The sequence below is a fragment of the Conger conger genome, chromosome 10, assembly GCF_963514075.1.
Source record: "Conger conger chromosome 10, fConCon1.1, whole genome shotgun sequence".
Lineage (NCBI taxonomy): Eukaryota > Metazoa > Chordata > Actinopteri > Anguilliformes > Congridae > Conger > Conger conger.
In genome coordinates this window covers 20,008,159-20,262,920 of record NC_083769.1, presented here as the reverse complement: position 1 = coordinate 20,262,920, position 254,762 = coordinate 20,008,159, and the positions used below count along the sequence as shown (strand labels likewise).

The window sequence follows — 254,762 nt, the reverse complement described above, 5'->3', positions numbered from 1 at the left end:
ACTGCTCATTACGACAGAGTGAGTAACACTGAGCTGCAGTTGGAACGATAGAATAAACAAACAGAAATGGCTTTCAAAATGGCTAAGGGCATTCCAGAATGTTCTTAGCCACAGATTACAGGTGCCCTTAAATCCCAGGCTATACATTGTTTCACACATGCATCCTCAATGCCAGATTGAGCGAATCTCACTGCTCCAAAGCAGGGTTACTTTACACCAGCTTTTCTAATCTCACAAACATGCAATGCTCAGCTGCTTCGGAGTCATAGGGCATTCATACTGCATAATGCACAGCCTCGATGTCATTATACTGCTTATACCAACAAAAAAGAAGGGATAATTATAATCAAAACATTTATTGGGCAAATGAAAGAACAAAAAAAAGAAATCCACACGTTCTGTCCATGGTAGTCGGCGAACCTATTTCAATCCCTTTTCAATCAGGTTCAATTGCCATTGAAGTCCCATTCTTTCTTATATCTGGAGTACCATCTTTGTTAGTGGAGAAATAGCGTCACCTAATGTGTAAAGTAAGTATTTCTTGTAACTACTGTATTAATGTGGTGTTTATATGCAGGTCAGTCAAACTCCAGGAGAAGGCATCTGTCTTCTATGCCATCTTTGTACAAATCATGCTTTTAGGCAAATAATTATTTTGATTTTGATTAAAATCAAAATATTTGCTCACCGCATAGAACAGACAACAGAAAAAATATTTTCTAAATAAAAATAATAATTTGAGACTTTGGCTGAGGGACTACTGCTAAATTAGAATCATATATTAAGAACAGCTTTACACTGGATCACTATGGTAAAGCCTACAGTGACGACGCAATCTAGCTTGCTTAGTCACGGAGGGAAAACAGGTGAAACAATTGGACTGATATTTTGAGCTGTGCACATTGCTCTGCATTGTCTAAAGGTTGATTATGAATAGGGCACCAGTTCTCCAATTATTGATAGATCTTATCTTGAAGTCTTATTAAAGTTGACAACTTATTAACGTAGGCTTCGACAATGTTACTGACATTATTAAGTAGTCTACTCCCTCTTGCAATCAAGATGGATCAACACAGTGGTGAGCAAATTGTAAGTGGGTGACCTTTGCCTGTATTTAGCTGCGCTACTCTAAAGCTATTCCTGCTATTTTGTGAGTGAACAATACTTTTCTTTTTGTAATTTCCATAGTGTACTTGAATTATCTTGTTAGTTTCTTTTCATATTATTTAATGGAAACTATAAAGTGTGCCTTAATCTGCATATTAAAATATGATGCCTATTGGGCGCATATGAATTGTTAGAACTGAACTGAACATTTAATTGTGTGCGACTAATCGGATCCAGTGGAGATAAAATGTCCTCTTTCATGTGAATAAATGTAACTGATTTAAGAGTACTGATTTACTTAAATTTATATGGCTGCTGTGTTTTAGACAGTGTCCATGCTGATGACTCCTCAGATTCCTTGTAAACAATCAGCACAAGTTAGTCTGTGAGACTTTCAGAGGAACTGACAAGATCAGGGAATCAGCTTTTCCTTTGATCACTGACATTAACATGCCAGAGGCTTGAAGACTGGAGAGACTACTCAGTCAATCACATCTGAACCAAGCCAATTAGGTGATCGTGACGTTACAATTTTTGAGATGGCCTCCTTTAAATGAACCTCTGTGACATCACAATGGCCAGATTACTTTTTGTCGTAATTTCCATAGTGTAATTGAATTATCTTGTATTTTCTATATATTCATGAATAATAATATTATTAATATATATAATAGTATAATATTATGGAAATACTTTTATCCAAAGCAACTTACAATTGATTAGACTAAGCAGGGGACAATCCACCCTGGAGCAATGTAGGGTTAAGGGCCTTGCTCAAGCTTTGTGGATCTTTTTGGAGCAACACCGGGGCTTGAACCACCAACCTTCCAGGTCCCAATCATGTACCTTAGCCACTAGGCTACAGACTGCCCCAGATGAGTCTCTGTGACTCCTTCAGGGCATCTACAGGAAGCATGTCCTTGATGGTTGAATCTGGAGACCTCTTCCTCTGCCCATTTAGATTTAGGTGACAGAGTGACCAGAAGACCCGGCTCCCTTCCCCAGTGGGCAGCCTGGGGCAGAGATTGACTAATGCAGGGTATCGGAGGATGAGGGTGGATCAGGCAGGCGGGTGGAAGGAGAGCCAGGAGCTGATGGAGAATGATGCAGGCCTGAGTGAGGGAGGCTGGGGAGTCTGGCCCAGAAGGAGCGGTGGAAGGAGGAGTGGAGAAAGGGGGCAGTTCCAGAACAATGTGGATTTGAGGTGGAGGGCCGTCACTGAATGTAAGATTGCAGAGATGGAGGACAGAAGGACGGCGATCAGGATAAGGCTTTCTGGAGGTTTGCTGAAAGCATGCAGGGGAGATTGCCTAATCTCTGGTACACTGTGAAGGAAGCTCTTTGTGAGTCACATCCTCTCCAAGGGTATCTGGGTGTGGTTGATTTGCATGCTTTTAGTGCAGTATTCTCAATCATCCTTACTAACAAGTAACATCACTGTCATACTTGATTCTTTATTTAAAAATATTTGTTGGCAGTTGAGAGAATTTTTCATAGCATTCATGGGGTGCAAGTTTGGGATATTTAAATTCAGAAAAGTCAAAAGGCGTGTTCAGATTAAAAAGTAATCTGCTGACAACATGATTTTGAGGGCTGATGTGATCTCCAAGATTCAGCACCAAGTTCAACGTTAAATCTTCACTGCTAACTTAATGACAAGATGGCTCTGCTCAGCCAACTCATGGCTCTTCATGAACAGTCATTGTTTTTTTATTAAAGCTTTCCATTAAGCCAGCTGTTGCAGTTTTAACCAGGAGCAGACGTTAGCTTTGGCTACAGTGCCGTAACACTGTAATGTAACAGTCCTATAAGCTATCCCCGCATTTCTATTTCTGTTCAGGCCCAGATGACAGTTGTCAGGGGGCTCCCCTCTTTTCTTTCCACCCGTGAGTGATTTGGAGCAGAGGGGTACCCATACAGAGACAACCCCAGTGAAGGAGCGGGGGAAGGAGGTTAAGTGGACCAGGGTTTGGGAGGAGAGCTTGGACACAATGGAGGAGGGTCGTCTCCTCCTGGTTTGGGTCCTGGAGAGGATCACGACCAGCCTGGAGACTGCCGATATGAAGGGGTGGAGGAGCGAGCTGGATAGAGTTGGCGAGGCCTACTGCAGATACAGTGTAGAGATGGAGCAGAGAATGGCTGAACTGCGGGAGGTGACGGGGGCAGAGCTGACTTCAAAGCCCCTCTCTGTGAGTATCATTACAGTGCTGAACCAGGCAGGATAACTCACCAAGCAAACCCAAGAGGAACTGGTGGCTGTAGCAAGCAATATTCTCCTATAAACCAGTGATTAGTCTAAAGCAGTTGTCATAGAAATTACAGTGTGCTTTGTCACTTCCGATAGTCAATAGTCCCACCCACTGAGCCGTAGGTAACTCCTCCCAACCCCTCCCATTTTCACAAAGTTGAATGGTAAAAAACCCATGGACATGTTTCACGTATCTCTAATTTTTTGATTGATCAGTTTTGAATGGCTCCTCTTCTGGCTCTGAGAGGGAAAATGCTGTCCTTTTCCATAAAAAAGTGCAAATGATATAAAATATGGAGCACACGCAAATAAGACTAGTTTTTCCAAATTCACATTTATTAATATAAATTCTTTAGCCTAAGAGCTGACACATTTTAGCAGACCATTTCTTAAAGGAAACTAGTTTAAACACCCTACGTGAACAGACACGTGGTCTCATTTAATCAGCAATCATTGGCTCAGCCTCCATTATCGATTCAGGAAAGTGCAGACAAGTCAGCCATGACTTCTAATGCTGTTTTTTCTTACACAGTCCATTTTATTGGTTAACGTTATGTGTTCTTGGAATAAATAGAATGAAGAATAAATGGGACATCTATCATTAAAGACATAATGTGCTAGGGTAAACATCAGAATCGTCTCATTAAAAACATCTAATAAAAAAACCTGCTGAAATTCTGGTTGTAATAATAAAAAAGCCAAGCATATATAGAGGTCCCCCAAGTAACCCAAGTTTACAGAATGCTGTTCAAATGCAACATCCAATCCCACAGGGCCCAGCCAATTTGACGGTCCTGGTTGGCATTTTTTCCAAGTGCGAAGACAACACTTCATTTTCTGACCCTGCCCTGACCCCCTGTTCACCTTTAACCCCTACAAACCTGCCTCTCCACTGTGCTCTCCTCCAGCCCGCCCTCCAGGGCCCCACCCAAATTCAGCCAATCCTTCCCTACCCCTGCTCTTTTCCGGCAAGATCCTCCCAGGCTCACCGTCAAGCGATACTAAAACTCTTTGCATTTGATTAGATCTCTATGGGAATTGGGGGTGAGACTAGATTCAGCTTTAAATTATGCTGGTACAATATGGAACACATGTGTTGGCTAAATGGCTTTAAGTCATCAAGGGTCCAGGGTATCAAATGAGCTTCAAACCACCATGCTGCTCCCAGATATGCAGCATAAAAAAATCTTTGTAAGACATCATGCAATTAACCCAGTTATGCACAACAGAAAAATCTAATTTTGATTACACAAGTACATTTTCTTTTCCCCATTCACTAATTATTTTAACATTGTGTTAAGAAGAATGAGGAAGCAGCTGGTAGTAGGGTGCGATATTATAAATGGCGTTTCCTAAGGTGAACACAATTTTGAATAAGAACAAAGATCATGAGAATTAACAGTAGTTGCATGCTCCACAAGCAAACTAACAACGGTACTACAGAATGTCAGACAAAAGAAACACGCTTATAGGCTATTCCCCAAAGTATTAGATGCATAATCAAACGAACCACTAGATGACGGTATAGTCCTCTAATCGACAAAGAGGCAACGACGTCGACTACAGTAATACACTGGAGGCACACTGTCTACTTCTGCATTTCTCCGACGTTTATACATTCCGCTAATTATTTCAATCCACATTATGAACATTCGATTACAGAGAATGAAATCGCTATATCGCTGTAGGCCATATCATCAGAGTCTGTCTATTTATTGCAAGTATATATTAAATAGGCCTAAGTGCATTCTAATTGTGAAACAGACCTAAAAGAATGGTCTAAAACTCACGAGGTTTAGAGTAGCGTTTGACTAACACCGGCTGTTACTTGATATAGTTATACCACACCACAATTATGATCTGGTTGTTTAAAAGAAGGCTTGGGCTACTTATAGGACTAAATGCTACGTTACGAGAGAAAGGTTTTTTTGTCTCAAGAAATGTGAACGACATTATTATTATTATTATTATTATTATTATTATTATTATTATTATTATTTATTTATTTATTTATTTAATTTAATTTATTTTTTTAAACATGGTGTAGATATAAATTGATATAAATCCCAACTTGGTTTTCCTTTTTGTTAAGAAATTGTTTCGTCGATTTAAAATGCGTTAACACCCCATTAACACCCGAAGTATACTAAAATAAATGCGGCAGCCAGATATGTTAAGGAACACAGCGAGATCAGTTCCTAGGCCCAGGTAGGTTTTGTTGCCAAACTCGAATAACACGTCAAACACATAGCAACCCTGCCCAGAAAACTCCCCCTAGCCGTGAGGTGTTAGCTATATAAACAGTGTCACTGAGCTGTCAAGCCTGAGTTCAAACGCGCACGACGCACTGACAGAACTGAACTGAGCAGCCACTACTCTTGCGTCATCTTCTGCGACTGACGACCACCACGACCTTTGATTTCAATTCCAACAAGTGTTTTCCCCAGTGCGCTGGCCCCGACTCAGATGATTCCGCAATCCGGCGGGTGTTAAGATCCATGGAAGTGGCCGGGTTTTACGAGAAGGATTGCCTTGCTTTCCACAGTAGCAACAACGGTAACACTCACATCTGTAACGTCGCCTCCAAGCAGCCAGGTGACGGCTCGATGACGGAGCTGGGCATCGCAGAGCACGAGAAGGCGATAGACTTCAGCATTTACCTGGACCCCTCTCAGCACTATCAACAGCACCTTGCTCAAAACGGAGCTCTGTACCAGCACCGCGGGGTGGATATCTTGGCCGACTTCCTTGCTGAGGAAAGCAAAAGTAAACGTGGGCTATCTTCACAGAACTACAGAAACTACTTACCATTGATTGAGCGAGACCCCCTTCAAAACAACAACTCGCGAAACGCAAGTATCCTGAGCTACCCCGAACTGCAGGAGACCCGGGTGGACTTTTGTCCACAGGTTCTTGGCAGCTACTTAAAAGCTGGTTTCAGACAAGAACCGAAAGAAGACGCGAAGATGGACAGCGTTTCTTCTGGGTTCGACATGAGGTCTTATCTGCAGTACCAGTCGGCTCCGAGCGGCAGTCTTGGGAACATTTCCACCGCCTCCTCCTCCTGCTCCAGTCCACCTGGAACGCCTTCAGCGCCAGGTAAGGACAGGTCGCCCCTGCAGAGTGGCAAAACATCTTCAAGCAGTAAAGGAAAGAAGCGACTGGAAAAGGACAGCGAGGAATACAGGCAGCGACGGGAGAGGAACAACCTGGCGGTGAGGAAGAGCAGAGACAAAGCAAAAATGCGCAACTTGGAGACACAGCACAAAGTCCTGGAGCTCGCCGCCGAAAACGAACGATTACAGAAACGTGTGGAGCAGCTATCAAGAGAACTGGCCACTCTGCGAAACTTGCTCTCAGCAACTGGACAGTGCTAATCCGGGGGTCTCATGCGCCAAAACACGGAACATAAACCGGGACTGTGAATAGATCTATTCGCTGCAGTGAATTTGCTCTGGGATATATGCACACACCAATGTATACGTTGGTGGGTTGTAGAAAATGACAGTGAAAAAGTTTACATGTAGGCTAATAAGAGAAAAAAGGAACAAAAATTTGCAAACGGTTTACAAATGGAAGAGAGACTTTCGAAGAACGCCGTGGGTGAATGAATTGCGTAACCATCAATGTTTGGTGACATGCCACTTGGATATGTTGTGTGGTGTCTGTACAGTATTTTGAACCAGTTTCACAGTAAATATGTCTAATATTGTGTTATTTAAATATAATTGTTTCCTCGCTTTTTCGAGCAGTGGCTGGTTGTCTAGGGACGAACTGGATAGCATGGGCATGATGCAACTCTATGTAACAGTATTGGCAAGCAATGAAGTCTGTTAAAGATGTAAAAGGTACCAATGTTTTTTTAATGCCACAGAATATTTTATTGAATTAAAAATATTTTTACTTTGCTGAAAAATGCTTGTTTGACTTTTTCCAAAAGCGACAATGGAATTAAGGTAAACAGATGAGGCCTAGCTCATTGCATTTGATCTTGTATTGACACACCCACTCCATAAGATTACACCTCACGCGCCTGATTCAAATAGCGACACAGAAATAAAATAAATTGATACTTCGATGTCAAGACAAGGATCAGAATAAACTATAAAAACATAAAGTTTAGTCCTGCAATTTGGCCTACTAAAATATAATACATCCACAATATGTGATTCACAGCTATCGCTACCAGGGTTTATAAAAGATTCACCCTCTCCGCATTATTTTCCTCAAGTCAAGACTGCAGATCCTTCCAGACAGTTTTCAGAAACAGCCGATAGAGACGCGTTATGTTCAGACTGGGAATCTATAAACTCTTCCTTACATTTCAAAATAAAATTACTAAACCCCATTATGTTATTCTGGACCTGTGACCAGAGGTAGCCACCTGGTTAACCATTTAAACGGGCTGTTTAATTAAAAAGAAATATTTGGCTACGATTTACTATAATAATAATAATAATAATAATAATAATAATAATACCATTCCATACCGTACACGATAAGATTTTTCACAAGTTAGCCCTGTTATGTTAGCGATTAATCACTTATTTATCGACACAACAGAAAATAGGACACTGTAAAGATTCGCCCCGTGTCCCTGTCAGCCGAATTGAAACTGCAAATACGGACGCTATCTTGAACACACAGTCAATAGTGTACGAGGTTCGTTGACCTCCCAGGGCTGGGGGAGAAGTAGGGTGTCAAGGACATTCAAAGATTAGTCAGCCACAATGCATCCTTAAGCTAAAAGGACATTCCTTTCCAAAAGATAAAGATTACACGCAAGAAAATACTTTTTAAACATTGATAATTCTTCATAGAAACTCCTTCAGTAAAGCTAAGAGGACGTTCTGGAATGTTTTAAATCTGAGAGAAAATCCTGCAATCCGTTGTAGATAAAACAAACAATCATTGATTGTGAAATGAGATATGGGACAACCTACATTCAGTACATTGATAAATACCAACGTATATCAATAAAAATAGAAAAATAAAAAAAGGTTGAGTTTATGGGTGCCAAACATGGTTGGAATTGTAAAATATTTTTAAAGAGAAAGAGAGAGAGAGAGAGAGAGAGAGAGAGAGAGCTAAGCACAGTGAACATACAAACATTCTTTGTAGTCTCCATTCCAAAGGTTGACGCAGAGGTAGAAAAAGAGCATGAGTGAGCTCAATTTGGAAAAGAATACTGTTTATTGGAGGGAGAAGGTCAGCTTTGTTTGTGCATTTTCTTGTTGGATTCACTTGAAAATGTTTCCCAAAACATGATGGGCCTCATTTTCAGCAGGGGCTCTATTTGAATGCTATTCCATATTTCAACAGATCAAAGATGCTTACTTTACAAATACACATTCTCCAGGCAAAAAAAGGCACACAAACTATGATATCAACGGCATTCGATAATACAATATATTTTGGAAAGTAACAAATGAAAAAAAAAAAAAAAACCTCTAGAACTCTTACCGCAGGACATTAATGTTTATAATTAGGTCCCTTACACAGGTCTCTGGAGGCAGACATGAATTAGGGGTCATCAAAGTGTCATGGCCTATTTCACACTAAAAGCAATGGGCATGTTTGAATCTCTGTGCCAGCATTGACGCTGCTTTTGTAATAGACGGATGAAAGAGGGAATCATGGAAACTGGTCAAATGGTGGGAAATATTGTAGAACTAGCCAAACTAGAACTGCCGTCACAAATCTATGCATCCAAATCACACCCAGGAACAAATCCAGTCTTTGTGGGGTTCATTGTGTGCAACAATGGAGGGCGGGGGACTGGCCCATCGAGGCCCTGAAAACAAACACTGAAATACAGGTTCAAAAACGCGGGGGGGAAAAACTGTACTTTTTACTTGACCGCCAAAACCCGGAACCAAAAAAGGTCTGTGCCTTTGAATAAACACTATTTAAAAAGCTGCAAAAATGAAAATCACAGACAAATGTTTCACATACTTCTTCAGAACTTTGAGTTTAAATTATCCACTGGTGTCTATGACACAGGAGAAACGCTTACAGTCTGGAGAGACAGGAGTTTTACTTCATCTGTCAAAACAAGGCACACTTAACCCCTGGCTTCAATAATAGGTTTCTGCAAGACAGGTGGTAGCCAACAGTGTGCCCTCAGTCTACCCTCACTGGATGACTTAAACAATAGCAAGGAAAAGTACCCAACAGTGCTCAGCGAACAGAGTTTCTGTTCCGTGAGTTAGCTAGTCCTGCTAAAGGAAGGGTTTGAGGTGACACATTCCGAAGCAGTTCGGCAGGTCACACCTGCCCAAAGGTGCGCTTTTTGGGAGTTTCGTGTATGCCATCCTCATGACCAAGGCAATGCTGTTTTTTTTTTATTATCTCAGAGACAGCTGATCTACTGAGACTTTCACACACAACAGCCTCTAGAGTTTGCAGAGAATGGTGCAAAAAACAAAAAACATCCAGTGAGCAGCAGTTCTCTGGGCAAAATCTTTTTTTTTATGAGCTAAGTTAGAGGAGAAGAGCCAGACTGGCCAAAGCAGACAGGAAGGTGACAGCAACGCAAATAACTACACATTACAACAGTGGTATGCAAAATAATATCTCTGAACACACAATGCATCAAACTTCTAAGTGGATAGGCTACAGCAGCAGAAGACCAATAAGTTTAAAAAAGGTGTAATAAATACCTAAGCAAGTGAAATTTGCTTTGCATTGTTCCCATCTCCATATGTAAATAATAATAATAATAATAAATGTAAAGTGAAAAAAAAAAAAAAGGTTGCTGGGGAGCGGACTCATTTAAAGCACCATGGCTGAATGAGCGCTGTATCTAATCCCGACCGTGGCCAGTAGCTCTGTAGACCCAAGCCCGATCAGTGAATGTGACACCCAGAGTATGAGGGAGAATCCCGTCAGTTTGGGTTCTGCCTTACATGGTCTCTCACGACACCCATGAAGTGAATTGAGGCAGATTGGCAACACCACAAGTTCATCTCAGTATTTCAAAAATTGTGTCCTCCTCTCTTCCACTCCTCCATGTGTCCTTCTCCTATCTGGAAGCCTGAGCGGAGGTGCAGGTGGAGGAAAGAAGGTCGCATTTTTCAAGTATCGGGATGCCCTATGCGTTTTGGAGGAGAAACACGGATATCAACATCAGCCCACATGAACATAGCTGTGGTTGCAAATGGTTACCTGGACATTCCAAATTGAGGTGGGAATTGGATATGCTCAGCCAAATTGTTGCTAATAAATAGATAAATAAATAAATAAGCAGGAGGGAAAAGGCAATTGTGGTTGGGGCTTTCATTGTTACTCAGCACTTAATTGATCAATGAAAGCAGTTGATTACACATTTAACTCACTTCAATTTGTTTCTTGGGTCTGAATCGGTTACTGATTTTAAGGTGAAAAAAAAACCCGTGGCTCTTCAGGACCAGGTTTGCCCACCCCTGATGTAGAATAATCTTCCAGATTTTACCAGGACAATTTTACCGGTACCAATGTTTTATTCAATGTTTTTTTTTGCCTTAATTCTGTATTTAATTTATATAATACTTTTTAATACTTTTATTTTGTAAAGTGATTTGTGCACAATGTAAGAAAATTATTCTAAAAATAAGTAATTATTATGTTGAGTAAAATGATGAATGAATGGGTAAATATAATCAGTAATGGTATGTTTATTTGTTTATTTATGTAAAGGACCATGTTGCTTTGCAATAAATTAAGTGGTAATTGAAAATTATGTTATTGCCTAAGCATCATTTAAATCCTAAACCCAGATTATGCGAAATGTGTATGTGTGTGTGGTTCTGGGGAGAAGTGTTCACGTTTGTCCGTGTGTGTGTGTGTGTGTGTGTGTGTGTGTGGGTGTGTGCGTGTGTGTGTGTGTGTGTGTGTGCGTGTGTATGTGCGTGTGTGATGCCTGGAGGAACTGAAGCAATAAACATTGCAGTGCAATGAACACGGGAGTTTTCCCTTTTTTACTAATGCAGGGAATTACGTTCACTCATAGCAAAACTGTACAGAGCAACTTCAAAGCTTTAGATGCAGAAGTGTGGAATGAATGAGTAATCAATTACTTCACACAACAAACCTTCATCAAGTACCCTGGATACTCCCCTTATAAAATGTATCCGTCCACAGAGATATTTAAACACACAAAAAAGGACAAGAACACCATTTCATGACATTACATTAACGACATTTGGCAATCCTCCCCTGGAGCAATGCAGGCTCAAGGGCCCAGCGGCTGTGCGGATCTTATTGTGGCTACACTGGGGATAGAACCACTGACCTTGCGGGTCCCAGTCATTTACCTTAACCACTACGCTACAGGCCAACCCTTAACATTTCATACAGTAAATGTTAAGGTACCCCATAGTTCATCCTTATACATTCTGACCTCAATTTCTGAACTTCTTATTAATTGTGACCTTGTTGTTTTCAAGTTAATTAAATGTTTTTCTCTGGGCACCAATATGCAAAACAGCAAACAGACTTCTTTGGAAATCTGGACATTGACGCGAGGAGATTGAATGATATCCAAATTATGTACAGACATTCTGTAGAGCTCTACAATATAATGGATCTCAGCACATCAACAAAGGCTGGTTGACCAATCAGCATCCAGGACTGGAACTACCCATTATATAATTAAGCACAGCATCACTCTGAGTGGAAGGGTACCCCCCGGCACAGTGCAGACTAACTGGCAGACTGAAACGTGGAAAAGAAGTGGTTGGGTTCACCTATTAAAAGGAACAATGTAGTATCCCTCATCCTCCCAAACTGGAAATCGCAAATATGGGATGGGTTTACCGTCACAGCTGCAAGAGGGAATTAAAATGCGCTGCAAAAGAAGAATCTTCAAATTCAGTAAATGTTGTGCTTTAAGGTTGCAAGTGAGCAAAGGCTCCGGAAAGTTCAACCGGCACATAGTTTGAAAGGAATCAATGTATATTTATTTTTGCAATATAATATTATTGGCCATATTTCACATGGCTCATAATAGTTACAGTGGATGCAATAGTCCATATGTCTGTTCCTTTCCTATTTTCAAACAGAAATAAATGAATGGAAACAGTGTTTTTATGTCCTTGTAGCTCTGCATGCTTTGAACAGTTTGCATGATTACATTTACAAACACAGAAAAACACACTCACATAGACACACGCCTGCACACACGAACATACACACAGGTGTGCGGATAACACACGCCCGCACACGCACAAACAGATGGACCTGTTCCACATCAACAGGTACTTACAGGTATATAATCCCATTCTTACTGCAATTTGCACTGACCTGCAATAGAGCTCCATCATCATAGGTTGCAAATGACAGATTTCTGCAGATTTCACTACATTTATTGAGACAAAAGTGTTACAGAGGTGTAAATAATCAAATGGTTAGAGAAATAAATATTCTGTTAGTTTCTTCACACAAACCAAGAATGGTAACCCTTCTAAAAAGGAAATGAAAATGCTTGTTGTCCAATCTGAGATTTTAAGATTGAAACCGTTTGAATTTTACTCTACTTATTGCATTGTTGGAAAAACCACACATCTGAAAAAGGACTTTAGTCGTCGTTTTCAAAATAGACAATTTCACAACCTTTCCCATGCCAGTGCCCAGTAGACTTACTACGCATTACTCAACAGGAACCAAGTTCCTCTTTCTCCTATCACTTCAAACCGTTACTCAGAAAATGCCATGACTTGTGACTTGAGAAATGAGATGTGCATAATGAAGGTACACTCAGATCATTTCTCACGGCCAATACTAAGGAAAACGCAGTGAATAATTTCTATCCAGAATGTTCTGCTGTCAGCAGTTCATTATCAGATTCAATTCCTCAAAATACAATCAAACAGCAACAATATAACTTTTGTATTATTATTATTATTATTATTATTATTATTATTATTATTATTTAAATAAGTAGTAGTGGTGGTGGTAGCCCTCAGAACAGTGGCAGGGTTGTAATTTATACAGGGGTCACCCGATATGGATGTAATGAAATTTGTCAAATTAAAGCTGACAATTTGCATTTTAACCTTAATTCTTCCATTTCAAATCCATTGTCCTGGAATACACCAATCCTGTGCCACTGTCCAAATATTTATGGACTGCACTGTGCATACAGTATACAGTATAATTGTGAGCTCCAAAATATTGGGACAAATACATACTTTTTTAAATATTTGTCTCTGTACTCCACAATTTCAGATTTGCATTCAAACAATTCACATATGGTTAAAGTGCAGACTCTAAGCTTCTACCCTAAAAGGGTATTTTTGGATTTTGGATTCTCCATATAGAAATAACAGCACTTTTAATACATAGTCCCCCCAATTTCAGGGCAGCACAATGTTTGGGATAAATTATTTCACTGGTGTTTTTGATCAGTCACTTCAATTTCTTACTTAGCACAGGAATAAGAGAGCTTCCAGGGCCTAATCTTGATTATAGGTTTTCGATTGCCTTCATATACACTCACAGAGCATTTTATTAGGAACATTTTTACTTTAAAATGTTGTGGCAGCAGTGCAATCTAAGTGACTTTGACCATGGAATGATTGTTGGTGGCAGACAGGGTGGTTTGAGTATCTCAGCAACTGCTAGAGTTTGCAAAGAATGGTGCAAAAAACCAAAAGAAATCCAGTGAGCAGAAGTTCAAAACAGAAACATATTGTTAATGAGAGACGTCAGAGGAGAATGGCCAGACTGGTAAAGGCTGACAGGTAACAGTAACACAAATAACCACACATTACAACAGTGCAGAAGAGCATCTCAGAATACACAACGCCTCATAACTCTAAGTGGATAGGCTACAGCAGTAGTACAGCAGAGCAGAAATAAGTCTAATAAAAACCTAATAAAGTACTCAATGAGTGTATATATATACTGTATGTACCAAGGATAATAAAATAACACAGGATCATAATTGTTATTGTAAAGAGGATAACAACATAAAAGTGATTACTATTGATGATCAATGGTGTGGTTCACACTATGAAGTTTGATCATTCTACCTGATCATTAGCATATCAACAACCCACCTTAAACATTCTAGGAGTCTTTGTCTTTTCAAAAAGGCCTTGCTTCATGACAAGGGAGGGGGGTCACACTGCCTAGAGAACACAGATTTTCTTTACAGTAACACCCCACCCTTTTCCCTTTCAAATTTACTGTCAATGAAGAGCTTGTCCGTAACCTTGGGAGTTGCATCATACCTCAGACATATTGCCTTATCCCAATGTATTTACAACAGTGCAATAATCCTCATTAACCCAGAGCCGTGCTCCATGTTCTCTATGGCCTACCATTTAAAAACATCTCACCAATTTATTATAGATAGATTTTATTAAGATATTTATCCCACATCTAGGAATGCTGCCACTTACATTTCTTACCGGATGAGAACTTGAGAAATGTTAAATATTGCCTACCCTTCCTCAATTCACTTTTCATTTGTGGTTAATAAAAGTATCACTTCCTACAAAACTTATTTCCATGAAACAAAATTGAAAACCTGTTTTAGTAATATTAAAAAGCTGTCTTTCGAAAAACAAAGCAAGAGATTCAGGATCTAATGCTACAATGTTCACCCATTAATTATGAAAATCACTTCCAATCATCACCAGACTCACTGCACTTCCAATAATTTGCAGCACTGCTTCACAGTTTACTTAATTCACTGCACTCTCTAACAGTCAATTAAGCAAATTTGGGGCAATGCAGCAGTTGCGGCACAAGACCTGGTTTTCAGTCATCTTCAGTCATCTAAACGACTGCAAGCGATGATTTGATATGATTCACAGTTCATGATGTAGAGGTTTGTGTGTTTCTGTGGGTTCAAAGCAAGGCAACCCTGCTCAGATATGGAAGCGTGTGGAATACGGAAGTGAGCTATGACCGATTGTCACAGAGGTGAAGGGAAGGGGCGGGATTTTCCTAGAAGTCACTCACACATTCAACCCGCAAGCAGCAATCGGCGTGTTTGATTGAGGCAGGCGTGGCTGTAACAGGCACGTTCCCGAGCTGCGAACCACAGAAAGAAGCCGATGTGTCTGTATCACTACCAACACTCTTTAACAACGGCTCCCGTGTGCAGGAGATCAAGCCTGTTGTACATGTCTGGCTTTGGAGCGGATTAGCTAGGGAATGACCACACGCCTTTCCAGAGCCCACAGACATTCCCCTCTCCTTAGACGTCCCCTCTCCTTACATGTCCCCTTAGAAGTCCGCTCCCCTTAGACGTCCCCTTAGACGTCTCCTCACCTTAGACGTCCGCTCCCCTTAGACATCTCCTCACCTTAGACGTCCGCTCCCCTTAGACGTCCCCTCGCCTTAGATGTCCCCTTGCCTTAGAAGTCCGCTCCCCTTAGTCGTCCCCTTAGATGGCTCCTCGCCTTAGACGTCCCCTTGCCTTAGAAGTCCGCTCCCCTTAGACGTCCCCTTAGATGTCTCCTCGCCTTAGACGTCCCCTTGCCTTAGACGTCCCCTTGCCTTAGAAGTCCCCTTGCCTTAGACGTCCCCTTGCCTTAGACGTCCCCTTGCCTTAGACGTCCCCTTGCCTTAGAAGTCCGCTCCCCTTAGACGTCCCCTTAGATGTCTCCTCGCCTTAGACGTCCCCTTGCCTAAGACGTCCCCTTGCCTTAGAAGTCCGCTCCCCTTAGACGTCCCCTTAGACGTCCACTTGCCTTAGACATCTCCTCGCCTTAGACTGTCATCTTGTCTCTCTGCCACCTGGTAAAGGGCACCATGTGGACTGTGACAGAGTGCAAAATAGGCTTTGTACCTTTCATCTGCATACAAAACAACATCCTGTCTTAAAATCTCTCCCCTACCCTGAATAATCCCTAATAATGCCCACTGTATGAATTTGCTCATACTACCTTACTCAGTGGTCTCCATCCCTGGTCCTGCTGGTTTTTGTTTTCACCTTAAAATCAGCACCCTGCTAAAGTGAGGTCAGTTAACTGTGTGATCAACTGCTCCAATTGATTAATTAAATGCAGAGTAAAAACAAAAACCAGCAGACCCTGTAGCTCTTATGCCGGGATCAGACTACACAATATTTTAGTCTTTGACGATGGTCACCATGTCAGATTAGGCAATCACAGTGCCATAAATTCTTGCCATGTCTAGGCCGGGAGAGTGGCAACACTACAAGTATGACCCCAACCAATCAACGCATGTTGCCGTCATCACGTCCTCTGCGGTCATCGCGATCTTGCGCGAGTTCATCGGTCATTGGAGAAATCTGGTCGTCTGGGAAAAAAATTTTCAATCATGACTACAGAAGCGCTATGTGTGATGCTGGCGGTCTAGTGTTCCCCCCCAAGAAAAAAAAAAAAGTAAAAAACTATTGTGGACCCGATCCTGGGTGTCATGAAGAGGACAGTTTGACTATCCTTCAAAGAGAACTTGTAATGAATGTCTCAACATGTTCAGAACATTACATAAATGTAGCTAGCTACCATGCTAGCTCTGTATGTAGACAGGTCTTGCGGATGAAAAAAAGATTGGGTTTTTGGAATTGTATACTGTGGTACGTTAAATGAAGATACAAATATGTTTTAATATCAGGTGGTTTTACATTCACTATAAATAAAATGTGTCATCCTATTGGTCAACATCAAGGAGCACATCCGGGCCAAGGAGCGGTGCGTATGAACTAGGGTGTCAATTTAGAATCTGAACACAAATATTTCTATGACCAAATAAATGTGCATCAAACACAGTGCATATTTTGAATGGGGGTTTCCCAACTTTGTTCCTGGGCCCATTGCACATGATGATTTTTTTTCTAGTTTCTTTCTCTTGTTCAAACAAGGTTATTTAAAAAAACAAAAAAACAAAAAAACAAAAAAACAAAAAAAAACAACAGTTCCTCCATAACCGTTCACTTCCACACAAATATTTTGACATAACGCACATTCAGCTACTTACTTGGTCTTTCATCTCCATATTTCCCCCAATAAGTTTTGTTTCATTTACCATCCCACACTTCCAACAGTTTCTGATTCAGCTGTAGGTCCATCAATTAGCTAACCAATGATATAACCTCTATTAAAAGGCAGCATTTATCAGAGAATACAAAGGCATTTCTTGTTTGAGACTTGCTCTGTTTCAATTCATGGGATTAATTGTTTGTCACACAAATATATATTTAGCATGTCGCAAATCGTCCCTGACTTGACATTAAAGGAAGAAACTAAAACCAGTGAACAGCTTGTTATACTTTCTGCTATTATGGTCAAAACACAAATCATCACACAGGGGGGGCCCAGGACAATGTAGGGAATCCCTGATATACAGCATTGCACACACCATCCTGGAGGTGAAATGTCCTTACATTCAATGCCTTCTCACCAACCAAGGGAGGCGGAGGGCTGTACATCTCATACTGCACACCAATTTGGGTGAACTGACCACTGCCTGCATTATTAACGCCACATACAAGCCAGCGCAGAGCAGCACGGCAGAAGGCAGATGTAGTTTATAGCGTCATAGTGTTCATGTTGGTATGACTGCAGAGGAAGTTTAACGATGAAAAAGCCCCAGGAAACTGATTGGCTGGACCCAGCAAGTCTTCATTTCTAAAAGCAGTAGATCTTTGTACAGTGGTGTGAAAAGGTGTTTGCCCCCTTCCTGATTTCTTATTTTTTTGCATGTTTGTCACACTTAAATGTTTCAGATCATCAAACAAATTTAAATATTAGTCAAAGACAACACAAGTAAACACAAAATGCAGTTTTTAAATGAAGGTTTTTATTGTACCAACCAAAATTACCCCAAGAGCGCAGCGACGACTCATCCAAGAGGTCACAAAAGACCCCACAACAACATCCAAAGAACTGCAGGCCTCACTTGCCTCAGTTAAGGTCAGTGTTCATGACTCCACTCCATGACTTTAGGGAAAATACTCTGTGGTCTGACGAGACAAAAGTTGAACTTTTTGGAAGGTGTGTGTCCCATTACGTCTGGCGTATAAGTAACACCGCATTTCAGAAAAAGAACATCATACCAACAGTAAAATATGGTCGTGGTAGTGTGATGGCCTGGGGCTGTTTTGCTGCTTCAGGACCTGGAAGACTTGCTGTGATAAATGGAACCATGAATTCTTCTGTCTACCAAAACATCCTGAAGGAGAATGTCCAGCCATCTGTTCGTGACCTCAAGCTGAAACGAACTTGGGTTCTGCAGCAGGACAATGATCCAGAACACACCAGCAAGTCCACCTCTGAATGGCTGAAGAAAAACAAAATGAAGACTTTGGAGTGACCTAGTCAAAGTCCTGACCTGAATCCTATTGAGATGCTGTGGCATGACCTTAAAAAGGCGGTTCATGCTCGAAAACCCTCCAATGTGGCTGAATTACAACAATTCTGCAAAGATGAGTGGGCCAAAATTCCTCCACAGCGCTGTAAGAGACTCACTGCAAGTTATCGCAAACGCTTGATTGCAGTTGTTGCTGCTAAGGGTGGCCCAACCAGTTATTAGGTTTAGGGGGTAATCACTTTTTCACACAGGGCCATGTAGGTTTGGATTTTCTCCCTTAATAATAAAAACCTTCATTTAAAAACTGCATTTTGTGTTTACTTGTGTTGTCTTTGGAATAAAGTGGAACAAAATGGAATAAATTAATTTCTACACACAACACCCCATAATGACAACATGAAAGTTTTTTTTTTTTTTTTTTTTTTTTGCAAATTTATTAAAAATAAAAAACTAAGAAATGACATGTACATAAGTATTCAAATCGTTTGCCATGAAGCTCAAAATTGAGCTCAGGTGCATCTTGTTTCCACTGATCAACCTTGAGATGTTTCTACAGCTTAATTGGAGTCCACCTGTGGTAAATTCAGTTGATTGGACATGATTTGGAAAGGCACACACCTGTCTATGTAAGGTCCCACAGTTGACAGTGCATATCAGAGCACAAACCAAGCATGAAGTCAAAGGAATTGTCTGTCGACCTCCAAGACAGGATTGTCTCGAGGCACAAATCTGGGGAAGGGTACAGAAAAATCTGCTGCTTTGAAGGTCCCAATGAGCACAGTGGCCTCCATCATCCGTAAATGGAAGAAGTTGAGAACCACCAGGACTCTTCCTAGAGCTGGCCGCCCGTCTAAACTGAGCAATCGGGGGAGAAGGGCCTTAGTCAGGGAGGTGACCAAGAACCCGATGGTCACTCTGTCAGAGCTCCAGCATTCCTCTGTGGAGAGAGGAGAACCTTCCAGAAGGACAACCATCTCTGCAGCAATCCATCAATCAGGCCTGTATGGTAGAGTGGCCAGACGGAAGCCACTCCTTAGTAAAAGGCACATGGCAGCCCGCCTGGAGTTTGCCAAAAGGCACCTGAAGGACTCTCAGACCATGAGAAACAAAATTCTCTGGTCTGATGAGACAAAGATTGAACTCTTTGGCGTGAATGCCAGGCCAGGCACCGCTCATCACCTGGCCAATACCATCCCTACAGTGAAGCATGGTGGTGGCAGCATCATGCTGTGGGGATGTTTCTCAGCGGCAGGAACTGGGAGACTAGTCAGGATTGAGGGAAAGATGAATGCAGCAATGTAGAGAGACATCCTGGATGAAAACCTGCTCCAGAGCGCTCTTGACCTCAGACTGGGGCGACGGTTCATCTTTCAGCAGGACAACGACCCGAAGCACACAGCCAAGATATCAAAGGAGTGGCTTCAGGACAACTCTGTGAATGTCCTTGAGTGGCCCAGCCAGAGCCCAGACTTGAATCCGATTGAACATCTCTGGAGAGATCTGACAATGGCTGTGCACCGACGCTCCCCATCCAACCTGATGGAGTTTGAGAGGTGCTGCAAAGAGGAATGGGCGAAACTGCCCAAAGATAGGTGTGCCAAGCTTGTGGCATCATATTCAAAAAGACTTGAGGCTGTAATTGCTGCCAAAGGTGCATCAACAAAGTATTGAGCAAAGGCTGTGAATACTTATGTACATGTGATTTCTTAGTTTTTTATTTTTAATAAATTTGCAAAAATTTCAGAAAAACTTCTTTCATGTTGTCATTATGGGTTGTTGTGTTTAGAATTTAGAGGAAAAAAATGAATTTATTCAATTTTGGAATAAGGTTGTAACATAACAAAATGTGGGAAAAGTGAAGCGCTGTGAACACTTTCCGGATGCACTGTATGTATTTATACGTGCATTTCATTTACAGGTTCCCTGCCTCCATTTCTGTATGGTTTATACTTCTGTTCCCACTGCAAATATTTTATAGACATATTTTGTTTGAGGCACTTAGTATTTTACAACAAAAATTTTTTGTGTAATTCGCATTTTTGCATTTTTCTCTGCCGATGAGCAATGATAACGGAGTTGGGCAGACGGACACGCCCAGCGGCACATCCAACGGCCGAGCAGCATCACGTCACATCCACGCGTGACCCCTGTGACCTGTCGGGAACCCGAGGCCCCATGAGCTCCCGTAATCGGCCCGGGGCGGATCTGCCCAGGAGCCGAAGTGGGATTTCGACACATGCCCACTTCCCCTTTTGGCTCTCTTACGGCTGTCCAGAAAGGCAGGCCACTGCGGCCCCTGCTGAAGCGCTTGGTCCGCACGTCACGCTCCCGCGTTGCGAAACCGGAGGCCTTTCCTGCTCTGACTCAAGGGCGTGCAGACGTTGGAGTGTGGCGAGACGCTCCGCAAACGGACACGAGTCCGTGTAACATCTCCTCCTAACTAAACTTTGAGAGAACACTGCATTGGAACTGGGTTTGTTTCGTGAGATAACGGGGTGAAAGGTTCCATGGACTCACCAGTTGGTTGGCTCCAGTGTTGCTTTCTCACTGCTTCTAAACCACAGAATGTTCCGGTTGGTAACAGGAGCTTCCGCTGCCGTAATACAGTGTAGAATGATTGCCCAAGTCGTGCACCTTGACCTGCCAGAAAATGCATTAAACCGAAATGCCTCAGCTTCAATGGTAGGGTGATAGACGTTTAAATGTTAACTTGGCAGATTGGAACATATTGGTTAAATGTGGAGACATTTAATCTGCCCTTCCTATAATGTTTTCACTGTTATTGCACAGTCATGCAACTAAACTTTCGTCACAGAGGAAACATACCTAATGGCTATCATTTGATCATGAAAATACATTTTTGAGGACATATTTCAATATGATTTTCACATCGAATAAAAGTAACATTAACGACCAAACATTCATGAGTCAAATAATTTTTTTACTTTAAAACTGACAAATATTCCAAGACCATTCTTTAAATGTTTCTTGTGATTTAAACAATAAGTTCAAAGGTCATCCAGGAAACTGAACAAATGTACATATAGAACATATAGAACATCTGCCCCAGTTCCTTGACAGGAATATTCCAGGAAACAATTGATAGTTGGGTACACACAAAGATCAGATATGCGTCAATCCTGAATCACATGGAAAACATCCATAATTCCCTCCCCTTTCAAATTGTACTTTCATGGTTTAAACACCTTCTTCTCTCCAGTGGGGGGAGGGTGCTTTGGGGCAGTGCCTAGCGGGTCGACCAGTAGCTGGTCGACCAGTTCAGACCAGCTCCCAGCTTCACATGGTTTGACCAGCTCAAGCTATGTATTGAACAGCTACCAGCACTAGCTGGTTGACCAACTCATAGCCAGCTCAACCAGGTTATGACCAGCTTGGTCATGCTGGCTGACCAGTTTATACTAGCTTACGACCAGCTTGACCAGCTGAATTTTCAAGCAGGTCAAGCTGGCATAGCTGGATTTCACAGCAGGGCCTAAAATCTTTGTGGGTAAGTGGTTGGAGCCTTCACTCACTGAACCCTGAGCAGAACTAATGTCAGGTGTCAGCACCCGCCCACTTCTGTGTGGGCCCACTTCTTCAAAGTTTGGAGATGGCATCTCTCTCTTCCTACGCCAACACACAGGCTGCACGTGCACGTGCCCTTTCACACACCCCAGAGATTCACAATGGCACAGGTGACATTTTCCACAAGACGTGGACATGCTTTGCATTCTTCTTAAAGGCTGTCATCAGCGTGACGGCTCGCGAATGCAGAAACTGTTCCATTCGCTATGGTAACAGAAATGCACACAGCAGGCAAGTATGGAAAGGAAAAGTCCTTTTAGTTGGACCCAAGTCAAAAAGAGATCAATGAGGTGGGGCAGTCTGGCTCTCGTGACTAAATCAGAAGATCGTAATCTAGGAACCAGATTACTGATTGACCTTTTTTAGTGTGAGATTCTACAGTACGTTAAGATACATTTTCACATATGAAATGTGTTTATTTTTATTATTATTATTATTATTATTGTTATTATTATAATAAGAAAGTATTATTTTGGCAGTGGTTCTCCATCCTGGACTACTCCCTTAAATTGCTATTTTTGGTCCACCTTAACCCATATTTGGCGAAAGACTACAAAGTAGGAAAAGGGGAGGAAAAAAAGAAAAAAGAAAAGGAAAACTAGTATGTTAAGAAAAATGACGATGACCACAGAGGTTGAAACATGAAATCTTAGGGCCTGTGTCCACTCAGCTGCCAGAAAAGAAGCCCAGTGGACACAGGCCCTTAAAGCAAAATCTCTTGTTACACATGGAGGTATGTATATCAAGTATCATTTTCAAAAACATTTTTGTTTGTCATGCCTTAAATTGTAGTTAACATTCACTTTTTGCTAAAATTGGCAAAAGTAATTCCTAAAAAAATTCTAAATGATAAAGGTATTAAAATCCATTACATTATTGGCATTTGGCAGACGCTCTTATCCAGAGCGACGTACAGTTGACTAGACTAAGCAGGAGACAATCCTCCCCTGGAGCAATGCAGGTTAAGGGCCTTGCTCAAGAGCCCAACTGCTGTGCGGATCTTATTGTGGCTACACCAGGGATCGAACCACTGACCTTGCGGGTCCCAGTCATTCACCTTAACCACTACGCTACAGGCCGCCATTCATTTGATGTTTGATGTCAACCAAGGTATGACTTAATGTTACATTATGTCAGAAGCAGACAATCATTTTAAGTGGTAAATTCTGTATTAATTTAAGGAATTTACAGTGAGCGAGCCCTGAACAGACACGGCTGAGACATGAGCAAACAGGCTGTTAGGCGTGTTTTCATATTGTGACAAGCAAGAACCCAAGAATGGCACTGCCTGCCCACAGTGTGGAAGTGACAATGGTTTTGAAAAGCGGGCAGTTGTGCAATACCGTACACACTGTGCCTCCTCGAGCATTTCCTCCTCACTGTGCGGCAGTGGGGACCGCAGGTGAAGAGTGGAAAGTTTCTCCCCTGCCCACCCGCCTCCCCAAGAGCAATATTTCAGGTCAAAGTCACACCCTTGCCTACCGCTCTATCTACCAATCTGACGGAACTCTTCTTGCTTTCAGCAGACGCAAGCTTCACGTCTCGCGCCGAGCTTCCTGTTTTGGTACGTGTGCTGCGTGCGCCACCTCAAGATGAATATGCAGTTTATTTTTGTGGACGGTGGTGAATGACGGCGGATGGAAGGTGGAAGAAGGCACGGCAGCGGATGGTAAGATTAGTAAGATCATAGATGTGACCTAGTAAGAGTAAATGTAAAAATGATCGCAATGTTGCACCAAACCGATTCTTCCATTTCTGACACTACATAATGTAAAGGATCTGATAACACACCATAGGGCGTATCATTAAAAGCCCTAGTCCACCATTTAAATTCAGAATAGTCCAAATTGCTTTAGCATTACATTACATTACATTACAAAGCATTTTGCAGACGCTCTTATCCAGAGCAACGTACAACGAAGTGCAGATCGAACACAGGAACAAGTATGAAGAGGACCCCAGAGGACAGTACGGTTCCGAGACCATACAGATACAATTGGAACCGTTGAAGAATACATCAACTTACGAACTAGCATACCACGGTTGGCAGCTAGAACACACCGTGTACAACAACTCAATATCTAATACAATACAAATGTGTGGAATGTGTGGTTGACAAATTTTTCTTAGCTTTACCATTAGTGGAAAAGCAAGGAAGTGCCAATTGCATTGCTCAAGTCAGATTATTAAGATCCATAGAATGCAGTCAGCAGTCTCACCAACCATTACCAACATTTGCGGTTGGTCGCTAGTTCAGATATTTAAATGTTATGCAGTTTAAGCGTAACGTAGCCGGATTCTGCTACGATTCAAAACAGTGACAGACTACTTAACACTTGTGATTTGACGTGGCTCCTGTGCATGACAGTTCTAGGCTACAGGTATGTGTAAATGGCAGAAAGGCTTCAAACTTCCAAACGTTTTATCAACAAACTATGCACTGCATGCACTTTTGTCAATTTTAAACCTAGTCACGTTTGTTCTATTTGTTCTAGTTCAACTTCACACTGGAAAAAGTTGAAATGGTTAGCAGCCATATCCCAAGCCATGGAAATGTCAAACTCCAGGCTGAAGCAAAGACACATCCAGACAAGGCATCTTTTGAAATACGGATCACTCTGCCGAGAGGCTGTGGTTGGCCATGCTTTTCTGAGCTCAGCTCTCCCAACGACCCCTTCCAGACAAGACCATGGTCCAAGAACATGGGTGCTGCTTTCTCTTGGCATGGTCTTCAAAGGAACAGACTCATTGATGACCAATTAATATTGTTAACCACACTCCAGTTACCTAGGGTTCCTTTGGCGTATGTGTACATGCATTTGTCTGGCTCACAGTGAGGTCTTACACACCACAGTCCATTCTGCTAGTACAATATGCTGCACTCTGCCATGCAAACGATACCACTGGAAGACATCTGCTGTTTGCTTGCAGCCAAATCCTCTCAGGATCTTAAATACTACAGCCTCACGAAACAGTCTAAACCGGAAGTATCCATAAGTGAGCGATATCAGCAATTACGTCTGTGATCTAATTCCTAGCGTACAAAGACAGTGGACAGAAATTAATTTAATGGCAGCCATATTAGTTTCTCATACTTGTGTACTTTGCATTAAACAGGTGAATTGTTACAGCTGACAAACTGTGTCAATGACAACACTATCTACAAATCCAAGCACTTTTGTCTCAGAAATAATTTTGGGGATACAGGCCTCAGTGAAATGTAATGTAATGTAATATAAAGTGTGAGAACGTCTTGTGTAAGCCGTCAGCCAGTCAGTCTCATTAAACTGCATCAATGAAGCTCAAAAACACCAGGCTGTCTTCGACTGCAGACTCTTCTTCTAAATTGAAGAAGGAAACATGTTTTTGTTTCTGTCTGACCTTGTTGTCTTATTCGCGGGGCCCCACCTCATGCGCGCACGCGCTGAGTCACAGGCCGAAGACGGAAATACGCTGTTGAGCTGCGAGGCTGTTAACCGCAAATCAACCCTCCTGACGGCCGACCGTCAGGCGAGGACCTGCCGTGCGTTCAGAGGTAAACAAGCGAGGAAAAAGCACTTCATTCCTGCCTGCATCTGCTGAAACCCTGCAGGGCTTTTGGCGGGGGGGGAAAGTCCCGGCGGCGCGTCCACAGTGACGTGGGGACGAGCTCGCTGGAGCGGCCTTTCAAAACCGCGCAGAGCGCCGTGCCCGTCCGCACGAGTATCAGGCTCTGAGATGAGCGCCGATAACAAGCAGCATGCATTCAGGCCTTGCGAAACCACAAGTATGGTGACGCTCCAACTCTGACATTCAGGCTCTAATAGAGCATGCCGTGCAAGCTCGCCAATGGGGTTTACAAACTTTTTCTGCCCCTCAAATCAGTGTGGGTCACGGTTCTTTCAAGCTTTTCTGCCCCCTTTAAACGGTAAACGTGTTCAGAAGCTGGGCCGTGCAGTGAAAACGATTCCATGAGACTCCTTCGTTCTCTGGGTGAAAGCCTGCAGACGTCAAATCCCGGCAGGAGTAGAGTTCAGAGGCAAGGATTTAAAGGAAGAAAACCCCCTTCGCTACCTGTCACCGACAAGCAAAATGTTCCTGACGTATTTATTTTACGCCTGGCAACAGGATGCAATATTTATTTGGTGGCCTACTTTCACAGCTATTGAACTGGCTTTCGGGTTCAGCACGGGTGCGTGCACGACCACGTATATGAGGGAGCGCACGAACGTCAGCGGGGGTTTGTTGACACCAGTAGTGTCGACGTCAGTAGCCTGGCGGAAGGAAGAGGCAACCTTGGTCACAAGTTGTGCAGTAGGGGAATCACCCACGAGCTAGGCGACAGCGGTGTTTATGTGCCATGAGCCCAACATCGATGTTCTCGCCACTGCATGCGTTTTTTGCGTAGCCCTGTAATCGCATGCGTCCATCTCGGACGTAGGGCTGACGAAGGGTCTACTGTGTTCCCGCGAGAGAGAGGAACAAACAAGAAAACAAGAGAAGGCGCCATGGCAACCATAAACCCAGTTAAGGAAGGAAAACCCACAATCAGAAAGGTTACTCTTTTGTAATTAGTTGTGCATCCTAACATCAATGAATCAGATCATAGGTCAAATGCATTATGGAGTTCAATGTACAGCGAGCTCCATAAGGTTTGGGACAGGTTTTTTTTTTTTTTTTCCTTGATTCGGCTGTGTAGTCCGCAATTTTAGATTTCTGAAAGCAAACAATTCACATGTGGTTAAAGTGTACAATCTCAGCTTTTACATGCACTTGGTTTCACCATGTAGAAGTCACAGCACCTCCCCCCTTTAGGGAACCATAAAATTTGGGATATATTAATGATATGAAAATGAAAGTCGTGTTTAGTAATTAGCATGTGACATATGCGGGTGATGGGGCCAGGCCTGTGCTGCTTCCATTTTCAGCTCCTGCTTGTTTTAGGGGCTAGTCGTCTCAAGTTCTCTCTTCAGCAAATGAAAAGCATGCTCAATTGGATTCAGATCAGGAAAATGACATGGCCAGTCAAGACTATTCCAGTTTTCAGATTTGAAAAACTCTCTTTGTTGCTTTAGTAGTAAGTTTTGGATCATTGTCTTGCTGCATGTAGGATGAAGTGCCATCCAATGAGTTTGGAGGCATTAGGTTGGACTTGAATGGATAAGTGCATTACATTACAGTCCAAAGCAACTTACAGTAATTAGACTGAGCGGGGGCCCCCTGGAGCAATGTGGGGTAAAGGGCCCAACAGCGGCACTGATCTTCTTGTGGCTACACTGGGGTTTGAACCACCAACCTCACTAAGCTCACTGTATATTCATCCATTACTGCATTTGTGAAGTGTGAACCTCCTGCATCTGAAACACGGTGTGAAACATGTCATTTGGCATTTCTGTCTAGTTTACTACACGACACGTCAAATTATAGCTGCTATTTGCAACCCAAATTCATTTTAAGTGTTTTTGCACATAATATAATTTTACCCAGATAAACTTGGCTTTTCTTTCTAAACATTTCCAGGTCTCTACTACCGCCAATAAGGTACAATGGCATTGGATTAGCCAGCGGGAACTGGCAATAAGGTAAAATGGCATTGTATTGGCCAGCACGAACTGGTAATAAGGTAAAATGGCATTGGATTGGCCAGCAGGAATTGGTAATAAGGTAAAATGGTATTGGATTGGTCAGCGGGAACTGGCATTGATTTCTAACATTTAGACTCAATATTCTATTTTGTATGTACATCCATGCAGAATCACAGTGAGAAGAGTTAATATGTAGTTATTTTAAGGTAGGATTATTGTTATATTTCTAAACAAGATCAATCCAATGCTTTCATTTGAGTTCAAACTTTGAAATAAGGAAAAATGATAATTTTTCGACATTTGATCAGGTTTTCTGCATACATCGCCACAACATTTGTGAAAAATTATTTTATTGAGTGTAAAAAAAAAAAAAACTGCAGGCTGATCTTGCACCCCCTGGTGGTCATTACATTACATTAATGGCATTTGGCAGACGCTCTCATCCAGAGCGACGTACAACAAAGTGCATACCCATAACCAGGGATAAGTGCACTGAAAGACCCTAGAGGGAAGTACAATTTCAACTGCTACCTGCACTGGTCAGGCAGTGTAACAGAAGGAGCAGAGAATGCTGGGACTGTGAGTAGGAACTACACTGATAATCCCTCCCTAACTTCCCAGAAGCACACCCCCCCCCCCCCCCCGTGTGTGTGTGTGTGTGTGTGTGTGTGAGAGCTGATGACTCAGTGTGTCACACAGGCGTTTAAAGCCTTTTAGATGGCCAGACCCTGGTTTCAGATTCCTGGAGTTTCCAGTATCACTAGCCACCAGGAAATCATCCACAAAAAAAGCGATAAAAGAACAAGCCCCGCCCTTCTGACTACACCTTTGCTCCTTGGGCTGGTGGCTGGGAAGTTCCAAGTTAATGACTAACTGCAGGATACACATTAGCAAGGACTCTGCAGGAGGATCGATTCCTTTCTCTAAACTCATGACTCAAAAGTGGAGTCACCGGTTCAAGTCCCAACAGACAAAACCAAACCGAGCCACTGAGTCCCAGGACCCTAGGAAAGGGGTACCAAATCTGTAGTGTAAATCAGAAAACAGCCTGATAATTTTGGCAATCCTGCCACATCGATTATACAGGCATATAATCTATGCATCAGCGATCGATTGGCTTTGCCTGACGACGTCCCTTGTCCGTACAACTTGTCAGTCAGTAATGAACATGGCCGATTGAGCTTCTGCCCTGTGTTTCACTGTTACATTACATTACATTAATGGCATTTGGCAGACACTCTTATCCAGAGCGACGTACAGTCGACAATAGAGACAATCCTCCCCTGGAACAATGCAGGGTTAAGGGCCTTGCTCAAGGGCCCAATGGCTGTGCAGATCGTGGCTACACAGGGGATCGAACCACTGACCTTGCGGGTCCCAGTCATGTACCTAAACTGCTACGCTACAGGTCACCCCAGTGTCACGAAATGAAAGAGCACAACACAACTGAAATCAAAACAAAGGCACGTGAGAATAAGGGCCCTGCATTCTTCAATAATCCCAAGGAAAACTAAAGCTAAACTTCAGCAAAACTAGCCTGTCAGCGGCACAATGCATTCTCCTTGTGAGCATCTCTCTGCCTTCTTCCCAGTCCCCTCATCTCTGAGTGCACCAGAAGGGACTGACTGGCTGCCATTACAGGGAACATTCAGACTGTTCTACCCTTTGAAGAGTAGGTTTTCTGAATTTTTTCCTCCCCAAAATTCTGAGCCATTGCTTTCAATTAAGGCCAGTTTATAGTCCAGTGACAGGGTGTAGCTCGACTGAAAACATGAAAACATATATATAAGCACTCCAGCCGCCCAGAGCATAAACCAAATGACGCTGCTACCAGTGACATCCACTGCACGTCGCCGGACACAGCAATACGTGATGAGCAAATGAAAGCATCGCTTGATCGGTCCGATTTAAAAAGTCCTGTGAATATGGAGAGTTTGTTCTCTATGGCACACACAGCTAATTCTGAAATAACCAGGCCACAGGAGAGTAAATAATCCCTCAGCACTAGCTAAATGCACCTCCTTTGGATTGTTACAATTCAGGAGTTTCAATTACGCATCACGGGAATGAAAACCATAAACCAAAATTTGGAAGCCCTGGACAAAAAAGCAGGGTGAACGTAAAATTATTTGGATGCAGCCAATAGCATTACATCAGCTGTTTCTTTTATTTCTCCAGTGAGACATAAATTCATGGCAGATAGAGTAGCATACTGCTATTGCAATACGCTGCTAACATGCAGTCTATGCCTGAGGGGCATTTCACTGGCAACAGCCGTGGGTATTCCGGAACACGGCGAGCATGAGCAGTGCTACAGCAAGAACGAGCAGCTTTCCTGAGAGCAGCGGCCGGGAACCGGCACGACCATCACGCCTGTCCACAAGCCTCCCAACAACAGGGCCTGGAACGATATGCGCCGTGTTCGCTTTAATTTGTCACTGAAGGAGTTTGAACGAAACATTTACACCAAACACACACACACACACACATTTACACACGCACGTCTGGAAAGAAACACACACACACACGCACGTCTGCAAAGAAACACACGCACACACACACGGTCTGTAGGCGTTTTTTTTTTTTTTTTTAGATTAGCAGAGGTTATTCTGCAAGTACTTTTTCAGGGAATCAGGATAGACTTTGGCAGAGCATAGTGATTACAGGGGGAGGGAGATGGGGGAGAGAGAGAGAGCGCAAGAGAGAGAGGAAAAATACAGAGGGGAGAGGGAAAGAAAAGAGCGAATGCAAGGAGAGAAATGGAGAGGGAAAGAGGGACATAGAAAAAGGGGAAAAGGAAGTGTTCTCCCTTATATGGCTCTTCCTGTCCCTGGCCCCGCCTGCGGCTGTACTTTTCCCAGAGGCTGTGATGTTCCTGTTGCGTCCTGCGCACTGACGTCAGCAGGCAGCGTGGTCAGCAGAGTCATTACTCACACCTTAGCTCCCACATTCCTGAGCAACAGCCTGTACCTCCAGGCTCCCCACACCGCCGGCCTCCCACGCCTTCCCGAAAGGCAGGCAGGACTCCACCCCCCACCCCCAAACCAACACAAATCCACCGTACAGCCTCCTCTAATGGCCAATATAGGAGAGCAGGCAGACAGGACTCCTACACCACCCCCAACACACTCCAAATAAAAATACTAAAAATCTCCATATAACTTCCTCCAACACATGCTTCTTACACGGCCCCCCCCTGTACAATGCAAGAAGTTGCACCAGCGCAGTGTGGACCTACTGACCGCTCGTCTACTGACCGAGGCCTGGGCGCAGCACAGCCACCACTGTGATGAACGGCACACAAGTACGACACAATTCAGAAGGAAAGAGAAACAACGACCTTTGTTGTTTTTTTATTTTTCTTTTACTCCTTGTCTCCTCTTTGCCTTGTCAGTTTTTCCACGCGTGATTTCACGGGCGGTGAGTCACTGGCCTGGTGTGCGACGCTGGAGGAAGCACCATACCAGAGGGTTGTGGTGTGACCCTCGTGTTTTTTTGGAGCCGGATCAAAATTCTTCTGAATGCATTTTTTTCTGGAACCTTCGGCACTGCGAAGTGGCCACGCTATGGGCCAGCCCTACGTGCAACCAAAAATCCAAAAATTACAGGGACATCATAATCAGTTAAGGTGTTAAAACAAAAGTAAAGCTCCCAATGCTCTTAATTAGCACATTAGCACAATTTAAGTACTTAAGGTGAAGAAACGGTGCGGTTGGTACACTGGAGTTAGGGTTCGGACACAATAATTACAGACGCACACACCTTTGTTGTGTAAAACCCTCCCTGAGTACTGCAGACAACATGAAGATCACAAAGGATCAAAATGTTGTCCATTTTATGCAATAAGGGTGTGCCAGAGCTTTAGAAGCTGAGAGGGTTACAAGCTTTACTTTTCTCTGGTTTTATAATTAACCAAAGCGAGCATAGATATGACACTGGAGATAGCAATGCACTGGTCAGAGCTGACAAAGCCAGGTATAACTGGCCGACTGCATACATAGGACAGAGTCTGTTGAAATTGTCCTCAATGGTCTAAGCTGAAAAAATGAATGAGAATAATACGTTTGGTGGGTTTTCCCTTTTCCTTCTAAACGGACTGCATCCGTTCCCCCTGTCACACCTGTCAGACGACACCGCACATCAGCGAGTTTAGTTGAACGTGGGCTGGGCCTGAGGAGGTGCTTCCTGTCCGGGCCTGCAGTGGCCCACGTCCTCCCCTATCTCCTGTGACGTAAAGGCCTGTTGCAATCCGGACCTCACGTTCTGAAAACGCCTCCAGCATCGCCAACACTCCCTGGTCCCCGGCCAGCCTTCCGGACGTGTGCGAGGGAGTCTTTGCCAGGCTCCTGGACCAATCAGGGCCGACCTCTACACAAACTCCTCCCCGCAAGAGAATATCTCAGGTATTCACAACCTCAAGGTAAATCTGAGTGGAGGAGAGTCTAACGAGGTTAAGAGCTCTGGCCTTAACACACAGCCAGAGTTGCCTGCAGTTAACCCTTTGAAGAGTAGCTTTTTGAAGTGTTTTTCTTCATTCTAAATCAGTCTAATAGAACTCTCGGTTTTCCATTACCAGTAGTGATCGTTACATTAGCACTTGAAACCTCAGTAAAAGGGGCAGTAAATTAAAGTATGTTTCCACATACCCAGAGTACTACCTTTTCATCCAAACGGTTTCACGGAGATCCACAAATCCTCTGGATTTCATAACTTTTTTTAGATGCAGGTTCACAGTGGACCTCTATGGGCCACTTATTTCCCGCTAATCAACACACAATCAATTCACATTCGAAAAACAGCATAGTTTTACACCATGGAACCTAGAAAATTCATGACATCTCCGCAAAACTCTTGGGACAGATAGACAGTACTCATATTTTAGAACTTCATTATTTATATATTTTCATTTCATTTCTGGGTGAATTACCCCTTTAAGAGCATCCTAATCAGATATTTGTGATGAGAACGCTCACACTGAACACTGCTGGGACAGCACAGGTTCAGTAAAGCAGCAGACTGCTGCAGAAATTCACATTTCAGATCCATTCCAGTACCTCGTTCCCCTTTTGAATTTTCCCTCTTAGCAGCTGCAGAACCCAGGCTCTGACACGTCCACTGCTGAATATGACTAACAGGAAATGATAGGGACCGCCCTTAATGGATCTAGCTGTATGCTGAAGTGTGCCCCCGGTTGTTCACCTTATCAGCGATCACCATGTGTTAGAAAGCAAGTGAAAGACAATTGTACAATTATGAAGTGCAAAAAATATAACAAGAAAATGAGGCAGGTCTCTGTTTTCCCATAAACAAGCGCAAGTTTAAGCTTACAAAATACAAAATACATAAATTAAATTAGCATGGGCTCAGCATACCACTGCAATGAGGCTTCCTGTTTCACCGTCCCCAGGAGTTACAACAGAAGATGACCCACCCACAAAACAACATTGGTACTTGGAAGTTCCAGGCAATAAATGCCAGAAAACATTTTTTGGATTCAAGCTCAAATTCACTGAATGGACTGAATTATTAATATCGCTGCATACATTTGTGGTAAATTCAGCTTAGCTTTTCCAACTTTTCTAATACTTCTTCATGGTTCAATAGCATGCACAGAATCAGTTTATTTTCCAATGTACTACACAGAACTTTGAAAAACATTAAATGTTGATTTAACTATTAAGGGAACATTACCTCCTGCACCATTGCTGATAACATGGCCGAAAGCAAAAAGGTTGGTATATGAATATACAGTAATAAATGATGCAGTTTAACCCATACTTGTACGGGAACATCGTCTCATCAAGATCACCGTAAAAAAAGTGTAACGCTACAGCCGCCTAGTGGTAATATGAAGGAACAGCCATAACTATTTTATACATGTTACTACATGTAATTCTGTTGTGCTATGCATTTACAAACATATCACTGGAAGCCACGAGATGCACTGTCTCTTACATTCATTAAAAAAAAAAAAACGGATTTAGAAAAAAATGGATTTAGAATGGTCTTGTAACAATGTTTTAACACTAAAATCTTACCGATTGTAGCTTTAAGAAGAGAAATGTAAAATATCATAAGCTGAATTGGTACAAAAGGCGAGGGTGCCAAGAGGTGGATTTGGGATGGGATCGAAGATGCAGGCTGAAGAGGGGAGTGATCAATCTGCATGCTGACCCCATTCACATACTGAGAGAATACTGTTCATCCCTACCCCATCTTGAAACTTTGTGTAAATGTCCTTTATATATTCAACAGAGAACATGCAAAAAATTAGCCTCATTGGATTTGTCATTCCAGAGATAATGACCAAAACGTGTTGCATACTCAAGCATGTAGTTGGTAAGGTGGAAAGCTTCTAATCAAAATTAAACTGTATGCAGTTCAAAAGGTATATCAGGCCTACATATGTGCAAAAAACTGAGTAGTTACTGGTGAGTCTTGGTCATTTCAAAAGAACCTTAATTCACAATACTTTGATAGCTTTCTACATCAGGGGTATGGTATCCAAACTTGAAATACTTGCCAATACCAACTTGGTTAAAAATACCCGCATGCAAAATTAAGTCAAATCAATAATTTCTTTAAATTATACAATGCCAAAATTGGGTCTGGTGAGATAATTACCAAAAAGTGTTAGATATGTAGATAAGTAGATGGTAAGGTAAATAATGTCCTATTAAAATGTTTTATGTAGATAAAACTGAGTCTTAGCAAGTTTTGGTCAGTTCAAGCAGGACCTAAAATTAAAGGAACATTTGCACACAAGTTACATCAGAAATGTGGCTAAAAGATGGTATAAAACAAAGATCGAAACATAGATCAAAACATATTTAGCATTTGTGTATTTTTCGTTTTCACATTAATATAAAATATAATTGTTTTTATAATATAAACATAAATAGAGCCAATATCTAGAGAATAGCAAATGTTCTCTATTGAATATATAAAAGAACATTTACATAGTTTGAACAAAACCGGTGCGGTCAGCCCTGACACCGCTGGTTGATCACGGAATCACGACATGGGGCTACCGCACAACTGTTAGGCGACCAAGAAACGCACAACAAAACACATTCTGACACATGACTTTATTACCACAGCTTATGTTCAGAGTTTGGTCTGAAAATAAAATCTGGAACAAATATCAGATCAAAAAAAAAAACAAAGAAAAAAAAAAAAAAGGAAAAAAAAAAAAAAAACAACAAAGCAGTAGTTATTAAAAAAAGGAATACAATGATGTTGATGATGAAAATAAAAACAAAATGTTTGTGAATACATGTACAGAAAACTCACAGGCCTGGGCGACATATGGAGGCCCAGGAGTTGTGCGCTGCCGCTGCGGTTTCAGAGGCGCAGCACAGCAGAACCTGATCTTGGATGAGCTGCAGGAGAGTGTAACGTGGGACTCATACATTCTACAGAAACTTACAGTCACTTAACTCAGGAGGTCTGTTTGTATTTTTTATTGAAAAAAAACTAAAAGCTGAATAACTACGGTACTGAACGAGCCCCTCCCGTTTAGTTTTATTGTAAAAAGTTGCTGTGACTGCAGGTCTTCTTTGTCTTTGTAAAAAAATCGCTGCGCTAGCCAAGCCAACAGCGTCCCACTGAGTGGACTGGTACTCCCTCGCTTCTCCCCAACGCTGGTGTTTGGTTTTAGTCGCTTTTTATCTCTTCCTTTATTTCTTATATTTGGTGGGTCACACTCTCTCGGACTTCTGCCCCGACTGGCAGCACAGGCCTGGCTCTGCGAAGGGCCGTGTAAAGGGCAAAGCTGCGTTCCTATTGCTGGCCAAGGCAGGGGCGCGCGGGCCCGCGGGGGGGACAGTCCGAGCTGAGCTGGCGGCATTGTGCGTTCGCGCGGCCTTCCCCGGTTCTCTCCGCGACATCCGTCCAGGACGTTGTCCGTTCTTTCCTTTCCACTTTGCTCCAAAGCAAGTAAAGCGTCTTTTGAGAAACTTATCCTGGGATACAGCATGGATAAGAGGTCTCCGTCTCCGTCTCCGAACACCTTTTTCTGTCCCCTCCCGCTTTCGGACGAGGAAACGTTTGAGAATCGGAGTAAAAAAAACAAACAAAAAAACAACTATCTGGTGCATGAAAACCAAAGATTGCTTGAAGACAAAAGGATGGCAAGCTACTGCATTTAATCAACTGAAAATTTAGAACTAAAATACAATCATTCAAGTTTTTGTTTTTTGTATTTTTTTTTGTTTTTTTTTTGAAAATTTGATGGAACTGCTAAAAAAGACCAAGTGCATGTGCAATATCCCCCAGCTGGAATAAACAGCAGGGGTCTCTATAAACACGCTGGAATACTGTCAAACCCGCCCCCGCCTCCCCCCACCCTTTGCAGGATGCCCCGGACCGCATGCTTTTCGCGTACGCATGAAACGTTTGGGGCGAGCAAACAAGAAAGGGAAAGGTGATCAGAAAGTATGAAGCACTGCACCCAGGGAGATGATGTTCCTCACCCCGGCCCCAAGGGAACAAGCAGAATTCCAATACCGGTTACAGCCCTGACACGCTTTGCTCAGTTTGCTAGTGCGCCCCCAGGTGGGCCTCTGCCAAGACAACCCCCCCCCCCCCCTTCCCTGGCCCCAGCTTATTCCCTGGTAGGATTCCCCCCGCTTCAGGAAAAGCGTGGAGACAAAAAAATATATGAGTTTGGTTTTCTTGCCTTTCTACAGGCTCAGACTGGTCCAGCTGAACATACACCTTCTAACCCCCCCCATGCTGCTGACTAGGAGGAAACATTTCAAAAGAAAAAAAAAACATATGAGCAGAAAATATTTGGAAAGTCTGACATCGAAGTATGGAAGAATGCTTTTCAGTAACAGTAGCAGAGTGATGCACTGTGTGTGTGTGTGTGTGTGTGTGTGTGTGTGTGTGTGTGTGTGTGGAAATTGTGAGAAATGGCAAGATGTATGGACGCATATGCATGCACACACAAACACGTATATATATACTGCATATATAATATATACACACAAACATGTTTGGAGCTATGTATGCATGTATACACAAATACATGTGTATGCATGTACGCATATGTATGTGTATACATACTTATAGACACGCATGCGCGCACACACACGTGCACACTTAGTTACCCTTAGGTGGCAGAAGAAATGATGCCGGTTTTACTGTTGGGTTGGGACACCTGATATCGAGGCCCTGAGCTGAAAACGGGACAGTTTGTGGGGGAGCGGTACTGTATGCCAGAGGGGAGCTCCACTCTCCCCAGTCTGCCTTTTACAAAGAGGAATGAATTTGAGCACCAGACAGCGCCCCCTCTCTCGCTTCCAGCTGCTGCGCGCCCACCCTCCCACCTCGTCAAACGGACGGGGCCCGGCCGACCCCCGGGGTCACGCGCGGGTACGGAACGAGAGAGAGAGAGAGAGAGAGAGAGAGAGAGAGAGACAGAGAGAGAGAGAGAGAGAGAGAGAGAGAGAGAGAGAGACATAGAGAAAGAGAGAGTGAGAGTGAGAGAGAAAGAGAGAGTGAGAGAGAGAGATCTGGTCTGATCCATCTGGTGGATCAGTGGAAACAGGCCCGGTAACAGACGTAGGCACTCAGGGCCAGAGTGGTGCACAGGCACACGTTGGCCAGCAGAGGTGTCCAGGCCCCAGCGTTGGGGTTCTCCACCTGTTCCGCGGCCAGCTCGGCGGCGGCCTCAGCCCTCTGGTCCGCGTGTCCGTCAGAGGGCTCGCTGGGAGCGGCCCCGCCGGGCCCCGCCCTCCTGCGCGGCCCAGGCTCCGGGGGTAAACTGCGATCACACGGGGAAACAGACCAATCAGAACCCTTCAGAACCCCTCAGAGGCAGATGGACACATTTGAACACAGTGGGCGGGGCTTTGCCTCAGCTCCGCAAGTACACAACCTTCCGCAAGTTAGGAAAGACTCCGGACGCTCTAGACTAGCTAAACACTGGCCTGTTCTCTTCACAAGGCGTTCTTATGTTACTTTACTATACAAGACATTATTTAGCACATAAAATGAAGGGAGCTGCTGAACATAGGAAAACTAAAATGAGTAACCCTGACGACCACAGTTATGAGGACACGCCACAAGGCTGCACGGCCCTCCACGTCAAAGCGGCCAATGACTAAGTTGCAAGTTTTTCCTTGGGGAAAAATGAAAACGGAGTTTCCTCAGTTGAGTAAATTCAGAATGTTCAGAAACACGGGGAATGATGAAGTGCATTCCATTGGAGCGCTATCATGCACAATCAGGCCTGTGTCGGCCGGCCCAGGACAAACGGAACACCTGATTGGATAAGGGAATAAATGGCCACCCATTTTTTACGTAAAAAATATAGATGACTCTTCTTATCAACCAATCATATCGTAACCAACACTAGAAAAGCTACGATGCTTTATGAGTTTATTACCATTTACAATTTGAATTAATCTAAAAGGTATTTGTTGCATTTACAGGAGACACATCTCAAATACAACTGATATTGGCACTGGCAGACCAGTCAGGCTTAAAGTGAACTTAGGCAATCGGCAGGTATGGACACTGATCATCATTCCTACTCAAGCACGCCCTCTAGTGTTAAAGTAGGTCTCCTTCACACTGGGAGACTGCAGCGTGTTGGAGCAGCGTATAGCCTAGTAACTCAGGTGGTTGACTGGGACCTGGAAGGTTGGTGGTTCAAGCCCAAGTGTAGCCACGACAAGATCAGAGGAGCTGTTGGGCCCTTGAGCAAGGCCACTCACCCCACATTGCTACTGGGGAGATCAGTTCACTCCAATCAACTGTCAGTACACTGAAGAGCTATAATGTAACATAATGAGCATCATTTCAGAAAGCTGAAAGTACCAATGGCTAAGCATGATGTCGGCTTAATACCACGGCTGATGTGATGATCATACAAATACATTTAAAACTGAAATAAAAAATTCAGCTATTACCAACTATGGAGATCTCCTTAGTTACCTATTTATTTGGAATAGCTGGTTGGCCACCTTGCCAATGTCAGCCAGACTGCTAAAGTAGCGATACATGTTCTGTAATGTAAACAAATCTTAACTTGAGCCTGGGGTGGAATGGACAGGACATGTCCTCAGTGAGACCCTGGACTGTGAGTTTGACTGTGTGCGCTCGTGTACGTGTGCATTACCTGTGAGTATGGATGTCATTGTGCGACCTCTCAATGACCTCCTCGGGGTTGTCTCCTCCTGGAAAGAACGGGGAGGGCTTCTCCGTCCCGTTTTGAGGGTCTTTGACAGGTCTTTGCGGGGGAGGTGGCAAGAAGTCTGGAGGGATGTCCTCCTCATTTGAGAGCTCCTTCCATGACTCCTTCACAGAAACCGAGAACAAAAGTTTTCACGCACACACACACACACACACACAACCAATGGGAGGAGCCATTACATGCTCAACTCATTTTATTTTATTTGTTTGTGATTGCCTGTCCTCTGCATTAACCCATCCTAATTACCTAGCAGCAGCGGACACCCACAGTGTAGCGACCGGGGACCAACTCCCGACCAGCGCCCTGGGCAAGGGCAGGGACAGGAGCAAACAGAGGGGCCGTTTAGACTCGCCAATTAACCCAACCGAACACATTACATTCTCAAAGTTTTAAGCACTAGGAAAGACTTGGTCTTCAAGCAAATCATCTTCCATTGCAAATAACTGTGATCTTTAGTTTTAAGCTTGGGTGTTCGAGCCAAGAAGAAAACCAAGACAATAGCCACAGAACATGCTTGCGCCTTTGTAAGTGTTATGTGAGAGCAGGCCATTCAGTCCAACTTGGTCTGTCACTCTGCTGACTCTGACCCAACTAGTTTCCATCACCGTGTCAAGCCTGGCCTCGAATACCCTTTAAATGACTTACTGTTCGGCTTTGTATTTCTCTGTTGACACAAATTGAATGCGTACTGCTAAGGGAATGCATTGCGTTTGGCTAAAAAAAGCAGGGTTGGGCTCCAAGCTTATACGAGACAATAGTCAAATGAATATTTCATATTTTTGACAGGAGCCTTTAAAAAGAACATCCCACTTGCACAATGTCTGAAAGCAGTATCAGGAACAACCACTGTGCAGAAGGTTATGCAGACATACTGGAATGAAAGCACCACAGCCTATTGCTGTCTGAGGGCACACACTCACACATTTTTAAAATAAAAGTTTCTACTGACTGCATCGAGACTGACCTGGACGGATACAGCCTCCAATCCCTAATGCAATCCATTTGGATCAACTCAAAGATAATAGACGTGAGAGGAACCACCAGCCTTAAAACCGGATGCTGCATTGGATTGAGCCATTGGGAATGAACGGTGGTCCTCAGACCAGAGCGGGCTCCACTGAGCGAAACTAACCTGCACGGACGCGTCTCCCATAATGCACTTGGCCCCTTCGATGACGGCGAGGTAGGAAAAGCGGAGCTGGTCGGCGGTCTGGATCAGGCCCATGCGGTACCGCCGCATTTCCAGCAGGAGGTCCCGGATCTGCACGGACGATGGCTCCTTCCGGAGGGACATCTGAGGAAGGACCACAATTCAGAGCGCTCAGACAGGGGCCATCTCACTGGCACAGACAGGAGCCAGGGGCCATCTCACTGGCACAGACAGGAGCCAGGGGCCATCTCACTGGCACAGACAGGAGCCAGGGGCCATCTCACTGGCACAGACAGGAGCCAGGGGCCATCTCACTGGCACAGACAGGAGCCAGGGGCCATCTCACTGGCACAGACAGGAGACAGGGGCCATCTCACTGGAACAGACAGGAGCCAAGGGCCATCTCACTGGCACAGACAGGAGCCAGGGGCCATCTCACTGGCACAGACAGGAGCCAGGGGCCATCTCACTGGCTCAGTCTCTTAAGGCAGGTTCCACATTCCCACGCTGAGCCTGGCCACCGAGAACAGCATTTCCTCATTCCAGTGAGTAGGTTGGTTTAGTTCTCTTGGTCAGTTAATGTTATTTAAAGCATGTTATCTTGGTCAGTTAATGTTATTGAGAACACAAATTATTAAAGTCCTTCCATATTGCTATGCGGGTTTGGTTGGCCCTTTACTGGATTTACTAATTTTCCATAGAAAAAAACATTTAGCTTCAGTAGCCAATTGTCCCCTGTGAGACACACCTTTAGCAGATTTCTGCTGTAATCAATTAGTGGCATTAATCCTATCCAAAGGGACTCATTTTTCACAGCACAAAAGAAAATGAAAGCATCAGTCGCCTGAGAACAGTATGATTAAAAGTATTTTAATGAACAAGGAATATTCATCCCGTGTAACATGAACATCTGCTTTCTGACATAATGGGGCATTCATAAGATACAAGTCATTTGTTAGACAGTGAAAGTGTGCCTAATTAAAAACAATTAATAGCTTGCTATATTGCAGACCTTGTAATGAGGCTGTAATGAAAACCATCACACGCAAGTTGGAGACTAGCACAGGATATTCTCAAGTTCTCATATTTCCCAGATGTAAAGATCAAGACCAAACTGCCCTTGTCACAAGAGCACAGTGTGTTCCACTTCATTAGTACAGTCATAATAATTTGTATAATTATTATTGACAATAATTATTGTTGTGAATTATTGTTGTTGTTTTTGTTATTATTATTGTTAATAGCACGTATCCAGGGTTGTCGCAGCTTTTAGACGTCTGGTTGGCCACATTGCGCTTTGTCCGGAGTTTCTGGTATTACAAAAAGCATGAATGATCGCGTAATGATTTTAATTAAAATGCAAATCAGATCATTTGATGTGACAAAAAGCATGACAATTTAAAAGCTTGCATTTTCATTTTCAAGTTAAAATTATAAATTGAAATGGAATGTCCATTTGACTATTCTTTTTCCATACACACCTACATTTCACACCCGTCAATTAAAATCTGGAAACCAAGGCCGACAAATAAAAATCAATGATAGTTCATTGCATACAATTGCATTCTATCGCATTAAATATGACCGGATTAGTATTACATATTGATTGACGTTGGTGCACAGACTGTAAAACGGACTATGGATAGCGAGTATATTTTCTAAGAATTAGTTTCGAAGGTTCATTAATAAGAAACCTCACTAGCTTAAATTGAATAATAAAATACATCAGGCTGTCTTATAAAATACTGTCACTGGCAACTTTAGAGCTGATTTCTTTTGAGAATCTCACTCTAAAACACAAAAACATGTTGGAAAAAGGATCTAACAAAGTTATTGGACCAATCCTTGATCCCCCTTCCATACAAGTGGCTTTGGAAACACCATCTGCTACGAGACCTGCCGCAATACCACACACTCACCAGCAGGAGGCAGGAGTCTACGAGGCAGAAGGTTCCGGATCGGCCGATGCCCGCGCTGCAATGCACCACCACTGGGCCCTGGTCCGAGTTCAGGCACCCGGACTCCCGCACCTTGAACAGGAAGTTGAGGAAGGAGGCGGGAGACTCTGGCACTCCAAAGTCGGGCCAGGTGGTGTAGTGGAAATGAAGGATCTCTCGTGTTTCCTGAGTCTATAAAACAGAGGGAACGGGGAGAAGGGAACAGGAGACAGTGGAGTTAAACCAGCTCTAAACTAGCCTGCACACCCTCTGACATCACGTGTCTCCATTGAGCACACGCGCGCTTGCCCACACTAAGAGCGAAATGGAGAAATAAATACTAAAGAAGCATAACACCAATACAGTCAGCCTCAAGGGCTGGATTTGAGAATGCCTGATACAGCACTGACAAAGACAAACAACCAGGCAAACAAAAAACTAGCAAAACCTCAGGGAAAAACAAAGAACAAAACAAATAAATTACACAAAAAGCAAACAAAAACATAAACGAACATAAAAAGGGTATGCTGTGCGCCGTGAGGACTGTTTAGCACTTTTGGCGACCCCGGAGACGTCTGCGTGGGAACATTGCTCGACAGCGCCCAGCCAAGCGAGCGCTCTCTACAAGACTTGGACAACGCTTGCACTTTGCCCATTTGGTTTAGAAACATACGCTCTTTTCCATCCCACCTCAGCCCAGTGCTATAAATACTCCTGGCGAGGGCTGTTTGATACATTCGACTGGCATCTGGGGAGAGACAAAACCAGCCGAGTTCAACGCTCAACAGGACCCAAGCAGGGCTTCAAGAGCATTCTCAGGAGAGCTCAGACTGAAAAGCTCACGTTAGCGAGCAAGTCGCAGAAGTTGTGGATACTATCTTTTCGTCTCGTTTCTTTGTTGCATTGACCTATTCCTGGAAATAGCATCTGTACAAATACTGCAAGGGCTTAGCCCTATTGTTGCCTCCTTTGTTCCTCCTAACAAATTCACATGCCAGTGACAACAAAAAGAAAAAGGCTGCATGTAAACAGAGGAGCGGTTGTGTTAGGCTGTTGTGAATTAAATTGTTATTCAAATATTATTACATTTACTCATATAAAGAAACCTGGCTCTTGAGATTTCTCCAGTGCAGTGGATTGTGACAAGGGCCCAGTGGTATCCAGATTTTCACCCTTCCATACCAAAATGAAAAAATACTCCATAAATATAACGATAAATATAAAGATAAACCGGCATACTGTAAATTACGTTTACTACTAAATCTGCGTGCCCTGGAAAGGCTGGGGGGGAACACTAGCTGTACCTTGTCTCACCACAGGGTGGCACTGCACTTATGACCCCCATAACATCAGGGCTAGTGGAATACATCAACTAAGCTCCAATGTATTCACCACTAGTCATTCAATCCAAGCTGACAGGAAGGGGACAGTAATGCAAACAACCACACATCACAACAGTGGTATGCAGAAGGGCTCACAGTGTATAGACCGATCACAACATTAAAACCTCTAGCTTAAAGTGTTTTCATGATTAAAAATGCTTTAAACGGTATAAACACTTATATAAGTACACGTCATATAATTAAATGTATAAGCAAATAATCATAATTGAATTGCATTAAAAAAATGATAATTAAAACCTTGTAAGCTCATTGGGGGGTGCATTGTTTTGTTATTTCAATATCATGGGGTACATACTAGTGTTCATGATCACGTCTATCTTAACAGGTGCTCCAGGACCTGTTGAATCTTCCGAATTAAAAAAAATAAAAAAAAATAAAAAGACCACCCACCATATTTAAAAATGCACGTGGTACTGCATGCAGTGAAACGTATGTAGGAATGCCCAAGCATTTTGAAATCATGTTTAAGGAGGTGGTTTTCATGTTGTGGTGTATATTTTTGGCCACTACAATTTGCAATCATGACACGCCCTGTCTATCTTATGTAGATAGCGCAATTCAAACATGCACGGCCCGGACGGCCATTTCCGTGTGCTGCAGTTGCGTGCACTTTCCACCCACTGCAGGTGGTTAGTCAATGGCATTTCAAGATTTGTTTTTCCGACTGTTTCAGTTCTTCTGTGGAGTACCCCGAGTTTGACATCACGAGTAGTCAACAAACCCTCCTACAATGCGATTCCACAGCCAAGTGCCGCAACCTATGAACCAGTCATTTCCATCCAGGCTCAGTCACTCTCACTTTGTTAATGAAGGCCACTGTGGTATAAAAACCAAGCAACCAGTGTTTGCAAATGGGAAAGCACCCCCAGAGAAGCACTACCGCAACTTGTGACTCATACCTTAAAATGGCCTTGTAGTCTAATAAACTGTTGACATACTTTCATTTACTTTATTTTATGTCAGAGATATTGTCTTTTATCAAACAGCAATACCAGACAGGCCAAGTAAATGTTATAGTCCTGCAGGTTATATTCCTGCTAAACATTAAATTAGGGCCAAGCCTGCATTACCTAGAGAGCAAAGTTAGTTAGCATATACCAGTACTACCAACTAATTTCCAAAATAGTTTTGTTAAATGTTCCAGATCTGTAACTTTTCAGACCTGTAGAGACAGGTGGAGGCAATAGCACACATTATATGCAAGGTCACAAAGCAACATTCAACATGACCAATTACAGCCAAAATGGACTGTTCCATGGAAGAAACAACCAAATTAAAACAATGTAGAGCTTTACTACAGAACTACATCTCCCAGCAAGCACTGGGAATGCCCACAGTCTGGTACCTAACCATCGGTTTCTTCTACAGGTAATAGACAAACTAGGTTAGCCATTTTTACAGTCTACAGCTTTCTTGTAGAACCTCCCTAGAAGCACTGGGAAGGCCCAGCTCACACCAAATGTCTCTTACCGACAGATTCTCCAGCTCCAGCTGACGCACAGTGTAGTAGGATTTGATGTCTTCCGAGATCAAGGTCAGTTTGAAGTTGGTGTCCTTGAAGACGGCCTCCCGTTCCTCACGAGGGGGCCAGTACTGAGCACACTTCACCTGCGAATGACAGGACACCATCAGAAAACCACTTCCTGTCAGGAGCATCAGAGTACAACCACTTCCTGCAAGTAGCCTGTTATGTTCACGAACTGTGGAGAATTCTCAAATCACATTTTAACATTCAGGAGTGTGGAAATATCAAGTGAGCACAGTCTCTCGGCCAGCTAAATGACCAGGCCTCACAGAGTATCAAATCGCTCTGCCTTGAAATGCATACTGCCAAATCTTCTGACAAACAAGTTGCAGCGAGGCCACATTTCCGTAACTATGATTAACTTCCAGGAACATTCAGGAGAAACTGCCATCTTAAATGACTGTCCAAAAACATACCCTGTTACTCAAGTGAACATTTCCATGTCAATTTCATTGTCAAATAATTCATTGTCAACAATTATTCCTCAAGATTTCACATTTTGAGGTCTACAGCCATGAGAAAAACCTTTTTTTAAAAGCACAAAAATAGCCGTTTAATATTGAAATTCATACCAATTTTAGAAGGTTAAATTCAAACTCAATTTCATGCTGCCCTAGTATACAGTAGAAGACAGGATACAGTACAACCTCAGAGATACAACCTTCATACTCCCTAGCTTATGGGTCAAACAAAGTATGAGACAAAGTAGCAGGTGCAGCTATGCCTCATCAATATCAAGCTCTTAATTGAATGACTATACGCTTTCCATTGAAAGCAGGGTAGTAAACCGGTGGAGACCAAAACAAAGCGGCCAAAGAGAGCGGGTCACTGAAAAGAAGACTATTGTTCCAGTTCTCTGCAGACCTATTTAGCCTCGCTGAGACAAAAGGTCAAGGAAAAGAAAATAAAAAACACTTGTAATAAATGCTCATATCTGGACAAGAAAATTCAACAGTGACACATGATGGTTAAGAAACAAAACCACAAATATCAGAGAAGACACCAGACAGATCTAGAACCAGCATATTCACATTTAGCCAACATAGAACCTGCAGGAGAGCTACTTATCCAAGATCTGCCATGGAGAGGTCAGCATCGGATGAAGTTACTTACAGAACCCTTCTCGATGACACGGTTCAGCATGACCACCCCGCGGGTCCTCTGCTCCCACACCATCTCCCAGAAGTGACCGCAAGTGTTTGGCAGTGGGCCCTGCAAGGGGTCGGGTGGGTTGACCCAATGGGAGCCCAGTTAGATGAGCCCCAGGACACATGCACTATTGAATGCGTGTACATGCGTATGCCAGGGGTCTGTAACCCAAGTCCCGGAGAGCTGCAGGTTCTGCTGGTTTTTCCAGTGACTCAGTAATTAAGAGATTTATTAAAGCTTTTGATTACACAGCTAAGTCACTACACCTTGCTTCTTGGGTCTCAGAAGGTCACAGATTTTAAGATATAAAATTTAAAAAACGTGCAAGGTTGGGGAAGCCCTGGCATACAGACACGTTGAGTCGAACCACTGAGACTCCAGCAGAGCATGAATGTCAGAACTGACTGGCAGTTATACAGGAACAGACCAATTAACTCGTTTTAGAGAAGAGACTGGACTATTTTGAGGAACACTTTTAGATATTATTCAGCAGGTTAAATTCACTACAATTCTGTGATGGGGCAGTGCTGTGGATACTAGCTAAAATGCTACTAAACTTACCACGTTGACTGAAATGCTTCCATAAAAATATAATAACTGTTTGCAGAGGGCTTCAAAAACTACAACAGCTAAATATAAACTGCAGCAGCCTTTCAAGAAAACACTTATTACGAAGGCTGTTTTTATACGAACCAATGTGTACGCAATACACCCAGCCCAAGTTGACTCAAGGTATTTGGGTTCTTACGACACCATCACCAGCAGCGATGTCTAAACATCTTCCAAATAGCAGGTCCAGACGGGCTCTGAGTGAGCGCTGGGACGGAGAGATCGGTGAGCAGCTGCCAAGGTGTGCGGGGGAAAGACTAAGAGTGCTGACGTTCAGATTCCTCAGCACCGGTGCATGCTGGGAGACGCCCGAAAATCAACTTGGCTGCAGCCTTGCGCAAAACCAAACAAGCAAGCAGCAGCACGGAGGCAGGCGGTTTGAGGCCGCTGACAAAGCTGTCAGCATTCACACATACCGCTAAGGCTGTGCTCGTATGCCAATTTCTTTCATCAATGGTGAAGAATTACGACTAACAGTCGGGCAGGATTCCGAATATTAAAGGAGGCTACATACATTTGTCTGAGCAAATCTGTACTTTCACCACAGAAAAAAAAAGCCATAATGAAGGATAAAATATAGTAAATACCCTTGACAGAAAACCATTGAAAGCAGTGCAGTTATTATGGCAATGAGCCTAGCTAAATGTAAAAATGTCTAGGCCTACTATTTTACACATTTAAAGTTCAATTTGTGAACTTTGCTACTTTCAATAAGGGGTATCATAGAAATATTCACAGACAAACCATTAACCTTGACGAAATTCGCACCTTGACATGTGTGATAATTGCTTCAGCGTAAGCGAAACCAGTCTCTCTTATCAAATTAATCTCCCACTCACTGTAAGACAGAGTGATTCACTTCAGTGTGGAGGAACAGATGAATCTTGCTCGAGAAACGTGTAAACGGATACCTGGGCAGTGCCACGTCAAGAGCAAGCCTACCTCCCCCGGCCAAAAACATGCAAGTGCCCCACCACGCCAGGCTCTGGCTGCCCTTGAGCAGTGTGAAGGCTAAGGCTAATGCTAATGTTAAAGAGACGCACCTGAGTGAGGATGTAACTTCTCTGTGCCTCTTCCACTGAGATCAGGCTGGCGTTGATGTAGTCGTTTGTTCCTAGCTGCAGCCGAATTCTGCTGTGGTCGACTGCAGGGGAGAAATCTGTGTGAAAACCTCCACCTCCACCTCCACCCGGGGAGACTGAAGGCGGTAGGGCCACACTGCCCCCCGCGTGGGTCCCCCGGCGCGCCTCAGCCCAGACCCGCGGCAGTTTTGTCAAAAAGCTGAACCGAGACGGCCACCACGAAGATCAACCGCCCGCAACATGCGAACGGCTGGCACTGAAAGAGTCAACCTCTTTATTTTTACTGAGAGGAAACCACAACCATTCTGCTCTTTCAAGTTACCATGACGAGAGAGAATGAGAGAAAGAGAAAGAAAGAGAGAGAGAGAGAGAGAGAGAGAGAGAGAGAGAGAGAGAGAGACTAACATCCATGTCTACGTTATAATCACACTTTTTAAATGGTGTCCCTTGGCCCTATTATAAAAAATATGATTTCAGCTTAAAAGGTTCACCTAAATAGAAGCTAGATTCAAGCCCATAAGTGAGCATTTGTTAATCATCACTCTTTATTATCACATCTGTAACTCAGAGCAGAACACAACCAGGCCAAATGGAAGGAGACTATGGTGCAGGGTACGCCTATTCTTGTTGTTGTTCAACCACTGTCTGGTCAATCGGTTTCTCAGTTAAAACCTGGTTTTTCATAGTTTAAAATGACTTGTTAATATAATGTGAAAATACAAGGCAACAGCTCCTGCAGGTGTCCAGAGAGCTTTATCTGCTCTGTGAGCTGACAGAGCGTACTCACATGGGCTCACGTCTCTGTAGCGGTTCCTCGTTTTGTTTTCGGGTAGTTTGGCATATTTGCACGGCAGCTCACTGGACTGCTGACGGACGTCCTGGACAGGGGACATGAAATGAAATGACACGGGTTAAAAACACAGAATTTGACTTTCTTGCACTCATTGAAAGACTTGTCGACTCAACCGATGACTTAATAGAATGTTAAGCTTATGACTTCATAAAACACTCATGTTCTCCTGGCCTAATGCAGATTAATATTTAGAAAAGTGGTTCCTTCCAAGCTACAATACCCCCGGTCCAAGCTGCATCGGAATCTGCAACCTTGGCAGGCAGTTACCCAACTGTGCCCCACTGCTGCCTTGACATCTCCAGCAATCATGAAGGTAAACAAGCAGGATACAGAATCAAGAGAACCTGAAACCTCAAGAGAAGACTTTTCTGATAACATCCTCCCAAACCATCACCAATGATCTCAAACTTCAGCCCTGGAGATCCACAGTGTCTCTTGGTTTTTGAGGTTTCCTTTTCTTCAGCGGGAAAACCTGGCCTACTGAGTCCACAGAAAAAAAAGGTACGTGGACTCAGTGTCCAATCAATTATTTAAATTAAGTGAAGTGAAAAACACCACAACCATTAGGCACTACATCCCTCTAGGACAGGAGTTAAACCTGTTGGCTCTGCAGGCCATCAGGAACGCAGTTGAGATCCTTGTCCTGTACTGCCCATTATTTCACCCTAATAGAGGAAGCAACAGATTTGAATAAATAGCAGAACTAAACTAAAACTTTTATACCAGGTACATCATATATCTTCTGGAAGGTTTCTTTAATGGTAAGGTTTAGCAGCTGCTTTGGTTTTTTATGCTGCTGTATGGTTCTGCTACACTCATATGTAGGGACCAGTGGGGGTTTTCTAACATTTTCCCCCATGGCTGCCAAGCGTTGTAGAAGCCATTAATTTCAGTGATGACTTTACCCCTTTAATGATGTTTGCATTATTTCAGGAGGAAAGCTGCCCTGTCGGTTGAGTTCTGCATTTATGCACATGACATGTCATGACAAGGCAAGGGTTCTCCAATACACTAAAATATGATGGGGGGGGGGAAATTACCCTTTCCAGTAAAAACAGGAACTGCCCAAAACATACTAGGGACAATGACCACGTCCAATCGCTCTGACTAAATGGTACTCTGGCCGGCAGAGCTGTGAGACTTGCATTGGTTACACTGGGGCCTTCCGCTCGGGTGTTGCTGGAGTGTATGGGGGGGGGGGGGGGGGGGGGGGTCATTTTAAATGCGCCCTGGGGTGGGATGGGTCAAGCCTAGCAGCCTGTATTTTTTACTGCTATTTTTAACAGGACGAAGACCCACTGTCACCTTACTCAATCAGTTGACAAAAAAAAAACCTCCATGACCATGGAACTGTTACCTCTAAACAACACAGAAAATGTACAATGCATGAATAACCATCTTACCACAAACATTACGTTGACTGAACCAAACTGCGATATTGATTTAGCTTATGAAATCTGAACTGCAAAATATTCAACTCTTTTTGTGATGAAGTTGTCACACACAGATTCCTTAAACAAATGTCCCCTGTTAAAAGAAACACCAGCCTAAGGCAGAGAGTCAATGACAGAATAAGTACAGGGCCTTAGTTCCAAGATGCTACTTCAGAGTGGCTGGTCCAGAGAGTGAGAAAGAGCGACTGAGTGAGTGAGTGAACAAACACGGGCAGGAGCACAAAGTGTTTGGGTTTCTTGTAAAGTGTGATTATATCTGACACCTGAAGCAACCAGTCTGCCCATTACCCAGAACAAAATCCACTTGGATCTCTGGTTGGGTTTCGGTTACCTGGGTTTTGGTGGACTTGCAAACACCTCTATATTATACTGAAGCTGTATATTTCCATGCATGCCAGTGGCATTGTCTGGTTGTCCAGAAAACTCACTCTGCATCGCTCTCTCCCCCTCCTCACCTCTTACAGCCCTTTTGCTTACAAATGAATGACTCAGTGACCTTCCCTCAGTGTTTTCCAATGTAAAAAGAAAAACAGGCACAAATGTTATTCAATTAAATTCTGCCATTTCACGTTAAACTTAAATATAGCAAATTGATAGCTAACTAGCTGAACTCTTAACAGGTGTATAGTCCCTAGGTTAGTTGAACCGTTTCGAAGTAGCTAACGTTTGCTAACTAGAAGACAAATATAGTCACTATAGTTAGTACAGCTATTATAACTACAGCCAGGTAATATTTTACTCCTCGCTTTAGTAAACACTGTAAATTACTAATGGCCTGTTTGTGAAATTTCTTTCGAATCTGTCAGACTAAAGTAGAATTGTGTGCGTGATTACTTTGAATCAATCTCAATTTATTATTTCTGCTTTCACATTGTTGTCTCAGCTCTACAGAATGAAATATGGGAAACGTTTACTTCTTAGCTAAAGTTAACGTTTACGCTACGAGTAAGCTAACGTTACTAAGTTTGAAAATGCATCCGATTTAGACGGGAAGAGATGATAACGTTCCAATACACACGTTCTGTCAACCAGCATTAACACTTTTTTCATACAACAAGGTAACTAACCAAGTTAATTATTCGTCATTATTCGCAAATGAACCGAAAAAGCGAAAGCCGGGTTTTCAAACACTTAGCCAACACGACTAAAGTTAACTAACTTTCAACACAACAAACACTGGTTCAGGTCGACCGTCTAGCAAGATACAGCGATCTATGATGTACTGATAGCTTGGCTGGTTATGGTGCTGGTGCTAATCTAAACGTTGGCTAGCTAACGTTAATCAACCCCGTGATATACTTTTACAATCCCAAGTAGCTACGTAGCTAGTAGATTGCTGTCTTGATAGCTTGACAGCATATTACTGTGATTTCCTGTCGACAATCATATGCTGTTCCTCCGCTGTGATGGAACAAATGAAAACCGACATCCACCTGATCCTATCCTAAGCGTGACTGTCAAAGGGTGGACAGCTAGCTGGCTAATTCCTCCTAAGGTAACGTTAGCTAGGTACTAACTTATCGATTCTTCCTAGACTAGCTATATTTAATTGGATACACTTTATAACATATCATCACGTTCAAGCCAGCTAGTTAAGTAATTTGCCTGTCATTGTCACTCCGTGTGTTTGTAAGCTAACGTCAGCAATCTTAGTTTTAGTAGCCAACTAACATTTTATTCCGTTTAACATAACGTTAGCTAACTTAGTCTAGCTAGCTAATTCGCATTGAATGAAGATTCATTCAACCATATAGCTAGTAGCTAAGCATAGCATAGCTAGGAAGTCATCTTGCCACAATTAAGAAAAAAAAGAAAGAACATGCAACCAATCTTCGGAACACTGGGGCGAACAACCGACAGAAATGCCATTATCGTACTCATCTGCCCGTACTCGGATCACTACCTTATTTTTGCCCAACACCTACCTGGTAAATGGCGTTCCAACTCCCGAGTTCATCGATTTCCCGAAACTCGGTTTCCATTGCCGTGGTTATGCTGCCCCGTCTTCCAACTCCCTATTGGAAGCTAAATTAAGCGTGATTAATTTTAAACTGTGTGCCCGAATAAATATTTTACAACAGCCCTCTATGTCAGCATATAAATTTAATGTTACTGTTGTTCCCTGGCCTGTTCTTACCGGAAACACGCCGCTTGCTCCTCCCGCACCACCACTATGGCTCCGTGACTGAACACCCGCCCGGTTTTGTACATTCCTGCCAATGACAGTCGTGAAAGTGTAAAAGCAGCCTATCAGCGCGTCAAATACAGGATAGATACGGATCCAAGCCAAACAGAAAGCGAAGCGTTAGCTTTTTGGGCCCGCAGGGTCTTGTAGTTTTATGTAAAGGACGGTAGTAAGTATTTTACAGCACCTAGTGTGTGAAACAAGTCAAAAGCTTTGACTTAACATTTTTAGAATCTGTCTTGTTAAATAGATTCCTTTTTCGATGAAAAATCTGGACTTAAAACTCACCTCTTTGCCCTAGCTTTTTCAAATGTTCATGTTGTGTCCTGTGTGTTCATGTTTGTAGCCTATATATCTATATTACATATGCATACATTTTGTATGGCACTTAAACTGTTTTTGTTCTGTGCTTCATGAATAAAATGTACTTTTACTTATTTAAAACTTGCATTGGGCAAGGATGGATGACAATAATTAATATATGTACCAATAAAGACATATAATGTGAAGGTTTTATTTAACCATATTGTCATTTTCATTCAACCGGACCAGAAAAAAAAAAAAACATTATTAAGAATGTCAAGGGATATTATTTACACTCTTGCCATTTTGAAATATACTTTTTTTTCTCAACAGAGTCAGCGTCCAACCAGATAGGAATAAGGCCTAACCTGCAATTATTCCAACTTACATTACATAGCATTGTCTTACAGTAAACATCTTTACCTCTAACGTGAGAAGATCTGTCTTGACTATTGGACATTTTAAAGTTATATTCCCTTTTGTAAACATTGTAAAAAAAAAAGGGAGCTGACCTAGTACATGGGGCATGTTGCCACCATACCAGTGGCTTTGTTCTTGAGCACATCTTATATATTGCAACAAAACCCTCATAGAAAAGGATGCCCATATTGTGGCCTGGGGGCCAAACTTTGCCAACCAAGGCCTTTGGCATAAACACAGTGCATAGGGAAAAGGTTAACTCAAATTTTCAATAAGGCAGATTCAAAACTTGACTGAGAAGTCAATTTATTTACTCAATCACCTGTTAACTGGTAATACAGTAATGCATGAAGTTGTGTTACCACACTGTAGATGTAATGGGCTTTGAAAAACTGATGGTAAATTAGCAGCTTATTTTACTTCAAATGTATTGTGTCTCATTTATATTTCACTTAATTTAATGGAATTCATGACATTGTCGCAAAATTAATTAGAATTGTGTGATATTCTGGTTTGACCCACTTACTGTAGCTCAAATGCCTGTCATGGAGTAAGAAATGAATGAACACGGTAGCTGGCTGCTACAAAGAATCTAAGATGGGACACCTTACCCAACCACCCTCTGCACAACACCAACTTTGGATACATGGCTTTTTTCAGGTGTGCCTCCAAGTCAAATGTTTATTCAAACCATTTTTCTGGAGTACGGACACTGCAATCAATAGATATATGCAATATGCCATCTTATTTCTGTAAATGAGGATTATATTTTAGTCTTTTGGAGTCAGGTGGGGTTTAGCCATCTAGTATGCAAAACCTGCGAAACATTCACGATTCGTGTCACGGTATCACAGACAATCTGTCTCACAGCTATCACCATGAGACAGCATTACAGGCTACTCCCATGGGTCAAAAGTTGAATACTTGAATGCTGGGTAAAAAAAAAAGAAAAAGAAAAGGTGCATAACCAACAAGGGCTCATCAGCCCAAGAGTATGAGGAGTTTAAAAAGAGGAAGTGACACACTGTGTCTCTGAGGGTGACCACATGCTTTCAGAGGAGGAGCCTCTCTCTAAAATGACCTCACTCATCTGCAGAGAAAAACACAGCGGGGTCCCACTGCACAGACAAACAGCCCTGCGTACTGCCTACTACTACTACACCATTAATTACCAACTCAGTTCAAGGCTCATATTTTCTCTTAATATCATTTACCCAATAAAAAGGGAGAGGAAAGCTTTAGAAACATAATTTATTGCACATTTAAAGATTACAACATGAAGTGGCAGATGAATCCTGTAAAGTACCATTTGAAATTTCTCACCCATTCAACTTCTGAAGATTAAACAAGAGAATTTAACATTGCATTAATACAAAAGCAAACATCATTCTTCAGAGATTTGTCTTAAATTTCAATAAAACTGTATAAAAAGGTGGTTACACAGGAATGGTACAGACCAGAAGCTGCATAGCTTAACAGAAAACACATACACAGGCCAAGATGTTGTCAAGTTAACCGAAGTCAGGGACCAAAATGTATCCTTGTCATTATTGTGGACAGAAATGTGAACACACATTGGGGAGGGGGAAACAAATGTACAGTCTGGTGCAAATACAACCTGATTTGTGCAAAGTTCTGGCATTGGTTACCTTTTAGAAAAATCATTCAACAAAATCCTATACTCCAAAGTGGAGACATATCCCAGGATTGAAAGTACCATTGTGTGAAAAAAAAGATGAAAAAAAAGAAGAGTACCACTTATCATCATTAAATAAAAAAGACAGTCAATGCTAAACCTGCTCAACAATGTTGTTATAATTTGTAATAATGGCATACTTCTTCACAGAAGCCTGCTGTCGTGCTGTAAATGCATGAACCAATCAAACGGCAATGTTTCAGTGAGACAAACTAACATATACAGCCGTACCTATCCACACGTAAAGCAACAGAGGGTGTGTGGTGGCCAGTTTCCTGTCTCTCACTGGCCCAGAAGTGGAAGTCAGACACAGCTGTGTAACACTGCTCTCTGTATCTTTACATATCTGTGTCCCTCCTGTTTCCATGGCATCATACAATATTGGTATCTTCAGGTACAGAGGAACACAAAATAAACCAAGGTCATAAAGAAATAATAGACATTTGTATATACTATATAGAAAATCTACATCACATATCTTGACCTCTACATTGTTGTGATTACACAAATGGCTGAAGGTGCAGAAAATTATAGTGACAAACTGGGTTTTTTGTTGTGAACAAAACTATTCAAAATATGAATAAATTATTCAGGATATATACAAGAGTCATTAGTACTGGAGTATTTACAGTGGCTAAACTATTCACGCTCAATACCTACAATTCAAATAAATGTCCATCTCCCTACATCCAAATCATATTAAAAAACAGGCCACAATGTTGTTTGCCAATTTAGGGACAAGGAATGGGGGACATCCGTGATTAGAAATATCTTATGACACATCAATAACTTTAATAGAGAACAGCATTCCAAAAGCCCCCCTCCAATAAAAATGACAAAAAGAAGCAAATAAATTACACTAATGACTGAGAACCTCTGGATAGACCTATACTGTGTTTCATACAAACAGAACGATTAGACTCAGGAACTTTGCTTGCTTTGGATTGTCTTAAGGCCAGCCCTCCCCATAGAATCACAGAAGCATATGGTGCTCTTCATGGCCAAATCTGAAGCACATCATCATTTCCGAATGCAACAGCTGAAGGGCTGGTAGGTCTTGCATGATCAATGATGCATTTTAGTTTGGCTTTCCTGTAAAGAGTTTGCATTCATAAACATTTATAAAAAGACATTTATAGCATTCTTCTGGATGTTGGGGGAGGTGGTAATATTAAAGAGGTTGGTGAAGGTCTGTTTTACTATTCCAGTCAAATGCATGATGACTGCATGATGACTTATAAAGAAAATCTGTGAAAAACAACATCCATCAATGACCATGAATGAATGACAGGTGAAATGAATCAAAGCACAGATTTGCGGGCTCAACCTTCCACAATTATTTTAAGGCACACTTACATTGTTCCCTAGATGTTTTTCTTATTCATTTACTTCAAAATTGGAACAAAAAAAAGGTGAAATGTCATTTAACATTTTTTTTTCCCCCAAATTAAGAAACAAATGCCAGCAACAACCTATTTGGAAGCAAATGGAATTTTGTTCCAAAAGCCAGTCCTGTTCAAAAGTTTGAAAGCAGACTTTTGGATGCAGTCTGCCAAGATGTGATGGAATGAACCCATCTCTGTTATCCCTGGAGAATTGGAATTTGTTTACAGAGTTTTTTCGTAAATTATTTGCCTCCTAAATACAGAGACAGAATGAAACTGAATTGTAAATAATTGGTAACATGAAATTCTATCTGTAAAAATAGCAATAAGAGCCCTTGAAGGGCAAATTACTTTGTGCTTAAGGCAGATGTTTTTCAGCATAGTCCGCCGGCAGATGCATTGCATGTAAATAATGAGGCTGAAATTGCTAAAAATAAATAAACCCAGAAAAAAAAAACCCCCAGAAAAAAAACCTAACCCAAACAAAGATTGGCTACAAGAGGAGATCACACACAGATTCTTAACTGGACATTCCGACAGGGGTAATACCTGCCCCTCCGTAATTGCCATTAAGGATTTAGTGCAGAGAGAGGGTCACCCCTAAGTGGCAGCAAACATTCTCAGTGGCTGTTCATGACATAGGCACTCAGTGTAATGTGGAATTGTAATCTTAGAGCCATGTCTCATATCCGCTAATGGGTTTTACAAAGACTCAACTTCTGTAAATGAAATCCACCTCCACATCCCCCCCCCACGCAATTTATAATGTGAAACTCACAAGAAACTTCTCACCTTTCAAGTAGTGGCGGTCTATGATTGTGTGTGTGTGTGTGTGTGTGGGAGGTCTAACTGCTTAGTACCTTTTCAATTTGAAAGATGAATAAAAGGTTAAAAGACTAAATGAACAGCCGTACTTTCGCATAAAACTGAAACGAAAGTATTGGCCAGTCAATGCGGGGGCTTTGAAACCGGTGTGTTTCAGGAGCAAGAGGCGGAAGCCCAACGTTAACACATTCCTCCCCACAGTCTGAGTCCAACAGGTGCCTGTACAAGGGTTTGAGCACTTTTCAAAATTTGCTTTGTTGAAAATACACACAAGGGAAATACTTACAAGCCCACTGTACTTGATAATATGAAAGTTCAGGTTAATAAAAATACACTTTATGCACAGAAAACGGTACAAAACGGTTCCCGATGGCACACAGTATTTGCAGCAGGATTCTTGCCCCAGCAAAAACAGACTGGGAAATCAGTAGTTTTTTTTGTTTGTTTTTGCTTCGTTATTGTTTAACGTTCTACTGGTGGGTTTAAATAAAAGCGTAGACATTTCCCTCCTGTTTTTAAGCAGCTTGTGGTGTCATCATCAATAACCGTGTCCTGGGTTTTTGGAAGCTCTTTTTCCGCACAGCACCTCCCAGCCTCACCCTGGTCCTTCGCTCCATTTAGTGACATGGTGTTACCCGCGGGTACGAACCCAGTTTTGAACAGATATATTATCTGCCACGTCTGGTCATAGCACGTGTACCATTCCAGTTAAACCAGGGGGAAAAAAAAAAAAAAGAAAAGAAAAGAAAAAGAAGCTGAACCAGAAATTTAAAACTGTACGTTGCACTCTCCCAGATGAAACCCCAGATGATTAGGGGAAATGGTCAGTGATGATTGTCCACTTGCCCCTGGGGCGGAAGGTTACCGATTGACCTCTGACTTCCCTCAGGAAAGAGGCCTCACTAAAGAGGCAAGCCGGCAGCAGCATTGAGGTCAGTTTCTTAAGGAAGTGCATTTCCAACCCTGGAGAGCCATTCACATCCCCCCATTTAGTCTCACCAATCACCTGAAATATAAACGTGTGGAAAGTAGGAAGAAAAAAAAAAAAGAAGAAGTGACCCACGCACATGACGGCTGAGGTCACACTGAACACCAGCATCGCCCTATTGCTTCACGACCTCTGACTCAGAGACATAGGGAGGAAGGGGTGGTCTGGGATATGGAGAATGGAGAATGGAGAATGGAGCGGACAGGGGCCCGGGGAAGGGAGAGGGAGAGCGGGGCTGTTTGGGTGGAATCCCTATGGCAGTGGCTCGCCGGGGACGAAGCACTCAGATGGGAGGACTGGCGGGGCAGGGATAGGGTTTTAGCAGGGAAGAAGAGCTTGGTTGTTAGAGGCTAGCTTACCGCACCTCCACCGCCACCGCCCACCCTTCCCTGTGCCTACTGCCCACTTCCCCAAACCCTGAGGAGTCCTAGAGGTTTTCCCCTGGCTGGTACTGGGGCTCGGTAGATGTAAAGTAGTCCTCCAGGAAGCCCTGCAGGTACTCAAAGGTGGGCCTCTCCTCCGCCTCTTTGCGCCAGCAGGTGAGCATTAGCTCGTGCATTGACTCAGGGCACTCTGCCGGGCAGGGCATGCGGTAGCCCCGCTCCACCTGGTCCAGCACCTCTCGATTCACCATCCCTGAGCAGACAGAACAGCACCACACAGTCCATCAATGCACAATCAATCGTGTTTTCGGGAGGAGTACAATACATCATCTACTACATGTCCTACTCAATTGAATGGTTTAGAACTTATGTAATGTTTTATAATAATATCTATTGTATTGAATCTGTGAAAATATGTATTAATCCATGATAACAGTAAAGGTAACAATAGTAACTGCTGTGTGTTGGGGCAAAGCTAGTGGATGGGGTATACTTCTTGTTCAGGCCAGTGCATGGGGTACATTTCTACTCCAGGCTGGTGTATGCAGGGTACACTTCCTGTAAAAAAAACTAATGTCTAGGGTATACTTGCCGGTCAAGCCATTGTGTGGGGTACACTTCCTGTACAAGCTGGTTTGTGTGGGGTACACTTCCTATCCAGGCTGGTATGAGAGGACACTCTCTGTACAGGTTTGTGTGTATAGGGTACACTGCAGTGCACTAATCAAAAGGGGGAATTATGAGTCCATACCTGGGTACGGCACTCTGCCTTTGGTAGCCAATTCGGTCAGCAGGACCCCGAAGGACCAGACGTCGGACTTGATGGTGAATCGGCCATAAAGAGCAGCCTCGGGGGCAGTCCACTTAATGGGGAACTTGGCTCCTGGGGGCCAATAAGAAAGCTGTGTAAGTCTGGGCCCCACATGTGCAGAAGCTTTACAACCCACTTCCTTCTTTTAACACTTCCAAGAATAGAACGTTTTTTCCTTCAGTGTTCTAGAACTGATTGTTACATCAGCGTTAGCATGTTCACTTAAGTGGATAACACCTTGGAATGGCTTAAATCAAGCAGAAAATCACACCTGTCAGCAAGATACAGGTTGGCATATAGCAACCACAAAGCAGATGGTATTATGACAAGAGCTCACTAAAGCTGTGCTGATAGTTTATGCAGATTGCAAACCCCCCCCATCTCCCTGCTTGGATAAGACTCGTATCAGAAGTAAAAAGCACACAGAACAGAAAAGAAAACCCAACCATCACAGTTTTGTGGTACTTGAACAAGACAGTCAGGTTATGCTCAAACATAGTGTTCTCATTTAAATAAAATAAAAAAATACCTCAAATTAATTGCATTCATTTTTACAGAGACAGCAAAGACCATGGCTTTTCAGTTCAACTTCAACTTTTCAGTTCCCTTTTCCCGGAACAGCCTTAGGTTAGGTACACTTTAGCAGACAGGGAAGGTAGGCGTCCACATGCCAGGACATATTACAAATCCACAGCAGCAATTTAAAACATTCCAGGATCTCGAGTCTAAACACACTTGGGTGTGAGATGTTGCTCTGGGCTACACGAGTGAGGGGGAGAGGGTGAGAGAGACTGAGAGAGAGAGGATGAGAGAGGGTGAGAGAGAGGGAAAGAGAGAGAGACTGGGAGAGAAAGAGAGAGACTGAAAGAGAGACAGAGACAGAGAGAGAGAGGGTGAGAGAGTCTGAGAGAAAGAGACTGAGAGAGACAGATACAGTGACAGAGAGAGAGTGTGTGAGAGTGTGAGAGTATGAGAGAGAGAGTGAGAAAGAGAGAGAGAGAAAGAGACAGAGAGAGACAGATACAGTGACAGAGAGAGAGGGTGAGAGAAAGAGAGACAGAGAGAGAGAGAAAGAGAGACAGAGAGAGAGAGAGAGAGAGAGAGACACATAGAGAGAGAGAGAGAGAGAGAGAGAGAGAGAGAGAGAGAGAGGTTGAACCTGAACCTCCAGCTGTCCTCACCCTGTCGTGCAGTGTACTCGTTGTCCTCGATGAGGCGGGCCAGGCCGAAGTCGGCCACTTTGCACACCAGGCTGTCTCCCACGAGGATGTTGGCAGCCCTGAGGTCCCTGTGGACGTAGTTCATCCGCTCCACGTAGGCCATGCCTGAGGCAATCTGCAGAGGACCGCCCATTAATACACCAATCAACAACCACAAGTTATATGAGCAGATTCATAGCTCATAGGTCTTCAGATGCTTCTATGTTTCAGAGCAATACTGTGTTTTGATTTGCCCATGAACCTGACATATCAAATTGTTTAGGAGGAAACACAAAAGTTTATTGATATATCAGTGAGCAGTGACCCATGGACTACTTTCGCATTCGAATGTGTTCACAATCCAGTTGGAAGAGCACATGTCAATGCAAAGAACTAGGTTTTCATTTTATGATTTGACAACTTAGCTTCCAATGATCACGAATCGTCAGGACATCTGCAACAATGACTAGCGGATGCTCTTATCCAGAGTCCCGTACAGCAAGTGCATAACCCATAACCAGGGATAAGTGTGCTGAAATCTCTTGAGGGAAGTTCAGTTCCGAGTGCAAGATAAAAACCCTGTAGAGTCATTTGAAGAGAGCAAACCCACCGAGAAGCAGCAATAAAACAAGTTCTAGCAAATACAAAGCAAAGAATAATGAAAGAAGAATAACAAAACAAGTATACACAAGCGCGATAATTACAATAGACAGCATAGACGGCTGAAAAGAAGAGAGAGGACCACATTGGCTCAGGCAATAAGAGCAGTTGACTTGCAGTGGGAGGGTTGCCGGTTCAATCCCCCGCCCGGGCCGCGTCGAAGGGTCCCTGAGCAAGACACCCAAGCCCTAAATGCTCCTAACAAGCTGGTTGGTGCCTTGCATGGCAGCCAATCGCCGTTGGTGTGTGTGCGTGTGTGTGAATGGGCAAATGAGAAGCATCAATTTTACAGCGCTTTGGCTGTAGCAATTTAGCATTTACATGCGCCTTGCTTATATCTTCGACAACCCAGGTTTCATGCAGTCATGCAGCGATTTTTCAGTCAGTGCATTGACCAAGTTGCACTCACCTGCGAAGCCATGTCCACCAGCTGAGGCAGTCTGAGCATCTTCCCCCGGTCTCCTTTCAGGAAATCCAGGAGACTGCCTGTTGGAACAGGTTAGACAATGAGCTCCGATCACACGGCAACAAGACTCGGCCTGATCTCTGCCTACTCCTCTGTTTACTTACTGTACGAAGCGCATCTACTGACATTCAATTACTGCAACACAACGCCCACCATTCCACCTGATGTGATCCTGTATGATTAATTTCACAGCATTCTGAGTAACCGCCAATCGATCTGCATTCAGGTTACACGGAGATGTGTCAAATGAACCTGTTTTCTAAGCGAAATCTATCTTTATTGAAAAGATAGATACCCAGTTGCACACCGGCGACCGGGGTTCGATTCTCGGTCCTGCCAAAAAGCCAAGTTTGGCCGGCTCACGTGGAGCAGCAACAGCACCTCGGGCGCCTCGAAATCACGGTTACAACTTGGTAGGCGAGACGGCTTGAAGAAGGCGTGTCGCTCTCCCGTTGGCCGCCGAGGGACGGGGTGTGGGCGGTGTATCTAATACTAGCTCAAATTGAATCAGACGGGGTCCAATTGGCTACCAAATTGGGAGAAAAAGGGGAAAAAAGGATGTTATAAAAAAAATTATAAAAAAAAAGAAAAGATAGATACCAAGAGCTTAGGACCCTTTAAGTCCGTATTATGTCTACCAAAGTTTCAATGTTTATCGTCTGTATTTGCAGAGTGTTCACATTTTTATATAGCAAATAAAAGCCTATGGAAAATACTTGGGTTGGACACAACATTCCATGCATTTAGAAATATGTGTTGTATGAATGAGTGAGCAACTGACTGAACTTGTTCCTGATAGCTCATTTTCAACCCCCCCTCAGGCCCCCCAGGAATTCTACTCATGTTTATTTTTCAGTTGTTTTTTGTTGCTTTTTGAAATTTAAATGAATATATAAACCAAAATGGCAGGTGATTAATGGTGGTTGGGCATCTCCCATGAGGCAGTGCTGCTACTTTTGAAACCTAGATGTTCAGATCTCACCCTGCGATCTGGAAATAGCACTTAATATGGCAGTGATAGCTTTGACACTGGACAGGTTCAGAGGACGGTTGGCGGAAATGTGACATGCATCTCTTCTAGCAATTCAATCACTTCCTTGTTTCTCTGTTTGTTTCATCACCAGCTGCACTTTAGACCTGCCTTCACCGAGTCATTGTGATTGGTAAGAAGATATTTGTGTGGGTTAAGAGCTCCATTACTTCGAATGAGGGTATTCTTCCTTGACATCATTGACAGGAGATCTCCCACGATGCAGCGCTGCTCACCTTGGCTCATGTACTCAGTGACGATGTAGATGGGCTCCTCGGACACCACGGCGTACAGCTGCACCAGCTTCTCATGCCTCAGCTTCTTCATCACCTGGGCCTCCTCCAGGAAGGCCTCGGAAGACATGGTGCCTGTCTTCAGCGTCTTAATGGCCACCCGCGTCGTGCCGTTCCAGGTTCCTGCATGCAGACAAAAACATTTCCCATCACCTCTGGGCAGCCTGTAGCCTAGTGGCTAAGGTACATGACTGGGACCCGGAAGGTGGGTGGTTCAGGCCCCAGTGTAGCTACGATAACATCCACACAGCCCAGGGCCCTTAACCATGCATTGCTCCAGCGGGGATTGTCCCCTGTTCATTCTAATCAACTGCAAGTCGCTTTGGATAAAAGCTAAATTACAATTCATTATTATTATTATTATTATTATTATTATTATATTATATTGAACTCTGCAGCTCATAGGCAGTTCTCTCTACCTCAAAATTTTGCGAGTAGAAATTGCGAAGTTGGATTAATTATTTTTCAGATTCAGATAAATGAGGCACAAGTACTCACAAAGCCTACAATGCAGTTTGTTGCACAACAATTAAATAAGACATCCCAGCATGCACAGGGTACTGTATAAGAATGTGGGACAACAGTAACTACAGTAACCATGGCTGCAAGGGCAGACTGCACTGCCAGAAAAAATACTTCCAGACAAACCTCCCGACACTGCCCTCCAGGCCTATGCATGGGATCTGCTTCTAAATAAAATGTATATTATTTCTGCACCAATATCTGTAGTATTTTATGTAGTGTTTTGCATTCCCTTTGTATTTCATGCCGTCTGAAATATTATTTATAAATAACTGGCTGTATGTCTCCCTCCAATATTCTTATTCTTGACGATTTTAAGAACAAATTTTCAGGACAAAGGTTTCCTAAACCTGATAGTTTAGGCAAAAATGTAATTTACCATTGGTCTACTCCACCTCAAGGTGGATGTGATTTTGTCCCTCTATTACCTCCATCACAATAATATAAACCTGTGTGCTGATAAACCGTCAGGACACTGAAACCTAAACAAGCACATGCATTCCTGAAGCATTCCTGCAGGATTCTCAGCATTCCCGCAGGAGTCCCACAGCCTTCAGCATCCGGGGGGAGTGCCTTACCCATCCAGACCTCGCCGAAGCAGCCCTGTCCCAGCTTGACGTCGAGCCTCAGGGACTCGCGGGGGATCTCCCAGGCGTCCCGGGCCAGGCCCTGGGTCTGGGGCTTCAGCACGGGGCAAACCTCCGTCAAGCAGTGGCACAGCCCGTCAGCATGACCTGTGGGGCAAGCCAGGCAGGGCAGGCAGGGAAGGTTTGCAGAGAGGGATAAAGTAGAGGGTGGAGAGAAGGGGAGGAGATCCATTAGAGTGAATGGCATTAGGTTGACAATACGCGTCTTCTGCCAGTTTCCATCAAGCCTCACAGGCTGCAGAAGGTTTCGGAACCACCCCTCAAATTTCGTTTTTACTGTCGGCCTTATAATTACCCTGCTGAAATGTACATCTAATTGGAAGGTGAGAAAGTTGCTTAACTTGAATTTCTTCAGTGTACACTCAGTGAGCGCTTTATTAGGTAGACCTGTACACCAGCTTGTTAATGCAAATATATAATCAGCCAATTATGTGGCACCAGCTAAATGCAGACAAGCATGCAAACATGGTCACAAGGTTCAGCTGTTTTTCAGATCAAATGCCAGAATGGGGAAGAAATGTGATCCAAGTAACTTTGACTGTGGAATATTTGTTGGTGCCAGACAGGGTGATTTGAGTATCTCGGAAACTGCTGTCCTGGGATTTCAAAATTTTGCAGAGAATGGTGTGAAAAACTAAATACATCCAGTGCACAGCAGTTCTGCAGGTAAAAACGTATTGATAATGAGTGAGGTCAGAGGAGAAGGGCCAGACTGGTCAAAGCTGACAGAAAGGTGACAGTAATGCGAATAACCACACATTACAACAGTGGTATGCAGAAGAACATCTCTGAATGCACAACACGTCAGACCTCTAAGTACCTCTAGGCTACAGCAGCAGAAGTGTATACCCTGCCTTATAAACTGGTACTATGTAGACATCTAATCTGTGTAAATAGTCATGAAAAGAGCATATGCTAAAAACCTAATTGTGTGAAAGGGATGAGTTAAAGGTAATTGACCTATTTTCAACAGCTGCAGTGGGTATGTGCTTCAATTGGATATACGTTCTCATTGCAAAAGACCTGGTCTGAACAGTGCTTATGACCATTATTTATTGAACAGCACATGACGAATGCCATGTTTACATGGAAATCCAACAGCACATCAGCAGACTTTAAGAAACGGTTCGTGAATGCTTGGGAAATCTAAACAAACAGATGTTTTCCTCTCAAAAGATAGCTGTATGGGTTTTTTTTTTTTAATGGGAAGGACTTGAGTGTTTGGTCAACAAGAAAACCATTTCCAAATACCAAGTCTAAATCTACTCAAACAAGAACATCATCCCCTCTGGCCACCACATCTCTGGCCTAGTTCTGGGTCTGCATTCCTTGCAGTCTTACTTCCTACATTTTAAACAAGAGTCATTCATAAAAGCAGGAAGGACAAGAAAACAAAGGACTAATGTAAATAAAAATGATCAGACTTCATAATGCAATTTACATAATCTAAAGGCAAATGCATCTGGTTATTATACAACGATGCATAAAAATCTATCAATTTTAGTAAACCTAAGAAAGATACAGGCAGACAAAAAGCCACATCCTTAAAATGCAGAGAAACCCTTCAACTTTGTGCTATATGTTGAGTATTTTTCTACAATTTTGTATGAAGAAAACACTGAAGAATATAATAGTGAATAATAATGTAATATATTTCCATGCTGTGTTGTCTCTCTGTGCTTTGGTTTGTGGTGACGGGATTGGCTGTGGACCAGCAGAGGATGCCCACTGGAGCGCTGACTCACTGCGATAGTGTCCCACCAGCTGCTGCAGGTTGGTGAACTGCGTGCGGGACGTGATGTAGAAGCCGCCACTGTCCAGCTTACGGATCTTGTAGTGCTTGACGTTGAGTCCTTTGGTGTTGTCATAGTCTAAGACCGAGAGGCAGTAGGCCCCTGGACAGAGAGAAAGGCTGTGGGTTAGACAAATTTGGAAGATTTCTCTGTAAAGCTGCTTTGTGACAAAGACCCTTTGTTAAAAGCGCAAATTGAAATTCCATCCATCCATCCATTATCTGAACCCGCTTATCCTGATCAGGGTCGCAGGGGGGCTGGAGCCTATCCCAGCATACATTGGGTGAAAGGCAGGAATACACCCTGGACAGGTCGCCAGTCCATCACAGGGCACACACACACCATTCACTCACACACTCACACACTCATACCTACTGGCAATTTAGACTCTCCAATCAGCCTAACATGCATGTCTTTGGACTGTGGGAGGAAACCGGAATACCCGGAGGAAACCCGCGCAGACACGGGGAGAACATGCAAACTCCGCACAGAGAGGCCCCGGCCGACGGGGATTCAAACCCAGGACCTCCTTGCTGTGAGGCGGCAGTGCTACCCACTGCACCATCGGTGCTGCCGCAAATTGAAATTGAAAATTGAAAATTGAAAATTGAAAATTACATTACATTACATTACATTAATGGCAGGAGACAATGTCAGGAGACAATCAGGGTTAAGGGCCTTCCTCAAGGGCCTTACAGCTTATTGTGGCTACACTGGGGATCAAACCACCGACCTTGCGGGTCACAGTCATGTACCTTAACCACTACGCTACAAGCCGAAAATTTCAAATTTCAAATTTCAAATGAAGAGGAAGGAGTGGACGTTGACCAAGACCCTATGGGACCCTTCTTGCAGGTGAATCGAATCTATCCGCTGTGGCCAAATTTCTGGGTGACTTGTGCCAGAGTGAACTTCCTCATCCCTTTAAAGAGAAGGTTTTTCAAAGTCAGAGTTTGAAAACTCCATGGCATTTATTGCATCAGCATTAGAATGTTATTTGTGACCTTACATCTTAAATTACTGGCCCTCAAGCCCTGGACACGGCACCTTTGATTGACACAGACAAATCCCAACATGCAGCGACATCTGCTCTTCTCCACAGCTGCTCCACATAAAAAGAAAACTGCCAGTCAGTACTGTTTTACCACCACTAGAGGTCGCCACGCAAGCGGAAAAGCTCAGACCATGCCTCCCTCCCCCCTTACCCAATCTTCCCCTATGCTCTCTTGCCAGAGCAAATATATGGTTATTCAGCCAGGCTACGAAATGACCTACTTCTGTCGTTCTTTGCACTGTTCCCACCCCAACCCCCTTCCCACCTCCTGGGGCAGTTCCTGGGAGAATCTCCCCATCGATCGCCCCCCGCCCCCTCTCCCACCCCATGCCTAGCTTTTTCTTCATCTCCTGAGGGTACGGTAGGGTCGGAGGCAAGGCCCGGCGCCGTGTCTGCTGACCGACAGTCGGGTCCGACACGCTGACCTCAGCCCTGCAGTGTGACACGTGACATTTCCCACGCGCATCTCCCGCCACTTCCTCTCTGTGGTGGTCAACCCTCAGGCCTTCTTGGAACTGGGTAACAGCGGCAGGAAATACAGAACTGCCATTCAGAACCAACACTAAACCCCTACAATGGCTATTTTAGTGAGAGCAATTGGGGATAACCGCTTGTAAAATTGGTGGCAAATGAGAATAACAGTAGTAGCCCAGAGTGGGTAGATAACTGAACGGCGGGGTTGGTTCTACTTAACACTGGAAAAATAAAAACTTTAAAAACAGGAGAGCTGCCATGTTTATAAAGTTTTTATTTTTATTTTTCAATTACAATTATTAATATTTTTCTTTCAGCAAAAGGACAACAGGTTGCACACTGCTGGACTCTAAAATGATGTTGTGAAATGTGTTTACAGCACTGGCAGGTGCTGTGGTTCTGTAGTGCGGACGAGGGCAGGCTGGAACGGCAGCACGCAGGCTGACAGAGAAGCGGAGCGCGAGGAGCGTGAGGAACGCGGGGAGCGCCTCACCCTTGGTGGTCTCGCTCTCTCGCACCAGGAAGGTCCCTCTCCTGTTCTCCGTGCTGAGGAGCAACCTCTCAGAGTCTCGCCGTGTGATCTTCCCGAAATACCACCTGCAGGGAGGGGCGCCACAGAGGCGTTAGTTTAACTCAGTGCGTGCGTGTGTGTGCGTGTGTGTGCATGCGTGTATGTGTGAGAGAGACTATACCACACATACGTCTGTGCAGATGTTACACACGCACGCTCATATACAGTATGTGCATGAAATTGTGTTTGTGTGCGTATGCGTCTGGCTGTGTTCGTTGGAATGCAAGAGTCTGCATGTGTGCAGGAAAAATACAGGCATGTTTGTGTGTTTGAGTTTGTGTGTGTGTGTGTAGCATGCGCACACACAGAGTGCGGATGTGTGCTACATGTGTTTTTGTGCTTCATTTGTGTTTTTTTCCTTTCAGCGCTAACTACTAACTGGGAATCTACCTGATACAGTCACTTCCCTTGGGATCAGCACCAAACCTAAACCACCCTAAACTGTTTCCACCACCAATACCTAGGCTAATTTCTACAATAATACTAATAACTAATAAGACATAGGCGTGAAGTGGAGGAGGTGGGACAAAGAAGAAAAGGGGGTGGAGGTTTGAGAGAGGGTGGGTAAATGTGGAAGACACATTTTCCATTTTTTCCAGTCCTGTCAGGCTCATTTTAACTTTTGGCCTTAATCAACAAAACAGAACAGAAAAAAAGTGAAGGAGAGAGAGGAGGGATTTACTCTTCTGCCTGGATGGAGTCTGAAGGAGCAACGTAATTGCTTGGAATGTAACCACTTTCTCCTGTCGCCAGGGAGCGAGCCAGCCACCAGTCCCCTTCCCTGTGAAGAACACAAAATGACAGGGTCAAGACGTATGCCCGCCGAGAGCGCTCACTGCTCCCGAGAAACCCTGGCCTTAAACGAGCGCAAGCGAACATGAGCTCTACTGACATTTCCCCCCCAATGAGTATCGGTAACGGTCACTTCCGCGTTTTTCTGCCGGATTCTGCAGCGGACATGCGAGTGTTTTTCGCCCGGTTGTGTGCTCCTTGAGAAAATAGCCTATTACTAAAAAACGTAAGCTTAGTTGATCCGAAGAGAAGATCACTAAACGGCTATTTGGAAAACAACCGATTCTGAAATTCGCGCTGCGACGAGCAACATCGGCCAGACAAGCGATTTCGCCATCAGTCCGTTTTATTTGTTCTCAGTTTATTTTATTGTTTTCAATATTTCTTTGCCATGTTTCAACATCAGTGGAACATTGATGCGTCTGTCATCCATTACCAAACTAGCTTGAACAGTTTGAAAAAAGTCAGATGTAACCCTTTCTTAAGGCGTGTTGGACAGCAAATAAAAATAGGCCTCACCATAAATCCAACAATGCATTTTCCACGGGCTATCTATCACAGATATTGCCGAGGGGCATTAGTGTTTTTGCTAATCTAATCTTTCCATTTATTTGAAGCCTAATATAGCACAGATGCACAGGATGTTTAGTGTGTAGCATTTAAACATATTATATATTAATAAAATGGTGAAATGTAGTTACCTACATTTAGCACAATACATCTTCATTCCAAATGCAGACATGTCAGCATACTTGGAGTTGCTCATTTTATGACAACCATGCAACACATCACACTTGATACTAAGTTAACCATGTCCAAAGGTGTTAATGTTTGCCTGCTCAAAGTCACCCACAGATTTCTCAAAATTAAAAAATCCAGCACAAAACTGAATTCTATTATTCATCTGTTCACAAGAGCACGTTTTCTTTCAAGAATAGGCTACTTTATTGGCTTAGCTATGGGGACTCCTCAGCTTTGTGAACAATGCCATGTTTCCAGATCTAATATTATTATAACTGCTGAAACTAATATTGTTGTAAAATAGGGATGCCGATTGATTCTTTTCAACTGCTTAATTGAATGTTTGGAGGCAGAACCTCGGTTGTAACCAGTAGCACAATATCATAGTAGTAGTAGTAGTAGTTGTAGTAAGATATTTGTTTGTAACAGCATGCCTGCTAGCTTCGCTTTCAGCTATGGCAGAAAAGAAAGTGCAGTTAGTAATGTGACTTGGCACTCAGTTTTCCAGCATATTCCCAGAACTCTGAAATAACTGATATTTGAACAGGACAGTAGATGGCTGGAATGAGCTCACATAAAGCTCTACTTTCATGAAAGACTGTGATCACCAATGTTCAACTCTGCAGCAAGAAAAGATAAGATTGGAATTCTAAACAACAAAATGGCAGGAAAAAACATGCATTTTCCCCCAGAGAAGCTAAGAGGACATGTCCTCTGCAATGGCAAGTGACTAATGACGAAACAAAGACAAATGTGTTCCCAACCAAAGGTGATGGGTGTCACCGAGAGATTGTTTGCTGCCTCAGACCAATGGGCTGTTGCCCCAGTTCTAAGACCAGGCCAAACAGTTCTTGGGAAAATCAGCTAAGTAGATATGGCGACAAAAAGACACACACCCTGCATGGTGACAGACAGACACGCACCCTGCATGGTGTCAGACAGACACGCACCCAAACCGTTAATTCTTTATTAGAGACCACAGTTAAATATACAACAAAGGTCTCCATATTATTTCATGTGAGGTATGTCTCAGACATTGCAACCATACATTGTCACTCTCAATAGTCATAGTCTTCACACTGTTAAAATGTTTAATCAGACATCTTGCGCATTACCTCAAAAGTGTTAGTCAGGTAAATTATAATTTGCAGGCCTCACAACTAGACACATAAGCGCACACACACACACACACACACACACACACACACACACACAGACACAAATTCAACAGACAGAAACAAGTGAGGACAGCAATCAAAGAGTGGCTTTACTGACCTGCAGTTCAACTTTCTCCTAAATTAAACCGTGAAGCGTGCAGCGAGGCAAAAAACAGAAAGGAGAGAAGATGGGGGAGGGGGGGCAGGAGAGGGATAGTTTAGGAAAAACATCAAGCAAGCGTTAGAGCACAAGAACAGGCATTTAAAGATAACAGGAAATGGAGAAATGCCCCTCCTCACCCACATATGCAATTCCCACAGCAGTGTTGCCAACTTTTGTGAACAATATTTTGATACAGAAGTTGTGTAGAATACAATTTCCTTCTCAAATGTTTTCTCTTCTCCAATTTATGTGAGGGATTTGTGTGTTTTTCCTGGGCGAGTTCCTAGATGCAAAAAAATACATGGACCAGAGATCAAGTGGCAGTACTATGAAAGCTGGCAACACTGTTATTTAAAGCAAGAAACCCAGTTGTAGCCCATCTATAATAAGCACTGCATCAGAAACACTATTTTCCAGTCACTATATAAATGCACAAGGGGGGTGGAGGGGGGGGGGGGTGAATAATGTGATAAACATCACCTCTAATCAATTATATTACATGTAATCCCGTCAATTAGATTTGCTTCTAGACCAGGGGGTAGGCTACCGTGAACATTAAAAAGAAAAAAGGCTAAGACCCATTGCGAGTCTACTCCACCTCTAAAACCTGATTATGTACCACGTGTTTGTGTTTGCATACGAGCCAATGCTGTATTATTTCTCTTCCATCTCTGTGTTGTGGAAATCAATTTTTTTCTAAAAATAAATGCAGTCAGGCTATTCGGCTACAAGTCATTTCCAAGCTCAAATAGCCTCACCTCCACCCCCACAGTTCTGCCTTTGTATCTGAAAAAGCAAACCAAAAACAATGACAAAGACCCATCAGTCATACACAAACTAACGCTTTTAGGGGTGGGATGGGAGGGGGGTTGTGTTTCCATGGTTACTGCCTTCTAGAGCGCGGCGGAGGCACAGTGAGTGGGCTGAGCTGCCAGTCAACCCGAAGCAGAGGGGCGGAGGGATTCGCATAGGTTGTCCATGTCTGCCGGTGTGGGCGTGGTTCTTTTGTGTGTGTTTTGCACGTGCTTACGTGTTGTTGACGATCTGCAGACGCTCGCCCTTCTTGAAAGACAGATCGGAAGCAGTGCGGGACTCGTAGTCATAGAGCGCCACGAAGGTTGTGACGCCTCCTGTGGGACAGGAAACGGGGCGGTCAGGAGTGCAGGACGGTCAGAATGGTCAGGAGTGCAGGACGGTCAGAATGGTCAGGAGTGCAGGACGGTCATGGTCACAGGGATACACATTCACAAATACACATTCATGAATTTGAGCCATTGCATCGGCAGTTGTATCTGGATAAGGGGTTACTATTTAATGCACATGAAATACATGACTCAGAAGTGCTGCCCTCTGGCAATAGGAAAAATAAACCTTTTGATGCGTTTGATACACAAAGGACCTCTTCTGTTCATGAACACCCTCCTTCAGTCTAATGTCACTAACCCAGTGAAACACATCAGACAATGCAAGTGACATCACATCATTGGACACTGTTTTTTTTGTTCCAGGAGCCAGATGAACCTTTGACTGCAACTCAAGTGCTTAGAACTACAGGGAACACCTTGCAGATAAGTAGTTTTGAGTGTCAAGATTATAAAAAAACTATCTGTTGTATGTCAGATTATGATGTTGGCACTCATACTATGAGACGCTTGATGATTGTATACACCGAGCTTTAAACTCCTCTCATCACGAGAAACGGTGTGGAATCCTCACCTGCCAGGGGTCCCCCTCGGTGCGGAGAGGTGATTCCGCCCATGGGGTCCACCCCTCCGAACAGGGCCAGCTCGGCGTTGTTGGTGGCGGGATGGGCGGCGTGACGGCTGTGCTCCATGGCGGGGCTGTGATTGGGCGTGGTGGTGTGCTGGGCGGGGGCCAGGTGGTGGCTGCTGACCCCACTGATCCCACCGTCCACGCTTCTGGACCGCTGGCCCAGGTCCTTGGGTTTGCTCTTGGTTCCCCCCATCACTGCACCTGTCAGACAAGAGCCGCCACTGTGAGTGAACCCCAAACTGGGCAGAAATACAACTTTCGAGGACCAGAACTGTGCAAAAAAAAAACAAAAAACACTAAAACAGTTGTAGCAAAGAACACAAAATACATTTCAGTGTCAGGGTGTCCAATGTTATTTGAGGAGCCAGTGTGCATACAGGAGTTTGTCCAAGCCCAGAACTAACTGTGGACTGTGGAGTGCTGGACGAGAACAAAAGCCCACATAGACCCTTCTTGGATGAGACCAGACATCCCTGCACTGAAATATATTTAGTTGCAAAATACAGGTACCTCCCAAATTAATGCAGCTGTCTGTGAACTACAATGTAGTCAATCGGTAGCAGGTAATACAGAGGTATAAGTCATTCCAAAAAGAGCCAAGCAACCGGTATTATACTATAAACGCATACATTTGACATACTGCCCATTCCTTTTGAGGAAAACCTACTGTACATAGCTCTGGACAAGAAGCTATCTCAGTTACTCAAACATTTTTGCAGCTCCGGTAAACATGGTTCTGAGAATTCCCAACTTGCAAATCTGTGATCTGCATCAGTTCATAAACTAGAGGACAAAAGGCTACACTCGCATGTAAATGTATTCAGCTTACACTCATCTCCCAAGTGACTTTGAACCTATACAGTCAGCCTTATTCTGCAGGCAGTCCTCTGCGTCATAAAAAACCAGGCTGCAGCATATGTAGCAAACATCAGGGGTATAGCAGCATTGTCCCCATGCTGTATGTGCAGAACGGCTCAGCCAGCACAAACAGTGGGCTACGGAGCAGGTGACGTCCCTGGCGACCTGCGGCAGTTTAGACCTGCTCATTATGCTGGTTACCAGGGTGACAGACAGGTGAGGACGTGGGCAGCAGACATCGTTGGAGAAGTGGCGGCCCCAGCCTCCTGGCTGAACTCTGTGTCCCGCTTCAGCAAAGCACAACCGCCAGGCAGCTGATGCTACGTAGTAATATAGCTGAAAACTGCATTTTTTTTTTACAGGGTTGGCATTCCAGTTGGCTGTTGCCTGATTAGGCATCTCCACAAAGCAGAAGTGGAAAGGGGTTAGCATTGGTAAGCACAGTTTTTCTCCTGTTTAAGCAGAGGTCTTTGTGCACATTGCAAAGCCAGACTTCTTCCTCAAATATGCTTTCATACCAGAAGGAAGAAGGAGACCCATTTAGCAGTCAATCCCAGCAACATGGGTAGGGTTTGTCTACTACTGAAGTACTCAAGTAATTCAAGCCATTTGCTTTGGGATGGGACTTTTGTTGCACAAGTATGAATCCCTACCAAATTGTGAGGAAAATGCTTTACAATGGCTGTCTGTAGACACGGAAGTTAGAATATACGCTCTGCTTGCCAGGCATTGAGAATGAGGTGAAATTATTCTAGATGACGAAATCAATAAAATTTGCTCTAAATAATGCCAATAAGTATCCCCCATGTAGATGATGCCCATTGGTGACTACTCCACACCCCACACCCCCCACCCCCAAGGAAAACCTCCTATGTACCCGACCATTAACTTCCATTGGCAGCAATCCTCTGAAACATCACTCCGATATTGAAAGGTGGCATACAATTTGGGGGGAAATCCACCTTTGCCATCCCTACAGGTGAAATGGCCAATATGCGAAAACAAAAGCACCCTTCTGTACGAGGATGAGTGTTAGTGGAGAGCATGTCAACAGAAAATCATCACCATGAACACAAACAATGAGGGCTTTCTCTCTTCACGCCAACCACTTAATCCAGGAAATCAAGCCATTACTGTAAATGCACGGTGTAATATTATCCATTCGTCTCAAACACTAGCACATCAGCCATGCCTGCCGCCCAGATATGATTTAACCGAAGTAGGCAGAAACCGAAGTGCAATGCATGTTATAAGCATAAGCGACAACTGATCGGCATAGTACTCAATTATAGAATAACGGATAGGAGTAAGTGATGAAAAACTATTCCAAAGAAGTATGAAAAAGGCTATTTAAAGCCATTAATCCCTGAAAATGTGGTTGAAACTAACTCTGATGAATCTAGAGTAGGCTTCTAGTATTTCTGACAATTGCCTTTCCTGTGAATATACATAATTTTCATCAAGGTTAGAGACTTTTCATCTTACAAAAGTGTGCACTGACCAATACATACAAATATCTACCATGTGTTTTACTTTTGCATTACTAGCATTCAGTAGACACTTTTATCCTGAGTGACTTACAGTGCAGACGCAATGTGGAAAAATCGACGATGAAGTACTCCCTAGACGGGTAATGTATAGTCCCAGGAGATACAGTGTTAAAATGCACTTTACACTCATGCCATTATGGTTGTTGGTAGAACCAGTCAAAGCTTCCAGACAGACTTTAACCCAGCACAATGCCAGGAGCATGCTCAGTTAACTCCAGCCTTACTATGGTTACAGTGGTACTCAAGTATCTTGTTTGGCAGGTCCAGGTTTTGCAAAGGGAAAAAAAACAGCACATATGCTTGGAGATGAACTAGCATGTCTCCGACATTTGGGCAGAACCTTTCTCAAAGGGAGTTTTGGGAGCAGCACAAGCATTAAAGGCCCATAACACCTGGTATTTTACTTCTGATCTGCTGCGACTGAAAACACAGCAGACCCACAATTAGTCCTAATACACTCACTTCAAATGGATAATTACTCAACCTACCTCCAAACCTTATTGTTGAGGGTTCTTAACACTGAAATTTCTGGCTGTAAGAGGAAATGTTCCCAGTTTTGCTGCTCATGAATATTCACGAAGGGGTGTCACCAGGAACAATACATTGACAATGGATGCTCTTGTCCTCAAGTACCCCTGCTCATGAATATGCATAAACCGCTTCATATCGGAATCTCCTTTTACCAGCCGGTTCCTTGTGTAGTTAGTAGAGATGCTGTGAGAAACACACGATAGTCTGGATAGTCTACAGAATCACAGCGGGTGTGATTCAGATTCTTCTGACTGGCAGTTCTGCCGCTGCTATAGCTGAAGCTAAAACATTGCAATGTTATGCCTTGTTTTGAATATTCATGACCCAGGGCAGAACAGGTCTTGCTAAGATACTGGCAGCAGATGTCCTTGGGTACAACTCTTCAGGAATATTCATAAACTGTAATATACCACCTGCTAACATAACTCCTATTGCCAAATAGGACATTCTAGTGTAAGGAAGTGAAAAGGACTGAAGGAACACAAACACTGGCCATCTGGTTACTGTTGACCATCATGGTGAGAACGTTGTGGAGCTCGGAAAGGTCACACTGCACGATGGGAAAGCAGGCAAAAAGCACAAAACAAAAACATCCAAAACTGAAAATACTTGCAACGATTCCGGTAGACATGTACTGCAGTTGCAGAGGAGGCTTCAGGAAGGTTTGATTCATTACTGCAACCCTCCCATAAAACTGTCAGCGCGGTTTTCCTCCAGTGACACACGGTCAAGAGGCATCTGTCAAGGCACAGTCATTCAGTCCACAGATGGACATGCAAGTGCCTCCCCCAAGTGAAAAATCCACTCAGAGAGTGAAAAACTACAGTCCTGAGGAATGCTTAGTAGTGCTTAGGGGTGACCTTTTAACTTGCCTGTTGGCTCCCTACTGAAGGATTGTTTCTATCAGTGCTGGAACCAGGACCATTCCTGTCCAGCCAATGAGTCGAATAGGTACCTTTGCCTTCAGCTTTGCTGCCGGTCTCTTGGAAGTTGCGTTGCAACGCGGGGTCGGGAGGGTGAATCCATTGCCAGGGACCAGCTGGCGGATTCCAAATCCACTCCACTCCAGTCATGACTCACGAGCGAGGGCCCCATTTGTCAGTCAAATTTGAGCAACCCTAGACAGCATTGTTCAATAAGAAACCCAAGACATTCCTGCAGGATGACGTGGGCGCCATTAAAGCTAGACCCACCAGATAACCCTTCGCCCCTGATCAGTCACGAGCAAAACCCCCCAGTGTGCTTGATTTTCCCCTGCAGGGGATGGGTCTGCCAGGCAGCAGGGGGGAGGAGCAGATGGGTCAGTGGGGCTGCTGCTCAGTCCTGGGGCCCTGAGGGTATTTGTGTTGCAGCAGCTGGATGCCAGTCACGTGGGCTCTGTGGTTCTATGGCATTAGCACGGGCAGGACGGAGGCAGCAACACACAACTGGCTCCAGACGGGGCTCACCAGACCACTCGCACAGCCTCGGAGACAGCCCGCCTCTTCTCCCATTTCAGCCGCACTTCCATTTGTGCAGCACAGACAAATTGGATCACAAATCTCTGACTCCATTGATTGGAGTCGGTCGGGCCAACTCCATCTGATGGGGCGGGGTGATGTGAACTAATTAAATGACTGTGGGTATAAAGCATAAAGGCTGTTCAGGGGTAATTTGGGGCACCCGTCCCAAACAAGAGCCTTCCTTGTCGGCTCACAACAAGCCCTGTAATTGTACAGTGCGCGGTGCCAGCCAGCTGCCAAGCAGTTACGTGTCATTGGAGATGCTTCTCCCTCAGGAAGCATCAAAGTGGGAAGTGCCCCAAAGGAGACTGAGACAATAAGGCAACAAAGAGACTAAGAGTGCATCCCAATATTACAAAAAAATGTATCCTTCTTTCCTCCACTCATTTCCTTCTCCTATCTGGAAGTGTGGGGGGAGAAGATGAGAAGTGGAAAGGAGTACTGCTCTCCCTCCCCTTTCCCCCGTCTGTGCGGAGGAGAAGGTAGCGCTTTGCTGCAAGCAACTTGGCCTCAACGCACCGGTTGGGCATAACAAGTCTTCAACAAGCACTTGCTTACAGCGAGGCAAGAGGCTCCAGGGCAGATGAAGGGGGAGAGGCGGGTGGGGATTTTTCTTTAATTATGCATGAAGGCAGCCAGATGATTGAAAAGCCTACATCCCTGGGGTCCAGCTGAAAGAGAATCGATTTTTAATTTTGTTGTGTGTGCACGTGTTTCCCTCCCCTCTATCATTTTCTTTTTCTTTTTCAACTCTTGACCGTGTCTCCTTAAAGGATAATTTCAAAATGACACTCAGAAGTACAAAAAAACCCTCACAGACCATTTGACCTTGTAGATTATGACAAATTTCATGAGTGTGGGCTAATTTTGGAGTTAATACGAGCAACGCAACTGCAAAAAATGACATTCCTGCAGGGGGGAAAAAAAACCTTCCCAGTGATATCCCTTCTGTACATATCAGTACTGGTGTGTGGCCATTGTTTTTGCCACTGAACACTCATATGCCCTGGAGCAGTGTGTACAAGCCTACATACAATTTCTTATTGTTTCCTATGACTCAAATAAGTTCTCATCATTGTGTGCGATACAGGCAAGCAGAACACGCAGGAAAGACGGTATTTCAAATCATGCAAATCCATGGTCTGAGACAACACGTGCTAGACCCCACTCAATGTTTGTGTGATGCTGGAGAGGCCCTGGTCTCATCTCCTTCATGCGTCATCCATAAACCAGTCAGGTTGCACCTCTCCCCACCCCTCCTGAACCCAACATTTCCCTGAAGACTCCTGAATCACGGAGCTGTATCAGGCCCGGGCTCGTACAAGGCCACACCCTTTTGCGGTATCAGGTTTAAACTTCCGGTTGCCTCTGGCCAGAGTTACTGTGATGGCATGGTATAGTTGCAGGAGACAGCACCTTCAATTTACTCCATGAGGCAGGCAGCCAGCCCACAGCAGTGTGTGTGTGTGTGTCTGTGTTTTAATAGGTTGCTGCTCTTCTCCACAGCTGTAACTGATGTTTGGGGCGCGAAAACCAGAACAGCAAAAGCCCGGTATGCATGATCGGTATGCAAAGTGTCAGATAAAAAGGTGATAGATGAGGGACAGGAAAAAATGACATCTAATCAAATTATCCAAGAATAAATCAAGCAGAAACTTCCTGCCCCAGCCTGCTGATAGGCTGAAGTGTGGAGCTGAAGTGAAATCCCAGCCGGTGATTATGAGGCCCATGCGGTTAACGGCAGGACACTTCTGGTTTTCCTGATCTGCTGGATCTTGAATAAATAAGCGGACAGCAGGTGTCAGAGTGCAAGGATAGCAATCTTGTTTTGACTCAATTTGCACGTGCAGACATCAAACACCGAACATAGGACGGCATAGAGAGAGCTTCAGAGCGCATTCAGTGAGAGGAAGCAGGGAAAGGCACATGGGAAGGCGCTCCACAGTTTTGGAGTGCCTGAAACCGGAGCAGCTGAACGTGAGGAGATGGGGCGGAGGGGGAGGGAGGACATTCTCAGAGGTTTTTCGGTGATAGGTTTCGCGTCGTTGCGCAACTTGTACGCACTCCCCGCTGCGTTTCCATCACAGCCGACTTCAGAAATACCACCCCGGAGACAAGCTGGCTCAGCTGGAAAGATGAACCAAAGAGCTAGTTAGGCGGTACAGGGAGCTGGCGGCCACCGTTGGTGGCAAATTAAAGGATTATGTAATCTACAGTGAGTGAGGCCCTGACTCTCCTCTGCGTTTACGTTCCAACACACAGTGGCTGTACAACTCAACATCAAGCTTTGCATTTAAGGTGTAAGATTTCAATTATGTGATTAGAATATTCTTAACTGAACATTATAATGCCAATGCAACAATCACGACTGGTAATTGAAAGCAATTTGAAAACAGCTTTTCAAAGGGTTGATATCGGCCGAGTCTGCTGTAATAACATGCACATAGGAAATAACAAGACAACCCCTAACAGAAGCACATGAGAGGAAAGGCCAGAGTGCATTCTTTTGTTTTTCTAAATATTTTTCACATGTAATTACTTTCAGAAAATGCGAGGCTTTGCCGTGCGTTAATCGCCGACCTAATCCGAATGGTTGTTCTCCGGTCGGATTACGAATGTCAGGCACTTGTAATCTCATTCAGATGCACTGGAGATCACATTCCATCCGGAGCCCACGAGTGGCACACAACACTGCCGGTGGGCACTAAAAAGAAGGGATCGGCTGGGTGTGGACCATGGGAAGTGGCTCAAATGTCCCACTCGCTGAACTCCAAAAAAAAAAAAAGTAATTTTGTGCTCAGCTATAGATACACAATGAGTTGCACTTTCCTAATTATTATACATTATGAGTCATTAACATACAGTCATAGCAGTACTGAGACAATTATGAGGAAGAAAAATTGCTTGTGTTATTATAAGGCACTGAAAGAATGAAATCACGATGTAAATACTATCAATTATTATCCTCACGTTTAGTATATGTTGCAGAAAAGTGAATGGATAACTCCTAAATTCTTGACCCTCCTCTGACCTTGCTTTCACCACTGACACACATGCCTCCCATTCCAAAAGGCACAGCTCTGGGTTTCCCTATCCCGGCGGTCTACTAACCCCACTCCTCAACAGGTGCATAGGTCTTACCGAGCATTACAGAGGTCAGCCAAGTTCCAAAATGAGTCTCACTCTCCTCTCTATAACAGGGAGCACAAGCGGAAAGAAATTGCTCAACCAAATGTTAACACAAGCTTTGCCAATGCAGCCAGCATGCTACACCGCAGCACGAATGCTTTCCACTGAACAATTCACATGCAGTGAATCACTTCCCTGTGACTGAGACAAATGGCATTGCCGCTAGCATGAAATGCTAGGCACATTCAGCTGTCAGCATCCTCAACCTTTTAAGGTATGCTGCTGGGCTGACAGGCCACACTCCCAATGAGTGGGAGGAATGTTGGACCCTTTGTGTTCAGTTTGTGATGCAAGCTGACCTAATTCACTCACACAAATGCCACAGAGGGAAGGTTAAGTTACTGCTAGATCCTCAGATGACCAAACAGACCTTGAGCAGGGCTCAACAGTGAGGAGCGCCCACTGGCCCATGACCACAGAGTTTGGTTTTGGCCAGTTGATTGATCTGTCACTTGCCCAATAAGTGAGTCTTCTGGGTCGAAGAGAATTATGTTTACACCATCCTGGAAACTATGTGGAACTACAACTTGATAATTTCTATATCAATGCTTGCTTATCAGTGAAAAATGTTACAGTTTATCATTCAGTAATATTTGTACCGTTCCTTTCTTATAACTTCACGGAAACGTGCTAATATTCCAACTTTACGATCAACTGATTTTTGTATCAACACTTGCTAAGCTATGCCTTGTAGCTTGATCATTCATTGATATTTGCAACAGAATAACATCTCAATCAGTTTTTACATATACAACATAGCAAGTGACTCTGGGCCGGATCTGTGCAAATTCTGGCTCAAAGCCAGTTGGAATTGCTACGGATCCAGTCACTTGCTATATTGTAAAACAGCTATTTACTGCAGTAACATTAAAATGATAATGATAACCATCAAAGCAACTCAACTACCTTTATTTATTGCTAGCAAGCTAATAAAACCAAAAGAACAAGCTACATACAGATTAGCTGACTGGTTTATTACTACAATAATTGTTTTATCCTCAATTAAACTACAATTTACTGACAAAAATCAATACCCCCAGGCAAAAGAGGTCCATTCAACCAGGCAACCTTGATTTCCGATATTTTGCATCTGCTCAGAAAGATTAAGGACTGGCTAGCGTTCATATTTAATAAAAGGACTACATATTTTGTTACCAGGGCCGTACTGTAGATTGCTTTTTTGACACTTTTTAATCAAAATAGTCTACATAATGCCTTTAATAATGGTTACATGTATTTTTGAAGCTGGGCCAGTGGAAATGTATCATGAAAGCGCATCCAAACAAGGCAGAAACTGACACAGGAATAATGAATCCCCCTCAACTTTCCACAATGCTGAAGAGAGATATCTCCAGACCGACAGTGGCCACATCACAGGCCCGCAGTCACAGCCCCAGCCTCACAGCCTATGGTCTACCAGAGAGGCTCGGGAGGTAGGCCGTTACAGTAAATATTTACTGCCGAATGGGCCGAGTGTTGCCATGGCAGTGATCCCTCGAATTCCATTGGGTGTCTGAGCACGCTCCTGTAAGGGGAGGGAGCGGGCCTGCTCAGCATGTGCAGAAGAAGAAAAGAGCGCTCACCAATGAAAAAAAGAGCAAAGTACCCTTTCTCCAGTCAGGCCCATCAATCTGGCTACAGCTTTGTCATTCAGAGGAGGGTGTCTGCTAACAATCTGGAAAAGCCACTCTCAGATGGAGCCATTGTGCAGTTCAAAGGGTCACATGTGGTTGGAGGGGAAAGCAATCCCAATTAGATTCCTTCCACTTACAGCGTAATGATATATCACCCGAATGGCACATAATGGCTGAAGCCCAAAGCAGGCTTTAATCCAGGTTCTCTCTGCCCTTCTGCCCTTCAAAGGGGATGATTCCTCATAGGGGTTGTGGCCACGACCTTATTCCCATTTAATGGCTTCAGAGGCTAAAAGTCGAGTACTCGGGAGTCGCTGCCCCGATAACGTTTGCGGGCATTCCAGTGAGGAAACCGCAATCCGGGGCAGTCTTGCGGGCCGCGACCCGACAGACACAGAGGATTCAGCCGAATTGCATGACACATAAAGAATTACACTGTTACTTTATCTTTCTTACGCTAAACGACACTGCATGCACAAACCTACATATGTTTCCAGCTGGTCTGGTTTACATAATTTCCATCTTGCATTTCAATGGAAATTCCGGTCCTGTGGCTTTGTGTGACAAAGCTGCATTTTCTTCTTGACATAGGAGCAGGTTAAACAACATGCTTGCATGTTGAGGAGGAAAATGGAGATAAACCCCCTCAAGACTTTTTCTGAATTCCAACCAAGAGCGCCCTTCTGGCCTTTCATGCAGGATTATTTATGGTTCTCAGTGGGCTGAATAAGAATAATTTCCTTCTGGGTCTGTGACACTGGCGAGTATAGAATGAACCATTTTGGATCCAGCCTGGGTGTTGGCCCACTCTCCCGTAATGGTGTTGAAATTAAACCGCAGGGATGAAGCCAAATCTCTTTTGCTCTGACAATTCTGAGACCAGTTGGGATGGAGGGTTTCAACATTTGCAGACCTGGGCAGGCAGCAAATCCCTGGGGGATTAATTAATGCGATTCGTCACTCAATCGGAGGGAGGGTTTCTGACAGGAGGGTTTCAGAGAAAGAGATTATTCAAATCCAATGGCCGACTGAAATAGAGCTCCGATATTAATAATGCCTTGTGATCACATGAGTGCAGGCTCACAAATGGAGGAGGGGTGACTTCACAGACCTCCACCACCACGTGCCTTGTCTGAGGGCAAAGCAGCGGCAGACGTACAGTACTGTGCAGAAGTCTTAGGCGCCCTAGACTTCATTATCTCTCTCTCTCTCTCTATATATATATATATATATATATATATATATATATATATATATATATATATATAGATATGCGTTTGTTTTTTTGTGTGTGTTAGTATAAAATAACACATTTAAGATTTCCAAATATTCATTTTCCAAAATATTTAATTTTAGACATTTTTGTATTTAATTTACATTTAAGTTACATATTAACTGTAATTTACTACCTTTTACATAAAAACATGATCAAGGCTGTCTGAGATCAGAAGCAGGGAGCCAACCAAAATCTGCAGAAGAACTGTGGCAAGTTCTCCAACATGCTTGGAACAACCTGACTGCTGTTTGTCTTAGTCAACACTGTCCTGCAGTTCTATATCTCAGAGAAGTAATGCAGTTTTAACACCGAAGGGTGGTCACAAAAAATATAGATTTTATTCAGTTTTTAACTATTCTGCCAAATTACTCAAATGTAATGTAAAATGTATAGTACGTTTACGTAGGACCTTTCACTGAATTATTTTTGAAAGAATCTTATCTGTACATAATGTTATGCACAGTACTGTACATTCACATCTGACTAAGAAAACTTGTGAGTGCGAAGTTCATAACTGCGAAGTTCATAACCCTTGCAACCATGTCTCACAGGAAACGCATGTTCCAGCTCCAGCTAGTAGTTCTCGCACAGACTCAATAAAGCTACGGGATTCAAGTACTGAAAAACAGAACAGAGACGATCTGATGTACACTGATCAAACACTCTCTTATTTGAAAAAGAGAAATGGGCAGACTTCATGAAAAGGCTTTTTGTTCAATCTTTTCCTGGTGACTGATGAATAAATTACCATTATGCTCTCATAAATGGGTCTGTTCTTTGCTCTAGTTCGCAGTTCACTTACAGATAAGGAGAGACAAGACCATTGTGTAGGTTCACTCATTTTAAATATTGTCAGCTCAGGATTAGCTTCGATCCAGAGACACAATCCCCTTTGTTTTAGGTTGAGGTTATAGAACAGAAAGAAGAGGGAGCGATTGGACACCACAGAAAAGAACAAGAAGCAGAGTACCATCGCCTGAAATGAAACTGGAACTGAAAATATTTGCAGGAGGGGCAAAGCAATGAAGTGGCTAAGAGTGAATCAGAGCCGGAGGAATTTGCATTTAATAACACCTTGCAGTTGAACCCATACTCCAGGGCTGTATAACCCATACTCCAGGGCTGCTTAACCCATACTCCAGGGCTGCTTAACCCATACTCCAGGGCTGCTTAACCCATACTCCAGGGCTGTATAACCCATACTCCAGGGCTGCTTAACCCATACTCCAGGGCTGCTTAACCCATACTCCAGGGCTGCTTAACCCACACTCCAGGGCTGTATAACCCATACTCCAGGGCTGTATAACTCATACACCAGGGCTGTTTAACCCATACCATACTGCAGGGCTGTTTAACCGATACTTCAGGGCTGTTTAACCCATACCATACTCCGGGCTGTTTAACCCATACTCCAGGGCGGTTTAACCCACACTCCAGGGCTGTTTAACCCATACTCCAGGGCTGTTTAACCCACACTCCAGGGCTGTTTAACCCACACTCCAGGGCTGTTTAACCCACACTCCAGGGCTGTTTAACCCACACTCCAGGGCTGTTTAACCCACACTCCAGGGATGTATAATAAGTCTTTGTCATGACACAGACCATAAGTCAGTCAAAGAAAAACTGGTTTTGGAGCTATTTGTAGCAAGGGAGCTGCAAAAGGCCTTCCATTCCAACTGAAATGAATCACATCTTGACAGTTTTTAATCAAAATGTGTCCTAAGCTCTACACTACGAAGGAAATACTGTTCAGGCTACTGGTCCTACAATGGCTGCAGAAAAACAGCTGAAGCAATCGAGGGTCAAACTAATTCCCATCTTTTGCTTTCTTGTTTTGTTTTTTTTTCCTTGCCTGTAAACAATCATTCCGTAGCAACCGTTCCTTCCCCATACCCAAATATGGTCATGGTGTGCTTGGGTTCTGAGGTCATGTGACATGCTCTGCTGAGAGAGGGAGAGAAAGAGAAAGAGAGAAGTCTAATCCTCAAGGGTTTAGCCCTTACCCACTCTCCATTTTAGCCATCCACTACAGTAGGTTTTCAGAAAGCGAAAGAGAGAAGAGTAAAAGAAAATCCTGTTGCAGCCAAAGCCAGAACACGGCAAACACAAAGACGAAAGGCAGATCTGGCCCCCAGCCTCAACACTGGCCTACCCCAACTTATGGGAATGTGCGCGTGTCCCTTTGTGTTCAAGGGTTGCCTAAACCTCTGGACACGTCAGAAGGGATAGGCAGCAAAACGCTGGAACCGACAACACTTCTATCAAAATGGAGTGCAGGGCAGCACGATTCAGACTGGCTGCTGATTAACCAAGCAGGCATTTCCCAGCCAGTCACCCCTAAATAATGTTTACACCGAGGCTGCAGCTTGTTTCACCAATCAGTGAACCATCACATCCTATTAATGCCTATTACCTGAGCGCATCGCGTGTGACATGACAGATGGCAATCCATAAACTGCCAGACAGCAGCAGATTGTTCATTTTAAGACAATCTCACCAGGGTATAAATGTTGTACATCAATTGGAGCTCCAAAAAACATTGTAGATTCTTTCTGCGGTTATTTAAAAAAATAAACATACATAAACCTATATTGGATACTTCAGAAATGTCCGTCATTATGTTCACATTTTCATTTCAGCGTTTGTATGGGTTTTATTAGAATCTGTATATTGGTTGGAAACATGCCTGCGTGTCTTGTCCTCTTTCTATGCAGTGACTTAAAGACGTGACAAGCGGAGTCTCTCTGTGGAGACACGGCATGGGCTCCAAGTGAGAAAACCTGCTCACTTCATTTTAACAAATTTCACCTGGATTACACAAGAGCGGAAAACCACCTGTGAATAAAAGGGACCCTGTCAATGTGAAATGTGCAAATTGGTCTCATGGGCTTATGGCCACAGCACTGTTCTCACAGCCAAGCGCAGCCATGGGGACAGAAGTCTTAAGACGTTGGGGGTAACAGAAGTTGGGGGTAACACGATGCAGGGAATGTCACACTTGAAAAACTCAACACTGCGACAGTTTAGCTCCTGATCAGAAGTTTGGAGGGGACTCAGCACAAAGCACCCACGAGATTCCTACTCTCTTTTACCCTCTAGTCCTCCTGCTGTGAATCATTCATAATCAACAGGGGCTAATAAAACTATCGACCTGTTATCAGAATCAGAATCAGAATTCACTTTATTCGCCATGTAGTATTTACATACAAGGAATTTGCTGTGGTATGTGGGTGCATGCAGACAACATAAAGAATAATACAAAAAATAGAAACATAGATATAAAAATGAGGTGGAATGTAATGTAGAATATAAAAATAAAAATAAATATTTACAATACAACATGATGCTGAAGCGGGGTGTGAAGTATTATTAAAGTGCAAAATATAAAATATAAAGTCTATGGGGGCGGGATAAGAGTCTGTGACAATGGGGGGTCCGGGGCCTAGTTGACATTAATCACAGGGAGACAGTGCGTTGATGTAACGTGTCTGTAACGGTTCTGTCCCCCGGGCCTTGTTGATGAGGCCAGCTGCAGATGGGTAGAAACTGTTTCTGTGGCGAGAGGTTTTGGTCCTGATGGACCGGAGCCTCCTGCCAGAGGGAAGTGTTTCTAACCATCTGTGTCTGGGGTCAGAGGAGTTGGTTATAAATGGTAAGATACAGGAATTTAAAAACACCAACATGCGTCCACGCATAAACACACACGCACACACATACACTCATGCAAACACTCACACACAGACAGCCAATCAGTCACGTTCAGGAAACACAGGCACGGGCTAGGCTAAGTTTGGACAACAGGGAGCAATGAAGGGGGCAGGGCCAGAGAAACACGCCCACTCTGCTGGAATGCAGTGTGGATGGTAGAGGCAAGTCCTGACACGTCAGCCACACCCCAGACAAGCAGGTAAGAGGGGCTCCACACCCACGGAGGCACAGAGTAAACGCTCCCGCAGGCCATGAATTCCGACTCCAAACCGCCCCCATATTCCCCATACTCCGCGCGCTGCCTCATACAGAACGCACCGTTCGCTCTCTCACTGCTGGATTCCACAAACCTCAGCTCACATGGTCACGTGTGCATGGACTCTAAAGGTTGGAGAAGCGCATTCTTCGTTTGCTCGGTTAGTTTCATTGCAGTAGTGTTTAAGTGTGGTTACATTTGTTGAAAAATATGTAACGTGCGACCAAGTCAGTACCATGGAAATTTCACTGCCAGTAGGCCTCACTGTGTTCTGTCATGTACCGAAACGCGCTAAGTGTTCGAATGTCAATCAAAAGCAGGTTACCTAGCGATAGTGAGCAGGGATCCCCAGTTCAGGGCGTGACACATGCTGCATTTGATTAAAAACATGATTCTTGAGAAACATTACACTCATGAGGGAAGCCCTCCACAATAAACCTGCACTCCATGGAGGGAAACATAGAAAGAATGAGAACCCCCTACATTTGTGCTTATTACTCCTGTTATGTGCATTCAGAGATTATCACTTTCCTGGAGAGCCATACACATTTAACCGGATAATTACAATAGGAGAAGCCTTCAATGACTAAGACCTGCTGATAGTAGTCATTTAGAAAATTTTTGTAATTACAAACTGTACTATTAAGGCTGGTAAATGGCAGGTTGATTTAATCGTCAAAGCCAAATGAAACGCATAAACCAACCGGTTAAAAGTGTGATTATTTAAAATGTTTCTTTTGACTTGTACGGCATTTTTAACCAACATTTAGAAAGACGTCCACCTCTATGCAATCAGGGAGAACCAAAGTGTTTGCCCTTCTGTAGTTTTTACCTCTCTCTTTACTGGATGAAGAGCTGAGACGAACGCTTCAGTATGCCTTTGAAAGACACTAGCATACACGGAGTATATCACACTTCAATATTCAACTCCAACTTCAACTCCAAGCAACATGGTGAGAATTTCATCCATAACAGCACATAGCTCTGATGAATAGTCCCAAATGGCACTGCATTTATCTGTTCATGCCATTTCTGTTTATTCTCTGGCAACATTTTAATGACTTCGGCCTAAATATTGGGGGAAAGGGGGTGGTGAACCGCCATCTGTAAGTTGGGTGAGGCCACCACAACACCGCAATACTGATCTCCAGCCCTCTGGGCCAGGACAAGAGGAGAATGGCGTTACTCAGCCAGGCCGAGGGTTGAATTTAGAATCAACTGATACTCAGTGGTCAGCGGTCCCTTTGTCATTTTACAGAAGAGTAGCTGTTCCCACCCTTCTTCCCCTTTCTGCTTGGAGCAAACTTCCTCAGAGAGCAGAGAGAGAGAGAGAGAGAGAGAGAGAGAGAGAGAGAGAGAGAGAGAGAGAGAGAGAGAGAGAGAGAGAGAGAGAGAGAGAGAGAGAGAGAGAGAGAGAGAGAGAGAGAGAGAGAGAGAGAGAGAGAGAGAGAGAGAGAGAGAGAGAGAGAGAGAGAGAGAGAGAGAGAGAGAGAGAGAGAGAGAGATATATTGGTTTAAATGTTGGTTCTAAAATCAAGCCAGAAGCTTTCATTGTCACCAAAAACAGTTTTAATTAAAGGATATTTAATATATTTGCATATATATTTGTGGGTAAAAGCAATCCAATCTTCCTCGAAATGTGGAATAAAACTAAAGGGAGGATATGGACTTTAACCTTACATAATACCTCATGGCTTTTTTTTCCCTCAGATTTCCCACAAGATTTCCACAGCCGAGCGCAGAATTTCCATAGGGTCCCATGAGCACTTGAAACAGGAAGTACACGGGTTATGTGTGGTGAGCAATCTTTCCTCTCAAAGACATTTTTTTGTGAGAAGAGACATGGGGATTCACTCAACGGGGTATTAAGCATTCTTAGTTTAGATTCTCTTTTAACAAGCCGATCCAGTAGACAGACGGGTCGACATGTAACCAGGCAATTAAACAAAATGGTTCAGATCCTCTGTAGAGCTGACCTTGTCATGCACAGCAATAAATCATCACAGGCATTCGCCTCAGTCTTACCATAGCAGTGACATCCGCCAGGTTTTTGGCGCCCCAAAGCTCCCTACACTGCTTGAGTAGCCAGGAATTCACATCTCTGCGAGACTCACTCACTCATCGGAATGAGAGGAGACGAGCTCACAAGAGCTCAGAAAGAATGGCTCTCTACTTCCAAACTATGTTCAGTAATGCCTCCAAAATACATGCAGTGATGGTTGAAGGCCCAGATCATGTACAGGGATCAGACAAAATATAATATGCAGGGTGGTTTGAGTATCAATATATAAATATCAGAAGAGGGGGTGAGAGTGGAAGACTACACTGGTGAGACTATAAATCTGCTTCAAACAAAGTAAAAAAACTCAAAACATAAAAGTACTAAGCTGTGCTGCATGTGAGGGAAAAAAAAAATACTCAACTTAATTAGCAGACCAGTGTCAGTGTGACTCCTGCCTTAAGACTCAATAACCTTGGCTGCAAAGGCAGCTAGGGAGGTATTGTTCTTCCTGTACTGTGCGTCAGATAATAACCTTGCCGTCATGTACAGGACAAGAACCCAGCCAACAGCTTGCCTACCATTTCGAGCAAGTCAATTACAAGTTTTCCCAAGATGTGTATGTCAACTCCAGACCTTGTTTTCACTACCGCTACTCAAATGAATCAGCCCTCAGACTATTTCTCAGATCCTGTTGTGTCCACGGAGATACTGAGATTAAAAAGGGAACAGAGCTTCCACTGCTTTGAAGGCCAGTATTCAGTATTCTCTGACCAGAGCATGAAGGGAGGCTCAGGTAGAGCGGCGTTTTCCTTCTTCCGGAAAAGACAACACCCCTGCACACGCGCAAACACACGCTCACCCCTTGCACAACTGTACACAGCCAAGGGGATTAAAATAGATTAAAGTAAATTTCTCACTCACTTGCCACCTGGCAAAACCACTGCACGATACAAATATTCTTCAGATAATTCTTGAATCTCTTCATTTGTACTCACATATGTACTGCAGTGTTTTTTCCTGCAGCAAAATCTTCAGTAAAGGTGGCGGACTGTCTGGGGGGGTAGGAGATGGGGAAGCTGGTCTGCTTGTTCGTTGAATTTGCCTGCTCTGACTAGCTGCTACTCCACTGATGTCGAGAAACAGACGTGCAGAAGTCAAGCGGTTCAAAATGAGAAAACAATTATCTTAAACTAGTGAAATATTACACTGGTAACAATTATTACCTGTGTAATGCGATTTATTACGATTATTAATTCACTCTCACCTCGATGTTGTATTATTTTTTGGTTTAGTTTTATCCAACGTTATTTATGGTGGTCGTTTTTTACGTGGCCCACCTTAACTATAAACCACTGCAGGAAACATTTTGCAACATTTTAATCATTCATTCATGTTCTTTGTAAATGAGAAATAATAGTCACAATGGTGACAAAATTGGGTTTTGCTAACCTGCTAGCTTTTAAATGCAGAAAGAATATATTGATATATTGGCCTATTTCCAGTATTTTACAGCTTTGGTGAATAAGAAGTTTGGATAGGATAGCTTAGATGTCACCACTACTCCATGGAAAGGCTACTTATCCAAAGAACATACATTAATAAAGTAAACGGTGTTAAAGTTCAACTGTTGGTATATTGCTAAGAAACAAGAAAGCACTGGTGAGCTCAGCAAAGGCAAATGGCCTGGTAGACCACAGAAGACCAGAGTTGTGGATGACAGAAGAATCCTTCAAATGGGGAAGAAAAATCCCTTTGCATCTGTTCAACTGATTAAGAACACTCTTGATGATGTAGGCTTAGATGTGTCAAAGATGAAAATCAGGAGAAGACTATGTCAGCATGACCTCAGAGGGTTCATCACAAGATGCAAACGTCTGGCAAGCCTCAAGAATAGTATTGGAGTTAATAAATTACCCTTAGCAGACAAAATGCAACTATTCATGTAGCAGGGCATAGATTTGTGTCCATTCCAGTGCCGAGTGATAGCCTACCTCAAAACTGGCTCATGAGCACAAATTAACCCCACCCCCTCCTGTCTAAAGTCAGTTAAGAAAAGCAATTTTAGGTTTCATTATGTTTCCCTCATGATCGCAGGTATATGGATACGGTTCCTAATACAAATAATATTGATTAAATCATAATCATTTATGCTGAATATCATACTCAGATTTTGGAACATTCCTAACCCAGATGTCTCCATGGAAACATACGGAAGCCCCTTTGAATACCACTACAGTGTGGCGATACCAAGCACAGCAACACTGGAAGCATACCGGGTTCACACAAGGGCAGTCCTACACCTCAGTTAATAAATGGGATCTTTTTAATCGTGTCACACAGCTGTACATGAATAACTATATGGGAGACGCCTCTCAAAACAGCGAGAGCAAACAGGCTCATTGTGTCTCTGGCAAGCCACGGTGCCGATAATGAAAAGGAGGGGGGGAAAAAAGAGGCTTTCAAAAGATAAGCCTCGCCATTAACAAAACGGAGATTGAGAGAACTGAGAAGGGGGCTCTGTTGTATTCTTCCCAGGAAGAGCTGGCAGGGAGATCCAGTGAAACCTCCCTGGGGACTGGAGATGGTGGGGGGCACAGCAAGCCTCCTGTTCTGTTCAGTGGTAGTATTTCTGACCCTCAGGAGGGGAAAAAAACTGAAATTATTATCAGATGCTTCATTGTAATCTCTCCAGACAGGCCTGGAGAAACTCCCCCACCCCATCCATCGAGTGTGGGTCATGTACGGCCGAGCACCAACAGCCTCGTGCAACAGTGGAGAGGAAGTGGTCTGACCGGCACAGTACGAAGCCGAGACATTACAAAGCCAGCACTGAAGTGGGGGGTGGGGGGGTGGATAAACAGGTGGCAATTCCACTTCCCAGCTCCTGACCTTGAAAGTCACAGGGAACTAATTAAGAAAGAAACTGGGCCAGCACGATGCTGAAATCCAGCAGAGGCGTCGATGCGACAGAGGTTTGGCGTCTGCGGCATGAGAAATTAATGAGTTCGGTGGGAGGGTGTTAAATACTTGACTCATCACAGGGCTCCCAACTCAAAGTTTACCTCTGCTGATGGATGTCCTTTTAAATAAAATAAGAATAAAATACAGTGAGCATTCATACTGTGATGCAAAGGGAATTTTGGGAGTAGATTAGTCCACAAGTGATAATGAGGGCCTATATGACAATGTCTGCCAACTACAAACCACAGAGGAGGTTAAGTGAGCAGGGCAAGGTTATAGTCGAGATTAGTGTATGGCAACACATCAGTACAGAAACTGTCAGCAATCCAGAACTAGACAATTGCAGAACGTGCAGGTGGTATAAGCTGAATGAGTCACGGCAAAATGCTAATCCCCTGGGATATCAATATCAGACATGCAGTATGATTACGAGCATTTTGGCATGTAGCTAAAACATGCCAATTTGAAAGTTGCAGAATGTCTTTCTCCCCCCCATTTGACAGCTGAAGGTGCATCCTTCCCTCTCATCCTGCTCTTGCTTTGTTTCTGTTCTTGACATCATATCATTCCTGTGTATTTTGCTAGTTTCTGGATGTGATGCTCTGACTTATGGTAGAACCTATGCACTTGTAAGTCGCTTTGGATTAAAAGCGTCTGCCAAATGACTAAAATATAAATGTAAAATGCATAAGTAATTCATCTAGAATTGCGTTTAACCCAATTAACCATGATCTGACCCAGGGGGATACAAGAGTACACAATGGAAATTATCCCCACTAACTGTTCCGTTATCAGACCGATGCCCAGACCTCCCCCGCAGCCAAGTCATGCCAATTCTCCCATTCACAAAAACACTGTTGGAAAGGAAATTGCAGAGGCCATTTATAAATTTCTTCCTGCAAGGATGCCCCATGCTAATTGGGCAGTCAGTAAAAAAGCCCTGGGAGTCACAACTGCCCTTCACCCCCAAGGATGTTTGGCCTGCCCTCACGGTACATACAAAAGCGAATTTAAAGGGAAGCGTTTTTTTTCCCCCCGAAGCCGGTTCTCAGGCTAATGGATCCGACACAACAGACCCTTTCATTCCGCGATGTATTACACAGAGTACGAGGGGAGAGACACACACGCAGTGTGGGCAGAAACAAAGGCCACAGTGCGCAGGCTTGTTAGCAATTAACCAGACTTTCAGCCACTGAGCCGCTTTTCACTGATCTCATTAGCTGCCCACACACTTTCGCTGGGGCATTTGGGATTCCAAAGGGCATTAAAATACATTAATGAGCGCCCTCCTAATAGCCAAGGGCCATGCGCAGAATGTCAGAAGTACAGGAAATCTGTGGGTGTTTATTTCACATGTAATGCTACACAACTGGCAAAGAAAACACTGCACACAAAGTAAAAAGACAAACGGGGGAACACTTGCCTTCATAAGACTGCTTTCAAGGGCGGAGTCCCTGTAAGATTGCAGTGCTGGAAAAATTCACCAGAATTCTTCACTGCAATGACACTGATTACAAATACTTTTGTTTCCTTCCCCCCCACCAAAAACAAATCTTTAAAAAAAACATGACCTTAGAGTGTACTTATTCATATTCATTCAAGGTTCCTACATTCATGCATGGGAAGCTGTATTAAAAAGACATTCGCTTTCACGTTTGAAATCTTATGTAAAATGAAAATCTTATCTATAAAAATAATGCCAAACTTTTGATGTGTAGTTCTCCTCTGAGACACAAGGTGCCCAACAGCAAAGGTCTGAGCTTAGCTCACAGAGAGGTATTGGAGGATGATTTTTTATTTATTTTTATATCCAGCCTTACAAGTGCCCTTCTCTGTGGGGGGGTTGTTCCAGAGCTATGAAACGCAGATCCACATCAGACTAATCCCGCCCATACTCTTTGCATGTCATCCTATGGAGCTCCCGAGCACAGTCCGGAATCGACCCGAGGCTGTGGGGCTCATCCATGTACTACAATGTGGTGCCTTCACCTCATGAGCCACCCAGCAGCCCTAAAGAAGACCAAATTCAGTTTCACATATGAAAAATTAAAGAAATAATTCTGACACTGCCTGTGCCACCTGTTGGAATTCACAGGGAGACAGACAGCTGGTGATAGGTCAACATCGGGGCCAACAGTCCAAAGAAAAAAGAGGTGGCTGCCTGTGTACTCCTGTTGCAGACTCTCCCAAAATCAAAGGAAGGCATCACAGCAATGAGCAGGGCTCAGAGGACTGGGGTAGTATTCCAAGTTGAGAAATTGGAAGGCAAGTACAAAGTAGGACACACTAGTATGAGTCTATATGTAGAAATTATTTTTGTTCTTTGAAGCTGCAAAAAAGCCAGTACCGTGGTTCTTGAAACAGTGTTAGATACCCAACTTCCAGTAACTCAGACAGCCTTAATTAAATCTGCAAATCTTCCCCGGTGGAGTCTACCCAAGCCCTAATACCATTCATCAAGTCCACTTCCCCAATTCAGGGCTAACTGCTGCTATGTGGCAAATTTCCATGGGGGTGGCGAGACATTATCTCATACCTGCAACACCTAATCTGAAAAAGTGCAAACGCAATGCTGCCTCTGCCTAAACCCGTGGTAAAGTTGTGGTTGACCAAGAGGTGGAGGAGTGCTCTAGAAAATACCAGAAAGCTCTCGCTGGCACTTAGGCGCAAGGCTCGCTATTTGACTCTGAGTCATTTTGAGTGGGAGAATCATAATGTGTGGAAAATGAAGGCGGAACACAGAGTGAGAAAGCAGACGTTAGCAGCACTGTGTTGCAAGTGGATGCACTCACCCGTCCCACAACACGCAAGATCTCTGAGACCACTTCTGTCTGTGGCATCACCAACAGTCTGCCTACACACCTGCACACCTGCCACAACAATCTTTCATACAGCTTGTGCTAGCGCCCTGTTCATGAGCAGTGGCAATGTTAACACACAAACCATTTCTACTCATCCCTGCTGAGAAGCTATGAAACTAACAGCTTCAACTCTTTCTCTATGAAACCAAAATATCAAGAAGCACTGGAACAATTCCTACTCATCCCTGAAAGGAGGAAGCTATGGAACAAATTATTTATCTTCATTCTACTCTTCCCAGAATAGGAATATTTTTATTTAAGATTATTTTTACACATTTCAGAATAGAGGAAGCTGTGAACAAACCGCTTCTACTCATTTCAGATTAAAATAAGATATGAAACACACTATTTGGAGTTATTCCTGAATATAAGCTATGAAATAACTATATATTGTCTGTTATGTGGTACGGTATTAAAGTTTACAAGTGTTCAAGCAGCTTGAAAGAGACAAAGTGAACTGCTGTGCAGATTTAATCACACAATAGCAACTTTTATTTCTCCCCAAATTCTGAATAACTAATTCTGGCAACAGCAAATTCATGGTTGGCTTATATCCTGCAGTGAAAATAGAGAGATCTCTCTCTCTCTCTCTCTCTCTCTCTCTCTCTCTCTCTCTCTCTCTCTCTCTCTCTCTCTCTCTCTCTCTCTCTCTCTCATTATTATTAGCGCACTAATATAATTATAATATAGGATACAGAAAATGTATAAACATTTCGTTTATAAAGTAACGTAACAGTCTTGTGTTTAAATCAAAATTGCCAATTCTGGTTGTGGAAGGATGATTGACTGTCCAATGAAATGTCGCGTTACTTTGCAAAAAAAAAAAAAAAAAAAAGACTTCCGCATATTTTATAAATTAGGTCGTGGACCTGTAACAGACCTTCCACCAAAGGTAAAAATCACAAATTGAAGCTTAAGTAATTGAAGCTTACCTTTAAGGTCGTTAAAAGGAAATTTAAAAGTTAGAGGACAAAGAACTGAGGGCTTGTCAAGACAATTAACGCTGAAATAAGGGCGAGTTGAGTTGGTCAACGAGACTTGTCCAAAAATATCACTTACAATTAATTCCTAACACTTACCCTTTACTTCGTCTTTAACACGCTATAAGCATACGTACATCGATTGTTACAGTTTTTATTTTTTGCACGTACAAGCTACGTAGGCTACTGGTTACTGGGCATGACAGATGCCATACTAGCAGATTTAAGCGTCCTCTTCAAAAAAGCAAAATCGACTTGTACAAAAACAATAGTATTGGGGGAAAAACGTAGCCTAGTGTTTTGCAAAGCACCGTTCTCCTGACACATTAGGCCACTTCGAGAAGACATTTCTACCCGGACAGAGGAAAACACGTTCCTTTCGTTATAGCATAAATGGTGATCCTTGGCTAAAGAAGCAAAACCGCCCCGTTTTAAATGCGGACAATTGATTAGCCTACCCTAATTTTGGCAATTGGGGTTCGCAACCGCTCTTATCTCACAAGTTGGTTATAAATAGCTAACGTGGCCCATAAAAGGAACGAGCACTGCTACAAAACACAGAAATCACTGAAACCTGATTGCGAGCACCAGATTACCTCGAATATCTCAAGTAAAATAATACTGTCAACCAAAAACAGAGGCAAGTATCTTTAAGAATGATTGCGTCATCGAACATATATAGTTACATTTTTATACTGTGAATGATAAGACATAAGCCCGAAAAAACGGGGTTTCACAAATGTCATGTGTGATACAAAGCAACTGACAATCACAACAATGTACTGTATGCCTGCTTTTGTCTCTCGGCAAAGCAGATCTGGCTACAAATGGTATTGATCTTTACGAACCAGTTTCAATGAAAACGGAGACAAAATAACAAGTTTACAAACCTTTTGGAGGGCCAAAATCTTCCTGTTGTTTCTTTGACAAACAAACGTGTTGTCTGGCGTCTCCTGAGAATGAACCAAATGAAATATTCACTCAGACCGTCATCGAAGAAGACTTAAATAATGACCGATTTCACCCACTGTTCACAGTAGACAGGGCAATGCTACGACTGCTGTAAAATCCCATCAGAGTGTAGTGAGGTCATGACGGGGATTGCCTGAGATGATAAAGCAACAGTCACTTGGATTTCAGCAATGAACTTTCCAAATCCAACGAATTCTACGAGTTAATGCCTAATCTCTTTTAGGGTAGGTTGCCGGGTAAACACGAGTTTTTCACGATGTTAAACATCGAGCAGGATCATGCTGTAAGCTTCTACCGTGTGGGATGTGGTGAAAATCAAGACAGGAATCTAGACCATTGCAACTGACGGTAAGGAATACGGGTGTGTATGGACAGAAGCGACACTACGTTTTTACGTAACTAATTTGAGTCGAGAATTGACTCGTATTTTCACGACCTACGCCAGTCTGCGTAAAACCATTGAAGAAAATTGAACATCTATTATCCAAACCCGTGGTGAGTTTCAGAACCAAATGCGTGATTTGGTTTATATCCATAGTTTTTATTGGTTCTTCAGTTTCGTGAGGCGGGACTAGCCTATTTGGCCTGGAAGTCTGCAGCCTGCTCACAAACAGGCACAAATAAGGGACCTTAGCAGGATATCGTTCGTGAATTTTTATATAGATCTAATCGTATTCATTGTGAAATGTCTATTTGAAGGAATATCCACAAAATAGACCAATATTTGGTCCATTTTAGCCTACAAATCCCCCTGTTGGCCGAAGCTATCCTTTTGTGACTTGTGTTAAGGTCCAGAATTTCTCACGGGTAAAACAGCAGTGTATGAGTTTACAAACCCAGTCCAGACTCCCGCCTGCAGTTTCCTCATTAAGTTGTTTCACTGCAGTTTGTTGTTTGAGGCCATCCTTGCAGAGTGAGCCAATTCACAATTATTTTAGCCAATTCACTCTTAAACAACATTTTTACCATTTGCAAATCATTTGCAGGTGTTTTCCTCCTTTCTAAATAAATCAGGTTTCTGTCTCTTAGTGCATGTGATTAATGGCTACTTCCGTGAAAAGTGACTCACTTTCCCAAATTTTCCAAGGATAGATTTATGCTAGAAGAGTCCATTACATCATAGGTCTGGCTTTAAGTTTATTTTGATTTATATGTTGCCAGATTTTATTCGATGAATGCCAAATCTCCGTTTTGAGCTTTTGCGGTTATGTTATAGGCAATACTCCTATCAGCGGACATTTGCTTTCTGAATCAAATCATTCTGGATAGGAGCAGCTTCAAAAAAAAAGGTAAATTTACTGTGATTTGCCCAGAGCGGGAGGAACTCAGTGGATAGAACAGGACCAAATCCAGTGTCTCAGACTGAGGTGCTGATCTAGGATCAGATTTCCCTGTTCCATATCATGACCTCATCCCTTTTGGGGCTAAAGGCTAAGCAGATTAGTTTGGCCAATATTTGTTGATTGTGTACAATAGAAAATACAGTGAAGACAATCCCAATAAGGTGCAAGAAAGATGATTACTTGAATTGAGTAGACAGGTATTTGAATGTTGGCTACTGGGCCAACTCTGCAGAGATCAGGCGACTTCTTAAGACAGTCAAGGACGGTTTAGGCTAATTTATCGTACGTTTTGACAGAGTGAAGAGCCCAAGTGTGATTCACTCTGTATCTTTTTTTATTGCATACATTAACCCCACCATTAAAGGTAACAGAGTTAAAAGTGACGATAATCTTGAAAGTTGAGATGGAAAAAACAAACCAAAAAAACTTTTAAAATGGAAAAATGATCATTCTAACTCATTTAAGAACCATTTATCTATAGTGATGTAGATATGGCAAGTCAAAGTCATTGAGTCGCACCAATTTGATCAATCTTACATAAAAAGAGCAGGAAACCTGGCTGTATTCATTTCAAAAACACATTTCAAACTGAAGGACCTCCATTAAAGTACATGTGGGACATTTCTCTGCGGTGCACCTATGGGAAATGAAGTCCAGAGAAGCATAGTCTGGATTTATGGTGGAAAACTCAAAACACTTTATTATAATTCTAAATCAATTTGTACATTGATTTTAGTGGCAAATGAAAAAAGCAGATGCACGGCCACTTTAACAAAGGTCAGACGGCAAAATATGAATTTTGACAAACAAGTCTTGGTGGAGACTTGCGTAATTGCTTTCAAGTGTAACTGACCATGATACAGTGAAACGGTTCAACATGTCACAAATGTTTCTCAATGGGTGTTCATTGCTTTTCTGTGTTGCAAACTACACACCTTCTCCAAAGGCTGGTTATTGCTTTCTCCTTCTCAGACTCCCTTACTTCTGGATCAAGACTTAGGCCTGAAACATACCCCACGCAAGTAGGCGAACGCAGTCACTTAGACCTAAGCCAAGTCCATTTCACGCATCGTGTTCTGAAATGTGTCACCTGAAACTCTTAACGCGAGGCAAGCACGAGTCGCAAGGGGCACTTTAGCAATCATAGGATGAACCCATCTTGTTCCATTTGTGCTTTCTTCCGCCCAGTCTCACAGCTGTCCTGGATCGCCCCCTTGAGGACTGGTTTATTACTTCCACAGGGACACAAGTACGCAAGTTGAGTATATACAACCCGGACCATGAGTGTGCATTGCGTCGGCCTGGTGTTGTCATTTGCACTCACAAACTTGTGTAGGGTATGTTTCGGGCCTTACTGGCAATCCAAAGCAATGGCCTGTGGACTCAATTTCAGAAGCCTTAATGTATAATAAAAGAACTGAAAAAGAACCAAATAAACCACTACCAGCCAAAAATATTCTTCTTGAAAAGTCTTTTGATTTTCGAGTCAGTATGCACACAACAGCCACATGCAGGCCATGCTCAGCTCCTCAGTTATCTCTTCTTTTTGCTCTCCTTCTTTACTTTCTGCCGAATCTGCGGGACAGGTCCTTTGGGTTTCCTGGCCTGGTCACCGACCCGTGTGTCCTGGGGTTCAACCTCCTAGTTACACAGGCGGTCATTACATTTCAGTAACATTAGTACCCATACAATGGCATTTTAGTAACATTTGAAAGTTAAAGGAGTAACATGGTGGTATTAAATATGCCTGTTCCTTAGTTTTGGAGAAGTAAGCGTTTTAAATTTATCATCCCATTTCCAACCGGTTGAGAATGTTCTCCTCGTAGTAGAGGATAACCACTCCCTTTATCCTTCCCCTATAACTTGTGGCCCTTAGTTTGCGCAGCTGGCCTAACGTTAGGTTCACTTAAATGAGCGCGCCTTTTAAGGACTATTAGACTATTTCTGGCTACATTCAACCATGTTACTCTTTTAATAATGAGAACAGACCACTATACACATTTCTTTGGATAAATAATTGCCTGGAAAACATATTTTCAGCTGACTTTTGAACACAAAGTGTGGTTAAAACTAAGATATAATGCTCATTAAATTGAGATTATTCTTGGCAGCACGTATGACACCTTTGACAACGGTGCTGTCATTTAAGTGCACAACTGAAACTGAAACAGCAAACACCTATGACGCCAAAGTGACTTCGGTGACAGTTTTCCCCCTTACCTGTTCGTGGTGACTCTTGGATGAGGGTATTATCACGGCAAGAATGCAAATTAGCTGGAAAACCGCACCCAAAAATAGACCATATCGCAGGAGGCTCTCCAGGAAGGTTGGTTCGGGTACCTCTGGGGGTGAGAGATCCAAGTCGCCCGGCATATCGGTTTTGCAGGTTTGCAATTTCTCCCGTCTCGTTGTTACTTTAACTGCTGCAGACAAATATCAATAATGGTTAAGTCCATTAATCGCATTCATTAGAAGAGTGAGCTAGCATCAACTAGCTAGCCGCACTGCCACAGAAAAAATACCTCACGTTTGTTTAGTTTATTCTAAATCTCACCAGACTGGAAAAACAGCGAGCATAAACGCAAAAGAATAGGTAGCTAGCATGCTAGCTTTAGGCTCTCTCTGATGCGCTTTTCATTTTGACAACGAGGCTAGGCTAACTTAGCTAGTTTACCAATTCATACTTAAATCATACACATCGAACTGACAATTCCAGATAGCAAGTAAAGCAATAACATATTTCGTTAAAACGTGAGGTCTTAAACTTCACAGTTAGCTAGCTAACTTAACTGTCCTAATCTATAGGTAGAGTTAACGTTGCACGACAAAGAACAACACGGTAAGTTAGTTAAACAGCCCATATTTGACATTCGCGGTATAACGTGCAACGCCCTCTATTTTTCAGTATTTACTTTAAAATGTTCAACATATCACATACCTTTACGTTACGTGGTTATAGATGAATGGCGAATAACGTTAGGTGTTTCAACGACAGCCTTCTAGTTTAGAGCTACTGATGATGCAAACGTTTCTCCCAACACCCGGATATTAAATCACAGAAAACATCCGGTCTTCTTTTTCTTCTTTTGTTTTGATGGGCGTATAAACACCTCCCGGTATATTACCGCCACCTACTGAGTATATTTCTTTATCATCTCCATTTATTTAATAAAAATAGATAAATAAAAAAACCCTCCCATTCCTAAACCCCTTTAAATACCCTTTACGCTGTTGGACTCCCTCCAAACTCTTTTGCCAATATTCCCAGAATTGCATCCCCCTTCACGTCAGTTATGCCGAAAAACTCCATAGATTATTTGGTTTCAATTTCACTTATAATCATAACAATGAACACCAACAACCTTCTTCTATCCATATTTATGATTTATTTGTTACCTCTCCCACTAGTCTCACTCTCTTTGTTGCTTCTGTACAAGACATTTTACTTTGTGCTCATGTCCATTCCACCTCACCTTCCATCTTCCTTCTCTGACATTGCATTGCACCCACTTCACGATAACCCCCACATGCTGCTTAAAAATCTATTGCCTGGTCTTTAGTCAATTTACAGTCCTCCTCTGTACACCCATCTTACCCACACCTTCTACACCTGTGCACACTTTTCCTACATACTGCTGACACATGTCCTGACACCAATAACACCTCAGTGAAACCCTCTCATATGCCCTCACCCTATAACCAACGTAATCTGAGTACAGCCTCTCTGGCAAGTCCCCATCAAATCCGAATAGTACTGAACTGTCTCTCACCCTCCCTATATCACTTAAATCATCCGTTCTCCTGGCAGCTGTTGAGGAAATATTTTTTGTTGCTTTTCCTCCTCGGCCCTTTTACGTGGGTGAAGTTGTATTGGCAGTAATGATGTTGAAGAAATATTCAGTCAATAGTTGCTCATTACAAATCTCTAGTTTAAAATAAAACAGATTAATCTGGGGAATCTGTGTGCTCCGTGCTTCCAGAGACCAGAGAATTCCAAAGTAACAGTAGGAAGCATCCTTGTCTTTATACAATATAGCTAACCAATCATTTGTCATATAGCATCACATTGTCACAGCAAATTGATCTTGACAACATTGCCCTCTATTGACTGTTAGGATATTTAATTCACCCAGTAGTTGGTGTTAGTCTCAGCGAAATATTGATTTACAATACCCCACAGGGCTGGCTGTAGGCATTCACGATAGGGGTGTTTTTCTTTTTGTTTTCTTTTTACCTTTGTACTTGTATTATATATCCTAGATAATTAATGGTACAAAAAGATAAAAAATAAAAATACAGTGCACATAGGTTAGATCTGTCACCTTCACCTTCAAAATATTTTCTGTACAAATGATCAGACAGATTATTTGCTTTGGAGAGAACATTGACCATTTGTTACCTCATAATTCACTCTCCCCAACAAAGTAAGCTCTCATATTCCCAATGCACCAAGTGAAAACATTTCCAAATGTTGCCAAACTACATATATACTGTATATTATATTCTGCTGTAAATCATCCACAGTGCTGCATACACAAAACTGAATTATTACTGAAATAGTGCTCCACAATGATACATTGAAATGTACTTCACCCAAAGGGGAAGTTACCAGACATCCTAGACATGGTAGGAGATGATAAACTTTCTTAATTTCGTATTCATTATTAAATGAATAAATGACTTTGGCACAGACACTTTCACAATCTCTCTCCATTATAAAATGCCTGCTGCTAACACTACAGGGAGCTTGAGGGCTGAACCAAATTTGCACTGCTTATCTCTTTGTATTTAATAAAAAGGCTATATATATGTGGATAAAACAGTTTCATTGCCATTTTGAGAACATTTTCAACACTTAGCTTCAAGACATAGCTTCAAAGGCCATTTTGTAAAATTTGGATATGCATGTCTGTATTTGTACAGCAAAGCTCTTGTTGTGTTTGGGTTTAATTATGGCTTCCCACTTTCTTGCTTGTTTGTACGGTCATATATTACGATATTAAATAAAAAATATTTTCCTATGAAAATGACAAAGATTCTAGAGTGAGCGCTAAATAAATTAAAAATGAGAACCAAATTAGAAACTCACAAGGAAATTACCTTTATTGAGATATTGCAAGACAAAGATTACATAGGTAGACATCAAAATGCACAAATACATTCATAAAATGAGATTTTAATCACACTACTTATAGAATCTTACAGAACATCCATTTGGCCCAATTTGAAAAAACAAAAAACATGATTGTAAACTATATATGGAACAGTATGATGTATGTTTTTGTGTGACTAATGGCAGTGTTGACACGCTATGTATGTTTTGTTATTTGATACAAAATGTGATTCACACATTTATTTCAACAGTGAGGGCATTGAGTTGAAAGTGACTTGTAATTTATGGCAGCATGGGGACAATTTTACGCTTCTAATACAATGTGATTCATCTGGTGCATCAACAGCCTGCCAGTACTGCTGAGCTGGAGCTTTTTCTGGAAGAAGATTATAAGGTTGTGTGATGCTGTCACTTGGAGGGAAAATGGGAGGGGTTTGAGCTGCTCTCACCTTCTCCTTTAGCCCCACCCCTGCCAGTCCTCTCCCTTCCCTAGCTCCAAGGCCACAACATCGTCAACTTCTACCCACTGGCCCTGCCCCCATTTCTGAATGCCACTGCTCCGATTATCCCATTGGTCCTGTCCCCATCTCCCACTGAGCGTCATTGGTCCTGTGCCCATCACCTACTGAGTCCCATTGGTCCTGTCCCCATCACCCACTGACAAGCCATCATCATCCTCCCACCTACTGGCCCCACCCCATTTAGCCATGCCCCGCAGACCTTGCCCCCTCACTCCCCCGATTCGCCCCGCGGCCCCCGTTAGTCCTCGGTGTCCCCGCCCTCGGAGGACGTGAGGCTGTCGAACAGCGCGTCGCTCTCCAGCGACAGCCCGCTGAGCCCCGCCACCCTGTTGCGGAGCAGGAAGTGAGTCCTCCTCTGCAGGAGCCGCTGCTGCTCCTGCTTCAGCTCCAAGTAGGAGCGCGAGAAGGTGTGGAAGATGGAGGTGACGGGGAAGGCCATGAGCAGGATCCCGCTCAGGATGCTGCTGAGCGCCACCACCTGGCCCGGCACGCTGCGCGGCACCATGTCCCCGTAGCCCACCGTGGTCATGGTGATGACGGCCCACCAGTAGGTGGAGGGCACGCTGCTGAAGTCGCGCGAGCCGCCGGCCGCCTCGCTCTCGATGAGGTAGAGCAGCGGGGAGTAGAGGGCGATGGCCACGCACAGGAAGAGGAGGAGCAGGCCGAACTCGCGCGTGCAGCGGCGCGCCGTCAGCCCCAGAGTCTGCAGGCCGAGCGAGTGGCGAGCCAGACGCATCACGTACAGGATGCGCAGCGCCCGCAGGACCCGCAGAACCAGACCCACCTTGTCCAGGTAGCTGCTGCCCGAGCCCAGGCGCTTCTCGCCGGCGCTGGAGGTGCTGTCCACCAGCAGGGTGACGTAGTAGGGCAGGATGGCCAGCACGTCGATCAGGTTGAGTGGCTGCCTCAGGAAGGCCAGCTTGCTGCGGTCCTGGATGAAGCGCAGGGTGAACTCCAGGGAGAACCAGGCCACGCACACCGTCTCCACCATGAAGATGTTGTAGCACATCCTGGAGCATTTACCCTGGCACATGACAGGAAGTGACACGGGTCAGCAAAGAAACAACATAAGCAACAATGAGCTAAAGAGGAGGTAGGATGGTAGCCAACCAAATGGCTTGACAACTATTTCTGCTTCCTGTTTGAGGTTCTTGAATGAATGAATCGATTGATGAATGAATTAACACCTAGCTGTATTATTACCCCATAGGTAAAGTTTTATACATGTAAAATATTTCTTTAAACACTGTGAAATTAACATAGATAACAGAACTAAAATACGAAAGAATACTATGGCTTGGTATCTCACATCTACACTGTCTTTGGATAGAATAAGATCTTTGTTTTTAGCCTCACCCAGAAAAACTTGTGCAGTATAAAAAGAAAACATAAATTCAGGTGTCCATGAAGCAGCAAAAATTACAACACAAATGCAAGTACAGCATGAATACTAAGGGGCATTTCTGTGTGGAACCAATAGCATCATTTGCTGAAAAAATAAGCTCAAATATACATGAATGTAGATTTCATTTTTACATTTGGTTCCTAATGTATGGGCTAGAGGGCCTCAATGTCATCTAATAATAGTAAAGACTTTGCAGTACATCATGTCTAACACTAGAGAGAAGCAGTGTGACAAGCAACATTGACCACTTTATGAACGTGTATTCCACTCTAATAAGATAAATAACCGGAAAGTACCGCAACAAGAATCAGGCTAAGCATGCCCGTTGTGAGATTCATGCCAGTGACCTTTTCTGCTAAGTCAAAGGGTGTTTTGAGACACATATTCATTCAGTACAGCTACTCCAGGCCACTCTTGTGATTGCACTTTTCACGGTTCAGATTGTGCAATTATGCTCACTAGTACAAGTCGAGTGTGGTGCCAGTTTTAATGTGAGACTTGTGGTATTGCTTTGGCCTTTCATGTCCCAAAACAGCATTTTTGCCAAAATAAATTGGAAGAAAAGGACAAGAAGATAAAAACTCGCAACTCAGTCAGTAAACCCAGAGGCATTTTAACTGTGGAATCTGCATGTACGTACACTCAGTGACCACTTTATTAGGTAGACCGGTACACCAGCTTGTTGATGCAAATATTTAATCAGACAATCATGTGGCAGCAACTGAATGATTAAAAGCATGCAGACAGCTGTTTTTCAGACCAAATGTCAGAATAGGGAAGAAATCTAAGTTTCATTGTTTCATTGACCATAGAATGATTGTTTGTGCTATACAGGGTGGTTTGAGTATCTCAGAAATTGCTGCTCTCCTGGGATTTTCATGCGCAACAGTCTCTAGAGTTTGCAGAGAATGGTGCTTAAAACAAAAAGCATTCAGTGAGCAGCAGTTCTGCTGGCAGAAAAGCGTTGTTAATGAGAGAGGTCTGAGGAGAAGTTGAAACTCACCAACAGGAACAGAACGATAGACACTTATCAGGATTGTTGCAAAACACCCTAAAATTATATCCAAATGATCACAGAATTTAATCAATACCTCTTTGACTCAGCCTGTATGTTGTGAGCCTCACAAAACTGGTATTTATAGCAGGGCCACCATTCGGAAAACTAAATCTGAACTCCTGAGAAATAGGGTTTTTTCCTACATCTGGATTAGGTTTATGTTTGGAAAAAGGCAAAGGAAGCCAACTGTTAAACAACAGCCATCAAATGGGAGTCATTAAACTGATGATTGCTCTGCATGGTCATATAATGGCCAGGGAATAGAAAGCCATTTTAAAAGACCAGGTGTACCCTATGGTGCACACTGTTCTCTGGTGACATCATGAGGGATCTAAAGATCTTTGAACCAGATCTAAACATAATTGAACCTTTATAGGAAGTTCACAAATTCGATTAACACCTTCGTCATCCATCAAAGAACTGAAGGCTTTCCTTTTTGAGGAATGTCCCACAACATACAGTTAAGAACTTGCCTGACAGCATTCCAAGAAGCACTGAAGCTTTTCTGAAGATATGTGGCCATTTCTGCATCATATATTATTAGGTCTTTCCATTATTTTGTCCATTCCCTGTATATGCATATACGCATTCTGTACTATATTCTATTTTCTTTCACAGATATATAGCATGTAAAAGAGGGTCCAGAACCTCTTTTTCAGAGCCAATCCTATCCCTCTCTTTGTTTTACTCAGTGATGTATATCTTTAAATGATTAACCCCAAAAAAACATCCTGACACTTGTGAAAGTCAGTGAGAATTTAACCAGTGGGTTTGCTGCTCAATATTTGCAGTGCTACAATGGATTCAATTAAACAGTGTAAATCAGCAGCTGTTTTTTACTGGAGGGCATAGGCAGGAAAAAAAAAGCTGTACTGTACTTGTACTTGACATGCTTCAGCATCTCTTGGTGTCTCAGTGTTTCCTCCTCAATCTGGTTACAGCTAGTTAATTAACATGCTAATGTGTATATGTGCTTATTTACCTCGGTACATATCCCTGCTTAAGCAGTGCCATACTGTCTGAAAAGTAAATAGATAGTCGACTATGCTCCTACACACAATTAAGCTAAATATGTGCAGTTTGTGGCCTCTACTCCTCAGTCTATTTTTGTCATACCTGTGAGGATTATGGTTCAATTATCACCCAAACCGATGTCAAACTTGATAATGAGCAAATTGGTTCAATTAGCCAGAGAGCTGGATGGTTGTGTGAGACAGGGGAACTTTGACAACGCATTGCTGAAATTAGATGACCTTCCCGGAATGTACGTGTTTCAACTTATCATTAATGTCAAATCAAATCCCCCACGCTGGCACATTGTTCAGATATTTCAATTAGAAGAGAACACACATTGTCACCATTACATTTCTATAACAAGTGTTACCCTGGGAAGAAACCGGTCTAAAATGATATGGGAAATTGCTAGGCAATGTATGGAGAAAGGGAAATTAAAGTAAGCTTGATGTAGTAATATACCAGTATATAGGTACAAAGGGGGGAAATAGGTATATGATAGGAGAGGGGTTAACAGAGCAGAATAAATGTGAACCAAAAGCTTCTCTTCTAGCACATCTGAATATTGAGCAATGACTGTGACCAGCTGAGGAGATAGCCAGCCTGGCTAGTGAGTATTGAACTATCAACACAAGTGGTATTCTAATCTAGTTTCCCAGTACCAGTCCCCCCTGAGCTCAACAAATATCTGCTTAAATGGTACAGACAGATTACACAGACACATGGGCGGCTGTAGCGTAGTGGTTAAGGTAAATGACTGGGACACGCAAGGTCAGTGGTTCTAATCCCGGTGTAGCCACAATAAGATCTGCACAGCTGTTGGGCCCTTGAGCAAGGCCCTTAACCCTGCATTGCTCCAGGGATGGATTGTCTCCTGCTTAGTCTAATCAACTGTACGTCCCTCTGGATAAGAGCGTCTGCCAAATGCCAATAATGTAATGTAATGTAACTCACACAAATTACATACAATGTATCGAGATGGGCCTTATAGATGGACTCCATAACTTTAAAAGTTTAACATGTACTGTATATAATGAGTAGAAAATGGATTTAGCATATCCTCAGCTGCGTATTCTGGAGGTCCTACATTTACTAAACAACAGTTTGTAATGTCAGAAGTATGGTGTGTGCCATCCCAAACTGACAGAATTGCTTGTTGAATTGATGGGACGGGCCTACAGTGATTGAATAGTGCACACTAGGGGGAAAATGAATGAAAAGTTGGAAAGAGTGAAGCTGCTCTCCTCATTCACAAGCTGTCTGGAGTGATTGATGCAGAACGGTGATTCAATATGAATCTGTGATTTTGGAGCGGAAATGGGAGTAGGATTCTGCATTTTCCTCGTTTAACAATAAATCAAATGCATGAATTATTACAGTTCCTGTTGTGACATGGTTAAAAGACAGAAGCAGTGCAAGCTATAAACTCAACGAGAATATATTACATTTTGAGGTTTTACAGACACAATTGATTTCAATGCAGTGCAAGTTGTCCCTATCCCCTCTTCTCTTCTCCAAACTATCACACCTGACATTCTCCCATTTGTCACCTCCCTTGTCAACTCCTCCCTGTCTTCCGGCTGTTTTCCGGCATCCTCCAAGAGGGCCCACATCACTCCGCTGCTTAAAAAAGCCTACTCTGGATCCCTCCATCATCCTGAACTACCGCCCGGTATCTCTTCTTCCATTCCTTTCTAAAACTATAGAACGAGCCGCTTCTAGTCAACTTTCTTCTTTCTTTTCTAACAACAACCTGCTAGACCCCCATCAGTCTGGCTTCAGATCGGGCCACTCGACAGAGACTGCGCTCCTCTCCGTCAGTGAGTCACTCCATGCCGCACGAGCAGCCTCCCTCTCCTCTGTCCTCATTCTCCTAGATCTCTCTGCTGCCTTCGACACTGTGGATCACTCCATCCTCCTGTCTGCCCTGTCAGCAACGGGCATCTGTGGCACAGCCCTGGACTGGATTGAGTCCTACCTCTCTGGTCGCTCCTTCCAGGTTGCCTGGGCTGGTTCGGTATCGACACCTCGGCCCCTCGCCACAGGAGTTCCCCAGGGCTCAGTCCTAGGCCCGCTTCTTTTTTCTCTTTACACTCGCTCCCTTGGCCCTGTGATCACTGCACATGGGCTATCCTACCACTGCTACGCGGACGATACCCAACTCTTCGTCTCGTTCCCGCTGTCTGATACGCAGGTTTCGGCCCGTATCTCTGCTTGCCTGAGGGACATCCAGAGCTGGATGGACAACCACCATCTAAAGCTCAACCCAGGCAAGACTGAAATGATATTCATCCCTGCTAAAACCTCTCCCCATCTGGATCTCTCCATTTCCCTCGGGGATACCACACTCACGCTGTCACCCAGTGCAAGGAACCTCGGTGTGGTGATGGACAGCAGACTGTCCCTCTCCGAGAACATTGTGGCGGTGACCCGGTCATGCAGGTTCTTCCTATACAACATACGGAGAATCCGCCCCTTTCTCACCCCCTACTCGACCCAGCTCCTGGTCCAAGCGATGGTTCTGTCCCGCCTGGACTACTGCAATTCCCTCTTGGCTGGCCTCCCAGCGTCTGCCATCAGACCCCTCCAACTCATCCAGAATGCAGCAGCTCGTCTGGTCTTCAACCTTCCCAAATACTCACACGTCACCCCCCTGCTTACTTCCCTCCACTGGCTGCCTGTCATGGCTCGCATCAAATTCAAAACATTGGTGCTAGCCTTCCAAGCAGTTAAAGGGTCTTCCCCAGCTTATCTACAAAAAATCATCAGACCCTACACCCCTGCCAGACCTCTTCGTTCAGCCTCCACAGGCCGCTTGGCACCTCCCCCTCTCCGAACCTCCACATCACGCTCACGACTACTGTCTGTTCTGGCTCCACGGTGGTTGAACGAACTCCCCGTTGAGGTCAGAACTGTAGAATCTCTCCCCACCTTCAAGCGCAAGCTGAAGACACACCTCTTCAAGCAGCACCTCTCCCCATCCCTCCCTACCTCCCTGTGAACCTTAATTGTTGTCTCTGTGACTTGCTTTGTGTATCGGTATTCTTAGTTGGCTAGGTAAGCAGTGTTTGGATAGTTAACTTTGGTCACTTTTGCTCTGTTTCTTTGTTTCTTTGTTCTCAAAAAAAAAAAAAAAAAAAAAAAAGGCCCTCGTCCTTATCTTTGTTGTACAGGTAGCAATTGAAATTGTACTTCCCTCTAGGGTCTTTCAGCGAACTTATCCCTGGTTATGGGTATGCACTTTGTTGTACGTCGCTCTGGATAAGAGCGTCTGCAAAATGCCAATAATGTAATGTAATGTAATGTAAAGTTGTATTACCCAGTGCTTTCATACGTGTTTGTGTGTGTGTGTGTGTGTGTGTGTGCGTGTGTTTGTCTAATACCTCTTTCTTGAAAGGCTGTTGAAAGACACACGGTCGATAATGCATTAATACATTAAGAAATGTAACTAAAGTAATTACTCTTTTTCACCACTTTTTCATACTTCTACAGAAAAACTGAAATGTAACAGAGCAGGGACACGGGAAGCCAGCCACACTGCTGTTAATGAAGGCTTGATCACGCACAATCTGAGAATGATATATGATATGATATGGTTCACCAAGCTCAGGTCTTGCTTTACAATGTTCCAATCTCATAGCATGGTGAAAAAAAATATTTCAGGTGTCATTACAAAAACTAAGTGCATTTCCTTATTAATAACACATTTTTGACAAAAACTGACTGAACCCGATAATTAAACTCTCAAAAAACGAAGGGAAAGGAAGGGTTTGGAGTATTCCACACGAGAACTCATAATTCCAGCGCAGAGCAGGCACAGCGGGCAGCTATCAAAAAAAGTCATAAAGACAGCACTCAGAGAGCTGTGTACCGTATTCACACAACTCTAGGGAAGAATTTCAAAAACAGGAAGTGAAGGCTACACTTTGACCCCGGAAGTAGTTAGGCGAGCGCGGTTACCTCCTCCTCCTCCTCCCGCATGGCCGGCATGGTGCTGATGGACAGGTTGATGGCGGTGACGGTGACGAAGAGCACCGACAGGCAGGCGAAGATCTTCCCGGGGAGGCCCGAGTGCGGCCTCTCCACCATGTCCCTCAGCCGGGCCATGCAGAGGCTGGTGCGGGCGTCGGCCTCGTCGGGGGCCTCCCGGGGCCCGGCGTCCGGGTCGGGCAGCAGCTCGTCCTCCAGCTCTTCGGCCTGGTCCAGCTCCTGGAACTCCTCCACGCGTTGCAGAAGCTTCCGGCGGCAGCACCACTCCAGCCTGTCCTCGGGGACGCCCCAGTAGAGCAGCTCGTCGCGGAAGGAGAGGGCGCAGGTCTCGCGCAGCATGCGCAGCTTGCCCGCCCGCAGGAAGGTGAGGATGGTGCGGAAGGCGCAGGGGTTGCGGTCGAAGAAGAACTCGTTTCGCGCCACGTCGTAGTCGTCGCACACGCGCATGATCTCGTCGAAGCTGGCGCTCGGCCGGAGCTGGCCCAGCCGGGTCAGGGGGAAGCTCTCCAGCGTGGCCCAGGGCAGCTGGTAGCGCAGGCCGCCCACGTTGATGATGGCGTGCAGCCGGCGGGCGGAGGGCGGGGCCGGGGGGTGGTCGCCGCCCCCCTCGCCCGGGGGGAGGAGCCGGGCCCTCTTGTAGAAGACGCCCTTGAGGGCCTCCCGCTCGTGCAGCGGGGGAGGGGGGTTGAGGGAGGTGTCGGAGGCGCAGCTCAGCGCGCTGTAGTCGTAGTCCGAGCCGTCTCCCGCCAGCAGCGTCATGGTAACCGGCTTCTGCTGCTGTCACATCACCATGGCCCCGCCCACCTCCTGCCTCTGTCTCTGTCAGTTAGTCACACCTCCACCTACTGGAAGAGACACAAAAAATTTCTGATTCACACCTCAGTGGGAAAGAAACTCTCACATTTGTTCTGCTTGGGAAGGTTATAACAAAGGCAGAGTGTTAGTAAAAAGGAAAGACAGAAAGAAACAACTTGGCAGCAGATATATGAGTACCAAAGGCCTGGGAAGAAACAAGATACCAATTCTCATAAAACAAAATGTGTCTTGGTTCAACTGATGCTAAACTCCGCATTTATTGTGGGTTTTACTAGCCCTACCTATGCCAAGTCGAACGATATATTCTCAAACCCATTTCCTACTTAAAGCACTATATTCTCAACCTTCTCTGCACCTACAATGGCACTTAGGACCAGATTCACTTCCGAAACTGTCGCAAAAACATTCTAGAACTAGAACTAAAATAGTTGAACTGACAAAATCTGTGTACCCTTTTTCAAGGTTGCCTGGCACTGATGTTACTTGATGGGGTGGGACTGTTTCCACTTTAACCTACTTGAAGGCACTTCTAATGAATACAAAGTGCAAAGATGCGTCTCATCAATAGTCCACTGTGAGTTCTCAGGACTGAATAAGATTAATTTCATCTGCACAGTACAGTGGGGAGTGAGCCCTTGGGCAGAGTAATGGCGAATGCCATTGTGCTGGAAAAGATCAATATTTAACCCATACAAATGCAGCTGGATCTGCAGCATTACTCCAGGCATAGTGCACCCTGGTGATCTTTAACATGAGAATTCCTCTATTACGGAGATTACTGAGGCAATCTAATGTTGGAAAGTGTGCTTCAGAAATATTGGTGGTTTGGGTTGTGAGGGAGCCCAAGATTGTTTTGTGAAATATATTTAGGATGCCCCTCACGAACATGACGCATGAGCGTATAGCTAAATGCACACGTATGGACTCATGCACACATGTACAGACACCCACTCAGACAGGCACACACAGATTCGCACTCAACACACACACACACACACACACACACACACACACACACACACGCACGCACGCGCGCGCGCGCACTCGCGCACACACGCGCACACACACACACACACACACAGACACACACAGACACACACACACAGCTTCATTGTAATTAGGCCTGGCATACTGCCTTTATGGAGCACAATGGGGCAGAGTAGAGAAAGCGTTTTATTGAAACAGCAGACTGGTAAACACATTCGGCATAACCTGTCCATTTCATACTCATCCATGGGACACATCAAATACTGCTTCTAGGTGGTGAAGCAGAACAAGAAACAACAGTTTGAATGAAGAGCTAAGAAATATACAGTACATAAAGCAAAGACAATCTGGCTTTTCACCTTCAAGCAGTCATATTCAATCTAAAAATGCACTTTATTGATTTCAGCATCACACATACTGTATCTGAGTCAGGGGTTAGATTCACAGAACCATGATCCAAGTACTGAAAGAGCAAAGAATAAAGGAAAACATAGAACGGAGATTCATAAATATGACAGTGATGATTTTGCAGTTACCAAAAATTCTGTATTATTATCTTCGATTTCCACTTTTCCTCCACTTAAAACAGAAAGGACATTACTCTGTCTTATGAAGCCATTTCAAAAGTCACTCTGAAAGCATTTGGACGCATTTAAGGTTCAGAGATGAAATGGATACATTTTTTAATGGCTGATACTTTTACAACCACTTCCAAGCACTTCTGACTGCCTTTGCTCTGAAATGCCATGGCAACGAAACACCACAGTTACAAAAAAGAAAAAGAAAAAACAGATAATAAATAAATAAAAAACGATTAAAGAATCACATTTGTGTCTCTGGTGCACCTCTTCCTCTTCAGAGACCTCCAGGCTTGTGTCCAAACTAATTAAAGCAATTACAATGATTAAGGAGCGCCAGGTTACAAATTAGTGTCTGTACCCTTGTATGCTCCGCCACCAATCACAGCTTGAGGAATCGCTCTCCGGATCTAAATCAGGGACATGTCTGCATCAGTGGATGATTATTAAGCACCTCCTGAGTCCAGCCCTGAACATGAAGGATTACACTTGGCCTTTTGTTTCAGGCCTGTCAAATTAGAGCAAACTCCTCTGCACTCCATTCTTAGTCATCCCCTCTTCTCTCCAGTGCATGCTTGCTCCTTTCCCGCCAGCAGTCCACTCGAACCGCGGCCTACCCTTGACAAGCCAAGATGCCCCACTTGGAGGAGGTGTACTCCTGGTCAGTGCGGAGCTGAGGGCAGTGCCAAGGGACCACAAGACTGCCTGTCTGTCTGTGAGCTGCTACAGTGCTACATCCTCACACCATCATGCGCCATCACACTGCCACCACCATGTTTAACTGTTGGTATGATGTTCTTACAGTGGAATGCTGAATTTGCTTCATGCCAGACATACTATAATGGGACCTGAACGTTTCACTCTTCACTGATCTGTCCATAAAACATTATCTGAAAGGCTTGGGGATCATCCAACTGTAAGTCGAATCATTCAAGCCACTTTGGATAAAAGCAACAACTAAATAACAAATTATTATTATTGTTATTATCCAGGTGTTCTTTTGCAAATGTGAGCCAAGCATTGATGTTTCACTTGGCCAGCAGTGGTTTCTGCATTGCTACTCTCCCATGAATCCAAATTTCTCTTTCTTATTATGGGTCATGGCACTGACTTTAGCTGAGGCTAGATAAGCCTGCAGTTCTTTGGATGTTCTTCGAAGATCTTTTGTGACTTCTTGAATGGCCACTCCTGATTCACCACTGTTCCGAGTCATCTCCATTTGGAAATTATGGCTTTTACTGTGGTCCCAAAGCCCTGGTAATTACTTTGGAGTGACCTAGTCAAAGTCTTTACTTGAACCCAATAGAGATGCTGTGGCAGGACCTGAAATGAGCAGTGAAATGCACCCTACCAATTTGTCTAATTAAAGAGGTTCTGCAAAGAAGAGTGGGCTAAAAAGCAATGTGAAAGACTATCATATTATAGGAGGTGTTTGGCTGCAAACCAAAAGGTGGTCCAACCAGTCATTTTGTTTAAGGGAAAGAACATTACTTTTTCACAGTGGTGATTTGGGTGTTTCATACGTTTTTTCCTTCAATAAATGAAATGATAATGAACTCATTTAAATAAATGAAATAGCTACCTCCACCAGCAGTTATGACGGGAAGCACACAGAAGCAGGTGTAAGCTACAGAATAAAGTAGATAACCTATCTAACATTAGTTCTATTAGAACTTGCTCCAGTCTCAATAGTAAATTACTAGTTAACACGTATGGATGTAATGATTGACTGAAAATGGAAAATTGAAGAAAAAAGCTTTCAAGTCACACATCAAAATTACATACTGGGAAAACATTCTCCTCTTTTCTACTGGATCAGCAACAATGAGACAATGATCATTATCAGCCGTGCCAGTCTGCATACACAGATTAGAGAAAGATCATGCCGAACTTTAGCTTACAAAATAGCAAAGCTCATGTCCTCATGACACTTAATAGCCCATGCCAATGTTAAGTAAATTGATGAAAAATCACCCTCCCTAGGTCAGCTTTCCTTTATTGTAATGAATGATGAAAACAACCATTTGTCATGCATTCATCAGCACAATGTGCACACATATATAGATGTGCATGCTTGCCATGAGTTAATATTTTCCCTCTTTCCTCTAGCCTACTTTTTGAGCTAACTTCATGAACAGTTACTGTTGCTTGCTTTTCATACTGTCTTCTCAGTAACATAGTTGTGGAGAATATTAGTTTAATCACTGTTAGCCTATTTGTTACTTAGCTAGTATAACCCAAATAATAGCATATTTGTCCTCTCCCAAACACTAGTCAGTTTAACTTGTTACAGATACCAAAATGCAAAGAGTTTAATTGTTCTTGGTCTTATGAACTGTGATTTATTTATTACCTGCTTTTGTTGTCAGGTTTTTAATTGCTCCCGGCAAGTGCTTTGATACCTTGCATGGCAGTGTGTTCGTGAATGGGTGAATGAGAGGCATCAACAAAAGCGCTATATAACAGCAGTCCATTTACCATCAACATTTTCATGAAATATGATCAGAAATAGGCTTTTCATTGGTCAGTTTTGTTCTTGGTTCATTCCCCTGGGGCCCCCAAGTTGTAACAAGCATTTGGGTGTGGGGCAGCCTGTAGCGTAGTGTTTAAGGTACATGACTGGGCTTGAGCAAGGCCCTTAACCCTGCATTGCTCCAGGGAAGGATTGTCCCCTGCTTAGTCTTACCAACTGTAAGTTGCTTTGGATAAAAGTGTCAACCAAATGACATGTAATGTAATGTAATGTAATGTAATGTGTTTGCATCCCTGCTGGCAGAGTGCTGAAACAGTATAAAATGTGTGGGTTGGTAGAGGGGTTGGAGGGATTGTCCCGCAGCACTGTGCCACGTTCTGGGCTCTGTATACTCTCAGGCCTATTCTCCTTCTGCCAATCACATGGCTGCTACTACAGTGCCTCTGTACAATGCCGAAATCGGTCTGCAGAAATGTGTGTGTGCGGCTCGGCAGATGGCCGCGACACATGTAGAGGGAACACAGTGTTACACAGTAAGTGGTGTGTCTGTCGTGATGTAGACTTTTCAGCGCTTCCTAGCAACGTTTACACACAGTAGTTTTTTTTTTTTTTTTAAGAAGTAATCCACATGGATCTAATTCATTAATCGTATCAGAGAGCCTAAAATTGAAGTAGCCATTCAAATAATGTCCAATATCCCTTTGAATGATATGAAGCTCTATTAACCATTTTTCACAATGGTAACCATTAGAGGCAATCTGACTTTATGTTCTGAAGAACGGGGAAATTTCTATGATCTTCAAGCAGCAGATGAGGCGAGGCAGACTGGCGGGGAAAGTTTCCCAGCAGCCTGGTTCGAGGTCTGTCTCCCCCTCCTCATACCGCTGCCACTGCGGGGCATACTCTCCAGATTGCCTGTGAGTCACGCACTTTCTGAGTCCGTTTCTGATATCTGCCTGCCATAATTTCATACTTCAGAGTTTCCACTCGCAACCGCCCCGAGTTATAAAGTGACGGTGCGTGAAAAGCGCTCCCGAAAAATTATTTCGATAAGTTATTTCGTCAGCATCCCGGCGACTGTTTAGAACGGAATGCTTAGATGAGAACAAACCGGTCGTCACTTGTCACGATAACCTTCTTTTCCCGGGGCTAAATTGAACACCCATCAGAAGACAACTATTACATTTTCCAAGAATAATTTCAGTTTCATCCACAAAATGCTCATTCCTCAGCTGCTCACCAGAGACAAAGAATTTAAAGAACTACTGTCATCTTTCAAAAGCACCGAATCAATAGGTAATTACAGCTTTTAGATTAACACTTATCTATGTTTCTTGTGCTGGGTCAAGTGATAAAATAAGCTAAATAAAATGTTTTCCAAAGCATGCACATAATTATACTATGTTATCATAAATAGTATACATTTTACATGGACTCTGATGACCTTTGTTGCTTTCTAGCTATATGTAAAAAAAAGTGAACGAATGAATAGCCCATAAACATTAAAAAAAAAACTATTCACGCACAACTAAATGCAAATACATAGCCACATACTTTAAATCACCATTTTCCATTGACAAAAAAATTGAGTAACTTCAATGGGATAAGTCTGACAAATATGGTCAGATGAAATTTCAATCTGTGTGAAATAGGAGTTCTTACCACGGGGGCATTCTACCCCATCTTACTCTAACTATGACAAAGAAGGCATGATAGTTTCTAGAGAAAATGACGTGATCACATGTAATCACATGCTATTATATCCCATTGGTAAAGTACACAGTACATGCACCTTTTGAGTGTAGAATGGCTTGGGCTCATTGTTTCATTTACCAAGTAATTTACGTTCATCACTTTTGTTACATTTTTGAGTAGGAGAGAAATTGGATTGCTTCTTTAGAAACTGCATATGAAATATGTGAATAGATTAAAAATACACAGTCCTCTGTGTAATAATTAAAATGTAATTTGAATAGCAATGGCACAAAATGACATGGCTTTGTCTTGTCAATTATTCTTCAAGTCAAGTATTTGTTATCTAAATTCATCTTCAGTGTCGAATTGAATTAAATATAAAATCATTGGTGATTCAGAATAATTAAATATTAAAATATTAAAACTGGTGTGTGTGTCTCTGTGTCTGTCTTCATCAATATTTTAGCCTATAGGATTAAGAATTTACTTGCAGTACAGAGAATGGCTATTCAGTGGCAAGTTTTGTAAATGATTCCTATCTGTCAAAGCAGAGATATCATTGACAGCTAAAACCAGTCACCTCTGTGCTAATAGGTAGGCTGAAGTTAGAGCAATTACACAAGCAACCTGCCTTTTCACTATAATGCTGCTATTTAATTACTTTTAATGCATTAAGGTAGAATATATGCAAGAATAGTACTCTAGTCTACATAGACAGCATCCTAAATAGTCCTGAAGCACAATTCTGAAATGACTGCCTCACACAGCCCAGTTCCCAAGGGCCTCTTAGACTTGCAAAACATATGGATTAATGCAAATTGACTGAATCTCTCCTGGAAAATGGTAAACCGCAGTAAAGTATATAATTATTCCCCAAACTATGAAAAATGTGCTAAAAAATAAACACTGCTTCTACTTTTATGGAATGTTTCACAGTACTGTCTTCCCCACCCCCAATACAACGATCTACTCTGGTATTCCCGTCTCCTCTCTCAGTGGAAGTTAGCCTGTAACCTTTTTTCCTCTCTTTTTTCCACATGAGTTCTGAGCCTTGCTCTCCACCCACATTATGACTCCAGCTCTCCAGCTGATCCGTTAAACCTCTCAAGGGAAGCTGGTTCTCATGACCACCTGGAGTCTGTCTATCTTTACTGGAGCGGGCTCAGAACCTGTTAAAAGGAAATCCACCAGACCCACCAATCGCAATTGAGTGGGAGTGCCCTTGCCACCCAGCTATCCCCACTCCTCTTTCACAAGCCACGCAGTTCACCCCTCCAGGGATCTCCACACCCCAGCTCTGAGCATCTCATGGCTGCATGGTCCATACATGGCTAGTGCTCCTGTATCCCTGACCTGTGTGATAGCCCAACATATCTGCCCACTTGTTCCTCACATGCATGTTTACAGTGCAGTCTGTGAGTATTTGGACAGTCATACAATGTATGTTATTTTGGCTCTGCTGTCCAGCACATCCATCCATCCATTATCTGAACCCGCTTATCCTGAACAGGGTCACAGGGGGGCTGGAGCCTATCCCAGCATACATTGGGTGAAAGGCAGGAATACACCCTGGACAGGTCGCCAGTCCATCGCAGGGCAAACACACCATTCACTCACACACTCATACCTACGGGCAATTTAGACTCTCCAATCAGCCTAACATGCATGTCTTTGGACTGTGGGAGGAAACCGGAGTACCCGGAGGAAACCCACGCAGACACGGGGAGAACATGCAAACTCCACACAGAGAGGCCCCAGCCGACGGGGATTCGAACCCAGGACCTCCTTGCTGTGAGGCGGCAGTGCTACCCACTGCACCATCCGTGCCGCCCCGTCCAGCACATTGGATTAGAAATTAAACAATGAACATGAGGTTAAAGTGCAGACTGTCAGCTTTAATTTGAGGGTGCATCCATATTGTGTAATCCATTTTTATAGATAGTCCCCCCATTTTAGGGGACCAAAAGTAATTGGACTTATCAGCTGTTTCTGATTTGTCAGGTGTATTCAAATCCAATGTGCTGGAGTACAGAGTCAAAAGAACAGAAATTGTATCACTGTCCAAATATTTACGGCCTGCAGTTGTTTCCGTTACATTCCCGCAGTGGTGGGGACCTCTGGCCTTTAGTCCTCTTACCACTTCAGCCTTTTGTACGAAGATTCTATACAAACACATTAAAATGAGCTCTTTACAATGCAACAACAACAAAAATACCAGAACAACACGCCTGGAGCAAAAATAACATTGCAAGACAGGGACTCCAGAAAGCTTTTAAGGAACTCAAGAAAGAGTTGGAGGAAAAAGCATATCTCTCTGATGTAAGTGGGAGGACTTAATGGCTGAATGCATTGAAGCAAGAAACATCTCTGTAATCACCTTTCTGTCACCCGTGTCAAAGTCTAGGGCTTACCTGACAATCACCTTCTTTCTTTTACAGCTACACTGCTGTCTTACTGTCTGTCACTATCTCCAAAAGCCTTTTCTGTAGTACTATATAAACCTGCATCAGTGACTGCATGAAACATGATAAATACAAGTGTTGCACATAGTGCATTTCTATCACTTGTAGCGTCATTGGGGGCATTACTCCAATTCGGCGCTGTATTGTATGTCTGTGCATTAATTCAAGTTGCCAGGCTAAGCAGGTGAGTAACGTAAACTCACCGTGTTCCGAACAGTGCAACTTTCATGACAAATAAATAAAAAAATACCTTTTTAATCAAATTATTTCCGTTTTCATAAAAACTTGGCACGAGTCACATATGCGATCCAGTTCAGCATACAGTGACATGGTAATGGTGATTCATTGTGACATTGTGGTGAGGAAGCTGTTGCGAACCAGAGACTACGAACCGGGCAGGCTTATGTCTTCCGAACACAGGGATGTTGTGCAGTTATTTTTGTTTTCTCTATAAATATTGATCTAATTCACATCAATCAGAGTGTTTTAGTGTCTGGGATAGTCATTAAGCAACCATAATCATAAACCACATTCCTCAGGAGAAAAACTACCATTGAACGGACGTTAACTTCTGGTGGAAGCAGCCTCTTCCCCGTATTTTGTTCGTAACACTGTGAGTTTATGTTAACTAAATCAGTTGACACCAAATTCAAGTCAAGGGCATGAATGTGGACTCTCATAAACATTGGTGTGCTGAGAACTTTACAGAGCAGGATGCCATAGTCTAGCTTTCAGTTCAAAAACCCTCCTCATGCAGTACCTGCAGATACATGTTTGCAAGAACAGTGGTTCACAGAGTATAAGCAGTGAACTACCAGGCAGTAGAGAAGTGTGATATGGTCAGAATCATCCTTCACCAGGTTCTCAACAAACAAATTTAATGTGTGGTCCACGCCGCAATAATCCAACAGGCCCATGGGCTTGGGTGTAGCAGTGAAAGGCTCAGGTGATTCTGTAATGGTGTGGGATGCAGATTCCTGACATGGTTTGGGTTAACTCATCCCTTTGGAAAACAAGGTCAAGGTAATCAAAACTTAATTCTGAGAGGCCATTGTCATCCCATCAGTGTCTTCCAGCAAGACAATGCTCCATCTACAAAACATCTGCAGTCACCTAATGGTTTGATGCGCAAGACAATGAAGTTATCCATAACCCATGGCCTTCTCAGCCACCATCTGAACCCAATCAAGCACTTACGGGAGATACTTGAAACTCTCCCTCCTATTTTTGTGGTGGATTGCCATTATGAAAGCTTTTAAAACAGTATATGCAGTGACCTGATGGGATTCCATTATCCAAATGATCAAGGGCTCACAAGGACATGCTTGAAGGCGAGTTCAGTGAAAGACAGGCATGTTGGTGGATAGGGAGATCCCTTGGGTTCTCTCTATCTTACAGTCACATTATATTGGTTCCTTATATCTTTGTCTCACAGTGAATTGGTTTCCTATATCTTACAGTCACAGTCAATTGGTTTCCTATATCTCACAGTCACAGTCAATTGGTTTCCTATATCTTACAGTCACAGTCAATTGGTTTCCTATATCTTACAGTCACAGTCAATTAGTTTCCTATGTCTTACAGTCACAGTCAATTGGTTTCCTATATCTTACAGTCACAGTCAATTGGTTTCCTATGTCTTACACTTACAGTCACAGTCAATTGGTTTCCTATATCTTATAGCCTCAGTCAATTGGTTCCCTATATCTTATAGCCTCAGTCAATTCGTTTCCTATATCTTAGTCACAGTCAATTGGTTTCCTATATCTTATAGCCTCAGTCAATTGGTTTCCTATATCTTACAGTCACAGTCAATTGGTTTCCTATATCTTACAGTCACAGTCAATTGGTTTCCTATATCTTATAGCCACAGTCAATTGGTTTCCTATATCTTACAGTCACAGTCAATTGGTTTCCTATGTCTTACAGTCACAGTCAATTGGTTTCCTATATCTTACATTCACAGTCAATTGGTTTCCTATGTCTTACAGTCACAGTCAATTGGTTTCCTATATCTTATAGCCTCAGTCAATTGGTTTCCTATGTCTTACAGTCACAGTCAATTGGTTTCCTATATCTTATAGCCTCAGTCAATTGGTTTCCTATATCTTACAGTCACAGTCAATTGGTTTCCTATATCTTACAGTCACAGTCAATTGGTTTCCTATGTCTTACAGTCACAGTCAATTGGTTTCCTATATCTTATAGCCTCAGTCAATTGGTTTCCTATATCTTACAGTCACAGTCAATTGGTTTCCTATATCTTATAGCCTCAGTCAATTGGTTTCCTATATCTTACAGTCACAGTCAAATGGTTTCCTATATCTTATAGCCTCAGTCCATTGGTTTCCTATATCTTACAGTCACAGTCAATTGGTTTCCTATGTCTTACAGTCACAGTCAATTGGTTTCCTATATCTTACACTCACAGTCAATTGGTTTCCTATGTCTTACAGTCACAGTCAATTGGTTTCCTATATCTTATAGCCTCAGTCAATTGGTTTCCTATATCTTACAGTCACAGTCAATTGGTTTCCTATGTCTTACAGTCACAGTCAAATGGTTTCCTATATCTTATAGCCTCAGTCAATTGGTTTCCTATATCTTACACTCACAGTCAATTGGTTTCCTATGTCTTACAGTCACAGTCAATTGGTTTCCTATATCTTATAGCCTCAGTCAATTGGTTTCCTATATCTTACAGTCACAGTCAATTGGTTTCCTATATCTTATAGCCTCAGTCAATTGGTTTCCTATATCTTACAGTCACACTCAATCGGTTTCCTATATCTTACAGTCACAGTCAATTGGTTTCCTATGTCTTACAGTCACAGTCAATTGGTTTCCTATGTCTTACACTTACAGTCACAGTCAATTGGTTTCCTATATCTTATAGCCTCAGTCAATTGGTTCCCTATATCTTATAGCCTCAGTCAATTGGTTTCCTATATCTTACAGTCACAGTCAATTGGTTTCCTATATCTTATAGCCTCAGTCAATTGGTTTCCTATATCTTACAGTCACAGTCAATTGGTTTCCTATGTCTTACAGTCACAGTCAATTGGTTTCCTATATCTTATAGCCTCAGTCAATTGGTTTCCTGTATCTTACAGTCACAGTCAATTGGTTTCCTATATCTTATAGCCTCAGTCAATTGGTTTCCTATATCTTACAGTCACAGTCAATTGGTTTCCTATATCTTACAGTCACAGTCAATTGGTTTCCTATATCTTATAGCCTCAGTCAATTGGTTTCCTATATCTTACAGTCACAGTCAATTGGTTTCCTATATCTTATAGCCTCAGTCAATTGGTTTCCTATATCTTACAGTCACAGTCAATTGGTTTCCTATGTCTTAGTCACAGTCAATTGGTTTCCTATATCTTATAGCCTCAGTCAATTGGTTTCCTATATCTTACAGTCACAGTCAATTGGTTTCCTATGTCTTACAGTCACAGTCAATTGGTTTCCTATATCTTATAGCCTCAGTCAATTGGTTTCCTATATCTTACAGTCACAGTCAATTGGTTTCCTATATCTTATAGCCTCAGTCAATTGGTTTCCGATATCTTACAGTCACAGTCAATTGGTTTCCTATATCTTACAGTCACAGTCAATTGGTTTCCTATGTCTTACAGTCACAGTCAATTGGTTTCCTATATCTTACAGTCACAGTCAATTGGTTTCCTATGTCTTATAGCCTCAGTCCCAGCTGCACTCAACCTTGGCTCACTGTTTCCTCACTTTGCTCTGTTAGAACACAGTACATTTGAGTCCGAGCCAGAATTACCCAGCGGTTCTTGTGGCTGACAGACAAGGAAGAAAACAAGGATAAACACTGAGGAGCAAAATCACAGAGAGGACACGTCTCTGCATAGCATGCACGTCATGAAATTCAATTTCCAGAGGTCCAGATTGAGAGAAAACACATTTTCTCTATCTATACAGATAGGGGACATATCTGTAATAATGTGGTATTACAAAACAACAGATAGCAATCCAGAGAAAGAAGTCGGTCTGCACAGCGGGACTGGACAGAATCAAACACATTAATCAAGGTCTGTGTGTGCTGCAGAGGATTTACTGTTATATTGCATTCACCAGAGGATGTACTCTTATCTTAATCATATACATTTCAGCCCCCTACCAAGTCAGTAGCAGTCTTGCTTGGGATTTTTGCACAATTTCAGATGGACCAATGCTTCACATCACACATAAACTAAAAAACCTTGAGGACATGTATCACATTTCACATCTTGTGTGAAAATGTAGAGAAAGCACTGAGGCACTGAGTCACATAGAAATGTTTCTTTAAAGAGTGATGACTGGTTTCCCAGGCAAGAACAGCACTTGGCAGTAGGCAGGCCGTCTTAAAAGAGCAAAGAACAGATCACCAGAAAAATGTGTCACCTGGTTACAAGCCAGGAAAATGACTAGTATTTTTATGCAAATGATTCCAGTGGATGCCACTGTAAAGGGCGAATTCCAATGTGAGGGACACACAATGCGTGACATTTCATGAGTTCACCATGAGCTGATGTACATTCTCTCTCCTCCTTGCCTTCCGTCTTCTTTCTTTGTAGTTCCTTTCTTTTTCTTTCTTTCTTTCCACCTTTCCCTTTCTTTCTTTCCATCTGCCAGAAGTTTTATGGTGCACATATTGGGACTTTTTTACGTGATATTCCAACATTTTAATGCTTTCCTGAATTAAGAAACAGCCAACAATAAAGTTGACAAAAAAACAGCCACCATTTTGTCTGAAAAGTCACGTGCATATTTGGTGATTGCAGTCAGTAAACTTATCTAGACGTAGTACAAGAGCTGATAACTTTTTTCCCGGAGCAGTCAAGGGATGATCGATGTCTTTGTGATGAGCTGTCTCTTTTACAGACAGAGTGAAAGTAGATTTGGGCCTTTTCCTCCAACAAGGGCCTAACAGTGGATGTGCTCTGGAGTTGAAAGAGCTCAGCAGATCAAATGGTATTGGGAAGGAAGGCGCTGGACTTAAGCTATATGCCAACACCATTATTAGATTGTATCGGCAGCCTGAGTAAATGAAATAGCAAACAAACTACTTTATCTGATGGAAACAGATTAAACAGCAAAAGCTGTTTAACTCCACTGCAAGTGCCGCAAAGAAAATACAGAAGGCACAGCCATTTGGTCCATAGTGGAGCCTGCCAGGCTTGGACCTGGGTTCAATCAACATTTGTCCTCAACTCCAAATCACAAACCGACCTGCTAAGCGTGAACCAAGTGGCCAAAAGCTCATTCTTTGGTCATGCTGAGAGAAGGTCCTCACTCCAGTACAGGTCATTCAGACTCATTTTCAATGTAAGTCAATAATTTTTTCCCATAAGAAAATTTAGTCGCAATGTATGTTCTATTGCCTCCGCCTCTAGTGCCGATTTTCTTTAAGTTATTGTGTTAATAGGACAATACAATACAGGGACAGGTTACCTCACTCTCTCTCACACGTCTGTGGCTCCAAATTGTGGTGGCACCGATAAACATGGTGGCGCCAGTAAACTTCCCCGGCATTTATTATTATGGCCTGTTTCACAAACTGATGTCTACCTCCTTCTGAATAAATAATATCATAGAACCCATAATGTCTGCCATTTGTAATTCATTTCGTGGGAAATATTTATATGTGCGGGACAACAATTCATGTTTAAACAGAATGGCTGACTACACCCAAATGATGCATATTGGCCCCACATTTAATTTCATTGTAATGATACTTCATGTCATGTATGACAGAAAACCATATTGTAGATGAGCATGCACAGGCACCCTGCTTCCTTGCAGCAGGCCAGAGATAGACATCTCCCTCAGTCCAAGGTTCTTAAAGAAATGGAAATGAATATGCATACATTGTAGAACATATATTTGCCCACATCTCATTTTAATCCAGCCTCTATTAAAATTTTTTAAATGTACCCTAGGTGACAGCACAGCACCCCTAAAATCTTCACGTAATTATTACAGATGTACCCTTACATCCAATACACACTAAAGTTCATATGGATTTCATCCATATTGGGGAGTCCCAGTACCCCCCAGTGCACTGCTGCTTGCCCTTGGTGCTTGTCCCTAGACATTTAGACAAATTAAGGCAAAGGAGCTGAAAGTCACCCAGCCATTACTCACTTCTTTTGTTTTGCCCCTGTACACTAATTCATCTTTATTCTTTATTACAAAAACATGTTGTGATTTGGAAAGACTTGCATGTTACTACAAGCTCGGGATGAACTAAAATAGAATTTATTAGAAACATTGTTTAACACCTTTAACTTGTGAAGAATCCCCATTCCTGTAACACTATAAAGCCTGACTTGTCTTTGCTGTTCTGTTGGCTTAGAAGAGGCATTTACAGCCTAAAACATACTTGTAACCAATTCCACTAAATAAACAAATACATAAAGAAATCATGTATAATAATTTTCACCAAGTTTTGGCTGTGCAAAATGTCATATAATAGTATCAGCTGGCAGTGATTTCCTTAGATTTCCCAAAAGGTTTTTGTGAAGCAAAACCAGGAAATTAAATTAAAAACAAACATGAAAATGTAGGTGTAGCTATATGGCAAACACACAAATGTGTTTGATCTTGGTAGTCACTGACATCTGAAATGTCTCACCAGCAATCCCCAGGTAGAAGCAGTCCTTAGAGCACTTTAAATTCCCCCCCATCTCCTTCTCTCCCATCCCCCATCCAGTCACTGCCATCTGCTTACACAGGAAGTCAGAGTGAATGGCCTAATCAAACTCAATCGGACAGAATGCTTTGACTGAATAGATTGGGGGGAGGGGTTTCGGACAGGGTGCTTCACAGGTGTGGATGACACCATCAGCGCTGCCTTCAAATTTCTTGATAAAACACGCAGCTTACATGGTGGCCAAAGATCGTATATACAGACTGCTATTGTTTGTTTTGCATGACTCATTCCATCCATTAGATTGAGGGTGTGTGGTATTTTTGTGTTAGTGTGTATTTCTGGAAAACCACTTCCCAATGAAAATGCGAAGAGACTACTCGAAATGATCATTTTCTCCAAAAGCACATGCTGCTGTTCCGTTTCACAATGTAAAGCTTCAGGTCGAGAGCCGAAGCAAACTTGACGAAGATCACACAGCAATATTTAACATAATATTTAATGCAATATTTAACCAAGTAATATTCCATCTGAAAGGTTTGTCAGCATGAGAACTGATAAATTAGCATGAGTACAGTACAACTGAAAACTTGTGATTTGTGTTATTTTTATCATTGGTTTCGCAAGAATGTTTGAGAACGTCTTTCAAACCATCAAAATTGAGTTTATAAAATATGAATGACCAAGAATCACTGACGCTTAAGTCTCACCAAGAAACTTAAGGTGTTCGCTGAACACGGCTGACAAGTGGAGGTAACTCGAAAATGAAATGTCAGTAACAGACAAAAATTGCCAGCTTTATTGCCTGGCAAAAACCTAATACACTGTGACAGACTGTGAAATGAAAGATAAAAGGAATGACTGTCCATTGGGTGTCAGACAGATAGAAACTCATATCTGATAAATTGTTTAAGTCAGGGCTCTGTCTTCTTAATAACTCAATCCAGGGACTTTGAATGCTGGCTGAGATATGTCCTTCAAAGGCCAAAAACATTTTGAACAGACAGATTTAATGGTCCATACAGCCTAAAAAAAATCATGTTCTAGCATGCCTTGCCTTCAAATGGTGACTCAATAGTGCTTCCTCATTTTTTGCGTTTCAATAAATAATGAAATAGATAAATAAACCTTGCTGACCATTCTTTGAAAATGTCACTAAGCAAGACGTGTGGAAATTTGAGATAGGTCAACAAAATCCATCATCAAGCCTGGCTTTTAATGGGATTACACAACTGGGCAGCATTCATTTCTGGAGCATTATGGAGCATTGTAATGAGTGTCAGCAATAGCCTGGTGACTGCATAAGACACATTCATAGTAATTTGCTCAACAGAAAGGCAGATGATCCATCCTGTTCATACATATCTCAGAACAGAACATCTAGTCTCCCATTTTGTGGATAACAACATACAATTGTCTGATTACCAGAACAGGCCATTCAGACTATCTTGACTTCTAATGTTACCTACTGCATAAACTAAGTATCCTTTCTTTGAAGTAGGGGTAGACCATATTAAAAACAGAAACTTCCCAAAAAAAAATCTATATATTATTATTTTTTGCTTCAGATTTTTCCCCATTTTCTCCAAATTTGGTTGCCCTGTTTATTTCAATCACCCATGTTAGTCCAGGAAACAATGCTATGACCCAGTCCCCTGGCAGCCAGAAAGAGATTGACCTGCCTTCTTCAAGCCGTGTTGTCTCTAGACCGGACCATGATTCTGAGGGGATCAGGGGCGCTTTTGTATTCGCCAATCCTTCCTGCAGAGTCCACCCCCCCACCCTCAGAGCAGCGGCCCAATTATGCTGCTCCCTCGTGTGCCGGCCAAACTCGGCTTTGGCAGGACTGGGGGTTCTCGCCGTGATCCTGCCAAAGACAAGTACGGCCGGCGCATGGGGGGGCAGCATAATTAGCCCACCGCTGTGGAACTGCAACAAACTGATGCCTGCAACAAGGCCCGATGCCTTAGCTGTGCACCCAACAAATCATCTTCTATCAAAATGCCAAAATAATCACTTTAAAGTAAAATGGATAGAGGTATTGCATAGGCTACACCACATATAAACTTGGTAACAGTTGTTATGCATTGGAATTATAATACAACTGATTTTATCTGGCTATAACAGGTTGTTTCGTAAGACAGTCTACATTGGTTGATAAGCTGCAAATACACCAGGATGTGTTTACAACTCTACATTGCAAGGCATAATTACATTTTACTAATCTACACACAAGATCAGAGAAGTGACTCACTAAAACAGAATCTGGAGGAGCTCTTAGAAATGACATTAGCTGATCTAATTCAGATCCTGCTGTACTGCGAGAACAGGTCTCACATCAAGCCTGTGTATGCTGAAAGCACTTTCAGAGGTAAGCAACCTGGATTCTGCAATATAAATTATATTATGGCTTGGCATAACCTGTGATTAATGACTCATTTATAGCATACAGTCAAAGTACATTAATTTCCCTTATTACTTCACTTAATCCAATATGGATAAATACCAATTGTATCATTTGTTATTGCCTAAACAACAAATGATCCTTGTATTCTATAAAATATTAGGACCACTATTTAGAGATTACTAAATCAAATATGAAACAAAACTTCTTAGTAAAATGTTGACACTTGATTATGTAAGCGATATATGATGAAACAGGAAGTCATTCATTAATTAAGTTTCCTGGGAAATTTAGATGTACAGTATTTCTGAAAAGTCATCATCAACCAGAAAGATTTTTCCTCAAACATAACATTCAACAATTTAGTGGCCTCTAATATACAGTATCTCCTGAACTGTATAATACAAAAATCAAGGATGTTACTGAAACATAGTAAAACAAGCCAATCATGCATTTATCATAAAAATATATACATTTGCATTGATTAAAGTCAACTGCACATTATTAGCCTTAACATTTCCCAGTCATTTTAGATATATTATAAGTAATAAGTAACAAGCAAATGATATGTACAGATTAGGAGAGGCTTTGAGAGGTAAAGGAGTATGTTCAGTGTAGACATAATCACTTAGTGTAGTCTTCTCTGATGAGATACTACAAGTCTGTCATACTAACCACAGTCCCACAACTAAATTATTCATAAGAATAATGGCTGTTTTGATGGACAGCATATAGTAAGAAGAAAACATACATATTATAGTTCATGGCTTGTTCATTCAATCCAAAATATAATGGGATTACCCATTAGAGGGACAAACTTTCACTGTCTCTGACTGGCGCATCAACATCATTTAATTAGTTAGGACTGAAGTTAGTCACTCCCCATGTGAAGCAACTCAAAGACTCAAAGCAACACCATGATTCAAAATAGATGGAGAAAAACTGAATGGTACAACCCTGCCAACATTCTTTTCATATTAAAATTAAACTCCGTAATTCAGTTGGCGCTACATTTTAACTAAAAACTACTACAGAAAAAAAAGTTAACCAAACACATATTTTAAACTCTCCAACATCACATTAGCACAACCCTCCCTTGGTAAATAATGTTCATATGGCTTATGGAGTTATTGCAGACAATATTTTTACTGTTCTGTTGTTTATGACTTCATGACTTCCTTTTGTTCTCAGGAGGCTGTGGTTTACAAGGGCTACCCTACAGTGTTTTATAGTCATAGGAGAAATACAGCGGTATACATTCATACATTTATTTAGCAGGCACTCTTACACTTAAAATGAAGTGACTTAAAATGGGAGCAGCCTTTCCAGACAGGGGAGAATGTGTGCACCATGATGAAAGCACTAAATGTAAGTTAAAGGTGCCATATTGTACCCCTTTCTAGTGTGTTATACTATATAAAGCGTGCAGACATGAGGAGTGGTTTAGTTATTGCTCTACCAAATATTAGAATGGGCAAGACCATTGTGTGATTATTGGTGGAGAATTTGTGGTTCTCGCATCTCCAAAACAGTTGCCCTCCTGAGATTTTCACACACTAGGTGCAAGGAAAATTCTGTGAGCAGCAATTCTGTGGGTGAAAACACCTTGTCAATGAGAGAGGTCAGAGGAAATTGGGTAGACTTGCTCAAGCTAGCAGAAAGGCCACAATTGCTAAGATCACGGCTGCTTACAACAGCAGTGTGCAGAAGGACATCTCTGAACAAATATGTTAAACCTTGAAGCGGGTGGGCTACAGCATGCCGGGTTCCACTTCTGTCAGATAAAGTGACTTACAGTTGATTAGAATAAGCAGGAGACAATCCCCCCTATTGGGTTAGGGCCCTTCCTCAAGGGCCCAACAGCTGTGCGACCCTGAAATCGAGGCACCGACCGTGTGCATCCCAGAACACCATGACACACAGCACCCATCATCTCAAGATAGTTCCACAAACATGACAGTGACTTCAGTCTACTCCAGCGCAGTCCCCAGATCTCTATCCAACAGAGCACCTTTGAGATGAGGTGCAATGGGAGGTTTGCAGCATGAATGTGTGGCCAAAAAATGTGCAGGGACTATGATGCTATGGATCTATGTGATCCATTAATCCATTACCATGAAGATATCAGACCCTTCTGGAGGCAAAAGGGGTTTCTGCCTGGGACTAGACAAGTGTACCTAATAAAGTGGAAGAGTATAAATAATGCTAATACAAAATATCATACAATTCAAATACATACATAATATATATAAAATTAATCATAGGCTTGTGTGGCTAAAGAGGTCATTTGCCAGCTGCTCTCATTAAAAGACCCGATGCACTCATTTAAACAGATCGGAATCCCTAAATGAATGAAGTAACTAGGGGCAACCAGTAAGCTCCTTATTCTAGAGGGGAGTTCCTGAACTACATTCCACAGTGAAGGAGTATCATGTCTTAAGCTTCACATGTAACACAATGCAGGAGCATCTTGCTCTTTGACAAAGAGTCTCTCTCTCTTTCTCTCTCCATGGACAACAGACAGGAACTGCAGGGTGACTAACATGCATGCCTTTTGCTTTTATTTGATGGAACAAGACCTTTTGCACAAGCGTAAATCCTCATAATTATCAGTTATCTTTTCAGTATCTTTTTATAAAAATACTTTTTCCAAGTGCTGTGTAAAATGTTTAATGTTGAACTTTTGTTCAACTTAAGTTTTTTTTTTGTCAATTTGTTAAAATGCAAATATGAAAATAAATCAAAATGTCTGAAAGAAAATACCTGTCATCATTATCCCTTTCATACAGTATCATCGCGTGGCTCAGTACTGGTGTGGCGACAGTTTATGATTATTCTGTTTAACGAAGCCTCATTTTTACATCAGTGCGACAGAAGATAAAATACATGGGTATCGCACAGCATGAAAGGGTAATGTGTCCACCGGAATGCAAACTTATTGTGCTGGGGGTCTCATTAGATCCAGTGTTCTGCCGTCAGTCAGACAGTACCAATGTTCTATCCTTGACTGAAATGCAAACGCAAGTGTTGATATCAAACATAAGCTTCAATTTCACTCCAACAGGGCATGTGAGTAATGCAGACTAAACAGAAGAAATTGTAAACAAAATAAGATTCTCTTTTAAACAGAATATTGTCTAATGACAATAAAATCAGGTACGGTAATTCATCTGTTATTGTCTAAGCATTTCTACTGCGGTTGAGCTGAAGCCAGTTCATGTCTCTTCTGTTCTGTAGGTTTGGCAGGCAAAAGGCATGCTTAAGTGTCTATATTTGAGATAATATTGACACATCCATGACAAAATAATAATAAAATTGGAACTCATTTCAGAGCGATTTCCACTGCATTTTCTCTAGAACCCCCCCGCCCCAACAACACCCCCCCCCCCCCCCACCCCCCCCACCAGCATACAGCAATATAACCAGTTGATCTCGGGAGCACACTCCTGATAAGACCAGAGAAATACACAGTGGCAAGAATCCAAACACACTTTCATCTCAGTGTGGGTGCTAATTCAGACCCACGTGAAAGCCACTATCTCTCTCTTCAATCTGAAAAAGCTCAGTCCAACACTGCCCAAAGGTGGTCACAGAACCCCGTCTCCATCAACAAAAAACAAACAGAAGAAAACCGTCCTGGAAAGACATGGGACATCTCCTGCTCAGTCAGACATTTAAAAAGCCTCCGTCTCGCCTTTTAACCAAACACATTTCCACTCTGCATTTTGTCTTCTCATACACTTTTATGAAACAAATATTAAAAGCATCATGGTACTAAATAAAATAAAAGACTGTTTACATGTATTTAAGGAGTCCATCCATGTCCAAGGAGAAGTACATCAGAAAAAGAATAAAAAAGGGCAGTTACCTTTTTTCTTTCACAATGTCCAAAGCGTTCAGTGCCTCAAAGTCCAAATGAAGACCAGAGCTCAACTCAGGCAGCAAGCAGAAGACAATACTCACCGCACCACGAATGAGAACCTGCGGATCTGAGCAGTCAGTTTCTTCTTCTTCTTCTTCAATTTTTTTCTTTTTTCTTTTGTTTTTTTGTCAGGAGAAAAGCCGAGGGCTTGCCCACGGAAAGCGGAGAGAGAGCGCAAGCGCGCCTGCCGCTCCCCTCTCTCCCGCCGGAGCAAGCGGGATGCCGCGGAGCCGGAGCCACAGCGGGTTCGTCCGCGATCGCGAGCAACAGGCTACGGCTGCTCCGAGTGGCTGACATCAGCGGTGGGAAGCGCGATTATTCTGAGAGCTTCTCAGAGAAATCCATAGCAACCGGTGGCCGCTAAGGAGAGGATTCCCTCTTGAAAGCAGGAATAATCGCCTCTCCGCTGACCGCTGATTCACTCGGTTTATATTTGTCTCAAAGTTTCTTTGCTGCACAGAGCCTCTCTCACCCTCCCCTACACACACACACACACACACGCACACCGACAGAGAGCTGTTATCCAGCAAATGCCATCAAGGCAAAGGTGTGATGTCCCATTAAGTGACAATCAGTGTAACAGAAGCCTGAGCCTTAGCTTATCTATATTTTACCTTATCTATATCGAACTGTGTATTACACCAACTGGCAGCAAAAGACAAAGAGCTTCTTTCCACCATGGAAAATTCCTCTGAGGTCTGCCTAGCCCACGGACCGGACGGATCGGAGGCCAGACAAAACCGTCTTCTGATAGACGTGCCTTCGGCTCCTGGGTTTGTCTCGGAGGTCTGACCGCACAGCGAGTGGAACAAAAGAAAGAGAAGAGCCTGTTCACTCTGCTCAATGTACTGGGTTTCTGATTGAACTCGTTCACAAGGCAGGTTAATTTCAGTGCCTGAATAGCACTTTTGTAACAGAGGGCTATGTGGTGTGTGTCATGTGTAAGTGTGTGTGTGCCTGTGTGTGTGTGTGTGTTCTGCGATACTCCTCTCCATGCGGTTCACGACCTTCCCTTCTTGTCCACACACACAACCCAGCGAATTGGCTGTGGTCTCACATCTACAAGGGGGCGGGGGGATAATCTGACACTTGTGCTGCAAGTGTAAATGTTGAGACAAAATCACGGAACAGTGGTCACGCGCTGGAACTGAAAATGCCTGCCTGAAAATGACTCATCACATGTCATGCCTATCAATCTGTATGCCGCCATGCCTCACCTTTCCTGTAGGGGTCACCGCTGTGCACCTCTACACTGTGCTTTACAATATAATCTCAGCTGCTGTGACAAATCTTGAGGGAAATACTCAGCAACACTCACAGTGACCAACTCTAATGTGCTCTCTTACAGTTACAACTATTCTACTGGAATTGGTTTTTCATAGATTATTTTCCTGTGTTGACCTACACTATGTTGCCCTCTATAACTATACACCGATGAGCCAAAACATTAAAGTCCTCCATGTGCCACCCAAACAGCTCTGACCTGCAGAGGCATGGACTCTATAAGAACACTGAAGGTGCCCTGTGGAATCTGGCACCAAGACATTAGCAGCAGATCCTTTAAGGTTGTGAGGTGGAGCTGCTGTGGATCGGACTTGTTGTTCCAGAACATCCCACTCCGCTCAATAAGATTGAGATCTGGGTAATTTGGAGGTCAGGGCAACACTTTGAACTCTGTCATGTTCCTCAAACCATTCCCGAACAATTTGTCCAGTGTGGAGGGGCGAATTAACCTGCTGAAAAAGGCCACTGCCATCAGGGATACTATTGCTGTTAAGGGGTGTACGAGGTCCTCAACAATGTTCAATTGTCTTCCACATGAATGCATGGACCCAGGGTTTCCCAGCAGAACATTGCCCAGAGCATCACACCACTCCCTCCACTGGCTTATCTTCTTCACACAGTGCATCCTGATGCTATCTGTTCCCCCGGGAAACGGCGAACACGTTCCTGGCTGTCAACATGATCTAAAAGAAAACCGGTCTCTTCGGACCAGGCAACCTTCTTCCATTGCTCCAAGGTCCAGTTCCGACACATGCGTGCCCATTGTAGGCCCTTTCGATGGTGGACAGGGGTTAGCATGGGCACTCTGACCGGTCTGCGGCTATGCAGCCCCATACGCAGCAGGGTGCGCTGCACTATGTGTTGTGACACATTCCTCCTGTAACCATCATCATAAAGACTCGTGCCACAGTAGCCCTTGGGTTGGTTCGGCCCAGATATGGTAGCCTTCGTTGCCCTCACATATCGATGAGCCTTGGGCACCTAACACCCTGTCTCCGGTTTGTGGTTTATCCCTCCTCGGACCACTGTTGGTAGGTCATCACCACTGGACTGTTGTTATGTGATAATCAACATTATTCGCTTAATCTGTGAGTGGTCGTAATGTTTTGGCTCATTGCTGTATTGTACAGCACTGAGCTTGTAGGACTTGGTAATATTACATTGCCCTTTCACCAAGTACCATGTTTCTTAAAAGTTGTGGATTAACTAACACCAGCTGTGATTGATTTGAAATGGCTAGCAAAGAAATTGAAGCATTTTTCATACTGCAAACCTAACTAGAAAACCAAAGCCAAGGACTTGTTATTACCTGCTTTTAACCTCTAGCCAAATTAAAAAGATATATCCTTTGAACGATTTAGCAGAATACACATTTATCCACCAGCTTATTTTTAATTATTTACCATCCGTGGTCCTGGCTCAAGGCAAGGATGGTACACTTTAATGAAAAATGAGTGAGTATTTCTTGAGACAATGGGCCTCATGCAAGAACCACTCATACAAACAGTGTGAAAAAGCATCAACATGATTCAAATGATCTGATTCATGCTGTGACTGAGTGAGACTAAACAGCTGATAAATGTATATATCTAAAAGATAAAATCAAAATTTAGTCAAAATTTAGCAAAATATTAGACGATTCAGGTTGTGTCCAACTCTATAGTACTCCACTCAAATTCATACAGTCCAGTTGCTGGTACTGTCCCTCTTGGCTTGCCATAGATTCATTGTGGCTTGCCTCCCAGCCAACAGCATCCAACTGCTCGAACTCCTCCACAAACCCAACCCCACCCAGCTGGTGTTCTCCGCCCCCATCGACGAGCAAGCGACTCCTCTGGCATCTCGCCACTCTGGCCACCAGTCACAGTCTGTGTCCCCCTTCCAAAGCCCAGAACCAAACACGCGAACCGCAGCAACCCACCTGCTTGTGCCCTCTGGCCTTCCACCACAGCTGGGCTCACACACCACACGTCGATCAGCCCCTGGTCTCCCCTCGCGGCCTCCTTCTCTCCCTCCACTGACCCTCCACAGTCCCTCTCTACACCTATACCTTCTGGTTCTGCTGAAACCCGGCTGCTCTTTACAACATTGTATTGACAGTGATAACTAGGGAAGAATTTGATTCTGATTCGTGTTCCAGTCGTCTAAGGTGGGCCTGTGCTTTCTTGTCGGTGTCTGTCCTGAACATAGGAACACAAGAAAAAAGACCAAGACAGGCCATTCAGTGGATCTACCTACAAACTAGAGCGTATCCAGAACTGCACCGAGCCTGGATTTACAGCTGAGGGCATCTGCCTCTACTACTGTACATGATTGTTGCAAAATTGTTTCACACATTGACAACTCTCTGTTCCTGTATGCTGTGGATTAAACTGCCTGCACTCTATGTGTATTTGGCATTAACCATTTCTGAATGCCCTGGAAGTCAACCACCAATAGCAATTCCTTCCTAATGCCTTTTTTTAAAGACAGGAATCCCCTCACCACTTATCCAGCTGCTAGTGCCCTTTAATAGGAGACATTTCCATTTTCCATCATAAAGCTCCCTGCTCCAGACACTCGCCCAGCAATCAGTGCCCTTTATTTCTCCTAGTTACACTTCAAACGGTCTCTGAGCTGGAATCATCAAGTGTTACCTGCTAGTGCTGGGTTGACGTGAGGAGGTCTGGGATCTGAGGGGTTTGTGAAATGTGAGGTGTAAAGTGTTGCATTGTGCAGAGACAGCCGGCCACACTTTTCCCCTCCGCAGAAATGGACCTGATCTGGACATTAGCACAGCAATGCTAGCGCTGGCTGAGCACAGCTCAGCGGAAGATGTGAAGGTCACATTCTGCAAAGCACTAATGTTAAACAGTATGACATGATAATATGAGTTATCGCTACTTTAAAAAAGTCTGTATACATAACTCAATAAAAAAAAGAATTGATGACCAGAACAGATTTCTCACGTCATATGGTTCAAGGAATTCAGTTTACTCAAAGTGTCAAAATTTGTTATGGTTTATAGTGTGAAAGACAATTTTTGAGAACTCCATTCCTAGTTTCTGGACGGGCTTATTGTTTCCAGAAAAACACCATAAAGCACAGGTATTTGTCCAAGGATTTTTAATTATGATAATTCGCTACAGCATGGCATTAATTTTTTTGGCAAAAATGTTGTCCAGCATTTGTTATTTGTAACTGTGTGTTAAGGAAAGGCTGGCAAAAAAACAAACAACACTATCATCTTTTTGCTATTCTGAGCACGTACGGATATTGGTTAGTGAGCATTATCTCACCAAAACAACATGGCCCATGTTCGTGGCTGTTACGCCTTATCGATTCACCTGCCTTTCAGAGAATTTCCGCCACCACCGTCTCTTAATTCATGTTTAGAGGAAGTCAATTTTAGTCAATTAACTTCGCTCCATTGCCTGACTAATCTTTTAATGAGGATGCACAGAGCCAACTGTATCCACCCCACCGCTTTCACAAGAGGGCAGACCAAAGTTCAGTCGCATTTCATTTGAATATTTCCCTTTTAAATAAGCACTGCGTTGCATATAAAGTGCAGCGAGAACTGCTGCATTTAGACCAGGTCCTTTGAGTGACCACACGCGATTCTGCGCACGTTCAACTGCAGCTGTCCCATTTTCACACCTTCAATAGAAACAGGTGTTTTAACATGCTTTTATGATGGAATTTGCTTTTCTTTTTTATCCTTACTTTACATCATTAAAAATATTGGGTGAGACTTTATACCATGGCAGCATTATATATACTCAATAAAGCCTTAATAAATGCATTATACTTCATTAAATAATATGCCATTTATTTTTAGTTCAGCATTAACTAATTGAGTATAATGCTGCAAGTGCTTAGTTGGCAATGCGAGAAATTCTGTCAGTCAGAATACATTATGTTGCTAAGTTATATACGTACCCGTATTATCTCAATAATGCATAATGTAACCTTTTATGTCTTCACACTCAGGGTTCCCCTGGCCACCTATTAAGTTAACACATTTTAGTAACATATTTAGTAACATTTATTAAAGTCAATAAAATGTCATGCATCATAACTGCAGTGTGTATATCGAAAGACAATTTCATCTCAAGACAACACCACTGCACATGAAATTAAACAACACTGCCTTTTGCAATCTCAAAGAAGAAAATGAAAAAACATGTTAAAACTCATTTTCTATTCTCTTCGAGTGTCTACCTGTTGCCAGTTTTACCTTCCTCCGTGTGTCTGGTCTCTGTTCACCTGCCCTTTCCACAGCTCTTCAGCTCTTGCCCCCTCTTCTTCCTCCTTTACGCCTCCAGGTCATTTACCCAAAGTGATGGCATTACACATGTTGACGGGCCCCGTCCGCATGTTTTATTCATGATGTTGCTTACTGCACTTAAAGGTGGTATCATAGTATCATAGTACCTCACATAGCACAGGCTGTGCTACTCTAATACTGTAATAATGCAAGCGCAAAAGAGGAAAACAGCTAGACATCATTTCGAGCAGTTAAGCATGAGGATTCTGTAATTCTGCAGCATAACATGCTATACTGTACTGTGTGTCAGGGCACACAGAACGAACAATATGAAGTAGCGGGTCAGGGTGACGATGTAGGGAAATGGGTATTGCTAAACTAAATTATATGCCATTAAGCCTACACAATGCTTCCACATAATAACGTATTATAGCCTATGACAAATGCTCTAGCAATATAAAGTATGTACCATTCACTTATAATCAGTTACTTTGGATTTGCTTTACCAAACACAGAATATACAATTATAGTGTTATGACACTTCTCATAAGATGGCATGGCACAATGTGATTTACATTTAATGGCATTTAGTTCAAGTGAAGTGTTCAGGTTTTTTAATTATTTCATTTTGTGAATGCTGTTCTACCCTCAGGCAAAATAAATAAGTACCTTTGTGGCCAGCTGCATCAATACAATATATAATAAAAATAAATAACAAAAAATGTAAATGACACTGGGTAAGACCATCTGTGCAGCAAATATATAATGGCAGTGCTTCACTCGAGTTTCATCTACCGTCGCAAGCAATTTAATGATGAATGTTAATTTGAGGACTGTCTGATACCATTATTTAAAGTAAGAGGGGTGTAGGTTCCTAGTATTCAATCTATCACTCAAAACACTTCCCACGGAGGCTTTGTGGAAAAAATCTTAATTTAGTCAAAGGCAGCAAGGGTTTCCTGAAATCCGAACCAACCCCCACCTGCCTCCAGCAGGAGAGGCAGTCTGTCCCCAGCAATGACGGAACCCCTCAAGACACTGCTCACAACTTCCCTGATAATCTCTTATCGGCTCCCAGGAGCTAACAGATGCAGCTCCGCTCTGAAGCTCTGCTTAATGACCAGCCGCAGGCGTGTCGAAAAAGTACCCAGACTCACCCCTCCCCATCCTCCTGGACTACTCCCAAACCACGTTTCTGACAAGAGCGGTGCGGAGGCACACAGCCAGATGTACATCATACCCATTATGTTAACTTCACCAGAGACACCTTTACACCTCATAGAGCTACCTACTTAGGTAGATTCTGACTGGAGGTTAAGCCCTTGGGTTCAATGGTTAAGTGTTTTTTGCACTTGAGGGTACAGCAGTCACACCTGCCTGTGAAATGAGAAGCCGGTCTTTTGGTTTCCGCTGAAGCGCCCTCAGCCTTGGCTGATGCCTCTGTTGCTGTTCACTCATGCCTACAAGCTGGCCCCAAGGCTTCATGGACACCTACATCCCTATGGAAAGTCGCCAAACTGTTGGATAGCACCAGATTTGTTAAGCACATTACACTGCATTAATTTTGCTCTGTTCTCCTCTGGCATCTTCCACTCTCAGAAATAAAGTTACAGTAGAGGTATCAAATTATCCAAATCTACCATAAAAGAAAGTGTATAATGTAGGAGAAAGGGAAGTGTATTCATCTGATTAATGAGAGCAATAAAGGTAGACCTGGCTAACAATATGACTATACGTAGATGAAACATCACAAACTTAAGTGTGCAAACCGAGATCAAAACTGCAAATTCTGAAGACATACAGATGTCCATAGCAAACTCAAAGAGCAGGAACATAAAACCATAAAATCATAACCTGAAACCATAAAAATACCACAGTGTGAATAAGTGCCTGGGTATGCAGCTGGAGCCAAGATGGAGTCCGTATAGGATATGATCATAGCATATACAGTATATAGTACGATTCTGCTGTCCTGACTACCTTGGGAAGTTTGTTCCACCACTGGGGTTCCACCCTGATTGCTTCCACAACAGTTAATGCCGTTGCAACTACACATGCATTCATAAGACAAAATCTGAGATGAGAAATATGATTTTTTCCATGACTGCAGTCCATGTTAATAACCATTTAGGTATAAATTATCAGCATGGGCCCAGACCCCCTCCCCAAGCAAGGACAGTCATTGCTATGATTTATCCAAAGTGCTGAGCCAAGTAACAGAGCAGCACAACAGAGGCTCCCCCTGAAAGTGAGACGGTCGTGCGATTCTGATTCTCCTTTTCCTGCCAGCCTTTTGTGATAAACATGCAAGACACAGTGCTGGTGATAAAAATCTTTCCCCTCATAGCCCCCTCCCTTTCCCTTTCGCAGTGTCCTACAAGGCTCTATGCACGTTAGCTCAAACGCCTGCATGTTTGTGCCACAAAGATAAGTCCTCTCCACTCATTAAACATCTTTCACATTTCATGAATGTTAATATAGCTGTGATTAGCTGAATTAGCCTGCTGCAGAGCATGCAATGAATTCCAGGATTAAAGTGGTTAGGCCTGTGTGATTTCACACATGCATTTGTCTCTCATCACACCATGCATAAGCATGTATGACTTATAATGGCAATATACAGTAGCATTACAGCCATGAAACTTGCAAACTTTGCAAGCAGCAAAGCGTAATTTATACCCTGGCCAGGTCTCTCATGCAAAAGAGATTTTAAATATCAATGAGACAAACCGGGTCAAATAGAGGTTAAATAAAAATATCTGCCTACATGCACAAGGAACTACGCAAACCTTCAGAAAAGGTACACTAAATAAAAACACACAGAACATAAACACCTTTAAAAAAAGTGGTACACCTATCTACTGCCAGGTAGGGCCCCCTTTTGCCATCAGAATTATTTTGCCCCTGAGTATACACTATGTGGGTTATTTGATGGATTGTGTTACTGTATATTGTTTTAATTTATATTGATTTCATGAATATTCAAGATAATTATTGTAGGATTTATATATACCTTTCATAGCGTTGGTGGAATTCCTCAGGTATAAAACAAATTGTGGGATACTACCTAGTTGCAGCTCACAGCTGTAAATAAAGGAAATCCTGAATGCAAATTACAATTCTACTGTGCAGATCTTGTGGAATTACAGTAAATTAAATCAGGAAAGTAAACAATGAGCAGTACATTCAGCAGTAAAAGAAAGCCAGCCTCCTTTACAGCCCTTTTCATCTTCCCATTCTAAAGTGAATCTGCAGCAGCTAATATGGAGATTTAATTGGGGGTTTATTTGGTATGTATTGATGTTGAAAAGGCAGTAATCCCTAGAGCTTCCACAACTCGAATCCAGCTATGAGTTCCTTTTGAAAAATCAAGAAATCCTACATGCAAAATCGATATCGAATGAATAGCGGCGAGCTGCGCCTTTCAACCAGACGTTATAAAATGACGCAAAATTCCCAAAGCAAGGATTTGATGGTGAGAACAGCTGTGACATTGCTGTGATTTTTCTAAGGCAATGTTGTGCAACACCTGCAGAATATTTAATAGAAAGCAATGACAGTTCTCTGGAACATGATCAGCAATTGTTCTTAAATCTGAACCCGTGGCAAAGTGTGTAGTTGTGAGCAAGCTACATACAAAGCCTATCGACCAAGAGAAGCGGATTTACATGTATTTGTTATGTTCATCCAGACTCTTTACATTACTTTCTTGCTGTCTCACTGAAACTGCTAATGACAGTTCCCTGGAACGTGAACAGCAGCTGTTTTGAAAACAGACGTGAAGTTGTATGTAGGCCAAAAACTGCCTAAGGTTCTTTTGATTCTCGACAGGATAAACCCACGATTTCTCAAAGCAACATGACCATCCTCACTCTTGGTAAAAATATGAAAAGTTCAGATTAAAATAAAGTCGACACATATCAAGTGTGTAGGCAATGGGGAAAAGGAAAAAAAAATAACTCCCTAACATTAAATCACATTGTAATCATTCGAATACGCTCTTAATCAGAGAAATTTACTGAAGTGATGAAGATCAGTGTTAATCTCAGGAATACAAAAGTGTGATATCACCAAGAAGGCACAGAGGACCCATGAACAAACAATTATTACAATTAATAATGTAATGTAAAAGAACATAAGTGCTACTGCACAGATAACCTGACATCATTTCATCCATAGTAAAAGTTCTGATCAATAAGCAATATTTGTCTGGCCATTCCAGCTGATGATGATTCCTCCAGTTTTAGATTACGGCACAGAAACCGCGACCAAGTTTCCATATTAATGGAAGAAGTATAGGGGTAAAGGTGTGAACTTATGTAACACATTTTATTTCACAGAATATTTCATATTTCTATCTGGTCCTTCATTTTAAGCAGATTGCATTGATCTAGGAGCTACTGAGACTATGAGGTTGGCTAGGAAAAATTTCAATTTAGCCATAGAGGGAGAGGGATCTCAAGAACATAAGACATGTTTGTCAAAGTCACAGAAAAAAGTTCTAGGTATGTCATATAAAATGGAATTGTAAAATCCATGCCTATTTTTCAACATCATGGAGGACAGAGACAACATCATTTTCAGAAGGTTTTGACAAGGTATTGAAATGGCAGATCTTTCCACTTTCTTGTTAAAATGAACATACACAATGCAGGTTATACATTTAACTGGATTGTCAAAACTCAATCACGCTCAATAACAAGACACTTCCTTCTAGGTTTCTTGTGAGTGAAATGTAATCTTCCGGGAACATCCAAGGCGCTGTACATTTATACATGGTGGGAACATTTAGCATAACTTTCCAGGAATGTTCTGGAAGGGAATGTTTACCGTTATTTTGGCGAAATGTTCAGGAAGCCAAAAATTATGATATGGAAACCTGGACTGAAACATATAAGATAAATAATTATTGGCTTTTATGTGCAATTTAGCCTCACCCTTGCTGTGTAGTAACATGAAATATCAGTTTATGAACAGTAAAAGGGAATATCAATAAACGATCTTGTTGCTTACCGTTGCACAACTGAAACATGCGGCTACTGCCTTTATTTAGTGTAAATATCAAATCATTTTAGCCTTCAGTTGAAATCTAGAAGTGTAGAAATAAAATGCACAAATTACAAATGCTAAAAATTATGCGTACGTACATTGCTGTCATTGCAGAATCCTAACATGAATCTTCTCTAAATAAGGTTTAGCAGACTTTTTCCCCTTGGCCAAGCATTACTGTGATAAGTATCACAAGAGTTAAATTAATTTAATTTCAAATAAAGATGGTGTGCACGTTTTAGAAAATCCTCAAAAGATTTATGTCTCATGCCATGACACACCCTGGGGAAGGAGAACACAGCTGGATACAGACGCGATAAATGCAATTAAACTGCATTTAAAAAAACGCCACCTCACGAAGAGATTCTGCAATTGCAAGGAGAAATATAATAGATATAAAATAGATGTATTTACACATAATCCGTGGGCAAACAGAAAAACATTTTCAGCAACAGAGGTTATGGTTAGGGTTAGGGTTAAGGGTAACGTTAACAATATTAATTGAGCATAGAGACCCAGAAATGTTTTGTATACAAGCTTTCGAGTGCCTCAGTTTTGGTTTGGGAATTAGAACATACTGTTAACTTCAACAGCAAGGGGCAGATGATTAGATTTCGGAACACAGAGGCCGATGGTCAAAACATTCGGTCACCTGTCATGGAATTAGTGTGAGACCAGGCCGAATGGAGTGAGAGAGTGAGAGAGTGAGAGAGTGAGAGAGTGAGAGAGTGAGAGAGAGAGAGAGAGAGAGAGAGAGAGAGAGAGAGAGAGAGAGAGAGAGAGAGAGAGAGAGACTCTTTCTACTCTGGGCATAGGAAAAAAAATTTCCCCAGTCTCAAACACTTACTGGGCAAAGCATACTTTTAAACCCTTGAGGTAAATCAACCCAGATGTGTGGGCCTACTTAACCAGTAGGCATGGCCCCGACTACCCACATTCCCTCTCCTAGATAGAGCCATACCAAATTTGTAAAATTGATGAAATTGGAAATTATTCAGCTCCATTTCTATAAGTGAGTTCTGCCTGGCAGAATTGAGCCACAGAATTGACTTCTGTTGGTGACTAAGTATAGCTTTTAAATAAGAAGATGGGATGCAGGTTACCTTGTTACTGAGTGAAAAAAAACATCTTGCCTCCCACAGCTTTTTTCTCATTTGGTAGAGTACTCTATTTGGTTCAATTAAATTTGCATACAGCGTCACACACCACCATTGGAAAATCCATTTTCCCAACAGAAAAGCCACAGGTCAGTCAGTAATGAGGGCAGTATCAGATGACCGAGTCACCTCACCATTATACAATTTCTGCAGCTTGTAAAACACCAGGTCCTATCAATGTGCAACATGATCTCACACGGATTTTTCATGCCCTGGAAATCCGTTCACATATACCGAATCCTGGATAAGCACCACCCCACAATGACATTCTGTGATTGAAAGGAGACATATAATAGATATAAAAAATATAAATATTTATATTATATAAATAATAGACGTATTTACACATAATCTGCGGGCAAACGGCAAAAAATTGCAACAACAGAGGTTAGGGTTAGAATTAAGGTTAGGCCTACGATGTAACATTAACAATATTAATTGAGCATAGCCACAAATATATTTTGTACGCATGTGTTGGAGTGCCTCAGTTTTGGTTGGGGAATTAGAACATACTGTTAACTTCAACCACTAGGGGCAGATGATCAGATTTCGGAAAACACAGAGGCCGATTTAAGTGGTCAGACCATTCGGTCACCTGCTGCATAATTAGTGAGAGACCAAGCTCCAATGTGTGGGGTGGGCTACAGGGGCAAAGCTGTCAGTGAAAGAACAACAGGGCAAAGAGAATATTACACAAGTGTTTGATGGAACATACCAGACAACACCACTTCTGATCACCCTGGTGCCTAGAGTATGCTTCAATTTGAACTGCCATTTGAACTGAAGGCCCATCAATTTTGTTCATTGCAAGGTTTAATTTACTGGGATGATCTTACTGAGGACATGCTGTGATCTTAGAGAAGCTGCCATTCAGATTTTAAAAAAGCATGCAGCTGTTTTTTTCCACTTTGGATGTGCACTGTTAAGAAGATGTTACAAATAAATGCAAGTTTTAGCAATATATAGGCAGCAATTTAATCATATGATAATGTATGTATGATAGTAAATAATGTATGATAGTAGCAGCAATATCAAGTATTTCTTTATGTTTATCAGTGCTGTAAATAATTTATAAAACACAATACCTGTATAAATACAATCCCATGTGCAGTTCACTTACAACCCCAAATTGATTTTGTCTGTAGCTGTAGCTAGACCTTGCTTGAGTGCAGTTCAGTTCATTTGCTTATTTTCAAACATTTTGCATTTGTCTTCGTTAAGTATACCATGGAGTCTGAGAACAGCCAGAGAAAACTCCCATTGCTGCAAAAAGCAAACATGCATTTATAATTTATTTAATGATCAAAACGGTGTGCCATGCAACTGAAAATGTTGCACAGTAGGCTGAAATTGATACTTGTGATACTTTGCTGTGCTTGGTTGTGGGAGTAAATCGATTAAGAAAGGCTGAAATGGATACTTGTGATACTTTGCTGTGCTTGGTTGTGGGAGTAAATCGATTAAGAAAGGCTGAAATGGATACTTGTGATACTTTGCTGTGCTTGGTTGTGGGAGTAAATCGATTAAGAAAGGCTGAAATGGATATTTGTGATACTTTGCTGTGCTTGGTTGTAGGAGTAAATCGATTAAGAAAGGCTGAAATGGATACTTGTGATACTTTGCTGTGCTTGGTTGTAGGAGTAAATCGATTAAGAAAGGATGGGAATAATCCCTCATGCGGTTCAACAATATGTTGTCTTTGCCTTCTTATGCAATTACTTTAGGAAAGTTATAGTATGCTGTGTGGATTTATGTGCATGTTTGCTGCATGACTCAATTTGTTCTATCATTATGTATTTGATTTGTATAACCTTTGTTTATTTTAATTATTTGTATTTGTATATGATGGATAAGCTGGTTTGGGGATAACTCTCATGTAACTCAGGTGGATGTAGATGTACTTTTCTTCCATTACAAATCACTCTGAGCCTTATAATGAATAACTGAATATACACTCAGTGAGCAATTTATAAGGTAAACCTGTAAACCAGATTGGTAATGCAAATATTAATCAGCCAATCATTGTGATAGTAACTACAGGCATAACAGCATACTGACATGGTCAAGTGGTTTAGCAGTTGTTCAGACCAAATGTCAGAATGGGGAAAAATTTTGATCTTTGACTTTGAGCTAAGTGTTGATGCCAGACAGGTGATTGGAGAATCAAAGAAACTGCTAATCTCCTGTGATTTTACACACAACAGTCTCTAGAGTTTGCAGAGAATGGTGTGAAAAACAAAAAACATCCAGTGAGCAGCAGTTCTGTGGGCAAAAATGTGTTGTTAATGGTTGGCATTTATATAGCGCCTTTATCCAAAGTGCTGTACAAGTGATGCTTCTCATTCACCCATTCATACACACACTCACACACCAACAGCGGGTGGCTGCCATGCAAGGCACCGACCAGCTCGTCAGGAGCATTTAGGGGTTAGGTGTCTTGCTCAGGGACACTTCGACACAGCCCTGGCGGGGATCGAACCGGCAACCCTCTGACTGCCAGACGACTGCTCTTACCGCCTGAGCCATGTCGCCCCAGTTAATGAGGTCAGAGGAGAAGGGCTAGACTGATCAAAGCTGACAAGAAGGTGACAGTAACGCAAATAAGCACACATTACAACAATGGTATGCAGAAGAGCATCTCTGAACACACAACGCTTCGAACTTTTAAGTTCAGCAGCAGAAGACCAATACATCTAAACAATAAGTCTAATAAAATACCTAAAAAAGTGCTCACTGAGTGTAATAAGAACTGTAGTTCAGAGGAATGAATGTAATATACATATATATATATATGGGTCTCCTGGAGCTATAAACCCAAAACACCATCATACATATTCGGAATGCAAGGACTGTCATTACTGCGCAGTTGTATGCAAGTGCAAGAATCTCATCAGGAATTTTGATTGCCTGTTGTTTTGAAAGCTAGGCTGTTCGTATGAAAGCAATGTAACATATTGTAATGCAAATGCAGTGTGCATTCTTTTCCTGCCTTTTTACAATGAGGGGGCAGAAGCTGCAACTGAACTCCACCTCTTGCATCAAAGCCATCAGTCCCTTTCCTGTTCCAGACCACCGTCCTCGGCTGTCGTACACGTACGCCACAGAGTTTGATGATCCACTCAAATTCTATTCTGAGAAACTGTGTGCGATGAGAAGAAATGTAAATGTTAGAGGAACAGTTAAAAGCATCACACAGGTCATGGCCAGTAAGTACACACAAACAGACAAATGGCTTGCTTGTGCAAAAATGTTTTGCAAATATTTCATCCCACAGGGTACTGGACAACATTGTTAGCTGCTAAGTAAAGTGCCCTTGCAATAATATGTAAAGCAGCATGAGGACATTTCAAAGTAAAAGCAATGACAAGCTATATGACACACGAGCATGCACACTCAGTGACTGCTTTATGAGGTACTTATATCCGTGCTCTTCTGCATACCACTGTTGTAATGTGTGGATATGCTAGTGACTGTCGCCTTCCTGTCAGTCTGGCCATTCTCCTCTGACCTCTCATTAACAAGGCATTGTGTAACCATGGTCCTTTGAGTGGAGATATTTTATATGCGCAGGGAAACTCTGCAAGTGAGAAGACAAAGCAGTTGTATCCCGCAAAGTAAAACACATCCGAATTGCTCGCGCTCAAAACCGGTATAAAGCCCTTCCAGGGCGTCTGTTCGATATGTGACAAGGGACCTTTGGGGTCTTCTGGCAAATAGCCATCCAGGGCCTAGCTGCTCCACCGATTAATCACTGAGCTGGTCTCAATGCCCTCACCAGACAGAGCAGGGATCGTAGGAAATCAACTCCATCTCCATCTTGCTGATGCAGACAAATGCTCACGGCACAATGGACTGTTGTAAATTAAAGACTGGAGTACCTTGAGAAGGAATGAAGGTTTAGGGTGAAGCACCAGTCCTGTCCCAGGAATCTATAGCAGTCTCCATGGACTAAGAGAGCCTGTAATTCCCCCATTCTCATAGCCAATCTGCAGTTCCTAAACTGCAATCTTTGTGTTACTTATGGCCTCCCTCACCATCTTCCTTACTGTCTGTGGGGATAATATGCACTAGCGTCCTCTTCCTGGTAGCCATTCCATATGTTTTAGGTGCATTTATTATTTCAGTTGCAGCGCTAAGGGGCTTATGGTTAACCGATTTTGTATGTTTTTGTACCCATTACCTTTGCCATCTGTGTCTTCTGAATTGCCAGCTTTTCCCATGCTGATGGATCACAAAGGGATTTTGCATGCATGTTACCTCATTTTTATGCTCTAGTGAAACTGGAAGTAATGGAATGATACAATATAGTTCCTTAAGACTGACATTAACTAAATGAAAGTAAAATTGTATTGCCAATTTCAATTTAATTTTATTTACAATAATTGTTCAGGGTGCCAATAATTTTGGCACCTGTGGTTTTCAGGGAAAAATGAGATTACCAAATAAAAACATTGAAATATGCAAATGTACTGAAATAAAAGTAAATCGTTTTCCCATGTTTGAACATAAAATATAGATCATTATCCATGTTGTTTATTATATGCAGCCTTTTTTCAAAATTTTTATTAAGGGTAACAATAATTCTGGAACTCACTGAATATTTTTATTTCCAAAATGTCATTAGTCTTCCATTGTTTTATACAGTAGCTACAGCTGCCTTGGGTCTGTCAGGCCATGCTTCTACTCTGTGGTAATGGAAATAATTAGTGTACGCTGTTGCAGGTATTGTAGAGGTATCAGTCAGTAATATAAAAACACATATCCTATTATATATTCTGACCATATTTCCACCTCTATGTGAGCCTAACAAATGGGCCATCTGCATGAAATCATGAATGCAAAAGTACAGCTCCTCTAATAAGCAGGAGATCCTAGTGGCACTGCATCCTATCGCTCACAGCGATGAATGCTGATTGTTCTCGTCTGTTCTCATAGACAGTTGGTGTTTACCACCAGGCCTGATAACTGGCTCTGTGCTATCTCATCGGTAGGGGTACTTAACTCAGCCTTGCCAAATCATATTAGGAGATATTGCATTTCCTGCCACAGACGAGCTATGGCATTAATTCCTTTCAATTCCATATCTAACAATCTCTCTGTGCCTTGTAATTTCCTCCTCTGATGGAGGAGGCCTTGATTTTATTTTCATCGAAACAGCAGGGATGTCAATATTTTAAAAAGGAATGTTTTCACAGGGGCATTTTTCAGTTATGTACTACAGTAAAAGTATTTGCTCAGGTCCTGGACAATTCTCCATTCACTGCTTTGTAAGACATGGACCTTCAAAATCAACTGATATCACACACTCTGAAGAATCCCACTGCCAATCAATCCCATGCCATCAGTGATGTCACAGAATTATAGGCATGTATTCAAAGTTACAAAATGTGAATTCAGACTAACAGACAGTATTTTGTTATAATATGAGGCACAAAACAAAGTCCTGAATGAAAAAAAAACTTGGCAGTTTAAAGGGGCAGTTCACACAAAAATTGACTTCAAAATGAAAGTTTGGAAGATTTAATAACAAAATGTGTTATAAAATAGAAAGTTTTTGGCGATGACTCCATAACTTTGGATGACCCCTCTGGCAAGGAGTGATGAGCCATCCCCCCTGGTGGTGGTGGGGAGGTGGTGGGTGATGTGAAGCTCTGAAACACAGATAGAAGCTGAGAAGGGGAATTTAAATCCCATGCAAATGCTGCTGATGGGCTGGCGTTTCAATTGCGAAGCTGTCCTGCATCTCTGTGATTGGAACTTTAGTTAAATTCCCATTTCAATAAGAAATTTCAATCCCATGTCTTTTCAGAAGATCTAATAACAAAATGTGTAATAAAATAGAAAGGTTTTACAGAGACCTTAGAAGCAGAGTGGGCAACTTTGTGGGCCTCAAACACAAATGGAATATTTGCCCTGGAAATTGAGCTTCAGGTAATGTTCACATCAACTATCAGAATGGGGAAAAATATAATCTAAGTGACCTTGGAATGATTGTTGGTGGCAGACAGGGTGGTTTGAGTATCTCAACATCTGCTGATCTCCTGGGATTTTCATGCACATTAGTCTCTAGAGTTTGCAAACGATGGTGCAAAAAACTAAAACAAAAATAATAAAATCCAGCGAGCAGCAGTTCTGCAGACGGAAACGCCTTGTTAATGAGAGACATCAGAGGAGAATGGCCAGACTGGTCAAAGCTGACGGGAAGTGACAGTAACGCAAATAACCACACATTATAACAAATGTTTCTGAGCACACAACATATCACAACTCTAAGTAGATAGGCTACAGCAGCAGAAGTAAAAAAAATAAGTCTAATAAATACTTAATAAAGTGCTCACTGAGTGTATATCTGTTTCAGGAGTGATATGAATATAATATAAACATAGTATCTTATGACAGCAACAATAGCTTCAGTACAGTACTGCTTTCTGTTTATTAGCCAAATATTTCAAATTTCTCCCTGAAAATAGATGTTTACAATGTGCAAATATACAAAATTATCCATAAAACATTGAAATGGGGATCATGAATTAATCATATGTGCGTATTTCTGCACCTATAATGGTGATGCACAATGAGATTAATTTAAGTTAATGACTATGTAAACATAATGAGCAAGGCTTTGAACACAGTTTATTAAAGCATTTATTTCAACAATGAAGAACTCTGGGGTTGCCAAATGACAGCCAATGAAAATTATGAGGAATTTGTTACTTTTCTGAGTCATAAAAATAAATGGAATTTGGCCGGTTCATTCTGGGTGTGTTTTGATGAAACTGCTTGTGATTTATCTTCCCGCCGGTTCAGTTGAGTTTTTATTTCGGTTTTAATGACCCGATTTGGGACCGGACGAAAGCAAGCAAGACGTCTGTGTTGAAACCACGTGGCTGAAGCAGCCCCAAGTATGCGCATGCCAATGTCAAAATGATGAACGAAACCAGCCACATTCGACAGCGACTGGAATAAAATACTTGCAGCTTTTGTAAATGAAAGATTGGTTTTGCCTCAGTGGTAAAAGAGAAATAATGATTTGAACATTTCCTGGTTCCTTGCTTTGTTAATGGCATTCTTCTCTAGTCTACGTCAAGAAAGCATAACCTCAAGCATCATGCGTTTGGGGTGAGACTCAGGCATGGAGGACCAGGCTCTTACTGTAGGAAATATGCATTATTTATATTTTATATTTTAACAGCATAATGTATTGTGCAACCGCGCTCCCAACCCAAGAAAACCATTCCAGAATGACACAGTGCTGAAATCTAACAGGAAGCAAGCTCCATGTAATAATATCGAGGTGGCTTCTTGCAGGCAAGATTCCATTATACATTATACATACCATTCCACATGCAATGAATGAAGCAATACAGGAAAAAGATGGATAAGATACCTTTCTAAAATGTTTCGCAATTGCATGTATCACTAGTGGGGGGTATTCTGACACTGTGAAAATTATCTGGACAGTCCATTTTAGAATTTTTGAATCTGACTTCTCAGTGATCAATGGGCCAAGAGTACATCCATGGGAGCCCCATTTTACCCCCTGCAGCTCAATAGCCTCAAACTATTATCATAGCTTGGTTTCAGACGTATAATGGACACCATAAGTTTTTATTTTATCGCTTATAATGGAACTGCAGCATATGCGGAATGGAAATATGTTATTAGCTGGTTCGGCTGACTTGGCAGAGCCCGATTTCATCACATCTATTTGAGAATGCTCCGTGTAAACACGGCTATCAGCTTCGCATCTGCTTAGTATTCCACCAAGCAAAATCTGGCACCCGGACCTCGGGCAGCTGAGCCGGGTGGACAGACCCCTATCAGTATGCCAACATGGCCTTGCTGTTTGTTATGAGAGAGGAGGGAGCGGAGGTAAGCTTTAATTGGTCTCCATCTGAACCGCACCTACTGTTTTCTGGCCCGCTGCTTTCAATTGCAAATTCGGATGTAAACAGACAAGAAAAGTCGAAGGGACCAATACGCCGGCTCTTGCAAGCCAGAACGCCAGTCCTTATGAGATCCTATATGCGGGAATACGGAGAATGAGGCAGACGGCTTCCTTTTTGTTTGTTGGTGTGTGAGGGATTACTCCAGGTACTCCGGTTTCCTCCCACACTCAAAGACATGCATGTTAAGTTAGGTGTGCTCCTGATTTTGTCCTTGACAAAGACCTGGTTGGTCCCAAGTGCCACACTGTGGCTGCCCACTGCTCTTCAGTAACTAGGACGGGTCAAATGCAGAGGACAAATTACCCCGCAGGGTTTAATAAAGTAGATCTTTCAATCTTTCTTTATGCATTGCACAAGGCTGAAATTGCTCGGCACCCTCCGTGTGGGAAACCCGGACATGAACTAATCTGATGAAAGAACAGACCTTGTTTTTGTGGGTCTTTCCATGTCTTCTTCTCATTTCGCAATCTTCCAGATTTATGGAGTGCATGGCACGGTATGTAAATAGACCATTCTCAATTACAAGGAACAGACGAACAAAAAAGCAATACATGCGCGAGGGAGTGGGTGCGGGAGAGAGAAAGACGTAACAAGAGTCCTCAATGCAGGCCAGAAGGCCACACTATAAATAGAGAGAGCATATTCTACAATCAAGTTCAAATTCAAATGTTCAGGATGAGCTATTTTTTTTGCAAATTGTCACAGTAATACTAAGTCATACAAAGTACGTAGTCTTTTTTTTTTTTTCTCAAGATTTTGAAGATTATGTTTTCTAAGGTGGGGTTCCACATGCTGTTGATTCATATTTCCTCACCAGAAATTCAGCAGCAATAGCAAAGCCAGATATTAGACAACTCTGATGGAGTACAGCACTTTAACACAAATCATCATAACTCCTGCCAAAGAAAACCTTTAATACCAGCAAGATTTAATAGTGAATACTTTAAATAAACCTGTAAAGTGTAAAGAATGCCAAGTCTGTTTTCAAGACCCTTCCTGATAACCATTATTTATTTGTGATGATGTTCACAGTGATATATGGAGAATCATTTATCTTTCTCTAACTCATTTAACCTTTACCATAAGCCACATTCCTGGTTGCAGAATGAAGAAAATCAAGAAAATATACTGCCACACTTCTCAGCACTGTCTTCGATATGGTATTACAGCCAAACGTACATGCATAATGCATGGCAGTTAACCTGCACCAGGCCCCAATAAAAACGTGAGGAGGTATCTTGAAGCAACAAGAAATCATCAGTCATACCTGAGTTGACATGCTATGACTCTCCATTATACTGGCTGCTCGCGATACAGAATTCTGTTCTCTTTTTTTTTAGTTTTAATAGAATTGATGAGATAACATTTCCTCAGGAGACCTGTGAAAAGCAGTCAAACTCTTTCCCTCGTTTTCTTCACCAAAGTTCAGTCTGACTACACATCAGCGTCCCCTGTTCCCCGTATCGCTTGCTGTCATATTGAGTCCGGCCAGACAAGCTCCAGTTACGTCCCCGAGACAGGGAACACAATAATGAAAGTCTGAGATGTGACAATACAGAGAAAACCTGAGGAAAAATCAATAGAGAAAGTATGAAAAGGAGAGCTCACCTATTTGCTGGGACACGCATTTGGGGCAACCGAGAGAGATAGAAAGAATGACGTCATTGAGCCAGAACAGTCCTCCTTCATCAAAATGTCTGTCTTTTGAGTCGCTAAGAATCACAGATCTGGTGATGAGAGCAGTGTAATGTGGCTCTCATCACCAGAGATTCCTTCCTTAAGTACTCGGTCATGATATACATGTAACGTGCTGTTCACAGTGCCATGATTCCTTCTTTTAATTAGCATGACACCATGGAATATTGATATTGCCTGCCCATTATCAATAGAAGAGGTGCCTCAACTCACATCACATTTGCAGGGAATATACGCATTGACCAATTCTAACACAATTTTAGTGTTCGGATTCAATAAATATGCAGGCTATCCTTGACTATGGCTTATGAGCAAAGTGTTACTTTTTATTTCTTTGCAAACACAATTAGCAACTTTGGTGATCGCTCAACAAACTTCACTTTGTCAGTTGCAGCCACTATTGCAGTCCTATTTAACTGGGAGTCAGGAAGTTAAGAAACCATTTATTGAATCCAGACCTGTGACTCGAGATGACTGCTCCATGTGATTTATTCGTTGTGAAAATATGAAATATCACAAGGTTATTTTATGCACTGTATGGACATAATTCTTGGGGACGAAATTTGCTCACACATTTTGCAATAGAGAGAATTCAGAATTTACAGAAGCAAACTAAATCATGTTATTTTTTAGTGGGGGAGCTGTGACTTGGCCATCTGTAAACAGATAAAAAGCCTTCTTTTAACTTGGCTTGATGGAGAAACAGCATGGTGAAACACACCCGTGTAGAGCAGTGCACACACTGAGGCTGCCTCATTCCTGTCCCAGTCTCTGCATGTAGACCCTCAGGGAGCGCGCACATGCACACACACACACACACACACACACACACACACACACGGGTCCAGAGATATGTACTCGCCTCTGTGGATCTAACAGCGTTAGGACGACATCGGAACAGCGTCAGAAGATGTAGCGCCCCGCTGAGTGTCAAAGACAGGCCCGCACTTTGATGTGATTCCCTCACAGGACTCACACAGGCAGCAGTCACTAAATGTCTGGCTGTGTACAAGGATAACAGATCTATTCGTGGTATTGTAATAAAAGTCTTAGACCGCACAGGTGGATAAATGCTCGAAGAAAATGCAGCCCTGAGATTACAACGTGTGAAGTTTTAACACTCTGGGATAGGATTGCAGCCAGCATTTGGTTTTTTGAGAAGATGCAATTGAGAAACGTTTTTTTCCACAGAAATATATTATAGAATATGAACCTTGTGGCTTGATCACTTGGGCCTGAATAATGTTAATATTACTTATGAGTTTAGGCATGAGTCTACTAAAGTGTTAATATTGTAGGGTCCTCGCATGGGCCGCCAAATAACCTAGGGATTTCATGCACTATGAAACCGGGGCGCCAATTAATGTAGTGTAGCAGTATAACTGCAAAAAGTAATTAGTCTCATAAAATTACTGTTATCAGAAATATCTAGTACCACAAATTTAGTATTTTAATTAAAAATTAAAATAACCAATATCAATGATTAAACCTACCGACAACCTGAAGGTTGGAGGTTCTTTGAAAGACTGATTTGACTCGGCTCTCATGTCTATGTGACACCAAAATAGACACCAAAACAGCATATGCAGAATGGAAATATGTTATTAGCTGGTTTGGCCGATTTCATCAAATCTATTTGAGACACAGGCTACCCATTATTAGAAATAATCAAACGCTTATTGCTTATTGGTGTTGATTTCTATTCAATACACAGTATAGTACTAAGTTAAAGTGTTCTAAGCAAGCTGTGATAAAGTCAATCAAACTCAAAAAGTTTACATCAAAAAATTATCGTCAGGCTACAGGGTATAAAAGGTTTTGGGGAATACTGGTAAAATCTGGCTGGCGTGATTTCCCTGGAACAGCAGAAACACTCTAGGATTAAACAGGCAGGAAGCACAGCGTCATTGCCTCCGTCAGGAGTGGCTAGGTCAGATTTCCAGCATTCTTCCGTGGAGCTTTTCTCGCCTTGTTATCACCTGCGTTCCGACCGTCACCCACCTGCCCACCTGCCCACCGCTACCTCGCATCATTACCACTCGGGCGACCCGGGCAACATTGTGGTCGAAGCTCCGTCTACGTCACACTACATAAGGGGGCAATCAACCAACTCCAGGCCCTAAGAAAGCTGCTGAGGCATCAGAGACCGGCTCTGGTAACTTACAGGAGTTTTGCTAGACTCAATCAGAGCTCACTTTTCTCACAGCAGCAATCACTCTTGCCCCAATGGTACTGCTTGCTAGAGACTTGGTCTCTATGCATGCTTAATCAATAGCACTGTCACATGAAACCAGAAACAATCTACTTTGGTGGGTCTATATTGGGTTCTCGCAACTGTCTTCCTGGAGACTTGATTCTTTTTAAGAATTGCACATAGAGTAAAGGGCCAATTATTCCCCAAGTACAATTTCAAAGGCAATGTTAGATTACATAGTACATTTGTGTAAACAAAGTAAATGCCTTAAAATGTCAGCACTGATACTAGTGGGAGGTATGCCAGCACAGTGCAGATGCAGACCAGGATGTCGTCACAGTATTTGAGATATCGGAGTAAAAATGTTCATATTCTTCTACAAAGTATGATAATCTTCTCAGCAGGCCTTTGAACGAGGAGATAAAATGGTCCCAATAAATGGTTTAAATACAAAATGTCCTTCCCATCAGTTAAAGAAAAACTGAAGATGAAGGCCTGAGGCATCCATCTTATACACTCAGTGAGCACTTTATTAGGTATTTATTACACCTATTTCTTAGACGTATTGGTCTTCTGCTGCTGTAGCCTATCCAATTATTATCAATTATCATTATCAGGCAAGTAGGCCAGTCCCTGTGGCAGTCATGCATGCCCACAAACCCCTCATGTTTCACAGATTTGGGAGGGGCTTTGGCCTCCACACTTTTCTCTTGCCAGCACTCTGGTACAAGTCAGTCTTCGTCGCATCTGCCCTGAACCTTTTTCCAGAACAGTGCAGGCTCTTTTAGGTACTTCTTTGCAAATTGTAACCGAACCATCCGATTCTTCGGCTAACTAGTGGTTTGAATCTTGCAGTGTAGTCTTCTGCGGACAGTGGTCACTGACGCATCAAGGCTGCCCTCTAAAGAGCAGTTCTAATCTGTCAGTATATATATGAGATGACATATCCTGCACAAAATTGCAGGTTTTGATTGGCAGGTCAGCACCCTCATCTACAGCCATGTTGATTTTCATACTTGTTGCACAATGACAGCCACCAAATATGGCAAACCAATTTATTCTGCTGCACACAGCTGGCATATTAGTCCTCTCTCATTATTTGTCAAATAAAGGTGAGATCTACTGTAATGGAGGTGAACAACTGCAGCTATTTAAATTGAACTGACGCTACACCATCACAGAAAATGAGTGTCGGCTTCCAACAGCGAGGCAACAGAGGTGAAAATGCAGCCAAATTCCTCCCACCGCACACATAACCGCACCATAAGCAAATAACATAAAACATAAGGGACAATAATTGCGAAGGCGCCTGCCACATCAGGGAGTTCTCCTTGTTCCTCCCATCTTAATATTTAAGTTGCAGCACGGAAAACAAAGGCCTGAAGTGGTGCGCTCTCCTCGTGATTTGCTGCATTCCCTTATCTTCCCAGGCACATGCAGGCAGCTTGTGACTGGGCATCGGGTTCAGGTGAATCGGACATACCGTTTCACTTCAGCTGTGCCCGGAAAATTAATTACATACCCGATAGGGCCGACGTTTCTGTTTAATCCACTCCCGAGAGGCTGGGAGAATTTGAACTGAAAATAAAATAACGTCATCGATTTGAAAACACAGAGAGAGAAACACTGTGTAGCATTTATCAACTCTTCATATCTATAAAGAAATATAAGAGTAAGTATTTTCGATATGTTTGGTATGTGAGTTTCACATTAGTACATAATTACTTAAACAGTATATGCAGCAATGTTCAGATTTCTCTCAAACCCGTTCACAAGTGTATTTTATGTGCTTGTCAGCAGTACAGTGGGCTCCAGAATTATTAATAAAAATCCAAGGAGGACTATATACTTTTATTTCAAAACATTTACTCCATGTTTCAATGGCTTTTATTAAGTAATCTATTTAGCCAAAATTATTAGCAGCCCTAACAATGATTTTGAGACAATGCATAAGGTCACAAATCTGTCATTACAGAATTCTGGGAAGGAGTGGGATTCTCTTATAACTGCCACTCAAAGGCAGAGATGATGAAGGCCAATTGACAAAGTTAGATGGGTCTTTATCCATGAGCATGAGGTTGTTTTTTTCCATCATGATTTTGCTTTGAGCTTAAAACCGGAGAAACGTAGAGTCTGAAAGCAACATGAAGTTGAATAAGGTACATAATGCAGGCAGATGCAAACGTAGCTTATTACAAACGTCAGCTGTGTGGAGAAATAACTGCCATAGTTTTGTGTTCAGTAGGCTAGTTGTGCTGAATTGTGTGGGGCACTTAGGAAAACAGGATGTGAGGAAAAGATAAAACTGCTGTTCCATTTCCGTTATTCAAATGAACTTCCCCCCAAATGCTTGAGAAAGAAGGAAATGTGTCATTTTGTAATTCTAATGCCAATTTCCACTTTCCCACTCAGTCTGTGGGTTACAAAAGTTAGCACGCATACGCTATGTGCAATAAATTGCGCTTTTCAGCGTCTGATTATGGAAATTAATGAGAAATCATCTCAACAACAATCATGAATAAAACCACATTTTACTCGTACCCATGATAGGGTTGGTTTAACGGTTCTAGGACCGATTCGATTATCGCTGCCCGTAGTTATGGCTCGTGTGGACCAAACGCAGTCGACAATCAATATAGATGGCTTTCCGTCATTGGATGGCAAAACACAATGACGGCTTTGATTCCCCAAGCTCATACATTCAACATAAAAGACAGCCATGCCCTTTGGTGTTTAATGCACTACTGCTTTGCCAAATGAATTCAAATTTTTTAAAGTGCACTTGATATTCTGAGAGGATTGTCCATCAAGAACAATGATGCGTAAAAATCAATTAGCACTGGAAAACTAAATAGGCTACAGATTGAGGTGCACAATTGACTAATGGCAGAATAAAATTTTTAGCGTTTTGCGGTGCATCTAAATCTGAATCTAAATGCAGTGCATCTAAATCAGTGCATCTAAATCAGAAAAAATACAGGACAGGCAAGATATTAGTCACGCAGGATGATACAAAGGATATGATATTTATCATAAAAATACCCATGAAATGTCTGGCATAGAAAACCTCTTTTTGCAAGGGACATATTTTTCTCAGTGCACACATTCTACCACACTACAACATGTTCAGATAGTCAGAGATACAAATTAAAAACTGGGAACTGTCACTAAGAGGGAGAGGAAAAAAAGAATCTTAAGCTTTGGGAGGCTTTTATTCAGATCAAATTAAATCCCTTTAAGCAACAGTAACAACGATAATTCAGTTTATGCGCAAACAAATAACCTTCCTTTCAACATTCATTATGTCCTCGCATATCTTCCCAAATAGCGCTTTTCTACATTTGCCACTTTATATGTATAGCTTTCCCAATCATTTCATTTACGAGGCAAACTGTCCAGCGCTGATATTCCAGAGATGATAATTAGTCTCATACATTATTCAAGGAGGTAATGTAATATTCTGCATTTTGTGGGTGAGTATGGCTGGGAGTATCACTGTGTAGATGATGTGCCGTGCATTTAGAATACAAACGCTTTCTCCCTAATCCCCAATACAATATTGCTATGTATGGTCGAGCATTATCTGTGCATTTAACAAGAGCCCCCGAAAAAATTTGCATTTAGGTATTTCCTTTGATGCAAAATGTGTATGAAAAGCACTAAAATGCACAAACACAGTATACAGCATAGAGCGCTGGACGGGCTTGCACATCACCCATGTGTCAGACGTAAATCAGACCCATTTCCTGAGACGGAGGTTTGTGGCTGTGGCTGGTGCTCAGACCGGTCCAGCACAGCCAACACAAAGGCCGCGCGGTAATTGCCCGCCCGAGTGGGTGACCGCGCGGCTCTGAGGTTTGTTTTCCGAGCCGCCCCTTCCCGGTTTCTTTATCCTCCGGTGGATAAGAACGGCGCCGGGCGACCCCAGTAGATGGGCTTGCTCTGGGAAAACACAACGAAGAGTGTCCCTTTGAAGGATGTCACCCTTTATTGTTCAAAGGGGGAACGTCTGGGGCTCACAATGGCATGGATTTTATCTGTGGTTCACAGAAGTGCCTGCCATACAAAGCAAGCAATGGTACAGGCTTTTTATATTAGCCCGTGGTGGGCATGAAACTATTACTACCAATAATATAGACAGAAACATACACTGAAAAATCACAAAAATAAAACCTTTATATAAGTACTATCATTCTAGAAATTATTAAAAATGAATACATGAACAATATACATTAAAAGCCTTACAAAAACACAGAAACACATACAAATTTTGCTTAGTTTTGTTATAGTATATTTAGGAAATCCCTGAGAGTCCAGACATTATTGTAAAATTATGTGAAATGTGAAAGAAAGATGAGGATCCACTTATAACCACAGTTAATTATCTTTGCTATGCCTGTGCATTTAGAGAATTGACACAATTAAACAGATTATGTCTGTGCAGTGTATCATTTCACAATAGCTAAACGTGAAAGCCTACCTTTTATTGGGACAATAATGAACAATTCCCTGTATATAGTAGGTAGAACCCACACAGGGATGTGCCAGAGCCAGCTGCAATCATTTTCCAAGGAATAATGAGTTGGATACTTCCAAGATATTCTCCAAGGTTCCTCTCAAATTCCCTTATGCCCTCTAAGCAAACAGACCAAGCAAATCCAAATCAATCGGACATTTGCAATTCAAATGTCATCTCATCAGCAGCGTCTCTGTTGTTTATGCAGGGGAGGAGGTTTCTGACAGCAGTGTTATTCAGGTGTAGCGTTTGATTAATTAGACATCTGCCTTTTGAGGAATTAGAAAAAACGAAGCAATGAAGTAATAAAATCCCAGGAGAGAGGGTGAGCACGCTGTGGATTGGACTGCCGAATGATAACTGTAGGCAGACGGTTCATTTTTCCTTTTAAATAAGATCTTTTCTGAATGACACAGGCGGATGAAGTATGAACTTACCCTGAAGACATGAACACAAAATGCATAATTCAAAAAGCAGGGAATTTTCACTCCTCAATATTAAACAGCAAGGTTTACATGTAAAATGTGTCAAAACGAAACATTGCATGAACCGCCATTTATTACAAAGTATTGAAATTGTGTACAGCATGGATACACTGATATTACTCTTGCAATATCAGGTAATTCCTGTTTAATCTAACAATCCAGAAGGCCAGGACTTGAAAACAAATATGAGTGAGAGAGGCAAGTTTTTATTTTTGCTCAGGTTTCTTGGTCGTGTCTGTAGCTGAAAGGTTTACCCTCATTTGGTGCATGTAATAGACTGCATCTAAAGCAACAGGAAATGAAATTCACAGAGAGGACAGTAGACATTAAATATTCCAGTCATGCCTACACTAAAGCCATCAGTGAAAAACAGGAAATGGGGATAAACGAATTACAACTCCAAGGGGCTTTGTGATGTTTAGATAACCTACAGATCCTCTGATGAACTGTGATGAGGGGTGAAATTGGGGATGGGTGCTACTGGGCCACTCTTCTTGTCTCACTCAACAGCTTCCTGCTGAACTGTAAAGATGTAGCAAGGATTTTTAAAAATAAAAAAGCCTTTAGCATTTTTTGCTAATTAGGTTAAGGTTTCGGGATAAAGAATAACTTAATTAGCAAATGTATTTATTTTGGACCAAAGTATTGAATTTGTTTATAACCTTCTTTGTAAACCTTTTTTTTTAGATAATAAGAGAACCATACTGTTACATGTATTTATAAGAGGATATCTGTGTCTTTAGGAAGGGTGGGCATCCAATATGGATCAAATTTGCAGGCCTGTCATTCTGGTTTATCAAACCACATTCTGACACTCTCTAATATACGTTAACATGCATTAAAAAATTCAGAGAAATCTGAAAGGCAGAAAGTGAATGACCTGATGGTGTAATCCATCTACTACTACTACTACGTTTTGTTATGGAAGCTTAAAAGTGCTTCTGCCATGACTGCTAGTACCGGGATATGCCCCCCCCCCCCCCCGATGCTGAGAAGGCAAACTTCATTGAGTCTGGTGGGAAATACTTTAATTTCCTGAGTTAATTAGATGAATTTCAATGAAGATGAAAAACTTAAATTAGCTCTGGAAGTATATAATTTTCCCATATTTATAACATACCTTTGCCAGTTACTCTCCAAATCATATAGGCCTTTGACTTTATGCAAATGGTATGCAATAACCCATGTTCCACCCAGCAGCGTTGCTGCATAATTCTTTCTTATGATGAGCAGACACGCACGTATACTGCATATGTGGGTTCATTACATGCTCACATATACACCTACAGATTGCAAGCATGTTTGTGGATACACATACATAATACTTATACATACACAGTATACATGTTAATCATGATATTCACAGTACTTCATAAAAACTTTCAAAATGTCGTATAGATTCATGGCTTCTGTTTGGGGCTTACTGCTGAATGAACACGGTAATTTCACCATAAATCATGGCCAGAAGATGCAAAAACTTCTACACTCAACATTACAGGCAGGCATGTGGCGTGAAATAATAAGGTAACCATAACAACAACCTAATATATGCCAGGAGACACACGTGTTGTGCAGGTTGGTGGAATAGTCTTAGATATGCGCCTGGACTAGGAGCTGGGTTGAGTAGGTGAATAAGGAAGGGACAGATTCTCTGGATGCTGTACTGCACGCCAAACATACTCTTGAATTGGGCATTCTCTCCAGATAAAGAGGTAGCCACTGCGGTAGAGTGAGTGAAAGGTCAAGTTTAATGGGAGGATAGTCAGTCAAACTGACATCTGTCTGTTTTAGTTGGACAAGGGGACAGGGCATTTTTGTGCTTAGCAATGAAAAGGCTAAGTGAGGAGAGGACAGAACCAAAAGACTATGGAGAGGGAACAGGAGACGACTAATGTCACTGGACAAGGAAAGGGTCTTGAGCAGTAGGTGACGGCTGGTTGAAGTCAATCTGAACACATCCAGTGGAGGGGGGGAGGATGAATGGAATGAATGAGATGAATGGAAGGAAGAGAGGCACTAGAGGAGGGGTGCTGGGATGGGATCGAGAGCGCAAGCAGCTGAATGGTGAGAGAGTATGAGTTCAGAGAGGTCAGCACCTGCAGGAGGATAGAAGGCAGAGGGGGTGGGGAGTGTTTAAGAGGATTAACTGATGGGGTTAGAGAATTAAATCTTGAACTTGCAGATATCAGCAAACTTCATCTGTACTGATGTTCAATGGAGGTCATCTGTACTGATGTTCAATGGAGGTGAGGGAGGGGATGGTTGAGGAGTGAGGAGGAAGTTTTCGTGGGTTAGAGGATGAGTTCTTAATTCTCGCTTGTGTGGTGAGCAGATCAGCACAATTCCAATAAAGGGTTGGCTTGCAGCCTTCAAACAGAACTACAATTAATTAAAGAACAAAATGCCAATCTAGCAACCCAAAAATGCTCTAAAGGGAAAGAAATCCAAAAGGGGAAGCAAACAATAAAACAATACTGAGTGTCACCGTCACAGCACAGCCCCAACAGCTCCCCAAATACCAACCCACCTGAAAACCAGGCCTCCAAATCCCATAATTAACTAATGGGCCATAGCTGAAGTGATTACAATGAATCCCAGCTGTGGCCATACCTGTGAGTGGGGCCGGTGCTGCCACCTGCTGGACAGCACCCACATCTCCCTTCCTGGTAGCACTCTTGATGAAAGTATTCCTTAGCAGCAGCAGTGACAGAGGATGGAAATGCAGAGAGGAGTGAGCGGCTGCTTAGATAGCAGATTCACTGGATTTCCAGAAGCTTCTGTTTGCTGCCTATAGTGAGATCTTGTTGTCTGCTTTTGTTAGTGCAAAGGGTGTCAGATTGCCACGGCTTAGGACAGGATGGCCTTGGAGGTGACAAGGGGACAGAGAGAATGAAATGTTGAGCAGAGCGAGGAGAGGAGTGTGGATGCACTAGGTTGAGTAGATAATTGGGAGCAAGATTCAGAAGGTGAGACAGCAGGGTGAGAGAGAGGCTGCAGTGTATAGCAACAGTAGATTGAAGAGAAAGGTGTTTAAGGAAACTGAAAGAGAAAGAATAGAAGATATCAGAGTGGTGGAAGTGGGTAACAATTTCTCAGCGATTGTTAAATTGGGTGTGGAGCAGTTTCCCAGCGTGAAGTGGTTTCCTGCTCTGCAGGTACAGGGTGACTCCAGCAAGGTGAGGGCGTGGAGGAGTGGAGGAAGAAAGCCAGCTGCCTGGGAGTTCTCCAGATGGACATTGAAGTCTCATAGCAGAATCGAGGGTCTGGGGGGGTGTCTGGGTGGTGCAGGCTGTAGAGCACTGACCGCATGCTTGTTGCGAGCCGCGACGTTGGCGGTTCGAATCCGACCGTCTGACATTTGTCGCATGTCTTTCCCTCTCTCTCGCTCCCATTCTTCCTGTCTGTCTATGCTATACTGTCCAATAAATCTGAAAAAGGCCTAAAAAATATCTTTAAAAGAAAAAAAGAATCAAGAGTCTTTTCCTCAGGAAATGAGCTGAGCAGAATGTCCAGCTCATGAATAAAGCGTGGAGTGCTGTAGAAAATTACAAAAAAAAGAGTTTGCTATCGTTAGTCACAGTCACAGCATGAAACTGAGGAGATAAGAGAGGTGAGAAAAAAGATAAAAGAAAATGTCCAGGAGGAGGAAACAAGCAGGCTGGTTAAATGTTTCCTGCCAGACAACCAGGTAGTGTGGGAGAAGGAGAAGGCTACTGGTGTTAGTGTTGTCTGGGGTCTTCCGTGTTTCAGTAAAGGCTTCTGTGTTTTACTGAGTGCAGTTATCCAGTAATGCTTCATCAAACAGGGCCCAGGTAATTCCACACCATGTCTTCGACCTGCTCTTCATTCAACAAACAGACACATCAGAAACGGACACATCAGAGACTTGGAAGAGCATGGTTGTGCCCCAGGTCATGTGACACAGAAGAGCTCCTCTTAGTGAGCCAGAAGCTCCATCCTCCCTTCAGTATTGCCTACTGCTGGTGGGGAACCATGCAACCCAGTGGTAGATGGCCCAAGCTAAAGACACAAATGCATGGGTAGTCCAGTGGTTTCCATCCGACCAGGCCTGCTTATTCCAGGTTGTGCACCATTTGGGCTTGTAAAACAGCCACACAGATTGCCTGTCAAAGCTATGCTTCCCTCTGGGCTTTCGCCAGCAGCATCGGGAAGGTGACGTGGAACAGACAGTCCTCGCCTTGCCCCGCTGCACCAGTCTCTCACTCTCTCCTGTCACCTCTCCATGTACCCGAGGGCACCAGCACTATGGCTAGCAGCCTCAGCCCAGAGCAGCTCAGCCCAGACAGCGCCCAGCCAATGCTATCTATTCAAACACTGAAAGGCAACCATCAATTATCAGTGTCAGCGATGGGCCACGACCTCATCAGTTTGAAAAAGGCCTTTCCTAGGGCTGCTGGATGACTAATTCAGTTAACGAGCCATGTTGTGGCGCATGGATGGAACTTTAAAGCACAACTTTAAACTTGCTTATATAACGGTAACTGTCAGTCATTAGTTAGTGATAGTGAACCAACTTCATTAGCTAGCCTTTCTAAATAAAATGGTGCGTAAAAAGGAATAAAGTCGATGTTATCGCAAAAATGTAATGTTGCTTTAATTGTATTGAAATAATTGTACTAATAAACAATAGCCACGTTTACGCGCAGAATATTCTGTCATTCTAAATCTGAATTAAAATTCCTAATGAACTGTTCACATGCACACTATAAAAAATGGATCCGATTAAGGTGTGTGTTGACAGCCAAGCATTAAATCAGAATAAAACATTTCTCACACATCTCCAATTATGCATTTCTGTAAATCTGGAATTTCCAAAAAATTAAAATTGGCTGGGTCATTCATTCTTTCATTCATTCATTCATTCATTATCCTAACCCGCTTATCCTGAACAGGGTCGTGGGGGGCTGGAGCCTATTCTAGCATACATTGGGCGAAAGGCAGGAATACACCCTGGACAGGTCACCTGTCACATTTTTAGTTCTTTTAATGTTTAATGTTGTTTGCAAAATAAAAAAGCAATTTGCCCACAGATCTGACATGTTTTTTGATTTGGGACGGAATATGGGCAGGGCATCACTTACCCTGTGAACGAACATGCGCAGAAAGAATATTCATTTCATCCAAAGAAATGTTTATATGGCATATGTTCTCCTGTTAAACCTGTTAGCATTTTATTAGCAACCAGAATTACTGAGTGGGCCTTTAACTCCCAGTCAGACACATAAAAGATGTCTTTAATTTCCCAGGATGCCTTTCTCCCTGGTGTCTCAGTCACTTTTAATTGCTTTTTCCCCCAAAAGGCCCAATGACCGACCGGTTTGGTACTTGGCCATAGATTATCCCCTTGCCTTTATATGTAGCAGATAAGTGAGATAGAGCAGGTAAATTTAAATTTCAACATTTTCATTTTCAGTGCCACATTACTACAGTCAAAATGCTTTCATGAATTAGAATGAAAGCAGTTTCACAAAAGCACAATACAAGCTGTGTTCAAAGCATTATAAAATAAAGAATATTACTGTGTAGTTAAAATATGAAATTATATTTCAAAATTATAAATGTTTTGTGATATGAATCCAATTTAATTGTCCAATATGGTCCCTGTATATAAAACATGCTGAAGAGCCTGTTTATGTGATGCTGCAATGTGTGTAAAATGTTAATTGAGGAAGCATTGCTCTGAAAATAGAAAAAAGTCTTTGAATCCGGAACATTGTGGTCTGGATCAAACGCTACGCCAACAACTGCTAATAGGCACATTTGACTGTTGAACATTAAAGCCTGTGTCCAGTACACAGAAAAATACATGATTCACATCCCTCAATACACTCCTAATTGCAGTATAATTTCCACTTTATCCAAGCTGGAGCCAAGAAAGGAGGCAGCTCCTGTTCTGAAGAGCTGAAGGCTTACAAGTTCAGCAAGGCCTTACAACCAACAACCAGTTCACCCGCTGACTAGCAGGTGAGGTGACAGCCTGATCCAAAGGTTGCCATTTAATTAGACAATTAGCAGCGAGGTAGAGCAAAAGTCAAGAACTGACTACCGGAACTGCCCGTCCTCAGTTCAGGGCTATAAATAGGTTTAATTCTAAGTTTAAACCCGTTTCTATGGACACGGCTTCGTTGCCATGTGAAACAGCTGAAGGGACTGTGGGGAGGAGCAGCTACAGTACATGTGACATTAATGTGCAGTACAAGCAGAGGCACGCAGCTGTGGAGCTTGGCTGCCCTAACCCTAATTCTCAAGCTGCACGCCAGTTAAAGAGCTTGTGGTGAAAACAGGGCCAATGACAGATAGCGAAGCTACCATTTCAGTTTCATGTACGGAAATCTGGCCCCAAGTCTTTCCAGTCAACTGAGGTTCCCACAATTCACAAGAGCATGTGACTCTTCATTAGAGAAACAATAGCCTTTTTTTACCCAGTAAATAATTGCCTCACATGACACAAGTCTGTCAACCAATCAATACTGGTCACTAAGGACAATTGATTTAATATTCAATTCCCATTGATGTGGATCATTTTGCCTTCTACTTATCCTATGATTAACATCAGTGACTTGTTCACAGAGGGCTATTGATTCCCTCAAATGAATAACCAGTCATTAGAGTTGAAATCAAGGGCACACTCTTCCTCTTCATATATGCAGTACACAATGCAGTACACTGTCAAAATGCAATCCCAGGGACAGTGCACAGTACGTTTTCCAGGATATCCTCAAGGTAGACTTTTCATTGATTCTGGAAGATCCCTACTGATGATCTGCTATGTGTAGGATGTGTCTGTTTTAAAACTGCTATTACTAATTCAATATTTCTCTGTTCCATTATTTTGCGTGTAGCAGCACTTTGGATGCCCACTGCAATTTTCCTCTAAAGGGACAGTTAAAGCACAGGCCTCTACATTAAACATTAAGAAGCACTTTTTCCTCTTTGTGGCCAGAAGTAAAAAAAAGTCCAAAATGTCTATGATAGATAAGTCAAAGACGATAACAACGAAAAACTGATTTGTTGAGAAATTGATATCTATTTAACTGCAAATCAGCCTGTGGCCAAACCAGACCTTGTGGAACTCGTGGAAAGACACAGCATTTATCTACCTATGTAGCTGTATTCTACCCAGTGCCTTAAAAAAAGTGTTGAGAAGATAAATATTTCTGAGCAACCACGCACAAAAGAATAATTTGGCTTTTGCTGGATAAGAGCAAATGTTTTTGATCTACTGTACCTGGCTTTATTTGACGAATGGACCAGTATCAGTGAAATATGCATATACTTGCAAAACCAGACACTGTTGCCTTTCAAAAATAAAAGTATATTTATCACCATTTTATATTAGTGCAGTGATTCCTTTTCAATCCACACCATGCCAGGAAAAGATCCAGTAAATTGCATACACTGCCTGCAGTCCAGCTGAACTGAATAAATATTCAACTGGGAAATACTGATAAGGTAGATAACTGATATTTATTTATCAAGGATCTTATCTCAAACATAATTATATGTCATTCCAATTAACCCTTTTGAGGTAACGTGAATTAACGGAACATGTCTGTTTTATGGGTGAGATTTTCCCTACCATTTAGACTGCAATTAGCTTCTATAATGAGTTTGAAATTTATGTGTTCTATTTCCTATGCATATAAATTTAGAAGAACACCTGAGATTTCTGACAGTTATGCATTCACCGATAAGCTACACAGACTATTAACCAATAAACTACTGCTATAATGAACCTTAGCAGAACAAATTACAGTCACAAAATAAGCTTCTAATAACGTATAAATTACCAAATGATAATTGAGCAACTGAATTCTGAATTCTGAAAAAAAAAGAAAATAAATTTAAATATACACTGATCATATTCGGTATTACGTCAGTTTCTAAAACATTTTTTTTATCCCATGTTAAGTTTGAGCATCACACAGTCAATTACTTGAGGAAAAAAAACATAAGCTATATTCACTCAATGGAAAAAAAAATCTCACCATCACTGTCGATGGTCCTACAGTGACTGCCTCTCGCTCTGAAAAGAACCTGTGGGGGGTCCTGGACAGCCAGTTGGACTTCAAGGAGCATGTCGTAGCAAGATCATGGTCCTACAGATTCTTCCTCTGCAACATCAGGAGGATTCGACCATATCGGACCACATACTCCACGTAACCTTTCATACGGGCCACGGTAATCTCCCATCTTACTCCACCTCCCTGCTTGCAAGCCGACCAGCCTGCGCATCTTCAGCTCATTCAGAACACAGCAGCCAGACTTGTCTTCAATCTTCCGAAGTTCTTGCAAGTCACTCCCCTCCTGAGGACAGTCCACTGGCTGTCGGTTGTTGCCAGGGTCAGATTAGACGGCAGGGCAACTTGCACTTAGTGCCACCGGGATAAATGGTTCTCCCTTGTCCGAACCACAGAGCTTCTCCAAGTTAGATGGAACAACCTCCCCATTCCTCCCCATTCCTCGTCAAAAGCTCAGTCCCCCACAGTCTGAGACACATCTCTTCAGACTGTAACACAACTAGCTCGGACACCACTCCTTGCTGCAGGATTACCCCACATCTATTATCACATGTATCTTGATCTTCTGTCTCCATCTAGCACTTTCATCTTGCACTTGTTTCTCTGTCATGACAGAGACAGTCGATAATTACAGTACTACCATAATGGTTACAATTATGCCTCACTTCTTTATGATATGCCATAACTTTAGTGGCTTGGTCTAGATTTACCTTGTGAACCAGACTTCATATTAATGGATATCTGATGCTTCATAAGAATTGCACTTTATCTGATATGTCTTCTACAGTTGTTCAGTGACCGGCTCGGTAATGCACTTATACGTCGCTTTGGATAGAAGATGTATGAACTAGCTAAAGTTTGGATAGAACTCGCTTTAGTTTATTTCAAAAGCAAGTATATTGCCCACATAACTCTCCCTTCCTGGATCATAATTTGACCAAAAGCTGCAGTTGAACTGTCACATTCATGGTTTCAGTGTACTAGGAACAAGTGTAACTGCCAAATTAATGTAATGTAAATTCATGGTTTGCACATCTGACCATGTAGACCACAGATACTGGAGACATGCAAAAGCTAAAAATAAAACTAGGAACAAGTGTGTCTGTCAAATGAATGTAATGTAAAGTCATGGTTTGCACACCTGACAATGTTGACCACAGGTGCTGGAGACATGCAAAAAGCCAAAAATAAAAATAAAACAATCACAAATGGTGAAATGCTTCTGTGTAATGCACAATTCATGGCTCATGTACACGTTAAAGAAAACGGTTTACTCAATGAGGGGTATTCATCTACAGTAGGTTTTTGCCAAAGTGGGAAAAGAGAGCGTCAGTTTGGTCTGCCTGTTTCACACACATTCAATCCAGATTGAAGCTTGGATGTTGCAAGTACTGATTCATCCTTGAACATCATACTTATGTAATATGTAACTCAAAAAGGTAACACTTCAATACATATCCAGCTGTTTCAGTGACTGAGAAATGACAATGACAATGAATGAAGTACAATGTCCACATGCACTATGGCCTTAACACTTGATATGAGTTCACTGAATATTTGTCACTGGAAAGCAGTACCAAAAATAATGAAGTTAATAATGGATTTTAAAACAACCGGTCTCACTTGGTAGCCAGCTGTAATTAGTGCACCGATATAATTTCAGTCTGCACAAACATAACAGCTGGGTGTGTCATGCTCTTATAGTCTGTTTTTGATTTGTCCATTGAAAGTTTTATTTCCTCCCCCAGGGTTGAATACTCAATTGTAACGACAGTCCCCTCCCATGGCAGGGTCATGGTCAATCCAGAAGAGTGACCATTCAGCAGAGGTGTTGTGTTTGAGTGACAAGGCGGTCAGTACCATGCAGACTAAAGGTGGGAGTGTACTTGGAAGGAAGGAAAACTCAGCCAGTTGAACCGCACCAAGCATGTGCCACATACAAACTTGTGTATACTCATCGCAGCTTTGAACAGCTGGTTAACTGACACTCCACGCCATTGAGGGGGAAACGTATTTGGTTGTGACAACCATGAGAAACACAATGTTTGCCACACCAAACACAGAAAACAACAATAGCTGTGCTAAAGGAGCAGAAACGTCTACAGTTTCTATTTACCACTGCAAAAAAAAAAAGAAGAAAGATGGTATGGTCGTCCGCAGACAAGGAGACAGGACCCAGCCAAGACAGCCACCCATGTGATATTTTAGGCCAATTGCAGGCAATCTCCTCAATTATATTGGTGTGCAAACATCTCAGCTAGATGTATGAACTTACTGAAGTTTATTTCAAAAGCAAGTATATTCCCCACAATAACCCTCCCTTCCTGGATAATAAGCCACAGTCGATCTTTCATATTCATGGTTTCAGGGACAGGGAACACTAGTGTACTAGGAACAAGTATAACTTATGAAAGCAGGACGTTACCAAACCAACCATCATCTAACCAACATTTCTTAGTTTTTTAAAGTGGTGCTTTAACATGCTTTCAATGTTTTTCCCAGGCAGTTAAGAGAAGGATCCTAATGACTACTAATGGACCAAAGAAAGGCCAGTATCTCTTAACAATGAGGAGCAGAAACCACTAATGACTCGGGTGGAGCCCAGCAGTTACAGATCATCAGTATGCGAAGCGGAACGCTGGCCCTCAAAGCAGTCTGCGCACTGCAGGCCTTTGACCTCAACGCTGTCTTTCTGCGTTGTCCATGATATCGAAGCCTAAGTGGATTGGTACATTTACAAATATAAATGTGAGGAATCAACACAGCGTCACACACCTTTGACACCAGCCATGTATACACTGACTTTCCTTTCATTTGCATTCAATTGACAGACATTTCATTGTGAGATATGTTGTATTTTGTGAAGATAATATTTACCAAAAATCAGAAGGCATACATTCACAAATCACAGAAAAGTTACAGAAAAGGGGGAAAAAGGACCACTTCTGGAAATTCCCTGCATTAGCCAGAGATTTTAACACACTAAAGATCTTTTTTTTAAGTAACTTCTGTGGCCTCTGACATGAGCAAAGATGCAATCTGGGCACAGATGTTTTGGGCTGACATGCAAAAACAACCAATTTCATCGTCATTAATACATCTGCTGTGATCGCGCTACAGTTTTTCTTTTCTTTTTTTGCTTAAATCTCCCAGCCAGAGTCTCAACATAATAGCACTTAATAATATGCTATTTTTCCCCTCAGGAATGAAAGACTATCTCATGTCCATGCCAGATCCTGGTTCAGAAAAGCTGTCATTATGGCCCAGTGCCTCACCATGCGTGTGTGGTTCCGAGCCATGTGTGTACGTTCCTCACCACGGGCCTCATTTATCAATATTTTTTTAACTCTGTGTGCAAATGTGTGTGATCGGAAACAAACTAACAATTTTGCGCCAGAATTATCAAACAGAAGTACAGCTTTTTTTCATATCCACATGCGTAGGTTCATAAATACCAATCAATTGTAAAACAAAGAAAATTTATAATTAGCATGAATTGACACCCCTAGAATACCTTATAACGGAAATCAATTATCTGTTTTTCTTATTTTCATTATATGACTGCGTGTGCTTTAGCTACTTTGTCTTTGCGATCATGAAAATATGTATTAAAACTTATTTAGAACTTAACATGCCATGATCTTTTCTTATGATAAACTTGAACTTGTCGTTATTGTACACTGTTTATTCTGGGGGTGTGTGTGACGCATATAACATTTGAGCTTAGACATGGTTTATGCCATTTTATTACATTTATTTAGTTGTCCACCCAAACCTACTTATTCATGCGATTATCGAATCAGCCAATTGTGTGGCAGCAGTGCAATGCAAACAATCATGTAGATACGGGTCAGGAGTTTCAGTTAATGTTCACATAAACCATTAGAACGGGGGGAAAATGTGATTGAAGTGACTTTGACTGTGGAATGATGGTTCGTGCCAGAGACGGAGGTTTGAATATTTCAAAACTGCTGATCTACAGCGCGAAAAACCGAAAACAAACCGTGAAGCACTTTTTACTCCCGAATGTACATTTGAACGTGATTTATTTTAAATGCTCAGCCTATCTGCGCTCCTTGGGCAGGCTACTTTCTTGTAACCCTATTTCGCAGTTTTTTAATGAAACTGTACAGGACCACGATGTGAGTACGTGGTTGGGCAGGTACGGGCAAGTAAAATCTGAAGCCAGGAGGGTCCTGGATGAGGATGGAGTCTGGACCGGGGCCAGGAAATGGCTGGTCCAGCTCAAGCCTGACCCCTCGGCAGTGGGGGGGGGTATGTCACATCCCCAGCACCATCACGCTGGGGAGACACCGGGGCGTGGTGTTTTATTACGGCATGCCCAAGCTGTGCAGGAACTGCGGCGAGTTAGGTCACTTGGCCGCAGCCTGCACAGTGGTCAAGTGCAAGCCGTGTGGCGGCGAGCACGAGACCAGGGCGTGCCGTGACCCGAGGCCCTGTAATCTTTGCGGGGTGAGGGGGCATCTCTTCCGGGATTGCCCCCTCTCGTACGCGAACAGGGCCCGGAGCACCGTGCCCCCACCACCGTCAATGACTGCCCCCCCTCCCCCACCCCACCCTATCCCCACACCACGCATTAGAGCACTCACTCCCCCTTTGCCCCAGCCTGACAGCTTAACCCCCACAACACAAACACCACTAACCCTTCCCTGCAGCACAACACCGGCAACCCCCACCTCAACAGCACCCCCTGTTACCCAACCCACTGTCACCACAGTCAAAGAGGAGCCTGACTCTGACACCCCCATTGTGGTGGAGGGGTCAGACTCCTCATCAGCAGACTCGGACACAAACTCCATCACCCCGTGGCAAAAACCGAAAAGAAAGGGAAAAAGAATTCGATCACCTACAACAGCTAAAGCGCAAAATACACCCAGCCAGCCTCCAAACCCTGCAATAACACGCCAACCGATCAATGCCAAAAGACAAACAGTACAATCAAACAAAAAACCGGTACACAGTCCCAAATCTTTCGCCAGGCCCAATCCCCTTCCCAAACCTGCTACCCATCCACCGAAATCTGTACACCATAAGGAAAATTTACAGAACATTGGCACACTTCACCCCCAATCCATCAGGGACCAGCCAGCCCCCGGTCCGGACTCTCAAAGGGAGGCGACAACATCCCCCTCCTCCCAGGCCCTCCTAGGCCCTGGGGGGAGGCCTGGGGCAAAAACAACTACCCCCACCTCTCCAGGACGGAACCTCCCAGGCAGTCAGGAGGGGAGACCCATGGGAGAACATGGTCAGGGGGTGAGTAGGCGCCACAATAACCTGGATACAATCTTCAATACAATTAATCAAATTTGTCAGAATATGGCTAACAGCCATACTGGATCACCAGATACACAAAAACAATAAACATCATGGCACACAACTTTACACTCACCACACTCAACACCCGTAGCATCAGACACCCCGATAAACGCACCACTGTTTTCTCCATTCTGTCACAGATCCCCTCAGACGTCGTCCTGCTCCAGGAATGTGGGATTCCGTTTTGGGAGTGGGATGGCGTTCTGGGGGAGGAATGGAGAATGGGAGACTCTCTCTGGTCTGGCTCTAACATCGCCAGAGCTGATGGGGTCGGCACGTTGATGAAAAATCCCTATGCTAAAATAACAGCACACAGGTTTGTGGAGAGTGGGCGAATCCTCGTCACCGATCTCGAGGTCGGGGGTTCCCCACTCAGGGTCATCAACGTGTACGGTCCCACCAGCGTGGCCGAGAGAGTCTCCCTATTCACTAAACTACCACCGCTGTTACACTGCACAATGCCCGTCGTCGTAGGGGGAGACTTCAACTGTGCTTTAAGAGATGAGGACCGCAGCAAACCAAGGCCGGATCGATCCGGCACCCTGCTGCGGTCCCTCATCGAGGATTTCTTCCTCTGCGACGCCGGGGGCGCCTCTCCTCCCCAACACACTTTTGTGAGTTCCTCTGGCTCCTCCTCATCCAGAATTGACATGTTTCTGCTCTCCCCAGGCCTGAGGGTGCACAGCTATTCCACCAAGGCGGTGCACTTCTCGGACCACCACATGGTAACCGTGTCCCTGGTCTGGGAGAAACCTATAACCGTGGGTAAGGGGCTCTGGCGGATGAATATCAGCCATCTCCAAGACCCCCAGGTGCGTCTCTCCTTCTCGAGAAGATACCTGGAGTGGGTGAGTCTGAAACATCTCTTTGACTCCCCGGTGGAGTGGTGGGAGATGGTGAAGGAGCGAGTGTGGGGCTACTTCCGGGCAGTCGGGCGGAGGAAGGCGAAGGAAGGGAGGGCAGTTTTTGAACGCCACAATGCTGCCCTCCAAAGACTAAGCCTCCTCCAGTCCCGAGGCCTGGATGTTAGCAGCGAAATCGCACAAGCTCGGCAGAGCCTCACCACCCTCTACCGGGAAGAGCGGAAGAAACAGACCTTCCGCTCCAAACTCCAGGGCCTCCAGGAGGATGAGAAGTGCACGCGGTTCTTCTTCCGCAGGGCACGAACCAAGACGAATAACATCTTGTCTCTCTTTAACAGCAGAGGTGTGGTGGTGTCTGAAGAGGCGGAGGTCCGGGAGGTGGCCAGGGAGTTCTATGAGGGCCTTTACAGCGAGAGGCCCTCAGACGGGGCTCTCATGGACACCTTCCTGGGCTGCCTGGACAGACACCTGGGAGATGAGCAGATGGAGGCGGAGTTGAGCACTGAGGAGCTCACTAGGGCCGTGCACTCCCTGAATACACACAAAGCTCCGGGCCCTGACGGAATCCCAGCGGAGTTTTACCAGGCTCACTGGGATCTCCTGAAGGAGGACGTGGCGGAAGTGTTCAGGGCTGCGTACAGGGAGGGGCGGTTAGGCGCCTCACTGAGACAGAGCTCAGTAGCTCTTGTCCCAAAGAAGGGGGACCTGAAGGACCTCCGCAACTGGCGGCCGATCAACCTCCTCTCAGTCGATTACAAGATCATGGCGAAGGCGCTGATGGGGAGGTTCCAAGGCCTGATAACATCGGTGATCGGACCGGACCAGACCTGCAGCGTGCAGGGGAGGTCCATAAATGACAACCTGCTCCTCGCGAGGGATCTAATCATCCACTCCGGGGAGCGGAGGTCCCCCTTGTGCCTTCTCAGTCTCGATCAAGAGAAGGCATTTGACCGGGTGAGTCATGTGTGCTTGGAGAGAGTGCTAGAGAAAATGAACATTCCTGGCCCCCTCCTGCGCTGGACAAAGATCTGTCTGACAGACATAACGGGCAGAGTGGTTGTCAATCGACAGCCCTCTGCCCCGTTCAATGTCAGGTCTGGCGTCAGGCAGGGGTGCCCTCTAGCATCTCTCCTGTACGTCATCTACCTGGAACCGTTCCTCCAGGCCATCAGGGCCAATCCAGGGGTGGTGGGCTATCCACTCCCTGGAGCGGGGGGGGAACGGCTAAAGGTGATGGCGTACATGGACGACATTGCCATCGTCGCCACAGACAGTCGTTCTATCGCTTGTGCCACCAAGGTGTTGGGCGACTTCTGTGTGGCCACTGGCGCCCTGGTCAACAGGGACAAGAGTGAACTGTTTCTGTCTCCACATTGGAGTGAGGAGCTGACCGTTTCCTTCCCTGTACGTAGAAACACCATCAAGCTCCTGGGGGTAACCTTCCAGGCTGACGGAGGAGGGAGAACCAGCTGGGAGGGAGCCCTCCGCCACGTCCAAAATAAAATCAGGAGCTGGAGTGCACGGCCCTTGACCATGGCGGGTAAGATCCTCGTCCTGAAGGCAATTGTCCTACCCATTCTGCTCTATGTGGGGAGGGTGTTTCCCCCAGACAAAGCCACCGAGAAGCTAATTACCCGGATGGCTTTCCGCTTTGTCTGGGGGAGCACCATGGAAAAGCTTAAACGCGTCACCCTCCTCAAAGAGGAGCGGAATGGGGGGCGGGGGGTCCCAGACATTGTTAACATCATCATGGTGCAGGGTCTGGCCACCCTTGTCCAGAACGCAGGGAAGGTGGGTAAGGCCTCTGGTACCTTTGCCAGGTACTATGCCACCCCCTTCCTCAGAGCAATGGGCTTGGGTGTGCTGGACCTCACCATACGTTATAGCTGGGACCCCCCCTATGTCTATCGAGCCCTGAAGGACTTTGCCTACAGGACGGGTCTGCCCAGGGCTGGCCTAACCTCGTGGAGCTACAAAATGATCATGGCTCATTTAAGATCTGGCCAAATAGTAACGCTCCCGAGGGGGGGGGCCAGACCTGGACCCGCAAGTCATCTGGGCAAATGTGACACACAAGTGTCTTACCAACAAACAAAAAGACATTGCCTGGATGACAGCCCATAGGTGTCTCCCCACACAAACTTTTATGTACCGCCGGCACTTAGCCCTGACTGAACGCTGCCCCCACGGATGCACTGACTCAGAAACATCCACCACCTGTTCTGGGAGTGCTCCGTGGCCAGGCGGGTCTGGGGCCTTGTTTGTTCCTCTGTCTCCCTAAGCAGGTTCCTGCCAAGATCCTCCCTGATGGCTGAGGGCGTCCTCTACGGTCCGCCGGGGGGATGCAAGACCACCGTGCTCCAGCGTCAGTGGAGGACCATTAACATCGTGAAGCAGGTCCTGTGGGAGACGAGGAACATCAAGGTCTACCAGAAAACATCCGTAGACCTGGTCACTCTCCGGAGGAGGATCCAAAACCTCCTCCAGGACGGCATTCTGGTGGACATGCACGGAAGCAAGAACCTGGCGAGAGAGAAGTGGGGGGTGGACCACTGGAAAGAATTCATCATACAGCCCCCCCCCCCCCCCAAGGGACACAGAAGCCTCTCGGGACAGTAAAACCTGAGCGAAATGGACTTTTCTTTTTCCTATCTCTTTGGTCTTTTAATTCACTTTTGTTTCTTTGAATTGTATATTGATTTTTGTTGGAAATCCTGTGTTTTTGTGAAAATTTTTTGAATCACTTTTTCTGAAAATTTGTTTTCCATTCATTTTGATGTCTCTGTTCCTTTTGGTTTAAGTGTGTGTTTAAAAAATGTGTTTGGGTTATTGAGTGTGTTTTAAAAAAGGAAAAATATTTAAAATTGTTAAGAAATTTAAAAACCAATAAAACTACCTATTTCGCAAGTGAGCAGCTAGTGATAGTGTGTTATAAGTCACCACTGTGTCAAACTAGCAAGGTTGAGCCTCACATTAGTCGGCTGCTGGGCTTCACAAGCTGACTGGTGCCCCACCAGAATGTCCCACTGCTTTAGAGAAATGCATTACAAGGCAGATGACTGAATGTTGTAAATGAATAGATTAGCAGCCAGATCAGGTGGCATGTAATGAAAGATCCCACTCAGCAGTCAAAGCCAGTCAGAGAACCAACCGTGGGAGCTTGCGTTTGTAGATGGAGGTTTGCCGGCACTGTGGGGGTTTGAGGGCACTGAATTAATTCAACAGCATGAAAACAAAGTGATGTAGGTGCTGCCTTCAAAAAACCCGTAATCGCGCAGTACAGCGCTCAGTACAGTCTTGGCAAACAAGCCTAGACCAAACTCCAGGGAAAAAACACTTCCCATCAAAGCTTTCTTCTAGCTATCCGAGTATGATGCTTTGCATTTTAACAGGACTATACATTCATTTGTGAATAAATATCGAAAAAACAATTTTTTTCAATCACGTCTTGGTATTTACCATTTCTTTGAAAAAAAAGCCAGTGACATGTTCAAGATATGCTGCATTTCAAAATAAATGGCAATCAACTGTTTTATCTTTGCGCAATGAATATGCAATCACAGTACTGCTATGATATGGTTCTGGACACCTGTGTTGCAGCGTATCACTTAAAATTCAGAAATGAACGCTAATGAGAAAGCAAACCCTTGGACACAGATGGACATTTTTCCCTCCGCATCTCGCTCTGTGTGTCTCGCTATACAAGATCTGGAGGCTTCTGAATGAAGGACAGTGCGCTTTATAATTATGACTGCATGACTTCACTAATAGCTAATGTCATCATGGCGCTAATGACTATGTGGCGGTGGTTTCTGGGAGCTCTCTGATCATTACTGCGATAATGAACGTGCCGGGCTTCCGCCGCGCTCCCCCCCTGGCTGTTGGCGCGGACACACAGGTGGCCGAACGCCGGAGAAGAGGACTGTGGGATATGAGTGGGGGTCACCTCCTCCTATGTGTTGTAGTGCCAGGAGACTGCAATGTGGACAAAGACCGGTTCTCCTGTAGAACAGAAGCTGTCGCATTACAGCTCCATGCCCACTATCCCCGCAGTGACACAGTTCCAATTAATCTGATTTCCCCAGATGTGGATGCTGGTGACCTCCAGCTTTTCAGAACAGAGGAAAATATTGATGCCCCCTCCAGAACATGCAGCAAATACACATATTTCCATATTTTTTATGTCGGTACAACCTGCAAAGCAAGCAACGCCTCTGCCATTTTGACTGTACTGTAGTTCATTTATTTGTGAGGTATTTTGTATTTTAACAAGATACACTTGAACATACATGTGCGTCTGGGTGTGATTGGATTGTTAGTAGAGTTGGGAGAAAATGAGTTCTATAAGCCTGCAGCGGCCAGGTCCCCACCGGAATATTTATTTCCTGAAGTCTTCGGCTGTAGCATGCACAGAATTTCCAACGGTACCCTGGATCGATTGGGCCTGGTTTGATTGTGAGGTAGGCGCAGGGAAGCATGAGCTCTCTGATGATAATCCCATGTGTGAGGGTGGGCTTGTTAGCGGGAGATCGATGTCTTACAGCCGTGTGATGGTTTTCTGAGACGCAGATTTATCAGTGTTTAATTGAGCGGCTGACGAGTCCCTCAGCAGTACAAAGGTGGCCTCACCGGTCAATAAGTCACTTTTCCATGCCAGGTGATCCCTGGGAATTTCTGGCCTTGAAGGTATGGCAGATGTCACTGCGACTAAAACGGTTACGTTTCCATGAAGTAGCATCGCAATGTGATATTAAAGAAGTGAAACTGAAACCTGTGAATCTTTATAGACCTGTACAGGACAGATTGAAATAGAAAACTTTAAAGTGTTTTAAAGCACATAAATCAATTACAGCAGGCACATCAGTGTCTAGAGTCTAGAGAATGGTGTGAAAAACAAAAAACATCCAGGGAGCAGCAGTTCTGCAGGCAAAAATGCATTGTTAATGAGAGAGATCAGAGGAGAAGAGCCAGACTGCTCAAAGTTGACAGGAAGGTGACAGCAATGCAAATAACCATGCATTACAACAGTGGTATGCAGAACAGCATCTCTGAGCACTCAATGTGTCAAATATCTTAAGTGCATAGGCTACAACAGCAGAAGACCAAAAATATTGAAAAATTACACAAAAGAAGCTGCATATAATAGACATGGATGGATTTACCATCACAAGTCTGGTAATGGGTACAAAAAACATAAATGGTTAATACCACTTTGCACTGTAAGGGCAATAAAAAAAAATGTAAAGCATATGGACCGGTTGCAAACTTGCCAGGAAGAGGATGCAAGTGCATGTAGTCCGGACAGAGGAGAGGAAGATGGGAAGGGAGGCCATAATGAATCTTGGGGTCACCAAGTCTCAAATAGCCTCCATACCGACAAACTCCACTGAGTCCACTAAATTGTCCATTCTCAGTGAGAAACTTTCTATTTCTTCCACTACTGAGTGTGATCCATTGTACATTACAAGTTGACACTTTCAAAGTGTTTCAACAGATTTATTTGAAACATTTTCTCTCAACACAGTTGAATGCTTTGTGTAATGGTGTGGCCATTCTTAGCAATTAGGGTGATAGTGTTATCAGAAAATACACTCCTCTTTCAAAGAAATCTGTGTTCATGCCCAGTTTTATGGATATGGATAATGATCTCACACAACCGTGTAGAAAACACACCTGTCACAGAAACAACTTGACCTCAGGTGAATGGAAAGCTTTCAAAGATCAGCCATCCAACTCTAAATTAGTCATTGTAATTCTGAAAAAGCCAGTGCTGTATGCAAATTTATTCATGGCGCATTGGAAATACATTCATAATTGTACTAAGATCTCTCTAGACTAGGTACATTGACAACATTATACTTATTTGGAATGGTACCGAAGAAGAACGCTAATGTTTCATTCGTTTTGTAATAGCCAATTGTCCTTCACAGAGGAACACAATAAGAAAATACATTTTTGGACCTCAAGGTAAAGGTGATGAAGGCAAACTTGAATGCACTATTTACTACAAACCACGAGCAGACTGCAACCATTCCCATCATCTTAAGTGCAACATATCGAAATCCCAGTTCAGTCTTAGATGTAATTGTAGCACAGACATAGGTTTAGAAATAATCTGGCAGTTCAGAAATCAGGCACGTTCTACAGACAGGACGTCCCTCACCGAGAACTGAAGTGTGCCACACGCCCCCTTTGTGTCTTGTTACGGAACTGAGTTTACCGCAGGGCGAAGGAAGAACATTATTGCTAAATCACGGCTTATATGCTTCTAAGTCATTCTCTTCTTATAAAGGTCACTTCTGTAACAACCTTGGAGTGTTTTTAAAATGGCCTGAAATATTAAAGATAAAAAAGGGCCTCCTGGCTACCAGTTTCACCTTGTGGATATTACCACTGTGGGTACTGTACTCACGGTTTACATAGAAGTCCAGTGACGTAAAGGTTTTCAATCATTCCATCTTCACACACACTGAAAACTCACCTATTTACATTCAACAAACCCTGAACCCCAATAACTGAGCATTTATTATGGGTTGGTATCATCTTTGCCAAACCTTTCCGTATCCTCTTTGGGAAGTCGATCTGATTAGAGATCAATTGCATCTGATAAATAACAATGCAAATATAGCTAGCTAGACACTATTTGAGCATTTGAATATTATGAATCCGTAGCATTTGAAAAAGTACATCATTGCACTTGATGCAGATACTGTCTGTTGATGTCAACTCACAGGGTTAACGCCACACACCTCAAGGCCAGCCACTGTGAAGATCTGTCCCCTGTCTCTGAATAGGAATTCTCCATCATATTGTCCCTGTCTCTATCACACAGGCAGCAGTCCAGCACTAATGAATCAGATATCTGAGGGCCCCCACATACCGCACGTGGTTCCTGCAGGGGAAGCTCAAGTCGCTAAGCAACAGCAATGTGATAACGTAATCAGTCCAGCCTGTGAGAAGCCTATGCATGGATGCTCCATCATCAACAGAGGTGCCACATTTTCTAGATCTCCTGTGTTTTTCCAATATATTGCTGCTGAGAAACATTCATACATTGAATCCAAGATTTGGGGTGGGGAAAAGTTTGAAGTGGAAATGTGACATCTGTGTTTTGGTAGAAGGTTTTGGGTGTACTGTAAATATATACAGGAGAAAGCTAATGATGGTGACACAGTCATGACACAGATGAGGGTGGGAAATCATTAGCACAACATTCGACATTCATCATTCAGCTTTTTACACAAGAGTTATATAAGACCTAGAGTATGTCAATAGATAGGCACACTGACTTTAAAACATTTGGAAGGAAATTGATTGAGTAGGTGTCCTTTACTTGAAATGAGAGTGCGGTGAAAGCCGCAAGATATTTAATTCATGTATACGGTATGACATTTTCAATTAAAAAAACTGCCATGTTCTGTATTATTCCAATTGATTTCCTGAAGAGCCACAAGCACACTTAGTGTGTGATTTGAAATTATTTTTTTCACCGTTTTACATATTTTCAATGTATACAACTGAATAGTTCATAAAACAATTCAGCTTGTGCCATGATTCAAGGTACACCCCTGTCGTACACAGTTGTGCATCTTTGCTAGATGCATGACTATCTTTGTTTTACTTCTGGTATAGAAGCAGTGACCCCATCAGAGATGTGAAGTGTCCGCATCTGCATTAGAAGCCAAGTTCCTCTGACACAACACCACACTGGTGTCCAATGAACGGAAAGTGGAACTTAATGACGCGACTCACCCTGAATATTACTTACTGTAATGCTTTGATGGGGTTTGATGTCTGGAGGCGAGTAGCTTGATTACTGCACTCATTCAAAATGAAACAGCAAAAGCCTGCCTTGTCAAGTATATAAACTGGAGGGAAATGTGTCCATTCGGTCTTGTTTCTATTTTTATATCAAAGTCATTGGCAATTTCCAAGGGATGGAGATACGGATTACAATGCATAGCAATTTCAGTCATACTAAGTCTTTCTAGTGCAGGGATAGCATTCATTGGGCACGGGTTCATAAAATGTAAATAAATGTAATAAAATGGCATAAACCATGTCTAAGCTCAAATGTTATATGCGTCTCCCCCCAAATAGGCTTGTTTCTGCCATAAGAAGCACACAATAATAACACAATATAGTATAGCATGCCCTCACACAATGACAAATATGAATAACCTGTTATCGTATAAGACCTGATCGCATTATGATTATAGCAACATTGCCACAGGGTGGTGTTTCATTATAAGTATTTTGCAAGTTTGTTTAAAACAGGTCTGGAATAACTGCAGTTGAATGTTAAAAAATATTGGGAATGTTATTGATCTCTAGCTAAAGCTAAGTTTACAGAAGCCTGCTGCAAGCTTAGTTAGAGGTTACAGTCAGTTTTGTCATGGTTGAGTTAGGTTCGGCATACAAATCATATCAACCGAGTTTGATCACTTGGCTACCTTTTCTGCTGGTTTGTTTCACCAGTTTCTCCAGTTCTGGTTTTGTGTTTTAAACTCACTTTGCTGTAGCTCACTCCTGTGCTGTAAGCCATCTTAACTAGCTGATGTTCAAATTTCACCTCCAAAACAAGACAATTACATCATTCTGCATCCTCAATGGACTATTTCCAGCAATCTTTGCATGTCATAAAAGAGGACAATTCATTTGAAAGACAGTAGCTTACCACAAATAATTTTATTAATAGTGTTTGCAATGGGCTACGTTTGACATGTTCAGAGACCATTGTACTTTTAAAAATATGTCAGTAGATTTAACCATGAAGCTGAAAGGTTTTTCACATGGGTATACAATTATATAATTGCGAGTAGACTACTCGACCACTTGCTTACAGTCCTGGATCAGCAACGACTAAAACCAATAAAACTTTGTAGCCATTATACATATTGCATTGCAGTCTGTGGAGCAAAGCATCAAGCAATCAAACTGGGGCAGTTCGTGTCCATGTTATTAATATTTGTCCTTATTTTGTTGCTTAATCTCATGGTCCAGGAAATTCAGTTCCATAATAATTTGTTTCCATAAAGAAAATTATTTTGACATTCCTGAGGAAATCCTTGAAGCAGTCATTTACTTATAAATGCATGTGGGCTGAGGAAATCAATAAAATTATTATTCTCTGTAAGAATGCATCTGGCCTAGATTCATTTGTCCTCTTCACAGTTTGAGTCCATTTTGGTTACTGCAGAACTTGTCAAACTGTGCATGTGAAGTAAAACCTACTGCTTTCATGCATTTCTAAGAAAACAGACAAAATAAAATTCATTTTAAGATAATTTGAGAATTCTCTATTTTTAAAGATTAAAACAGGCGATGACCCAGACTTCGACCACAACAAAATTACTCTGTCTGATATTTGTGTTGTTTATTTGTCATAATAATATTTACACAGCCATTGGTAGCACTGCGAGATTCAAAAAGAAAGTTTAATTTTCAGTAAATGTCACAATGTAGCTGGTTTGCTCAACAAGAGTAAATTAAAACAGGGCTTTTTTAATATTATTAACCTAGTTGTAATCAGAATGCCAAATCCTGCCAATCCCAGATTTGCCACGCTTCTGTTATGGTCATATTATAATTATGAATATTAATGTGTTACTATTGTGAGTTGGCATATTATGTTCTTTGGTAGTGCCTTTCCAGGTGCAGGTGCATTGTGCTGATTATGATACAGCATTTTACATTGGAGTGAAGAAGGTTTTAAGTTGGACATACATATTACTATTTAGAGGTTATTAACTTATCAATATCTTTATCTGCCGTTAGTATAAGCACCAGTCACAGAAAAAATTATAAATAAATGTCCTCTTGTTTGCATTTCAGGATTTTGTGCTGACTACTGCTCTTACTTATTTAATTAGCTCAGTCATATCATTTGGATAAGCAACAGCTAGAGCCGCAGACTGCAACTGCATCCTAAAGATTTTACTGTGTTCAAGTACAGTTTATAGAGCTCTCAGAAAACTAAAACCAGCACACTAGGACCCGAGGTATGCAATCCTGACCTAAAGCGAATAATAATTACCTAGGATCCTGATGTCCTCAGTCATCATGAATATGTGGTTAGCAATTGATTCAGTTAAGTACAATTAGCAAATTATTAGTGTCATTACTGCCAATAGAACAAAAATTTATACAACCTGCTGTAGGATCTATAACGAGAAAGGAAACAGACATCAACATTCACTATAAGGTGACATGAATTGGCATTAACTCATGTAGTTGTTAAAATGAATGAATTATTTACAAATGCATTAATTAAGCATGACATTCACTTTTCATTAGTTAATGCATTTCTTAACTCTATGTAACTAATGTATTAGTTACATGAATATTTATACATTAGCAAACCATAGGATAAATGTAATTAATTAAGCATTAACAGATACATTAACTGGTTCTCATTCCAATATGAATTGGCATGAACTAACAAATACATTAGTTCATGTGAATGCAACCTTATTGTAAAGTGTTACCAATATATTTTCATTTTAATTGCCCAAAAATATATAAAAACTCTGCAAGCAAAACAGCAATACTGTTTCTCAGTCATCTGAAACAAATGTAAAAAATATCACCTTTTCTTTCACAAATCAAGCCAGTCACAGTATTGAAGACAAATTGAATGAGATAAATAATAGATTAATAATACGATTTGTCTCATTGAAGCAGTTGAATAAGATACCTGCATTCTGAAATGTTGCAAGTAAATGAAGATGCTGCAAAATATATCGTTCATGATATGAATTTCATTTTCTATGCTTGGAAATGTTGGTTTTGTAGTCAAGCCAATTTTGACAGGACCATATGTCCCTGCCATTGCTACAACGGCAGCAACACAAAGCACTTCAAGATAGCATCATTTAAAATGGATGAAAGCATCTACATATACTCTATGCAGAGACAGCTGGGAGGTATGTAAAAAGTCTAGGAGCAAAGCAATGAGATTCCGATATACACTCACCGGGCATTTTTACTTTATTACACCAACTTATCTAATCAGTCAATTGTGTCACAGTAGTGCGATGCATACAATCATGTCAATATAGGTCAGGAGTTTCAGTTAATGTTCACATCAACCATCATAATTGATCCAAGTGACTTTGACTGTGGAATGATTGTTGGTGACAGACAGGGTGGTTTGAGTATTTCAGAGACTGCTGATCTACTGGGATTTTTGCGCACAACAATCTCTAGATTTTGCAGAGAACAGTGTGAAAAACAAAAAACATCCAGTGAGCAGCAGTCCTGCAAGCAAAAATGCCTGCTTAATGAGAGAGGTTAGTGCAGAATGGCCAGACCGGTCAAAGCTAACAGAAAGGTGAAAGTAACGCAAATTACCACACATTACAACAGTGGTATGCAGAAGAGCATCTCTGAACGCACAAGTGGATAGGCTACAGGAGTAGAAGTCTAATAAATACCTAATAAAGTGCTCGGTGATTGTATGTTGTTACGAATATGATGAAATATAATTTAAACTGTGCGGACAATAAAGCTTTCCATCACAATCTGGACAACCCAGTTCAGCGGATGAAGTGTTGCAGATCAAATATAAAGTTTAATATTTGGAAATATTTAACATCATTAGAAAGTCACAAACCATGCATGCATTTTACAAGTGAACCAGGGTTGATGTCTCAACAGGGGTAGTCAGGAAATTAATGAAATGCAACTGTGACCAAATGCAGCTTCAGATGCATGTCAACCATTTCAAAGGGGCTGTGAAGTTAATATCGAAATCACATTCCTGAAGATCAAATCTACTATTCACCCCAATTTCTGAATTCAGATGTGTGTGACTGATTCATGGGGACTAATTACTTGCGATTGATACCCTGTTACTGAAGGGTGTGTGATTGATACCCTGTTACTGATGGGTGTGTGATTGATACCCTGTTACTGATGGGTGTGAGATTGATACCTGGTTATGGACGGGTGTGTGATTGATACCTGGTTACTGACAGGTGTGTGATTGATACCTGGTTACTGACGGGTGTGTGATTCCTCTCATGGACCGGTGCAATTCGGTGCAAACCGGAATTTGCGCATCTCCCCGCGTCCTGCTCCTCCCAGGGGTGTGTCACAGGGCGTTACTGATGGGCGATTGATGCCCCATGTTTATGCAGACCCTTCCACATACACTGCTGCTGTAAACCATTATTTCCAGGATTACTGTGAATATCATTAAACATCATCGCTGTATAATACCATTGTATCGCTCTTTGAAGGTTTTCATTTGCGTGTATCCAAGCAACTCCGCTCGGCTGCATCCAACCCCCTAAGAACAGATGTTTGACTTCAGTCGCTCCATTTCTCCATGACCGTTCCGCACATCGTTAAGACCCATGGAGTCGATCCAAAGGCTTCAAAGTGACGGGAAACTTCTCGCTGCGTGTTTTCCCAGAGAAGTGAAGGCGCTGAGCCTCCCACACCTCCCTTGATCTCCTTTCTGTTTGCCCATGTAGAGCGCTATCTCCTGTTCTCCCGTTCCGCTGGGCTGTTGTCATTCATGGCCACAGCCTGGCTTCTCCACGTTTAGCAAATTATGAAGCAAGATTCTCACACTCAAATGGTATTTTCACAAGCTCCGCTGAAGCTAATGAATTAGTGACAGCTAATTACAGAAAAAAGCCATTGTGTCTGTTTTTGGCCCACGACTCCATTTGACAAGTAAAGGAAGTTTAATTAGGTTTCAGATTTTTCTATTGGATGATCACTAATTGAAAATTAAATTAATTTGCACTCGTCTGCTAATTAACCCATGCCAATCATTACGAGGGCCAGGCTTACATTTAAAGGAGGCAGAAGAACTGCAGGCTATTTACTCATGTTAACCTGAGCTGAATTCATAAGGTCACTGAATGGAAGGGAGCAGATAGCCATTCAGAATTGTTACCTCACCATGGCAACTTTGTGGCACCGGAGCTGTTAACAGCCCCGCCCAGCTAGCCTAAAATGAATAAGTTAATACTCCAATTTGACCTTGCCTTTATCAAATAACTTTGCATTATGATAATGCCAACAATCTGATAAAATTAACATGAGGATTTACAGGAAGTGTGCATTGTTAGTCAAAAACCCATTAGGTTAATTAACAATGAGTTTTCTCTATTGTACACTCTTCGGTAAAAGGCAGCTATCAATAAGTAGTAGACTAAAGTCAGTAGACTAAAGTGAATAGTCTTCTGAACAGAAAGGGGAGGGCTAGCATTCCAACTGGGTAAGCATTGCTAATGTTGCTTAAAGAAAAACTTTTTACTTGTTTACTTTTTCAGTAAAAATGAGACCCATTTCACACATATTACTGTAATTATGAAATTATTACAGTTGTAAAACAAAGGACCCTTGAGATGACCCTTATGGTTGGTTATCTCCCTCTCTACTGTACCTCAGCTGTTGTGTGATGTGTACAAAATGGCTGACGTTCATCACCCAGGTGGGTGCTCCACATTGCTGGTGGCTGCGGAGAGTTTTCCCCTCATCACTGTAACGTGCTTTGAACAGCATTCGATTGGCTGCGCTGGTTCGCAGGGAGAGGTAAGTCTCGGTGTGGGTGGCTTGCTTGTGCTGACAGCCCACACAGCGTGCCCCTTGGGCACAGTGACTGCGCAGTTCAGCTGGTCGACTGCAAAGCAAAAAGAAGCAGTGGATGGCAGCACACTCCCACTCTTTTCAGCACTCTCCTACAGAGGGACGGAGGGAGTGATGCGCTCTCAAATTCTCCTCCTTTCCTTTCTACCTTGCTTCCATTCCGTGATTCATTCTGAACACGTCGCAAGGAAACCCGAAACAGAAGGTGGAAAGGAGACAATGAAACAAGAACAATGTAAACTCATTTTTGAAGTGAAATAATATATTACTGACATCATTAAATCTGTGTTTTGGCACCATGGAATTGTCTTATTTTTCAGCTTAAGTACTTTTTTTGATTAACTGATGAGGTATGAAAGCCATAGCTTCCAAATATACATAATTTAAAGCATCGTCTAGTGCATAAAAAATGGTATCGTTTTGACACCACGCAAGCATAAAGCACAGCAATTTGTAAGGCTGTGTTACAACATGCCCCCACCTATTTTAAATGCATCAGCCACAAGTTCCTCTCTCCACTAGGCTTATGATAGACTGTAATTGTGCTGCAAAGTGGACAGATGCAATAGAAGTTGAACCGCTCACTTTCCTAATAATCTTCTCTCCAGATACCTTCTGGAATCAGAAAGCTAGCTTTGGCTTCATTCATCAAATCCAATGTACTGGAGTACAGAGTCAAAACAAAAGAAAGTTACAAACCAACTTAGTCCAAATACTTATGAACTGCACTGTAACTTATTATTGTTGTTGTACGGTGTTAAAAAGGAAAACTGAGCAGGATATGGCTCTCCTTCTCGTCTGTTGGCTTGGCAAAAATGGTGCATTGTAGCCCACAACGGATTAGAATATCTGCTTCTGTGAGAAGCAAAAGGTCAGCTGACTGCAATGCCTAACCACATTACTATTCAAATGGCGAGAGCACTAAGAATTATGTAAAACGAAGAATGCGTATAACAGCATACCGTGTGAGGTGGGGGCTGGAACATTTTATGTGTAAGTGGGAGTTCCGCTCTCTAACTCCCATTACGAGAGAAGCATGACGGATAGTGGGAGCAACTTCAGAAACAGAAGCGAACTTTAACCTCACAGGAAATGGTTCTTCATTTAACTGTCATTGCTATGAACGGGTCCAATTTTAAGCAGGTCCAACATCATTTATTTACAGGAGAACCAATGTATGATTCCAAGTGCAGAAAGAGAAAGCATTGCTTGGAAGGAACAACCTAGCGTTGTTGTTTAATGTAATCGCATTCATATAAACCTAGAGCATACCGTCAACAAAATATTGAAAAGATGGTTGAATTTTACATAGTTGGGTTTCTTAGTGATATTATTATATTATGTGCGATATTATAATTGTAGTTTTGACCACATTAAATACTGTATTATGTATATGTAATATACATTAATTTAATAGTCTAATGGTTTGTTCCACGGATTTAAATGAGTACGATGACATCTCCCTCTAGTGGACATTTACGGTCAAGGTTCACTTTTTCCGTTGGCTTTTATACATGCGCTGATCAAAAGGAACACATGAATAAGTGGCTCATGAATCAAATAGTCTTCTCATTTTAATCACATAAATATATTGGTTCGATTAAGGAAATACCTGGTGATTTACATAAATTTGAAATTTCCTGGCATCTCCATACCAGCGCACTTTTTAAATAATGCCCATTTCAATGCTTTGATGAACATCCAATACAGAAATAAAATGTCCTGGGTGCAGCTTTACTCAAATGTATACACCTCAGAAACCTCATCAGCTCTGAGGCATTCTATTCATTCCACTGAAAGGAGAAGACTCACTTCAGGTGTAGAACCAGTAAAGAACTGAAAACAAAACAATGTAATATTGAATTTCAGGAACATTGTTATAGGTGTCTGTTTCATCAAATACCCTGATTACTAAAAGTGATTTGACAAGGCACTAACTAAATTATGCATGAGCCAGCTCACTTTATTCTGGTTTAGCCAATTACGAAGAAATAAAAAACATTATAAAAGCCCATCTGGCATCTGTCGGCTCTGATCCTACTGCACACGGATGTTTGACTGGATGACACCTACAGAAAAGAGAACTTCTTCCTCGTCTCAGTGAGAAACACCGCAGGCAGCAGCTATGATTCAGAGAGAGAAGCTGAGAAAAATCTGAACCCAAGGGCTTCCTGCGTCCCAAGCAGAATGATAGCAAGTTTTCTAGGAGACACTGCTTGAACCTTTGGACACACTCATTTACAGTTTAGGCATTTCGCCGACACACACATCCAGAGCAACTGCCATAGCCTTATACACAATCCACTGAATACAGATGGATACAGAAGCAATTCAGGTCTCATATTGTGGAAAATTACATTTTTACATTACATTACATTAATGGCATTTGGCAGGCGCTCTTATCCAGAGTGACGTACAGCTGATTAGACTAAGCAGGAGACAATCCCCTCTGGAGCAATGCAGGGTTAAGGGCCTTGCTCAAGGGCCCAACAGCTGTGCGGATCTTATTGTGGCTACACCGGGGATCGAACCGCCAACCTTGCGGGTCCCAGCCATGTACCATAACCACTATGCTACCGTGCTATTTGGTTATAAATAAACAAGCTTCTGTGAAGTTAAGCCATCACAACAATATGCTCACTTCCTTCAGCCCGGCCCACGGAACAAATCCAAACACTCGGCACAGAAAGAATTCAGTTTGTTAGAGGTAGCCAGCAGGTTCATTGGTATCACTAAAACAGCCAGTTCTTGGTAAAGCTCATGAGGGGCGCTGGAGAATACGAGAGCACTGCCTCATCCGAGAATCAAACCTATGAAATTAACCTCTTACACTTATTATTATATACTGCTGCCCATGTGCAGAACAAATGCATATTCATGTACGCACATATGTACATGAACACGTATGCATGCACACACGCCCAAACACAAACACACACACACACACACACACACACACACACACACACACACATTTTCCAGCAACAACAGTCCCAGTTCCTGTCATGCCTCTGTTGACATTGGACAAATTGATCCATCCTCGGTTAGCAGGCCTGTCAGGCTGTTTAAAACAGCTGTTCTGGGCTTGTGGCCGTGGTCACAGCACGCATCAGAGCGCAGGCTTGGGTGGGAAAAACTCCAGCTGCTGGAATGAGGCAGGCCTCATATAAGACAATTGATTTTTGCGTGTGATCACCGTGACCAGATGTTGTAAGTAGATAAATCGCACAATCTGGATTCCATGCCAACTTCTGGCATTCATTTTTTTTAATGAATGAATGCGTTACATTTATGCCATCAAACATTTTAGCTACATTTCATGATAAATGCATGAATTCTTGCATCCATATATTACAAATTAATCCATGATTTAATCTTTGAGTGAGCCAGCATTGGCGTTTACAGCCGATTAGCTCATTTAGCCAGAATAATTGGCGGAAATAAAAACCTGCATACACAGCAGCCTTCCAGGACTGGAATACCCTGTAGCCCTGGCATCACAAGGGGAGCCTGGGTTACAAAACAATCATAGCACCACACCACAATCCCCATGGATCGTCCATATCCATAACCATATGGTGTTAACTACGACTGCTATACAGATGACACACAACCTTATAGGCTATATTAAACCCAGCAAAGATGTAAGTGACCAAAGGCCTGTCTTTGTAAAGGTGTATATGACCAACATTTCATATCGAATTCATACAAGACTGAAATTAGTGGTAGGTACCCAGGCTCTGAGAGGAAAAAGTCAGTTACAGATTTATATATTTATATTTGGATGGCTTCGCAGTTTTGGAGCCAACGTGGGTGTTAAAAACCTCACTGACTACTGACACAGAGCTCTCCTTTCAAGCCCACATTGATATCACAACAGTGGCCTGTTTCACCTCAGAAATATCTAAATTCAGGAAGACATTGTTCACGTGTGATGTGGAAAAAATACTTCTAACTTCTAATTCTTTATAACCTATCAGTTGGGCTACTGCAATGCTTGATCGTGAAAAGCATCCGACTGATACATAATATCTGTTCAAGTCTCTTCAGTAGTTGCCTCTTAAATTTAACAATGATGAATATCTTACTGGATTAAGTTTCCTTTCCTCACCTCCCTCATTGCTCCATTTAAATGGTGCTGGCTATTATAACGTTTGTCGGTTTTACAATGGGAGGCAGAGCCTTCTCCAATAGATCACCTATATTTTCAAATGTCCCTTTGCATGTTCAGGCTTCTGACACACACTCTCAGTTTCAAAAACATTCCTTGGTCGTCAGTCCTATCGCTAAACCGCATTCCATGAATTTAGAAGACACTCAGATTCACAGTGCGTACACTCTTTGTACATAACGCTGAGCACTACAATTTTATTGTACATTACAGAATTACACATAGGCTAATGGTTCACAGCGGTATTTGATGCTAGTTAACTATGTATTTAAATGTAATGACCCTAGGACATTGAAACTGCACTTCATCACCAGCATTAGCTGCGGGCGGTGCCACAGGCCCGCAGCAACATTGATTGGCGGGTAAAACAAAGCTTAGTATGTGCATGTTTACTTTCAAAAAGCGTCAAAACAAAAAAAAACAAAGCCGCCCCCCCAAAAAAAAAAAAACAATATATACTGTGGATGCAAACATTAAAAAACTAGTCTTAATATTGTACTCACACCACGTTCAAGGAGATGATTACTGTAACTTTTGAATTTACCTTTTGAGCACAGTGTTCTTCCACTCGTTGGCATATTTCAAGATTAATGAGCTTTTCGTGAATGAAATATCCTCTGATGCTATGCGTGAAAATCTTTTCAGTACAAAAACCATTATCGTGTTGGACACGAAGCTCGAGTCAACGCATGTTTAACGCTGTCAAAGACTGCACGAGTGTTGCCAACTTCTGCCTAATACTGGAATAACTTCAAAATAGCTATGTCAGGATGGCCGAAACAGTGACAGTCCACCGCTTAAAGCTGTTTGACATTTTCACTTATTTGCGTTATGGGGGATTGTTTTAACTCACGCTAACTGGTGTTCGTTTTGCATGGTCGGCTATATTCAACCTGAGGGAAATCACCCTGGCGGAAATTCCAGCTGGTGGAAAGTCAAGCTAGCAACATGATGGTTAAGACAGCAACCATTCTGACAAGACCATGTCCAACTGGTGGGCGAGATTGCTTGGTGTACAGACAACAGCTCTTCACCAAATTCCAGATGGTATCCAGCTGGAGCAGAAGCTGGTTCCAGCAAGATTCCATCGTTAGCTAGAATTTCCACCAAGGAGTAAACTGCCCCGCTCATCTTGGTCTCATCAGGTTGCAGCTGATTCGTACATGGAAATGTGATCATGTCAGTAGTGCTGGACAGATAATAATCATTTCGGGTTATCAAACCCCTTTCAGTTATTTGCTCCATATTAACCGACAATGAAAGTCATGCGCGAGATGCGTTCATTTCAGTCACCGTGTTTAGGTAAGGTTAGTCTTGTTACCCGTCATACTATCCTTTGAAAATAAAAGTTGGGTCCGACGATGATAAACTTTTTACAAATTCTCTTCATGCAGAGCAGAGCAGAGCAGAACTTGACTTTAACCTAATATTCCACCCAGTTCCATACGTAAAGCAAATACAAGAAGTGCTTCTTCCCTGAAAATAGTACACCTGGCTGCTGATCTAAGATTAGCTGATTGTTAGAAGGCCATCTGGAGGAGTAGCTAGCACTCTCCTGGGTGAGATTGCTTCTTGTGCTGCCAAGGTGCTCTGCGTGGGTGGGCCTATTTGCTACTCTCTGTAAAACACGAATCAGTGCTCTGCTGTGAAAGGTCAAAACACTGCCATGACAATTTTGGAACTGTTATTTAGACCCATCAAAGATTTTCAGTTGTGAAGATTGCCTTTTACAGGTTATATTCATTGTGGTGGGGTGCTTTATGGCAGCTAATATACAGTTTAGGAGAAAATGCCAAATTCTCAAAATGAGATGGTTGAACAATTGATTGAATGGATGGATATACAGTACCTTTTTGGGTTTTTGTTTTGTCCAGTGACTCATTCTCTCTACACTCAGGCTTTTCATTCTGCAAGCTGGGTGCTGAGTTGTTAGTGTTAAATAAATAGCCTCTGTGAAGGGACTACCACCAGCAATATAATTTGGTTTAGGCCTTTGTAGTGTGACAAAACAAAAAAGCTTGTGTTCCCATGGTTGCAGGAATGGCTGCCAAAACGATTGCCGAAAAAATGTCTAGACCTACAGAACATGAACCTTGATTTTCCTATATGTGATTGTTACCTTACATGGCCTGTAGATGGCGCACTACAACAAAGTTGCAAATGCACTAGCCAGCCTCAGGAAGCATGCGCAGAGGGGTTGTGCTGTCAGTACACTTACTAGCCACTCAAATCTGCTTTAATTTCCCTTAGTTTCTTGGAAGTCTGAGAGAAAGCGGTGAAAAGTGATCTGTATCATAATTCATCTGTACCATAAGGCAACAGTGACAATGTCCAAGTTTGGCTTCAGTAAGTACAGTAGCACAACAGTCACTTTGTTAGTTTGGTTTAAATAAGTAGCATAGCTGTTTGTGTGTTTATCCAATTAAAAGTTATGGATGGGTTGAGATCACTTTTTTGTGATACAGGCCTTATTGTCAGCTGAAAGGCTCTGTATTCAATATGTAAAAAAAATAATTCCCGGACAAAGTGCCACATATATTATGTCACCAAATCATCACTTATATATATCATTCATATAAAAAACATTCCATATAATGCAGCAAGTAAAACATGTGTTTTAAAACATTTAAACAATGCCTCCTATTCAATAGAACCAGTTAATGAATGAAACATCCATGACATATGGATTGCCAATTAATGTCTTGCCCAGTGACATACCACCATCTTAAAGTTCTTCTCAAAAGCCAGTTGCCTTGGATACATCAGCACATGTACACACGCACACACGCACACACGCACACACGCACACACGCACACACACACACTCTTCGTTGCTTTTAGAAATGAAAGGCTAGGTCAGCTCCAAAGTCTTCCACCAGAGCATGTGAAAACATATGGTTTGGAATGCTCCACTCCTTTCAGATGTAAGCATGGGGATTCAAAGTTGCTAATCTAACCTTTTTAGCTCAAAGGACACTCATTTAAACTGTCAATTAAATGCACCGTCTTCCATTTGAAGCCTTAGGACCTTTCTGTTTTGATGTCACACCGCCTCCAGAAGATGCTCTGGACATTTTCTTTATGAGGTATCTAGAGCAGCCTGGGCTGCACTCTGGAGTTATGGCCACTCTCACCACGTCCTCTGATTAAGACTGATGAGCTGTGAGTCATGGACTAGCTTCTGTGGTTTTACACATTTTTACACACATACAGTGAGGAGATGAAGAAAGCTTGGTTATATGACAACTGTTAATCTCTATAATGGGTGAAAGTAAAATAGCAAATCCAATTGTTCAAAACAGTGTTTTATTGTCTCAAGCGAGATATAAAAGGCTTCCTTTTTTCATGTATCTGTTACTTTTCCATTACTTGTTTGTGGATAATAAAGTGGATAATACAAATAAAACAAAAACAATGGAAATAAATTATATTATGTGTGGAGATTATACTGATTATTCTGCAAATTGTTTATCTCAATCTTGGTGGAAAGCACTCTCACACAGTGACCTTCGTCACGTTTTACACTGCATGTCAAGTGTACTGAAGAAAGCTCAGAAAATGCTCAGGAAACTGACTAACGTCTCTGAAAAACTGATGTTGTTCCTTCGACGCCATGTCTGCTCACAAACAATCGCAACGTTATTCAACACCAACAAGCCATTACTGTTGCATATTCCCCCAGTAATATTCACAAGAAACCTGTGGCAACCTCAAGGTATGCTTTAAATATCATGCAGCAAACACTGCAGCAACTCTCTGAAAGCAACAAAAGCATTTCCCCCAACAAAATCCGACTGTGGTTAAAATAGTCGCTGTCCTCTCATAATACAGTTTGCTTCACCAGCTCTCCACCAACTTTTACCTCAGTGTAAACAATTTCATGAGACATCCTGTGGAAACCAGGGCCAGTTTATTCATGTCTGACAGCAGGGTGCTAGCACCTTTTAAACCCTCTTTTTCAATGTAACAACCAACAAAAACGCCTGTGATGGTCAAACAGATTGCTAACTTATTGTACCTCTAATTTCAACTAAAGCAGCTTTCTCACTGACATGGAGAGTTATGTAACAAACACGATGGGCAACTCTGAAATCAGTTTGGCACGGAGATCAATTGTCCATCCATCCATCCATTATCTTAACCCGCTTATCCTGAACAGGGTCGCAGGGGGGCTGGAGCCTATCCCAGGATACATTGGGCAAAAGGCAGGAATACACCCTGGACAGGTCGCCAGTCCATCGCAGGGCACACACACCATTCACTCACACACTCATACCTATGGGCTATATAGACTCTCCAATCAGCCTAACCTGCATGTCTTTGGACTGTGGGAGGAAACCAGAGTACCCGGAGGAAACCCACGCAGACACGGGGAGAACATACAAACTCCGCACAGAGAGGCCCCAGCCGACGGGGATTCGAACCCAGGACCTCCTTGCTGTGAGGCGGCAGTGCTACCCACTGGGCCATCCGTGCCACACGATCAATTGTCACATTGTTAAATATCCACATTTAAACTGGACACTTGTTTAAAATGTCATTGTTTCTTATGTACTGATAGCATAAGTGACATACAGAAGCATAAAGACAGGAGGAGTGATGAATGAAATAAAAGCAGAGACCATTTCTACTGACTAGTGTATCTCCTTAAGGAATACACTCACTGAGCACTTTATTGGACCTGTACACAAGCTTGTTAATGCAAATATTTAATCAGCCAATTATGTGGCAGCAACTAAAAGCATTCAGACATGGTCAAGAGGTTCAGCTGCTTTTCAGACCAAATGTCAGAATCTGGAAGAAATGTGAACTTAGATTTTGCAGAGAATGGTGCGAAAAACAAAAAACTCCCAGTGAGCAGCAGTTCTGCGGGCAAAAATGCCTTGTTAATGAGAGAAGTCAATGGAGAAGGGCCAGACTGGTTAAAGCTGACAGGAAGGTGACAGTAACACAATTAACCACACATTACAGTGGTATGCAGAAGAACACCTCTGAACACACAACATGTCAAACCTCTTAAATGGATAGGCTATGGCAGCAGAAGACCAATAAGTCTGAAAAATAAGTCTAATAGCCGAATAAAGTGTATACTGTAGCCATTCATGAGTGTATGACTAAGCGTAAAGGTTTGGCAGATAAAACAACCCCACAGCAACATGTCCCATAGTTTGGACAAAGTTGAAGGACCTAAGAATTGCCTGGAATGGGAATATAGCATATAATGTATTTTAGATTAATTTAATTTGTACCAAAACACTACTGCATTTGGCCACCAATGGCACAATTCAGGTTCTGAGTCAGAGATGGCAGGAGGAGTTCTATGTTGTGTTACCATGGCAGATTTGCATCTCGAGTGGTTCCAGTGTAGTACAAACAGCTGTGTCTCTAAAACACAGTCTCATTTCCTATTTGAGAGAATGACCAAGTGAACAAGACGTCAAGAGTGAATGTGCACCAATAAGCATTCTTGTGGCACACATCAGTGACAGAACTAGCAACAGTTTGTATTAGGACATACCTGCTAAATAAATAAATATAGTACATTTTCCAGTTATACAAGTTGTACAATTCACCCAGTCTTGAATTTAAATTGGCTTTGTAAAACCAGCTGTCATTGCAATATAACATTCCAAAGCATATGGCTTGCTTCAGCTGGTCCTAACAAGTCCCTAGAACATTCCCTTATTCAAAGAGATCGATCCGAAAACAGCATTCTTCACAGTGACTTGCAGATCCAGAAACTTTTCATTAATATCTTAAATATGTTGCTGGAACGTGTCCCTCTTTAGCAGACACAACAGGGAACAGAGCAGAACATTTCTTGAGTAGTTTTCTGTGGCGTGCACTTGGAATATGAGTTGTACCCATGACCCAAATAAAAGATACACAGGATAACTTTGCACCCTGAAGTCCAACACAGCTTTAGCCTCATTGGTCACATACTGTTCGGAATGTCACTTTCCCTCTCTCACTTTTTCAGTGCCAGTAACAGCACAGCAAGTGAGGTTCAACAGAACAGTTCCTGTGGCTAGCTACTGTATGACTGAACTTTGGTCATTCTTTGTATTTTGAAGATTTGGTTACTTTAAAGTGCTATTGAATGTTCTGCACTTGGAGGGGAAAAAACAGAATAAAGTGAAATAACATAAAAACAACTGCAGAGAATGAACTTTTTCTTATTTTAGCTCATTCACTCATTGTTGTTCATTCACTACAATTGTGTACAAGCAGGACTTGTAGACATAATAAAAAAACTTGATTAAAAACACATAAACAAGCAGTTTGCGTCCATGTATTAGCACAATTAGTCAAAAACGAGTCTTGAATAAATTGACTTGAATATTGACTTGGAGTAATGCAAGGATATAACCAAATTAATATCCAAGAATATTAATCTTTCCAATTCGACAATGATACATTTTTCATACAAAACGCTTTGGTGCGTCCTACGGTTACCTTAAATCCATATACATGCTCTTTTTTTAGTGAAAAGCGCAGAGATGAATAAAATTCCAATCAACAATTAAAGTTAAACAGTGCCGTCTTTATTCTTTGGCTTCAGAGGGCAGCCCGTGTGCTACATACGTACGATTTGACTTTATTACCCTCCCAGGAATAAAGGCCACGTGACTCACTGCATATCTGCGCACGGAGGGAGAAAAATCTTCATATGACCAGCTTTTTCTCTCCTTTTTTTCATAAACAGTGATGTAATAGCAGAAGACTTCCTGAACACAGGACCCATTCACAAAGTCCTCCTGCAGCCACTAGAGTTAGGCTCTAAACAAGCCGTCTCCTAGCAACCGGGATCCACGACAGCCTCGTTGTTGTTATTTGTTTGACGGAAGGGGTGGGGAGGGCAGGGAGAGCAAAAAGAGCCCTTGGCTTTGGCAAAAACTGATGACATTTGCTTTCTATCAGTTTTTTATGCAAACCACAAAAAAAGGAAGATATAGAAAGCAAATGTCTCTTTATCTGTAACCTCGCCCCCAACCAAGGCACTGGGGAGGGCAATGACTCACTAATTGCTGACGTATGCGGAGGTCTGTTTTCCTAAATACAAAAGCCATGTGCGGTCCGAAGAGGGAACGTATTCCTACGATATGCCGCATGCCAATGCAGGTCAATGCATCGAGTCAAAGTCTGACCATCACAAACAACGGTTGGCTTGGAAACGTGGTGCGTGTATTATTTTCAGAATGCTTGAAATACAAATGATCGATCCACGTCTCTCCATCCGCCAGGTCTGTAAGCGGCTTCACACTGAAGCTCCAGTCATCAATGATGTTCCGTTTGCTTAATCATGTGTCCTCAATGTCTCCGTCCTCAGCTGGGTGGAGATTAGGCATGAGGGACGGATGGGGGAAAAGATGGAGTGAGGTAAAATAAGAGATTGGAATGAACCCCAGGTGTCTGTCCTAGTCCTGGGAGAGCCAGGGGGTCTTCTGCCCTTTGTTGTTACTCAGCACTTAATTGGCCAATTAAAGCAGCCAATTACCCAACCAAACTCACAACGCCTGGCTTCTTGGGTCTCAATGAATGCTGTTTTAAAGTGAAAACAAAAACCCCAGACAGGTTTACAGGGCTGGGGTTGCATAGTTAATTGTACCTCATCCGATCTTCCGATTTACAGGAAATTTGGTGGAGAAGGCCAAACGTCGGGAGATATTCCTGTAGATATTATTTGTGTCAACATGATATAATTTATAATATGTGCATGAAAATGCAGTTTTTTCCATTTTCAGTTTGGCTGATACGTGTGACTTTGTGACTATCATGATGAGAAGAATGCTGGAGAAAAATGCATTGAAACTGGACTAGGTAATCAAGCGATGTGGTGCGAAACAACAGTGAGATACAGCACGCTGGGCTATTTCTGAATGAGAGAGAGAATTTTGTTTAGAACGTAACAAAATAAATCAATAATCCACAGTTTTTAATATTCCCAATTTATTGCTAAAATGTATAGTTACAAGTTTTGTTTCTGGAAAAACAGCAACATAGCAATACAAGAACTTATAGTGTAAAAAGCAATACATAAACACTGAAGGAAATGATGAGTTAAGATCCTTGCATGTTATTTGGTAACCATTCTTTTTGGAAAAAGCTGAAATAAAAAGCATGAGCCCGTTCATTTGAGCAACACATCACTAATACTTTCATAATATTATATTAATGTTACAGTAGTAGAGTACAATGTGTCTACCGATTTATAGTTTTGGCTTTTTAATATATTAATATGGCCTTGGGTTATCAAAAGGATGCCAGATAACAACTGATGCAGTTCATAAAAAATATCTCATCTACTTTTAAAAAAAGGGATAGGAATGTTTTTTTGTTTTTTTACAAGACTAAGCAGTTGTCTATTTACAGTAAGGGGAAACATATTTTGAATACAGTCTACATTCAGCCTGTGAAACATTAAAGACAATGCTGTATACATTGAGACAGTACCTCCATGGAAAGACACTATCTGTTTTTAATCTAGGAATTTGTTGCACATGCATTTTTGCCAGTTTACAATGAAAAAACTGAATTCATGACTTCAGGATATAGGCGAGAGCTTGATAATAATCAATTTAGTAAAGAAAGGTAAAACCACACTTGAAAAGGAGAACAATTATGTAGTATCTCAGATAAGATTAAAAATTATATAATTTATACTATATAACTAATATATTTTAGAAAGTATACTTCAGAAAGAATTAAAATAACTGCTTCCAAACAATTTCAGCAGATTTTACAACCTCATTCAAACTTACTTGTGTTCTACCAACAAAAAACCCTGACCTCATTACATAAGGCTATAATGACACACAGACATTGTTTAAATCATATCTACATATCAAAAAGAACTAACAGTGCAAAGGACATCATTACCTGGAAATATTGTGGCTTATAACAGCAAAATAATTGGCACAGCAACTTTTGAAAGTATTATTACATACAGGCAATGTTGTACTTATTTTGAATAAAGAATTTTAATTGGTTAAAGCCAAAGAGTCAAAGGAAACTAGGCTACCGGTTATTATTATTCCAGTTACAATTGTCATGAGGGTAAACTATTCATATAGAATATTTATAGAAACATGAAAGTCTCTCTTGGCCTATTCATTGGTAATATTCTGGGTGCAAAGTTATTTCAATGGTAACAAAACTAAACCTTCTTAACTTAAACATGGTACAGGTGGATCTCACTGGCTTTTGTTCTAGCCAAGCTGTCCATCCAATTAAACTGACCATTAGAGCCAGCCCTAGGGTTTTGGTGGTCCCAAAGTGCTCCAACATAAGTAATTAAATCACTTGAATTGTGAGGCCGTGGGGTGGTGCTGGTCCTAAACGACTGCATAAAATGTATAGACCAGTAGCCGGCTCTGCCGACTGTAGTTTTTATTGAACCAATGTAGGATGCACTCCTAGTGGTTTAAAGAGAGCCATAAACCTGCAGGTGAGCAAAACCAGGAAAAAAGGAAAGAAAATCTGATATTCACCAAGTGCAAAGAGGGCCAATACCCACGCTATGTTAAAAATGTACATTTGACTTTGGATTACAAACTGAGAACTAGCTGTCAGTTGTTTCTACAATCACCGAATAAGAGCAAAGGACCAATAAAGTGTACAAACATTGATATCAGGCCTTAGCAAGTTAAACTACACAGCACAGAACAAGACTTTTATGGTACACGACACACTAGTTACAAGCTGGCAAAATGGCCATGCATAGACATGGGAAAGGCATTATAAAGGAGCAATGTCTGAGACAATATTACAAAATAAATTAAGATTTTTTTTTATAAAAACGTATTACAATCTTTGGTATTTCTCTTTCTCCAAAACTAGTCTTGAACAGCTCATTATAAATGTTCTTAAAACCAAAAAAGTAATGCATTCAATGCATGAAATGGAAAAAGGAACCATTCAAAAAAGCAAACATGGTAGATATTCAGGATAAAGCAATTTAACAAAATATGGCTTTGTATTACGACAGCTTTAACCAAAATAAGTGATATTTTCGGTATTCATTTTGCACTTGTTAGAAACAATATATATTTTTTCATGATATAACATGAGTACAAGGTAGGAGGATTGTTGCTGGATACTGTACAAACAACACATTATATTTAACAATTCTCAGCATGAATTTGCTGTTATAAGGAATGTGGAGTGCGATTATGAAATTAGCTATATTGGAAAGCTTGGTTATCCAATTCCTGTGACAGTTTTGTGTCACTCCAGTTAATGTGGAAAGGTAGGTCTCTAAACAGAAGGATCTGGTGAGCCAATCACAAGCATCTTCAGATTCGACTGCATACCCTGCCAAGCCATTACGTTCTCCCAGTGCTGGCATAACATCGCAAACAAAATTACTGCGACCACACCACGAGAATATCGCTGGGGAGACCGACTACAATCACAATGTCTATGATGACAACGCTAAGGCATTAGAGATATTGAAAGGACAATGTACGACATATCAAATGTACACCTGAGCCAAAAACGTATGGGCCATAGAGCACTAAAAAGGCACTCTCTTTTTAACGGATAACTACAGACAGGGTCCATGCATTATTTCTGAATCAGAATTACTGCACTTCAATGGTGCGAGTGCTACGCACTAATCTCTTAAGGACATCATGACAATGTAGCGCACCTTAGCAATTCAATAACCTATATATTCATAATGCTAAAATGTAAACAAAAATGGCGAAGGTGTATTCCTGCCATCTTTCCTGACATTGCTGAAGAACAGCTTTTATTTTGGTTCTGCTTGTCGGAGCGCTTCATGATAACATAATAGGAATAAATCTTGGCCTTTTCAGACTTTTCACGTGTTATAGAGTATTTAGCAAGAGCTTAAAGAAACAGAACTATATTAAATACTAAATACTATACAATGCAAAGCCACATCAGCTCCATGGCAAAATGCTTGGGACCAAAACCAAAACAATCAAGTGGCCTACACCTAAATAAGTTGACATCCTCAGAGATAAAAGAATCCTGACCCTTTTGATGGTGAATTTGCCGTGTAATATGCAGCAAGTGCAACAGCATTGCTTTTTGCCCAGCGATTGCTCTAGCCTACATTTCCGAGCTGGTAATCACTTTTCTGTGTGGGCTGATTATCTACTTAGTTCTTCTTTACTCAGTCCATTAACAGCAGTGTTTATCAGCACGTCAGTTTCTTCTAACTCCATTTCACAAAGGTCACAACTGGCCACGATTCAGTGTTTATTTTCATCATGCCATCTTCCCTTAGCAGTAAGCTCAACTGGATAGCTTCTTGTGTCAGAATGATTATTCTATCCACTGACCGATGGACTTGAAAGGTTATGAACTAGAGCAGGACAAAACAATGCATCTCAAGTTAATGTAATTGTGAACCCTGCTGAAAAAAACAGCTCAAGTTAGGTTTTGAAACTGCTGGTTGCTGGTTGACCAGTTCAGGCCAGCTCCCAGCTTGACATGGTTTGACCAGCTCAAGCTACGTTTTGAAACCAGCTTCCAGCTCAGACAAGCTACCAGCACTTGCTGGTTGACCAGCTCATACCCAGCTAGACCCACTTGGCCATGGTTGACCAGATCAGTTTTCAAGCTGGGCAAGCTGGCATCGCTGGATTTTACAGCACGGAATATTAATGAAACCAGATGGAAATATAGCTGATTGGGTTCACGTCTATGTGACGAAAAACAGAGGGAGTACAATCATCACGATCAGAAAACCATAAGTCATGTCGTAAAGGGGAGGGTTGCTGATGAAAATAAACACTGAATACTGCTGGGATGGCCAATGTTGTACACGTTCTTGTTTACCCCAGATAGCATGGTGTAACCGCCCAGATGGTTTCAATCAGAGAATCACCCTAAGCTCTTTCCTTTAACAACGTAGCATGCTTAAGAAGGCAGCAGTCCAACTTACAAATTCATTTCATTTGTCTGTGGCCCACAAGTCTATTTAACAAGGCATCTTTGTGTTTATTTTAAAAACTGCATAAAGGTTTTTGTCCGCGAGGCATCGAGGCAGGGGTCATGGTTAGAAAACCAGGCAGGTGTCGGGCAGTTGGCAGATCTTTGGTGCTTGCGGTGAAAGCTGGAGCCAAGCGGAGCAGCCGTAGCAGAAGGAGAGGAGGAGGGTCTGAGGGGGAGGGGGCGGGGCTGGTCCCAGGCTCCTCACTCTATGTCTGGCCCTGGGGGTGAACTCCGGTCAAATCCTGTTGTATGATTTCGTTCACTGTGGAACCAAAGAGACGACAGTAAATGTGTTAGCACAGTACATGCTAACTGTGAGCAGCACACACCAGACAGCAAAGTTGACATTGTCATTGCATAAAAGACATCCATTCATATTATCAGATCTTGTTCAGTGCAAACAAATAACATGCTTCTTCCATAACTTGTGCCAATTCAACCACACATGAACATTTTCAGTTTTGATGTTGATGTACTTGTATGTGAAGTTTTGAACCAATAAAAGCAATGATTTTTAGTGTTGGTTTCCCCTGTTTCAAGTAGGTAAGAAGTTGCATAATTGAATGGTGACTGGCCTCTTCTGAGACACATTTCACTGATGCCACCCATCCACCAGGGGGCAGAGCACTGTCTTTGTAGATGTCAAACTTATTAGGTACAGTTCCTGTTGTTCTGTGCCAGGAGTGACAGAAAGGTATAAATGGAAACTTTTATGGGCACATTGTTCTTTAAATAGAAGCAGGAGAGGAAGGGGGTGGAGGGGGCACTCAGATTAAAAAGGTCATAAACTTTTACCTATTTGCGTACCACGGATTACTAAACATGGATGATTCACCTGATCTTTAAGTCATCTAAACTGAAAGAATGCCCCACTTGACACATGATAAAAAAATAATCTTGACCCACAATATTCTGAGAATCATAGCTAACAGAGTTTCCCTTAGTTTTTTTTAATGTTTACGATTTAATGCAACATGTGACACGTGGCATCACCAGCCTGCTTCTTGTCACACCACAGACTACAGCTCACATAGCGTAGTGTCAGAGGAAGACCTTTCATATACGGCCTTGAAACCCAGTCCACAAGTACCAGATCGACCAGCGGGGGTCGCTACAGAGCAGTGAAACGCAGATCCCAAAAGGAATGCACCCTTTGACACCCTGCATGACAATCACCAATTGCACATCGCCCTATGGAGCGTCATGGAGCAGTCAGCTGGTGCTGGCACGGTCTGGATTCGCTCTTCCATGCGCCACAGTGCGGTGCCTTTACCACCAGCCCTTCCTCTCTGCCAACACCAAGGATCCAAACATGAGGTCATCACTCTTCCCAAAGACCAGTCTCCAGCCCCTCTGGGGTGTGCCCTCCGATGCCATCCTGTTCTGAGCCGCTTTGGGGAGAGCGATGACCTCAGCGGAACGGAATGGACAGAATGTGGAATACGCCCCCCCTCTCCCCCCACTCTGCTTCCTCTAAGAGACGGCTCTGATAGACTGGCACTGGGCACGGGCGAGGGCACGCTGGCGCCATCGAGGAGAGTGCCTGGAGTCATCTTGGTTTGGGGAGGGGGGTGGGGGGAGTGGATGACAACACCAGGGGTGGAGCCCCTGACCCTTTCAGACATTCTAGGCTTTGGGGAAATGGGGCTCCCAGGACCCAGGGGAACCGTGTGCCCTGTACAAATATGAATAAGGCTGATGTGTTCAACGCTCCCACATACTGTATGTCACCATAGCACATGCTCGGGCAGGAAGTTCAGCTTTATGAATGTTAGGGGCACCACTGTTCATAATGCTAAACTTCATTATTTGGATGCTTTCCAATATGGTGGAGGTGGAGTAGTTGGTTCAGGGACTGAGCATGTAACAGGTTCAATTCCCACAAGGGACACTACTGTGGCACTATTGAGCCAAAAGGTACTCAAGCTGAATGGCTGAATGGATTGTGTGTAAAATAAAAAAGGATAGGGAGGAGACTCAGGGCTTAAAGGGGCAGTTCACCCAACAATGAAATTAACTAGCTAACTGTCCGCGCAAGCAGACGCAATAACAGAGGCAGGTTTCTGCAAAGCACACCGGTATTCTGGGTGAAATGTTTGGGCGAAGTGTCACACTGTTTTGATCAGAAACTTGGCAAAACGTGTATCTTCGGCGGAAACTTGCGTGTTCGTATTTTATGTTTTATATATATATTTGTTTTATCGATAAAGGAAGTAAGCTATGTCTCTGTCAATAAAAATATATTAATATAGTTCATTGCATAACATCTCTTTGACTTCAGACGAGGCTTGTTGCAGGTTTTCAGATGGATGCGTGTAATGTGTGACTGACTGACTGACTGACTGACTGAGAGGCTATTTAAAGCTCTGACCTACAAACTATGACAAGGAAAGCTGCAGCCATTATGCGCACGTTATAGTAAGCGCAAACAGACCAACATGCAGCAAACTAGCAAAGCCACGAGTGACAGGGATCTCCAGAGGAACCGTGCCGGTTTGACAGATGTCCATAAGCTCTGAATATGGGTGAAGCCAATAACAGCTTTGGCATGCCGACGGCTGTGCTTTTGCCCAGTCACTCAGGAGCCATGCCATTTTCCTGAACTGAGCCGGTTAATGTAAAGTCTCTTTGTTTCATAGCGGTGTGGCTGTCCCCTTTAAAAGATTTTATAGGGAATTTATCGTTGTACTGCTTTCATCATTCAGGACTTAGTCGATATTTAACCACGATACCAATAAGATACTTATCTCAGATCTAATTTAGTAAAGGACCATCAAACTTGTATTGATTTTCTTTTACAAGATTCTCACAAGGAGAATATTTTTAAATCGGGAGAGACATCGGAGATGACGGCAGTATTTCAGCTCCCAAACAAACGTCCTAATTAACTAATAGGAATATGAGTTAATGAACAATGTGAATATGAGTGGTTATTGGCCCCTGGGTTGGGACTAAGGACGCCCTCTAACTCAGCACACCCTCGATCAGCAGCAAATGAGGTAAATTAACCCTGGTCAGTTCATGCCCAGAAAAAAAAAAAATGGGCACACTACAGTACCACAAATCTTCTATGGTGCACAAAAACATTTCAATAAACGCCTTTATCAAATGTGCTCAGTGTATTTTGGGGATTCAGCACCAAATATTGCAAATCGTTTCTTGAGCAGAGCACGTTTCTTGCCGCTATTCCGTTTACACCGAGAGTTACACAAACTGTAAAACTTTAAATGCTTCAGAGAGTGTACAGGGTTTGAGGCTGCCGCTTCAGCCACAGATAAAAGCATGCCCTTAAATGTGTCATTCAGGGTTTTGGGAGTGAATCGAGGCCTTATTGGCTATGGAACATTCAGTTTCACTGGGGCGTCTGCCCCGTTGCTATAGCGCCCAGCCAATGAAGGGTTGGCAAGAGAGTCGGCCCAGGAAACAGGCTGCACAAAAGGCGTGTGTCTCGCTCTCTCGTCCCCGTACCAGGGCGAGTCTGTTGCTTGGTTACAACCATGTTGGGGGAGGGGGGGGGGGGGGGGGGGGTGGCACAGTGGCTGCCTGCCCCCTGGAAGAGGGGCCTCTGCTGACTGCCAAAGGAGAACGAAGCAAATCCCACAAGCAGAGCGGCTGTGTCACACAGGAAGTGGATCCCGCCACAAGTAAGCCTGACAAGGGGTGGTCCTGACAGGGTCTCCTATGCTCACACACAGATGAGATATGCTGTTAAGAGATTTTGCAATCTGGAGGTTTACTCATCAGAGGCCAAGGCTGGGAGCTCTTCGAAGAGCGCTGCCCAAGTATCTCGCCGTGCACCATGAAGAAAGAAACCAGCTGCCGGGGCTGCAATTGCTGTTTCGCGATCTGCTCGGCAAACAGAAAAAAAGAAAACACAAGTGACCCAGGACTAATGTAGCCACTGAAGCCATTTCCCCATAGCTCCGTGCCTTATCTGATCTGATCTCCCACTTGCCTACTGGAATAATGTCGCATAGCCTCTGGGTTTAACCTGAGCATCACTGAGGCATGAACGCGCGAACGCAGGGTGCAGCACTGAAGAAACCGTGTTTCTCCTGAAGCCTCAACTCTCGCCGCAACCCATTTATTTACTCAGATATCAATTGTGTTCACTCGAAAATCGTGATTAAATCGAAGTAAAGCCGCTTTCGAAACCAGCAGGTTTCGGATTTGTCGGAATTAGTCATCTGACCCCGTCACATTTCCTTGAAAACTCTCATTTTTGGCTTGCCTTCCGTCAGCACCTGTGGGTGTAACTAACTCTGCAAAAGAAATAAACAAAATGGGGAATTTTCAAACATTTCTTCCTAAATTTGAATTGAAAGCTTTGAAGTTGGAGGCCCTTATCAGCCTGTGAGAGAATCAGGTTGGCAAAATCAATTTGAAAGGCCACACCAGATCAGTTCACAGATTAAAAAAATAGTTCACATCTCCTTTATACCAGCGGGACAGACCACCTTGGCTTCCTTGCTGCATAAAACATATGAAAATGAAGTCCTATCTCCGCTCTACCTGCAACAACGTTCTTTGGTTTCAGTAACCTGTGCCGTCAACACAAAGAGTTGATTGTTGATTCACTGAAAGCCTTTGCAATTTAATGTTGATTCATGAATTAATCGAACATTTTCTAAAGCAGCAAAAGATGTGCTCGCTACATGTGCCTACTTTTGCACATGAGACTGTCAAATTGAATATCTCACTCTTGCCCATTTACTGAAGTAGCCAACCCTGGACAAGTGAAGACAAGCAATGCTACCGCAAATACTCTCAAACATACAGCTAACAGCCGTATTAGTTCTTAAAATAGCCGTAGTGGTTAGAGTGCTTATCTCTGTTGTTCATGCAGGAATTAAGTTGCAGCATTTGTTTACAAACCCCAACAAAATATGTAGGCTAGTGATATGCGTGGCACCATATTTGTGGCCTACAGATGGAGTGGCCTGGCATTGTTTATGCTGAGCAGTGTGAAAGCTGCAGTACCAAACAAAAAAGTTCTGCCTCACTGAGATATTTGGGGTGGCTTGCTCCTCTTCACATTAGGCAACCAGCTGAGGATTCCCCACACTTTCTGGTTTCTCAATTTGCGACTGTTCATCAATTCACAAAGGTATAATGCATATTTCGAAACTTCACTTCTGCCTGGGGTACAGACTGCTGATATGCGGGAAATTTCTGACCATTCGTGGGTATCAGGGAGCAAATGACAACGTCCAGCAAGCTCCTGGACCTTTTGGGAGAGGTGGGATGCCTGTACTGTTCAACACCAATTGCAATGCACGGTGAAATCTAACTTTGTATAATTAATATGACATATTTTGGCTTTAATATAATAATATTATATATTTCATAAAGCTGCACTTTTGTTTTTCTCAACTTGGAAGGCACTCCTAGTTTATTTTCCTGAACCTAAATTGACAAAGCAAGTGGATTCCCTCAATTAAAGTATCAAATCAAATCTTTATCAGATTTTCCAGAAGGGGATGAAAATATAATTGGTCTACAAAAATGGAACAAAAGAACCCACCAATCAAATGGTCTGGGGTTTTAGACGGGGGCCCAAATGGCCTGGGGTTTTAGACGGGGGCCCAAAGGGTCTGGGGTTTTAGACGGGGGCCCAAAGGGTCTGGGGTTTTAGACGGGGGCCCTAAGGGTCTGGGGTTTTAGACGGGGGCCCAAAGGGTCTGGGGTTTTAGACGGGGGCCCTAAGGGTCTGGGGTTTTAGATGGGGGTCAGAAGCGGCCCGACGCAGTGCGGTTCCCCCAGTAACTGGACATTAATTCAGCGATGGCAACGCTGTTACTGTTTATAAAGGGAAACCCCATTAGGCAATCCAGAGAAATTCATCTCGGCCCAGTTTCTTCGACTCGGATTCACTTTTTCCACTGAACCCCCCCCCCCCCCCCCGCCCTTCCTGCATCCCCCGCACCCCCACCCCTGCTGCTATCTACGGGAGATCAGACAGGGTTTTGGAGGAGAACAGCTGCAAGCAGGAGGAATTTCTGCTGCCAGATTGGCAGAATCCCTGGTATGGAAAAACAAATTCTCGCGCGGGTTCCCCCCACAGAATGGAGGGGCGCGTGGCCAAGGGGAGATCCCGGAGCCAACGATAACAAACAAAAAGGCTTTCCCCGACTCTCCCAGGCAGACTGTTCCACTCTTTGACAATGGTTGCCATAGAACTTGTTTTGAGACCATAACAGTGTCAACATATCCAGGCAGTCAGGAGAACTGCTGCTTTTTGCAGACAAGAAGGTCTCATTTCCTGCCCTGTCACCAGCCCAAGATCCCCCCTGCCCACCTCCCTCCCTCCTTCCATCTGAGTGCACCGAGAAGGTGGCCCAAAACCCTCTTTCCCAAGGGACTTTTCCCTTTTTCAGAGATAAAAGATTTTGGAGACAGACACTCCCCAGTCTGGCTCAATGGCGGCCAAGTGACAGGCAAGGACATGGCTACCTGAAAAGCATGTGATCTCAGAACAGCAAGGCCGTCTTCAGCGGCTCCAGGATAAGGAAGCGGGGAGACGGCATGGCGGCTGGCGGATTCAGCCCGGACCGCCATCCGCACCGAAAGCCCTGGACCGGCGGGGCAAAGAGCAAACGGTTCAACACAGACTCATTTCCTGTGATGTTCGCCTTGATGTACCCCCACCCCACCCACAGGCCTTTCAGATCCCAGGTTTCACGCGTCCCGAGGTCTTGATGGAGAGAGAAATGGAGCGTGCAACGCTTCCAGGTATTGTTGTTTCAAACGAAGCCTTCATCCTTTGCTGCGGCATCGTCCCAAAGCGTTAGCTGATAGTGGCAGCATATCCCTGGTGTTAAACCTGCGTGTCTGCTGAAAGAATGCTTACAGGACACAGCTGTCTTCTATCACACTGTAAACTCAATTCACCAAGTGCCTCCCCCCCAAAAAATAATATTTGCGTATTTCTCCTTTGAAACATGCCGTAATAGCACTGTCTTGTGATCGGCACACTCAGAAATGAGCATTACAGTATTTAGTTACTGTAATCAGATTGGCAGAATCTCGTATAGCCTATGCACTTCAAGGTTTATATCAAGCTAGTCAGAAGATGAACCCAGAGAGCCAATACATATCAATTAACAGCAACCTATGCTGACACACTCTGAACTTTAGTGTAATTCTACAGTGTCCTCTATTAAACCCACACACGGGTAAAATCCGTCCTGTGAATTAAATAAGATAGAAAAAAAGCCTTAAATTAAATTGTATCACATAACGCAGCATCAGATGAGCCAAGGAGGAAGAGATTTAAAAATGACTTCCTTTTTTTGGGTGCTGCAGCTGGTACTAGCAGCATCTACAAGCCCCCACAACCACACACACGCACACACACACACACACACACACACACACACACACACACACAGACTACATATCAACACAGACTATGCATCTAAAGTATATGGACAGCACATGGCATTTACACACGCACTGCATTGCCCAAAAGTGTACCTGGGTAATTTGAGGTTCTCACCAATACTGGGAAAAAAAGCATCTTAAATCAAACACCGAAACAGAAGTTAAATTGTATGTCAATATTTGTTCTCATAAAATAATGAAATTCATCCTTCTGGGTTACTTTTATGCTAAGGAGAGCAATTTTCTGTCTAGACTGCAATTCTCTCCTTTCTCATCCTGTTTGTCGCCATTTCTAAGAGAGAGTCTATTTTTAACATCAAAGGGACAATCCATTTGCTGACTTTTTGACCGGTTCTGAACAGACTTACATATATGTTTTCAAACCCAGTGCTGTGGCTTAAAGCATCAAAAAATTACCTAACGAAATGCATAAGAACCTTCCCATTCCACATCATCTGTGCATCCTTGGGCTTCAAATAAACAAACTAAGTAAAATCTAATTCATGTTCATTCTCTGCCGTCTGACTCAAATTAATTGCAGTAAAAGATGGACACAGGATATTAGTAGAGAATGCTCTGGATACATTCAGTAATGATCATTGCTAATCTTGTTCTAACAGTGGCAGACTGCTGTCTATCAACCAGGCAATATAAACAAGCAGCTGAACAAACTGAAATGAGGACAATTTGAATGTAATGGGGTACACAAGCGAGCAGATTGCAGATGGGGATGTTTAAATTAAGTGGTCTGTGGATGACAAATCAGCCTGCATCTGCGAATGCAGCAAGCAGCAATCTGGTAAACAAGGCCAAACGTCTTCTTAGCCATACAGAGCGTAAATCCACTTTCAAACAGGATCTCACCAAAGCACAGCGCGCATGTCTAGATGATAAAACTGTTCACACTCAATCTTAAAAAATATGGTTATATAGGGTTAGGTGGCCACACAGCAGGTAAAAGGTGCTTGCAGAAAGATGGAAGCCACCACTCTCTCTGTGCTGGTCCCATTGGGTAAATCACTTTCTCCAAATTATTTACATGGAAGCATCAATCGCTCAAATTACAAAAAGGTTCCTTGCAGTCAGCAGCTGCTAAAGTCATGTTTTTATTATGATTTTAGGTATTTGATCATGATTATGTTCCATAGCCCAGAGGGTGGGGGGAAATTTCTTTGTATGAAACTTTTGTGTATTTTTGCTTCACAACCGATTAAACACCTGCAATAATTTAAAAAATATATTAAACCCATGTTTACGGAGCCCCCCTGGTCACCCTAGGAAAAAAAAATATTTCTATTTCGTTTTTGGGTTTTGCAGTCCATGAAATCGGTTTGCAAATCCATACCCTCAGTTTTGTAAACTGGTTTGCTATTCCGTATCCTCAGGTTTGTAAACCGTGTGATCGCTTTTTTTTTTACCTAGGGAGTCTAGGGGGGCTCTGTACATGTTAATAACAGACGCAGTACAAAAACAATGCAAAGCTAAGTCCAAAGTCTGAAGACTTCATGTTATTTATTATTTATTTATAAATGGTACAGAGACTCCACTCACCGTCATCCAGGTAGGCCTGATCCAGGTTCTCCTGCTTCACAGTGACCCTGGCGGGGCCCCCCCCAGGGGCCCTCTGCTCCTCCTCAGGGGCCGGAGACCGGCTCTTTGGCCCCTTCTGGGCGAACGGCGGCTGCTGCTGGATGACGGTGGGGTAGTGCTGGGCAGGGCCCGGGGCCGGGGCCGGGGCCAGGGCCGGGGCCGGGGAGCGGGCGGAGGGCGGCCCCTGCTGGGGGTATCCGTCACAGCACATGACCTGCTGGTGGTGCTCAGACATGGGAGCGGGGGCGGCCGCCCGGAGCAGGTGGCTGGTGGGGGAGAACTGGATGATGGAGGGGGTGGGCTGGCTGGTCCCGGTGTGAACCAGGACGGAGCGGTGGGGGTCTGGCACGGGGACGGCCCCGCCAGGCTGGGGGTAGAGTGCGGGGCTGGCGGTGGGGCCCCGGGGGCCTCTGGGGTACACGATGGCGGGGCTCTGCTGCTGGAAGCGGGGGTCGGGGCCCCCCAGACCTGGGAGGGTCTGATGGCAGGGCGGCATGGCCCCCACCAGGCAGCCGTCGGGGGGGAGCAGGCCACGGGGGGCGTGGGCGGCGTGGGGGGGGTGGTAGTACTGCTGGGGTGACACCCCCAGGACCTGGGGCACAGGGAAGCCCATCTGCCCCGCCTCGTAGTCGTCCGCAGGTTCGGTCTTAATGGAGGGAACTGCAGAGGAGAAACGGTAACACTGCACATGAACCTTTCGCCATAAGGCTGACAACAGCTGTCGCAAGATGGCATAACAGATGATATCAGTTGATTTCAAATTACATAAAACTGCCATCACAGACGTTGCTCTCATAAAATTCACCAATAAAAGTATGACAGTGTTATGTCATTTGACATAACCTGACATCATCTGTGTGTGTACATTTGCGTATGTGTGCGTGTGCTTGTGTGTGTGTGTGTGTGTGTGTATGTGAGAGAGTCCGTACCTGCCAGAGGAGTGTAGGTGAAGTGTTGGGGTTGGCTGCGTTTTCTCTTCCCGTTGATCACATAGAAGTTCACTTTGACCGAGTGGCAGATGGACGGGTCTCGATATGACGGGATCTCCACAAACAACAAGCTCTGAAAAGAACAGGCTTCATATGAGTGTTTCACATCACACATGCTGGCAGGGTCTTAGCTGGCTTACGGGTGATGTTCCCATTCAGTTAACGTAACTAATTAACAGACAAATCTGTTACATTAACCAAATACGGTAAATATAGCTGGTAGCACAACTCAATTCAATGCACTTAAAGGACAAGGCATTACAAATGAATTTCAAAGTGTGCAGGACTGGAGATTGAGATCCATAATGTGAATACATATTTGTATGTCAAATCATCGGTTATACTATTAGAGAACAGCCTTAGGTGACACACTGCCTACTGGCCCTAAGAAGACTGATTTGTGCTATATATTACAACTCCAGAGTTATAGGCAATTAATAGCAGTTATAGGCAATTAATATGCTTAATATATCCAAACAAACAGGATGCCATTTTGTCAGAAAAGCGATGCCAGGGTGTATGTTAGTACCACAGGCAGCACAATCGGCACAGTGTAATGGACACTACAGGCACTGTGATTATTCTGGGGGGCTCCTCGTTCGTGAACGCGCTGAAGGAATGGCGGCGACACTTACAGCTTGGCTTTTGTCTTTGTCAACTGTAGCCTCCACCTCCCAGAGCTGCTGCCCATCTGTGAACACAAAGAGGTCGGTTTCCGATAAGGGTTAATTATTCACATCAGACAATAATGTCTGTGTTTGTACCCCCCCCCCCCCAGAAAGAACGGACGTCCTCTCCCGGTTCAGTAACCGGCGCGAGGGGAATTACCGGCCATCGAGAGCGTACAGCATAAAAATAGAGTGGACATTCTCGGAGATGAAGAAAAAAAAAGAAAAACCCTGGGCGCATATGGAAAAACATAGTTTCAGATTTCGTATTCATGAATGTAGTGCGGCCTGAGAGACTTGCAACCATGCGGGTCTTTCTTTACCAACTTAAATGCTACTGTAAACACACTTGGGCTTTTGTTAACTCCACTTCTAAGCAGTAGCTGGGCAGTTTGAGAGCATGCAAACACGCGTGGGCTCACATTTCCCCATCAGACTGGACAGTGTTGAGATGGGAGTTCTAAGCTCAGGGGACGGAGGTCTGTTCCATATTGGACAGCATCCCTTGTTATGTTGTTTACATTTGATTATTGCTACACATACAGTGTTACTTATTTTGCCGGCTGACTTTCACCCCACCCACTCTTTACTGCCAATAAAACAGTGGTTGCTAGGCGGCAGGTGTAAAAGGAAGTGCAGCACAGCTGTAATCATCTGACAACCAGTGTATAAAAAACTATTTTTAGAAAGCATTATTATAATAATTATTTTGAAGAATTATTAAAAATACAGAATTCTACTATTGTGTTACAGATTCCATGCGATGTATTTTGAGAAGATGGCTTTGGAAGGTGACTTTCAGTTATTATGTTCCATGGTGTTCAAACGTCCTGCTGTTCCATCTAGGACATTACATTGTCTTTTTTGCAATCTGTTAGACAGGGCTTCTGTAAAAAAGATTGTTCAATGGGATCACCAGGATAAATAAAGCTGTTTTAAGTTTGAGGCAAATCTCAATTTTCATAAATGCGGATATAGAAAAATGCTACGGACGTCTATGACGCAGAGAGCATATCTGAAAATAAATTGGTAATCATTTTATCCATTTGTGTTGGTTATAGAGCGAATCAAGTGTGTGATTGTTAATCCTTTCTGTGAATTAGTAAATCAGCTAGTATATAAGCTTGTTTGCTTGTTTATACAGATTTAGATTGCTTGGCCAAGACAGTATGCAAATGGAACATTTGGGTTTAGGTAATCAGAAGAATTATGTGAGCTTAGGACTGGTATTCACAAGGATTCTGACAGTAAAAACATGCATTTTGCTTAATAGTAACTTTAAGTGCACTAATGAGACTGTTAAAACTCAACACTTAAGAGCAGTTACCTGGCTTTATGCAACTACCCAATATTCTTAAATGTTTTAAACTTAAGGGTTACTTTCAAGGCTAAGAGTATTTGTTTTAATGCAATGCAGGAACTGAGATTTTGCAGAACACCAGCTGAAATCTCTGTGATTAAATATCATGAATGTTTGGGGCAGCTGAAGGAAGTTTTCAGTTGGCCTTCATCAAACTACTTCAGAAAAAGAAAGGCCAAACATTTCAACAGCGTCATACATAAATGGAACCATACCCCACACACTGATTATTAAAACACAGCATTGTGGGTAAAGAGAAACAGGATCAAATAAATGCCGTTGAAAAATGCATCCGTTTTACACCAATACAACCACAGTCATTTCTCAACAGACTTTAATATTCAGATACTCAGGCTACTGAGCTCTGATGTCTGACATCCTCCTGGCTTTAGGGAATATGTCACTTTGATGAGAAAAACCCCCACTACTTAATCACGACTGTCGTGTGTAGGACCTTGTTTGACTGGTAATGAATGACTGGGGCTTTTGAGGCAAAGCGGTAACAGAGGGGCCTAATTCAATTCTGGGATATTTCCAAGGGCGGGGTTAATGACTGAATCTACTCCGGCATATGCCCAACCCTTCAAACCTGCTCACAGTGAGGGACTTTTAACAAAATAAACACTTCTCAAACCTTCAGGATAAAGTCAGCCAATAAAATGCTGCTTTTCAGACAGAACCGAGCCAGCTTTGAACGGTCTGACAGTAACAGCGAGTGGCTTCGTGATAATTTGGGTTTGGCACCATAAAACCTGGTCCTAGGAAATGACAGCAGTTTAGAGGACAGGACAGTTCTGTCATATGTCAAATGTGGTTGGCCAGAAAACAACTCCCAAGCAGCAGCTTCAGTAAACGTGTGCCATTAGCGCTGCTTCAACCCGCTGAAGCCCCTTCCTTCCTCGTTAGAACACACCTGACTAAGTGAATCTCATTTGCATCCCCCAAACAAACATGTTGAAATAGCACTCCCGAGTCGTTTTTACTGCGTTTAGTCGCCGCGTTTCACATTAGCCGAGTTGTTTCTGCTGCCGTTTGCGCGTGGGCAGAGCCGATTCTTCATTAGGGCACGGTGTGCATCCTCCACCCACGTACAAAGCCTACGTACACTCTGAGATGAGACGGGAGAGTCTAGCTTTACTAGAAGATCTGTATCTGTGACCACATCCTCTTTACTTACACCCCCCAGTACACCTACACTGGAGAACCTTCTACCCCCTCCTCTATTTGAACGAGAGAGAATTCAACGTACAGGTGATTTTTGCATTTTGTGAGAAAATGTATTCCATTCAAATGTGAAACAGCATATGTTACAGATGTGTTTATATATGGATGGGTGGATTTACATACTGCACACAGCCAGAAGGCACAACATAGTAACAGCAAGGTGTGCAAACATAACAATGACCTTTCTTAACACTTACAGCAGCTCTGGAGTATCGAGCTGGTGACTGAAGCAAAGCTGGGTCTTAATGCTAAGGCTATGGATACAGGCCAAGGTTCAGTGGTAGTGGAGAGTGCGTGGTTCAGAGAAGGAGCTCTCTTTCCCGGCCACAGAGACCCTGAAAAACCCCAGGGCTACAGGGCAGGACTATTTCAGACAATACAATTTCAAACATTTCTATTAAAAAGTATATATTGCTTTACACTGGTCGGCAGCAGAAGACTCTTCAAACATTGTTTTTGCCAAAGAAAGCTATTTTGTTTGCATGAGGCCACTGAAGAACATTGAACCCATTGTCATGTTCATGAAACCAGTTTGAGATTACTTTTGCATTGTTACATGGTGCATTATCATGCTGGAAGTAAACATTATAAAATGTGCCCATGAAGGGATACACCTTGTCACCAACAATACTCAAATAAGCTGTGGCATTCAAACAATGATTGATTGGTATTAACAGGCCCAAAGTGTGCCAAAAAAACATTGCCCACCATTACACCACCGCCACTAGCCTGGACTGTTGACACAAGGCAAAATTCTGACCCTGCCATCGGTATGCCAGAAATGAACATTCATCAGACCAGGCTACGTTTTTCAAGTCTTCAACTGTCCAGTTTTTGTGAGCCTGTGCCCACTGCAGCCTCAGTTTGTTGTTCTTGGCTGACATAAGTGGAACCCGACGTGGTCACCTGCTGTTGTAACCCATCGGCCTCAAGGTTTGACATTGTGCATTCTGAGATGCTTTTCTGCTCGCCACAATTGTACAGTGTGGTTATCATACTGTAGCCTTTCTTTCAGCTCCTAAACAGTCTCGCCATTATCTGTTGACCTCTCTCATCAACAAGGCGATTCCGTCCACAGAACTGCTGGTCAGTGGATGCTTTTTTTTTTTGCACCATTCTGAGTGAACTCTAGAGACTGTTGTGCGTGAAAATCAGCAGTTACAGAAATATTCAAACCAGCCCGTCTGGCACCATCAATCATGCCACAGTCGAAATCACTGAGATCACATTTTTTCCCCATTCTGATGGCTGATATGAACATTAAGTGAAGCTCCTAACCCATATCTGCATGATTTTATGTATTGCACTGCCTCCACATGATTGGCTGATTAGACAATTACATGAATAAGTAGGTGTACAGTGCACAGTGACTGTATATGCTAAAATTGAAGGAATGGCAAATCAGCTCCAGACAGTGAGTGTCTCCCCTTTAAAATGCAAAATAGATCAAAAATGACTGACGTCCTTTCAGCTAAAGATACATACTGTATACCTTTCTCTGGTATTTAAAAATTACAAAATAAAACATGTACCACATATTTTCCATTACAGCGTGGTTAGATGAGACCATTTTTAGCTGTCATCTTGTGACAGTGATCAAACAGGACGATGTCGGGTGCGCTTAAGTGTGGGAGTGTTACGGGGGCAGCGGAATTAAAAAACTGTCACTGCTCCGCACGCTCATGCCGAGCAGCTCAGGTAGCAGAGCGAGGGGTACGAGGCGGATGCCCAAACTGGCACTTCCTGTGTCAGACGGGCGCCAATGACAATGACAACGTTTCACATCCCGACTGCAGAGCATGAATGAACTGCTGATTAATGTCAGGAAAGAGGGGAACAATGCACCCTAAAAAAGGGGAACGGAATAGATTTCGACTTCAAACTAAGTTTTGTTTTTGACGATACGCGCCCAACTGAGTGTGCCTCAGCGCAGTACATGTTTTATTTTGTCTTTCTGACAGGCTAGCATATGGTTGCTCTGGTTTATTGTTGAATATGTCACTTACTGTAAACGATAATCAGCCGTAATGAGGGCCTTTCAAGCCTGGAGCCAGTCTGGTGCTAGAGCTCACATCCTGGAACTGATTTGGAGCGGGGCCCAGAAATCCCACTACACTGCACATACTGCACTGCAGTCAATTAATATCAATCCCAATTTCTACTTATATATACCCTTAACAAACAAACCTGTACTAGTCTACTACTATACTGTATGCCACCAGTTTACAGACAGTACTGTAGTCTACGACTACACACGTCTATTTTACAAACAGTACTGTACTACTTCAGTACATACTCCTATTTAAAAAACACTACACTACAACAGTCAACTAAATACCGCTATTTAACAGACACTACACTACCACAGTTGACTATATGCCCAATTTAACAAACACAACATGACCACAGTCAACTATATACTCCTATTTAACAAACACAACATTACCACAGTCGACTATATACCCCTATTTAACAAACACAACACTACCACAGTCGACTATATACCCCTATTTAACAAACACAACACTACCACAGTCGACTATATACCCCTATTTAACAAACACAACACTACCACAGTCGACTATATACCCCTATTTAACAAACACAACACTACCACAGTCGACTATATACCCCTATTTAACAAACACTACACTACCAGTCGACTATATACCCCTATTTAACAAACACTACACTACCACAGTCGACTATATACCCTGATTTAACAAACACTACACTACCACAGTCGACTATATACCCTGATTTAACAAACACAACACTACCACAGTCGACTATATACCCCTATTTAACAAACACTACACTACCACAGTCGACTATATACCCCTATTTAACAAACAAGACTGTACTTCACTCTACTTCGATATTCTCCTATTATAAAAACACTACTGTACCACAGTCTTCCACAACATACCTACATTTAATAAATTCTATGATACCACTGTCTAGACCCCCCTTGCTTTCAATTGCAAGCAGACGTAGTTTGAAGACAATCGGCACAATCAATGAAAAATGGAAATTAAGTGTGTTGGCATTTTTTTTTTACATTTGCATTTGTAGTACAAAGATAGGGATAAACATTGATTGACAACAGGTGAAGCCAATCTCTCAGTCTATTTAATGTATAGCTGATGCAGGGGCTGTTGACTGATTGTCAACACTAAATCTGTCCACTGGTCCAATTTTGTGTGCGGTGTTAAATTTGAGCGGCCCACACATACGTGTCATGTAAAAGGGCTTCCCAGAAAAATGCAAATGTGTCAATCTGAAACAGCACCTGGTAAAGGCTTTGCATTTGCTAAACTGGAGAACAAAGCAACAATCCCCACGCACAGTTCAGCACACGCCAGGCAGTAGTTTAGCGGAGCACGTCGAAACAAAACCCACCGCTTGCAGTGGTCGCAAGGCCCTTGTTTTTGTTTTTATTTTTTGGATGCTAAAGTGTGTGGGGAAACCCCTCTCGAGCTGAAAGCGCCCGGCTGAAATGAGTCAGCCAAGGAGGGGGATTCCATAACCCTCGCCAGGATACTTTTTCTTCTTCTGACGTGCATTTCACAATCAGCTCCATTTCAGGGCCGACAGGTGGCTGCCGTTTTTTGTTGTTGGCGCCCGTGGCTGTTTTCGTGTTTTTATTCCGAAACAAATCCAGAGGAACCTCTCTTTTTTTTCAGTAACTACGCAGTGGAGCGGCTGGGGCCCCGAGCCCAGGGCTGGCCGCGTCTCCGATCTCCGGGGTTCCGAGCTCCGCCGTGCGTACGGCGACTTTCCAGGAGAGCCCCGGCCAAAGGCAGCTGTGTCCCATTCCGAGGATTTCACAGTCCTGCCGTTCCAGAACTCTGTGTCATGCAGGGAAACCTTCCAAAACAATGGAAATCCCTTCACTCTCCTGCCCACTTTCCCCCCTTCAAACGGCCCCTAATTAGCCGAGTGCGTAACGCAATAGAAGGGATATCCCAGCTGCAGGAACGCATGTGTGTGCCTGCCCGGGATTGGATGCCCGTCTACCCTCCCAAAACGGCCACGCCTTGTGGCTGACGTAGCGCCACGCAGCAACAGGACTGCAAATACGCAGCAGGCGGGAAACGCACGCTTGTCCTAATGGCCGACCACCTCTTAGAGTCATAGAGCCAAGAGCTCAAACCAGAGAGAAGACGCGAGGTCACTGCCGGTTCGCTGTGGGAAGAACAAACTGCAGGAACAGGCTCCAAACCTGGGTCTGCGGAGACCCGGCAGGATTTATAAGATATGTAAATCTTTCTTTGCAATGATGGGAACACATTCGACCTATGGAACAATTCAGTGAGCTGCCGACAGGAAGCTGTCTCCTGTGTCTCGTTCAGGTGTTTGAGGCCGACTGCCAACTGCCGAATGCTGGCTCACAGAGCTCAGTGAACCATGTCCACACAAGTGTCCGCAGGTCCTTACAACCCAGGGCCTGTGTCCTCTTCCTTAAACACACATTACAGGTCCACACAAGTGTCCCCAGGTCCTTACAAACAACATTACAGGCCTTGCCACAGCATGTAACACTCTCACAGAGTCCCAGAGGCCAGTGCTTTTCTCTTAAGCCCAGCGCTAGAACAGCCAATTCCACTCATGAACGATGGCCTTCAACCAAGACCTTGATTAGCTCAAAGAGATGGTCTCGTGCTGGGTTTGAAGTTCATTCTCAGATAAGACTGAATACCCCTGTCCAATGGTCTGATGATAATTTCCTCATCTTGGTTTTCACTTGAATCAGTATGGTACACAAACCGAAAGCTCGACAGTGATATTGAAGCCTCAAAAACATAAAACATATGCATGTTGGCCTTGAAAGGAAGATTCTGGAATAGCAGTATTTTCCATCAAAAAGGCCTGCAGTGATTTCTTTCTTGTGAAATAATGATGCCCCATCTGTCCTGATGGCATACTGGTATTTAGATTCTGTGCCCTGGCAGATTCAAGCTGCTATGGCCGCACATGGTGACCCAACAGCGTGTTAAGAGACTTGTAGTACACTGGTGTTCCCAACTTCTGTTTTTTATCTCTTTTGTTGTTTCTCTGAGCCATTTTCATCTATTTCGTATTTAACCAACAAGTGGTAAAAATAATATACATAACAATAATATATATTATATATATAGTTTTTTGACTCCTCATTTTCTGTATTATCTTATATTTTTATTTGGAATTAAAATCAGATGTGGTTAACAGTACATGCAAGAATATCAAAAGTCAGATTTTACACAGACGCACACCCAAAAACTGTTAAACTGAAAATTTAAAGCGGCCTCTTAATTATTTCCAGACGTATACAGCGGCGGCTATAAAACTGAGGAGGCTGTGAGCAAGGGGCAACTATTTGAAAACAATCTATAATTAATAAATGATTTACTGTCAGAATCGTTGTACTCACTCTGCCCTCAAACACCAGTGTTGCCCCAGTCAGGAAGTCCCATCAATCAGACATTTCAGAACCGCCCTGCTTTGCTTCACGACTTCATTATGCTTTGCCACTTGGAGACAAGCACCATAGGCTTAAAGCACCTCAGATTTACTCTTAAAGGGCTAGTTCACTAAATTACATTTTTAATAATATTTCAGCTTTAGTGTTTGTTTTTGATTGCCCCAGATAGTGTAATGTGCAGTAGAAAAAATACATTTTAGACAGATAAGTCTCTGATGTCCAGCCAGGTTTACAATGGCTGGTATAAGGGCATTCGTTGGTTTGTGGACTAAAGCAAGAAAATACATTTCAGGTTACTCCAAAGTAGCTGAAACAGGAATGCTATATTTCCAGAGGTTGCACATATGAATTTAGTTCACAATTATATAGATAAATATCAGGTTGCATACAGTGGTGGTATACACATCTTATGTGCATTAGCCTCAGGCTGCATACGCCACAGAAATAGTTACAATTGAAATGAAAATTAAACTTGAACTTTTTAGGAATAATTATTTTGTATATACTGCACAGATACAACCTATCTGCTCACTAATAGGATAGTTCAATTCCCGGGGTTTAAAAAATATGACAATTTTAAAACCACAGAAATGGAACTATCCCTTTAAGTGGCAGAAATTCTAAGAATTGTGGAAATGTACTCCTATTCCAAGTAAGAATGAGAGCTATGTCTCACCCACAAAAATACCCCTACCTTGTTTTGAAAGTGAGACCTCACAAGCTCTTAGGAGTAGCCGGAATGGCAGAATAGCAGTATTGCCAAGGCAACAGTGTAGTGCACCTTTTCTGAAAGATGCCATTATTGTAATTGGATGATGCAGAGTTCATTCAAAATAATACAAACTATACTGTGGTAGCCTAGCCTGTATTGGGGCATCTCTCTCCCACAGATAACTGATTGCTGGCAGGGGCATAACCTGGGCCAGTTTTCACTTGGAACGTATTGTTTTTTTTTTCATGGTATGTAAGTAATTGGTTATGTTGTGCAACTTCTTAGTGTGGCAGCTGTATACTTGCGAAACACTGCAATAATGGAGCCGGGGGACAGAACCATTCCATGGGTGTAGAGCATTTCCATGGACCAGCATTGTCCCATTGGGAAGTTGCCCAGAAGTTGGACAGCATGGGCTGAAATTATTATTTCAGGTTGTGGCTACTGGTACTGTATGACTCGAGCTTTCAAGCAGCCAAGGGAATGACAGCAGTCAGGGAAAGTCCCGATGACTGTGGAGCGGTACCAAAGGATTTAAAAAGATAGATCATTTTTTCACAGTATTTAGAAACTATGATTAGGAGTATCTCTGTGTTTATAGGATTTTCTCGCTACATTTAAGTATTTTTTGGTTCAACCAAATTTGGCCAAATACTAACCAACACAGAAATGCAACTCTAACAGGTTGTACAAGGTTAGACAGAATGTGGGCCAAAGTACAAACAGAGAATGTTTCAGTTTAGCTTCATCAGTTTCACAGATATCTCACACATTCCACTGCATCCACAGCATTTGTACTACGGGTACCTCTTATTGGTTACTTAAAGGTCGATGTTGCTAAGACACATTTAAGAGAGAAAATGGCAATGAAAAAATGGGGCACTAAACAAAACAGAAGACAACCAGTAAAACACCTGAGATGGAGACAACTCAGAACAAAAGGAGGAGAATGAGGCAGGTGCATGGATTCCATAAAAAGCCAATGCAAAAAGCTCATCACAATCAACACATACTGCACTGTATATATTGTAGAGGGGGAACTATTTATACGAGATATCACCAAGTTAACCCAGGAACATGTATAGGAGGAAATGACTTCAAACTCAGTGACTTCCTACATATTATTTGTATAACAGCATTTCTCAAACACATCTTTTAGGACAAAACATGTTCACAATTCAACAAAAAATAGCCATGTTTTAAAGATCTGGAATATTCCACAGCTGCAAAAAGCAAAGCAACACTGTTTCAAGGCTGTTTCGCATTACTGATATAGTCAGCTTCCAAGAATCCTACTTCACTGCTCTGCTACAAAGCTCTTTATGCAATGTAGGCTGTAAGATTCGGCAACTAAAACCTCTTCTTTAATCCCACTCCTTTCTTATCAGGAACGCTTTGGGGAAAAACAAATCTAAAAAGTTGATAATAGCTTTGATAAAAAATGTAAATCATGGATTTTCAGACCTTTAGTGTTCCTAAAAGAAGATTGTATGCTGAGTGGGTGTAGTGATTTGGGGCATGAGAGATGACCCCTCAGTGGGTGTAACTGAGATACACTGTTTGTAGATAGTAACACAAGCTCTAAACCTCAGAGAAGCATTCGTTTCTATTTGGGAGGTTACAGCCCTGCTGAAAAAACCTTTTAAAACAGCTGGTAACTGGTTGACCAGTTCAGACCAGCTCCATACTCAACATGGTTTGACCAGCTCAGGCTATGTTTTGAAACAGCTGGTAGCTGTAATTTCAATCCGGTCAGAGCTGGATTTTACACCAGGGAGGACACTAAAGTGAGGACCATCTAAGTAGCTCAGGAGGGGGAGGGAAGACTCACCATGCGTCTTCTCGGTGAAGATAACTTTGGAGTCGGACGTGAAGTTCTGGCCTGTGAGGATCATCTGTTGCCCGCCCAGCACCGAGCAGCTGTCCACATCCTGCTTCTCCACCATTGGGAGCTCGTGGGCTGATCTCTGAGCTGTGGGTTGGGGAATGGGAGTGGTAAGATTCCAGCCAAGTATTTATGCATTGGCTTTGTGACTTAATAGAAAGCCACGGAATTGGTGTGCATTTAGCAGGTCCAAAAATGCCTGGGGTTCACAGATACACAGTGACACCAAGATCCAAACTATTAAAGTAAGCTCTCCCACTTCTGTATCAAAATAAAACAGTCAACTTAGTGTCATTCCACACTGAAAATCAAACAAAATCAAATCGTTTCTGGCTGTCTCATGCCTAGAATTCATGACTTACACTCACTGAGCACTTTATTATGAACATTTTTACTTTATTACACCTACTTAATAAAGTATTCATGTGATTATCTAATCAGCCAATTGTGTGGCAGCAGTGCAATGCATACAATCATGTAGATACGAGACAGGAGCTTCAGTTAATGTTCACATCAACTATCAGAATGGGGATGTAAATGACTTTGACTGTGGAATGATTGTTGGTGGCAGACAAGGTGGTTGGAGTATCTCAGAACTGCTGAATAAATACCAAATAAAGAGCCACAGTGAGTGTATATGGGGCCTTGGACTGGCCTGTGATTGCTACAGTATGTCCAACTAAATGCTCTTGTTTGGTTTTACTCCCACAATCTCTTTACCTTTTCTCCCTGAAAACAAAATAATTAAAAATTCCAGTTGGATGTTATTGTGAACTGATAACAGGAGTTGAATATGCTGGTGCATACTTGCAGACTATAGCTCCAACTACCTGAATAAATCATGGCTCCCACAGATGGTTCAACATTTGTGATGCTGACCTAGCTAAATGGAAGGTCAGTGCAGTTTTTAGTCAGTGGCCTAATGTGATGAATCAAAGTACAAGCACGCTTGTCCGGGTTTCCCTGTCAATTTAGGCAGAGCTTATTTTGAAAGCACTGCGCTTTTTGTGAATTCTGGGCTTCTCAAAAACCTTTCACAAACAGGATCTCTGCGAGATACACTGTTCAGAGCATTCTCTCAGACTGTCAGCACTGTAAAAACTAAACTTTTTGACGTGAAGAACCTAAGTATGGCAATATTTCATGTGATTAAACACAAATTAACAAAAATTTTTACCGAATGTGTGATGCATTCTGCAGCATATTGAGCTTTTCACAAAAGAAATGGTAGTATTAGACTGTGGAGCAGATCTTTCTGCCTTTCTGACGATCACATCCTGCAGCTGCACACATTCTTAGAAATGAAGTCACTTTTACAGCCCATCAACTGTTGATCTTAATATAACCTAAGCTTTGTGAAACCTAAGCTTAGAAGCACTTAATTGATAAAGCTTTTTTCTGAACTTTAATTTACAATTGCATTTTAAATTAGGCTGTTATATCAAGATCATTGATACCAGAGAATACTGCCCCAATTATTTGCCGAGTGAGCAGTAGGGACAGAAAGACAAGCCACAATAGTTTGTAGCTGTTGTAGTCTCAGCATGTACAAAATGTATTCCAATTCATGGTCTGCATGAAGAGATACAGCAAAGACAAACATTCCCTTTGAGGTACAAATGGTTGAAATGGAAAAAGCTGAAAACGCAGTACATACCAGCCATGAAAAACACGAAACAAGTGAATGGAGAGATTAATCAATTCAAGGAAAAAGTGTTGCGTCACCACACAGCACTGGTATTTACATGCAGTGTAATTGCCTTTTACTCCAATTGAAGACTACTGTACATAACATTTATGAGTGTACTGGTCACAGTGGAGACCAGAGAATGTGTGTAATTTGCGTAATGGAATTGAGTGAGAGCAACATTTTCCCAGACAAACAACACTAGCAGTTGTGAGCAAAAACAAGAGCAGGCTAGACTCCTAATTTATGATGATTATGCAAAGGACCTGGCATTCATTAAAACAAACTCTATGGCCTTTTCACTGAGTAGATACCGCTATGCTCTCCTTGCAACAGATTTCCTGAACAAATAGATTTTATTAGGAGCCTGCAAGAAGGGAATCCAAGTTTGTAAACTTTGCATGAGAGAAGAGAATCTTTATTGCGATTGTTCAAACTACTACTAGGAATAAATCATATTCCTGGTTTAGAACCTGTTGTGTTTTCAGGACAACACAGCAGAAAAATAAACATGTCAAGGTATCGGCAGATACCGTTCTCATTAAATAAAATAAAACAAAAAGGTCAGGTCATAAACTGAAAAGGATCTCCTCGCTGGTAATGCTCTGCAGCATGTCATGTCATGTCATGTCTGCCAAAGTGTACAAAATGGGCAAAACAAATGTGACCTTTGCACAGTTTTTGGAAGCCCACGGAGTGGATTCTATCCTGCCTGGCGGGCTCTTTGAATGCAACCCAGGCCGTGTAGCCTCTACTTATCTCCCATTTCTGCACGTGGTGCTGTGATACCGCCAGATTACGCAAACACAGACTGCATTCATAACCAAGAAAGTCACATGGGCCAAAGGAAGCCCTGCCGTTACGATGGAGGGAGGCTCCAAACTGTGCACCGAAAACAGAGGTGGCATCCCAGTGTGGAACGACTACCACCCTAAACCTCACAAATATAAAAGACACAGGCCCTCTGTCAAAGGGGGAGGGGGGCTCAATAGCTGGAGGCTTACTTCAAACCCCTTGTAGAGAGGGAAGCGACTTCAGCATGTTAGGATCCTAACCAATATTTTTTAAATGCAAGGTCTCCCTTGTCAAAATCGCAAATCTTTTGCGGTTTTGCGCCAAATACCGGGTTAACAATCACAGTGAAAAGCCAGTGATTACATACTCTTAGAAAACAAGTAAAGCACACCCGGCAGTCTGCAGCAACAGGCACAAACATAAAGGAGAGTCTGTGTAAATCTGAGAGGCCTGACTGTACCACGGTGCCCCCAGTGCTTTTTTTTTTACCAATGTTTACTTTCTAAGTGACGTCAACCTGACACCACACAGACAAAGCGTTAGCTGATAAAATCCATCCAGGAGACCAGCGAGCCGCGTGTTTGCCCACGGCATCTAATCTACTACAAAGAAAACACACGTAGATGGGTCACAACTATTGACTTTCCCCGGGAAGCTTGAATATCTTTTTACTCTGCACACAGTCCTAAACCGCCATGTATATTTTGAAGTGGGGAACTGTGTAGCTTTCTACAAAAGTAAAGCAACATTTACCATTGGACAGGGAAACATGCTTTTAAGTTGTGAGGTATTTGGGTATGTGATTAGAGGTCTGTTTGGTGCTCAATTTTCTGAGAGAAAATGCTTGGTTGGACATAAAATGTCTTTCTAAATCAAATTAGGCTGTGTTTACCATGGAATGGCCACCTGAAGATTTTAACTAAGATTCATGTCCAAACATTAATAGCTTTTTCCAAAAGCTTCAGTTTTTTTGTTCCAGTTAAGAGGCAAAATGATTATTTCTACCAGAATTCACTTAATGCTGCCAGAGAAAAAAAAACATTGGATCTACCTGGACAATGGTCCTGTAATACTGAGGGAGATGGAGACACATTGCCATCGACCGCAGAAATGCTGCACACTTTAACTGTCTTTAATCACTGTGGTTTTGTTTTCTCTTTTCAGTTCTAATCTATCTTATTTCCCCATTTCCTCTGTTTTACTAGTTTCTATTTTTATTCTTTCGTAAACAATAGAGCACACCAGTACAGCCCTTTGGGTTGCAAACCACTTCATAAAAATATGTGAAGATGTGTGTAGCTGTTGGTAGTATTTTAAGCTACATAGATGAGAGCCATTCTGGGGGGCAGTAACTCACAGCACTCAATAGGATGAGAGGCGGCCTGCAGAGAAACGTGCTGCCCTCCATGCTGGGGTATGTGAACGCGGAACACCAGGCGCACACGCGTGTTCTTGCGCCCGATGTCCGTCTCTCCTTTCCTCAGCTCGATGTCAGCGTTCCGCAGCTTCAGAATCCCAGCGCAGTCGATCCTGTGAAGACACAGCAGAGCACTCAACACTTGTTCAGTTCGGGCGAGGCTTCTTCAGAGAAACACTGCTGTTTGCTAATGGATACCACAGGCATACAGGTTAACCAGAGACATGTCAATACTTTTATATATCTTTTTACAAAGAAAAATAAACATTCATTTCAAGACTTGATTACAAAAAAGCTGTGAAACTGTGAGTGTCACTGTTGACTAATACAACCATTATTTATCCTTATCTTGGTCTGTCGTAATGCAATCACGTCAATGGATTGAGTAATATGAGAAAATATTCAGGTGGGATGTCATATACCGTAGTTTGCTAACTAAGAATATCACTCTTATTAATAGCCCTGTGCCCCTGTGGACATGACTAATAAACAAAATGACGCACAGGACACAGAGACAGCCTGACATACCTCCCCCAATTTACTGATTCAACTTAAAGTTTAACAGGTAAATTTGTGAGATGCTCAGAAATGTAGTGCAATTTCCCAAGGGGCCATACAAGAGGAACCAGGGCATCCGCAGTAAAACGTTTTAAAAATCCCTGAAAAGAATACCTTGTGTATACATCACTACTTAATTAATCTTATATTTTATATCTTTAGATCAAATAAACTTTGCCAACCTTTTCTAATACTGAGCTTATAGTATTACTGAAGATTTATATTGGACAAAAGATTAAAGATAAGTACATCTTATATTGATCTGTAATATGATAAGTTTAAAAGGCTCAGGGGTCAGTTAGGCCTGCTTTCTTACACGGCTTTCATGTTGTTCTTGGGCTCCAGAGGAATCTCCAGGACTTTGGTGCTGTTGACGATCTTCTCGTAGCTGTTGGTGGTGACGGTCTTCCCTGTGATGCGGTGGACCTGGTAGAAGGCGTGGGGCTTGAGGATCCTCTCGTCGGCCGTGCCGATGAAGATCTGAAGGCCCAGCGGCTCTTTGCCCCGGTACCCGTGAAGCTGGGAGGAGAATTGGAGAAAAGCCTCAATCGAAACTTATGTGGCCAGTGCAGTCAAATAAACCAGCCTAATTCTGTCACTTTCCATAGTCACTGAAATAAATGAAGCCTCATCTTTGGCCTGTGTCTTTACTCGCCTATTCTGTCACAGACACGCCGCCATTGTAACTTCCAAATCTAGTAAAGATAGGGGCGTAGTGGTTACGGTACATGACTGGGACCCGCAAGGTTGGGGGTTTGAATCCCAGTGTAGCCACAATAAGATCTGCACAGCCGTTGGACCCTTGACCCTTTATTGCTCCAAGGGAGGATTGTCTCCTGCTTAGTGAACTGTATGTCGTTCTGGATGAGAGCGTCTGCAAAATGCCATTAATGTTAATGTAAAGATCTATCAGTACAGTATCCAGCACCTACGAGGCACACTGTGCTTGGCCAGACTCCACTCTACAGACAACGTGCATTTTTTGACGAGTCTGCAGTTTACAACCCAGTGGTGGGGTGGAGCCGCGGAGGTCCTGCGGAATGCATTAGCGTCCCAGCGTGACCTTGGGGGAGGGTCAGCGGATATCTCCTGCGAACATACAGCAAGCACAGCTGCTCTCTTTGCTACTGTCTACAGATCTCAGAGGACCTTGGGCCTTGGGAGCCCTGAGTTGGGAAAATATCCCTGCTCATTATTCTGGTTGAGTGTGACATGATAAGCTACAAATTTAGACCAAAGTACAAGATCACCCCTTGTTGTGGCTGACCCCTCTTTTTTTATTACATGAACTGCATTAGCCTCCTTTTGATGTTGTGCAAGTAAAAAAATTACACCTGCTTAAATCCATCATCCAACATTAAGGATATAAAGTAATGTGCAGCAGTCAGATACTGCCTCCCAATTTGCCTCACTTTCATTCAACATCTGATATCTGCAATACCACAAAATGGCTGATGCAGTAACCAAAGCTTTTCATGAGCTGATAACTGGCAATGGGTTTTTAACCCCTTAAGTGTTTTTTGCATTCATTCCGTTTTTAATAGTGTAATTGTCCATCCCTATGGTAACACATTATACCGTTTGAAAGTGTTAAAACTCACGGTTCTATCTGTATAACCTATTTTAAGATGCCATTGCTTAAGCGACAACGTTTTTTGTGTGGGTGGCAAAACAAGCATGGGGAGATCTCGTCTTCTCTGCATTTTAGAAATCCATATACAACACAAAATAAGGGAATGTCAGTGTCCTTTTCATGGCAAGGGTCCAGCAAACCAAATGCATAATAATGCAATTCTAAAAATGTGTTTTGAATTTCTCTGGAGGAATTATCAGTTTTCCGTTTCGACGCTGCATACTTGTACAAAGTGCTTGTATATATGAATGCTATCACAGACATGTAGGCTCATGTACAAACTTCTCAGTATCGCAATCCAGTTTCACAGAAAAGGTGTGATCCCCCTCCGTGAGCAAAATATACTGTATAAATTCAGCTGAACTTAGAACCTAGTGGTATGGTATTAAAGTAATGACTGAGTAGCTAATTACATTATGTCTGCTTGTTCAACGAAAAAATAGCATTTTCAGACTGTTCCTGAGATCTTATATTTTTGTTGTGAGTGCGTTGTCCGTTTGTGAAGGGAGAGACGGGTTTAGTATGAAAGCACGCAGAAGTAAAATCAATTACTTCAGTAGCTGCTGTACCCCGTCCATCACACACTCCCATGGGAAGCCGGGAAGGATAGGCTGAAGGGGAACAGAAAGCTACTGTAAGTATATAAAAACTATGACATGAAGGCAACTAGCTCGTATTTTCAAAATGTAATGCCTTCAGTTACAGTTGATGGGAGTTTCAAACTAATAAGATCAGTGGATATTAACTATCATTTTAGAGTGTCATTTCCTGTTGTAGATTCTGCTACAGCAGTTTTCAGCCGGTGCGATCGCTATCGTGTAAATGGATCCTGTTTCGGGTGGCGCACATCTCCCCTATTACTCAAATGCTAAGCACAATGCTGTATGTAGCAGTGGCAGCAATATAATAAACAAGCTCTATCGCTGGCACATAACGTGTGTACTCACACCGTTCAGCCAAAGCCTCCACCAGAAGGAAGTATGCAAAAACCACAATACTTCACAACATAAAAGAGTTTGCATGAGTGCGTGGCTCAAAAAACAACACGACAAACAGCAAAAAAGGCCACGAAACTAATCTATTTTCACAAAAACGTTGGAGTTTTTTTTAGAAGACTGTTTTCACTTCTTTGGGGCATGTACCATTCTATTTAGTTAGGTAGTATTCTGAGTGGTTTCTTCTTTAGAAGAAGTACCTGCCAAATGAAACGCAGCAGTGCTGAGACCAGTGTAAACGCTCGAGCGGTTACCCCGTGTGGGAGTACCTGGCTTGTGCTACCCTTCGCGGCCATCTCCACGGATACGGATTACTGGCAACGAAATATCTACTATCTACAAGGAAGAAACAATCTGTTTCTCTTTTTTATCACTTATTTTATGTTGAGTATGGCAACCAGCAATAACCCCTTCCATTCTTTAGAATAAGTGAAACTGGGATTCTGCCAAAGATGCTTTTAGAGTTGCCAAGATAAGTGACTCACCGGTTTACATTTAAAGTCATGTCCCTGTATTATTAAAGTCAAAGTTGAATTGCTGAAACATCTTATCACTGAATACCACTGCCTCAGAGAAATAAATATTGACCAGGATTCCTAGGAAATAAGAGTATGTGGTTTCCTTAGTGATAGATGTAGTCTGTGTGTGTGTGTGTGTGTGTGTGTGTGTGTGTGTGTGTGTGTGTGTGTGTGTGTGTGTGTAAGGGTTTATTTATACTCACTCATAGTGTTAATCTGTTTACTAGTCTAAAAAAATGCTGGTTATTATCTCACAGATCCTGTGTTAAAAATTAGTATAATTAAATTGGTGGGTGAACCCTATGACAGAAGGAGTAAATGTGTCAGTGAAAATAATGATCTGAGTGATTCTAAACAGTTTTATTTCCATTATATCTCCAAATAGGACAACAGTGTTAATTTGATTACAGACAGCCAAATGTTACTACTTTGTGTTTGGAAGCCTATTCCATAAGACATATTAGCACTTGTGAAGCTAATTATTCAAGTGAAAAGTGACACGAACGAATACATGACATAATTGCTGTTAAAATTGAACGTATGAAACCGCAGTAATACTTTCACTGACGACCATCACTCTGCCCATAATGCCAGAGATGAGAGGTATTATGCAGCTTATTCACCATCATACAATCTCTGGTATTTGTCAGGAAGTGGTACATATACACTTATAGAGCACTGTATTAGGTATTTATTAGACTTCTACTGCTGTAGCCTATCCACTTAAGAGTTATGATGCGTTGTGTGTTTAGAGATGCTCTTCTGCATACCACTGTTGTAATGTGTGGTTAGTTGCATTACTGTCACCTTCCTCGGCTTTGACCAGTCTGGCCATTCTCCTCTGATGTCTCTCATTAGCAAGGTGTTTCTGTCTGCAGAACTGTTTTTTTTTGTTGTTTTTTTGCACCGTTCTTTGCAAACTCTAGAGACTAGTGTGCGTGAAAATCCCAGGAGATCAGCAGTTTCTGAGATACTCAAACCACCCTGTCTGCCACCAACAATCATTCCACAGTCAAAGGCACTTAGATACTTTTTTCCAACATTCTGATGGTTGATGTGAACACTAACTGAAGCTCCTGACCCATATCTACATGAGTGTATACATTGCACTTCTGCTACGCAATTGGCTGATTAGAGAATCGCATGAATAAGTAGGTGTAATAAAGTAAAAATGTTCCTAATAAAGTGCTCGGTGAGTGTATATTGTAAATGTACATTTCTGATAGTTGCACAAGTTTCAAACCCAACCAGTTAGTTTCGTTATATGTCAAGGTCTTCCTCATCCAATTTTCACAAAAGACAAAATGCATTTTCTGGAAAAATGTTTTGAAATTGACTCGTTAATGCATTCCCCTGAAAATGACATTCCATTCCGTAATGTGACCATGAGTTCACAATGCAGAGCTTAGCAGCATACCCTCGAGAGCGGCATGCGCAATCTCAAAGAAGGGCACAATGACACAATTCTCTCAAAAAAGAGAATAATTGGTTAATGGCTCCCAATTTACGACAATCAAATATAATTAAAATTGGGAAGCTAGCTTATTTGCAGGGGATGAAGCGAAGCCAAAAAATTCAATCGATCCTGCACTGATTTGGACTGGGTCTCATCTGTGAATGTTTTGTGAGTTATGATAAGAGGGCAGGTTTGACTGCGTGGTAGCCCAGGATGGGAAACACGCTCAAATATATTTTGCAGTATGATATAAAAATGAAAAAATATTTTTGACTTGAGAGAAAAATTAAGATCTTAACTCTTCTAACAAGACTAAGACACTTGTTAAGACTTTTTCAACATATTCTTTGCAGTGTACAGAATACACACATTCGAATGCATATGTCAGACGTGTGCGTTTGAAACAGTGGGCAGGCACAGCTGGGCAGCGGTGGCATCTCCTCCAGCCTTTCCCCGTTGCCCAGACGACGAGGCAGCACCGGTGCTGATCAAGGTAACGGGCTGTTAGGCCGGGGTGGTAAATATGCACCAGGAGCTGGGCAGGCAGGGCGGGTGCATGTGCTTCGCTCTTTCATGTTGCAAGTGAAGCCAAAGTAAGATAACAGGTCAAGGATCCATAACACCGCTACTTATTTTTCACCAGAAAAAAATATGCCACAAAATCTGCCTACTTTCCAGAGCACTCGTGGCAGAAGATGGGGCTTAGGTAGCGCGCTAGTAGAGTGAACGCGCTCCCGTTTCTAAGCGCCATCTGTGAACCTGGTTGCCATGGCGCTATGGTGAGTCATAATTTGAGTTGGGGAAAGAAATGCAAGCAAGAGAGGGAGGAACGGGGGGGGGGGGGGGGGGAGTGCGGCAGTACCCAGCGCTGGCTGTCTCGCTGGCACAAAAACCAGGCCGGCCGCAGCGAAGGCTAACAAACAACAAGGAGAGAAGCTGGAGAGCGGCCTCCTCCATTCTGGCCCTGCGGCGAGAGAGCCTAGACAAATCTAGAGGACGCTAAAAAAGCGATCGACAAAAAGTCAAGGAGCTGTCCATTTCAACACAGACAGGCACATATGGTGTGAAACACAATTTTTTTTATGAATAAAGAAACCCCACTGTTAAACAATTAAAAGTGTCTTGAATTGACAACCGCACTTGTTTTTGTTTTTACTTGTTCAGTGTGCATACAATTAAGAATTTAAGTGGTTACTAGGGTTTTACCATACAGGATAATCCTTTACAATTCTAAAGGATGTGTAGCGAAATTCAGAGTTAAGAATAACAGCTTTATTATACTAGACACCGTTTTCATTTACTCAACATGCAGTATTTAACTGGAAGTCTTGTTGCTATGTTTGGGTTGAAGTACCATACATCAAGTCCAGCTTCTTAAACTCAGGTGGACCGGCCAGCCACTGGGCTGAACTGCGAACAATATATATTTCACAAGGACAAATTCCTTGGCTTCCGGAAAGCTCTGTTGAACTGCTCGCTAAAGGGGGAAACCACATGACACAAACCGCACAACAGAGGGCTGCTTTCAAACTGTCAAGACAAATATTTGTCGACGCGGCGGCAGTAGTCGACTCGTTGCTTTCACAGAGGCGTCTGTCCAACGAGAGGCAGCCGACCCCCAATCCCAAACAAGCCAAACAGAAACAACGTCCAGCTCTCTAATCATTAACAACACACACTTGCCCTGTCGCACTTGGCCAGACAGCCAGCGCATACGTCAATTTTTTAAAGCTGGCTGGTAACGTGTCTCAAGGGCAGTGACTGTGTGACTTTTTTCTTCCTGGCTGCGCACTGCACAATGTTTTTAACAACCAAAATATTTGTATTATATAAAAAACTTTTTTATGCCAGGATAACACAGGCTCAAGTAAGGCATCGGTGGACTGCAAGGGCCAGATCCTGATAAAATGATCCATCTCCATAACTGGCCCTGCACCTGCTACCTCACCTCCCTCTACTCCACAAAGGCAAGGCACTGCAAAAACAATCTCACAGCATGGTGCTCTAATCCATTTTCCCTTATCACATTGATCGTTAATATGGGCACCTATGCTCTACTCGCAAAATCAAAACAGGCCTACAGTGAGTACTGTATGCTGAATGCTGTGTCTTATAGAGGGGCATAGAAACAATCTTTCCTAGTATGTTCAGATACACTTTTCTAGCATGTTCAGATATATTAAGGGGCATATCCAAAATACATTTTTACAGTAAGTCCTTTATACTCATTTTGAGCAAATTGTCAGCACAATAATTAATGGTGCGTGGACAATTTGTATTTGTAGTGTCGAAAAATGGTTATTAAGAATCCAGGCTTCTAAACAGATGGTAACAGGTTCAATACCCTCTTAGAGCTTCACATTCGCTCTGCTTCACAAAATATTCCACTGCAGTACAATACTACCCATATAAACCCTGAATGATGTGTGTCAACTGGCAAGTGAATGAATGACCACATAACCAAAACAGAGAACCTAGAAGGTTCCAAAAGGAGGTCTGATGAGCACCCATTCTGAAAAGTACATGTGTTTTAAAACCTGTCACTGAACTTAAGGGGTGCGGTGAATTAGTTATGGGGCAGCTTCGCAGATTTACGTACAGACCATCCTGTTTGGCTAATTTCCAACCCATTTCCTTCAACGGCAGTCAGGCTTTTCATCCACAATTAAACTCCAACACAGAACATTTGCTGTAAAAATAGAAACCTGAACGCAAGCTAAGCTTTTAGCCATGCACAGAAATGAAAAAAGTAAGTGGAAAAAAATATGTTTCAGAATATAGGTGCTGATAAACATTCCGAAAACATTCACGTGAAAAGCGAAGCAGTGAAGTAGAATAAAGCTTTATGCGCCTCTCTGCACGTCAATGAAAGTTTTAGGTATGAACTATAATGACTGCAGCTGTCAGTGCTTTCTCCTCAAACCTAATTCTTTTAATAACGGAAACTGTACCCATCCATTGTCACAAGATGCAAAAGCATTGTAGAAAGCTAAACCTTCCTCTCTCCCTCCCTCCCCTTCCACTCTCTTAACATCTCAGGATCAGTCTCCTTGGCTTGCCTGACAGGGACATTTCCATGGTGGAGGATGGAGCATTATATGAGAAGGTATGACAATATATGAGCTTATGTTGTATGAGCTGTCATGAGCATATATTAGCAGGTATGACACTCTCATGAGCATACAGTATATGAGGAAGTATGAGAATAACCTAAGCTCTGATATAACACGCACACACTCACACATACACTCACATACAACATACCTGCGCGCACACACACACACACACACACACACACACACACCCACACACACTCACACATGCACACACACACACACCCACACACACACACGCACCCACACACACACACACACACGTACACACACGCACACACACACCCACACACACACACGCACACACTCACACATGCACACACACCCACACACACACACACACACGCACACACACACACCCACACACACACACACACACACACACACACACATCAGCATCGCCCCAAGACTGTCGGCGGAAGGTGACCAGGAGGCGCACGCACACGGGGCAGGAAGACAACCGCTCACCTGGACCACGGGGTGACCGCCGCTGGGGGCCTTGACCGCGCCCCGGCTGCCCTCGGTCTCGTAATGGGCGCGGTGGTGGGGTTTAGGTTGCACATCGATGTGGAGCTCGTACTGGTCAGTGCGCTTGGGCAAAGGCCACTCCAGAGGCGGTAGAGAAGCCACCGGAATGCTGACCAAAAAGGAAGAATGGTATTATTCATTAATATTGCCAAATAAACACCATTGTAATAACTGCGATAATGCCAGGGCCCGTATCACAAAGCAGGATTACTGACTTAGCTGGGTAACTGCACTGGGGTAAACCTGGAACCCACCCAAATCTCGAACCAGGACTGAAGTAAAAAGGGTTGTTCCAGGTTTATAACAATAATGATAATATTGATACAGCATTTTGTATTCAAACATCAGAAAGTGTTGCATGGTAATAACACACTAGTACTTTTTAGCAAAAATGTATGCAGTATAAATAAATAAATGAGGATAAGTACTATGAGCAATGATAAAAACACATTATATAAGTCACTAACAAGATGCACAGCACAACACTTCAATTTCAAAAGTACACACACTGAAAAATAGGGGTGGACTACATTTCAGTTAAATACAGCGTGACATAGCCATGCTTTATTAAAGTTTTAAAAGCTATGAGTCTCTAAACATTTTCAAATGGTTTGACAGTTACTTGCCAAATAATGCGGTTTGTAATACTAAGGTGACTAAGCTAGTTAGTTAGTTTTCATTTGTCTCTCATGAACATCAAACAGCCGATGGTGTGAATTTGAGTGCAGTGCAGAAGTTCAGTGCAGAGCACGCTGTGGTTACACTGAAAGTGGTCCAAATGTGCGCATCGATTGCAAGGTCCATATGCAACAGTGCAATGACAATCCAACAGAATAGAGGGTAAAGGCACTTTTGACAACAAGTTCTTCTGTGCCTCATGTTGACAAATGCCAATAACAGACTCCAAAGGCAATAAAAAGCCTAGGATCATCACTAGATACTGAAAGCTTTCTTATACCTGCACTAAGGAAGTGATTGAACACACCTGGCTATTCAGAAGCTGACCACCAAATTACTTTTGGTCCCCTGAAATGGGGGGACTATGTATAAAAAGGATGTAATTCCTACACGCATCACCCAATATGGATGCAAATATGATGAAATTAAAGTGGATTGTAACCTCAAATTAACCTATTATATAACCTATTGTTTAATTTCAAATCCAATGTGTTGGACTACAGAGCCAAAAGAACATAAATTGTACCAACTGTCCAAATACATATGGACTAGCGCAGTTGGTACAATTTTTGTATCTTGATTTTGCTGTACATTGCCATTCCAGCTGGGGCTATCTGAAGATGTAAAAGCATTTAAAGCTTAATTAGACATTTAGCCAAAAATATACAGTCCTATTTGCAGGATCAGTTTGCAAATAATTTAGCCTTTTGCCTTTAAATTACTGGAAGTAGGGCAAGTTCCCCATATTTGTTCATAAAGGAGGTTCACTTTTTTCGGAGATTTCTAGAAATCGCATTGGAGCGGTATACTGCTGAGGGGCCTATATCAACTAACCACAATGTGGTTTGGCTCCAACTTTTATTTATTAAATGTGCAATGCTTGAGTTCAGTCTCAACCAGCTTAACAAAATAATAATTATATTATAATTACTTGGCAACTCATGCCAAAAAGAGAAACTTCTCTTTACTTGGCACTGAAGTAGAGCGTGAGTTCAGGATTAAATTTCAGGATAAATCAAAATGAGACTTTATTTGTGAAGATGCAAGATTATTTGTGCATCCTTGGTTGTTCCTTGCTTGAGGAAAATTCTCGATCATGGCATGAACTAAGACGTCCTTGAAATGCTGTGGTTGAGGATTCAATTGGCAATAAGTTGCTGTTTATGTGGTTAGCATTGTGGTATCTATGTGGCAGCATTTAGCTAACACAATGCAGTGTGGGCCAATATACCATATCAACTCATTTCCTGTCTCACCAAAAACTCTTCCCTTTCATTCGTTAAATCTTTGTATTTTGAGCTTATTTTATTATAAGGACTGTATCCATAAAAAGACTGTAAGAGAAGAACAGTTTAGCCTCAACAGCTGCCTACCAGCTGCCATCTTGCTGCAAAGGGCCACTGCCCAGCAGCATAGCAGGATGAAACTTTAAGTATGCCCATTTTATGCACAAAAAAGCACAAATTAGTCTGAGTAGTATATGTAGAATGGAAGTTATGACAGCCTCACAGTCAGACACACATCTCTATTCTCTGTGTTGTGCGCTGTATTGTGTACCTGCAGATGCCAGGGACCAGCTGTTTGGGCCAGATGGGCGGGATGACAAAGAAGGACTCTGCCCCGGGCGGCTTGCTCTTCATGTCCTGTTCGCAGGAGAGCAGGTAGCCCTCCGGTTGGCTGTCCAGGTACAGCGAGTAGGCGGGGCTAGCGGTCTTCACGATCTTGGTGGGTACCGAGCCCGGCGCGCTGCAGAAGCCGTTGTAGGCGTCGGGGGAGGGGCCGGGGCCGTAGATCCCGCCCGGGGGCTGGTCGAGGGCGGAGTGGGGGGAGGGGCTGCGGGAGCGGTGGCGGGCGTGGGCGGGGCCGAGGGCGGGGTTGCGGTACATGTCGTAGGTGCGCTTGCCCTGCGGGGAGGTGGAGCGTGAGCCGGGGCGGGGCGAGGGGGACCGGGGCGCCAGGCAGCCCTCCTCTGTGGCGCTGTCGCGGGGCGAGGCTCCGGGGGAGGTGCGGGGGGACGAGGAGCCGGCGTGAATGTTCTGGAAGCGGGGGCAGAGGTCGCTGGGCGTGGCCTGCCCGTTGCTGGGGGAGACGCAGGGGGAGGCCCAGGGCGAGTAGCTCTCTGAGTGCCAGCTGGTGGAGGAGTTGCTGCTGGCTGGGCTCAGGCACTGCGGCTCGCGGTACACCAAGCCGTCCTGCCCCGGCACCGTCAGGGTTCGGGGCCCGATGCTCAGGGGGTGCGCCTGCAGGGAGTCCCTCCCGTGGGGGTATAGCTCGCGGGACGGGGTGATCTCGATTCGGGGGCTCAGAGCTCCGGGACCGCCCGCCCTGGGGTGCTCCAGGTACCGCTTGCCGCCCAGGTGTTCGTACCCCAGCAGGCCCTCCGGAGGGGGCTCGTCATAGGGCGATGGGCAGGGCTTGAGCCCGTAGGGGGCGACTTCCGCGAGGGGGTAGGCCACGCCCGCGGGGGCTCCGAGGACTTTGTGTGAAGACAAACTTTGCTCATCTGCAGAGGAACAGGGCGACAAGGAGAAGAAACCGTGCATCAGAGAACGGCATCACCAAAACTGCTCAAGTACACATGACAGCCAGAAACCATGCATCAGAGAACGCCAACACAGCCAGAAACCATGCATCAGAGAATGCCAACACCAAAACTGCACAAGCACACACAACAGCCAGAAACCATGCATCAGAGAACGCCAACACCAAAACTGCACAAGCACACACAACAGCCAGAAACCATGCATCAGAGAACGCCAATACAGCCAGAAACCATGCATCAGAGAACGCCAACACCAAAACTGCACAAGCACACACAACAGCCAGAAACCATGCATCAGAGAACGCCAACACAGCCAGAAACCATGCATCAGAGAACGCCAACACCAAAACTGCTCAAGTACACATGACAGCCGAAGGCATGCGGGCGCAAAAAGGGTGCTGCAACTTAAGCTCTTAATCATTCATTATAATCAATAGATTATTCTTCATTATTCATTAGCATTTTTCCTAAAGTCACAGGACACAGCTGCAGACTGCATTTGTATCCATGAAGACATGTTTGAACTGTGCTCCGGTATAGCACACTGGCACAGACTGCTTTTGAAGAAGTTTAAGCCAGAGTAACTGGTGGGAACAAAAACCAGCAGTGCAGCCCTGGGCTAAAGGAAATTGTAAACAAATTTGAATTTTTCAAATAGTGCAATGTTTATAAAGGTTTATTTTTTTCAGTCGACAGATAGCCTGCCAAATATTTATTTGCGATTTTTCAGTAATCCCTTCATAGAAACATTTAATGATACCATCTGTAAGTAGCCACAATTTAATGCATTTCAATTGTATGATAAATAAAATAAAATCTGTCTGCTTACAAAGATGTTGTGGTTTTCAACTGAGTGGCTTTGAAATGTTTCCCTTGCCTGCACGCTGCTGTCTCTTTACAGCCCAAAGCCCATTTTAGTTTAGATTTTTTAACTGTTTCAGACACAAGTAATCCAGTTCAAAATGAACATATGCATGTTATTTGAGTGAATAAATACTCAATTCGACTAGAAAAAATACATTCATATGAACAGAGAAGCAAAACAAATGCAGTATTTTAAACAAGTAACAGTGCTGAGTGAAACAAGCTGTATTCTGTGGCCTTAACATGCTTAGTTTTGTGGCAAAACGTTCTCATAATAACACTCCATTCCATATTTTATAGCAGACATCCTTCATTCATCAAGCATCCTTCATTCATAAACGTCTTACTATTTTTAAACATCAAAGTAAAAAATTTACATTCGTTACAAAAATAAAAGTTTACCCCACCCACAGACTTTGGTATTTCTAAAAGTATATTTCCATTTTCCCAGATATCTGACTATTGTCTAGGGCCTGTTTACGTCGTAATACACAAAACAACATACATGATGCACCATACAACAATAATCAATAACTGTCAGGTGGATACAGCGAAAGGTGCATCATGATCTAAACAAGAAGTAAGCTCACTTTGGCTACGGAACGGAAACTGGCATCCAGTGTTTTTTGGACTAAATCGTAAAAATTCTAAGCAGAAGATTGTCAACATAAATTGCCTTAAAATGTTAGTTTGACCAAAACTTGTCAGAACTAGTAGCTAACTACAACAATGTAAAGCAAACAATACAAAAATCCTATGCTCTGTACGATTTGAATGCAGAGTCCAAATGCATTTACGTATAACCATGTGCTTACTTCGGCAAATGGAAGTGTGTTGACCTTCGTTGCGCACTTATTTACTGTACAAACCTTGGTCTTCCGTGGGAAAATTGCTGCAAGGTGGGTCGTACTCGAACAGGTAGTCGAAGTCCAGCTCATCTTGGCAGTGCACCTGACTGAGTTCCTCCGCTAACTCTAAAGCGCTAGTATCCTTATCTTCGTAAATGGAGGTCATCTGTCTTTCTTTTTAAGGTTTACAGTTGAATCACAACTCAGTGGAAATGACCATAAATAACAGCCAGAAATTGTTCACAGTGACCTTCATTCAAAGCAATTCAAAATTGTGTTCGCACAATTAAAGCACTGAGGCGTTTCGCTGGCAAAGCGCATTAAGGGGAAATGGCTTGTACTGTTAACGTTTCAACAAGCGACCGCTGCATCAAAAGGCTGCGAAACTGACAGGAACACAATGGCAGCTTCCTCCTTCAGCTTAACCACATGGAGATAAGGCGTGTCTTTGTTCATAAAGTAAACAAATGCAGTAAGGTCCCAAACACGGAGTGAACACGCCTCCTAATGATCAGTCATAGAACAACTACGTGTATAAGTACACGTGTGAGCTTTCAACACGTTTTCCCCAAAATGCAGACAGTAATTTTTTTTTTGTTGCATTCTGCAACTGAGAACGAGTAAATGGCAATGTGCTACTGCCCCCGGGTGTTTGACAGAAAGCAATGAGCAAACACGTGGAGTAAATTAGCCTACAGTAATCCATCTTTGTTTATTGTATTACTGTACATGTTAAACTGCTGTATTAGAGGATATAGGGAGTATAATAATAATAATAATAATAATAATAATAATAATAATAATAATAATAATGCAGTTGTTCACATATGAAAAATGTCTAGTGTAAGAGAGGAGTCACTTTTTGGAGGAAGCTTTGTGGCCCAAAATATCAGGGGAAAAAAAGTTATCCAAGATAACCCTGCCAAGGAAAACGAGTCTTCCCCATCTGACCAGAGAGAAACGGAAACGACGTCTGGGAACGATGTCCCTCAGTCTCAAAATTCACAGAAGAATGGGGCGGGGCAGCATACAAACACACCCACCACATAACCTTACATGTCTTTTTTTTCCCGATGAGACAGATAAAGATAATGGAGAGCCCCATTCTTTTGCTATGAAACCTTGCCATAGTGTCAATCTTGAAAATACAATGGCACTAGTTAGCCTACACATGCCCTATTTTAGTTAGGACTTGCGCAAAAGCCAAATAAGAAAAATAGATGTTCTCATTCGTAGTTTGTCAGCTTGTTACTTGGGTACGTTAAAGGAAGGGTTTCATGCACAATGGCGTCTATAAAGAATAACCTAATTAGCTGCTCAACTGTACTCCTCCCACGTGGTGCTAAAACCGACCGCACTTGGATACAAAAGCACTGCAAGGGTTCCACACCTTTTTTGCGTGAAAAATACACTATGTTCATGTCTATCAGTTGCCAACGAAACATAAGATTGGCATGTCTATTCATTTCAGTCAAAATAATATGAACCATTTTTACCGAACGAAAAAAATAAAAACTGACATTAAAAAAGTCACCGCGTGGTTCTGTCCTCAGCAGAGATCATAAAACAGGAGGCGTGGACTTGACTGAGTACCACGCGCACTCCACTCAATGAAGAGCAGGAATCCGTTCCGCAGTCGTGTAAGCTGTATAGACTAACTTTCTATGGGGCGGTTCAAGAGCGGGCTTTCAGTATAACATGTAAAATTTTAAGTAGGTAACATCTGACGTTTGCTCTTAAAACGAATGTTCTCCTGCTGTAATACGACTCAAACTACGTTCAATAACAACACCATTAACCTATATTTTGGAAAAAATGAGACAGCTGAGTCAATACGTGGATATGAAGTGCTTCTTACAGGCGGAAAACGTGCCGATTTAAAAGCAGCTGCACTTGGTAATGAAAATCAAAATCGCATAACACAAAATCAAATCAACATTTCTTGTACACGTAATTCTTTCTAGGGACCTTATCGAGAAATTACGGAGGCCTGAAGAGCAACTTTAGCTGAAGCGATATTACTTTAATCGTTTTGTTAGTATTGTAGGCTACCGTATTAATTAAGCGCTCCTGGAACTCGCCGATTTCTGTGTCTAGAAACATTTATGTACTGTTGATGACGTAAAGCAAGAGCTTACAAAAGATGCTGGTGTTCTCCCTCACGTAACTCGACTGCCCTGAAGGCAACTTTAAATAGTTTAAAGCAGTACCTTTCTAAGCCCAGTGAGGCTCCGTTATAAAAAGCAAGATATGTAATCAATAAATACCCTACCTATTGCGTGTACAAGTGACATTAGGCAACTTTAAGCTGTTACATTAAGATCTATGAGCATAACTGCACACTGGCTATTAAACTAACCACCTGCGTAAAATGACATTGACAAGAACATCGTTAAAAAGCGTTAGAATCAAATGGGTTGATTACCAGATTATCAGATCACAAAACGTCACCACGCTGCATCCATACCTTGATCCATCGACCTCATGGTGTGGTATTGCGCCAGTCTCCAAGATTCTCTAAACATTTGGAAAAATTCTAATCAATTTGAAAAAATTAACAAGAAAAAAGAAATATTCCTCTAACCATTGTAATAAAAATGTTATATTGAATTTTATCAAAATTAAACTCAGAAATGTAAGACAAAATACTCCTTTAAATGCGAAAAAGGCACGAGCTAAAATAGAACGGCTAGCTATGGCAATGGTATGAACTCTTTCCTCGCTCTGAGGATTGCTGGTTTCAAGAGCAGCTTCCTTCCCTGCTCTGAATGTTTATAATGGTCGAATGCTGTAAAATAACGGGATTCCCTCAGTGTTTCCTCCTGTTTATACGCGTCGCCGTGGTAACTTGGAGCGGATCCATCTCGGAGACTCAGGGCTTTCCTGCAAAGCCCACACTCTGGAATCCATGACGTCACCAGCCTCTGCGCCAAGGCATTCTGCGGCTTCTCCCAGACAGTGGCACACAAGAACTTCATTGTAGGGATAAAAAATTACCGAAGGGGGAGAAAAGTGAAAACAGGGCTGATGTTTAAATATATACATAAAAGTAGGCAACTGCCGAATTTGAATGTTTACAGGTACGAAACCACCCTGGCTTGTTAACCCGAATAAGAGCATCTTTCATGATCTTAAGTGAAAAGAGGAAAAGTACTTTTATTCATTAGACTCATCTTTTCGCTCATGGAATATTTTGTAGATTTCAGGGTGTCTATCAATATTGTCCTTATTGGAATCTAGCATATTTTTCTGATACAGTCGTCTGCGCGTTTTGACGGAACAAATGCGTGGGGCGATGGCCAATGGCATAAATAAAGAGGGGAATAATGTAAACTGCAAAATTACGAACGGCTATAGGGTAAAGCTTTGAAAATACTCAAATACGTCATAAGCCTAAGTCATTATACGGTTGGTCTGTATAGACATTATACGATTTTATTTTATTTTGGCTCTTTTGCCATTTTAAATATATGTCTATCTATGTTTGTATTGTTACGCGCTCCCGGGAATGTGTTCTTACAATTAAAAGAGATACTGTAGATGCGCATATTGAGCATATTTGCACATCCCATTTAAAAACCAAACATTCTGTATATTTGTTTAGTTTGAATTTTTGTTATGAAATATTGTTGCTGTTTAGACCAATATTATGGATAGATAATCTATCGACAATTTGAAATATTACTTCACTGCTGATGTGAAAAAGTACAGGCACACATATTTGTTAATTAATATAAAAATAAGAAAATTGCTTGTGGTAGTAGGCCACAGTGAAACATGGATTATAAACCTGGATATTGCCCACCCCATTATAGTATTAACATCTGACATATGAACATACAGAGAACAAGGCTGACACTATACATAACTGCCCCCTCTCTGCACCTACAATCCATAAGCACTTGACAGTGCAGTATCAATAAAGTGCTACTGAAGCACTTCAAACTTAGGCCACCAGTGAGATGTCTTTAATCAATGAAACAATAACACACTGTAGCTGCAAATGTCATTCCCCAGGGACTTTAGAGACCTCCAGTAAAACTGCCACAAGGTCACCTCCCCCAGGCATTAACTTCACTGTGTGTACTCTTCAGACAAACCCTCTCACACATCCACCATGCACATTTTCAAACCCTCTTCAATTTTCTATTTCATTTGTTGGTACAGCCTTGGTCTGAATCCTGCAGAAGTGGATGTTCTTATCCCAAAATACACAATTATGGAAAGAGCCAGGTCAGCTTAGACAAATGAGGAGTGCTGAGCCTTGACTATAAATGCTTCATGAAAATGTAATTTAGCACATTAACGGCTTCCCTCTGTGCTGAGGTTGACTGGCCCGAATCAGGCAGTAGTGAAATTCTGGGGCATCTATGTGAGCCAAGGAAAACTCAATCAGGCTTTACAATTATGACTGCACCCCAAATGTTAGGCTGCTGTTTCATCTAACACAGAGTCAGATAGAGGTCTCAGGTCTGTCTTACTTTTAGACAGTAAAATGTTCAGTGTTAAACTCTTACAATTGGCCTCATCTGTACTCTTAGAGTTGAATTAACACAGCCTGTTACCTATGTAGGAGTGAGAGTTCATACCAAGCACCTGTGAAAGCTGGTTCATTTACTCACGGTGAATTGCAGTGTGCTATGAACTGTTTAAATCTACCTGGCAATGTGTACCAAATCTAATACCCATCCATTCCCTGTAGTGCGAATAAGGTCACTCATATGACCACTGCCATTGACAATGTCTCTTGGATGCTCACAGGGCAATTGTGAATAACCTGTCCATCAGAGCATCTATTTGTATTATTTGGGGTCTCAAACGGAGGCTGAAAAGCATAAGAAGATATCGAGCTCAAGCTGCATTGTAGATTATAAAAGTGCTATGTGCCAAAAAAACCAGGAGAGGTGTGTTTGACCAATTAAGAAACCAATGAACAACAAAAAGCAGCAGACCCTGTGGCTCACTAGGAACATGAAAGAAGATCACTGCTCTGGGTGAACATATCCCGTAAGAATTTTGACTTTTTTTAAGCGTCATAGTTTAATATTATATACCAAATTCTACTAGCTCAGTTTAATTGCCTCAAAAAAATTACAAAAAAGAATAATCAGATAAAGGCTGTGACAGCTATGCAATGCAAGTTCCCAACTCTTGAGTTGTGGAAGACTATTATTAATATTATAATAAGAGAAGATATTTTAAATTCTACTGGAGTTTAAATTCTCCAGCCGTGGGCTCCTAGAATCGTCACCACCTTTCACCCCACGAGTGACAGCCCTGGCAGAATGGACCAAACACCACACCGTACAGGGTCAAGGCCACTACAGGGCGTGTACATTGCTTTGCATTAATCTACATTCAAATACAATGAGTACTTGTATGCACCAGGTAAAATGTATTATTGCTTAGGGAAAACATGAAGTGATTCTATGTGACAAATGCACGCCAAATGATCAAAAAAGCTTTTCTAATATCATATTCATACTACAATAAGAGAGAGAGAGAGATGTAAAATTAAAATGCTATATTCCATCTTGGTCAATCATCCATAAAATAATTGAAAACAATCTGAAGATAGCAGACAGTTTGGAAAAACATGCAAAGTAGAACATGCTTGCTAGACATGTTTTAGTCTGGGTCTTAGCACACACAGACAGTCTGAGTGACTTCCTGCAGCAAGAAGGCCAACAGTATATGCTATACTGTAATTTTAAGAGGTCAGACAATCTACACTATAGTGATGTGTAAATGAGAATGATTCACTGGAAACTATTTATACTATAGACTAATCAAATCTGTGCTTTGGATCCTGACATGAAAATGACAGTCAGTAAAGTGGACTGGGGATCTGGAGGAGTATCGGGTTAGTTACCAGTCTGCAATGACAGTAAACCACAGACTCTGGAGCATATGTCTCGGGCCACTGGCCGAAGAAAAGTCTCCTCCGCCAGATGTTGCCTGACATTCCGGGGCTCTTACGGAACTCTTATGCAACTCAAATTGTGAATGAGTAAATTAGCGCCGCGAGAGTTTGCGGAGGGGAAAATGTAGGTTACGCGTCGAGACGGCATGGTTCGTATTTCCGTTTTTACTAGAGGAGAGCCCTTTTTCCAAATTCGTACAGAAATTTTCCAGCACCGTAAAACAGTGCGTTAGACAGCGCTGTCTAGGTTTGCGCATTAGCCCGCTTTTTCCCCAAAAGGCAAAGTCGGACGGAACAGTGGAACTTGGAACTGATATGGGGATCCCGTATCGTGTCATCGCCATGGAAACCATTATCGGCATGTTTTCAGTGGGACGGGGAAGGTGGGTTACATTGTCTTGATAAATTCATACAATTATTTATTAATATGGCATACGTAATATTCCCACCACATCTGCTTACTGCATTTGTTACTGACACAATGTGTATTTAGTAAAGCTAATCTATGCTATCCCCTGTTGTACAGGCCCAGGTCAGGCACCTGTCATTTCTCTCACATCTCATCAATCTCTACGATATAACTGCAATGTGCTTGGTCTGTTTCTGTCAAAAATGCTATGTGATGTTTTCTTTCTACCTACATTACTTTTTTCACAGGGCTGATATGGGTGCCTGATAATGTTTTTCATGGAATAAATGAAATATTTTTTAAAATATGTTTTGTTTACTCATTTTTCCCTTTGTCTAGTAGTACATGCTGTCTGAAGATCTGAAACCATTCAGTGTGACAAATATGCAATAATAGAGGAAATCAGGAAGAGGGGCAAACACTGTTCACAGCATTGTAGCCAGTTCCTAATTCAGCATAGCATCTCTGTTATCTGTCCATGAAACTGGATTAATGTGGCACAAAACGGGGACCACTGTTTGTGTTTATTTTAACAGAGAGAGGAGGATTAACAGTGAGTCACTCAAGTGCAGCGTAAACTGCCATAGATCAGCCGGGGATGACGTGCCTTATCCAGCCCTGAGGAATATACCCCCAGCAGACACTGGGGGAAACCCTGCCCCCGCACCTCCATCTTGTTGCTGGCAGTCTGATGCCTGGCGCCCGGCAACCTCCTGAATGATGTCATCCCAAAGCCCCCCCCCACCCTGAGTCACACCTCTGCAGTAACCTTTGAAAGACTTCCACAAATGGCCAGTGAGTGTGATGCGGGGGTGGGGGCGGGGGGCGTCTCACGTGCCATACCTGCAGGCACAGCCGCGGAGCTGCAAGCCTTCTCAGAGCCAGTGCTAATGTCATCTCCAGGCAACAGCCTCGCAAACAGCCCCAAAACCCAATCTGTTGCCTTCGCAGTCCGAGCGGGGAAAAGGAGAACGGACAAGTGCTCTTCAAAACAAGCCTTCGCCTCGCTTATAAACATTCGAGCTCTGTCTTTTACCGGCGTTCCGGCGGCGTCACCAAAGGCTTCCAGCATCGCCGGGTCTGCCTTTTCCGTACTGCTGGACGTGCCCTCAGTTCTAAAAAATGGCATGGCATCGCTACACTCGGGAATTACATCACCGTTTTTTTAGGCGCACAGCGGGTGGATGCCCTCGACTGGATGTTCCAGTCAGACCCTGACATCACGAGGTGGAGATTCGGCACGCCAACCACATCCTCTCACCGCCTATAAATGCCGTACCCACTGACTCTCTGTTTGGCATGCTCAGTTAAAGGGTGAGGTTTGGGTAATAGCCTGAGGTGATGGTCTCCTTGATTAAACTCAGGCAAATCAGGCAAAAGCAATCACCAAGCCAAGACTCCAGCAGGGCCTATTTTACTAAGGTGGGAGGGGCAGAACACAAACACATTGTGGGAAACTTGGCTTCCCATTGGTGATTCAGCTCCTGTGTTTGGTTCAGTGAAACCAGGAATAAGAAAGTGTTTTTTATTCTCTCTGAATGCAAAATGGAAATAAGTCCCTGGTGATGCATTTTCACAAGTCCTGAATGCTCCCAGAATCCTCCAGGTGTGGCAGCAGAATGGGGGGTAAATGAGAGGCGCAGGATTCTCCAGGGTTTGATGTGATCTAGTAATGGTGATGGACATGCTTGTGCCCCCAACTCTCCCTCTTCAGTACACCACGCACCCTTTTCCACCTCACCTATTGCATGGAGAGAGAGAGAGAGAGAGAGAGAGAGATGGAGGGAGAGCGATAGTGAGAGACAGAATGAGAATGATAATATGTGAAAGGGAGAATGAGAGGTACAGAGAGGTACAGAGCAGGAGAGTGAGAGGCTGGAATGAGAGAGGGAGAGAGAAAGAATGAGCAGGAAAGTGAGGGAGAGAAAAATGAGAGACAAAGAATGAGAATGAGAGAGAGAAAGAACATGGGATAGAGTTGAAGAGATGAAAATGAGACATCCTCTCTGTCCTTCTCTCTCTGTCCAGACATGGTAAGAAGGACAGAGAGGGAAAGAAGGGGAGAGAATGAGAGGGTGGGGAGAGGGGGGATGAATCTGCATTAAACGCTGAGAGTGTCTGCACTGGAGATGGAACAGGGTAACGGCAGCGCGGCAGTGAAAGTTTCAGGGATTCTCGCCCGGCACCCTGCTCTCCTCCCCAGCCCAAAAAATCCTCCCTCAGCAGTCTGCGCTGCAGGGCCAGACCCGACCAAAAATAAATTACAAGCCTGGAAAAAAAGAAGGGGTTCCCCGTCAGCGGTGTCTCCCCCCCCTCTGCCCTGTTAAGAGTGCACCAATAGGAGCTCCCCCTTCTCTCACTTTGAGCCAATCATCTGCATCACTTTAGAGCCAAAATTGAGACCGCAACAAAATGAATGAACAGCAGAAAACAAAACAGGGCAATCATGAGGAAAGCTAGCCAATGGTTCCGTATCCATCTAAAGCTATGTAAAACACTGAACAGTTTCTTAAGAACAAAGCACTGTGGTGGCTGGACAGAATGGCACCATCGTCCTGCTATTTCCCTCACTGTCTCTTTCGCCTCATTACACTTCCCCCGTAACATTCAGCAATTTCTTATCCTGTGTAATGTTGCTCGTTGGTTCACTGTACCCAGTTGCACTTGTGTGTTACTGTTCTGTTGCTCCAATCTAATTTTCTCCTGCTTTGTTGTGGAAAGATTTCACGCATAACTATCCCATCTCGTGTCATTATTTCCCAGAGCGCTATGACGACTGTCATCGGGTGTTGCTGTAGAAAAAAACACAACAACGAAGACTTCAGCCTGCCACAGGGCCGATACCTGTTTTGTAATTCTTTTTGTCAGCGGTGTGTTGCTAGCTTGGTCCTAGCACGTGCACAGGAGTCCACTGTAGTGTGTGTGTGTGTGTGTGTGTGTGGGGGGGGGGGGGGGGCGTGTGCGTGCGGGAGAAAGAGGTGACGAATGTCAGCTTTGCAGAGCGTACTTGAACTCGGGGAGAAACTCCAGGCTTATAAAAATGCATGGCGTTAATCCCTCTCCCATTGTCAGAGGCTGCTCTGCTCTGACTTGCAGCCAGCCCGGGCCCGGCGCTATGGTTTCAATACCACAACAACGGCAACGGAAAGCGCCGGGCACCAGGCCCGCTGCGCAGCGCCTATAGCTGAGCGCCCTGCCCGCCGGGCCCGTGCACAAGGTGTTATTTAAAGATCGCGGCTGGAAAAAGCAGAGGTGGCAGCTTGTTCACTCTAATCAAAGCGGCCCATCCTTGTCCTGGCTAAAAATAGCTGTGAAACAGAGTGCGAGTACACACAGAGCACGTGTTTCTTTGAGCAGCTTGTCATCGGCCGAGTCCGTTTGTTTGTGCGCGTACATAAAAGAGTGTGTGGGAAGATAGACTTTTTTTTTTTTTGCCTTTTGTTGATGGGGATGGGCGGTAGCTCATTAGCTGAGAAACACCATCTGTGTACAGGTTGCAGGCAAGCGACGGCAAGCCTTGTAAAATGAAGGTTTGCGGTGCTTGTAAACAGTGTATATACTCCCAAAAGAGTAGAGGAGTGGGTACACTCTGTCCTCACAGATATAGCGTGCATATACAGCATAGTATATAATATAGAGTGTGTGTGTCTGTCATTATCTCATGGTACAGCCCATAACATATTGTTACAATTTAGTGGGGTTACAAAGAGAGCAAATCTTTTATTTGGGCCAAACATAGCCAGAGCACTGGGGGCAGTCTTAATAAGGGGAGCTG

General features: G+C 42.7%; 6 protein-coding genes across 16 annotated transcripts; 1 reads left to right on the top strand and 5 right to left on the bottom strand.

The window, feature by feature from the left end:
* Positions 1 to 5,670: 5,670 nt before the first annotated feature.
* Positions 5,671 to 7,271, top strand: cebpb (CCAAT enhancer binding protein beta). The gene has a single exon (XM_061257999.1). It carries the CDS (start codon positions 5,854 to 5,856, stop codon positions 6,730 to 6,732), a length of 879 nt encoding a protein of 292 aa, XP_061113983.1. The 5' UTR covers positions 5,671 to 5,853; the 3' UTR covers positions 6,733 to 7,271.
* Positions 7,272 to 35,223: 27,952 nt separating this feature from the next.
* ptpn1 (protein tyrosine phosphatase non-receptor type 1) lies at positions 35,224 to 52,329 on the bottom strand. Of its 2 annotated transcripts, XM_061258360.1 has the most exons (10): positions 52,274 to 52,329; positions 52,062 to 52,161; positions 48,617 to 48,707; positions 47,791 to 47,891; positions 46,103 to 46,201; positions 44,935 to 45,072; positions 42,044 to 42,253; positions 40,107 to 40,268; positions 38,900 to 39,078; positions 35,224 to 37,540 (listed from the first exon to the last, which is right to left on the bottom strand). In XM_061258360.1, exons 2-10 carry the CDS (start codon positions 52,116 to 52,118, stop codon positions 37,312 to 37,314), a joined length of 1,266 nt encoding a protein of 421 aa, XP_061114344.1. In that variant the 5' UTR covers positions 52,119 to 52,161; positions 52,274 to 52,329; the 3' UTR covers positions 35,224 to 37,311. The 2 variants fall into 2 exon arrangements, with proteins under 2 accessions (XP_061114344.1, XP_061114343.1); XM_061258359.1 differs by having other exon boundaries at positions 52,062 to 52,297.
* Positions 52,330 to 54,281: 1,952 nt separating this feature from the next.
* LOC133138316 (proto-oncogene tyrosine-protein kinase Src) lies at positions 54,282 to 97,151 on the bottom strand. 2 transcript variants are annotated; one of them, XM_061256948.1, is made up of 13 exons: positions 96,666 to 97,151; positions 72,411 to 72,668; positions 71,725 to 71,824; positions 70,650 to 70,667; positions 68,524 to 68,622; positions 67,764 to 67,867; positions 65,695 to 65,844; positions 63,881 to 64,036; positions 62,724 to 62,903; positions 61,401 to 61,477; positions 60,314 to 60,467; positions 59,073 to 59,204; positions 54,282 to 58,574 (listed from the first exon to the last, which is right to left on the bottom strand). In XM_061256948.1, the coding sequence occupies exons 2-13, from the start codon at positions 72,658 to 72,660 to the stop codon at positions 58,366 to 58,368; spliced, it is 1,629 nt and encodes a 542-aa protein (XP_061112932.1). In that variant the 5' UTR covers positions 72,661 to 72,668; positions 96,666 to 97,151; the 3' UTR covers positions 54,282 to 58,365. The 2 variants fall into 2 exon arrangements, with proteins under 2 accessions (XP_061112932.1, XP_061112933.1); XM_061256949.1 differs by lacking the exon at positions 70,650 to 70,667.
* A 1,612-nt stretch (positions 97,152 to 98,763) lies between these two features.
* On the bottom strand, positions 98,764 to 101,158 carry manbal (mannosidase beta like). 2 transcript variants are annotated; one of them, XM_061258459.1, is made up of 3 exons: positions 101,029 to 101,158; positions 100,311 to 100,513; positions 98,764 to 99,731 (listed from the first exon to the last, which is right to left on the bottom strand). In XM_061258459.1, exons 2-3 carry the CDS (start codon positions 100,461 to 100,463, stop codon positions 99,624 to 99,626), a joined length of 261 nt encoding a protein of 86 aa, XP_061114443.1. In that variant the 5' UTR covers positions 100,464 to 100,513; positions 101,029 to 101,158; the 3' UTR covers positions 98,764 to 99,623. The 2 variants fall into 2 exon arrangements, with proteins under 2 accessions (XP_061114443.1, XP_061114444.1); XM_061258460.1 differs by having other exon boundaries at positions 100,311 to 100,510; positions 101,029 to 101,150.
* A 2,009-nt stretch (positions 101,159 to 103,167) lies between these two features.
* Positions 103,168 to 195,345, bottom strand: LOC133139038 (potassium voltage-gated channel subfamily G member 1-like). Of its 8 annotated transcripts, none has more exons than XM_061258291.1 (4): positions 195,075 to 195,345; positions 147,955 to 148,063; positions 111,161 to 112,035; positions 103,168 to 104,748 (listed from the first exon to the last, which is right to left on the bottom strand). In XM_061258291.1, the coding sequence occupies exons 3-4, from the start codon at positions 111,947 to 111,949 to the stop codon at positions 103,963 to 103,965; spliced, it is 1,575 nt and encodes a 524-aa protein (XP_061114275.1). In that variant the 5' UTR covers positions 111,950 to 112,035; positions 147,955 to 148,063; positions 195,075 to 195,345; the 3' UTR covers positions 103,168 to 103,962. The 8 variants fall into 8 exon arrangements, with proteins under 8 accessions (XP_061114275.1, XP_061114274.1, XP_061114273.1 ...); XM_061258290.1 differs by having other exon boundaries at positions 195,103 to 195,345; XM_061258289.1 differs by lacking the exon at positions 195,075 to 195,345 and adding an exon at positions 194,326 to 194,766.
* A 6,369-nt stretch (positions 195,346 to 201,714) lies between these two features.
* LOC133139153 (nuclear factor of activated T-cells, cytoplasmic 2-like) lies at positions 201,715 to 245,028 on the bottom strand. Its single transcript, XM_061258500.1, has 10 exons — positions 244,677 to 245,028; positions 241,959 to 242,904; positions 239,664 to 239,832; positions 231,797 to 231,999; positions 230,863 to 231,035; positions 226,970 to 227,110; positions 216,346 to 216,401; positions 215,651 to 215,783; positions 214,683 to 215,381; positions 201,715 to 206,010 (listed from the first exon to the last, which is right to left on the bottom strand). Exons 1-10 carry the CDS (start codon positions 244,819 to 244,821, stop codon positions 205,955 to 205,957), a joined length of 2,721 nt encoding a protein of 906 aa, XP_061114484.1. The 5' UTR covers positions 244,822 to 245,028; the 3' UTR covers positions 201,715 to 205,954.
* Between the last annotated feature and the right edge of the window lie 9,734 nt (positions 245,029 to 254,762).

Coding starts and splice junctions, on each gene's coding strand:
- cebpb (XM_061257999.1), top strand. CDS start 5,854: ATGGAAGTGGCCGGGTTTTACGAGAAGGATTGCCTTGCTTTCCACAGT.
- ptpn1 (XM_061258360.1), bottom strand. CDS start 52,118: ATGGAAACCGAGTTTCGGGAAATCGATGAACTCGGGAGTTGGAACGCC. Junction 46,202..47,790: donor GAAGTTACATCCTCACTCAG/GTGCGTCTCTTT, acceptor GACCCCTTGCAG/GGCCCACTGCCAAACACTTG. Junction 37,541..38,899: donor AATGACATCCATACTCACAG/GTAATGCACACG, acceptor GTGTGATCGCAG/TTTACCCCCGGAGCCTGGGC.
- LOC133138316 (XM_061256948.1), bottom strand. CDS start 72,660: ATGGGGGGAACCAAGAGCAAACCCAAGGACCTGGGCCAGCGGTCCAGA. Junction 62,904..63,880: donor CTTCGGCGAGGTCTGGATGG/GTAAGGCACTCC, acceptor GTCTGCATGCAG/GAACCTGGAACGGCACGACG. Junction 59,205..60,313: donor CGAGTACACTGCACGACAGG/GTGAGGACAGCT, acceptor ATTGGCCCCCAG/GAGCCAAGTTCCCCATTAAG.
- manbal (XM_061258459.1), bottom strand. CDS start 100,463: ATGCCGGGCGACTTGGATCTCTCACCCCCAGAGGTACCCGAACCAACC. Junction 99,732..100,310: donor CCAAGAGTCACCACGAACAG/GTAAGGGGGAAA, acceptor CTGTGTAACTAG/GAGGTTGAACCCCAGGACAC.
- LOC133139038 (XM_061258291.1), bottom strand. CDS start 111,949: ATGACGCTGCTGGCGGGAGACGGCTCGGACTACGACTACAGCGCGCTG. Junction 104,749..111,160: donor TGCGGGAGGAGGAGGAGGAG/GTAACCGCGCTC, acceptor GTCATGTGCCAG/GGTAAATGCTCCAGGATGTG.
- LOC133139153 (XM_061258500.1), bottom strand. CDS start 244,821: ATGACCTCCATTTACGAAGATAAGGATACTAGCGCTTTAGAGTTAGCG. Junction 242,905..244,676: donor TTTTCCCACGGAAGACCAAG/GTTTGTACAGTA, acceptor GTTCCTCTGCAG/ATGAGCAAAGTTTGTCTTCA. Junction 231,036..231,796: donor AAGAACAACATGAAAGCCGT/GTAAGAAAGCAG, acceptor GTGTCTTCACAG/GATCGACTGCGCTGGGATTC.